The 288358-nt window shown below is 40.6% G+C and overlaps 2 protein-coding genes and 1 long non-coding RNA gene across 5 annotated transcripts; 2 read left to right on the forward strand and 1 right to left on the reverse strand.

Annotated features, from left to right (window-relative positions):
* The first annotated feature begins 13065 nt into the window (after window positions 1-13065).
* Window positions 13066-76475, forward strand: LOC134530654 (major facilitator superfamily domain-containing protein 6-like). 2 transcript variants are annotated; one of them, XM_063365689.1, is made up of 12 exons: window positions 13067-13201; window positions 16937-17043; window positions 18739-18837; window positions 25603-25949; window positions 27865-28017; window positions 33023-33290; window positions 50849-51036; window positions 55824-55960; window positions 59084-59196; window positions 59773-60015; window positions 61084-61242; window positions 63986-76475. In XM_063365689.1, exons 4-12 carry the CDS (start codon window positions 25677-25679, stop codon window positions 64054-64056), a joined length of 1605 nt encoding a protein of 534 aa, XP_063221759.1. In that variant the 5' UTR covers window positions 13067-13201; window positions 16937-17043; window positions 18739-18837; window positions 25603-25676; the 3' UTR covers window positions 64057-76475. The 2 variants fall into 2 exon arrangements, with proteins under 2 accessions (XP_063221758.1, XP_063221759.1); XM_063365688.1 differs by lacking the exon at window positions 18739-18837 and having other exon boundaries at window positions 13066-13201.
* Window positions 58071-180319, reverse strand: LOC134530655 (uncharacterized). The gene is made up of 3 exons (XR_010074851.1): window positions 179155-180319; window positions 65858-65939; window positions 58071-59967 (listed from the first exon to the last, which is right to left on the reverse strand). It is a non-coding gene; the product is annotated as an uncharacterized LOC134530655 (long non-coding RNA).
* LOC134530653 (uncharacterized) lies at window positions 116579-231173 on the forward strand. Of its 2 annotated transcripts, XM_063365686.1 has the most exons (6): window positions 116579-117093; window positions 211102-211461; window positions 221243-221329; window positions 224684-224763; window positions 226341-228522; window positions 230842-231173. In XM_063365686.1, the coding sequence occupies exons 1-6, from the start codon at window positions 116830-116832 to the stop codon at window positions 230911-230913; spliced, it is 3045 nt and encodes a 1014-aa protein (XP_063221756.1). In that variant the 5' UTR covers window positions 116579-116829; the 3' UTR covers window positions 230914-231173. The 2 variants fall into 2 exon arrangements, with proteins under 2 accessions (XP_063221756.1, XP_063221757.1); XM_063365687.1 differs by lacking the exon at window positions 211102-211461 and having other exon boundaries at window positions 116599-117093.
* Window positions 231174-288358: the final 57185 nt, after the last annotated feature.

Consider the following 288358-nt stretch of genomic DNA (forward strand, 5'->3'; position numbering starts at 1 on the left):
AAGCATCAGCTAATGAGTTACCTGCAAGTCTTAATTGTGTTTCCAACAGCAACCCACAATTACAAATTTAGTTCTTAACTTTAAAGTATTGTATAGCTATGTTTATCTAGGCTGCCCAGTCGAGCATATAGTGCACTACGTTTACATAATAAATTACTGGAAAGCATTATCGCATCTTTGTATCTGTGTTGCACCGTACGTGAGATTGTTCTCGATTAATTTTTTTGGAACAGCATGAAAACTTCCAGGCCATTTCTAACTGCGGAGCAGGCAGGGCGGGACATGCCGAAAGATTTCCAAGATAAATTTATTAAATTTCAGTGCTATGTGATTGGTTTGCGTAAACAACACAATTATTTGTACAGCCAAATTGGAAACTCTGACGAAACAAAACATGTTAAGACAGTCACAGTGCGCATGACTGAAAATACGAAGCTGCGAGTCACGGTGAAGATATCTGTTTTGGCAGACCGAAGGAAACTGCCACCATTCATCATTTTAAAAAGGAAAATTCTTCCTAAAGAAGCATTTCTGCCGGATGTAATCATTCGTTGTCAAGAAAAAGGCGGGATGACGAGTGATTTAATGCAAGAATGGTTACGACTGGTATGGAATCAATGCCCGGGTGCACTACTGAAGAAAAGGGGCATGTTGGTCCTTTATGCATTTCAGGGACATCAGACATCTGAGGTTGTCATTCCAGCTTGTTTTACCAGCTGGAATTACAAGCCAGCTATAAGTTCTCGATGTTGTCGTAAACAAGCATTTAAGGACCATCTTCGGCATCAGTAAAGTGATTGGCTGCTTATGGGTGAATATTCTCTGACACCGACTGGGAAAATAGAGAAACCATCAGTTCTTCAGCTAGGAACATGGATTTCTACAGTCTGCGGAAGAATAACTTAAGAATCCAAAGTCCACGGCTCTAAGAAATGTTGAATTTCAAATACCATGAATGGCACTGAAGACAATCTGTCCTGGCGAGATGAAGATAAAGGCAGTGTCAACAGTAACAGCAACAGCATTGCAGACACACAGTGAATGGTTATTCTTACCAGTATCCTAACAAACTGGTAATATATATCTATGTAAAATAAGTGTTAATGTAAATACTAATGTTTAATGTTGTAACGAACTCAAATTTATATTGGCCTACGTAAGTTGAACTATTTAAATTTTATTACAGGTTTAATTATATGAAAAAAATTCAATAAGCAATATGCAGAGTTAATTAAATACATTAACTTATAGAGTGTAACTAAGAGAGCGAAGAGCAACATTTAATATTGCAAATATATGCTTTTTAACATCCCAACTGCAATTTCCATCATCTGTGTGAATCACGACCCTGCTCACACAGAGACGGAGATGCAACAGAATGAACGAGAAATGGCGGATGCTCAGCATGGTTCCAGACACCAGTAGTGAAGGCAGTCGCACAGCCTGGACGGCATGGTTACAGCCAGCGAGTTGCTCCGCCCATGCTGTCTGCCATTTAGGACCCTCTATGTCGCCACTGCTGGTTGACTTGCTGCACTTGGAGATGTACTTGCAACTGCGTTGCTTGGAGAAGGTGGAGCATCCCAGGGAGGACACCTTGCCTCTGAGCCCCCGACGTGTAGTGACCAGGAAAAGCCTTGAACCCCCTGTCCTAGATGCCTTCATCGTGCCAAGGCAGCAACTCAGTCTCGACACCCGAGTTCTAAAGCGATAATGCAACAGATTCATATATGTACTTGACGTCGTACCGCCGGAGGCCATTCGAGCCCGGTCTCAGCCCGCCAGTATTGGCTTCCGCTGGTGGAACGCACCCCTAGCAAACCCAACCCAGGTCAAGTGCGGAACTGTGACGCAAGTATTCCCAGTGTTACAATTTTGCCACAGAACTCCACCTAGTGCGAACAACCGTCAATTAATCGTTGAACGCACTCGTAAAACAATCCCATTTAATCAACATGTAATTCAAAAAGTGCATCGTAGCATACGAGTGCAAACCCCCTCAGGGCACAGTAATTAACGAACGTCCTTAAGTTTCATCACGGTCCAAGGGCTTAAATTAAGTGTAAGGTAAAGTGCTGAAGCAAAATCCAGAACAAAACATAGACAGAACCATTGGTTTTCAACATTTAATTGCAAGTCTTTCCTTTGACTCTTATTTTTCAAATAATAAAGTTTCAATGTTATTAATTAAAACTTTAGTCAATGTTTAGAAATGAAATTATTACCTGAATGATTAATCACACAAGGGTCATGTACATTTAGTGAGTTAGTTATTAAATATTTGACGTCGTCCGGCCGAAGGCCACCCTAAAGCCTGACCTGCAACCGCCAGTATCCGACCCCGCTAACGGAACGCGTCCCTAGCCATGGCCCACCCGAGTCAGACGAGCGCCGCGGGACTTAGGTATTATCCACGCCCTTAACGTAATCGGCAAGAAAAACGAGTCATGTACAGTAAATTCACTAAACTTTAATGAACCCGACACTTTGAATTAACAACACCGTGCAACACAAGTGCGACGTAGGAGTGTCCGGGTCACTCACATGTATTTTTCTACTAAAACAGCTGTGAGTGCAACCCTTGCGGCCTTCAGCCTGAATTCAACAGTGTAATATGTGACGTAACTCAAACCACCCAAATGAGCATTTATCATTCGCCACTGGAGTAGTTATCAAGCAACAAACAGTCTCCAGTGTGACTCTAATAATTCAAACTTATTTTATACAAATTTATTAAATGTCATTTCTAAAACATATATAGATATTAAGTTAATCATTAAGTTTTATTGTATGAATTTAGAGCCACTTGCTTTTTATTATTAATGTAATTTTTTACGAATAAAGGAACTTTAGAAACTCTGGCGCGACAGGGAGCTCACCTCTCCCCTCGCGCCAGGGCCAGACGCCAGTACAGTGCGACTCGCGGACCGGGACGGACGCACGCCCCATGGCGAGCCATCATCTCTTTGTATTCATCGAACTTCAATCTGGTAATTATAGTCACAACCGAAACCTTTTTTAAATACTCCCCATGTGCGCCCGGTCCTTTTCCGGTGTAGGGCCTAACCCAGCTGCGTCAATTTAACACGCCCCACACAACGCATTACGTGGGGCCGTGCAATATACGGCACGGGCCGACTCCCGCCACCGCAGAACTTTACTTAGTTGCCTAGTGCACAGGCACTAGCTACATCCAATCGTAGACGTGTTCTTAATTTAATAGCAATCCGCGGTCCACACAGGTGGGCCCGCGCGTCGCAGCTTACCAATTACGGGATTAGCCGACTCTAATCGAACACTCTCCCTCAACTGCAACTGGCGTGAGGGCATAACGTTAGTAAACTTGTGTAGTTTGCGAACGAACTAGTTCGGAAGAGCGCTCCCACAGACGAACTACGCGAACTAGTTCCCATATCCCTCGCTCCTCAGTTCATTAGTTCGTTCTTTTTCCGATCTCCTTATTTTAGTTCTGTGCACATGATCTGGCTCTTATCAAAAGTCGTCACTCGTTCTCCCTTTCGGGTATTAGTTACGGCTTTGTCGCTGGTCTTTTTGACTGGCTATCGTTATCTACTCGGGTCGGATAGCTGAAATTTCAGACGTCTAACGGATACTGACTTTACAAAAATATTGACTCTTGATCGCTGGAAATGTTTACTGCAATGATACATTTTCAAATATGATCGTTTTGTTGATGATGATAGCTTTATACTCGTGTCCGAGCACGGTTACCCCTGGGTAACTTCGCGGTGGGGAAACCGTGGTGTATACTGAGAACAAGTCAGACATAATTATATTAGGTACTTATATCAGTGTTTACAAAATGATTTCAATATTCATAAAATAATTTTGACAGCTGATGACAACTTTAATATTAAAATTTTGACTAATATAAAACCATTGTTAAATAAACTTATTTTTCATTTCATATATTATTTATTTGTCATTTAATAAAAAAATTAACTAAACAAGTTATTTTTATGACTGTCTTAGGATGCCAGTACATGCAGTGTTGACGTCGACCCAAGTGTCGAACCAGCTCGCACAGCCCGCTATGCCACGCCAACGCCTTCTCCTGCCTTGTGTTGCGTGTGCGCCGATGTGCAGTGCGGCTATGGCAGGGGGGGAGATTCGCACGCTAGGGAAAGATTAATGTAAAATACATAAGAAACATTCTTATTTGTAAATTGTTTATATTATTATTTGAAGGGTCATGTTTTCTTTATTATAAATAGTTTATTATATTGTATGAAATGTTATGTAGAATTAGTTCTCACGTGTTCACCGGGCGCCAAGGCCGTGGCTTCCGCCTGTGACCAATCAGCGTGTTCCGCGGGCTCGCGAGGAGGGGTGGGATGCGGGCGCTGGGTCGCTTGAGGTGGGGAGGTAGGCAGTCGGCAGCTGGACTCAGAAGGCGACAGACGTTGACGCCAGCCGATAGTGCGCCTCTTAGTCGCACAGGCCGCGATGCCTCTCCGACGCCTCTCAAAGCCGTGTGCCACGAACACGCCCGCGCGTGCAACATGGTGCAACGAGTGTGAGTGCACCGAACGACCCGCAGCTAGCACCACTACCGGCCACCTCGGCGGAAGCACTCCGCCGGGTGTGGCAATGTGCTTCCGCCGGACTATAGCATCAAGGGCACATGTTTTCTCTCACAGACATAAACTATGTAATGTATATTTCATCAAATGTTTTTATTTGTTAATTCCATTGTTCAACGTGCGAATAGGTCCTAAACTTGGCCGCGTCTGTTTCCCGCGCGCTGCGCTTCTGGCGCGCAATTGGCAGGCCTGCTGTAGCGCTGTGCTACACGAGTGAGTCAGTACCCACCGGGAGCTCGAAGAGGCTGGTCGTCTTCGCGCAACGTTGAGAGGCCACCTTCGCGCCAATTCCGTAACCGCATCTAGATCGTGAGTTACAACACCACTGGCCGTGCATCACCGCGCATCACCGCGCAGGTCTTAGCAGCAACGTCCGCCACGTACTGTTCGCTCAAAACTCCCCCCTCTCCATAGTAAGCGGGGTCATCGCCGAACAGCCGTACATGCGCAGAGCTCTCTAACCCCGAACAGTCGCGGCCAGGGGATGGATAGCACCATGTAGAGGTTGGTGTGTAATAAAAACCACACTTCACGTAGCGGAGTGCATCATTTGTATTATAAGGCGTCTTGGGTGGCCTAAACAGCCCAAGGATCACCTCTACGGACACGTCCCTGCCTCCCGCCACTTGGCCGAACCCAAACCCCGAGACCCATCCCGCAAAACTTGATAGCTTTGACGGGGAGGCAGCCGGAACGGTGTCAACGTGTCTACGAGAGCTCTCCGAGACGGTGAGAACGGGCGCGGTGTCTCGCTGCAGTTCATGCATTGCCGAGAGGAAGTGATTTCTCTGTCACAGTCGTGTGGTCATTTAGGTGTGTCATCGTGTCATTCAGTCGTGGCGTGCAGTCAGTCACTTCTCTCGCGTGCGTGTTTTCTCCGGCAGTTTACAAGTCGCGGAGTTCTTTTGCGGGCTGGATTTTCGCCTTCGTTTGCACAGTAATTTTCGGGTCTTGCTCCTCACGAACGTGACATCACGTATTTTCCCATACAGCAACAGTGCGCGGAACTGGGCTCCGCCCTACAGGATCGGTCACAGGCGGGAACGCGGCAGCCCCTTGTAAAGGGTTTGATTTTCCGTATATAAAGAACCTGGAAACCGTCTTTGAGTGTATTAATTGCTATCCTGGTGACTTAGTCCCTTGGCCACGCGGCCCGAACCCTCTCTACCGAACACTGAGTAACCGGCTAAATACTATCATTCAGGGGCTAGTCGGCCAGGCGACGACAGTGTTAAGTAATTATCTCAAACATAATAAGTGTGGAGCACATTTTTTGTTAACTTCACTTATATTTATCGTTAGCATTTATTTATTATTATTTCCAAAATTCGTGTGTGTATGTGAAAAAAATTATTAACTACTATTGGCCGGTTTTATGACCCCCGGCTAAAGTCCCGGCAAAAATTTAACCGCAGGATAGCTCTTATTTCGGTTTTATGACTACCTGTTAACGTCTAACTTCTAGTTAAAATTCCGGCTAGCCGACCTCCGTAGCGTAGTCGGATGTACACTGGCTTACGGTGCAAGGGGTCCTGGGTTCGAGTCCCGGGTAAGGCATGGGTGTACGATACATATTCTGATATTTGAAAACGAGTTGAAATTGAGATTCACACTGAGAATTATGACCCTTTGGCTGTTGGCGAAAAGCTGTAGGCCACATTAAATTTTAAAAAATAAAGTTCCGGCTAACCTAACGGGAGGATGAACCGGCCGCTAGCTGCTTAACCGGTAGGCTAAGCAACAGAAAATAAAATGGCGATGTATCAGGCGAGGTTATAGTTATTGATAGTGATGATTACTATTCGAGGAATTCTATTGAATATTTGCAGGATGCGATGGAATAATTTATTACTAAATATAAAATGCTTCGCCGTATTCGTCAAAGTTTTATTAAAAATTACATGGCATGGCTTTTCTATTCTCGTCGAGTCGTGTATTATTATTTGACTTTAATTGATCACGAAGTACATAACCGTATGCAATGTATATAAACTTAAATGTTCCTGCTTAAGAATATGTGTAAATAAGTGAATTTTAAAATTGCAAAACGAGGGTTATTATTACCTATAAAATGCGTGTTTTCGTGGAAGTTGTATCTGTGAATTTTTATTCGTAATACAGTGGACATATGCCGGGAATGAAATGCACTTCATACGACTTCAGACGTGGTTCTAATTCAATGAATACAATTGAATGTGAAAATAAATGTTACCCAATTATCCCTTCTCTATCTTACAAACCTTTAGGTACTTATTATCTACCTGGCACGCAAGTGCAAAACGTAAACAGCACTGGAATTATTCTGTTTCCCGTATCCAAGTTTATCCCTTGATCCTATCGGCACGACCCTTTATATGTTGGTCTTGTTTTACATTAGACTTGCTGTTTTAATTTAGAATGTTGAAAAATCCTGTACATAACTCAAAATACCTAACATATCACGATACAAACAAAATATGTCAGGTCTTGTAAAAATGTATTTATTTCGTATACATTTTACAATCATAATTATTTCCCCAGTGAATATGTCTAGGATCTCTCAACCTACTAAATTAAAACAGCAAGCATCCTATACCACAAACTAATTCCATCAGGATCGGATTAATTTGGATATGTGATACGAAACTATTAGTACAAAAATGAAACCTACACCAGTGAAATGAAAATCTACAAGTATTTTCCCAAAACAGGGTCTATATTATTTGAATATGAACTAAATTTATGAAAGAAATAAGTGTTCTCTAGCAAAAATGTCATCCCTATTTATTTGTTTGTATAGAATTACTTCGTTAGTTTTGGCTTAATATATAACCTAACAAAATCATGAGTTTCAATACAAGAGTAAAGTTGAAAACACACGGTTTTGAACCGTAAATTGTAATTTTATGATTTAATACAAAGCAGGTTTGACGTCGAAGTAGTTTTTGGTTAATTTAATTATATATGTTGCAAGATAAAGTTCGCGGCATATTTTTTTCAGCGATCGTGGGTTCTACTCCCGGCCACGCCGAAATAATAAAAAAAAATTTTTCTGGTAAATTCTAAGGGCGCGGTTACACGGGACCCTGAACTACTTCAGGTGAACATGTTTAAGTAAACACGTTTACAAACGCGAAAGTGTGCGGTTACACGGTAGTTGCTGAAAAGTGTGTTTAGCTCTAAAACCGATTGTCTACTGTCAACGAATGACTGTGTTGTTGATCTCTATTTTTTAATTGCATCCAGAAAACGCGGGATTTTCTCACTTGTTTATACAGCATTATCAGCAGAAATGAAATGTGTTTACATATTGCTCAATATGTTTTTACAAATCGGGAATTCAAACATGCACAGTAAAATTTTTAAACTTATTTTTTATTATTTTTTGAGCGAGAGTACCTATCTCAGTTTTAAGAAAATTAAGGTCAGGATAAATTAAAAAATATGTATAATTATCTGTTGGTTTTTTTGTTGCATTTGGTAAAATATTACTCGAACTTGTACCAGAAACACTTTCCATCTAGAATTTCTGCAAAAGACTGTTTATATTCTAACCAGCCAATCAGAGGCTAATGTAGAAGATATGTCGATCTGAACTACTTTGCCAACCTGTTTAAGTTAAATGAGAAATGGCCTCGAACGAAACATGTTCAGACTGTGTGTAACCGCACTCAACAGCTGAACATGTTCACCTGAAGTAGTTCAGACTCCCGTGTAACCGCGCCCTAAGTTTATATCCATACATCTAACTGTAAATGATTCGGAGAGACTTTACCATTTCTTTGTGACGTTGCAACTCCAAATAGTTATCTCAGATGGAAATAGGTAGTGTCGGTAACACATTTCCCTATGATAATCATACATAAATATAGTTTAAAAAACTAAAAAAGCATGCTTTTAAAGAATATCAAACTAAAAAGTTAAAAATAAATATAGTTTAAAAAAACTAAAAAAACATGCTTTTAAAGAATATCAAACTAAAAAGTTAAAAATAAATATAGTTTAAAAAACTAAAGAAACATGCTTTTAAAGATTATCAAACTAAAAAGTAAAAAATAATTTTAAAATTTAATTTATGACAATAGTATATAAGCACTACTAGTATAAATGAGAAAAAAGCATGGGGCGCTTCATATACAAAAAATATGGCACAAAGCAACAGTGCTAGGACCGTATTTTTGCTAAGCCGAAACCTCATTGCAAATTCACTGTCATTCATTTTAAAGTGATTTGTCCTTACTCGAAATATTCGTGGTATATTTAAATAATCAACAATTTCTTCATCATCATCTTCAAACAAAATGTTCAATTCATTCGCCATCATCACTGCGGCACTTCAATCAATCATCTTTGTTTTGCACACTATGTGGTTTTAAACAGCTTAAAAAATATACATAACCTCAAAACTATCAGCAGTAGCCAACTAATCGGAACCTCTTCTTGTGTTTAACTTAACCAAAAGTTACAATCAGTTAATCAGCCGATTACTGTTAACCCTATATTGAGAAACAGGTAATTCTGCTAACCTGCACTTAAATTTTAATCAGAAGATAACCCGACGATAACCAGACTTTTTGAAACCGGCCCTAAGTATGGGTCATAATACACCCCTCGTTCGTTAACCTGAGGCTAGCCTAACTTGTAGGCTAGCTAACCTGAGGATTTAGCCGGATGTCATAATATCGGCCCTAAGTATGGGTCATAATACACCCCTCGTTCGTTAACCGGAGGCTAGCCTAACCTAAAGGCTAGCTAACCTGATGATTTAGCCGGAGGTCATAATATCGGCCCTATGTACTTAACATTTAACATTGTCGACTTGTGAATGTGCACGTCTAGAACTTAACAAAAAAAATTTAAATTTGTATATTTATAAAACTGTTTTTTATTCACTAAAATAACCACATTTCATAAATAATATTTCTTAAGCTAGCTATAAAATAAAACCTTTTATAAATTAAAATTTTTCGATTATAGTGTATGTTTAGTGACGAATAAAAACAGAACTGTTATATACACTATTTTACCCAATTATGTAAATTATTGTTTTATTTACTCATTTGATATATAATAACCCAAAAAAGGATAATAATCTATGCGTTCACAACACTGACCATTATAAAAAACAAAGAAGATCGCCTGCAGTAGCGGTAGCAAAGCGAACGAACTATCTGTGACCTGTCTTCTTTGAATTCGAGATGGGAGCGGACGAACTAAAAGAGCGACCTAGTTCGCCAAGGAACTGCGAACTAAAAGGAGCGCTCCCGGTCGCGAACTATTATGCGCAAGTCTAAATGTTAGTGACGGCGCGTCAGAGCGCCTCGTGTGTAATTGACAATGTACTTTATGTTAGGGAATTCGTGTGATTGTAAGTGCCGTGTAATTTGCCAACGTAATTAAAAATCCACTCCGCACACTCCGTGCGCAACGTGTGAACGACAGTGCAAACAGTGTACATTATTTCTAAACCTCACCAATCCAGTTAGGGATCAGCGTCCTATCCTGTGTAGGGCCAGTGGGGCAACAGGCATTAGGGATCCCTAGCACCATCACCACTGCCGCAGTTCCTAGCGGGCCACGCAGGGGCTTCCGAACCTCACGACCCACCTCGTGGATAACCATCGCGTTAGCCTGGCGCCCTCCCGGACACGTTTCCCCACAACAGAACAGCCTTCCCGCTAGGAACACCGCCGAGTCTCGAACACGAGAAACCGGGCGACTGCATATTAAACCGAATATCTGTAACCTCTTTCTTCACTCGTGGCTTGGCGCGCGGCGGAACTGTTCCCCTCCCCCTTTTCCCTGCACGCTAGACCCCTCCGGCAGTGCTAATCAGCTCGCGGCCCGGGGCAAAAGTGTTCGTTCCGTGGGGAGCCTTCAACTTGTAATTCTCTGATTCTTCACACTGGTAAAAATAGTCATGTCTCAAACCTTCTTTAACGTCAACTCCCCACACGACCCCGGGTCAGGTTTTACGGTGCAGGGATTAACCCGGCCGTCGTAAATTTCTGCTTTAAGGCCACGGACCACAGGGCCACCTTAAGGACAGCCATTATCCGGTCCTGGCCGGCTCTAGGAGACAGCTTTAGTTAATGCAGCCGAGCAAACGTCTGCCGGCCTCAACCACCTCCCCTCGGGATTAATTTACTTAATGTGAATAATTCGCACACGCGAATTAGGCTTACCGCCTGTTATCTTAAATATACATACGTGGCCGACTCCAAGTGACCACTAAACCTACCCTACGACGAACTGCCCTAGGGAGAGAGCTTCGTAATACAATCAAGAGTACTGACATCCCTCGGCTTTAGGTCCCCGATTCCCCGTTTACGTGACTGTCCAGTTATGCCCGTACCGCTCTCGTCGGTGAGGTGTGGGTCCAGGCCAACGTGGCCGGGACCGGGAACTGCGGGACCTGGAGGGAGAGTTAGGTGAGGAGGGATAGTTGTAGGCTGTTCCAAGGATAACTCGGCGTAGATGATTTCACGAGCCCCTTTTATTATCGTTTTAGAGCCTGCCGCAGCCTGGCGGAACCGTCGCGGAACAAGCGCCCTTCCCGTGGCGACCCGGACTCCCGTAAGACCGTACTGTCCGTTAACACGTCCCGACCGGGGTTGGGAACTTTCCAACGTAATACTGACCCCGTTTGAGGTTACTCTGCGAAGAAGCGCAATACGTGCGCGGCCCGTTACATAATGTTTCGTACAGAAGACGAAGGTTCTGAGACCCGTAATTGCACGTCCGCGTTCTGGAACTCTCGGCTGGTAACGTCACTCGAAAGACTCGTAAATTCAGTTAGATGAATGACTGGCGGAGGCAGCCGGCTGCCGCGACAATCCGTGAACTAAAACGTACGACTGGTCACGAGCTCAAGGTACGCGCATCGCGAGCAGCGCGGAGCGGCGTACACGACTGTCTCGGTTCGAACCCTGAACACGACTGCCCTTCCCCGCCCGCCAATGGGCCGGAGCCCGCGGGCTGCGGGGGAGGGGAGGAGAAATCGGCCGGCGTGGGAGAGGTCCCGCCCCGCGGCGCGCCAGGCTGCAATTACGTATTAGCACACTTGAGAAAACACAGAATATTTACACAGCTAAACGAAACATTAGTCACAAGCAAATTTACAGAATTAATAAATTACATACTTGTTGAGCCCCGTGACCCTTTGGGAAAAATATACAAACACAGAATTATCTATTGCACAAAAAAGGCTCACTGGTACGCTAGGGCGCACGCGGGTGCGTCCCTGGCCGTCGCACTTCACCGATGTTGCACTGGGGAAACAAGGGAGGACGTTGACGAGGCATAATGGCCTGAAGGAGCCGAGGAGACACTTGAGTCGACGTCAGTACATATAGTGTCGTGTAATTCTCGTGTATCCATTTCTGTCGTAAGAACTAATCAATTCTAGTGCCGTGTACAATCCATGTCCGTCAATAAATACGTGTAACCCACGTTCACGAGTGCAAAGGAGTGTTTCTGTGCTGAATAGGGAGCGCCATCGTGTTTCATTTGCAGCTAGATTACACTATCTAATCCAAGCCACCGAGTCTAGGGAAGCACGCTGGGGCCGATCGACCCATACAAATGGTTAAACGCACGAGCTAGCCTGGCGCCCTCCCGGAAAATCAAACCATAATCCACAACCAGCCCCTTAGACTTGCCGCGGGAATCGAGTACGAGACCCCGGCTGACAGCATTTGGCGCCCCTGCATGTGGCAAAACAGCAGAGTTAAATTATTTAGCCCAATTTAATATCAGTATTGTTTGATTAATAAATAGGGGTTCTACGGTATTTTTTTTTTTAATTTTTATGGGCTAATACCATGATAAATTTATTTACAATCTATGCTGAATAAATCTAGTAGCTACATGAGCGAGGCCATGATTAGTCACATGAACTTTTAAGGTGGTTGATAAATATATGGGTTCATTCTCCTTTATTATAGCATTTCGGGGTTTCCAGATACAATAATTCAAAATTTTCTCACGGAAAAATATGCTGACATACATACGATGTCTTGACTTTGTATTTATTTTTCTTTTCGTTAGATGAGAGTTATTTGACATCTTACGCACATACCAGCTGTTCGCTAATATAAAAAAATGGCCGCCGTCTTCTTACGTGAACAAACTGGCCTCAGTGCTTGGAGCCTATGCTCCATCTGCAACTTTTTCTAATCTCTGCTCCTACTCTAATTTTTCACGTAATTGAAAATTGCCAACTTCCTGACCCGTAATAATGTATCTTTGTAACAATATACATCAACTTTCTCGCCTTCAGGTTATTGACATACTAACATTAACAGCATCCTTTATTCATAACTCTTAAGATTGCATTTCCTGAGTTTTTGACTCTTACAATATTGATATTACGTATTTTCATTCTCAGACTTTGGTCGTTAGCGTCCCGCTGGAGACCAGCAAAATTATAAAAAAACAGTTAACATAAAATGTTACGTTCTATACCTTTCCTTTCTATGGAACAAACAGTTATTGTTTTTATCATGGCGTAAGTAATATGAGGTAAACCTACGATGTCTTCTTAAAGTGATGACATTAAATAATATCTCACTGTGTATTTAAAAAAAATGTGTTCCTGGAGTCCACGAAAGACAAAGGTGAAACGTCTTGCTTATTAGTTATAGATAAAGATACGTTATTAATATTTATAATAGATCAAGTGATCAAAATTGAGAATAGTGAGGACGCGGGTATGATCTCAAATGAAATATCTTTTTCCCTCACAAATAAATCGTAGTCTTTGAATAAAAAATATATGAAATTTTTTTCTCTTACATTGAAAACAAACTTTGATTTTAATTAATTCTTAAACATTAAGCTTACTGATAATTAGGTAGTTTAAGCAGCTTAACTAATTGTCCAATTGTGTAGTCTTAGGTAGGTATCTGGCATGTGAAAATTACAACAGGCATACGAATAGGACCTAGCTCAACGCAACTTTGTTGAGCCACAGTCACAGCTACACTCGAGAAATATTCATAGCTCTTGGTTGAATTTAACATATTGACATACACGTAGGCTTGTAACTATAATATGGTGCGTGACAAATAATTACCCATGTCCAACTAAAGTGTGAAAAGCATTATTCTAGCAGAAATATTTAGTTAGCTAAAACAATACTCACATAACACTGAGTAAATATGTATTGTATGGATTATCGTCAAAAAAAAATTTAAAAATCTGAAATAACTTTCATTGTATGCTCTTTTACTTCCTCTTTTCATTACAGCCTGCGGAGATAAGAAATTCCAATTACTTTGGGAGATATCGCCGTTCTTATTTTGCAATACAAGCCTTATGTAATCATTCGAGCGGAGCCATTTTATATTTTGCCGTGTGTGCGTGAATGCCTAAATAACAGAAATTTTCCATTAGGTAAGGTTAGTTACATTATAAATACTTCAAAATAAATGTAAATTAAAAATAATATCAATTAATTTTACTTGTATAGTTTTAAGTATTTATAATGTAACTGACCTGACATAACAAAACGGGACAAAGGTAGATTAGGTCAGGTCAGCTACATTATAAATACTTTGAAACTGAACGGACATTAAAAATAATAAAATTAATTTTAATGGTTGTTTAGTTTTAAAGTATTTATAATGTAGCTGACCTGACCTAACAAACGGGGACAAAGGATTAACAGTAGGAACTCACGTAATTTTCTTTTTACATGATGTATTCGTTCAACTACGTCGCGAAGAAAAAAAAAATCATACTTGTAAACAAGCAACAATGGTGAACGCGGGAAGCCTATGATTCACTCGTCCTTCTGGACATACCAGAATACTCCCGTTGGCAAGCCTTCTTTCAACAGACGAGAGAGGCAAACGCCAGATCGTGCATCTTGTTTTTTTTTTAATTGTAAATAAATATACAACTCATGATAACTAATGGTCAATTAGGTTATGTTAGCTACATTATAAATACTTTAAAACATTGTGGACGGTTGATTTGGTTAGGATAGCTACATTAAAAATACTGTGAAATCATGTAAACGGTTTCCTAGCGCTGGATAGCTACAAATTAAAAGTTATTTGCTAAGCAACAACAAAAATGATTTTACAGTTTTTTTAATGTAGCTATATTTACCTAATATAACCAACCATCCACAATATTTTAAAGTATTTATAATTACTTATTGCTAATTTTAAGAATGACATTTTATAAGTTAAACCCGCGCATTTGGAGAATAAATGCCCACAAATTTTTTCCCCCCCAAATAAATACATCTGTTGTGGTACGGAAAAAAAATCGAGCATGAATTTGGGGTCGGGTTTGGCTCTCTCGTCTGTGACTTGCCAACGTGAGTATTCGGGTATGTCCAGAAGGATGAGTGCCGCATGAGTGCACAGGATGAAAATTAAAAAAATTCCATATTTCCTAAAGTATTTAGAATTTCTTATCTCCGCCGGGTTTAATGAAAAGAGGAAATTAAAGAGCACAGAATAAAAGTATTTTCGGAATTTAAAAATTTTTTTTTAACAAATATTGCCCAAATATGAAAATTGCAAAATTCAATATCTCCTAAAGTATTTGGAATTTCTTATCTCCGCAGGCTGTAATGAAAAGAGAACGTAAAAGAGCATATAATGAAAGTTATTTCAGATTTTTAAAAAAAATTTTGACGCTAATCCGTACACTACATATTTACCCACTGTCTAACAATACAAATTTACACAAGTAATTAAATTAATAATGCATACATCAAAGAATTTTTGTTTTGAATATGGCCTGTGGCACGGTGCACAATAAGCTCAAACCCAGTTGTGTTGCCCTCTGCCCAAATACTCTCTAAGTTGGGGTGGCATCAGGCGCAGGTGGGTCCTTACCCAGGGATGTAACTAAAGGGGGGTGGGTCCTTTACACAGTGATGTAACTAAAGGGGGGCAGATGGAGCTTGTGCCCCAGGCACCACATTTGGGGAAGGAGGGGGGATGTCGTTTAACTGGCAGAGTAACTTTGACTAAATGTATGTGTGTCTAAATATATTCTTGAATATCGTAATATTAGAACAAAAAAAAAATGGCAAGGGCAGATGAATTGAACTATTTGTACTGATGTATACATTCATGTATTTTGCCAATAATTTAAAAACAGTTTTTTTTTAGAATACTATCCAACTTGCGATGCATAAAAAATAAAATGACTGTGAATATATCTAGTTTTGTACCATCTATGTAGAATAAAAAATATTTGTAATAGTGTTGTAGGGAAAATTTTTGGTTTGCTTGGTTAAAAATAAAACAAGTGGGTTCCAAGAAAAGTTCTTGCCCCCGGTCGAAACTAGTCTAGTTACGTCCCTGTCTCTACCGCTGTGACCCGCCTATCCATGCAGCATGGCAGGGTTCAACCTGAGCCGCACGCCACGACGTGGAGCCCGCGCAAGGCTGCTTTAGTGATAACAGACCGTGCCAACAGCCCCGAAGTGGGGTAGCGCGACGTCCAGCCCCAAGAAACAACCCCGCACATGAAAGTGCGCAAGTGCGTGAGAGAGCAACAGCGCAAGTATGCTGCATCATTTCTACCTTTCCCTGCCATCTCCTCTTATAGGTTCCTCCACCATGTACCTAACTATTTCCCTCCTCTCCCTGTTCCCCCACCACATACCTAGCTAATTCCTCTCTTGTGATCAGAATTTTTGTAATGCTCGAAAATTGTCACCTCCTCAGCAAAGAAGTTTCACTTCAAAAACTTAGTCATCAACAAGGGCTTAACGGTTCATTATCACTCAAAATTATTCACTTCCTGTGTATCTTGTTATTCTAGGTGTTGTGACATCTCACCAAAAGTAACATTTTGTGCACCAAAATGTCGTAAATTTTTTCATCGCTTTGGTGGGGATAGGAAATAATTTTACCACTGGTTATGTTTACATATAGAGCAGACCAGCTAATATGTACACTTGAAATAAACTTTTAACAACTTATTTCCCTGTCCTCAGTTTTTACAAATTTAATTTAAAAACATTCTTGTTTACATGTATCTAAACATTTGCTAGCTGGAGTACATATATATTTTTACGTATGTGTTCTTTTGTAATTAAGTTCAAATTTTGATATATATATATATTTTTGGGTTGCCAAAATAAGTATATATCTCTGGAAATAAGGTGAAATAGTACAGTCATTAGAATTTTTCTCTTTAAGATGGTTGAAGGCCATTGACAATAACCCAGATGTGTTATCTTATCTTTGTATATTTGTTCCTCATTCCAGATTATGTTATGTATACATATTCGAGTAACGTAGGTCGACATAAATTTTTTTTAGTGTTTCGGTAGTTAACTTTATATAAGTGCTGTTCTAACTCAGTTTGTTTCGTTGTAGGGTTATTTTTCTGGAAGTTGTCACTAGAAACTGAAGGAAAATGGTTTATTGGGAGGTAAACCGAAATCTTCTACCCATGAAGGCACATTACTTTTTTTGGAATGCAGGTAAGTTTTTGAAATCATTTTCAGTAGGTGGTTTTAAAGTATTTTTGGAAATATCTGTATACAGTATACATATAACATTAGCTTATCTTTCAGGAAACCATAGTGGAGTATAATTATTATATGAAAACAGTTTTACATCTAGTGGGTGTAATTCCAATATTGGTTCACTGGTTCCACATTGTCTTATCAGCTCAATAAAATGACTTGTGTTGTTGTAGTATATCATGTACATTCATTAACAAAATGAATTATTTTCCAAAAGATTAAGTACCATAATTTTTTTTTAATTTTGAAAAAACACTTGTTTGGAAACCTTTGTCCCATTCATCGGTTTGGAGCTAGATAGGCATAGAAAATCACGACTGAAACCGAGTAATTTTATTTAAAAATATATTATGGAAAAAAAAATTAAACATCTTTATTGAATAGAAAATCTCAATTTAAACAGCCTAAATAATCTTGTATTATCACTAACCTATAGATTTTTCAAGCTGTAAACATTAAGAATAAGATTTTCTGCATATTTGGTTTCATTCAGTCTCTTTAGATCCATAATAATCACCTATTACACCTATCACCTATTACAAAATCATGTTAAAGCAAACATTTTTTCAATGAATTGTTAAGTCATTGAGATCATATTGGAAAAAGTTATTTAGGAATCGCCCAAAGGTGCTCTTGATTGGCTTGGAGAGAGTCATGTAAATATCATGAAGTTCAAGAAATTTTTTATTTTTTTTTTATAAAAATCACAGTCTGAGGAATTCTTTTGTAAAAAAAAAACATATACATCATCAAAAACAAGGAGTATCTTCAAAACTTATAGCCTCACCGAGTTTTTGGTTTTGGTTTTGCCTTGAACTTTCACCATAGCAAAATCGTTCACCTGCAACTTCCTGGTGCTCTGGTTGTCTTCACCTGGTTATTCTTTTTCGGATTTACTGAGAAGAGTATCCTTATCCAAGCTTGAATTGTGATCAGAATAGGAATCACTGTTAGAGAAGGTGTATAATAATGGTGATGAGGTTTTCTTTTAGATAGCAGAAGCTTAGGTTTGTCAGGCGGAAACAACTATTTTCTAATTTTTTTATTCTTCTTTTACAATTTATTCTTTTATTTCTCCACTTATACTTGTTCTTATTCCTCTATATGTATTTGTTAGGTGTTGATATAAGTAAAACTGATATCAAACCTCTGCGTGATCTCTTCCTCTTTATTTTGATCTTTGGAAGTGTCTCCTGGTAATTCAACAGCTGGTACTGAATCACCTGAAAATGATGGTCTCTCAGGAGAATATACAAAATGTGTTTATCGGTAGGAGAGGAGTTCCCAGTAGATGGAGCCTCTCTGATGAGTTGATCGGGACCTATCTCCTGTACTGTGGAAGTGGATTCATTTGGCAATTGTGACTGGTGGTAGGTTGTCCACTTGAGGTGGAGGGTCATTACTGTCATGGTTGAAATATAAACTTCTGTTCATCATCATCATTCATCATCATCAATATTCTCGTGCGGTTCTGTAACTACAGGGCTGTTACTTTGGAGGGCAGAAAGTCCACACCTGTAAACTTATTTCTATCGAAAGGTTAGATCCCAGTGCTATGAAAATCTTGAACTGCTATTTCAACAGTGTCTACTCTTTCGAAGACCATTTTGACCAGTTCTGCAACTTAAAATTCACTTATTGTTTGCCCAGGTTTAGAGTTTATCCAGCTGTCTGCAGCATCGTCCATTTAAGGCCTGAAAAAACACCTGTCCATGGGCTGCATCTTGTGACTGCTATGTGTGGAGTAGGGTAAGCAAATGAATGCAATTTGACTTGGCAAATTCAGTTGCTATCACACTGATGTATGAAATGTGGTTATCCACTATAAGAAGTAATGTGTTCTCAGGAGTAGATTTTGTGTACTCCTTAAAGTGATCCAGCCATTTCATGAAAGTTGCTGTGTTCATATAGCTTTTAGCAGTCAATGCCATGTCATAACCGATTGGTCCTTCTTTGATAAGTAGCCTGTTTTCTCACTTTCTTGCACATATTAAAAATGCAGTTACAAAGTATCCAACAGCACACATTGCACAGACTTTTTCACCCTGTTCAGGGGATACAGACTTTGCCACTTTTATTTTATCAGTAGGAGCTACATGCTTCGTTATTATATTTCACATGGTCTGAACTCGAGATTCAATCATGTTGTATATGCGTTCTGGCCTAAAGTTTTTTTAAGGTGTTTTTAAGTTGTCAAAATACAGATTGAGTTGATTACGGTGGACTCCCATGGTTCATGACACGCTCGTATTCTGAGCGTTTCTCAATGACAACTTGTTCCTCTTCATAAACGTTTGGGTAAAGTCCCTTCCGCAGGGCTCATACTTGGTCCCTAAACCAAAATAAAGTCCCTAAAAGTCCCATTATTCAAAATATCAGTTCCTTAAGTCCTTAAAATCATTTTTTTCCCAGCAGTTTTAGCAATTCTCAAATAATTAACCAATGGAAATGGTAAGTTTTAACTGTTTGTCCTGGGCATGACCTCTCCAGGGCTCTTTTCTTCTTGTTGCATATAATTTTGGCCCTGGAGTCTTTCCTTTTTGATTTGTATAGTGCTTTTGTTTTGCGGTTTTCTTGTTTCTCTCTGAAGTTGTCAATTGGTTAAGGTACCTTGTCTGTGTTAAAAATATTTTGTGAGGTGACATATTTTCTTTGTGTCAGGTGCAGTTACTAGATGAAAAATTATGGTGATTGGTTCAACTTTCTGAATTAAAAATGGGGAAGTGCCGTACAAATAAAGATTGGTTGTCACATAAAGATTCACTTGGACATAAAATCGAGACATGGGCCAAAATTATAAGTGATACTGAAGTGTTGTGTGTTGTTTGTAACTGTAAAATAATGTGTCCAAAGGTTTTGAAAAGATCAGCCAACATATAGCCTCAAAAAAACATTCGAAAAATTGTGAAATAAAATTTGGACCCTTTCAGTTAAAACTGACATTGCAAGGTCATGGAGAGTGTTCAAGTGCTTCAACATCAGGACAAGGTCACAGAGTTTGTTCAGGTGCTTCAACGTCAGGACTTAGTTCATCAGAGAAGGCAGCACGAAGCAGTGAAAAATATCATGATATGGACAAATCTACAGTTAGAACGCTGAAGATGATATGTGAGAAGGGTGCTTCCATTTCTGCAGAACTCATCCTGGCAATGAAATGTGTTATTGTGCATTACTCTTACGCATCATGCTCCAATTTTAAAAAAATATTTCAAGCTGTTTCCTCAATTAGATCTTACAAACTTTACTTTTTCTGCTGCTATAGTTGCATACCTTGTATCAGTTGCACTTGGGCCCTACTTTTGGAATAAATTGGTTGAAGATGTAAGGAATTCATATTTCAGCCTATGCTTTGATGAGACAACTAATGATGGTGGACATAAAGAACTGCAAATTAGAATTCTATTTTGGTCTGACAAGTCTGGCAAAGTGGGAGACAAGACACACTTTTTATTGGAAGTGCAACTGCAGAGGATTTGAAGAAGAAAATAAGTGACACACTTGAAGACAGCTGTTTATCTCCAGCTAAACTTGTGACACTGGGCAGTGATGGGCCAAATGTGAACAAAAAGGTTTTTAGGTTACTGAGTGACGAAGTTGCAAAGTTGAGAGGGCGTGGTCTTGTGCAAGTAGGAACTTGTAACCTTCACCATCTTCACAATGCATTTGCAAAAGGGCTTGATGAATATGGAGACTCTGTGTCTGAACTTGTTGTATTGGTTTACAATTTTTTTCTATGATTACTCTACTAGATTTGAAGTTTTTCAGAATATCTAGCATGATCTTCAGCTTCACTCCAAAGTTTTTGTCAAACATGTTTCCTCAATGTGGTCGACACTAAGACCAGAAACTGAGCGACTCCTTGAGCAGTGGCATGCCATAACAAAGTACTTTCTAGAATTTGTACCATTTAAGAAGCCATCACTGATGAAGAGCCAGTCCTACATGCCTGAAAAATCCTTTGATGAAAGCTAAAATCCTCTTCGTTATTTCAAGTGCTAAGATGTTCTCGGAGTACTCTGTGATTTTCCAAAAAGAAACTCCCATGATTCATGTGCTGTACAGGCACTTAGTGAAACTTTTAACCAAAATTAGTAATAGAGTTTGTAAACCTGATTCAAATCATGACTTTTCATGTGGTTGCATTTCTCTGAGAGTCGTCAGAACATTTACATAAGTGAAGAAGTCAAGAATGAGCTTAAAAAATTTAATAAAGTAGAAGCCCTAACCTTCAAGTCGAAAGTTCAAAAACACTTCATGGTGTCAGGGAAATACCTTCAGAAGTGTAACATAAGAAAAAACTCAATCCTTAACGACTTAACTTTTCTGGATCTGAAAACTTGTAAAGCTACATGTAGTGCAGCAAAACTTCTGAAAGTGGCAAAAATGATGCCCTTTGATGTCCGTACAGACTGCCTGATTGATGATTGGAACATGATTAAAACTGAAACGTTTACAGGAATCGGCCAAGACCTTGAAACATTTTGGAAATAAGTTTTTGAGGTAAAGAATATAATGAATGACTCAAAATATACGGAAGTTACAAAGGTTGTAAAAAAGCCTGTCTCTCATTAACACATGGTAATAGTAATGTTGAAAGAGGCTTCTCAACATCTGCAAATGTGATTACAGAACAGACAGCTGCTATGAAAGTAAGAACTTTGAATGCACAGTTAAATGCTATAGATACCTTGAAATTTTATGGTAATAATCCAGCTTGTGTTTCAATCACAAAAGAGCTAATAGCCTATGGTAGATGTTCAAGAAGCAAATACCATCAGTATTTAGAGGAAACCAAACTAAGAGCAAAGCTACTCCTTGAAGAAAGAGAGAAGGAGAAAAAAATTTCTGAAGAAGAAACCTCCAGGATAGAAAATCAACAGAAGAAGATGGTTGATGATATGCAAAAAAAAAATTTGGTTGTGAAAAGAAAAAGCCTTGATGAGTTACATGTAGCTCATGGATTATTAGAAGGATATAAAGTTTTAAAACTTGAAGAGGACAAAGCTAACAAAGAAACATTGGGGAATAAAGCTTCATCTGATATAACTTCATTTTTTGAGAGATCCACCAAAAATGAAACTGTAAAGGAACTGTTTTATCAATGTGAATTTATTGTTATCTATGTAACTTAACAATACACTGTGTTCTTGATTGGTCTTATTTCAATAATCTGTGTATTGGATTTTAAAAAGTTATATGTTTTGACTGCTGTAAGTACTTTTCGTACGTGGATTATTCACTGTGTATAAAAATTTTAAATGTGCATTTTATACTTTTCCACTAAAAATTAAATTTAGCCATACCTCATTCAGGGTCAAATCAAAAACACTAGTTAACAAATTTGAATAAAATTAAAAAGATACTAACTTACTACATGTAACGCAAATTAAAATAACTTAACATTTTGATTTGATCTTAACCAGCTTAGTGGTAGAAGTTTCTCTTAAAATAAACGTAATTCTTTTTAATGACTTTTTTTAACTTACACTGTGTGTAAAATGTATGTATGTATGTATGTAAAATCCCTAACTAATTAATAGCTCTGTATAGATGAAATGTTTTTCAAAAAGTTGTTGAATAACATTTTGGTTTAACTTTAAGCAGCATAAAAACAATTTTTTTTTCATTGGTAGCACATATTTTTCTCGTTCCTAGTTCAGTCCCTTTTTTCAGGGTGAAGGGTCTCTTTTTTTAGTGTGAAAGGTCCCTAAAGTTGACTCAAAGAAGCAGTATGAGTCCTGCTTCCGGCCATTTTTGATTTATCAGAAAACGGACAGGAGATGCCATTTTTCTTAGCGAGCGCATAGAGTAAGTATCTTAGACTTGAGACAAAACAAAAAACTGTGTGTCCAATTCCACACAGTGACGAACTAAATCTTCTTCTAGTGCCAAACTAAAAGTCTCCCTGAAATGTACAAGCATAGGCCCACCTTTTCCAAGTCACATTCTTCTCATTAACACAGTGTGTGAGAACCCAATCGCTTTAGCAGACTGACGTAAAGATTCTCCTTCCTTCATCAAAGAACATGCTTGGTCATAGAGTTTGGGTGAGGGGTTTTCGGTTTGTTTTCCTTTTGTAATTCCTGAAATAATCACCCAAACTATTATATATGCCATTCAAAAACAATTTATGTTGACTGTGATCTAAACCTTAGCGATAACAGACGTACAAATAATTATAACTAATGAAAATAAAACACAAAGCAAAACAAAAATAATGAGAGTGGCAAAGTTTTCCAGATCGCGCAAAGGTATCCACTGGAAATCTTTGCCCCACAGTGTGTGGAAACTTTGACCCTATTTTAAGTTACTTCTATTGATGTGTGATTTTCACCATTGTACACAAGTAATGCAAAATGTAGTAGAATAATTTGAAAGGTTATTTTCCACCCAAAAATGAGAAAATAAGCCCAAAATTGTTCTAAGTTTTTAGCTTAGCTTGAAAATGGTGAAAAATCACATCAAACAAAAAAAAAACACTGGTTTTGTGTTCTCAAATAACCATGAGGTTTTATAAGGCTACATGTGGGAAGTATAAGAGTGCGCTACCTATTCAATTTTCTTCAAAACTCTTTCCTGTCTTTTTCAAATGTAGGTGGAAACCTTTGCTCCCATGGCAACTTTTGCCCCACCTACCCTAATTTTACAGAGGTTGAATGAATCTATTTTCTCTGCATTCCTGTGCAAGGTTGTAGTCAACTGAAAATATTGGATCTTGAGAGAACAGGCAGTTTACGTAAACACAGACTTTATGATGTTTTAGCGAAGTTGAAATATATGATAGGTTTATTGTGATGATTGTAACACCTAAAAACTCGAACTTTTTGATGTTAGATATTATATACATATTCAAATTTTTTTGTTGAATTTACAGTAGAACCCTGTTATAATGTTTTTAAGGGGGCATAAGGAAAAAAACATAAACAGGAAAACATTATAAGCAAAAAAAATATTAATTTAGCAGTTGTCAGTGTTTGAAATTGTTACCAATGGACTCAAAAGCTATGTAAACAAATTTAATGTTAAAACCACTGATGGGTACACTCATTGCTCAAATTTGCTTAACCAAGCCAACAAAATTTCAATTTCATCCAGCTTCTGTTTTATTTGTCTTTAAAGACACTTTTCCACATTTGTATAAAATTGTCTCTTGATTTGTGATGGTGACATTTAGAATGGGAATGCCTATTTCCAATTTCTTTGCCACTTGAAAATGTGTAATTTTGGGATTCCTATCTATAAATGACATTAATTAAACTCTATATCAGCAATAGAAAACACTTTTTTTTTCCTTCTTGGAATAGTTAGCAAACTAAAATATTTGCAGGACTAAGTACATACATCTGAAAATACACTAAAATGGCAAGGAATGGAAGGATTTTTTTTATAGACATGGGTGCCAACAGACATGTAACTGTGAACATTATATTTATACCTTCAATAGATTGAATACACAGCGTTAGCCAGCACTAATGTGTGGCTGTAGTGTCCTGGCACACTTACATTTTGTTTTTGCATACAATTCTATTTGACCAATCTATATCTATTGTATAGCAGTGATTGGAAACAAAAATGCACGTAAACTGAAAAATAATCTTTTTAACATGTTAAATTTTAAAGATGAGATAAGTGTTGAAATAGTTAGGTTTATAAAACTTTTTTTGTCATTTATTGCATTTTAGAAAGCAAACATTATAAGAAGTAAATAAAATGCACCATTCATGAAATGTTACATGTTGGAAATAAATACATTGTCCTTGTGAGGAAAATATTGGGACCTAAAACATACATTGTTATAAGCAAGAACAATATAACAGGGTTCTATTGTATATGATTATTATTACTACTCATATTATTGTGTACTAATCTTGTACATTTATAATGTCTAATGCTAGGTTTCGGTAAAAACTGAATCTTAATTGCTAAAAAAAATTTTTATTTGATGTGTTTGTATTATTACTTTATTCTATTTAGACTTAATTTGCCCATATTGTAGTTATTGTAAGACTGGTTTCGTACACTAGAAAAATTATAACTTTCACAAGGATTTTTTTCTGCTCTTTGAACTATTGTTTTTTCCCAAATAAAGTTTATTGCTGCTGTTGGTTGATGATTCTGTTTGTTTTTCACTGCCTGTGTCTACAGTAAAAGTTGTCGTGAAAAGCCTCAGCAGTCACAGTGCTGTAACTGTAGCATTATGAAATACAGTGTACATACAGTCTACGGGTTTTATAAACCATGGGTTTGAAATAGTTTCAAATTAAGAGGTAGACAGAGGATTTGGTTGTGTGGGTTGTATCTTTTTATTACTTCTGCAACCAAATGATTACTGTTGGTATTGTTACTAGAAATAGTACTCAAATTAGTCTATTACAATAGTTCTACTGGTACAATTAAAACGGATGATATCAGGCGCTTAAAATTGAACAAGCAGCATAATCATGTGCTTAGAATGGAACACACAACTTTGAGCTATTTAGGGAAAAAATTTGTGATGAACATGTTTTGTTGCAGGTCTGTCACCAGTCGTGCCTTTCCTTTCAATCTACGCTCGGCAACTGGGCTTCTCCAGCATTGCTGTGGGGACCATGTATTCTGTCCTGCCTATTCTGAGGATGGTCTCCAAGCCATTGTTTGGATTCGTTGCCGATCGTTTTCGGCTGCAGAAGACTCTCTTCCTTGTGTTTCAAACTATCGTGATGATGTGTTTCTTCTTCATCCAGTTCATCCCGGAGATACCAAAAACCACCCACATTTCTCTGGACTGCGATGCTCTCACTTACATCAAGAAGTGTAATGGTGGACCTGTGGATGACAACATGTTTGGCAAGTTAAAGGCAGAAGGTGCCATTACCTGTCAGGTATGGTAACGTTTTTCGGTTTTAGTTATGATGCATACATTCCAACATTATTAAGAAGCTGAAAAGTGGTTTGGAATCAATACCAACCATCTTGAATTATTCATCCAAATTTTTGACATGACAGGGCATAAATCATAATTCTCAAACTTTTATACCTTTACAGTATAATATTCATAGACTGAGAGAAAACAATAATGTTATCACTTATATTTGTTTGATAGTGGTGTGGGTTCAATCCTTACAGATGAATAAATGCATTAATAGAGGTTACTTTGCTGAAAAACCACTACGTAGTGCACGCACGTGTCATCATGAAACAAATTCTGTGTCCAAATCAAAAAGCAACTGTTCTACTGTACTAAACAAGAATTCTGTTCTCTTAAAAAAAAGGTGAGGGGGAGAGGGGCCTGAACACTGCTCATAGTTTCTTAAAACTGGATAAAACCTCCAGACATTTTGCCTGGAAACAATTTCTGATCAGGTTTTTTTTTACATTGTCACCCAAGCATAAATGTCAGATTTTTTTAGTCAAAAGTTATATATAATTCATCATTCTGTCAAAAATGATTGAAATGTCTGGTGTGTCCAATTGCCAGCACAAGCTCATTATTAGCCTGAAATAAGCTGTAGAGTGACATGCAGTCTGATGGCATGCTTGTGGAGCTACAAGTAAACTACTGTATCAGTCAAATTGTGCTGCTACGAACATCCTTGTAGAACCTTTAGGAGATTACTGTGCAGGATATTACACGAGAATTCACTTAATTTTCAAAAGGGGACAGACTACCCTATAGAGTAGAGAGATTGGAAAATGAGTCATCAGTTTCATTGTTTTGCCATACAAACAAATTTTGATGCCTAATAACAGATGTTAAATACATCATTTAATGGCTCCTACACACGATCAGTCTGAACTGACAGTTCGGACCTATCAGTCGGAACTGCACAGTCTGAACTGTCGTGTGTGAGCAAGGGTGGTGGACTGATCAGTTGGAACTGATGGACTGATGAACTGATGGCTTCCCATCAGATCAGACTGTGGCTCGAGAATCCTCCATCCAAACTACAGTGTGTTGGAACAGTGTCTCACCAGTCCAAACAATCAGTCCGTTGCTGAGTGTAGTGGCAGACGTCTTTGTTTATTCTTGTGTTTTTTTTTCCTTGTGTCTAAAAGTTCAAATGCAATTGCAGCTTGCAAATTTTCTTCCATATTATGTTATGAAACAATACATCCAACAGCAACAGCAACCACAAGGCTGATCTTCTGTGGGGGAAGGCATAAGTTCAGTCCAAACTTTCATTTCGGACCATTTTGGTCCAAACTGAGCACCTGGGCTGATTGTGTGTACACAGGGCCTCAATTCAATCCAAACAGTCAGTTCAGACTGTTCGGTCTGAACTGGGAGCTGAACTGATTGTGTGTGGGGGCTTTAAGATCTACCAGATTTTGATCTAATCCAAAACATCATTATCTCTTAACCATTGAATATTAATTTAAAAAAGGTTTTTAATAATTATTTGCTTAAAAAAATACATTTCACTAAAATAATTGAGCTGTGTCTAATAGCTTGTTCACCCCAGTTACCATAATTAACTGTTTTTAAAAAAATGTTTTGGCATCTGAAGCAATAATAGACACACTAACATACAACATTGATGCTTCCTGTAATATTCTTTGCTACCTTTAAGTTTCAGCCATACACCACATAAAATTCATCATTCAAGGAATTTTTTGATTTGTGTGACTAATCAATAAAAATATTCTGAAGGAATTAAAAAAAATATATATTTGAAATATTCCAAGTGTTGCAAAGTCTGCCCCTTACTAGTGATGCTCTGTTCTCAATTTCACTTACACATGCATTTGTTAATTATTATTTTAACTATTAGCAGTATGTTATTTCTCATTTTGCAGACGGTGTGTGTAGTGGACAATGCACAATTTATGGGCGAGATGTGTGCACAGTGGAGGACTCCCCAGTTTTGTGATCCTGTCATTCACCTGGATCCAAACACATCTCTAGATGTTAACTTTCAGTCATTTCTGTTAATGGAGCACTCAGTGCAGGTAAAATAACAACTATATCCTTTTGTACATGTTGTGCCTACCCCTAAGTTTCTAACTGTTAGGCATAATTCAAATAAATAAACAAATATATCAAGGTTATTAGCTTCATGTAGTAAATTTGAGATTTTTTTTTCAGCTGTGTAGGCTTGAAACTTGATTATAGTCTCACGACAGGTTCCTATCAGCAGTGTAGTTAAAACACTATTTTTTTATGAGCAGGAAACTTATTCTTAAGATATAAAGTTTTCTTGTAGAAACTAAAAATTGCCTTGTTAATGGCTGGGGCTGAATCATGATCTTGTCTTTTCTTCTAATTTGGACTTACGCATTGATTATAGTTACAGACTTGGGTATCATTTTGTTCAGAACATATTAGTTTGGGTTTAATTAATCTTAATAATTAATTATAAAAAATTATACTTTCCCATTACGATTCTAATGTTATGGACTCATATTCGTCTAAAAAAAAACCATGAAGTTTGTAATAGGGTAATATAGGAATACGAATGATGGTAAATGTTGCACATGTAATAATTGCTATGAGTTGTTATCTTCAGGTGGGGATTCAGTAGATTCATAGAATTAATTTTTGTATGTTGTTAATCAAGTATTGTAATATTGTAGTAATTGAGATTGACTGTTAGATAGTTAAATGTTATTTTGCATGAAGAAGTTATCCGAATTGCTGAATTGGAGTTATTCATGGAGATTACAGTTAGATGTTAAAACATTGCTAGTTTGGGTTCATGATTTAGACAACAATATTGTGGCGGAAGCCCCTCGGACTCCGTCAAATTCTGCAAAATGTCACTCGAAATAAAAATAATAAAATAACATCTTAAAAATCTTAAAAATTCAAGAACATTGGAAAAGGGGGGTGGGGAAGTAGAGCTGGTACAGGGATGTCTAACCTCCTTGGAACAGGGGGTGTAGGGTGTTCACTGAAAAAAAGTATTATTCATCCCACATCGTTTTAGGTTTATTTCTGGTAAACTATGACCAACACATAAATAAATACTCCTTTGAAATAAATAAACAATAATTTATCCTCTTAGCATGAGTATTAACTTTTAAAATGAAATGAGTAATGTTTACAAACACCTCGACCCATCCCTAGGCTAAATTAACGAAAGACATTTAACATTACTGGATTCCAAACTGCCTGTACTCCTGGAAAGAATTAAAAAATTAAGCCATTCTAACACGATTTGAAATACGCCTACATGCTTTACACGAGGTGAAGGAGAATTACGGGTTCGCCATTACTTACAACACCTTTGAACGGCAGCACGCAGCTACCAGCCAGGGGGGCTCCGACAGTCCTCAAATACCTCACCGAGAAGAACCACCCCGGGCGCACCCAGGGTGGCCCATTTATTAATTCCCCCTCACATCGTCATCACCTCGAGAACACACCATGCGAAAGCAAAAAACCCGGCCCGATTTCACAACACAACCGCCATGCCGCCAACCGACGCTATCCCCTCTCCACCGGTCATGCCAGACTCGCATTTCTTCCGCCAGATTGCGACACCAACACGGGCGCGTTCAGGCGTGCACCTGCGTGAAAACAACTACGCAGCGAAACCAACCAGGGCGGCCAACGCTCCCGGAGATTCCAGGCCACGATGTCGAAACCGCCCGCATAGCTGGCCAGGCCCTCAGGCGGCGAATCACGCCACTGTCCCAGAAAAACAGAGAGTGTTAGCAATCTACGGCGTCGAGAAGAAAAAAAACAACTGAGTGTCGCAAGCCAGCGTCAGGCACTCAAGCGGACTCACAAAGCACCACTTGCGCAAAACCAAGTTCAATAAACTCTTCATGTAAAATTTTACAGCGTGACAATATTGATTGTTTTTCGAATTTATCCTACGTTAACCATAGCCAATAAATTTTATTGTTGCGATTTTTTTTTTGTTGGTAATCTGTTATGAATTACTAAACAAAGTGAAGTGTCAAATTTTTTTTATTACGTTGCAGATTTATGCAAATGTGGGATAATTTTAGTTTTTCTTGATGACGTGATTTGGAGATTGAGAATGGAAATGTTGTATTCATGTTAGGCTTAAATTTTGTCTTTTATGTTTTATGATGAGATTAACAATTGAAGAATTATCTATTTGTGATTGTATTTTGGTACTGATAGAATCGTGCAAAGCTGGGAATCATTATTATTTTTGACATAAGCTGTATCTATTTACAACTTAGTACATTGTATTTTCTGTTAGAATTCCCTTTGTGATCCATTGAATGTGATTTACGTTGTTCACGAAATAACACTAAAAATATGTAATTATTAATGTCACACATGAATTATTTGAGATAATTTTTCATGTTTCTTTAATACACGGTGCCCATTCTGAGGATGTGAAACTTAGTGTTATAGTCCTCAGAGCTAATTGTAGAAATTGATTTTATCATTTTCTTTGGAACACACACTTTAGTTTGGTACATTATTATGTTAAAATACACAAATAAAACATCATAGTTCATAACAAGATCAATTTATCGAACATGTAGGCATGTAGGCATTAAGTTAGGCTCTTAATAACTCTGACATTATCTATAGACTCATTACGCATTTTAATAAGTATGTGAACTTCTTTAAACCAACTTGTATGCATTAAAAGTTTTATCATTTTCCGTACATTAACTTTATTATTCTTAGGTTTTTTTTATCATTGTTATGCTATTACAGTTATGCTTAATCTTAATATATAATCATATGTATACATAACTAATTCAGTTTATGTTTTTTTTTGTTATTTTGTAGTTACATAATACCTATGATTGTATTTGTATTTGTTGTATATGTTTTATTATATAACTCCTTGTTTTGTGCCATCATGTGTTCCCTGCTTGTGTGAGGTGCTGGCTGGTTGGTTTGTAACTGCTTGCGTGTGGTGCCTACCTGCACGGATGCTTCCTGTAGGTGGTGCCCACCTTTACATAGTGCAGGCTTGCCTGCGTTGCCGGGCCACATGCAGTGACTATATCTCTCGTGTATTTGTACATTTGGTATTTGTAGTTTTTGTCTTTTGTATTTAGTTTTTTCGTGCCCACCATAAAAGTGTCACAACTGTCGGTGAGCATGTCAAATATCTTAATAAGTAATGATTTGTACATGGCAGCCGTGAGTGCTTTATTTGATCCAGCAATGGCAGGCAAAAATCTGAAGTTCAGTGCCAAATTATGAGAGATGTAGAAGTAGTTACTTTTTAAAAAAAAATTATATGCGAAGATGACTTTGTTGACAGTTATCAAAACTTTCACTTACACCTAGTTATCAGCATCAAAAGCAACTGTGAAATTGGTCTTCAAATGCTCGTTGCTCTGAAGTTGAAGAAGCATAGTAAGCTTGCTGATGCAGAACTGAAGTGTGTGGGCTTAGTGTGTAGATGCTGAAAGAGAGAGACACACACACACACACACACACAGAGAGAGAGAGAGAGAGAGAGAGAGAGAGAGAGAGAGAGAGAGAGAGAGAGAGAGAGAGAGAGAGAGAGAGAGATATAAAACAAATATAGCTTGATAGTCACAGACTGCCCGGACTGAAAAAAGAAACTGCGGAAGTGTGTTCTGTGCTAACTCAGACTATTTATATTGTTTGTTGTGTGTGTATTATAATTTTATTGTAATTTTAGTATTTTATTCATTCCAACATTGATTCTATGTAGAAAATTTTCTTTTACTCCTTTTGTATGAGAATAATAGTATGCTAAATAGTGAAGTGTTAAATGCAATACTTTCATATCTACTTATGAGGCATGCCAGTGATAATACTACTGAACTTGTAAAACTGTGTTTGCACATAGAAAGTCTGTAAATTGTATGTTGACAGGCACATCCCAAGCTCATTCTAGCTTATTTGAACAATTTCAAAATCAACCTTTAAAAAAAGTCACTGCTCGCAATCTAACATAATCAAATGAAAAAAATGTCAGGCTGACAGCAAATCACAAAAAAAAAAGTTCGCAAACAACTTAAATATGTATATTTACCCGAAAATAATGTGATTTTGAATACAATGTGAACCCAAGCTTTTTGACTGTCAGTTTATTACAAATACTTAATGGAGTCGAAATTACATTTCAAACACCTAGAAATTAAAAATTATTGAAATTAGTAAATTTATAGAATATTTACTAGAGATTTTGTGATGCCTTTTCGTTAGTAGAGTGAATTACATGGCCTTTTTTGAAACTGCAAGCGGCAATTTAAAAAATAATTGAATTATGTGTCTGGAATATAAAAGCCATAATTCAGAAAGAATACTGGGAATTCCAGTGGTCGTCTGGGAGGGGTAGAAAGGAGGGGAGGAGGTAGCAACCACAGTGACAAGCAGAGGAAGTGAAAGGAACCCAGCAACAGACTCAGTTTGAACTGTCTCCCCTTCCCTTTCACGGCATTCCAAAGTGTTATCCTGTCCCATCTGTCATTCCTGCTGACCCTCCCTCCTAGGCAGATAGTCTAATTTCTGAGCTAAGATATCGCATTCTTCCATGGCAGGATGAAAGTTTGTGATTATGATATGAACCCCCCCCCCCCCCCCCCCCCCCCACTTTAATTTTTGTTGTTTTGGTAAACATCATGGCCTTAGTTTTGGGTAAATACAGTATCTTATTGAAATTGCTATGTTAAGGGTGGCTGGCTACTAAAGTAGTTTTATTTTCCTTCACAAACAGTAAGTTTTAGTCATAAAGTAACATATTTTGTGTTTGTGACTATTTGACAGTCCCACTTGATCAATGCTTGCAAACTAGTCACTAGGTCCATAAGAAATTTGAATTTTCCTTCTGGTGGCGGGATACTTCAAGTTATTTGGAAGCAAGGTTTCCAAAAACATTTTAACAAAGGTGAACCAACTGTACTGTATTTTACAGCATGTGGTTATAATTTATAGACTTCCAGAAAATATGAATGTGTTGTTAATGGTAACTGCTGTTTGGATTTTATTACATAAATCGTGAGTAGGAAGTATATGAAACATGTTTGTGTTGCACAGGTTAAAAATTGCCTTTTCTTCCGCGTCAACAAAGTAGTGTTTGATGACAGTACCGAGCACACACCGTATTGCAGTAACCTGACGTCTATTCCCTGCACTGTCCATTGCAGCAGCATGTTGGTGAATGATATCATCGCAGATGCTGCTCTCGGCAGTTCCATGCTGGCATTGCCCCAGTTCTGGGCCCTCTTAGTAGTCCTGAGTGTCTCCATGATTGCCATAGCCTCTGTCACGAGTGTTGGCGATGCTATTTGCTTCAGCATTTTAGGTGAGTTCTGAAAAATATTACATATTTTGTAATAAAGGTTGTGAATAATGTGTAATTTTCATTACCACATTCATTAATTGAACTTTCTATTAGGAATGAACCTCCTGATTATGACCCTGCGACAATGCTGGTACTGAAATTGGAGCTAAAACCTTGCATAATATTTTAGAAATCATTTTTAAAACTACTACATTTAAGTTTATCTTTCCAGTAATGATACACCAATCCCTCACTTTAGCACGACTAATATGTTCCTAAAAAGTTTGTTTTATCCAAAATCACGTATTCTGAAGCATTGGTCTCCATAAATAGCAAGGCTAATTTACTTAGGGCCGGTCTTACCATCCTCTGGACAAACTTCCAGGTAGCTACCCTGCGGATAAGCTACCCGGACCCTTTACCCAATGGTCCTGTCTTACCATCCCATTTACACCTCAGTGTAGCTATCTGGAACTTGCCCTGTGGATAGCGAGGATGTGTGTTAGGTTGGTATATTTTTGACAGAGATATTGAAGAAACGATTATTGTGATTGGCCCTCAGATTTTTATTTTATCTTGCTAAACATTAGAGTACCGAAGGCTTAGTGTATTTACATTGTGATGAAAATTCGCCCGGTAATTTTGGAATATAAATAAACACTTGTCAAGGAGAAGAGGTTACGGTAGTTTTAATTAGAATTTCCTTTCTCTTTAAAACAATTCTTGTCAAATAAGGCTACAGCTGTAATTCACACTGTGGCCATAGTTTCTGTTTACCAAGTGCAACAAAGAGGGGCAGCAAAACATACAAAAATCTGAAGCTCATGTATACGCAAACTTATGCCCTTTTATAGTGATGAAACATGACTTTTAAAATATACCCACCTGGGGACTTAAGTTTTACATGTGTGCAGTCAATAGTACCAATTACTTTTGGAAACTGGGCCATTTCGTAGAAATTTGTCTGAGCATTTCTTATTTCTTGCTCAGTCGATTGCATCCTAATGTATGCAGGTCTCAATGAAGCAATTCCAAATGTCACTTGTTTAATTATTCTACAAGCTGTTGCTTTACTGACACCTACAAAATCTCCAACACTGGATAGCATTGTTCCCAGGGCATAAAACCGCAGTGTCAGCAACAGTTTGTTCAGTGGCGAGACTGCATGATTTCTGGGGGAAATAAAAGCAACAAGATGACAAACTGTTGTTTACATGTAGGTTAGGACACTGGGGTAGGAATACAAAAATGCACTTTGAAAATTCAGAACAGCCAAAATAAAGCACATTCTGAATGTAATTTACAAAATAAAAGCAGGAATATTTTATTGAAGCGATGTTGACAACTTAAACATAATGCACATGTTATGGTCCGATATAACCTATAAACCTATCAGTTTCATTCAACTTTACAGAATATATAGCATCAGTGGCGTAGCCAGGATTTGTGTATGGGGGGTGTTAAGAAGCATGGCCCCCCCGTATTAAAGCGGGTGGTCCGGGGGGTCCTCCCCCGGGAAAATTAGGATTTTAAGGTGTAAAATAGTGCTATTTTAGCAGTTTTCGGTTCTTAAATTTAAATATTGTAATGGTAAAAATGTTATTAATTTTAAAATGAAATTTGTTTGAGTGTTGTATAAGAAATTAATTAAATATTTGGCGCTAAGGGGGGGGGGGGGGGGGGGGTTGAACCCCTAAACCCCCCCCCCCCCCCCTGGCTCGCCGCAGTATAGCATAAGCATACAATTGTAATGTAAAAACAAATGCATTTTTTGGTAAAACCAATCACCTGTCTGTTCGCGATCTAATCAGTGGTTCAAGCTCTTCCAAGTGCAGAACTGTATCTTTACTTAGCCTGAATCTCGCTAAAAACTCTTTATCGTTCCATTGGTTCAAATGGTCTGGTCTTTCTCTAAAAATACGTGGACCTCTTGCTAAAGCATTGATTACTTCAATGATCTCTTCATCGTTGTCATCGTCTCCAAAAATCTCACCAACATTATTGACGACATCGACGAACCCTGCTTTGGCCATTTAGATAAACGAGGGAAGAAAATTACAGTCCATGCACCATGTTTTGGCAATTGAACACAATTCAACACATTGCAATTAACGCGCCACGATGTGGCGCACAGATTATAAAGTTATCTGCCGGGTAGTGATTTACCCAGAGCTTCAACCTCCCGGTAAAATCGACAATTATTTATCTTCCGGGTACGCCTACTCATAGGTGGTAAGACGCATTTTGTCATTTGCCAAGGAGATAAATTTTACCCGGACCTTGCCAAGGGATGGTAAGACCGGTCCTAAGTGTTCCAAAATATGTAGGGAAATATTCTTTGCGTAGAATAACACTCAATAATAAATATTTCACACCATTTATCTTTATAAGCCTATCATAGAATACTTTGTATGACAAATATGACACCGCGTAAAAGGAGATAGTTATCATCAGTCGGCTGGTTGACTTATCTGCCCGGGCCTGACCTTCAACTTACGTTTCTTTCCTTTCCACGAACTTTCCAAACCATCCTTTTCTGGCTGTGAAACCAATATTGCTGTCCGGATATTTACATTTTAATTTTTCAAAAATTAAAGTGCTTGGTTTACATCAATCCTGTCAGACCAGTGATTTTTTTTTTCATTGCACCATTCATTTTACAACCTTTTCCATGTGAATCGTCTGTTAATTTCAGCATCAGATTTATATTATATAAACGTTTGATAGAGTCCTTATTTCGTATAATTGTGTACACTGTTGGCTTGCTTAAAACTAAAGTGCGACCAAAATAAGTATGGCCTTCATGACATTCTGCACTCCGTAATACTTCTAGTTTTATCTCAAATACTTGAACACGATGCATTATGCTCTCACTTGGAAGTCATGATTCCACTATGATTCCAACTCCAGGTGCTTACGCACGTACAGTTACCAGCAGACAAATGGGCAGATGTTGCTTGTGTTTGTGTGAGTTCTTTGCCACTGGCTAGACTGAGTTCATGACGGCCCGGTCTGACGACGGTCGGGCGACAACGGTATAGCACTGCGAAATACGTGCAGACGTAAAAACATTTGGTCCTTTACACTCCATAGCCACAACTTAACTTGCCATAGCTGATGTTTGTACAACAGCCGATAGCATAGTCAGACCTGTGCTAGGTATGTGCATGATGAAAATACATAGATTTGATACATCGATACGGGGCATCGATGTTTTCCGATGTATCAAATAAAAACATTAATGTTTTTTATACATTGAATAAAACAGTGAAATAAATAAATAATATATAAATATATTATAAATATTAGCATAGTAGAAAAATTAAACATTTATTTTAAATAATTTTTAATCAGTCTTCTTTTACAAAGGAAGTTTCTAGATTTTTTGATTTTTCAATTGAATTCTGAAGTATGATAAACAGAATACTCACTGAAAGAGGGGCACTATTTGGATTCTTATCTAATTATAAATTAAAAAGTCCAGTATGTTTTCTCTAAACTTTGCATAAATAGAATTTTATTGACCAGTTTTCCTTGTATTCTGTTACGTTGTTGATTCAAAACTTGTGAAGCTTTCGAAAAAAGTCTTTCTGATGGTACCAAAGTTAAATATTTATAAGCTACTTTGTATAATTTTGGAAAGTGTTTTTTATAATCAGATCATATTTATAATGGCTGTTCATTAAGCCGGCCAACCGGGGTCCTCAAGTAGACAGACAGCTCATCAGAAACACTTTATTCGGTCTTGTTTAATTTCCAGTTTCGATGAACTAATTTCTGATGATCGCTTTAAAGACTGAACTCTTCAGATGTTTTGTCCCAATTATTCTAATCAGACAGATTTTCTTCCACGAGGTCCCTCTTTATCATATCTTTGATCTTTTGAACGGCATTTGCACACATGTTCGATAGCACCTGTCTGTTTGCTTATTTCTTTCAATATGAGAGTATGTACTTCCATCACTAATGGTTCATCAATCACAGGGGATTGGGATTCGAGTTTTGAAATAATTAAGTGCACTAAAGGGATTACTTTACTACTGGTACACTATTTCTTTAGTTGCAGCTTCAAGTGAACGTAGTATGTTATGAAGAGATGACGCTATATTTAATTATGCACCAGTCAACATTGGAGGTGCTGCTTTATGGCACATCAATATATCACTCACAGCATTTTTGAGCTCCAAAAATCTTATGATGATATAATATGTGCTGTTCCAACGTGTTGGCACATTCTGTATCAACTTTGATTCAGCGTTCACTTACTTTCTCAAATCATCGCTTGCCACACAGCTTTGTTTAAAGAAAGTAACAATCATCTTTATTTTTGACAATATTTTTTTCCAATTCAGGAATTTTGATAATTGTTCAACTAAATTAAACGTGTGAGCAAAACAGGGAATATCGATGGCTTAAAGCACAGACATTGTATGTCCACTTTTTTTGGAAATTGAGGTTATGCTTTCATATGAAAGTTCAAGTTAATAGCTACTTCCTGCACAAATATTGTAAGTCGAAAACAATAATAAAGTATTAAAAAAGGACCTGGGGAAAAAAAAAAAGTATGTCCATACTTATTCATTATTTATATGCACACATGTTGTATGTCAACATTTTGAGCTATATTTTAACACTGAGCCATTTTCCAATAGGCATAAACATTGTATGTCCACCATAGCATGAACATGCAATACTTGTGCTGGCAATACTCCAGTTTCAAAAGCAGTCTTTTCGTACCTCAAGAGCACAGATATTGTATATCCAGACATACAATATCTGTGCTGTCATAACTCCTGTCTCTAGTCTTCCTTGCCTGGAATTAATTTGCACTGATGTTGCATGTCCGGACTTGCAATATCTGTGCACTCTGAGTGCAACAATCTAGATTTTAAGATACCTGTGATTGCTGTTATCTTTGATCTGTTTATTGTAAAGTGAGAGGGAAATGCTGTTGGTTTTTAGTGACAACTGACAGTTTATTATTGCGTGCTCCATAAGTCTTTAGGTATGTTATTTTAACGTGTTATTTATCCATTATGAATTGTGCCAAGAAAATGGTGTTGATGGTTGTGGCCAAAGGGACACAGAAAAATGATTTAGACACTTCTTCACATCAAAATATTGATGAGGAAGGTATTGTTTCTCCAGCCACCATGCAAAGTGAGAATTTGTGTTATGATACAGGTATGTCAACTGTGTATCAATGTACACAAAATTCAGATGTTGTAGTTTCTTCAAAATCTGACACCTTAGAGACTCTGGGATGTAGACTTGAATTAAACGATGCAAATGTTATATTGCTGCCTGTAGATGACTGTTTGGTAAAGAGTGTTTCTAACAAAGAACAGAGTACTGTGATTATAAAAAATGTACAGCCTAATGTAGTGTGTTGTGATCTACTAGCTTCAACATATGTTGCTGAAAACGCTGATGAAATACTAACCTTGAATGCCATTAACATCTCACAATGTGAGATAATTGAAGGAGGAGAATACATTGTTACTCAAGATGACAATAATTTCTCACAACAGTTAAGAAACAAATTTGTACATTCAGAATTTAGTCCCAGTAACAAATGAGAATGTCAATGGAAACATAAATATTTCTCAAGAGCCTTCGATATGGAAAATCTAATTAACACAAGATACACAAGATGCTTCACATGAATCCAATGAACTACCAAATATATACAACAATGAAGATTTGGCCAAAGGTTTGGAGGAAGAGACAGATAAGCCGGAGGCGCAGCAAAAGGATAACATCCATCGTAAAAGAAAAAGAAAAGCTGATCCAGATTCATGGCAAAGAAATATAAGAAAAAAACAATGCATGAGTGGCAAGACATACACAAGCAGAACAGGAAAAATAATAAACGAGAATGTTTTTCAGCCCATAGTTAATTTTAGCTGTAGATATCAGTGTGCAAAGCAAATACCACAAGAACTGCAAAAAGCACTATTTGAAGAATATTGGGACCTTGGTGATTCAGGGCGGCAAAAAGGTTTCATTTCATCTTTAGTCACAGAAGAAAATGTCAAACGACACAGGAAAAGAAAAGCAGACAGTGGTAGAGTGAAGAATAAATCTCGGTTCTATTCAATGCCCTGTGTTTCAGGTGAGAAATCGAGAGTTTGTTTGAAGTTCTTCTGTTCTGTACTTCAGATAAGTTTTCAAATAATTGATTTGGCCCTGAAACATCGTTCCAGCAGTGGCATCTATGTAGGGACAGATGGTCACATTGGAAGGCCTGCTCCAAATGCAACTTCAGAAGATAGGGTCAGGCATGTAAAGAAGCACATTGACAGATTTCCGAGAATGGAGTCCCATTATTGTAGAAAATATTCCAAAAAATTGTATCCCTCTCCGGAATTAAATGTCGCAGAACTCTATCGATTGTACTGCAATGAGTACTGTTCAAGAGAAAATATAATTCCAGTGAGTGAAAGTGTTTTCAGAGCTATATTCAGGTCCTATGATCCACCATTGTCGACATACACTCCAAAAAAAGATCGCTGTACCAAATGCAAACAATATTATGAAGCCACAGACAGAATTGGAAGAAGAATTTCAGAATCATTTCAGGAGAAAATCTGAAGCAATGATAATAAAAGAAGATATGAAAAAAGGAGTTTGTGAAAAATCTCAAATGACCATAACATTTGATTTGCAGGCAGTACTTTCCATACCATTTGCTGGAGACTCTCAAATATATTACAGATGCTAGTTAAATGTTTATAATTTCACAATTTATGATTCAGACAAGAATGGATATTGCTATTTGTGGGACGAGACCACTGGAATGAAAGGTGCATCTGAAATTGGTTCATCAATTCTTTTATACTTAAAGCAGTTGCCTGACACAATTACCCACATTGTCACGTACTCTGACACAGCAGGAGGCCAGAACAGAAATCAGTATATTGCTGCAATGATGCTGTATGCCATCAACAAGCTAGAAAACCTTGAGACTATTCCATTGACTATTCCATAGCTTTCACCATATTCGCAGCGTTATCAGTAACAACTGCAGAGACTTTGTCTGTGTCAAATCCCCAATCGTTGCAAGTTTTAGGAGCATTTGTGCTATATATGTATTTTGATGTATGTTTCTCATTGAGTTGATAAACTCCCATTTTCACTGATTTGAACGCATTGCCTAGACCAAAATGTGCCGCGACATCCAAGAAGGTAGTTAATGTGAGATATTCAACATAGGAGAGTTTTGATTTCATTAATGTTGATAGGACGTCATACTTGTCGTCAAACCACTGTGTCATAGTACATCTGTTGGGTATTTTATAATGAGGAGCAATAAATTTAAGCAAATTTTTAAAGTCTTTCCTCTCTACCACATAAAAAGGCTGATTGTCCTTACAATACATGTACTATACAGCATTGTTAATTTTTCTTGTCTTGTCACCTGTAACAGAAGTATGTAAGTAAATTTCTTCGAAACTATTTTTTTATTGACTGCTGAGCCTTTATAGGCTTTAAAGATAACTGCGTTGCAATCAATGTCCATAGTTGGGTCTGCTGGAGGTGTTGGTGCTGCATTTGATTTTGATGGCTTTGGATTTAGGGTGCTGGTGCTGGCACAATCAATAATTGCCTCTATCTATTTTGTTGAAGTACTTAGGCTTCATATATCTTAATCTAACTTTATCTGCATATTATTACTTTTTTAAATTCTAAGTCAGTAGCTCTTTGTGGACGTTCTTTATATGCCTCATTAAATTTGTAATGTCTCCAGCCATTCAAATAGTTTTTTGGCATAGTTACCACTTAGCAGTTTCATCATCAATTTTCTCATAATAATTTTAGACTACTTTTTTATTAGGTGGAATAATAAAATAATCCTGAAACAAAAATTACAGTTGGTAATTAATATACAGTCAAACCTCTCTGAAACGACCCCTCACGGTTCCCAGGAATAGGGTCGTAATAAAGGGGGGGTCGTAATAGATGTTTTCTGAAATTTTCAGTTTATTTCAAACCTTTCCCCCCCCCCCCCCCCCTTTCCAAACCGCTACTCGCTAAGAAACCAGCCGTACAATGGCAGGATGCTGTCACTCACAATGCTAGACGGCTTTGCTTTAAACCCACTTCAACCTTCATGACAAGTCCGTCGCCCTACAGGCCACCTCTAAAGAAAGTATGTCAAAACAGTGTTTATTTTTACTGGTTAGTTTACATGTACGTTTTCTGCTTGCCGTAGTTAAATACACTAGAACCCCGATGTCACGAACCTCGGATTTAACGAAGCAGTGATTTTACGAATACATTCTCAGGAACCGTCAAAAAATCTGATATTTTGGCACCAAAACAAAAATAATTGTGGAAAAAATGGTAAAACTCACAATAAAAGGTTATAAAAAGTAATTATATTTAACACGCAGCACATATTTTGTGTAGGTTTATAATAATCGTACTAATGTTCGTATAAGAAGAGAAAAAAAATCGGACATTCTGCTTAAAAATACGGCAGCAGAAGCTTGTGCAACGTAAGTGGGAGCGCGGGAATCTCGTCTATACAGGCTGGCGGCAGCACAGGCGGCGGATGCACGACGTAATACGGCCTACCCTTTTCCAGATTTCAAGGTTCATCCCTCCCAGGCATTCAAACCATCGTGTCTATCTCCCCCTCCTCCCTCATCGTCCTTTGGCATGTGAAACTCAACATCCTTCCTCCCCTTCTCCAAACTGCGTGCGACAAAAGTCAGGTTTGTATAGTCCATTTCTGGTAAAATAAAAAAAAATTTAAGGGCCCCCGCGACTAGGGTTACCAGACGTCCGGCAAAAGGAGGACATGTCCTCCTTTTTATATATTTTTTTGCGTCCGGCCGGATTTTCCTTAATGCTCCAAAATGTCCGGCTTTTTTTATAAAGTGAGATCATTCCTGCAGTTACACCATTGAATATATATAATGTAAGTTATATATATTCAATGGTTAAACTCTGAGTAAAGCGCGCGGTGCACGCTAATGCGCTGTCCGCAGTGTCACCCCACTAGTCAGTAGTTCTATGACAGCTTGACAGGTAGCAGCACATGCAGAAGCACGTGTTTTTAATATGCTGTATATGCGTAGTTTGTTTGATTCTTTATACTGAAACTATATTAAATGCCAAAACATTGTAAAATATCAAACTCCATTGTAATTAATTCATGGCTTTTTTTTTTTATTTATTGTCCTCCTTTTTAGTGAAATGTCCTTTTGCGAAGCTCACCCCTCCCACCCCTCGTTCACATTCTTCAAGGCTAGCTCATCCCTCCCAGACACACAAACCATCTAGTGTCCTCCCTTATAACACCCCAACTTTGCTTCCTTTGAAAAACCTTCAGTGAGAAAATGCTCATTTCACCCTCCCTTCTCCTGTAAAATTGGGCTATTATGAATGGTGTATTAAAGCGGTGAGGGAGGGGTCAAAATATGTCACTTTTCACACCAAGTTCGAGTTCAGTCATCTCTGGCAAGGAATTTACAAGCTTTCAAACTTAAATATAAATGTATTTTAATAGCAAGGGTCCTATGAAAAGGAATATACTGAATAAAATCAAGCTTTTGTCACCAAACAAAGCATAAAACGGCCAAATGCGTGGTCGCTTCGTTATTGCTCGCGCGAGAGGTGAGACGTGGAATATTAGAAGAAAGATAAATGCGAGGGAGACAGATGGCAGCCAGTGTGTTTCCTGCGTGGGCGTGGGGAATAAGTGGCGTAGCCTTTTTTTTTATGCTGGGTGAAGCGACCTTTTTCTATCAACCCACGGGAAAAGATAATTGCTTGAGCTGTCAAAATAAACATCGCTGCGGCAGTTAAAACAAGTCGAGGCGGGCGTGCATCCAGTCGGTCGCTGTGTATTGCCAACCGATAGTAATCAAAATCAAAAGAAATCCAGCAGGTAGCTTTGCCTTAACTGCGTACCACACTAGACACTCGCAAAAAACTAAACGTAAACACGTTGCCACAAAAACCTTTATCTGCACCCTGCCGGCAAAGGGACGTGGAATGGGGGTTGTTAAGCGCTGACAGTGGTCGACAGGAAGTGGTATCTATTTTTAGATATGCGCTGCCTACGGCAGTACAGCACTCGGCAAGAGAAACGCAGTAACACGCTACTCACCACAAGAAACTTATTTTCTGTCCGATTTTTTTCGGATTTTCGGCACTTTTTTCACGGTTCCTCGAAATCGGGTTGTAATAGAGAGGTGGTTGCGATAAATGGGGTCGCAATAAATGGGGTCGCAACAAAAAGGTTTTACTGTACTGTTTTAACAAAATCGAGTTGAGATTTCAATATCAATTTGAAGTCAGAGATATGTGTTCCATCACTATCAATGGATATCACAATGAACAATAACAAAGTAAGTTAAAAGTTTTGAAATACATCTCTTGCATTAACTGAATCATTCTAATAATGTTCAAAATAACATAATTAACGTTACTTGTGTAAAATTTAGACAAAATAAATACAAAAATACTACCTAACCTACAAAAAATAGAACTGTCAATATTTTTTATCACAGAACACAATACCCTTGCTATAAAGCCTGTATCACACGATGGAAGGTTTCGTACAGGCTTTGGTAGAAGCTTCTAACAAAACTGTTAGCCAGGCCTCAATGGCAGCTAGTATGGATGTTTCTGTGGAAGAAACTATCACACACACTCTTATAGCATCTTCAAGAAACAGGTGAACCTTTATTGTGGGAAAAAAAAGTACATTTTTTCATACAAAAACTATTATTTACAAAAAAAAAGTACGGTCACTGATTTAGGTATTTTTGTACACTCGACCATTTAAAAGACTTTTATTAGCTTATCTTTTCTGCATTTTAAACTCAATCTCTATTTCCATTTTTGTGTTCTATATTAAAAATTAATTTTGTGTGGATTGTGTTTGTTAATGCAAAAACAATGTTATGAATTTGTAGATTGTTTTTTTATAATCACTATAGCATATAACAAATTGATACTTTTTAATAGAACAAATCCTTGGCCAATAATTGTGGCGGGGGGGGGGGGGGGACTGGGTAAATTTCTTGAATAGTGGTTTCTGGTAAATAATCTAGATGCTTACCAATAAAAATTATTTTAGTAACTATAATATTCTTTTTTATTGATAATTTAATAAAACAAGAGTGGGTTTTATTGGTGAGTTATTTTCAAGGATAAAGACTATCTTGTGTCTACCTTCATTGCAGGTACACAGGAATGAACCTGGGGAGAAAAAGGATAAGATTTTCCAATTCAGTACCGTCAGTTGGGGTAACATTGGCCCCAATGTTACCCCAACTGACGGTATTTGTTAATGAGCCAAAAAAAAAAAGGTGTGTATCTGGAGTTATTTGAAGTGCATTTCAATCTCGGAATAGGTATACTTTATTACAAATAAATGTGCATATATAACCTATCACTAGTTCTGAAGCGATGAAAACTGTAACTACAATACTTTGTATGAAAAAATATGTGGGTTATGCAGAAATGACATAATACCTTATACTTGTAAACTGACAAGACAATATAAAACTGTGTGTCAAAATTGAAAATTTTCGCACTTTTCATGTAGAAAGTAAAGTTATGAGAAAAAAAATTATCAGTTCTCACAGACACAAAAACATTTTACAGCGTGTATATTAATTTAAAAGCTATCATGTTTAAACCTAATTTAAAAAAATTATTTTCTGCGTAATTATAATCTAAATAAAGGTCTACATCGTATTATTTCTGTATATGCACAATGGTCTATAGCCAGTTGATAAATTAAAATTCACTTCAAATAACCTTAAATACATCCAAACAACAATTAAAAATGGTTGAGCACATAAACATTAATCAAAACATCTCAATCCCTCCAAAATTAATTACAAATTTTACACTAGGGGCACACTACCACTTAATTCTGATTGAATAAAATTTCCACGGAATTTCAAACACGGCCGATTACAAAAACTTCCTTGAAAACGGCTAGCGCTCGGCTATTTCTTCCACAGAATCATCACCAGCTGCCATGGAAGACCTTCCAAGGAAACTTCCATAGTCTGATAGGGTCTTTAATCAATATTGAATAAACTCACCTGCACTCAGGGTTGGTTGGCAAATTAGTTACGTAATTCACACTAATAGAATCGTTGCTATTACTTTTAATGTTTTAATTTATCACCAACAGACACAAACTTAAACAAACTTCAATGAATATTCAGGCATTACTGTTCTTTAGTTTAAAACGAATCCTACTGCATTAAAAGAACATGTGTGTTCTTTCGATGTATAGAAAGAAATACATTGATACATTATTAAACATTGAAAGTAATTGGTGCATCGGATGGATTCGATGCATCAAATAGAAAACATTGATGTTTTCGATACATCGATGCATATAGAGCATTGCTAACCTGCACGCACATCTCTTCCTCTCTCTTGTGGCTAAGGCTACGGTTACAGGGGATGGGTGTTCTGATGAGTTCATCAGAACAATCAAACAATGAGAATGAAATGGAACTGTTTACTTTACCTGCAACTGCTTCGGCAGATTACGCACAAACACGTCAGAACTAGTGGGTCATTCAAACCAGTTTTATTTTTCGCATATAGTTCTGATGTCCACGTGTCTGTTGTTAAAATCAATGTTTCCACAATGGATGTAGAAAAATTAATTAGTTTGTTTTTTAATACAATTGTCTATGGGATACGTGCGAAAAAAATTACCACAACAGAGATCTTTCTTGGCAGAAATGGGATTTGATTGCTGGAGAAATAACACAAATAGTAAGTATAATTGTTATTATATTTTTTATTGTTATCATAGGTACATATTTACCTTTTTTTTTCCATGTAAACTTGACAGCTTTTTAAACTTAAATACAATTGAATGTGTTCTGTTGATATTTTAATCTATAAATGAGAAATTTAATTGTTTCCTAAATGATTTTCGTAGTGCAAGTCTATGACGTGAAAAAAGGAATAAAACAAATTTAAACGGGGAATAAGCAATAAAGTGAAATAAAATTGATTTTGAGAAAGACATTGAATTTGAATGATTATTTTAAACTTTACAATTGTTTTAACTTCTAATTGCTTAGAATATATTGTATTGAAATTTAATTTCTATTATTGGGCTAGCAAAATAATTTGTAAAAGTTTGTCAAACGTCATTGGCTTGTTTACTCTAGTGATTATACCATCTTGCTACAGATATGTTGTTCAAGGGCACAGATGCCACAACATTTTCCAGTGAAGTAAAACCTTCCTATGATGCAATAAACAAACACATTTTAACTATGATGTCAACATTTTCGGGGAAAATCTGTAATTTGGATTTTAAACATCTCTACTTTCCTGTTAAAATGCCTAATGCGTATTCTATGCGTCTAGTCTTTGATAAACTATAATTAAAAATAGGTTTCTCCCTAATAAGATTCTGTCTTGCATATGGTTTCATAAAGGATAGGCCTCGTCGCCTAAAAACACAAAGGGAACTGAAATGTCGGTAGATGGCATATTTTCATTGCTTGGAATATGAAAGGTATTAGATTCTAATCGTTGATAAGGATTGGAATCTGAAAAAGTTCCACCATCGCTTTGCTTTCCATAAGCACCGACTTCAATAGCTATGAATTTGTAATTTGCATCAACTAATCCTTGTAACACTATTGAAAAATATCCCTTGTAGTTGTGCTGGGATCCTGTATTCTGAGGAAATTTGATTCTAATGTGTTTACCATCTATGCAGCCAATACAGTTGGGAAAATTCCATTTTCTATAGAATTCATTTGCTATTGTTTTCCATTTGTCTTCAGTAGGCAGTGGCATATCCCACATGACTTTGCATGTTTCTTAAACATTGCTTCTAATAGCGCAGTGATAAATCCTGTAGGAGAAGCTCATTGCTCTAAATGAAATCCCAATTGATGAAAACCTGTAACAAATGACAATGAAAAGATTAAGCTATTTAGTTGCTATTTAGCTGTTTACAAATAAAATGGAAATCTAGAGTATTTTTAATAAAACAAAAAAAACCTAGACGTTGTTTTGATAACTTTAGTTAAGGAAACATTTCATCAATACTAATGCTATAGTAAAACTCTTTGTTAATTTCAGGAGAGGCAATCAAGAGTAAATTGTGAGGATTGAGGGATACTTATCGAAAGGAACTGAGCAAACTCCCTACAAAATGCTCTGGGAGTAAAGGTGGCCCTTCAAAGAATCAACATGGTCTTATTTAAAAGTATGCAATTTTTGAGGGCCAATTTCTGAAGAGGAAATTAGAGAGCAATGTCCCTATGAACTCATCCCAGCATAGTTGTTAAATAACTGAAGTCCTTTCCCTGAATCAGATTCAAATGAGTCCCAATTAACCTTGCAAAGGGAGAATATGGAATCAGAGTATCATAGAAGCTTCAAAACAATTCGCAGCACCTAAATCAAAGAAGTCCAACGTGTTTGACAAATTGTTGGCCCTTGAAGAAAAAAATGGCAAATCAACCAGATTAAACAGTCCACCTTTCACAGTGAAGATGCTGACTATCACTTCATGATGAGTTTACTCCCATATTTAAGGAAGTCCCTGATCATAGAAATATGTTGGTTTGAACGAAACTGCAACAGGTTTTTTTTTTTTTGTGAAGAGGAACAATGTAGGGAAAATGTAACTCAGCGTGAACATTCTTGCAGTGACACATTGTCTGAAGGAGGTACATTAAACCGTAGTTGGGAAAATGATTAAAGACATGTCACCCAAGTCCTCAAACTAATTATGAACATTGCAAAACATGTCCCTTAACTTTCAAATAAAATTATAGTAAAATTCTATCGTTTACAATTAGTGTTTGTTTTTAAAATAATTGTTTAAAAAGTTTATGTATTTTTAATATTGTACTTTTCCAAGAAGAATAAAGTTGATATTTTATGCAAGAAATTATGTTTTTCTTACCTTAAAGTTACAGCCAGTCTCTCTCTTCTGCCGAAATACACTCACGAAAATTTGACTGTTTTGTGATTCTTTCTTCAATACCCATGATTATATATTTGAATGTTGTGGGTGTCATTCTAAAATATTCATATAATTGAATTGGTTGATGTAATAGATCTTGACACATCATTTGATGCTCTCCTTTATCCTCTCTTCCAGCCAACAATTTGTTAACATATTCTGTTTTTCACTACTGATTAGAAAATAAACTATAAATTATGAATTAAAAGCCTTTATTACATGTATCTAATGTGATTAATGAATTTTTTCATAGTTTGATTTATAATAGCCCTAAAATTAGGTTTAATGTCCGTTGGCTGCCTGCTTAATATGAAATACGTCCTGACTCATGGAACGGAACCCCTGTGACTCTGCTATGGAACCCCAGGGAACACCTTTTAGGAACCACTGGTCTAGAGAAGAGAAGCTAACAAATGTTAGCAGAACATATAACAATAAGCTATATATATATATATATATATATATATATATATATATATATATATATATATATATATATATATATATATATATATATATGATTGACATGTAGCAGACTGACATTTTGTGAAATAAGAAAATAGGTATGTGTGGGAAAACTACTTACTGCACTTGTTATATTCCACGTGCACCTGTTTATTCCGTTTTTCCATACATGCGCGATGCCGCACTTGTACACCAAAACCTGAGTCAGTCGTGCCACACTTAACCTCTTAATCATCCTTCACTTATTCCCTATAACATAACATATCCCACAGCACTCCAAATAGATTTTTTTTATCTATACTTAACAAGGGTCATTTTTAATCATATGGTGGTTAGTTGTACTTTTAAAAATGCTATAAAAAGTGCTATAATAATATATAAATGGTTTTTTGGTGAATTATGTGAAAAAAGAAACTGGACATTGAGTTCCAGGACCCTAAGTTAGGAGGAGCGATTGTGTCTGTAAGTAAAGATCCCACAATGCGTGATTCCAGGTGTCACTTGTGTTGTCACATACTCATCAATCATTAGTATTGTGTGCATACTTTTGGTGGACATTAAAATTTTTTAAACTATTATATTATTTGACATATTATTTTTTTAGAATTTAACAAATGAGTGGTCTGTATTAATCGTAGAGTACATACATTGAGTGGCAAGAGGATCTGTTTAAATACCTGACACAAACATGACAAACTGCTATTCAATATAATCTTTTCTCTGTAAACATTTTTCTGTTATTTTCCCATTGTCATATATTATATATTCTTTCGAAAGCCATTTTTATCATGTTAACAACAATTTATTGCTTTTGAAATGTTTACTACTAGAGTGTTATCATAGGCATTTGGGAAAACTGTATTGCTTGAAAACTGCAACAGTGTAAAATGTCAAATGACTAAGCAAGTTTCCAAGTGTATTTTTTGCCCTCATTTAAGAATAAAGCAACATGTACTTTAAAAAACCATCATCTGAGTGAGTTGTACTGTCATAGAAGTCTGTATAGTTTAGAGCAGGGAGGGCCAGTTACAAAAAATTAAAGTGAGACAGGTTGTATCTTATTATGGACTTTTTACTTCAACAGCAAACCCACCCACCCTTAGTTCGTGCCCTCTGAAATTATGCCATTTTGGTTTGTGATGTAACAAAGTAGAAGCAACTGGGCACTAATTAGTAAAATCACAGCTCTCAGTTATAAAAATGGAAAATTATAATTAACTAATATACATTTTGCAAAAATGTGTTGGTATCTTTATTGGTTTGAATTTATTTAGCAGCCAAGTCGTTAGGTTTAGGAGCCACTGCTCAAGCCTTGCGGAATGGAAATGACCCCGGGCCGTGAGTTGGCTGCTACTGGTTTAGTGAACTGCAGATATGTTCACCTTTGCTTAAGGTTAAAACTAGTGATGTACAGATGTAATCGTTTTAGTATCTTTATTGTCCAACATTCCCAATGTTCTGGAGATCCGATACTTAAAAAAACGATACACATGAGAAAGTACAATTTCATCAATTCAAGTGTCACCCATTTGCTCTATTTACCTGTTTATAGTTTTGTAGACATTTTTTACTCAGTTTTTCCTGTAACTTAAGGCTCTACTTGAATGTTGTATTTGTTAATTAGTCAGAGGTATAATGTGCACAAATTTTATGCAGAAAAATACTTTTTTGTCAATTAACAAAAATAATTTAAATAGAGAATTTTATTAAGGTACTGACTTATAACTTACAAAATAATAAATTTCTGGAAATTTGCACTGTGATTATTTACAAAAAATATTGAGTAGGTTTTGTATCAGTATCGGTTTTTATTTGTATCACCTCACCCGTTAAAACATACTGACTTGTTTCAAGGAAAACAGTTGGTGTTCAATAATGTGAAAATTAATATGTGTGTTTCAGCTGTAGTTGAAGGTGAAGGGTGTATTTACTATTTTTGTTAGAACTTTGGATATTACTTTCAGCATAGCTGTTATTTTTTTTAATTTTAATCTGAAAACCTTAGTTGGTGAGTCAAAAGTGCTTTGGGCTAGTTTTGATTGACTGTTGTTTGATTAAAAGAATGAGTTGTGATGGCATTGAGGATAACTAGTAATGTTCAGATAGTTTTCTTTTGTTTTTCTAGGTGACAAGCGTAACAGATATGGATACCAGCGCATGTGGGGAGCAGTAGGTTGGGGTTTGATGGCGATCATTGCTGGATTATTGGTTGATGCAGTTAGTGGCTTGCAAGTGGAAAAAAACTATTCCCCCATTTTCTACATGAGCGCCATATTTCTACTGTTCGACATGTTAGCATCTGGGCAGCTTAAGGTTACTTGTGTTCAATTATTGTGTTTGTCATTTGCGTTTTGTTTCGTTTAGAACTCTATGATCAGACTACATATTTTGTGGTCAGTGTAACTATGTTACATACTCATATACATTACCTCTCTAATATCTATAATTATGTGCATGAAGAGGATTGATAAGAGCCCAACCGAAGTAAAGGTTACGGGAGAGCGCACTGCTTCAGAAATACATTTCTTAATGACACAAAGACTAAAATTGAGGGGGTCTGGAACATAGTGTTGTAAGTCAGAAATTTGGCCGCTTTGAATTAGCTACGTATTTCACCTCTGAAACATTCAAATTGTTGTTTGATTTGAAAAACAAAAAAATATGCAAAATTTTTGTCAAGCACCACTATGCTCCAAACCCCTCAAATGATGACTGTAAAAAAAATTGAATAGAAATTAAATTTATTTGTAAATTCTTCAAACATGTAACACATAAAGCATGAGTGTTTCGGATCCAATAATTATTATAGCAAATTCAACGTTGCAGTAAAGCACATGCATAAACATATGCACTCAAAAGCTTTAGATTTTGCTTATAGCATAGGCCTGCACCATATTGCAGATCAGAAATTTTTTTTTTATAACAAAAACATGTTGGTACATATGTATCAGTACGTATCTCAAAACTTATAATAATTATTTTCTATTTTTTATCTTATCACTCAGGGCAGTGGTGACCAAGGCATGGTCCGCAAAGGCTCGAGGATTGGCCTCCATACCTACAGGAAATCACGTTGACTACTAAATAGAAGCTGAGAAAGCAAACATTCTTAAAGAATGCCAATTTGTAAATTATTCTTCTCTATTATTATATGAGCTGTGGTTTTTCTGCTAAATTGCTTGTACTTAATGTTTTAACACAGAAAAAAAAAGACATGGTCAAGGGAAAAGGCGAGGTAAGGTTGATTGTTATCAAAAAAATTGTGCAATATTGAAATTAGCCCATTATATGTGAGAATTTTTGTGATTGGCCCTTACTGTAGAAAAGCTGGCAACTACTGACCTAGATACAAAATTGTTCAATAGCATAGTTTAATTTAAACCCTGGAATTTGTTTTATTACAAATATACACAAATTCAACTTAAAATATCTGTAGTAACTTTCCCGGTTTTATTAACTCAGCAGTTTCCAAAACAATTTTTTAACTCCCCCAAATAGTAGGAATCCTAAAATAGGCTCATACAGGCATCAATAAGGGAAATTATGATTTGTCAAATTCTAGTATCCTTGACTTTATGTTTATTTTATTTGTCAATTACAAATTTTGTTAGAATAAATGCATCTGCTTATTGAATATGCCTGTTAAATGGGTACACAAATTTGACCTTAAATATTACTTATAAATTAAAACAGCAAATATTATCTGATTAACATGCCAATAGTTATTGCTGAGTCACTTTCTGCTACAACATTGTAATGGATAAATTTTAAAATTATTTGTAATGCATATTAGCTTTGTATTTCTTAAAACCAGATTGTGTTTATACATTAGTTTTTATTTCTATTTTGTAACAATATTGTTTTGCTTGGCTTAAATAACTCTTTTTTTTAAATAGTGAATATATTATATTTACTGCCTTGGATCCACTTTTGAGCATAGTTAAAGTAAAGTAAGAAGATCATGAATTTTTAGTCAGATTTATTTTTCTTTACAGTTGACATTCTTGATAAGCATTCAGTGTCAAGAAACTTCCATACATGTATATTTTTAATATGATGTGTCTAAAAGTCAGTGAGAATTATTCACATTCGTGTGTTAATCTCACATTCAGTTATAAGCCCAAATAGCCATTCAGTAATAAGTAGGGGAACTAAGTTTGTACAGTACCGACCATTCCTAGTTCTTACTTATGATGCTAGGTAGCAGCATGTTGCAGGTGTTCGTGAATAACTTTTACCTTCATAGTTCATATTCTTTGGCAACTACTGTCTTTGTTTACAGTTGTGGGAACTGTAAGCTGGTAAAGGTGTTAGTTCACATTCCGTGCGCAATCAGTTGTTTTGACAAGTATATGTCTTCTTTCTAGAATGTGTTGTTTCTTTCATAGAATATTTTTAATCTCTAGAGTATAATGTCAAAAAACATATTAAATTCACGATATCATTGAGATAAATGTGCAACTAGCATTTATGTTACCACGTTGCTGTTGTACCCAATTGTGGTACAGTATGACCAAGAAATATATCAACAAAATTAACACATTAAAGCTCCTTTTTTTCTCTTTTCAGAGAAAAATTGCTGAAAATGAAAGATGAAATAAAGTAAAATGGAAAGTAGATGATATGATATCTGCAATACAAAAGTTGTTTCGCACACAAAATGACTCAAAGTCAAGCAGCTGAAATGTTTTCTGTTCCAAAAACTACATTTGGCGGTAGACTGAGAGCCATTAAATGTGGTGAAACTGTTAAACTACCCCCTCAGATGGGCAGATTTCAAATGATTTTTTGATAGTGAAATGGAAAAACTTTTTTTTTAATTACAAGATCAGGACGACAGATTCATGCCTCTCAGTAGGAGAGAATTTATTAAATTAACATTTGAATTGGCTGAGCATCTAAAGTTGCCTCACCAGTTTAATAAGTTGCTTGGAAGCAGTTTTATTTTGACTTTATGGCTCGTCATCCCGAGCTTTCTTTGAGAACTCCAGAGTTCACAAGCCTTCAGAGAGCTTTATGATTTACCAAACATCAAATAGAGCACTTCTTTAATAAGTATTCCAAGCTGGTTTCTGAACACAATTTCCCAACCAAGAGAATACACAACTGTAATGAAACTGAGTTCTCAATTGTTCATACAATAATGTCCAGGTCATCTCACAAAAGGGGAAAAGGCAAGTAAGCAAGATTATGTCAGGAGAAAGAGGGAAAAATTTTACAGTTTTACTGTGAATAAATCTTGCTAGGGACATTTTTCTTCCTCCGCTCATTGTTTTTCCTGATAAACAACTAGTAGATGCTGTTCTGAAAAAAGATGCTCCTCCAGGAAGTATTTTTGTAGCTGAGGAAAGTGGTTGGATCACTGCTAAAGCATTCTTGAAATGGTTGGTATTGTTTGTTGAGAGGACTCATCCCACTAAGGAAGAACCATGGGCACAGCAGCCGTAAGAATCTTGAAGTTATCATATTTGCTAAGATAAATCACATTCACATGATAAGCCTACCACCACACACTACACATAAGTTTCAACCATTAGAGCGGGCTGTAATGTGGCCTTTCAAAGGAGCATTCAATCAAGCTGGTGGTGTCTGGATGAGGAAGTAACAACCTTTAAAAATTTTTCAGAGCAATGTTGCTGGTCTGGTTAACACTGCCTACACACTAATCTGTAGAATGAATTTGGCACAGTCAGCTTTTGGTGTACAGGACTTTGGCCTTTGAACCCAGGTGTGTTCTCAGATTTGGATTTAATTCCTTCTGAGCGCTTACGAGAGCCAAAGGTTACTTACTGAAGCTACTCCAGTAACTTCAGAGGCTCAATGCTAGTCTGTAACATCAACGCCCTCTTCAAAGCTAAATGTTTTGAACTGCACAGTTTCCAAATTGGGACCTGCATCACCTCTTCCTCCAGCTGAGCTTACTGAACTGCAGCCTGGACTTTCTTCGCTCTCTGCAAACAATCGGTCAGAACAGGAAGGTTTTTTTTGGCTCTCACACCGACCATTCTGATTGAACCACAACCGAAATATTGTACAGCTCTCACTCCTACTAATCTTACTTGACCCTAACCATGACCTTCATCATCAGCTCCTGATTCAATCTCACATATCAATGTTTTACTGCCTTGTTCTTCGTTATATTCAGAAACAGTTGATCTCAAGACCTTCAGAGTTCAAGATGAAAAATAGAGTTCAACAAACACAGCAGTCAAAGAGCCTTACTTCATCATCTTATAAAGATCTTCTTGTGGAGAAAAATAACTGACTGAAGAGAAAATGTTAATAGCAGAGAAGAGAAGGTCTGAATGAATTGAAAAGAGAGGTGAAAAATCAAGAAGATAAGAAAGTATGAGGCCACTGGAGAAATGGAAAGAAAAAAGATGAGAAGATCACTAGAAAACATATAAAGACACTAGACTTTAGTGAAAATTCCAACAGAAAAAAAGCCTACAGAAGACAAAACAGAGTGTATCAATTGTCATGATTTATTTGAAGAAGATTGGGAGCAGTGTATCGAATGTAAAGGTTGGGCACATGTTGAATGTACATGTTAAGAAGACATGTTATATTTTTAATTTGACCTTTGCAGAAACTTATCCTTAAGTTAGTGTAATGACATTTTTTCATGTGACAATGGTTTTTCTTTCGAAAAATAATTTTAGATTTATTGTACTAACTTCGTTAGACTGATATTAAGGTCAAATAATTTGTTTTAGTTTCTTCAATTAAAATGTTATAATTTAAATATTAGTCATTAAGACCTTAAAAAGTCTAAAAGAACGGCTGGTCGGAAATCGTTGACAATTTTTTGCAATCTAAAAACACTTTATGTGTGGAAATAAATATTTCTAAAATAATTCAAGAAACATTATATATTTTTATTTACAAAGTATTTAGGTAACAGTATTTTGTCTGAAAATGTGATATTTAAATACCTTACCTAAATTACCATTAAAGAACTTACGTTGGTCGCTACTGTAAGACTCTCCCCTACATATAGCTATTTCCTCTTGAAACATTTAGTACGTAGGATGTTGTAGCAATTGATTGTTAATTATCTCTCTTGCTGTGAAAGTACATTATTGACATTTGTTTTTCAGTACAGCCAACCTGCACCTTCTGGAAGTATTGTGCATGATGTGAAGAAGCTATTAATAGAGCCTCGTATAATTGTATTGCTGGTTTGGTGCGTGTGTGTCGGCCTCTCCAGTGGCTTCATTAGGCAGTTTCTCTTCTGGTGAGCGACTGTTGTCCTTGTTCTTAGTCAAATTGCTCTAGGCAGCCCTGAATGAAGTTTGTTTTACGTGTTTAGAGACACTGGACCCATTTTCCAGAGGAGTTTTGGTTTAGTTCCCGTTCTGGCCATCCAGATTTCTGTTTTCCTTGGTTTTCCTTAGCCACTCAGGTGAATGTTGAGATGGCTCCTATTCCTGCTACAGGCCATGGAAAATTCCATCTTTAATATCCCTTCACTATGTTGTGTTGTTTATGTCTAATGATCCTGCTGTTGATGAGATGTGAAGCTGAAATAAGGGTGGGAGCAGGAAAACCACTTTTGCTGAAAATATATTTGTTTCTATTCACTTAAGCAAAAATTATATTTAAAAGGGAGGCTTTATGTATTAGTAAACAAAATGGTTTAAGAGAAAAATGTTATACCATCTTTAGTTTTTTTTTAATATAGTTTTTAAGTGCCCTACTATTTTTGTTACCTTAAAGTGGTCTTGAGATTCCTTTCGAAACATACTGATGTTTCAGTTTGTTTTTTTTAAATCTTATTTTGTATGTAGATTAATTAATTATAGTGTGTGGCATAGAGGCTAAACAAAGCTGAGTTTACAGTTAAAACCATTACACATACATACACCCATGCTTTTCTTAGGTCTTCAATGTGCTTTATTGTGTTATTTGATACTCTAGGATATCACATTTGCACATTAGCAAAGATAATCTGGTATATTGCTCCATGTGATAAGCCCTCAACCTATTATTTTAATTCCATAGGCACTCAAAACAGTCATAGTTTTTAATATTGAAATTGTGAAAACTAATGTGATTGAGCAATCGTGACCATCTGTCAACAACTTTACATGTAGCTTTTGACTATACACCTTCCTTAAGTATGATCTGGGTTCAATTCTAAGTGCGATCAAACCCATACATTTAAACAAGTGGCAAATCAGGCAGACGTTGCCATGAGCTGTGTGAATACATATCAGATTTTTAGTTTGATTTGTTTACAAATACAAATACCAAATTATTCTCGAATATGAACATCGAATTTGAATAGTGAGAATTAGAACACCACTTAAAAAAATTTTCACATCATATAACAATTTCTGGATAATTGACCAATAATACTAAAGTGAAAGGTAGGTTGTCAGCTACAATTATTATACTGAAAATGTGTTAAAATATTTAAATTATGAAATAAAAAATTATGTTTTTAATTATGCAGCTAACCTAAATAATATAACCTACCAACCTTTCATTTTAGTTCCACTATTCGCCTTATTTTCCACAACCTGCTACTCTACATATTGATATAGAAAATTTTGTCGAACCACAAAATACTGTGTAATCCAATGCATCAATTTCACGAAAAACGTGAGACTGTTTTTTTAAAATGCTGTACATACTTACAAATTAGTGATTAAATGAGCTCATATTTACATATTTAAACCCTTGTTATTCACGAGTTTTCGTTGTTAACGGCAGCAAGATAAATTGTATTTTATTTCAGTAATATTATAAACACAATTTATGCTAATTTCATTTGGAATCTTAAACCATTATTTATGTTTTTTATATAGTTATGAGTTGCAACATCTGTTTCATCATAGACATACAGCAAGTATGGTGTTATGTCAATTTATACGCCGTTGAGTATGACGTATATTTCTTTTAATGGCCTTTGCAATGGAATGTCTGTGTTTTGTGGTATTGTAGTCCAAGGTTGTTATTTTTTTTTACCCACTTCTGGTGCTTGTGATGAAGAGAATAGAAATTATAATTTGTTTTTAAGTTTTAAATGACAAGTATGCTGTGTTTTGAATCGTTCACATGAGTTTTCTGATAGTGTTTAGCGAGATAGTATTGGAAAAAGAAAACTTTGAATACTTATTGCACATTTAAAATGTCACTTATTGTTTATATTTTTGATTATGAAGTCCCATTAAAATATCAAAAAAGGGTATTTTTATCTCACAAATGACTTGATCTCAACAGTGAACATTGAATCTCGTGAGGTATGCTATGTCGAATATTCGTAAGCAAATGAATATTGGTTATTTCGAACTGTTAGTTTCAGAGTTCGAATCAAATACAAATAGTTTATTATTCACATTTGTATTCAGAAATTTGAATATCCGCACAGGATTAGCTGCTAGGTTCCTTGGGCTAGGTTTTCTACGAAATGCCAAATCTAAAATTCATTAATTTATTCACTCTTTCTTGCTCTAATTCTCCAAATAACTTTATAAACAATAAATTAGACAACTGAGTCATGCAAAGTGTTAGTTCATTAACACATGTGTGTGGAGCATGAAAGTATTATTTACATTGTAAACCATGAACAAATACCAGTATCCAAACAAGTACAGATTTATTCATTAAGTTGGACTCTCAATGATCCGACACGGCCATCTGTCACCCATCCGTCCACCATCCATTCATCCATCAAATACTTTTATTTTACATTTTGATACTACCAACAAACTAGAAGAGAAGTCTCAAATGGTGGCAACAATTTCTCTTACGTAGGAAGATTAGATTGGCAAATCATGAAAGTTAAGCATTTAATAATCATTAAACTTGATTTTTTTTTCACTCTAATATTTATTTACATATTTTCAGTTTTCTCATATGTAATTAATGTCAACTTTAATGTCTAGGTCAATTTTTGAATTGAAAATCAAACTGAAAAATGTGTTCAAACGTAAGTTAAATACATTTAATGTAAGTAGCTAAACAAATAAACAAATTCCAAAACCTTTTAAGATTAAGGTTGCCTCAATTTCTTGGTAACATTTTGGTTATAATTTCATCCATCCATCTGTCAAAAGTTAAAGTTTTGGGGAGCTTTTATGGACGGACAGAATTTTTCGGGCCTTCTGATTGGATTGAGGTCACGTGATTGACGGACGGATGGGAAACAGATGGATGGGCGCTGCGGATCATCAAGAGTCCAGTTTTACTCGTCAAAAGATTCATATGCTGTTGATTGAGGTCCTGTGATATAGGTATTTCTTTTCAGGTCTCTCAGTTAGTTAAAAACTCTATTGCACGTTATTAGCCATGCTATTCATGACCAAGAATAACTTCCGAATGACAATACTGGAACTGTGTATTTTGTTGGTAGGCACTTAGAAGACTTATCAAGTGAAGTGGATCAGCGATGGATGAAAACACTTGAAGGTTTATTGGTTGGTGTGCAGTGTTTTGGAGGAGAGTTACCATTCTTTTTCTTATCAGGTAATAGGATTATTACTTATAAAATGAATTCATCATAGCTGATCTCATTAAATTAAATTTCTTGTGTAATGCAACTGTACAATTTTATTTCCATGTGCACTTTAGTTTTTCAAATTTAATAGACTTTGAAGTTTACGGTCATTAGTGAAAATTGGCTGCTAGTACTTGCTGTACTTACTGGGGTTATCTAAGCCATCTTTGCTGTTTTATCTAGGCCATGGGAATATGTTATTATATGATAGTAAGATGTAAAATGTAATGTGAATCCAGTTAAAAGAACAGTTTTATGATTTTTTCCTGTTGTGGATAGAGTTAGCGGTGAGTTATTTTGTGAATAGGAACATCTAGTTGGAACTATCTAACTTTTACTAGCTGTACTACAAGTTAAATTTCAAAAATGTATTTATCCTGCAAATGTATGTGAATTTAGGTGTTACACATTTATGTAATTCACAACATATGTACTTTTATCCCTTTAGATTTGTAGGGTAGTAGTTAGGCTGTAATAATCACAGTAATTGATATGCAGAACATATTTTGACAGAAATTGTGTGTTATGTTTTTTTTTTTTTTCAGGCTACATACTTAAGAAACTAGGACACGTACATGCCATGTCATTAGTTCTGCTTGGCTATGGTATTCGTTTCCTTCTCTATGCGTCACTCTCCAATCCATGGTGGTTTCTGCCAGTTGAAATGCTCCAGGGCATTACATACGGCATCTTCTACTCTACTATGGTTTCGTACGCCAGCGTTGTGGCTCCTCGCGGGGCTGAAACAACAGTCCAAGGATTGGTGACTGCGGTGCATGAAGGCGTAGGTAAGTTTCCATACTCTCAGGAGTAATCTCACAGAGTGCTAATTTCTTAATGGACTCAATCATATACATAACACTACATTTTCTGTGCTTACAAATTAAATTCAGTTATCAGATTCCTTAAATATTTCCACAGGTTAGTTGTGCAGGTAGGTAAGAGTAACAATATTTTTTAAGTTACTTAATTTTAAAACATAATCAGTGTAAACAGGTAACTAAACATCAACCAGAAGAGGATGAAAAGACTGTAAATTTTTATTATTTACTACTTTGAGACAAATATAATGTCTGAAACAGATTATTAATGAATAAGGATATGCAAAATCATCAAAGTGCTACATGAAACATTTATGAAACAACTAATTATACTTCCAAACTTTTGTTAGGTCTTTCTTGTTCTAGGAGGTTATTGTTATTATTAGGGTTTCGCAGTACTGGATTCAGTTTAACGAGTTAAATTTAGTTTAAGTTTAACATCAAGAACAGTTCTGATTCTTATCAAAGCAAAAAAAATATCATTTAATGGTAAACTGAATATATCAGTGGATTAATTCTTGCTAGGTCGTTTAAAAGTTGTTGAAATCAATTCAGTAAAACAAAAAAGTGGATGTTACTCTTTGCACTAGCCTAAAACTTTATTTATTTTTTCTAATTTTTAACCTAATATTAAACCATGAAATAGTCTGATATTGCTGCTAGCTTCCTGATCCTGATAGTGAAGATACATTCTTATTTTCTGGTTCGGCATTATCTGTATTCATTTTTATGTTTTTGCTTACAATTCTAGTCATTTGTTCCTAAAATTCTACAACTTAAACATGCTTTTATATAATGCAATAATAATGTCTTTATATGTATGCTTTGTTGATATAGTTGGTCTTAATAGCGTGTATAACAGCCTGAAATCATACTTAACAACCAACAAACAACAGCTCGATCAATTTAATATGTGTAAGAGTAAATCCCATACATTGGCATAAATTAACCATAAATCCCAAAGTCAGCAGTATTTTGCCTTAACAAACGTATGTTCATATTATTGAAAAATTTAATAAGAGATGTTTTTTTCAGGAATGTCTCTCGGTAATCTACTGGGAGGAGTACTGTATGAAAGTTACGGTGGCGGTCAAGCATTTTTCATTTATAGCATCATGTCAATTGCTATTTTCTTTGTGCATGTTTTCGCCCAAATTTATTTGAAATCTCCAAACCTCAAAGTCACAGAAAACGGTAAGTAAAACTTATATTAACCACTTATTGTATTGATACATTGGCATCAGTATCGTTCTAGCCCTATCACTCTAGGGCAAAATAACTAAACAGAAAGGTTTAATGTCTCTATTATTATAAAGTCACATTGTTAATTAATGGTATCTGTCCTTCCAAATATTACATTTTAGACAGAAACAGTACGCACAGGCTCTGTAAATTGCTAAATCTTTCATGTAGCAAATATCTGTATTAACATAGAGCCTAATTTGAAACATGTCTATTTGGGTGCAAGGCATGCATACACTCATGTACCAAAAAAATTTGAACAGAAATTTAAATTGTGCATACTATTATTACATTATATCTTATAATCCAAAGCATATGATTAACATGATCATAATGAAAATCAACTGTTGTTTTCTAGAGGTAAATTTTTAGAAATAAATACTTGTAGGACTGAAAGTAAAAAGATGACTTTTATTTCCACTGTGGAATCTACTGAAACAATGGCAGGAGTTAAAGATGCTACATTAATATTTTATACACTAGAAAATCTTGATAAATTGCTCAAAATAAAAAAAAACTTGGTGCAGTATCTGCTTTGCTACAGAATTTACTACAGAATGGGTGGAAAATTAAATTAAATTATTTCTTTATGTTAATGGCATAATATTGTTATTATTTAATGCTGAGATTACAGGAACCTCAGCTCTTTGTCAGAACAGAAAACATTGCTCCTTGTTGAAAATAAGTGCTCCTAATTAAACTATGAACGTAGCAAACCAAGCATGCAAATATCATATAGAGGCACTTCACCAATTCATAGGGAAGATCAGGAATAAAAGTACTACTAATGTACCTACTTTCCCATTCCATGCTGATAGACTCATTCACCAAGGCCATGGATCTAAAAAAACTTAGAGTTTGTGCAGAAGTTCAAGGACTAGTATTGCAAATACCAGTGGCGTAGCCAGGATTTGTGTATGGGGGGTGTTAAGAAGCATGGCCTCACCCCCCCCCCCCCCCCCGTATCAAAGCGGGGGGTCCGGGGGTCCTCCACCGGGAAAATTTGGATTTTAAGGTGTAAAATAGTGCTATTTTAGCAGTTTTCGGTACTTAAATTTAAATATTGTAATGGTAATTTTTTTTTATTAATTTAATATGAAATTTGTTTGAGTGATGAATAAGAAATTAATTAAAGATTTGGTGCTAAGGGGGGGGTTTGAACCCCTAAAACCCCCCCCTGGCTACGCCCCTGGCAAATACTATAAGGAGAATGTTTAAAGAAGATTTGTAGTGTATCTGTATTGGCAATAATTTTGTTCATGCCCGTTATGCCAGCTTGTGTATTAACTGTTTTGTCTATGTTTTTAATGTAATGTTGTGTTAGTATTGATGAAGTTATAACAGTTCAGACCTTCAGCTATCTCTAATTAATCTGTTACATACATAAACACTTGAAGAGAGTTTTTCTTGGGTGCTGAAAATACTATAAGTTTCATGAAATATTACAGACGAAGATCTTTGAATAAAATAAAGTCTGTCAAAATCCTTACTGTTTGTAACTGTTTATAAAATTCCTGATCAAAATTTTTACATAGCACAATGGCAGCTATCTTCTAATCATTACACTGTTCCGGTATTCACAAAAACATCACAAAAAGTTTGTGCTTGTAAAGCAATTTACTTCCAGTTGGTAGTGAAATTTCTGATAAAACAAGATTATGTATTACCGAAATTACACCCTGAGGTCTCTTGCGATGAACGGTAAAACCAAAGTACTCCGTCCTCAGAACTATGACAAAAATGTCTCATTTTTTCCTCGTGGCTCACATTGACGACTGCAGCCAACAAATTTGGAATAAAATGTTCTAAAATGGTGATAAATCAGTGCCGCCCAGACCACAGCCATGAAATACTTCCAAATACATTTATTATTTTATTTTTGAGCCATTGCTAGACCACGACCTTTTGGTACCACGTCCACACAACGAGAACCTGACGACCTGCCCACCGCCATCCACGAAGGAGGGATGTCCCTCATAACCAATCACATACATGCTTTAAACATGCTTTACACAATCTGCCAATCTGGGCAGATACATACACATAACCAGGGACTTTCCTTACTCTGACTCTTTCCAATTCTGATGATAATATTCGTCCTTGAGTTTCCACCCTTAGAGGGGAGCATCTGTTTCCGTCTCTTTCTGTCTCAATCAGTAATTTAATTTACTGTTGTATTGCATCATCATGCTTTCAGGTAAAGAATAACAGTAAAATAAGTAAAGAAAAAGATATGACTACATCTGAACACTTTACCAAATTAAATAAATTAACATAAATACTTAAGAACATTAACCAAATTAAAAGTATGATCCTAAAAATAAGTTGTTAACTTACAAACACCTGGAGGATAGACAAACAGCTGTTATTTAATTTGAACAGAGAAACCTAACTTAAGTACTAATTCTTAATACAAAGGATAAGAACCCGAGATGCTACAAAGTTCTGTAAATACAATTTAATGCTTAATATTTTAACAGAGGCAAGATTTTTATGTGAAAAGTACGTAATTGAATCTGGTTACTGATATACAATTATCTTCAGCAATTTAGGCGTAACTTCAGTCCAACTTCATACTTATTGGTGTGTTTAAATATTATGTGTGTATCATTTTTTTCTTGCCACTTGATAAATTTATTGTTATGAATTTTGTATGTATGTATGTATGTATGTATGTATTTATTTGTTTTTATAGACTACACTGCACATTATGCTGCACCAAAAGATGCTATCTCGATTGGTCAAGAGATGGAGGAAATCCACTGAATTATATGTTATTATTTTGATGAAGAATGTTTATTTTCACTGCTGTATGTCAAACTGCTGTGGGAATTTGGTAAAGTTCATGAACATGTGGGTATTTGTGACTTTTTTTAATGTTCACAATTTCTTAAGGGATATTGGTGTTGAAACTAAAATTCAACCAGTTGGTCCCAAGCTAGGTGAATGTAGTAGGTATTGTAATTTTTCATGTTTAAATACTATTAATATTTTTGTACAGCCTGTGGATTAACATCCGTACTTAATTTACCAAAGAATGCCACACATTGACATTGTACATCTGGGAAAACTGGCAAAAACATTAGCTTTTGGATCTGCCATCTCTCTCTGAAGACCGTAATTTTTCGTTGTAGCTGCAGTTAGATTATTGCAGGTTAAAGTTCTGTCTCAAGAGCTGTATGGCTATTTAATTTCTTTGTCATTTCTATTATTTAAAGAATATTTCTGTAAATTTATCACTATAACTTTTTCACGTTTGTTGTTCATTTGCAAATTTTGCTACTAGATATTTACTAAACTTTATTTGTGAGCTGTAAAGAGCCATGCAAGTCATAAAGTGAACATAATTATCAATACTTACATAACTTTTAACTTTTAGATAAAACTTGTAACAATTTTTTGACAAAACTTGGAATGAAACATAAAATGCAAGAGAGTGAACGTGATTAATTTACAGTAATGGCCCTTATATAATAGTAATAATAATAAGAAAAATTAGGAAGCTCAAAAAAGATGAGTCTAATAGTATCTTGGTTTGTCATCACTGAGCATTGCAATAAGAACCAAACAAGAGAGACTGTGCATGTTTGTCACTCATTCCCTCCCACTTCCTACCTCCTATCTTCCTTCACTCTGTTTTGTGCAGGCTGAGTGGTAACTGTTGTGTGTGTGTGGTGGTATCAGTGTCGAGTATCTGGAATTATTCTCTCATTTGCTTTTGATACTGACACCGTCAATATCGGCATCACTATCACCTTAGCACCAAATCCCTCTGTACAGTTGCTTTCAGATGAAGGGAACTCTGTACATATCTGTACAGTCTTTGATTACCAATGATACACATGTTGTTAGATGAACAGTGAATACCAGTGCTTGACCACATGCAAAAGCCTGTGCTTTCATTGGTTGCCATCTCAAGTTTGCTGTGAACCACGCTCTTCCGTTCGTGGACCAGCTTTCCTCCGTATTTGTTTGTGTGAATCCATCTCATTCCTTGTCTATAGTGTCAGTGTGTCTAATCCTTAGTTTCTCTTTCCAATACACAATTTCTGTCACTAGTGCTGGCCTTGTTTTGGTGTGCATTTTTTCCAGATATAGGCAAGAGAGCACAAAAGTTTTAAACACAACGATGTTTCAGAAAAATTATTTCTGTAGTTCATGAAATATTATTGAAATAAAATTGGAATTATATGTCATAAAGGATAATTTTGGATGAGAATTTGGGATTTTTTTTTTTTCAAAATCATAATATGTTATTATTTCTTAGGATAGACAACCGAAAGTTGCCATCTTGATTTCAAATGCCTTGTTAAAAACTTATTTTTTACAATTTAGTATCAATATTTTGGCTGTCGTCAAGCATAGAACATGAGTTAATGGAACACCTGAAATTAATAGTGACAGACTGCTACAAATATTTTCTCACGTGAAATAATTGGTATTTATTTAGTTATAAATTTGTGGCATGCCCACCAACAGTTAGGAAACTTTTGAGGTGAGCACGACATAAAAAAGACAACAAACAAAACACTTATAAACAATTACAAATTGACAAAGCAGGCCCTACCAGTTGGTAGGCACCACCCACAGACAGGCACCACATGCTGGGAAAGCTCTGCCCGCAGGTAGGCGTTACAAACACACAGCAACTACAACAGACAGGACATTTACTTCAGGAAGAGATGAGATTATTCAAGGACAAGAACAAATTATGGGGAAAAAAAAAAAAATTAGTTTTTTTTTATAAAATAAAGACTCGAAACAAAAAAATAAACAAAAATTAAAAATATTTGGTGGAAAAAATTATTAAAATCACATAAAAAAGCCTCTATAATAACCAAATTTTAAAACAAAATATATTTCAATTTTGAGCCAATTAAAATTTTTTAAACATTAAATTACTCAATTGTAAAGGAAAATATTGAAGTGTACTTCGTTCTAAGATTTGTTATGATAGAGGCTTTTCTTTTGTGATTTTAAAAATTTCATATTTTTTTATTTATTTATTTTGTTTAGAACCCTTATTTAAAAAAAAACAGTTTGCAATTTTTTTTATTAAACTATACACTATATTGACTATTTCTGTACATTCAGGTCTCGTTAATGAAAAATCCAGCCGACAAAATCAACTCCATAGATTCCTGTCAGGTTGATTAGATTCCATTATTGTTTTTATATTCTCGTCATTCATGCACGATGCGACCTTTCCTATCCTTCTAAAACATGCCTTCACATCTCCCTCAAACTTTATTCCTAGCCATTTTTAGTCATATATGTACAGTACTGGCATTCATGGTAGGCTATAATAAGCAGCACCGATGAGAATGTACTGCTACTTTATTCCTTTATCAACATAAGTGAAACCCCATTACAGAATAGTCCACTAAAGAGGATTTCTCACTTTAAAGAATATATTTTCAGGTCCCAACAAGGTGTTTTACATTTAGTAACAGTTCAGTACAAAGTATTTTCTTTATTAAGTATTAAAAAAGTTAATTTTTCCTGTTACGTTGTAATGAAATTTTACTGTACCTTTTAAAGTAATTTAGGCTTTCACAATAGTTTCTTTATTCTTAATACGATTCCTAATTTTACCTATGAATTTATATCTCACATATCATTGCTCTGAAATGAGGTAAGTTTATGTAAATTCTATATAACAAGTCACATTTTCTGAATCAAATGTAATGTTTTTATTTGCTGTGGTATACAAAATGTAACTATTTTGTCTGTATGTATGCTTTTTTTCATGTTTGTTTTTAATAATTCTTAAATGTTAACTTAGTATTGTTTTAAAAAAGTATGTCCATCAGTAATTCAACTGACTTATTTGCATTAATGCACATTATTTGTGGCATAAATGAATTGTTACGAACTGACTGAACAAAATTTATTATTTCAACTTAAATTAGCTAAGTACTTATTAAAAAAACTAATCAATAACACAAGATTAATTTAAGGTATTCACTTCTTTTGTCAACACGCCATTACTGTTTGTTATTTGAACGATTCTACAGGTTTTGCTCGAACAGTGATTTAGTACAGTATGCCACTGTTGTCGCTCTTTGCTGTGTGTTAAAAAAAAAAAAGCCTTGAGTTGACCATTGGTATATTCATCTGTGCCTGAGGACAGTTCCTGAAACATTGCAACTGTTGTCGTAGAAGGATTACTTTGTTCGTCTGTTCTGTGATCGTTGTGGTGTCCAGAATATCTGTTTTGTCACGTAGCTGGGTTCACATGTGCGTCTCTATGTGGTCGTTGTGTTCTGAGTGTTTGCATATTTATCTTTTTTTTGTCTGTTATTGAGGTTTCTTATGACTTACAGTGTATTCAACAATGATGTTATGCCCAAGAGCAACAGTTGAGTAAAACCTGTAGAGTCATTCAAATAACACGTAGTAATGATTTTTTTTTTTTTGGCAAAAAGATTGGTGTATCCATAATGAAATGGTATAACAGAGTACTCCTATCCCTCACTTAGCACGTCTTCAGATTGCGCGGATTCATTTAGCGCAAAGTGAATTTTACTGACCCAGGCTTGAATAGCATGTCTGTAAATTTCAGTTAACACGAAATCTCCGCAGGCAAAAAAAAAGTCGGGCACGATGCCACAAAGTCTGTTTCAACTTCTTTCAGATGCCGGTAACTATACGTGCTTGATCACTCATAATGCATCGTGTTCAAGTACTTGAGACCTAACTAGAAGTATTACGGCACTCAGATTGTCATGAAGGCCACGCTTATGTTGGTCGCACTTTAGTATTAAGCAAGTCAACTGTGCGCACAATCATACGAAATAAGGACTTATCAAAAGTTTATATAAGTCTGATGCTGTTGGTTGTATGTACTTGTGGGAATATATTTGACATTAGATACCGGAACAGAAATTAACAGATGATTTACATGGAAAAGGTTTTAAATGAATGTTGCAATGAAAAAAATAATCATTTGCCTGACAGGCTGATACGAAAATATGCACGTTAATTTTTGAAAAATAAAATGTAATTATCAGGGCAGTAATATCGGTTTCACTGTAGGTAAAGGATTGTTTGGAAAGGTACGCGACGTGAGTTGAAGGTCACGCCCGGGCGGGCAAGTCAGCCAACCGACTGACGACAAAGTAAATAACCACATATCTCGCATTAAGGTGGGTTTACAATTGAAAATTAAGAATTAAGATTCAAGACTTAGTCGTGTACTTACCATATGACTATGTTAACTAGTGGAATGGTTTATGATTGTCGTGTGTGAATTTTGATGGGTCGTGTGCGAACCATATTATGACTTAAGGCTTAACAGAAATGGTTATATTTTATATTTTTCGTTAAGACTTAAGGGAAGCGACCAATCACAACAAACCGGAACCTTTCAACCGGAAGTTTATGTCTTATTATTGGACCGAGCGAGGCAGTATTTTGGGTTAGAATTCGTATATTTGTCATTTGTAATCATCATCCATTTCGAAAAATAGATATCCGATTTGTCAATAACCTATTTCAAACCTGCTTCTCCGTTTCGAACAATGGCCGACCATGTGTTTTGTGCTGTGATTGGTTAGAATTAACGACTTCTATGTCAATCATAAACTGGAAAATGTAGTTTTGACTTAATCGTGTGCTCGATGTTAAGTTATAATTCTTAAGGAAATCAATCGTAAACCCAGCTTTACGCGGTGTCGTTTTTGTCATACGAAGTGCGATGGTAGGCATATAAAGATTAATGGTGTAACATATTTATAGTTGAGTGTTATTCTATGCATTTATATTACTTAAAGTATATTTTCCTACACTATTTTGGAACACATAAAATAAATTAGCCTTGCTATTTATGGAAACTAATGCTTCAGAATACGCAATTTTGAATAACAAGAGCATTTTTAGAAATTAATTAGTCATGCTAAGCAAATACTGTAGAGGGAGAATACAGGACAGCTCTATACTAATAGCACAGCCGCGCGGGCGAAGAGCGTCAGCGCTGCTACCTAGCAGCTCGGCGTGATAACAGCACCCACGGCCATGCATTTCAAGCCTAAAATGTATTAACTTCAACTCGTCATTGCACCTAGACTAATCAACAGATTCTTTTGAAAAAAATTGTGTTGAACCTCGTATTATTGGCGGCCATGTAGAAGTAAATTTATTTGCTGAAAAGTTAGTTGCTTTCGATGTAAAAAATAGTTAACAATGAACAGCATATTTTCAAGGAAAATTGAAGTAAAAATTTTCAAGGCAATTACATTGCTAATCATCGTTCATTTAGGGAATTATATAATGAATTAATTAAATTATCCAAATTTTTTAGCCACTAAATACTATTGATTTGCTATCGTTCAAAAGCCTATTGGTTAAAAGTTTTTTTTTTATGAATATGTGCAATATAATGAGTACAGTTGTTCATATAGTGTATAATACGTATATAATAATTATATGTACAGTTAACAGAGATTTGAGCACGATATTATGAAATTAAATAACATGGACATTTAAATAATATTGAAAATTAAAGGGAGATGAAAAAATACATAAATATTTCAGTATGACATAAATATGTAGAAGTACATAGCATTTGACACAATGTAAATAAACAATATAATCCTTAAATTAGAACTTACAATTGCACTATCTTAAGCTACCATAAATATTAAATATGTATTAATACCTCGATACTTTAAAATAATAATATTTAAATAAATGCATTATTACAATGGTACCAGAGCTAGAAAATGTTTTACAAGATTCACTTCCATTGTAAATGAAAAAGGCAAATACAGTAAACTCTCGCAAATCCGTGGGTGTCGGGGATTTATGACCTTCGGATTTTTGAAAACTTCGGATTTTTGAAAAATTTTCATTAAAATACAAAAAAAAATTCTAAAAGATAAGATGGTAGTCAATGAACATGTAATACTACCACAGGACGTCATAATAAACAAGACACTTGAGAAGTTAACAGAATGGTACGTAAGCAATACCAGTATAGTCCATTCATAGTAAATGAAGCACCCGAGAAATTTTTTTTCCTGAAAATTTACAGCCTGGCCTGATTAAATTTAACACACCCATTTGTTCAAGTTGGTAGTAAATTGTGTATAAAGTAATTTAAAGTCATCTTAAATTAAATTAATGGCACCCGAAGTCGCACTTTGATGTGAAAGAGCTAGGCGTAGCAATGTGGCGTGCGCTGAAACGGGAAGCCCCTTGATAAGGGGAAGTGAATTTAGGAGGGGCGGGAGAGAGAAGCGATACGTAGCTGGCAAGAGACTCAAGGCCACTCCATCACAGACACACGGCCAGTCCAGTTAAACTAAAGAGAAACGGGAGAAATAAAAAAAAAATCATTAGTTAATTGTACACTAGAACCATCAAGAAATCTGAAATTTTGGCACAAAACAAAAATAATCGGGGAAAAAATGGTAAAACTCACAATAAAAGCTTATACAAAGCTATTATTTAACATGCAGCATATATTTTGTGTTGGTTTATAGTGCACTTACTAATGTTCGTATAAGAAGAGAAAAAAAATTGGACAGTCCGTTTAAAAACACGGCAGCAGTAGCTTGTGCGACGTAAGTGGGAGTGCGAGAATCTCGTCTAGACAGGCTGGCGGCTGCAAAGGCAGCGGATGCATGACGTCATACGGCTTACCTCTCCCTCCCAGACAACAAACCATCTCTCTCCCTCTCTCCAGCCCTCTAGCCATTTTCTGCGTGTGAAACTGTCAACATCCTTCCTCCCCTACTCCACACTGCATGCGACGAAAGCCAGGTTGTATAGTCCATTCCCGGTAAAATGAACATTTTTTTAAGGCCCCCCACGGCAGCCATTTACCGTTAATTTTTTGATACAATTTGTTTGTTAGTTACAGAACATTATTTCTGCTGGAAAATCTCTGAAACTTCAAAATTTCTTTAATGGAAAAATTTAGCAGGGCGGTTAGAGTATTTATTTTTACCGCAAATGAACTATACTCACCTTCCCTCATGCCAGCATTCCCGGCGTGTGACGCATGACAACTACAGTCGTGTGCCGCGCACAGCTAGGAAACTTGTCACTGGCAACATGTTTCACACACTGACACACGGTGCCCAGAGCTTCAGGAAAACCTACGCGATTTCCAACCTACTCTAAATATCCGACTGGAGTCTGTTTACGAAAAGCATTTAAGAATTTGCTAATGCCCAACTTTTTTTTTTATATCGGATTAAGAGGAGTTAAAATGGCTAAAAGGCATGGTTTTGAAGTTTTAGGTGTAAAAAACAGTTAAAAAATTTCTTGAAAGCACCAGAGGAAAAGGCATTACACCTTTATCTTTATTTTCCCGCCATATAATGTTACGGTCACCGCTCAAATTTCACAGTTATCTGACGGGAACGAGATGACTGCGCGCCAGTTCAGAGCCTTTTACCGCGCTATAAATATCAGTGAGCGTCGCTCTTATCATCCACTGAGAATAGTGATACATACATCTAAACAGTAACGATCATGTCACTTCGGAAATACCCCGGATTTCTGAGAACTTCGGATTCTCGGGCCACGGACTGGCGAGAGTTTACTGTAATATACAAGAGACGAATATGCTTGTAAAATTTTATCCAGCTGTACCTAAATAGGTAGCAAGAAGTTTATTTTCCCCGATCATACCTTATAACCACTGCTATGCTAGATATTCCATACAATTTACATGTGCATGGCTTTTTTTGCTTTTTTGTTTTCTTTACTCCGGGTTCTCCCACATTCATCGTAAAACAAATATTTTAATGTCATAATCAATTGTTTTATAAAAGGTGTAAACCATGCTTTTGCGAGGAAATACATTATCTGAAAAGGAATTGCGTGAAAATAAGAAGAATAAAACAAAGCATAAAATCACTAAAATATCAACAAACCAAGAAATAAGGCATATTTAGTTAACAATGAAAGCGGGAAGTGGGAAATATTACAACTCACGATAGTATGTTTTTCTAAATAAATATTTTGACTTGGGGAAAAATTTTACGTTCTATAAGGCAATAGAATTGAAAAAAATATATATTTAATAATAACAGGGTTCTTACAGGAACTTACAATTAACTTTCAAGGACTTTCCAAGGACTTTTCAAGGACTGTACAATAATTTTTCAAGGACCACAGTAAAAATAAATTATATTAGCTACATCAAATTTTTACTTAAGTAAGTCAAATTATTTTTAGTTTCGCAACATTTCTATTTCTGCTTTTGTATTTTTAGTATGTTAAGTATGTTTTTCTACTAAATTTAATCCCTACCTAAAAACCTACGTAACATTCACACAATACCTTAGTGATTTTTATATTATTCTAACTTCTCACATAACTGTCTGTTTACTTCAGCAAGGGATGCAGATTTTTCTTTGGCTGTTCTTCGAAGGCTGTTGGACTTTGACACCATGGTTAAACTACCGGTTGCTTCCGCCTGTTCAGAGAGCCTATCAGCTGATTTTGTGAGTTCACAAATATCTGCTTCGATTCTTTGTTTCTTGGTCTTGAGTTCATCTATTTCATCTGTGATATTTTTTCGTTTTAACTTCTGCTGTTCTGTTTCTTTCTTGCGCCTTTTCTCTTCCAAAAAGCTTTGCCATTTTTGGCGTGCGCTTGCTGCTGAAGCTATCAGATCATTTGTAATGTTTACATTTGAGACACCACCAACAGATGTAACATGCTGACAAATGATTCTCTGCGAAATTACTGTACGGTCATGCATGTTTTCTACTTCAATTTGCCTGTTAACTGAGAAACCTCTCTCAACAGAGGCTTGTCCATGTGACAAAATCAGCAGCATTTTCATCACACACCATAATCCTACGTAGTTGGAACTAGAGTTTGCACTACCAAATAACAATGAATCCAAACGGTCAGCTTCAGGTTTGAAATTTCGAAACTGTGATGACGAACCAAACTCCATAATAAAATCTTTGTAAGCTGAAAGTAATGCATCGCAGTCTGTTTCTTCAACTCGCCCTGCATCTACCAAAATTTTCAATACTAATGAAAACCGGGTAGTGCAAATTTTTTGGTCATTCATTTCTCTAGGGTCCAAACAACTGAGGTTCCTAACAACAGAATATTGTAAAGGACACTTGTTCAACAACTTTTTCACAATTTCCAAGAGAAAATCACGACATTCCATTCGTAACTGTATAATGTCACGATCCTTGCTTACATTCTTGTGAACCAAATCTTTTACTCTATTTTCTGCAGCAAATCCTAAATAGACTTTGGTTGCTGGCAAATGGTTTTCTTTCTTTGCAACTTCAACTCTGACAAGTTTGCCACAAGAATTTGCATTCTTCATAATATCATCTTTGATAAACCTTTCCATTAGGCTTCGCAGCAATTTCAACATATCTTTCCCTGAAAATGGCAGAACTGGCTTATCAGTTTGATATGCTATCAAAAATGGTTCCACTTCTTTGGCAATTGACTGAAATAATAGCAGTTTTACAGGCGTGAGTGGGTCAGCTGCCGCTACTTTGATGGCCATGAAAGATTTGGTGTTGGGGTTGGGAACATTTTTGTCTGTTACAGACTTTACATACTTGAGCATATGAGGCCACATTTCAATAGCACGAGCTGCAACTATCGAATTCTCTATCCACCTAACAGCACAAAATTTTAAAGGAAAAAGAGTACTACTGGTCACATTCACATAATCTTCCCTCCTAGCTGGAGAGTCCTTAAAAAGATAATACATACTTGACAAAATTCTCTCCACATCCCAGGTAGATGAAACTGATCCATACTTAAATGCACCATGAAGTATGTGTAACCCACAACTGCAAGTTTGTATCACTGTTTTATTTGTGTCTTTCTTCAGTTGATCACAAACCATGTCGTAAAATTTCCAATTGACATTTGGACCATCCATGGAGAGCTGCAGTAAAGGCATGCTGGGAAGAAAAATTTCAGAACTGAGTTTTTCATACGAACTAAACATGTCTTCTGCAGTTGCATGTCCAAAGAAACTAGAGTGCATATAGCATGAGACGACTTTGTCGGTATCCCAATATCTAATATGGTAATCCAATTGCTTCTGATGAAGTTTTCGGTTAACACTCTCGTCAAAAAGCAGAACATACAAATCTTCCTTTCGAATTTTTTCCATGAGTAAGGACCTAAAATAAGGTGCTATCCCAAAACAACACATATAGGCACACTTTGTTTCTCCCAACGAAAAGCCTTTGGCAACACTGCTATCAGGAAACATTTGTCTGAACAAGGGCCCAATATCCTCACAGGACTTGTATGAAAAATGGTTACTGCATATTTTAAGGGCCCACAGAATTTCTGCTTTTAAAGTGTCCTGGCCAGTAATAAAAGAACTAATCAGGCCTACCTGCTGATCTTGAGAATTCTGGATATCTGGTTTCACGACTGCTAAACTTGTAGATTGGCCATCTTGTGAAGGCTGTTTACCACCGAGATATACTTGTATTCCAAGTTTTGGCTTCTCACTTGCCAGAGCGACATGTTTCTTCCCACCCATATGACTCGTTAACGCCGATACACCCATGTTACTGATATCGAAAACACTACTACATAAACCACATTTGGCTTTATTTCTGTCAGTCGTTTTTTGTAGCCATTTACTGAATTTTGGGTTACGTAACCACAAATCGTTAAAAGTACAGTTTCCAGGCATTTTGAGAAAAAATGTTAACAGTATCTCTCAAGTTGCATAGGTACATAAAAACACCAAAAGCACTATCAAACACGTTGAAGGAAAATAATAAGAGAAAGTGTGAAAAAATGTAGTTTTTACATACGACAGCCGCAAAAATTAAATCAAAATGCAAACAAATAGGCTATTTGATGCAAATATCAAAGCCGGCAAAAAAATCTTTTCGCAACTCGTAGGAAGTATAAACTAAAAACGAAGTCGGAACTGATATTAAAACATTTCTAGAAATAACACTTTTCCCTTTCCAATCACTCCGACAATGCCATACAATTACAGAAGCATGTAAATCCGGAAAAAGTACAAAGCAAAACCACCATCTTGCATCTAACTTCTTTTGTTTGTACCACATTTACCATACTATACCATATTTATCCTGCATATTTTAAAAATCGATACCACAACTACCACGCGATACCACATTTACTCTTGTGTACCAAACTATATCCAATAACACAGTTACGCAAAGCATTATTACGCACCATAACCGATAAATGTCGTTGCCAATAGAACACGAGAAATTCCCAAATCCATTTTTTTTTTTTTACGAAAATTCACTCGGTTATCGTCTGTTCACGTCAAGCAAATTATATTCTAGAAATAAGAAACAAATTATGGTTTTGTATTCCTAAGCTAGGATTTTAACGATGGGAAACTAACTGGAATATTATGTTACCTGAAAATTCAAGGACTTTCCAAGGACTGGATTGAATTCAAGGACTTTTCAAGACCTTTTAAGGACATGGTAAAAGTTCCAGGACATTCCAGGACCGTACGAACCCTGTAATAATTCCTTTCAATTCTGACGGTTACTCTTTGTACTTCAGCCAGTTTAGTTTCTGAGGTTTTCGTATGGCGCGGCCGTGGTCGCGGCAGCTAGGGGTAGTCATCACGCCGAGCCGCGAGAGCGCAGCACCGTCGGTTTCTCGCGAAAACGAGCGAGCTGTCCTGTATTCTCCCTCTACAGTATTTGTGCTAAGTGAGGGATAGGTGTAACTATATTTATTTTTATACCTGACATTTCTCTGGAATACCACAGGGCACAGCTGGCACTATTTAAAGAACCATTCAGAGAAAGAATTAAAGTACTTAAATAATCTCAATCTATCACATCAAAAAAGTTTTTAATACTTGTTAAATTATATTGGTTTGGAAGTTATTTTATACACATTGTGTTGTGTATTTGTGCTTTTCAGCAGAAAGCACATACCCTGGAATGCTTTGTATTTTCCAGTTGATGGAGTAACCAATGTACCTATAAAATTAGACAAAAATTTTTCTGGAAATAAGGAATGTTGTGAATTACAAATTGTGTTGAAGGGTGAAGGGGGGTGGGTTAATTTTTATTAAATAGGTCTGTGAATAAATGCATCATGCAAGTATGTGATAACTACACTTTTATGTCTTTGTATCAATTATGTTTATGAATTATATGTACATTTTTATAGAGAAAATTTTATGAGAAAATAAAAATATATTTTTATACAGCAAATTACAGTTAAAAATTTAATATAACCTTTTAATTTATTTATAATCTTACCTCTGCCTAGAAAATTAAAATTATTAAAGGCACTGGATCCTCATTGTTTAAAAGTGATCTTTAATTTTTTTTTCTTTATGCAAGTATTAAATATTTTTATACACACATATTCCAACATATAAAACAACAATTTTGCTGGAAAGTGTAACAGTGTTGAAGAGTGATGTTATTTCCCATTTGACTTAAAGTGAGCTTCTTGAATAAAAATATATGGAGCAGTTGGGCTTTCCTTTACAGTTTGCATACCTATTTTTGGTTAGTGCTCCTGCTCTAATGTAGTTAATATTTCAGCACCTTTCCAGGGGATCTGGCTCTGGGAATAAAAGTTTTCATACCCAAAATCTTGGCCAAAACCATAATAGAAGGTATTCTATTTTTCTGCTATACCCACAAGCCTAAGTCGTCAAGATAGCTGACCCACGTATAGCAATTTACTCAATTTAGTCATACTTGTACCACATATTATTGATTCATTATGAACATTTCACCAGCCATCAAACTCAAGAGACACACTTTCATTTACCAGAGTAAGGGAACAAGTTGTTTTTCTTCATAAATAGCATCTAGTAACAGAACACTAATTTCTTTTCTGTTTGGAGGGGTGTAGCCTGGGCGAAGCTGTTGCATAAGTTACACAAACAGGATGTTCGACACTACAAAAGGATGTACGTATTTGTTCCAAATATAAAGTGAGCTACTTGCTGATCCAAAGACTTTTTCTGCATTGGTGTTGATTGAACTATGTAGGAATCCATTAAAAATATTACTTTTAAATTTTTTTCTTTCTGCAAAAGTATATTTTGACTCAGTACCTTCATTTGACGATGTCGCAGATGATATGATGGATGTATGAGTTTTGCTTGTGGAAGCTGTAATGCAGTCTGAAAAATAAATGTTTCTCAATAATTTAGTTCCAAATTACAAAAAAAAAAGGGGGGGGGGGGGAATTAAAAATGAAGACAGTTTACCTCTCTTAATAACTCTAAACCTATTATAGACAACTTAGTTACATGATTTGCTACTGCCAGGTTTTCAATGCTAACTGCATAAAGTTGGGATCCCGAGTGGAAATTAAAAATTTAGAATTATGTAGCTAGTGTCGATACTGCACTGTCTTTGATACACCATGTAAATATCATTAAAAATAATTTCAGAATAATACTAAACATTAAAAAAAAAAATTTTTAGGCTATCAAAATCCTTAATAATCATAAAATATTATCTTAAGCTATCAAAATAATCAAAATACTATTTTAGGCAATCAAAATCATTAATAAAAGTCCAACTTGAATACAATGCTTGAAATGTAAATACAGTCTAGAGCAAAATAAAATATGAGCAAGCTTACTGATGTGACTTGTTTAAAGTTAAGAATGAAAACTTCATATATTCCTAAATTACCTGGTTTCATATTATGTAATTACAATATATTATATAGCAAATCTAACACAACCATGTTTTCTGTTTTAAATCAAGAGACAATAGTATTACACTTGATGGATATTACCTGCATCATATTCATCAACTTGTATAGCTGAATTTTCACATTTAGATAGGTGATTTTTCATTCTGAGGACTTAAGTTCAGTGCCACATTTTTTTTTTTACATTTGGCCCTCACACCTTTTCTCAATGCCTTCTTAACTTCTTCAAATGAAAGCCATACAACATCCTGCTTTCTGCCATACATGTTGAACCATAAAAGTTAAAACCTCAAAGGACTGAAGTCCAGCAAATCTGCACATCAGTCTGGGACTTAACCACAGAACTGGTATTTCCCTACACCCTACAGTATGAGGTTTCTTCATAGAATGGTTTCACCACAGGTGGAGGATTCTGCATAGAATGGGTCTTCCCCACCTCACAGAGATGGTATTTCACAACATGAGGAGGAACCTCCATAGAATGGGTATTTCCCATAGAATGGGGATTTACAGTAAAGTTGAGGATTCTGCACAGATTAGGGATTATGTTGACGACGTTAGGGCCGTTCCCGTGGTTCGGAGTCGCTGCCCAGCTGCTCCGGTAGAGAGGGTACGTGCCACGTGGCAAGGGAACTACCCTAACTTAGGTGAAATGAAAGAGTTTTTGACGTTAAGGTGTGTTTAATGCACACGTCACACACTGTACATGGGCTGTCACGGCTCGCCTCTGTGACAGTCCATCAGGGCGAGGCCCGGCTCCACGCACCTTGAGCGCGACACGACACTACCAGTGACCTGACTGGCGGTGACACGACAGTGACGCGACTGACAGTGGCGTGGATGACGGTGACGTGACTGGCAGTGACGCGAATGACGATAACACGAAAGACTGACGTAACTGCCGACGCGAACGACGGTGACGTAACTGCCGACGCGAACGACTGTGACGTGACTGACGATGACGTGACTGACGGTGACGTGACTGACAGTGACGCGAATCACGATGACACGAAAGACTATGACGTAACTGCCGACGCGAACGACGGTGACGTGACCTTCGCGACCGCGCTCTCTCATGCCACTTAGGCGACTGACTCGACCCACGCTCCGCGACGTCCCAGCGGCCTCCCCCCTTGCCGCGCGCACATGAATCTCCCCTCTTCCCTTCGTGTGCGAGTGCGTGGAGCCACATGGTCACAGGCGGGGAGACGCGACTCAGTCGCCCGGGAAACATATCTACAGGAACACAACAAGACAAAAGATATTCACACCCTCGCATAATTACATAAACAAAACCTTTGTTACACTTTTGCGCACGGGCGCCGGCGCACACGCAAGCCTGAAGCCGCAACGGGCAATAATGGCCTCAGCGAGCCGGAGGAGCACTTGGGACGACGTCAAATGCTCCCCCCTCCCCGAGGTAATTTTGCCCGCTGATGCTACGATCACACGCACTTCACCAATAACACTCGGGCACTCGGGCGTTCATATTGGCATCCCATGGGCGGAAGTAGGAGTAACCTGCTGGGTGAGTACCCATGGCCAATAGTCTAGCAGGTAGGAGGGAGGCCTGCGCTGACGAGTGGAATGGCGGGCTATTTCCGGAACCTGGGAATTCGGTGCAGTGTCTGGGTGCATAGGTGGGGATCTGTCCCCTTCCTTCACCTCATCAAGGAGTTCAATGATGACCCCTTCCTCGGGACCACCGGGCCCTTCAGGTGGATAACCTTTGTGGTGGTGGTACCCATCCCCGTTTAACCCTTCCATTACTTCCTCGGGGAATACTATTTTAGGGATGGTGTCAATGGTTGGTAACTCAGGGTCCTCTTCATCAGGGATTGGGGTAAGGGATGTGTTTTGGGCATCCCTGGAGTCCAGCCTGTCAGCAAGCTCATCCAGGTGGTCCATGGTGAAACCGTTGGGCTCATACCCATATGCTTGTTGGGTGGGCGTAGCTTCTCGGGAAAATACTGGAGATTTGGGATTTAAAGAAACCTCGCAACCTGCTGGGTTGGTATTGCCAGTGACCATTTCGTCACCGAAGTTCGTCGGCACCTGAGGTGAGTCCGATCTCCTTCCTTCCCTACTGCAGTGGTTTCTTCCAGGGTCGGTGTCTAGGGGCATCGGGTCAGAATTGGCACAACGGCCTCCTCGTGGTGTCTCTGGTTGGTCCCTGGGGCTGTCCTGGTCTGTAAAACTATCCGCGGCTCCTACGGTTGACGGCTGCTGCGGCATCGGGACCGTGGCTAGCCGCAAGGCATCACGGTGTATTTTGGCCATTCGGCCATTCGGCTGCCGCACCAGGTAAGTGGTCATCCCCAAGCGAGCCACCACCTCCCTGGGCTCGGACCACTTGGGCGCGAGGCCCGCGCAAAACCCACGGCCCATTGGCTGACAGATGCTGGAGCCTTACATGCACAAACTGGCCTGGAATGATCTGCGGGGGTGGATTTAGGGACTGGGGTGTTCGATGATCCAAAAACTGGGCCTGATGCCTCAGCTGGAGAATATCCCGTGACCTCGTTCATGCGCCGGCGAAGGCAGTACAAGAGGGTGGGGAGGTGAATGTCCCACTTAGTGTGGTCCTCATCAAGGCGGATACGGAGCTGGGTCTTAATGTCTTGGTTGCGGCGTCCAGTGGGATTTGATCTGGGATGATAGGTAGGGGTGGTGTGATGATGGACCCCCCACCGCCCACATGCCTTCCGCCAGCTGTGACCCGTAAATTGGACTCCATTATCCGTGAGCAGCACTCTCGGATACCCATACCGTGGGAACACCTCTCGGTCCAGTAGGGCGATGATTGTTCCCGCCTTGACATTGGCGACAGCAAACGCCTCGGTCCATCGTGTAAACACATCAGTGACTACAATGATGAACCGCTTTCCCCGGGAGGTGTGTGGGTAGGGGCCCATAATGTCAAGAGCCACCTCGTGGAATGGGTGGTCAGGGCGTCGGGGAACCTGTTGCTCCACGCCATCAGGTCGACGCGCCTTACACTGTTGGCAGCGCTGGCACTCACGCACGAACTGCTTAACGTCGGCCGTGACCTCCGGCCAGTGGAACGTCCTGCGGATTTCTCGCAGGGTCTGTTCAGCCCCAGGGTGCCCCGCCAGCTCATGACTGTGGAAGAACAGTAGGATGGCTGGCCGTGCAGCAGGGGGTGCATGAATACTCCAGCGGCTTCCTCTGCGAGCACCACGGGTCTGAAGCATGCCATCGAGACTACGCTGATAGGGAAATGCTTGGTCGCCACACTCGGCCAGTCGGGCTCGTGTTTGTGGGTCGTCCTGCTGGGCGTCACGCACGTGAGTCACCAGCTCTGCCATGGTGGCGAATTGGGTGGCCGGCTCTGGTGTGCTGGGCCCAGGCAGCATGTACAGTAGGGCATCGTCGGGGGCTGGGTCCGAATAGTTGGTAATCGGAACCGGGGGTAGGAGGTTGTCCCACCCCTGGTCATCATAGACTATGGTTCTGGGGTCCGGGTGCCGGGAAAGCTCGTCAGCGAGCTCATTTTCCCGGCCGGGTACATGTTCCACCGTGAAGTGGAAGCTCTGGAGGAGAAGGGCCCACCGGGTAAACTTTGACTTGCCCTCCTGCACGGAATCCAGCCATTTGAGGCACTGGCTGTCCGTGCGGAGAATGAAGGGGCGCCCCTCGAGGTAGTGTCGGTATCTTTTTAGTGCCCACACCACAGCGAGGCACTCTTGCTCATTGGCATGGTATCGTCTTTCCGCTGGGCCAAACTTGGCACTCGCGTACTCGACGATACGTCTCTGGTCTTGGCCGTCCAGCTGGTACAGCACCACCCCCATGCCTTCCTGGCTGGCATCGGTCTGCACGAACAGTGGTTCGTCCGGCACCAGCCGCGACAGGGTGTGGTAGTTGCGGAGCTGTTGTTTTACCTCGCCCAGGGCCTGGTCGGCGGCCTGGGTCCACCGGAATTTGTGCTTTGGTGAAAGCAGGTCGGTCATGGGCGCGGTAATCGAGGCGAAGTGGGGAACAAATGACCTCAACCAATTCAAAAGCCCCATGAGTTTCTGGAGCTGCTTCCGTGTCTTGGGTGCCTGCTTGCCCTCAATAATGGACAGTTGTTTGGGCAGCGGGCGGCAACCCTCTGCATCCACAATATGGCCCAGAAACTCGATCTCCTCCGCCCCAATGTGGCACTTCCTCGGGGCGCACGTCAGCCCGTGCCTGGCGAGCCGCTCAAACACCAAGGCCAGATGGTGTGCGTGTTCCTCCCATGAACATGACCAGATGATCACATCGTCCAGGTAGGCTTGGGCAAACTTGCCGATGTAGCCATCCAGGACACAGACCATCATGGTCTGGAAGGTCGCAGGAGCATCCATCAGGCCGAACGGCATCGCACAGAACTGGAAGCGCCTGCCATCTGGGGCGGTAAAGGCTGTTTTGGGGCGGTCGGCGGGGCATACTGGCACTTGCCAGTACCCCGACTTGAGGTCAAGCTTTGAAAATATGGTGGCTTTCCCCAATCCAGCGAGGGCATCCGTGATGTTGATTAATGGTGGTGGTGCCGGAATGGTGAGGTGATTTATTGCTTTGAAATTTACGCAAAATCTCAGCGTTCCATCTTTCTTGGTGGCCATTACGATACGACTATTATAAGGTGAATTACTAGGTTCTATGATGCCACTCGCCAGCATCTCCTCGATTTGCGCCTGTATGGCATCCTGTTCACGGGGTCCGAACCCGAACACTTTCTGGAATGGAGGGGTATGGGGCACCAGGGGTATGCAATGCTCTGTAATTGTAGTCCTCTGTAACTGGTTCGCAGCTGCAAACACTTGCGAATGAGCCCTTATCACCTCGTCGATGTCGACGTGGTGCTCGGCTGGAACTCCGTGGGTCAGCTCATCCAAACCTACAACTGTGCTAGGTGGGGACGGAATAGGCCGGTGGATACCGTAGACAGTCCAGCGGCCGCGGGTACCAAGGTGCAAGCGCCCGGCACGGACTTCGATTGTAGCATCGACCTGTGCCAGCCAGGGGGCTCCCAGGATAAGCTCCTCTCGTAGATCATGCAGCACTATGGCTTCCGTTTGGCTAACATGGTCCCTTATGTGGATTTTTACCTGGGCGCGCCCAGCCGTGGGCGCGCAAGCTCCCCTGGTGGCCAGCAGGACTGTCCCAGCCTCATCTGTCACGTCAGCACCGGCGACGAGGTGGGCGGCAATATAGCTGTGGCTGGCGGCAGTGTCCACCAGCGCCTCCAGTTCCCGGCCGTCCACCCGGACAGGTATGCGCAGTAGACTGCTTTCCTCGGGACCCATGCGCCCGAGCCGGGACAGCGTGTCCTCTAGCCCTGCATCTACTGTCGAGGCCCCCAGCGATGTAGGGCGAACAGCAGAGCTCACCGAAGACTCGGGGCACGGCCCATCGGGCCGGCGCGTACCGCCCCCGCCGACGTCAGGTGGTCGCGGTGGTAGTTCACTGGCGCCCGCAGCTGCTGGCGGGGACGCCGATGACATGGGGCGAGCGGTAGAGCTCGCCGAAGACTCGGGGCACGGCCTGTCGGGCCGGCTTTGACCGCCCCCGCCGACATCAGGTGGGCGGGGCGGTAGATCACTGGCGCCCGCAGCTGCTGGCGGGGACGCCGATGACGTGGGGCGAGCGGTAGAGCTCGCCGAAGACTCGGGGCACGGCCTGTCGGGCCGGCTTTGAACGCCCCCGCCGACGTCATTTGGGCGGGGCGGTAGATCACTGGCGCCCGCAGCTGCTGGCGGGGACGCCGATGACGTGGGGCGAGCGGTAGAGCTCGCCGAAGACTCGGGGCACGGCCCGTCGGGCCGGCGCGGACCGCCCCCGCCGACGTCAGGTGGGCGGGGCGGTAGATCACTGGCGCCCGCAGCTGCTGGCGGGGACGCCGATGACGTGGGGCGAGCGGTAGAGCTTGCCGAAGACTCGGGGCACGGCCCGTCGGGCCGGCGCGGACCGCCCCCGCCGACGTCAGGTGGGCGGGGCGGTAGATCACTGGCGCCCGAAGCTGCTGGCGGGGACGCCGACGACATGGGGCGAGCGGCAGAGCTCGCCGATGACTCGGGGCACGGCCTGTCGGGCCGGCGCGGACCACCCCCGCCGACGTTAGGTAGGTGGGGCGGCGTGGCTGATTGGAGTTTCGGAGAGCGGGGCCCAGCTGTCTCATCGCCCTCACCTAGGCGTTTCCCGATGGTGTTGTGTCACCTCCGTTTCCCCCTTCTCCGGCGGCCTTGACGGGGCATTCACGGTGCCAGTGGTACATTTCTGTTGGACAGTACCTGCAGCGGGGAGGCCACTCTTCGCGGGCTGTCGGGCCTCCTCGTCGCTCCCCTCTATCGGCCTGCCGCCAGGTCAGCCGCGACTGGCCCTGTGGCTCAAGGTTGCGTCCCCGCGACCCCGGCGACTGGGCGGATCTGTCCGGCGGTGCTGGCGGGCCAGTGTACCGCACCACCACTCCAGCATCTTCTGGTGACAGCACCGCCGGAGTGGGGTTGGGCCTCCACTGCATCGTGGTCTCCGTTGCACTGTGTATGGCCTGGATGTCTCTCTCTGTTTCTCTCACCATGGCTAGGAAATCGTCCACGCTTCTTCCCGTGGCGTTACGCATGAAAGGTCGTAATTCCGGTGACAGTAGCTCCACAATCACTGGCAGTATCTCGGCGACTGAGCAGCTTGTCGTCAGACGTCGGTGGAGGCGTAGCTTTTGATAAATAAAGCCTTCCACGCTTTCCCCGGCCCGCTGTGTTTGACAATACAGCTGGTACCGACAGCTGGCACGGGAACGCGCGTCATCAAAATGGGATTCGTACCGGGTAACGAATTCGGTCCAAGACATCCGGTATTCGCCTGCCATCGCCCACCAGGCTTGGGCACTGTCCCGGAGCTGTCCACTAACTCTGTCCGTGAACTCGTCCTCGGGCACCGCGTGTCTTTATAGTCTGTCCCAGCATGCTTGCAGAAATGCATGTGGATCTTCATGTGCTCGCCCCGTGAATACAGGCAGTGACACCGCCACGCTTGCATTTCGCGGTACCGGTTCCGGTTGTGCCTCCCCATGGCACCGCACACCGTCGTTACAGGCTGCGCATAGAAATAGTCCGTCCCTGAAATTAGCGAATTCGCGTGCAGTCGTGCAAATCCGGTGTCTGACAGTGCCGCACACATAGCACCGCGCCGTCTCGCCTGGTCGCCCGGGACAGCCTACCATCGCGCACGTCATGCGCTCCCTTATCACGGCCCGCTCTGTGCCATGGTTATCTATTTCCTTTTTTACAGTCTTCTCCTTAGGGGTACACGAGCACCATAGTGTAGTGCCCTCCCCTCGCAAGCTGCCCTCTCCTTGTGGCTTATGACACACCCGGCAGACCCCGTCCATATTCACGCGCACAGGTGTGTAGCATTCCGCGACCCGCGCGGCTGACCGGCCCGAGCGGCGGACCGGGACGTCAGGTGGCGGGAAACAGACAGGCATTGCCCGCCTCCCCCCCTCCACTATCGGAGGTCCCTTTTCTGCACGCTCTTCGTCCCGCGGAAGTTGACCCGGCGGCGCGGTGATCTTGAATGGTCCGACTCGGCTGTACTCGTCGTCGCTCGGCTGGACTCGGCTCCCGCTCGACCCGAAGGGCGCAATTCGCCTGCGCTCATCCGGCGCGATCCCTTGAAGGGGAAAAGGGGGAAGAGCGAACTCACTCGCGCGGCCGAATGAAACCCGATACCTGTGTGACGCGCTCTTATCGCTTGACGGCGCAATCTCACACCATTTTGGCGCGTCGGCTTCCGCTCCCGCGCCGCTCTTGTCCACGCTCGACTCCCTGCAGCATTCTCGCGGCTCCCGAAAGTTTTGAAAATCCGCACTTTTCATGTCTGTTTCTATGTAATAGCTCATGGTCAGCCACACTAGTTGGGCGCCATTTTGACGACGTTAGGGCCGTTCCCGTGGTTCGAAGTCGCTGCCCAGCTGCTCCGGTAGAGAGGGTACGTGCCAGCCACGTGGCAAGGGAACTACCCTAACTTAGGTGAAATGAAAGAGTTTTTGACGTTAAGGTGTGTTTAATGCACATGTCACACACTGTACATGGGCTGTCACGGCTCCCCTCTGTGACAGTCCATCAGGGCGAGGCCCGGCTCCACGCACCTTGAGCGCGACACGACACTACCAGTGACCTGACTGGCGGTGACACGACAGTGACGCGACTGACAGTGGCGTGGATGACGGTGACGTGACTGGCAGTGACGCGAATGACGATAACACGAAAGACTGATGTAACTGCCGATGCGAACGACGGTGACGTGACTGACGGTGACGTAACTGACGACGCGAACGACTGTGACGTGACTGACGATGACGTGACTGACGGTGACGTGACTGACAGTGACGCGAATGACGATGACACGAAAGACTATGACGTAACTGCCGACGCGAACGACGGTGACGTGACCTTTGCGACCGCGCTCTCTCATGCCACTTAGGCGACTGACTCGACCCACGCTCCGCGACGTCCCAGCGGCCTCCCCCCTTGCCGCGCGCACATGAATCTCCCCTCTTCCCTTCGTGTGCGAGTGCGTGGAGCCACATGGTCACAGGCGGGGAGACGCGACTCAGTCGCCCGGGAAACACATCTACAGGAACAAAACAAGACAAAAGATATTCACACCCTCACATAATTACATAAACAAAACCTTTGTTACACTTTTGCGCACGGGCGCCGGCGCACACGCAAGCCTGAAGCCGCAACGGGCAATAATGGCCTCAGCGAGCCGGAGGAGCACTTGGGACGACGTCAATGTATTAAATATTTCTTTAGATTTTAGAGTAGTATTAGACTGGGTATGATTTATAACTTATTCGTATAATATAAATTATGAGATCTTGATTAATATGTAATTTTTTGTTACTTTAAATCACAAGATACATTAATGTGCAAACTTTAGTAGTTATTAGAATGGAGTAGGACCTTATATAAAAATAAATTATTTAAAAACACCACTTGGTTTTTTTATTTTTATAAAAGCCATTTGATTAATCCATGGTTTTAATCAGCTAACCCTGGTTAGTAACAAACATAAACTATTTTAATCTGTAGCATATTTTTACTAAATTAACCTACCAATTAAAAATACATTAATTTAAAAATTGTTCTGAAATATTGAAATATTAAATTAACTTTGTTATATTTTTGCAAGTGAAAGTAGAAGATAAAATACCAAAAAAATCATTCACCAAGTTACATAACTTTTTAAATGAACAGCTACAATTTAAATATATTTATATATTATATGATTAAATGGACAGCAACATGTTAATTCCTTCCTCATTATGCTTGCTTTGATCAGCTACTGTGTTAGCTGGTTTTATGTTAGCATTCTAGGTATTGTATGTATGGAGTTCAGAATTAATTCTTCTCTTCTGCTATACAAACTTGTATGCTCACTTTTATACCCATGAGTATAACAGAAGGTATAGCAGAAAATAGGCACCATGTTGGGTGGGCTTAAGCGAAGTAGTGCCCTTGTTCACTGTCAGGTGACTATAGGTGTCACCTATAGTGAGTTAAGTGTCATAGGGACTTCCCAAATGTTTCTTACCTGTTAAAACATTAAATGTTTTCTCACCTTCGTAATTTTAACTCTGCAATATAACACCACCCTATCATTACCGTTTAATTTGTTCCAGAGTGGGCAAAAAACACAATAAGGGAAGAATAGCCCAAGTTTATCCCAGCATGCTGTGTGTATATACATACATATAACACTACAGACACCAAGCTTGGCATAACCATGGTGTCAAATTTATAACATGCAGCACGCTAAATGGCTCGTCTACATAGACTTTTTGAGGTAGCTAGTTTCATTGTCATCTCTAGTTTTTTTTGTGTGTGTTTTTTGGATGATGGTGTATCCAGAAAGTATGACCATGCATCAGGCTTGATTTAAAATTAAGGGGTCGAGAATCCAAGGACTACAAGTGACAATTTCATCATTTTGTGAAAATGCAGCTTAATGTTATATAATTTTGATAAATTCCCTGAAACCTTAAATCTGTATAATGCTTATACCTATTATGCTTCTACTGGGTGTCACTTTTACCCCTTGTTTTCCAAAGGAAAATAAATATTAGGTAGTGATTAATCAGAGTACAGAATGCCAAACAAGAAGTTTTTTTGTAAAAATTAGGTGATTTTGTCCCAATTATTAAGTTGCTGTTCAAGGTCTCCTTCCGAAGCTTAAGCTTCGTCATTATCCGGCTCAGCCTTAACCACTCTTCTATGTGGCTGTTGCTTGACAAACTTATAATGTATTGTAGAAAAGATGGTTGCACAGATAAATAAACTGAAGAAAATCCTTGCAAGTACTTGTAGGGGAGGGTGGTGACATTTGGGACAGTGGTAGGTTTGGGACAGGGTAATTTTTCATATTATGGTTGGCTGCACTGAGTCACTTTCCCCCCAAAACTTGTTTGTTTACTTCCTTTCTTACATGGTGTCTTAATAGTGCTTTGTTACAAGGGTTACAGAATTGTTAGCAGAAAACCATTTTGTTGCTTCAGAGCGTGTATTTTAGTGAAGAGATGTGAGCTTCATAACTTCTACTTTGAATAAAAAAGGTGAGTGCTTTTTAAATCAACTTTAAAACAGAGATCTGTAGAGTAAGTTCATATGGAACAATTTTTGAATATACAAAAAATAGGTCAATTGGGAGAAATGGGACATGTATGTAAGGGAGGTTTGGGACTGTCCCATTCCTCCCTTAACATATAAAAATTACAGCATTTATTTAGACTTCAACTGTTTTACATAATATTCTCTAAAATTTTGAAAATTAAGATAAGAGTGCTATGGCTCAATAGTTATTCATATTTAAATTAATGTTAAAAGTCTACTTTTTATTTTCAGATTTAAAAACATGCCGTTAAAATATAAATGGAAAACGGATACAATTCAGAATGCCATCAGAGAAATGGTGAAGGAAAATATGGCTTTGTGGCAAACTGCTCTCAAGTATGGCATTTCCAAGTCATCTCCATCGAGGTATGTGATGAATAGAGATAAATGGCCTGGAGCTGATGGCAGATATCAGTCCAAGCACACTTCCACGCAAATCTTCACAACTCATGAAGAAAATCTTTTGGTAGAGTATGTCCTTACATCTTCCCGGATGCATTATTGTCTCTCGACTAATGCAACTCGATAATTAGCATACCAGTTTGCTGTGGCAAACGAAAAGAAAGTACCAGCAAATTGGTTTTTTTGCTCGGAACTTTGAACTTTCTGTACGCAAACCAGATGCTATTAGTCTGTCAAGAGCCATGAGTTTCAATAAAAAAAATGTTGGGGAGTTTTTTTTTTATAATATTGTGTGATGTCTACAAAAGGTACAAATTTGGACCCAAATCCATTTAATATATGGATGAAAAGTTGTGAAAACAGTTCAATATACCTGCAAAGTAATAGCTCAGAAAGGATCCAAGCAAGTTGGACAAATGACCTCATCAGAAAGAGGACAACTTGTTACCATGTGTGTAGCTGTAAATGCAGTGGGAAACTTCATCCCACCATTCTATGTATTTCCTAGGGTACATTTTAAGGAAAATATAATTTTGAAAGGAGCTACATCTGGGTCTAATGGTGCAGCTAATCCATCAGGCTGGATGTCCGCAGAAATATTCCCCATGTTTCTAAAGCATTTTGTCAAGCACGTAAAACCCTCTCTTGCAAATCCAATCCTGTTGATTCTGGATAATCATGAGAATCATATCTCAGTAATTGCAATTGACTATGCAAAGGAAAATGGCATTACACTTTGACACTTCCTCCACATTGTAGTAATAAGTTACAACCCTTAGAGGTGAGTGTTTTTGGTCCCTTCAAGGGATAATACAACCGTGCATTGGACTCATGGATGGCATCAAACCTTGGTAAAACAGTGTCCATCTTTGAAGTAACCCAGCTGGCAGGTCAAGCACTTGCTCTGTCATTCACACCAAAAAACAACCAAGCAGGATTTTCAAAATGTGGAATATATCCGTTAAGTAGGGACACATTTACTGACGATGACTTTCTGTGTTCCTCGGTGACTGACCGTCCAGAATATACGTCTACGACAGGATCAAATGAAAATATTCTACAGGTATCTCATCGTAGGCCTACATCTCCCGATGAAACTGCAACTGATCCATGTGCAAGTACCAACTTTCAATCTAGTCCAACTAACTCGCCAAACAGAACAAAGCAGATTGATACTCCTGAACAACTCAAACCATACCCAAAATCTGGCCCAAGGAAACGACAAAATACTACTAGGAAACTAGGAAGAACACAAATTTTAACAGACACACGAGGTTTCGGCCCTGCACCAGTTAAGCGGGGGAATGGCCTGTGACCACGTTCGTCCGACGGCGCAGGCAAAACAGCAGCATCGGCAGGTGCAGGTCCCACTTGGTGTGGTCCTCGTCCAATCGGATGCGCAGCTGAGTTTTAATGTCCTGATTCCGCCTTTCGGTCGGATTCGCGCGCGGATGGTAGGTGGGCCTCGTGTGATGCTTCACCCCCCACCCCGCGCAGGACATTCGCCAGCTTCTCCCTGTGAACTGCACCCCGTTGTCCGTCAGCAGGACCGCGGGGTACCCGTATTGCTGGAAGAACTCGCGCTCGAGCAGGGCAATCACAGTGCCGGCCCTCACGTTTGGCACTGCGAACGCCTCCGCCCAGCGGGTGAAGACGTCCGTGACCACAACAATGAAACGCCGGCCACGGGACGTGCGAGGATACGGCCCCATAATATCCACCACCACAGTGTGGAAGGGATCCTGGTGCCAACGTGGGACCTGTTGCTCCCTGCCGTCGGGTCGCCTGGACTTCCGCCTCTGGCAACGCAGGTTGGCCCGCACATAGCGTCTCACTTCTGCCGCGTCGCCAGGCCAGTGGAACGTCCGTCTGACCTCACGCAGCATCTGCTCCGCACCCGGGTGTCCCGCCAGGGGGTGGACATGCAGGTAGCCATGACCCAGCGCCTAGCCTCGGGCGGCAAGTGGGTCTGCCACCTTCTCATCCTGTGAGCCCCCCTGGTCTGGAGCACCCCGTTCAGACTTCGGCAGCCCGGTACCACCCCTTCCCCGCACTCCGTTAGTCGAGTCTGGGTGTCGGGGTCCCGGAGCTGCGCAGTGTGGACCCGCGTGAGCAGTTCAGTCATCGTTTCTGGTCGCGCGTCAGGCGCAGGGGCAGTGGAGCTTGTCAGCGCGTACAACGCACATGGTCGCGGCACCGAGTCCTCTACCCCGCGTTCACGCTCAGGGAGGAGCACTTCCTCCTAACCCTGGTCGTCGCGGAACTCATTCTCAGGATCCGGATTCTGGGACAACTCGTCAGCCAGCTGATTTTCACGTCCAGGAATGTGTCCGACCGTGAACGAGAATTTCTGGATCAGCATGGCCCACCGAGTAAACTTAGACTTCCGGCCCTGAGCGGAGTCTAGCCAGCAGAGGCATTGGCAGTCGGTTCTCAGCGTGAATGAGCGTCCCTCGACGTGGTGACGGCACCTCTGCAGGGCCCAGACCACCGCAAGGCACTCCTGCTCATTCACGTGATACCTCCACTCAGCCTGCCCAAACTTGGCGCTGGTGTACTTGATCACGTGCCTCACACCCCGGTCATCCATCTGGTACAGTACCACACCCATCCCCTCCTGACTCGCGTCCGTCTGGATGAAGATGGGGCGGCTGGGCACCAGGCGTGAGAGCGTGTGACAGTTCCTGAACCGGTGCTTCACCTGTCGCAAGGCCTCGTCCGCGGCGGGGGTTCACCGTAACTTAGTCTTCGGCGACAGTAGGTTCGTCATCGGGGCCGTCACCGTGGCGAAGTCGGGGACAAAGGACCGCAGCCAGTTGAGCAGCCCCAGCAGCTTCTGGAGCTGCTTCCTGGTCTTCGGTGCCCCCTTCCCCTCGATCAGCTCCAACTGCTCAGGTCGGGGGCGGCACCCCTCCGCCGTCACAATGTGTCCCAGGAACTCAATCTCAGTGGCCCCAATATGACATTTCTTTGGGGCACATGTCAGTCCGTGTCTGGCCATACGTTCTAGCACCAGTGCCAGATGGTGCGCGTGCTCCTCCCACGTCCTGGACCAGACGATAACGTCGTCCAGATAGGCACTGGCGAATTCGCCAATGTACCCATCCAGAACACGTACCATCAGGGCCTGGAACGTGGCAGGGGCGTCCATGAGACCAAACGGCATGGCTCAGAACTGGTATCGCCGGCCGTCTGGTGCTGTAAATGTCGTCTTAGGGCGGTCCTCCAGGCATACCGGCACCTGCCAGTAGCCCGATTTCAAGTCAAGTGTCGTGAAGATAGTCGCATCCCCCAGTCCGGCTAGAGCGTCCGTGATGTTGATCTGCGGGGGCGGGGCGGGAATTTTCAGTTTGTTTACCGCCTTGAAGTTCACGCAAAAGCGTAAACTTCCGTCCTTTTTGGTGGCCAGCACCACCCGCGAGTTGTACGGGGAGGTGCTGGGTTCAACCACTCCGTCACGTAACATCTCGTCAATTTGAGTCTGTATGGCCTCCCGTTCTCGGATGCCAAATCCGCATACCTTCTTAAAAGGAGGGCGGTGCGGTACCATCGGTATCCGGTGCTCAGTCACGTTCGTCCGTTGTAGCCGGTCCGCGGCCGCAAATACCTGTGCCTGGGAGGCGAGGACATTGTTGATGACGTCGACGTACTCCTCGGGGACACCGTGCTGAAGATCCTCTAGGCGGATGACTGACTGAGGGGGACTGGGGGGATCCTGGTGCACGCCGTACACCGTCCAGCGCCCCCGGGTGCCGAAGTGCATCCGCCCAGCTCGTACTTCCACGGTGGCGTCGACCTCGTACAGCCACGGGACTCCCAGGATCAGCCCTTCGCGGAGCTCGGGGACCACCCAGACCTCGATGTGGCTAACATGACCAACGATGCTCAATGTTACCTGAGTGATGCCCCCTGCTGCGACGACGGCATCCCTGGTGGCCAGCTGCACCAGCTCCCTCTGCGGGGTCACCGCCTCCGCTCTCACCAGGTGGGCCGCGATGTAGGATCGGCTGGCGGCGGTGTCCACCAGGGCCAGCATCTCCCGTCCGTTAGCGTGGACGGGAATTCGCAGCAGCTCCTGCTCCTCGGGGCCGACCTGCCTCAGCTGTGCCGCCGTCTGTCCCTCACCACCCCCGGCCACCTGGCCGTCCGGGCGTGGGGAACTCGCGGCGAGGTCCGCGGCTCGTCCTGGTGTTGACATGTTGATGTTACGGTGGTCCACCTTGTCGATGGCAGGTCGACGAGGCGGCTGGTCCGGCCCCGGAAAAACCTCCGTCGGGGCCGCAGTGGTCATGGCGGCATCCAGTTGTCCCTGGGGTTGTCCCAGCACAGGAACTACTCGCGGGATGCCTATGCTGACGCTCCGGTTGCCCACCTCGCCGACGGCATGTCGACGAGGCGGCTGGTCCAGCCCTGGTAAAACCGGCTTCATGGCCGCGGTGGTTGTGACGGCATCCAGCTGTCCCTGAGGTTGTCCCGGCACGGAAACAGCCGTTTCTGTTTACCCTTGCTTCCCGGCGATGGACACGATGTTGGTGTGATAGGCACTGGCGGTGGTCGACGAGTCCTGCTGGTTACTGGGTCTGCCGGTGGCTGGCGGGTCGGGGAGCGGCACCCAGTTGTCCCTCCGCCCCCGTTCCCGCATTTCCCGCCTGCGATGTGTTGCCTTCGCGCGCCTCCTCCCACGCGGCTCTGGTGGGGCACAGGCGATGCCAATGGTACGCCTCCGGGCAAAACCTGCATCGCGGCGGACACTCATCCCTCTCCCGCGTTCCTGTCCGCTCGTGACATCCTCCTCCTGCTGCAGCTGTCTCTGGGCGTCCCCTGGTGCCACCACGGTCTGTTGTCTTCCGCGGTCCCGCGCCATCGGCGTAGCTCACCATGGCCATGTCATTGTCCGCAACCTCTGTGACGGTTACCCCCCGTGGTCCCGAGCGGGCACGGGGAACCCTCGCGCCCCTAAGTGCCGTCCTCCACTGCGACATGTCGCGCTCAATTACGCGAGCGAGGGCCACGAACTCCTCTGTGTCCCGTCCAGCTGCTGTTCTCATGAAGGGGCGGAACTCTGGTAGTAATTGTTTGACGATGGTTGGTAACGCCGCACTCACGTCCCCACTCGTCCCCAATCGGCCCCAATCGGCCCCAATCGGCGTAACATGCGCAGCTTCTCGTAAATGAACTGTTCTGCACTCTCGTCCTACTCCTGGTTCCGGCAATAAAATGTCTGCAGACACATCGCACGCGCCTGATCGTTATCGAACCTAGTCTCGACTTGGCGTACAAAATGTCCCCACTCGGTATCAAAACTCCCGGCCATTGACCACCAGTTTCTTGCCTTGCCGCGGAGCTGTCCCGCTACTCGCGATGCCCACTCTGCCCGTCGCACTTCGTATAGTTTTAGGAGGTGCTCGCACTCCCGCAAAAACTCCCGCGGGTCCTCGTTGTCTCTCCCCGCAAACACTGGCAACTCGAACTGCGTATTCATGTACCGCACTACCGGCCCCTCCACGTCCGCGGGTCTGTCACTCTATTCCCGTTTACATTTGTTGTCTGTGCTTTCCATGCCGTTCGTGCCCCCGGCCGCGCCGTCGGACCCGCACACTACGCTTTTTACGTCCATTTTTGCAGAGTCCCTTCCTCGTACATGTCTGTTTCGAAACTGATCAGATCGTCTCTCTCTTGTCTCGCCTGCTTCCACGCTATCCTATCCTTCGGCGCTACTGATCCAGGACATAATCGCAATCTCCCCCAGTAATCCAGTCCGATCCTTCCTGTTGCGTTATCTTCAGTCGAAAATCCCGCTGCGCCGCCGTCTTGAATTTCCGTCGCTCCCACGTCGCGCTATCTCTCGCCGAAACGTCTCGTGTTCGCGCCAATCCCGATACACGTTATCTCCCGCCAGCGCGAGGGCTCGAGTTCGCGCCGCTCCCACGCCGCGCGGCTGCGCCTGCTTCCGTCCTGTCTGCGTGCGCTTGCGTGCGCTTGCGTGCGCTTGCGTGCGCTTACGGCCACACTAGTTGGGCGCCTAATGACGTCCCTCAGCTTCTGGTCCCTATTTCCCCGTTTACTTAAAATTTCCGTTGTGCCCGTACTGCTCTTATCGGAGAGGTGTGTGTCCAGGCCAGCGTGGCCGGGACCTGGGAATACGGAACCTGGAGGGAGAGTGAGGTGAGGATGAAGAGTGATAAGCAGTTTTTAAGGACCACTCGATGTTAACAGTTCCACGAGCCACTTTTATTATAATTCTGAGAGCCTGCCACGGCCTGGCGGATCCGTCGCGGAATGAGCGCCCTTCCCACGAAGACCCGGACTCCCGAAGACCGTCTCGTGCAAGCAACTCGTCTCGACACGAACTAAAAATCCTCCCATGTAACAAAGGTTCCCGATTGAAAGTTGCTCCACAGAGGCGCGTGACTCGTGTGCGGTCCTTTACGTAACAGACTCGTAATGACGACAAAGGTTCGGCTGTTCGAAACTACGCTTACGCGTCCTAGGATTTTCGACTCGTGACGTAACTCGTAACTCGAAAGCTCAACCGTGTGAGCGACACAGCGAAGGCAGCTCAGCTGCCGCGACAACCCGTACAGTGGCGCTGTCGCCGGACCGCGAGCTCGGAAGACGTGCCTCGCGATCAGCGCGGAGCGGCGTGCACATCTGCCGCTGAACGAGTCCTGAGCAACACTGCCCTTCCCCGCCTGCCAGCGGGGGAGGGGAGGAGAAATCGGACGACGTGGGAGAGCGCCCCCCCTCGCGACGCCGAGCGCCAGGCCGCGATTATATATTAACACTGCGAGGCATTTGAGAAAATTACAAGATTATTTACACAATAATTAATAAATTACGGTTACATTATTTACACACTAATTGAGGTTTACGACCATTTGAAAAATACATAAAGCAGAATTATTCGTAACACTAAAGAAGCCACTGGCATGCTAGGGCGCACGCGGGTGTGTCCCTGGCCGATGCACTACACTGATGGTTCACTGGGGAAACAGACTCCCTCAGGCCCACGTCGGTGGCCAGGTACGGCCTCTGCATCTGGGTGGGTACGACGACTGTCGTCAAGTAGCAAACTTATACACTCAGTAAATAACTTTTTCTGCAAACGATAAACATTTATTGTAATTTAACAGTTTTCATATTACTTGACAGAGCAAAGTCTTGTTTACACCTTTGACGCCGCCGTCTATGCTCCCTCTGAGAGCACAGGCTGTTACATGTCCTCAACACCTGAATTAGGACAAATGTAACAAATACGCCCGCGCGTACCAAGTATAGTAGGGTAGGGCAGTGCATCGAATGGCTTGACACTAGTCACGGCTGGCTGGGTTGTGCGATGCGCCCGGCCGGGTGTGGCGATGCGCAATCGAAACATAGTACACATGCAATTATCATTAAGAGAAATAACTAAAACTGTTTATGTACCTATTTAATATTCATGAATAATTATTACATGTTGATTGATATGCTTTTGTGTCACAATACTGGCCGTCAAAATCTTCCTGCACTCCGTAACTTTCCGCGGGAAATCTAGCCCTCCCTGGCCGGGTTGCCAGGGAGAGTCGCCAGTCGCCATCCAGCACGTGGAGCCTTCAATCTTCACGCCAAAACCAACATGTAACTTCCATAGGTAAATCGTTCAATCCGTTTTCATCCGCTCCACGGCCGGCCCTAAATCGACCGTACGAAGTGCCATGCGGTTCTTTATTAATTGTGTGTGATTCAGTCATGAGCCGTTTCTTGTAATACATAATTTTTATTGTTTTGGGCAGCACGCCGATGTGCCCGCGCTTCACGCCGTATACCTCCGTCAGGAGATTAAACATTGCCCACGCGGGGCGGCATCGACCCAAACGCGTAAAGTGTCTTACTAACGAATCAGTTCCTGGGACGTGTCACGGACGCGAGAGAGCTTTCCGTGCCCCGGTACCGCCGCGCCCGCGCCCAGCATTGGTGGCCTCCACGCCACTACGAGGACGGAGTTTGGTAATTATGTTAATCTAACTTGAACTGTATGTCTGTATCAGATTCATTACGATCTGCAGAACATTTCCATGTTAGACTTACCATACGGTACTAATCCTAGTTTTAGCTCCAGTTATCAGCCACGTGTATTCTCTATCCATGTCAAGACTGTGCTAAGTGCGGAGATAGCCGCCATGTATATTTTAACTCCAGTTTTCATCCAGGTCAATTTATTATTAGTTAGTCATAGTCATCCCTTTGTTTCGCCGTCCGGCGTATCTTTACTCACAGCCTCCAGACGCGTCATGCGCCTTCATCTCCACTACTGCTAGTCTCAGGATAGCCTGCAACCCTCGGTGGGGTATCTCCAGAGAATTCCACAAGCCATGAAACAGTGCCGCCATTTGAGGTTTATGTGTGCGGAAATTAGAAGGTGATTATGATACGGCCAGTTACATGATGGCGTCCTGTATCATGTGATGTAATGTACCGTGTGACGTGCAAATAAATCCAGTTATATTTACGTGTTATTTTAATCGTTATGGCATTCTGGGAGTTACTAGTTATTTATTCCTAATGGGTAAAATTCTACAATGTTTTTTACTTTGACGCCGTCCCCGCTGCCTGTTTTGAATTTTACGTGAATTAGAAATGTTTTGATTAATTTGGATCTCAAGGGCGGGGTTCCTGGCCTCGTGGCTGCAGGCAGGGACGCGTCGGCAAAGGACTCCCCGGGCTGTTATGGCCTCCCAGGATGCCGTATTAGTAAAAACACACACGTACTTTTAACTGGTTTATTCCGTCGCACACTTTACATTTGACACGCTCACGCGACTGGCCGCTTCATCGTCGACCTATGCTCCACGCACGCCACCCTCTATTGGCGGTACTTATTACGGCCACACGGTAACCCGGTGGCTAATACGTTAATAGGGGTTGTTCCCGGCGAGCTGCGAGTTGGATGCTCGGTTGAGCGGTAAGTCTGTTCCTACCTACGTGAGAGTTTGCGGAACGCAACATGAAATACGTGGACGACTGGTCATACAACATAATTAATACAAAACACTACACTACAGTCACTGTGGTTAGTCCCGGGTTCGGACCAGGTCCGGGCGTCCCACACAGGTGATTACACAATGGCGGCTACTCCGCGCGGTGGCTAGGGCCACGTTATGCTGGGTACGGACGCGGCGGAATCCGGCAGGATATCACACCCGCGACCGTGGCACGTCCCAGTTAATGACTCGTCTGAAAACTTAAGTTCGCGTTTGGCGCAGTGCCTCCCCGCGTGGGCGATGAACTAATTCCCGATGTGGGACTTCACTAGCGTGAGGCGCAGGTGCCACGGAGGGTCACCTAATTAATTACGTAGCACACGAAAAGCCCGGTGTCGGGCTACACATTATATTGAAGGACCATGCGAAATCTCGAACGGCCGATTCGGGTCGACCGGGGAGCTGAGTAAAACGGTTTGACTATAATTACCTATTGCAGTGAATGGTGATGTTGGCGCGAAAGTTGAGAGCTCCCCGTGCATGGGCTGCCGGCCCTGGCGAGTGCTGGATGGCGACTGACTAACCTCCCTGTCCACCGGGGCCAGGGAGGGGGGAAATTCCGCGGGAAACTGCGGAGCGCGGGAAGATGATTTCGGCCAGTTTGGTGAATGATCCCAGTTTACAAAATTATTATTGAATTAACATTAATTATTAGTTATTTTACAAGTATTAGTTTTTGTTTGTTTTATCAAATGCATGAACAAATTATTTAGTTGCGCAGTGCCACACCCGGCCGGGCGCTTTGCACACGTAGGGGGCCGTGACTGACGTCACGCCGTTCGGGGCACTGCACTACGTTGCACGCACGGGCGCGTTCGAGGCGCGGCACTGATCAGGTGTTGAGGACACATAACGGCCTGTGCTCTCAGAGGGAGCACTGACAGCGGCGTCAAATGCCCTCCCCTCGACGAGGCCGTTCTGTGCCTCAACACCTCTACACACGGTGGATCGCAGCACTCTGACGTTGCACTGGTTCACACACATGCCTGATTAAGCTGTGAGTAGTGTACTGGGGTGAGGTGTGGTCCCTCCAGGTGAATAGGGGCCCCCCTTGTGGTGGGCTGTACTGTGTCCCAGGCGGTGTTGGGTCCCTAGGGCGGTCCCCCCCCCCCTTGTGGATGCTGGGAGCTCCTGGCTGTGTGCCCCCGGTGAGTGATGTGATTGTCCCCAAAAAGTAGTCCAGGAGGTGGATTGGGGCATGGCGAGTGCGGCCTAGACGGCCCAGGGACCTGGGGGCTCAGTTTCGGGCGGGTGTGCATGAGTGGGGACCCCGGCCTCCCTGTTGCTATTTGCCTCCCTGTCGGCCTGGTTGATGGTGATGTTGTCATCCAGGTGCGAAGGGGCCCGCCGCTCCCTCTGGGGTCAGACCGTCCCTGTGTCGGCCTGCTCGTCTAGGTTCCCCGTGCTCCTGACTGCCCTAGCTTGCGAGCCAATTGCCCCGTCTCTTCTCCCCACTGCCGACGGCTCTCCCGTACAGCATGTGGGTCGTACTAGACGCCGCCACCGGCGTGGATACCTCCTATCCGCTATCTCCTCGTCCCCTGATTCGGCCACCGGTTCCTCAATAACTATTCGGAACGTTGACGTGCTCAGATTCAGGTCTAGTGGCCACCACGGCTCGTCCTCGTCGTCCGCCTCCGGCACGTAGGTCTCGTCGTCCGGGTGACTAATGATGGGTGTGGTCTCGCCCATTTCGGGAGGGATAGTAGCGGGATGGTTACGGGGGGGCGTCGTTGACCCTGCCTCGTCAGGTTGGTTGTCAGTGGGGGCGGTGCTTGGACTCGTCGGGAGGTTGATGTCAGTGTGTGCGGTGTCTGGACCCGTCGGGAGGGTGACGTCAGTGGATTCAGGAGAGTCGGAGTCCCTCGTGCGTCTTTCCCTTGTCCCGCCGATCGGTGTGTCGGGGTTTGGCCCCGGTCCTGGTGTTGCATTGTCGCCTCGCGACGAGTTCCCCACGCCCTGGGTCGTGTTCACGCTGAGTCCGGGGTCATGCGGGTTTGGTGCGTCTGGGAGGGTAGTTACTAGCCTTAAATCGTCCCGATGTATCTTGGCCGGGCGCCCGCTCGGGGTGCGCACGGCGTAGGTGGACGGCCCCGTCTTCCACAGTATCTGCCAGAGCGGGGACCACTTCGGGGCCAGCCCGGCGCAGAAGTTCTTTGCCCCCGCCGAGAGGTGGTGTTGGCGGACGTAGACCCACTGTCCGGGTGTGAGGGGGACAGGGGCGTGTGTGGTGGTGGGCGTTTTGTGGGCGAGGAACTGGGCCGGTCTCTCCCACGCCTGTTCTCGCATGGCCTCGATTTGGGGCCGCAACTCCTCCCCCCAACAGTCCTCGGTGGCTGTGTTGGCTACTCGGCACTTCCCCGGGAGTGCCAGGTTTTGCCCCTGCACGAGCTCCGCGGGAGAGTGGCCAGTAACGGCGTTGACGCGCCGCCTCAGGCAATACAAAATATTTGGTAAGTGAACGTCCCATTTTGTGTGGTCATCCCCCAGGCGTAGCCGGAGCTGGGCCTTGATGTCCTGATTCCTCCTCTCTGTAGGGTTGGCGAGGGGATGGTACGTGGGTGTAGTGTGGTGGGCGATGCCCGAACGATGACAGTCCGCCCGCCATTGTTTACCCATGAACTGAATTCCATTATCCGTCAGGAGGACCTTCGGGAAGCCGTAACGGGAGTAGACCTCTCCCTCCAACAGGTTGGTGATCGTCCGAGCCCAGACATTAGACACTGGAAACGCCTCCACCCATCGCGTGAAGAGGTCGGTGACGACCACGAGGAAGCGTTTCCCCCTAGGTGTCCTCGGGTACGGGCCCATGACGTCTAACGCCAGAGTGTGGAAGGGTGCCTGAGGCCTGCGGGGCTGTTGCTGTTCGACCCCGTCGGCCCTCCGGGCCTTGCGTTGTTGGCACGGCTGACAGCCTCTGATGTACTCTCGTACGTCTCGCGCTACCCCGGGCCAGTGAAAGGTGTGCCGCAGCGCCTCCTGTGTTTGTTCCGCCCCTGGGTGCCCCGCCAAGTCGTGGTCGTGATAGAAGTGCATTACAGCCGGACGGGCGGCGGCAGGCATGTGCGTGCGCCAGCTCTCCATATCGCCGGGGGCGCGTGTCTGTAGCTCGCCGTCCAGACACCGCTGGAAGGAGCGGTGCCCGGCCGCGCATGCGGCCACATCGGCGAGCGCCGTCGCGTCCGTCCGTTGTGCGTGACGCACGGCCTGGACGATGCTGGCCAGATTGTCGGGCCGGGGTGTCTCCGGGGTTGCGGGGTTTTGGGTGCCGTACAGGGTGGCTGTTTACTCCCCCTCGGGCTGGTCATGGGAAGTTCCTGATGGCGGCAACAACTCATCCCACGACCCTCGTCCTCGAACTCTGTGCCCGGGACGGGGTGGTGTGACAACTCATCAGCCAGTTGATTCTCCCGACCTGGCACGTGCTCTACGTGGAAGTCAAAGGTCTGTAAGGTGAGCACCCACCGGGTGAACTTAAATTTCCGCCGCTGTACCGAATCCAGCCACTTCAGGAACTGGCTGTCAGTCCGGAGTGTAAAGGGCCGACCCTCGAATTGGTGCCGGTAGCGTCCCACAGCCCACACGACCGCCAGACACTCCTGCACGTTCACGTGGTAGCGGCGCGCCGCCGGCCCAAACTTGGCACTGGCGTATTCTACGACGCGCCGCTCCCCGTCGGGACCCAGCTGATACAGGACCGCGCCAATGCCCTCCTGGCTGGCGTCAGTCTGCAGGTATATGTGCTCTGCGTGTTGTAGATGAGCAAGGGTGTGACATTCCCGGAACAGGCGTTTGACGGCATTCAGGGCGTGGTCGGCCTCCGGCGTCCACCGGAACCGGTACTTTGGCAACAGAAGGTCGGTCAGGGGGGCAGTGACGATGGCGAAGTTGGGTATGAAGCTCCTGAGCCAGTTGAGCAGCCCCACCAGCTGTTGCAAATGCTTCCGGATACGTGGCGGAGGCTTGGACTCAATCAGATCGAGCTGGGCTGGCAGAGGCCGGCACCCGTCCGTGCTCACCATGTGCCCCAGGTAGGCTAGCTCCACCGCGCCGACATGGCACTTGTGGGGCTGCGCAGGTAAGGCCGTGGCGGGCCAGCCGTTCGAGGACCATGGCAAGGTGGTGCGCATGGTCCTCCCACGTTCGCGACCAGATAATGACGTCATCCAAGTAGGCCGCGGCAAACTTGCCCACGAACCCGTCTAGGACGCGCACCATCATGGTCTGAAAGGTCGCGGGGGCGTTCATCAGCCCGAACGGCATGGCCCAGAACTGGAACCTGCGGCCGTCTGGGGCAGTGAAGGCCGTCTTTGGCCGATCCTCGGGGCGGACGGGTACCTTCCAGTACCCTGACTTGAGGTCCAGTGAGGTGAATATGCCTGCCTCACCCAACCCGGCTAGTGCATCTGTGATGTTGATGATCGGTGGAGGGGCGGGGATGGTGACTGTGTTAATGGGCTTGAAGTTTACGCAGAACCGGAGTGAGCCATCCTTCTTCTTGGCTATCACTACCAAGCAATTGTACGGCGACTCACTCGGTTCGATTACCCCGTCCCGCAACATCTCCGCGATCTGGGTTTGAATCGCCTCTCGCTCCCTTGGTCCGAAACCGAAGGGCTTGACAAAGCGGGGATCGTGGGGTCGTGTCGGGATGGTGTGTTGGGTGACTGTGGTCCACCGCAGCATGTCCGCGGCGGCGAACACCTGTGCTTGTTGGGCCAGTACCTCGTTGAACCTGTTCCTGTACTCAGGGGGCACCTCATTCTGCAGGTCCGCTAGGGTGATGGCGGGGGTTGGCAGGGCTGTCCCCCTCTGGTTGACGCTGTAGAGCGTCCTCCGCCCCTGATGCCCGACGTGTATTCTACCCTCACCTACGTCGATGGCGGCATCCTCCTGTATGAGCCACGGTAGTCCCAGGATCACGTCGTCCCTCAGCTCCGGCACCACCAGGGCTGTTGTCCGACTACACATATCCCTGACGGCGATCCTTACCTGGGCGCGCCCCGTCGTGAGCGCGCTAGCTCCCCAGGTGGCCAGCTGGACTCCTCCCTCCTGTTGCTCCAGGTCCGCAACGGGCACCAGGTGGGCTGCGACGTAGGTGTGGCTCGCCGCGGTATCCACCAAGGCGTGGACAGGCTGACCATTCAGCAGGACGATCACCCGCATCAGCTTGCCCGTGGTGTTCCCCGCTCGCCCTAGCCGCGGCGATGGTGCCCGGCCAGGCCCCGCAGGTGGTGCCGGGTGCGTCGGGGGCGCCAGTGCCGCGGCGCCGCTCGCCGACGACCCAGTGCGGGGCGCTGACGGGTGCTGGGGGACACCACCGCCTGGTCTGACGGGTGGCGATGTTGCTGTGCGGACTGGCCTCGTGGTTTATGCGCTGGCCGTGATCCAGGAACAGTAGCCCGCCGGTATCCTGTTCCCTAGCGGGCGTTTCCCGACTGCGTTGCGCCAGGCCGGCGGTCCTGCCATAGCGCGGTCTGGGTGGGGCACATCTCGTGCCAGTGGTAGGCCTCCTCCCTGCAGTAGCGGCACCGTGGGGGCCGGTCTCGCTGTCCCTCGGCCCGCGGGTTAGCGCGCGCGGCCCGCGGTGGGGTGGTGTTGGCAGAGAGCGTGGCGGGTTGCGTCATGGCCCCTCTCTCCCTCAACTCGCCACCCCGGCGGGTGGTGCCGGAAGGGGAAGGGAGGTTCACGTACGGTACTACCGCCCACGCATCTTCCGGGGCCGTCGTGGGTGATGGGGACGCCCCTCGGCGGCGGGCTGCGGTGTCCCGCGGGCGCGGTGACAGGTGTAGGTCCCGCTCAATTTCTTTCGCCTGTTAGACGAAGTCCTCGAGCTCCCTGTCCACGGCCCCCCGCAGGTGAGGGCGCAGCTCCCTCTTCATTAGCTCTACCATCACGTCAAGCGCCGCGTTGACCGGCCCGCCGGCGTCTAGACGTCGGTTTAGCCTCACCTTGGACCGGATGAAGGTTTCCACGTCCTCGTCTGCTCTTTGCGGTTCGCAGAACAAGGAGCGCTGGCACTGGGCGCGTGAGCGGGCGGCATTGAACCGGGCTTCCAGGCGTGGCGCAAATTCCTCCCATTCCACGCCGTATTCGCCCCTCATGGACCACCAGTCCATTGCTGGCCCCCTAAGCTGCTCTGTGACACGTTCCGTCCACTCTTCCTTAGATACGCCGTACCTGGCCAGGCGGTCCTGGCACGCCCGTGTGAATTTCTCCGGGTCTTCGTATGGGTTCCCGGAGAATTCTGTTAGCTTGACCCGGATGTTGTCCCGTCGGGTTTCGCTCACGACGGTCACGAGTGCTGGCGAGTTCACTTTGCCCTCGCAAGTCGTGCACATGAATAGACCATCGCGAAAGTTCAGGAATTCCCTAGCTTCCGTGCACGTGCGGTGTCTAGTGGTGCCGCACTGGTGGCAGTAGGCTATCTCGTCGAGCTGGCGGTGGAACCCCATGGAGTGGCAGCGTCGCGCCGACGCGACCCTGACCTCCCTTTTGACCTGGGCCATTTCTTCCCGCGCGCCGCCTTCCCGTGTGGTCTGTGCTTCTGTCCTCATGGTTCCTTCCGCCCCGCCTGTCAAGAAGTCCGTATTCCACCACTCCCCCATGTCAATCGTGACGTCAGTCTGCATCGCGCCGCGGCAGGACGGCCCGGCGGCAGGTCCTGAAGTCGCTGTCCCGACTCCGTGGTGGCGCGGCCATGTGACGTCACCCCTCACAGCTGGCCTAGGGGTGGAGCGTGGTGAAGAAGGGTGGTGAGCGGAGTGACTTGCGTGTTGAGCGGTGGTACCGAGCGGAGAAGGGGAGGGGTGTTGCGCAGGGTGGATAGCGGAGGAGGGGAGGTTGTCCGGCCGGCGCGGCGCCGCTCCGTCACGCGGTGTTGCCACGCTGCGCGCTGTTGCCCTATCCCTACTCGAGCCCTTTGTCTGCTAATTTTTCCGTCTCTTTTTCTTGGCTTGATTGTCGACAGAGTTTGGTGATGTTATAGCCACACTAGTTGGGCGCCAATTTGACACTGTCCCCGCTGCCTGATTTGAATTTTACTTGAATTAGAAATGTTTTGATTAATTTGGATCTCAAGGGCGGGATTCCTGGCCTCGTGGCTGCAGGCAGGGACGCGTCGGCAAAGGACTCCCCGGGCTGTTATGGCCTCCCAGGACGCCGTATTAGTAAAAACTCACACGTACTTTTAACTGGTTTATTCCGTCGCACACTTTACACTTGACGCGCTCACGCGACTGGCCGCTTCATCGTCGACCTATGCTCCACGCACGCTACCCTCTATTGGCGGTACTTATTACGGCCACACGGTAACCCGGTGGCTAATACGTTAATAGGGGTTGTTCCCGGCGAGCTGCGAGTTGGATGCTCGGTTGAGCGGTAAGTCTGTTCCTACCTACGTGAGAGTTTGCGGAACGCAACATGAAATACGTGGACGACTGGTCATACAACATTACTTAATACAAAACACTACACTACAGTCACTGTGGTTAGTCCCGGGTTCGGACCAGGTCCGGGCGTCCCACACAGGTGATTACACAATGGCAGCTACTCCGCGCGGTGGCTAGGGCCACGTTATGCTGGGTACGGACGCGGCGGAATCCGGCAGGATATCACACCCGCGCCCGTGGCACGTCCCAGTTAATGACTCGTCTGAAAACTTAAGTTCGCGTTTGGCGCAGTGCCGCCCCGTGTGGGCGATGAACTAATTCCCGATGTGGGACTTCACTAGCGTGAGGCGCAGGTGCCACGGAGGGTCACCTAATTAATTATGTAGCACACGAAAATCCCGGTGTCGGGCTACACATTATATTGAAGGACCATGCGAAATCTCGAACGGCCGATTCGGGTCGACCGGGGAGCTGAGTTAAGCTCCCCGTGCGTGGGCTGCCGGCCCTGGCGAGTGCTGGATGGCGACTGACTAACCTCCCTAGCCACCGCGGCCAAGGAGGGGGGAAATTCCGCGGGAAACTGCGGAGTGCGGGAAGATGATTTCGGCCAGTTTTGTGAATGATCCCAGTTTACAAAATGATTATTGAATTACCATTAATTATTAGTTATTTTACAAGTATTAGTTTTTGTTTGTTTTATCAAATGCATGAACAAATTATTTAGTTGCGCAGTGCCACACCCATGATGTAAAGAAGAGGAGGTGAAACCTTCCGGCCGCCCAACGCGTCCTCCACTGCGCACTACGTCACCTTGGTCGTACCGCCTGGTCTACACGCAGCGCGCTTACGGGAATACCACGCACAGACAGTTCATTTACAATCGTTTGAATAGTAAGAGTGACCACGAATCGTAGAAATACTTTTCTATGTACATTGTATAGTATGCATTTAGAACATACAGTTTAAATAAATGTATTAGCATCCAAACACGGGGTTTATATCTATATATATATAAATGAAACCCGTTTTCCTTGGTCACGGCATCACGCGTGAACGGCTGGACCGATTTCACTAATTTTTTTTTATTGCGTTTGCTATGGTCAGGAGAAGGTTCTTATGAAAGAAAAAATTAAGAAAATTTTGCGGAAAATTAGAAAATTTAAGAATAATGAATTCCTATTTCCCTTGGTCACGCCATCACGCGTAAATGACTGAACCGATTTCACTAATTCTTTTTTTGTTGTGTTTGTTATTGTCACGAGAAGGTTCTTATGAAAGAAAAAATTTAACGGAAAATTAGAAAATTTAAGAATACTGAACCATATACCATATATAAAATTATTTCCAAACTAACCCAACACTTTGTACAATATAAATATTTTTAAAGTAACCTTATGACATTCAGCTTTAAGCGTTTACAGTTTCCAGTGCGGCTTGCATTTGCAATGTCAATAAATAAATCGCAAGGGCAGTCTATAAGTGTATGTGGCATCAACCTAGAAAATCCATGTTTTTCACATGGCCAATTATATGTCGCCTGTTCCCGTGTCGGAAAACCATCAACATTATTTATTTACGCGCCAGAACATAAAACTAAAAATATAGTTTATCAAAAAGCATTAGAGTAGAGAGAAGCAGTGAGGGGTACAGAGACTATTAGTTGATTTATAGAGCGCGCGTGGTATTGAGCTCATTGTTTACTAAAAAATGCCAAGTTGTTCAATAGCAATTTGTAAAAACATTAGTGGAATTATTGAATCCTATGGAATAAACACTATTTTGACAATATATATTTTGTGTTTTATTTAATTAAATTAGTAAGATCCTTTTCAGTTATAGTGATACCAGGGAATTATGGATTCATTTTTATATGGAGGATATTATAGATTCCAGTTCAAATTGAATAGGTACTCATACCTAAGATAGGTCAGCTATACAAAATAAAGTAGTGCATCATTGCTACGCTAAGGCGGTACGAAGTTCGCCGGGTCAGCTAGTTAATAATAAAATCAACGAAGCAATATTTTTCTGCTGTTTCATCACTTCAAAATGTTGATTGAGTCTTGTAAACATGGAATGGTAATGGGAATTGGAATGAATATACTTCGAAAATATTTATTATGAATATTAATTAAATAGATATAACAAACATTCAGGATGCAGGCGACAAATAATAATACAAACGTATTACAAAAAAAAAAAAAAAAAGGATCTGACACAAAGCAAAGTTTCTATAAATACTTATTTGTAATTTACATAAACATAAGGGCTTTTGATTTATTTACTAAATTTAATTTTATTTAGTTACAAACAATAAACAAAAGGGTAAATAATGATAGAAAGTATATTTAAAAAATATAATATTATAAATAAAAAAATATTACTAAACCAATATTATTAAACCAATATTCAGCAAAAAACAGCTTGCAGGCATTACAAAAAATTTTTCACGGCAAAAAAAACCAAAAGGTTGGTTTTGTTTATTATCTTGGAGAGGTAAAACCTAATAGTTTTCAAATCCCCCAAGCACATTGTGCGTTAAAACATGGCACATAATTGTTGGTTGATTACTAAAAATAACTCAATTGCAAAATAACTCGCCAGTAAATATTTCACAAAACCCGTATGCCTTCTACACTACATTTTATTAAAGCCAAAATCGATTCATAATGACTTGAAGAACTCCCGTCCCTCATAGGTATTGGAATGTCATTTTAACGCGTGTATCTTGGTTGTAGGCGTTTCTTTCTCCATTTTTATAACGTTAACTTCTGAAAACTCAAAAATGTTGCTTGCTATAATTTTGATTACTGAAAATTCCATGTTATAACAAAATAAGTATTGTTTTACCTCCTGTACATTGTGCATTTGCAGGCACTCGCATAATTTGATAAGACAACTGAAGAGAGTAACGGCCTTTCCATGGAAAAAAAATACAAAATAAATATCTAAGTTCATCTAATTCCCCTTAAAATTGGCGTTTCAAAATTCCTCCTGGATTCTGTAATACTAAAATGATTTGAAGGCAATACATTCAAGGGAAATGGTGTGATAAAAACATTAAAAATATAAAAATATTGAAATAGAATAAAATCATTGTAATCATGAAACATTAAAATCGGAAATACCATTTTCCCCACTTATATATAGTTTTACGGAAAAGCAGCTTCCTTCCATAATTACTATTCCAAGGCCGCGCTGCAAATGTCCACACGTACAATTTTCAATACATAGCTGTTTTTTATATATCTCATGCACTTTATAGTTATAGAATCTAGAAAAATTAATACCTACAAACATGCAAACTTATGTGCTACACTGTTTTTAGTTATAGCCGAGATGTGTTAGTGTTAGGATTGTAGACACAGTAGGGGCGGATCCAGGAATTACTGGGGGAGGGGGGGCGCCGTGAGTCTGGGCCTAGTATGATACCTGTTTATTACTCCAAAAGTCGTTATTAATCAATGTATATTTTACCCTTAGATGGGTGGGAGGGCACGTGCCCCTGTGCCCCCGTCCCCCTTTCTGGATTCACCTATGGAGCACACACGCACGTGCGCTGAGAATGTACTGAGCTATGGTCCCTGCAAACCTTAATTTTAAGTATTTAAAACGGCAGTTTTATAATTCTTATCTCACGGTTTTGCGTGTATACTTAAATATATTTAAACGTAATGATATCACATGTCCTCCCCACTCCATTAAAGAGAACATTTTGAACAATAGAAAAAATGCTCATGTTTCTTTTTGATGTATAGGGGGTTCACATTCCTACTTTCATTCGATTTGTTTACATGCACTGATGAAATATTTCCCCCCCCCCCCCCCCCCCCTTTATTAATACTACACAACCTAGTGTTTAGGTTAGTTCTATAACAAACAAGAAAAAAAGTTAAATTGAAATAAATTCTGTAGTTCTCGCTGATGCCTGAACACACAAACATTTTAAAAACATTTGATTTGAGTTTTTATTAATGGGTGGGTATATATACGTTAAGATTTCATTTTTAATAAATTAATTCAGTAAATAACCTTTTTACCGCGAAAGACTTTATTATTATAGATAATAACTCAGTATTTTGCACGAAATATATAATCCTTGACCTAATATTAACCTACAGTTAATAATATAAAAAAATCAAAAATAAATACTCGTATTATAAAACAAGTGACATTTCTACTTAAAATCACGTTTGTTTAAACTTACCTCTGCTAACACAGAATATGTCCTTCCTTTTGCATACGTTCACCCACTTATTGCAAAGATCTTCATTTTTTGGAAAATAAAAATATTTTATGCCAGAATCTCGAGTCTTTTTGAAATGATTGTGAAATCTGAACACTGCACAGCTACGTAAAATCACTCAGGATTATGTAAGCACCAACCATAACAAAAATTCGCACGAGACGCAGATGAAATGGATGGGAAGCGCCCGGAAGAAGAGCGCTGGCTACAACCAAGGTGACGTAGCGAGGGAGCGCCTGGAGGGGGAAAACCTGCGCACGGTTTCACCTCCCCTTCTTTACATCATGGCCACACCTGGCCGGGCGCTTTGCACACGTAGGGGGCCGTGACTGACGTCACGCCGTTCGGGGCACTGCACTACGTTGCACGCACGGGCGTGTTCGAGGCGCGGCACTGATCAGGTGTTGAGGACACATAATGGCCTGTGCTCTCATAGGGAGCACTGACGGCGGCGTCAACTTCTCCTGTAAAGTTTGAAATTTTGGAGTTACGAGGTTTACTAATCAGGGTAACTGTAATACCCCAAGTGTCTTAAAGAATAATTAAATAAGTAGTTAAAAAGTTTTGGAAACTCTGAATACAAGGGCCCAGAATTAATAGCTATAAAAGTCAACATCAGAGGCGACACTAGGAGTAAACAAAGAAAATTTAGAGACTCCCTACGAACACTTGGGAGGAAAAGGATCGTTATTATAATTAAATAAATAAAAACAACTGTTACGTCTATAGACTTCCTTATTTTATTAATCATTGTTCTTTCTTTTTTATAGATTAAATTTTCCTTAGTAACATCTGTTTTTCATTGATAAGTGATCTTATCTAAGTTCCTCACAAATACACATATTTACTAATTGAACTTATTTAATATCGGGCCGGCCCTGAATGCTTAACAAAAATTACAATATTTAAAAACATGAATGAAATTAACATTGGTAACTTTACAGGTTGTACTTATAGGCCTTGCAAAACATTATATAAATTTCTTATCCTCGACTTGCTTTTACTGTCCGCTGTCTTAACTGGGTTACACTATTTTTTTTGAGTTCGTGAATAGAATATTAGAATTATGCGGGTATCACCCAGGGCTGTAGGTAGACGGTGATCGAGGTAGTAGGTCTAAAGATGGTGGATTCTGCACAGGAACCGATTCCAGAGGTTCTGGCAGAGGATTTTGGCTGCCCCAAACTTGGAACCCTGTCTGAAACAGAAGTCCAAATTCCAAAGAATTAGACCTGTTTCCAGACAGTATACTTAAATGGTGCAAAAGGCCAATAGAAGGAAAATTAAAGGGGGGGATACGTCAAGACTTACCAAAACAGGGTGTTGGTCCTGGCGCTCAGGAGAGGGCGTCTCGTCTCCGAAAACCCGAACCCTGATTCGCGGTAGCCACGGAAGTCATCATGATTAATTTAAAAAAATAATAATAATACTAAGTTTCTCTACTTTCAACTAAACTACTGACTGGTTAATAATTTTAGATAGGGACTCCATCCCTCTAGTCTGAGAAGACTACATAATATACGATGCGACGTCGATGATTCGCCGAAGATCGCAGTTATTAACAGTACCAGTCATTCAGGAGGCGCGCACCGAAGTAAGTTCAGAGCGGGATATCACCAGAATATCATAAGCGCGGGGTCTCTAGAGAATGGGAGGGGGGGTAGGCTCTGAGCCAAAACTTACCGAGTCCACCCGAAGGTGTCCGGCATAAAAAAAATTAGATCTTACTGGAGTGACTGCGCGACTGAGGCGCTATCTTTTGGTGGCGAGAAGAAGTACTAATAAATCGACTAGTGACCGACGAGAGTGTCAAGCTAGGGGGTAATGGAGTTGACGTCGTCCGACCGAAGGCCACCCTAAAGCCCGACCTGCAACCGCCAGTAGCAACCCCGCTAACGGAACGCGCCCCTAGCCATGGCCCACCCGAGTCAGGCGAGCCACCAACAACTAAGGTAGAACCCGGCCTCCCCCAAATAAACAGACCGTCACTTCAATCAACCACGTATAAAAACAAACACTAATTATTAAACTATATTACGTAGTAATTTAAAGTCGATTGACAGAAGTGCGACGTAGGAGTGCCCGGGCACTCACGTGTGCAACTACATAAATACGCGTGTGAGTGTTCCCCTGGCGGCCTTCTGCCTGAATCAATCAATCAGACCTTATGACATAATAAATCAAACCTTGTGTTGCGTCATTAACCACACCAGAACAATCTGACAAGAAACGAACAGTCGCTGGTGTGACGTAAAAAATTCAAACACAATAATTCTTAAATATAATAACTTTCAATTCATAGAAGGGACAAATGACCTTAATTCAGCCTTTATAATTTATATAAGAATTTAACATCATTAAATTCTCTTATTAACTTATCAGATCAGAAACTAACGTAATGAGGTCAACCCTGGCGCGAGGGTCACCGAGCCTCGGCCGGACGCCATGACATGACGCGAGTACAGCGCGACTCGTGGACCGGGGCGGACGCACGTCCCACAGAGAGACATCATCCTTTGTCCACACCGAGTTCACTTCTGGTAACTATAGTCATTCTTCAAAACCTTTTTAATAATCTCTCCGTGTGTACCCGGTCCAGCTTTTTCGGTCCAGGACCTAATCCGGCCGCATAAATATCACACCCCCCCCCCTGCACCACACTTGGTCCGCGGGGTAGGTGCACTATCCGGTACGGGCCGACTCCCGAGGACAGAACTTTTGTTAATCTCAGTCGCTCCGGCGCTGACACTCCCCGTAAGGGAACTCTTGAGCGAATTTAGCTGCGGTCCGCGCTCCACTGCCGTGGACGCGAGAACCGCCTCAATACGCAGATTTACGGGATTTTCCGCCTCCAATCACCCTCACCCCTCGTTGAGCAGTCAGGCTCAGAAACGCCTAGGGACACGATAATACGGAACAACTACTGACGTTGTAACATTCTTTTATTTACTTGTGCAACGCAACCTCGTGTAACATTTCTTTTGTAAACTTGTGCAACGCACCCTCGTGTAACATTCTTTTGTAAACTTGTGCAACGCAACCTCGTGTAACATTTCTTTTGTAAACTTGTGCGACGCACCTCTCCACGTAACATTCGTGAACTTATATAACGCAACCTCGTGTAACATTCCTTTTGTAAACTTGTGCTACGGTAATTCAGTAACTCTCAGACTCAGTTGAGTGTAATTGTGTAATTTGTATCTTGTAACATCACCTATTGTACGACGTGGCGTGTAACCGACAACGTTACACCAGAGCCACTGTCGACTGAATAAATGACACACGTCATTTATTAACTCACTCCAGCGTAAGCTTCTTTAAACCTGCTATCCCCAACCACCGCCGAGTAGGGAATCTCTCAGACCCACGTAACACCGCCGACGGTCCTAGTGGGCCACGCAGGGCAATCGACCCCACGACCCAACTACCGACTAGCACCAGAACTAGTCTGGCGCCCACCCGGACTCATTACATTCGCAACAGCCACTCCCGCTAGGAACCGCACCGGGACTCGAGCCCGAGACCCCGGACGATGGCAGAGTAACCAGTGGTGCCACCTAGCGGCCTTAGACATAAGGGGGAGAGATGTTGTCGTTACCTCCGCGCGAGCGCTGGTAGTCGGCGCTGCCGACGCCCACAAGTGGCTTTAGTGACCACAGCCGTCACTAGGTGTCGTTAAAGTCCAGAATCGTAACTGCGGCTGTCAAGCCTGAGATGGCCTTGACTTCGGTTAACGTACCCGCGCGGTCGTCGCTCCTGGCTTCTCTTCTGAGAAGAAAGGGTGGGTGAGCAGGAGGGAGATGGCTTCAAAAAACGCATGGTCTGTGGGACGCAAGGCCCACGGGATCCTCCTGTCGTGTCTTGCTGCTAGTGGACCTTATACCGATTCGTGACAGAGTTAGCAGGGCTCAGCACTGCTTCACAAGCTGCTCTAGGCAAAAGAGGTCACGCAAAGAAATAAAGTTACCGGCCCCGACGTGCCTGGAGGCGGGAGAAATATTAGCCAGAATGCTAGCCTAGCATGAGGCTGGGAAAGAAAATCAGCTCGCCTCTGAGAACAGAGGCTGAGGGCCTGGCCGTAAAGAAAATAAGATGAGAGAAAAAAAAAATATTTCCAAAAATATTTAAGATTACAAAATTTTAAATAAAACGTGCCTAAATCCCTAATACACGGCACATAACGATAATATATATTCCTAACCACCATAAATTTGCTGTACAGTAGAAAATATATTTTTAATTTTAAATATTTTTTAGGTTATTATAATTACAAAAATTTAACCCAAAACGCATCAGGATGATTTATTTCTAAAAATCATTAAAAAATAACTTATATAAGAGTTTTTTTGTTTAATATTCTATGCAATTTATTTCCAAGTATGATCGTTTCCCCTACTGTATTATAACCTACTTTCCCAAAGGAATTATTATTTTTGCATCAACATCACATTCTATTGTACTAATTGGTGCTTTGCATATTCCGTAAAGTGATATATAAAATTTAACCATCTCTGTTATTTTTTAAGTCAACAGCTGGGGCCTAATTCTTGACACTGTTGGAATAATTACGCTATCGGAATTTTCCCCTAGTTTCATTCCGATGGACAGCTAAATGTCAATTTTTGGAACTTCTGTGGTAGTTATCATAATAAACATTGTCGGATTGTCAAAAAGTCTTCATGGAAGGTGTGGCAACATTGCTTTTTTGTTGTTGACGTCACTGGTAGAGTCCAATCAAATTAGGGAAGAACCATTAATAATAAAATCGAATTAATTTTTTTCATTGTGTTCATTTTTTTATATTTGATTAATGTGGAAGTTATGTTTATACATACATAAGTAATAATTTAACATGAACAGTAAATTTATGCCCAAGAAACGAAAAATTATGACTTATATTAAGGGGAAAAAAAAGTATTAAAAGCATGGAAAATTAGTATTGTGTAATGCAATTGTAAACTTTTTTCTTATTGGAAAATGTACAACAAAAAATTAATGTTATATATTAATGCTGTTTTTTAGTGTTTAAAAAATTCTTATCACTTAAAGGACACTTTTTATTTTATTTTATAGTTTATGCTTAATTGGTTCCAACTCGTTTCATATTTTTGTGATCACTTTAAGGTGAAAATAAATTTAATGCGTTTTTTCTTGGTTCAGCAAATTATTTATGAATGTGTATATTACGATTTTTTAACCACTTAGTCATTACAAAATGATAACTGTATGGACAAATTTTTGGAAATTAATCCAGGGTGATATTTTATAATTGTTTGGAGTAGGGGCTTCTTGGAAATAATCTATGTATTTATTAAAAAAAATTCTTTCTTCGACTTTCTTTTTTTTCATTATTTATTTAGGAATACTTGTGTAGGTTTTTGTTGGTGTATGTTGTTTTCAAATAAATCTTGTGCAAGGCAGAATTGTTGGCTAGGTTTGCAAGATAAGAAGTAGTAAATAAGATAACCTTGATTTTCACAATCAATTGTAATCGAGCGAAATTCATATATAAATGGACTCATTTCGATTAAATTCTTGTGCCATAAAAGATATAATTTTTTATGAATAAATGTGCATAGCCTATATAAGGCTACCATACAAGTTCTGATCCTAAACATGACACATTTTTGTAATATTTATAATGAAAAACTAATTATGTTCTATGGAAACTATGTAATTGGACCTTCTTATAAAAAAACATCAAATAAGTTTCAATTTATACACACAGAAAATTTACAAATTTTTCACATAGAGTAGATAAAATGTTAAGTAATGAAAAATTGTAAATATATCTTTCGGTACCTAAGATTTAAGAAACTGACATTGCCAATCACAGAACTAAATATAATATTCTTAAACTTAAATTGTAGTTCAATTACAAGCTATTTCTCGTCACGAACACATGAATTTTAAAGGTTGAAATGGCACTCGTGCTGCAATTTTTAAATACAGAAAATTGTACATATTCGTAAACACACACCACATATGAGGTTATTTAATTAATATTTTTGTTTCCTTTATTAATTCATTATATTATACATTAAATTTCAATCAATTAATCTACTACTCATCAATAGGCTTGCCTTCTGTCGTGTATTTTTTTCTGAATACGATCACATAATAAACGAGGTGAATAGTTGTTGCTGGTTTTAAATGAAGCTAACCTAATATAACTAGTCATTCGTACTATTTTACAATATTTAAATGTAGCTAACCTAACATAACCAACCATCCATACGATTTTAAAATATTTCAGAACCACTGCAGAGTGTCTATTTTAACAAATCGAAGTTCCAAAGAACAAAAAACTCTACAATCTTTTTCGGAACTTTTGATTCCGCCCAGTGGCGGATCCAGGTTTTTGGTTTGGGAGGGGCTTGACCCAGCTGAGGCTAGGCTTAATCAATGCAAAAACTAAAACAATAGTGGACCCAGATGCTTTTGGAGGGGGCTTGAGCCCCTTAGCCCCCCCTTTGGATCCGCTACTGATTCCGCCAGCAAAGGAGATGCCAGAATAATTGCGATATATAATTCTGCTAGTAAATGTTCGAGAATAGAGTTTAGCACATCGGAATTAAGCGATTACGCTAGCGTAATTATTTCAACAGCATCAATACTAGGGGCCCTGATTCGCACACAAACCATCACGAAATTCATGATAATTATAATTTGTATACATATTTTTTACATAGTCAGATCTTACAGATGTAACTTATTATTTTTCTTAATTTTCAATTGTAAACTAAACTTAAATATACCACCCTTCTATAGAATTATACTAGACACTTTGGATTAGCGGTCTTAAACTGGTTTATTTGCGTAAAAGGGAATACATTTGTTTTTTGTTCCGTGATATATATACATATTTATATCACTATATTTCGATATATCGATATTAGTGTTTACTTTGTTAGTTAAGAGTTCTTAAAAGAAAATGGCGTTTGTTTGTATATATCATGTTTTTGGATTGTGTTGTGATATAGAAATAATCATGGTTAATTTTGTTAATTAAGTATGGTGAATATAAATAGAATGAGCAGTGCAATATTTACCTTCGACAATCACAAATGAATCCTTGCATAGAATATCATTGCTGCATGTGCCATGGATATATTTTCGTTTCAAAACATAACCTACATAGTAAAATTTCTTTTTAGATAATGTGGATTAAAAGGTGTTATTTTCGAGGTTGTAACAATAATTCTTTGAACGCCAATAAGGGTTTATTGAAAGGAGTGTCTTTTATTGGTCTTCCTGATCCAAGAACAGATCTAAATAGGTGGATTAGGTGGTTCCAAGCTTGTGCTTTAACTGCAGATGATATTGCAGCTGTTGATGTAAAGGAGATATGCATATGTAGTTTACATTTTGTTGGACCTAATGGACCAACTAGTGAACATCCCGATCCAGTAATGTATGAAATGGTAAGTTCAAATTATAATTTTTTATTCTCCAGCCTAGGCCTACACGAGGTAAAGTGTAAAGTTAATTTTTTATGTTAATTTTTGCCAGCAACTATTATTATTTTTTAGTTATATGAAAATGTAATATATATTAATTCTCACTAACAAAAAAATATATTTTTTTAAGTTTTATAATATTATTATTTTCTAGACCTTGAATGATTACTCTCTCTCTCTCTCTCTCTCTCTCTCTCTCTCTCTCTCTCTCTCTCTCTCTCTCTCTCTCTCTCTCTCTCTATATATATATATATATATATATATATATATATATATACATACATACCTACATATATAGGTAATATATAGTTAAATAAAAAATTGCGAAAACATATGCTTCTTTATGAGGTAGCAAAGTAGCTAGATGCAATTAACATATTTTCCAATTAAATAAGGTAAAGCTAAACATTAATTATTTTGTAAAATTTGTTTCAATGCATTAAATTTTGTATATAGGTATAGCAATTTTGTAAGTTGTAAAAAATTTAATTTCCATTATATATTTTTAATTTTTTACTCTTGCTGTTTTGAAAAATTAATCATAAGTAGAATTTGTTTATCACAAGAAAGACAAAATATTCTATTAGAATATATAATATGTTAATATTATCAAGTATTCAAATTAATTGGAAGATGTTATGTTTTTTTTATAAAGAAAGTGTAGGTATTATCGCTTAAAAGAGGAGGAATGATTTTATGAATTTGAATTTGATGAAAGTTATATGTTGATCTCAAACCTTATTTATTATATTTTAACCATTTGTAGGCTAAACATTATTAGTTATGCCATATTTAAGGAAAGCTCTTTGTGGGAAGTTATTTTATAATCTTAAAAACGTTTTCTGTATCATTCTATAAACAAAAGTAAGATTTTTTTATTTTCTTGTCAAGCTTGCAGGGAAGCTTAGATAGGTACATACTTGTAAATTCTCCATTAGCAAAATTACCCAATTTACTAATTATGGCTTAAAGGAAATATGTCATGAAACATTTGGCATTAGGCCGGGTTTTTAGAAAACGTAAGAACGCAGAAACGCAAGAAACGCAACTACGGTAAAAGTCCAACCGTAACTCTTCTACCAGCACGTTTATAAAAAAACGCAAGAACGCAACGCATAAGTTGTTCAATTTTCTACTTCTTGCGTTTTCTCCTTGCGTTTCAGCCTTTTATACTGGTTGTTTTAGTATGTGGAAACTGAAACTGTCATGTAATGCATATAGAAGGCTCTGCGATTGTAATTAATCGTTACGCTTGTGTTTATTTATGTTTTGGGCTGGCATTCTTCTAGTGAATACAGCGCAATGGAGTAAGCTGATGAATTTCTTGTTCAGCTTATCCAAAAATTTTCCCTGCCTGTACGATAAGTACAACAAAGATTTTAAAAATAATCATGACTTATTCCTGAAATTTTATTTTTTGACGTTGGCGATGGCCGGCGTCCTTGCGTTTTTTTTTATAAACGACTGTGAATTTCTTGCGGTTGTCACGTCCTGCGTTCTTGCGTTTCTGCGTTCTTCTGTTTTCTATAAACCCGGCCTTAGCCCTAGTTAACTTTAACAGTGGTTGGTGTTCATTAACATTGTAATAATGAGAAATTTCCAGATGTATTCTCTCTCTCTATGCTTTACTGGGTTAATATATTCATATGCTTACATTGTGTCAGAATAGATCACTTTGTTCATGCTTATTAGTGCTTAAAGTTTCTTATGTCTAACCGGAAAAAAAAAGATATACATTAGTGTGTTAGTGACTACATGGATAATACCTTGGGCTATTTTTATTAATATAAATCTAATTGGTTGAAGATTAAAATTTACTTTATAAGCCGAGTGACCTACCATAAGCACACTAACTACACCTAGGACATGCAGACTAACGATAAGTTTTATACGAATCCGAAATACCAACGCTATGGTAAAAAAAAACTAACTCCCGGACAACGCAACATAGGTGAAACGCAAAAAGGGCATACGCGCAAATAGATTTTTTTTTGCGCCATTAAATAAAATTTACAATAAACAAACCAATGTAGCGACATCGGCTTGTTATAAAGGTTTAAGCAGACCCTCCTTAATGTCGCGTATTGACACATTGGTTGAGCTGGCTCTTAAATTTAACAGGCGCCCACCTGGAATAGCCAGTGCGAGTCGTATCGTGAGCACAACCGCGATTAATCAGTAATAAAAATCAAATAAATCAAAGTATCAACATTCGGCTGGTATAAATGTTTAAGGTGACTTGCCTCAATGTCTTACATATCTTACGATTGAGTGATTTTGACAGGAGCCCACTCTAACAGGCAGTGCTATTTTTTTAATAGTTTCATTACGGTTTAATCGCGATAGTACTCGTGATACGATTCGCAATGACTAAACATGTTGCCAGCGCACCCAGATATGAGACAATTGAGCCACCAAGGAAGGTCTCCTTAAAAGTGTGCACGAAGTCGAATGTTGCTGCTTTGGCTTTTAAAATTTTTATTATTGATAAATCGCGGTATAATTGTTTCCTTTCTGCACTTGGTTGTTGGTTTGTGATTTTTTTTTTTAATTTGGACGTCTCTGTAAAAAAAACCTGGCGGGGAGTTTTGGAATTTGGAATTCAGCTCTAGTCAGTATCAGGCAGAACACTCAGCAATGACAAATGTGATTGTAATTCACTAATCAAATTGATTTATTTGTAGGCATCAGTATGTAAATTATGTTCTGTAGTACATATAAGTTAATAGGTTTATATGACAAGGTTTGCACACTGATAAGAATCGCTACAGTTGTTTATATCAATACAAATTTTAGATAAAATCTTTAAACAGCTTGTCTTTTTGATTTCGTATCCTTTAAATTCACGTGGGTTATGTTCTGAAAATATTTAAATGAAAGTATAATGTCGAGAATTTACTCTTTTTGAAATAGTCTACAGAATGTTTTAAAAAACTACATTAAAATATATAAGACATTAACGTACCTTCCATTATATTTATCTTGAAACTGTCAAAACTTTAGTCTAATAATTAGCTTTCAATCATAGTTTCTATGTTTCAATGTGATCGCCACGTGAGTTTGATTAATACTCTGCGTGATTTTCATGTACGTGTGAGATACATTAGGATAAGTCTACTACTGTAGAAAACTCCTTCTTTTAGAGTTTTATTTTTGCAGTCTTAAATTTGAACATTTTATACCTACTAAAAAACAAGTCTTTTCTTACGTTGAATAATTATAGACGTTTTCGAAAGTGCCGAATTGGGATTTAGGGTTTGGATTGTTAATTGTATGTCCACGTTTTATCATTACTAAACGTGAAAAGCAGAGCCTGCGAGTTTTCTTAGGGTAGAGCCACACGAAAGAGTTTTTTTTTTTTCAACGTATGAACATGCACGATTAGTATTCGCCATGGGCGTATATAAGGGGGGGGGGGGGTTCAGGGGGTCCAGACCCCCCCCCCCCCCCTTAGCATACGACATAATTAAAAATAGCAGAATATTGATGACGGATAATATAATCTGTGCCACAAAATATGAGCACGCGTCACAACAATGAACTACCTATATATGTTACGTGGACACTGCGCCTTGCACATCCCCCCTCCCGACTTCTTCGTACCATTCATACTGCGCATGCGCCGCATCCGCCTCCCGCGCGACGCGCTTACTGCGCATGCGCACAACAGTTGTGTCTCGCGACCTTGATAGAACAACGCGCCATCGCCAGCCAACATGTTTTTTCAAGCCATCTTTTGTTGCTTTAAAATGTACACTTGAATAAAATTTATTATGAAACAGTCATCAAACAAGTATCACTTTTGGATTTTTTTTTGCAAAAAAAGAGTGAAATCCCACCTTGAAGAAGTTGACTGACTGCTCGACTGGAAAATCTGTCTTCCGATAAGATTTTCTAGAATTTATCAACGTAGAAGATGTTTCAGCTCAAGCGTTAGCAAAGACTATTATAACGCATCTCTTAAGCTATAATTTGGACATGGATAAATTTATTGGGCAAGGGTTTGATGGTGCTGCAGTGATGAGTGGTCGCTTACGAGGCGTGAGAACAAACATCGCAGAACAATACTCAAAAGCGCAATTCGTACACTGTGTGGCTCACGTTCCGAATTTGGTTCTAGCGCATTTAAGTGAGGTACCTATGATAAGAAACTGTATCGGAACCATAAAAAGTATAGTAAACTTTTTTTCGTCAATCTCCACTTAGAGACAGTCTTATGAAGAAAATTGCGGATCAAAATAACTCATCTCATTCAATGCTTATCTCTTTTTGTGAGACGCGATGGACAGAAAAACATGTGGCTGTTGATAGATTCGCAGAAATGCTTCCTGTAGTACCCACAGCACTTGAAACACTTCAGGATTCTGCTAATAGAAATGTCAGCACTGAAGCATACCAACTGCAAACAGCTATGGAAAACAGCCAATTCATCGTGTCATTAGTTGTACTGAGAAAAGTATTTTCATATACAGTAAATCTAAATAAGGCAATGCAAAATATCAATGTCGATTTGACCAATATTTGCAGTTATGTAAAAACAATAAAAATACTTTCCAAAATATTCGAAATCAAAACGAGTTCGCGATCCTTTTCGAGCAAGCAAAGAATATCAGTTTAAACGACATAAATGTTCCAAGAACGACTGGAAGGCAAACTCAGCGCAGTAATGTTCCAGGAGAAACTGCTGAGAGTAGTTGGAAATGGGGGGTTCAAGCACAGGCGCAGGAGCCAGGAGCCCGCCATCTTGGATGACGTCATCGGCGGCCATCTTGGATGACGTCATCATGACCTTTGACCTTGACCTTTGACCTTGCTAATCTATGCTAATCTATGCTAATATATGCTAATCTATGCCAATCTATGCCAATCCATATGCTAATCTATGCTAATCTGTATGCTAATCCATACTAATCCATATGTTAATCCATGCTAATCCATATGCTAATCCATGCTAATCCATCCGCCATTTTGTATTTCTAGAAATTTCCACCAACTTCGAATCGTGACGTCACCGTTGCACATTTCGTCACGGCCGCCATCTTGGATTCGAATTTTTTTTTTCGAACTTCAACTTTTCGAAATTCGATGTAATCATCAGCCGCCATCTTGTTTCGTCTGCTGGTGGCCGCCATCTTGTTTTCGTCTGCTGGTGGCCGCCATCTTGTTTCGTCTGCTGCATGCCGCCATCTTGTTTCCGTCTGCTGGAGGCAGCCATCTTGCGACGTCATATAGTTCTGTTGGTCGCCACCAGATAGCAGCAGGGATTATTTTATTTTTTTTCTTTAACTAAAATAATTTCAGTGCCGAGGCTGGGATTCGATCCATGGGATGTGAAAACGTCCAGGATGTCGTGGTTACGAGGCGGACACCTTGACCACTAGACCACGAGACCAATTGGGATATGGTGGAATAAATAATCTATATATGCCACGTACTGACGTCAAGTTTTATGATAAAAGGGGGGAGGGTGTCTTTGCCTTCCCAAATGCATGAAATTCAAATTATTATTATACCATCGCCATCTTTAATTCCAGCACAGACTACCAGATGGCGCCAAATTCAAATATTAGTTAGGGAGTCGGCAGGCAGGTGTCGCATGCCGCCATCTTGGTTCTCAAGTTGGCTGGTAGATGTCGCTAGTATCGCGCGCCAAATTCAAAAATTAGTTGCCAGACGCGCCGCCATCTTGGTTCTCAAGTTGGCTGGTAGATGTCGCTAGTATCGCGCGCCAAATTCAAAAATTAGTTGCCAGAGGCGCCGCCATCTTGGTTCTCAAGTTGGCTGGTAGATGTCGCTAGTATCGCGCGCCAAATTCAAAAATTAGTTGCCAGAGGTGCCGCCATCTTGGTTCTCAAGTTGGTTGGTAGATGGCGCCACCGTCGCCATATTTTAGTTAATATAATCGATACCAGATGACGCCACCGTAGCCATCTTTAGTTCCTAGTGTTGCTACCAGAGTGTGCCAAATAAAGGTTCTATATTTAAAATAATAAGCAGTATGTAGGTATTATCATATTTATTTAAATAACCTCGAACGCTACAAAACAAATTCTGGAATAAAGAAAAATACATACACATCAAACGAATCTATACAACAAAAAATGAAACCATATAGCAAAAATGGAAACTATACAACGAAAATGGAAACTATAAAACAAAAAACGGAAACTATACGACAACAATGGAAACTATTAAACAAAACAAAACAGAAACTATACACCAAAAATGGAAACTATACACCAAAAATGGAAACTATACAACAAAATGAAAACCATAAAACAAAAAATGGAAACTAAACGACGAATGGAAACAGAAACCAAACTACCAAACTATTTACAACAAAAACTATTTACAGAAAAAAAAATTACTCGTCACCTCCGATATAGCCGTGGGGGACCGTGCGGATGCCGTCTTCACAGATTAAACGTTTGTCATCCTCCCACGTTATGGCTAGCTTATTGCTGTATTCGCTATACAGCACATGCTTTCTCGACCGTATGGCTCTAACACCTGCCCTCCTTGTGCGGTGGTCTTGCAGGGCATCCAGGTAATCACCGAATGTGATGTGGTTTTTGACCACACAACGCTGGATGCCCTTAGCCTTCTTCTCAACCTTGCCACCGCACATGTATGCATAGAGTTTGGCCCGCAGACTGACAAACTCGCTCATTACTTCTCCCCCACATTCATCTTTGAATTTGCCAACAACTTTCTTGTTGATGGGGGAGAAGCATGGGTGGTCAGGAGGGTAGCAGCTGGTGTCGAATTCAGACATGAACTTAGGGTCGGCTCTTAGATCATGGTAGAAGTCCTGTGTTTGAATCTCATACACAAAGCTGTCTGTATCCATATATAACAGATGAATATTTTCCTGATATTTTGGTTTCATAGTATTATAGTGGAAGTCGTACATGAGTGTTTTTGATAGATCAAGTACTGCGAGTCCGGCATAAATCGGCTTGTCGAAAATTATGGTCTCATGGTTCAGGTGGACAAGAGACAAGTTTGGCTCATACATCGTGCGGTCCTTGAAGGACGGACGACACACCAACTTCTTAAATCTCTTCTCAGAGCACACCAACTCCATTTTGAGCCTACGCCTCTTGTTTTCCATCAGTTTACCAAATGTAGAGTTCACAGCGAGCTTGAAGAACTCCTTCTCGAACTCGTTGGATGCTGCTTTGCGCTTGTTGGTGTTCAGCCGAATATAAGGCTCCAACCATGCCGACTGCTCAAACTGAAGAACTTTATGTAATCTTATGATTTTTAGACCATGCGATACTGCTTGCTGTAGGTTTTTGTAGTGAACGATGTAGTGCTCTTTATTTTCCAGCGTTGTCATCAGCTTTGAGTGCTTTGAGCCGGGCGGACACTGATTCACGGGGAGAAACGGAAGGTCTTTGTGACTTTCGTGGAGTTCGAGAGGGTACTCCACATCACACTCGATAATGTAGCCTGTGGGTGAATTTTCCGGAATAGACATGATATCAATTGATGTGTCTGTCCATTGAAAATGACGAATGGGGAGCGGCAGAGACATCGCCCACCCGTACAAGTTGTTTGCATCAATGTACTCCAGGAATGTGGATGGCTTGGAAGCATCGTGTGTTTCTGGTACGTATGCGTTATTGGCTACGCAATGACGTTTAATGCTTTGAGCTACACCACCACGAATACCAGCCTCCACAAACATATACATGTCGTAATCTGTGAGTAGCTCTAGCTGTACACCTGTGGTTCGAAGCATCGCGTCGAAAGCGAACCCAGGACAAGAAATGTAGTGAGATGGATCTAAACTATATGTTTCCAAGCAAAGACTGCGAAAATTCTCAAATACATCCGCCAAAATCAGAACATCCGTCTTCAGGTACAAGTCAGCGTACTCCCCCAAAGTAGCACACTGAAACTTGTCCCAGACATTTTGTGCGTGAGCGTAATCCGCCTCGGAAATACCAGTATCAGTCAGAATATTAAAGAACTCATCGATGGATGGAAGACTAGTATCGTCTAGTCGAGAAAAAGAATCAACGAAGTCGTATGGGAATACTCCTTTGCAGGTAACCAACTCCAACTCATCAGGAGCGAAAAACTCAGCAGTACTTATAAACTTGTCTGCAGGCAAGAACTCGGCGAGCGAAGCAAGACCCCGACTCATAAAACGGAAAGTATCAACAAACTGGATACTGAACTTATCGCATAACTTTTTGGAAAAAGTTATCAGCTTCTCTTCTGAATTCGGAATTATGAAAATATCTTTAGTATCATACCCCAACTTCCTGATAATGAAGTTCTGGTCGTATGCCAGGTTGTGGAAGAACACAATCAACTTTTTTGGTCTGCGCCTGAGAAGGTTGCAGTCATTACATGCAGACCCAATAAATTCACCGGTGAAGTGATTATGGTCACGAACTTTCTTTACAGTTCCTCTGAACTTTCCCCCACAGTAGCAACAACACCTTGCTTGCAGAAAAGCAGTGTTCTGTGCATGTGTGAGCGGAGTCATAGGAACAGATGTAGAAAAGATTTTCTGTACGTCATGTCCAATCTCCACAATGCGGGATATGAATTTATCTTCTGCATCACACCCCCTGTATACTTCAGGCTGTGAAGGAAGTGCAGAAGTGAGGTGTGCTGGAATGACTGTATTATCTGCTTTTACATAAATACAGTAGCTGTATGCTTTATGCTTTTGGTATTGCAGCGTGTATGACTCATCAGGATTCGGGTGACAGGTATGGATTTTCTCTAGAATAGCTTCAAAGTCACAATATACCACGATGGGCATCTTATCAGCATGATGGAAGTTTTTGAACTGCAGAACAGGAGGCTGGCCATTTTCATCAAGCTGTGGCATTTCCATCCTAACAGCAGCATGCTGTTTGCAGAGCTCACTGTGTTTTGCCAAACACTGAAGACCAGAGAGCCCACTAACCCTTTCCTGATCATCATAATGCTTGAAGCATCTTTTACATACATGAATAGCGTCGTGATGTGTAGTGATTTGGGACCGAACCAGGGCAGAAAAATTAGTGATGTAGGTGAAATGGGACGAATTGTCATTAACCAAGAGCAGAAGATCGAAATGATGCTCTTTTTCTTCCGGAGAGACTCGTGCAGGTACAATGTTCTGGTTCTCATCGATACTGTAGATGTTGATGGAGACTCCAGGGTTCTGTTTTTCGAACAGTGGTATTTGCTTGATTGGAGTAGGAAACTCGATGTTGTTGAAGTTGAACTTCCCCTCCAAGTCATGGTAGCGCTGGTTGACACGTTCAGGATTCCATCCTTCCACATACTTGACAAGAATTGACCACTTAAAGCACATGTGGTCTTCGAGGTTTTGCGGATTGATCACTGCGAATTTGTCTTTGATGGAAGTAGGTAATTCGATGTAGGAGCTGGCACGGAGTGGATCGAGCTTGTTTATTCGTAGTTGAAGTCGCTTAACGGCCGACAAAGTCCATCCAGACCCCTTCCCCATGTAGTCTTCCTCCTCCTTGCAGATCTTAGAGATGGATTCAGTAACTGCTTCCTCCACCTCATGAACTGCGTAGAGGGGAACATTCATGGTTTTGAAGGCCCTCTTGTCTTCACAGGCATCTACTGGTATTTCGTAGTCGCACTCAAGAACGACATTAAACTTCAGCGGTCCATTCTCTTCAATCTCCTCCTCAAGTTGGCTTATTATTTTTGCCTTGATGGAGTCCAGGTACGTACAAATGTCCTTGGCAGAACTTGACGTATTTACAGCAACATAAGTCTTCAAGTTGCCCTTGAATCCCACTTCGGCGGTGATGAAGCCATGGGTATTGGCCAAACCCGCGCCGGTCACCACCTTTGTTCGGCTGGTCGATGGTTTAGGCAGTACTGCTGGCTTAACTGCTGCCATCCTCTGCTTCTTTGTTGGAGGCGGAGCAGACCCCTTGCACACCTTAATGTGGTTGCGAAGAGTGTCAGCCCTGACGAACTCTTTAGCACAGTTCGTGCAGGAATGTGCTATGCGGTTAGGGTTAAGACCGCAAGCCGACTTCTCATGTAGTCTGGCGACATCAGCACGGGCGAAGGCCTTATGGCAGAAGCTACACCGGGTGCCTGATGTCGTGGCGACAGCACCAGTACATGTTGAAAGGTGCTGCTGCATCTTGTCGCTGCGTGCGACCATCTTCCCACACAGGCGGCACTGCTGGAAGTTACGAAGCTGATTCTCAGCACACTGACGCTCGTGCCGGTAGCGGTTGTTGCCTGCCGTGAAGGTAGCAGGACAGAAACGGCATTTCTGCATGGTTGATGCCATCACAGCTATCTGTAGTCCGGTCTCGACGTACGGAACACGCGAAGGAAGCTCGACGTACGGAGAACTGTAACAAACGAATAAAGAAAACAATGTAGCTAGATGTTACACGAAAAAGTTGCAAACATAACCTCAAAACTCTAACCCTCAATCTTATTAACCCAAACTGTTGGCAATGTTACTAAATAAAAAATTTGCAAACATAACCTCAAAACTCTAGTCCTCAAGCTTACTAACCTAAACTGTTAGCAATGTAACTAAATAAAAAAGTTGCAAACATAACCTCATAGCTGCTCCTTCATGTACAATCCAAAAAATGGTATAATATTTAAAGTACTGGTAAAAGTTAAAGCTGAAAAAGTATTCAATGTTAACTAAAAATGATTGATTACATAACCTCAAAACTACTCTAATGCACATCCCAAAAATGCTAGAATATTTAAAGTACTGTTAAAAGTTTAAGCTAAACAATTCCTGTTTACCCACACATAAGTGTACAGAGAAAAAACTAGCTATCTTATAACCTACAAAAAAGCTGAGAAACATAAAAATATTAACGAAACATGTAGCATACCTCAGAAAACGTTGAAGTGGAGCTGCAGAAGATGATGTAGTGTTGGCGGTAGGAATCGTGGTAGCAGCGAAACTCACTCACGAACTAACTCACTCAAACTCTAAGAACACACTGAAGCTCCGACAGCTAATCCCGGCCTTTTATAAGCAGTTCTGCTTTTCAACAACAGATGACACCAGGTGTTGTGTTGAGTCATAATTTATTTAGTTCTTTTATGTGGTATGCGGGATGCTCACTAACGTTCGCAAAACAAGGATGGCTTCGCTAGACATCAAGGAGAAGAAAGTTTGTCTTTCATGTTAATGCTTCTCAGCTGTCTCAAAGCATATTATTTGTCTGAGTAAAGTTATTATTTTTTAAATCCACCTGATAAAAATATTGTATGTTCTGATTTATTGACAGAATTTCACTGATTAAATGTAACTATGAATAAAAATGACATGACTCAGTAAGTAAAATATTCTTCATGCAGAGATAGATCTCTAACAAATAATCAGGAGCACTCGGTGAAAACCATCAGATGTCTAGCCAGGAATAATCAGAAACACTTGGAGAAAGCCATCAATATAATATCAAGATTAATCAGAAGCACTCGGAGAAATCCATCAGATGTCTAGTTAGGTATAATCAGAAGCACACGGAGTAAACCGCCATAATATTGTCAAGAATAATCGCAAGCTCACGGAGTAAACCACCATAATATTGTCAAGAATAATCAGGAGCACACGGAGAAAACCACCCTAATATTAACAATAATAATCGGAAGCACACGGAGAAAACCACCATAATATCGTCAAGAATAATCGGAAGCACACGGAGAAAACCACCACAAGTTTTCTTTGATATCATAAAAATACAGAAAAAAATATTTAATAAATAACTAAAAAAATTAATAAAAAATTTTAAATGACAAAATAAAATACAAAAATACATAAACAGATTCTGCTAGCTTGTGAACTTCTCATTGTTGAGCAAAGATATAGTTCTAGTACAAGCCAGAATTTTATGTATTTTTGTATTTTATTTTGTCATTTAAAATTTTTTATTAATTTTTTTAGTTATTTATTAAATATTTTTTTCTGTATTTTTATGATATCAAAGAAAACTTGTGGTGGTTTTCTCCGTGTGCTTCCGATTATTCTTGACGATATTATGGTGGTTTTCTCCGTGTGCTTCCGATTATTATTGTTAATATTAGGGTGGTTTTCTCCGTGTGCTCCTGATTATTCTTGACAATATTATGGTGGTTTACTCCGTGAGCTTGCGATTATTCTTGACAATATTATGGCGGTTTACTCCGTGTGCTTCTGATTATACCTAACTAGACATCTGATGGATTTCTCCGAGTGCTTCTGATTAATCTTGATATTATATTGATGGCTTTCTCCAAGTGTTTCTGATTATTCCTGGCTAGACATCTGATGGTTTTCACCGAGTGCTCCTGATTATTTGTTAGAGATCTATCTCTGCATGAAGAATATTTTACTTACTGAGTCATGTCATTTTTATTCATAGTTACATTTAATCAGTGAAATTCTGTCAATAAATCAGAACATACAATATTTTTATCAGGTGGATTTAAAAAATAATAACTTTACTCAGACAAATAATATGCTTTGAGACAGCTGAGAAGCATTAACATGAAAGACAAACTTTCTTCTCCTTGATGTCTAGCGAAGCCATCCTTGTTTTGCGAACGTTAGTGAGCATCCCGCATACCACATAAAAGAACTAAATAAATTATGACTCAACACAACACCTGGTGTCATCTGTTGTTGAAAAGCAGAACTGCTTATAAAAGGCCGGGATTAGCTGTCGGAGCTTCAGTGTGTTCTTAGAGTTTGAGTGAGTTAGTTCGTGAGTGAGTTTCGCTGCTACCACGATTCCTACCGCCAACGCTACATCATCTTCTGCAGCTCCACTTCAACGTTTTCTGAGGTATGCTACATGTTTCGTTAATATTTTTATGTTTCTCAGCTTTTTTGTAGGTTATAAGATAGCTAGTTTTTTCTCTGTACACTTATGTGTGGGTAAACAGGAATTGTTTAGCTTAAACTTTTAACAGTACTTTAAATATTCTAGCATTTTTGGGATGTGCATTAGAGTAGTTTTGAGGTTATGTAATCAATCATTTTTAGTTAACATTGAATACTTTTTCAGCTTTAACTTTTACCAGTACTTTAAATATTATACCATTTTTTGGATTGTACATGAAGGAGCAGCTATGAGGTTATGTTTGCAACTTTTTTATTTAGTTACATTGCTAACAGTTTAGGTTAGTAAGCTTGAGGACTAGAGTTTTGAGGTTATGTTTGCAAATTTTTTATTTAGTAACATTGCCAACAGTTTGGGTTAATAAGATTGAGGGTTAGAGTTTTGAGGTTATGTTTGCAACTTTTTCGTGTAACATCTAGCTACATTGTTTTCTTTATTCGTTTGTTACAGTTCTCCGTACGTCGAGCTTCCTTCGCGTGTTCCGTACGTCGAGACCGGACTACAGATAGCTGTGATGGCATCAACCATGCAGAAATGCCGTTTCTGTCCTGCTACCTTCACGGCAGGCAACAACCGCTACCGGCACGAGCGTCAGTGTGCTGAGAATCAGCTTCGTAACTTCCAGCAGTGCCGCCTGTGTGGGAAGATGGTCGCACGCAGCGACAAGATGCAGCAGCACCTTTCAACATGTACTGGTGCTGTCGCCACGACATCAGGCACCCGGTGTAGCTTCTGCCATAAGGCCTTCGCCCGTGCTGATGTCGCCAGACTACATGAGAAGTCGGCTTGCGGTCTTAACCCTAACCGCATAGCACATTCCTGCACGAACTGTGCTAAAGAGTTCGTCAGGGCTGACACTCTTCGCAACCACATTAAGGTGTGCAAGGGGTCTGCTCCGCCTCCAACAAAGAAGCAGAGGATGGCAGCAGTTAAGCCAGCAGTACTGCCTAAACCATCGACCAGCCGAACAAAGGTGGTGACCGGCGCGGGTTTGGCCAATACCCATGGCTTCATCACCGCCGAAGTGGGATTCAAGGGCAACTTGAAGACTTATGTTGCTGTAAATACGTCAAGTTCTGCCAAGGACATTTGTACGTACCTGGACTCCATCAAGGCAAAAATAATAAGCCAACTTGAGGAGGAGATTGAAGAGAATGGACCGCTGAAGTTTAATGTCGTTCTTGAGTGCGACTACGAAATACCAGTAGATGCCTGTGAAGACAAGAGGGCCTTCAAAACCATGAATGTTCCCCTCTACGCAGTTCATGAGGTGGAGGAAGCAGTTACTGAATCCATCTCTAAGATCTGCAAGGAGGAGGAAGACTACATGGGGAAGGGGTCTGGATGGACTTTGTCGGCCGTTAAGCGACTTCAACTACGAATAAACAAGCTCGATCCACTCCGTGCCAGCTCCTACATCGAATTACCTACTTCCATCAAAGACAAATTCGCAGTGATCAATCCGCAAAACCTCGAAGACCACATGTGCTTTAAGTGGTCAATTCTTGTCAAGTATGTGGAAGGATGGAATCCTGAACGTGTCAACCAGCGCTACCATGACTTGGAGGGGAAGTTCAACTTCAACAACATCGAGTTTCCTACTCCAATCAAGCAAATACCACTGTTCGAAAAACAGAACCCTGGAGTCTCCATCAACATCTACAGTATCGATGAGAACCAGAACATTGTACCTGCACGAGTCTCTCCGGAAGAAAAAGAGCATCATTTCGATCTTCTGCTCTTGGTTAATGACAATTCGTCCCATTTCACCTACATCACTAATTTTTCTGCCCTGGTTCGGTCCCAAATCACTACACATCACGACGCTATTCATGTATGTAAAAGATGCTTCAAGCATTATGATGATCAGGAAAGGGTTAGTGGGCTCTCTGGTCTTCAGTGTTTGGCAAAACACAGTGAGCTCTGCAAACAGCATGCTGCTGTTAGGATGGAAATGCCACAGCTTGATGAAAATGGCCAGCCTCCTGTTCTGCAGTTCAAAAACTTCCATCATGCTGATAAGATGCCCATCGTGGTATATTGTGACTTTGAAGCTATTCTAGAGAAAATCCATACCTGTCACCCGAATCCTGATGAGTCATACACGCTGCAATACCAAAAGCATAAAGCATACAGCTACTGTATTTATGTAAAAGCAGATAATACAGTCATTCCAGCACACCTCACTTCTGCACTTCCTTCACAGCCTGAAGTATACAGGGGGTGTGATGCAGAAGATAAATTCATATCCCGCATTGTGGAGATTGGACATGACGTACAGAAAATCTTTTCTACATCTGTTCCTATGACTCCGCTCACACATGCACAGAACACTGCTTTTCTGCAAGCAAGGTGTTGTTGCTACTGTGGGGGAAAGTTCAGAGGAACTGTAAAGAAAGTTCGTGACCATAATCACTTCACCGGTGAATTTATTGGGTCTGCATGTAATGACTGCAACCTTCTCAGGCGCAGACCAAAAAAGTTGATTGTGTTCTTCCACAACCTGGCATACGACCAGAACTTCATTATCAGGAAGTTGGGGTATGATACTAAAGATATTTTCATAATTCCGAATTCAGAAGAGAAGCTGATAACTTTTTCCAAAAAGTTATGCGATAAGTTCAGTATCCAGTTTGTTGATACTTTCCGTTTTATGAGTCGGGGTCTTGCTTCGCTCGCCGAGTTCTTGCCTGCAGACAAGTTTATAAGTACTGCTGAGTTTTTCGCTCCTGATGAGTTGGAGTTGGTTACCTGCAAAGGAGTATTCCCATACGACTTCGTTGATTCTTTTTCTCGACTAGACGATACTAGTCTTCCATCCATCGATGAGTTCTTTAATATTCTGACTGATACTGGTATTTCCGAGGCGGATTACGCTCACGCACAAAATGTCTGGGACAAGTTTCAGTGTGCTACTTTGGGGGAGTACGCTGACTTGTACCTGAAGACGGATGTTCTGATTTTGGCGGATGTATTTGAGAATTTTCGCAGTCTTTGCTTGGAAACATATAGTTTAGATCCATCTCACTACATTTCTTGTCCTGGGTTCGCTTTCGACGCGATGCTTCGAACCACAGGTGTACAGCTAGAGCTACTCACAGATTACGACATGTATATGTTTGTGGAGGCTGGTATTCGTGGTGGTGTAGCTCAAAGCATTAAACGTCATTGCGTAGCCAATAACGCATACGTACCAGAAACACACGATGCTTCCAAGCCATCCACATTCCTGGAGTACATTGATGCAAACAACTTGTACGGGTGGGCGATGTCTCTGCCGCTCCCCATTCGTCATTTTCAATGGACAGACACATCAATTGATATCATGTCTATTCCGGAAAATTCACCCACAGGCTACATTATCGAGTGTGATGTGGAGTACCCTCTCGAACTCCACGAAAGTCACAAAGACCTTCCGTTTCTCCCCGTGAATCAGTGTCCGCCCGGCTCAAAGCACTCAAAGCTGATGACAACGCTGGAAAATAAAGAGCACTACATCGTTCACTACAAAAACCTACAGCAAGCAGTATCGCATGGTCTAAAAATCATAAGATTACATAAAGTTCTTCAGTTTGAGCAGTCGGCATGGTTGGAGCCTTATATTCGGCTGAACACCAACAAGCGCAAAGCAGCATCCAACGAGTTCGAGAAGGAGTTCTTCAAGCTCGCTGTGAACTCTACATTTGGTAAACTGATGGAAAACAAGAGGCGTAGGCTCAAAATGGAGTTGGTGTGCTCTGAGAAGAGATTTAAGAAGTTGGTGTGTCGTCCGTCCTTCAAGGACCGCACGATGTATGAGCCAAACTTGTCTCTTGTCCACCTGAACCATGAGACCATAATTTTCGACAAGCCGATTTATGCCGGACTCGCAGTACTTGATCTATCAAAAACACTCATGTACGACTTCCACTATAATACTATGAAACCAAAATATCAGGAAAATATTCATCTGTTATATATGGATACAGACAGCTTTGTGTATGAGATTCAAACACAGGACTTCTACCATGATCTAAGAGCCGACCCTAAGTTCATGTCTGAATTCGACACCAGCTGCTACCCTCCTGACCACCCATGCTTCTCCCCCATCAACAAGAAAGTTGTTGGCAAATTCAAAGATGAATGTGGGGGAGAAGTAATGAGCGAGTTTGTCAGTCTGCGGGCCAAACTCTATGCATACATGTGCGGTGGCAAGGTTGAGAAGAAGGCTAAGGGCATCCAGCGTTGTGTGGTCAAAAACCACATCACATTCGGTGATTACCTGGATGCCCTGCAAGACCACCGCACAAGGAGGGCAGGTGTTAGAGCCATACGGTCGAGAAAGCATGTGCTGTATAGCGAATACAGCAATAAGCTAGCCATAACGTGGGAGGATGACAAACGTTTAATCTGTGAAGACGGCATCCGCACGGTCCCCCACGGCTATATCGGAGGTGACGAGTAATTTTTTTTTCTGTAAATAGTTTTTGTTGTAAATAGTTTGGTAGTTTGGTTTCTGTTTCCATTCGTCGTATAGTTTCCATTTTTTGTTTTATGGTTTTCATTTTGTTGTATAGTTTCCATTTTTGGTGTATAGTTTCCATTTTTGGTGTATAGTTTCTGTTTTGTTTTGTTTAATAGTTTCCATTGTTGTCGTATAGTTTCCGTTTTTTGTTTTATAGTTTCCATTTTCGTTGTATAGTTTCCATTTTTGCTATATGGTTTCATTTTTTGTTGTATAGATTCGTTTGATGTGTATGTATTTTTCTTTATTCCAGAATTTGTTTTGTAGCGTTCGAGGTTATTTAAATAAATATGATAATACCTACATACTGCTTATTATTTTAAATATAGAACCTTTATTTGGCACACTCTGGTAGCAACACTAGGAACTAAAGATGGCTACGGTGGCGTCATCTGGTATCGATTATATTAACTAAAATATGGCGACGGTGGCGCCATCTACCAACCAACTTGAGAACCAAGATGGCGGCACCTCTGGCAACTAATTTTTGAATTTGGCGCGCGATACTAGCGACATCTACCAGCCAACTTGAGAACCAAGATGGCGGCGCCTCTGGCAACTAATTTTTGAATTTGGCGCGCGATACTAGCGACATCTACCAGCCAACTTGAGAACCAAGATGGCGGCGCGTCTGGCAACTAATTTTTGAATTTGGCGCGCGATACTAGCGACATCTACCAGCCAACTTGAGAACCAAGATGGCGGCATGCGACACCTGCCTGCCGACTCCCTAACTAATATTTGAATTTGGCGCCATCTGGTAGTCTGTGCTGGAATTAAAGATGGCGATGGTATAATAATAATTTGAATTTCATGCATTTGGGAAGGCAAAGACACCCTCCCCCCTTTTATCATAAAACTTGACGTCAGTACGTGGCATATATAGATTATTTATTCCACCATATCCCAATTGGTCTCGTGGTCTAGTGGTCAAGGTGTCCGCCTCGTAACCACGACATCCTGGATGTTTTCACATCCCATGGATCGAATCCCAGCCTCGGCACTGAAATTATTTTAGTTAAAGAAAAAAAATAAAATAATCCCTGCTGCTATCTGGTGGCGACCAACAGAACTATATGACGTCGCAAGATGGCTGCCTCCAGCAGACGGAAACAAGATGGCGGCATGCAGCAGACGAAACAAGATGGCGGCCACCAGCAGACGAAAACAAGATGGTGGCCACCAGCAGACGAAACAAGATGGCGGCTGATGATTACATCGAATTTCGAAAAGTTGAAGTTCGAAAAAAAAATTCGAATCCAAGATGGCGGCCGTGACGAAATGTGCAACGGTGACGTCACGATTCGAAGTTGGTGGAAATTTCTAGAAATACAAAATGGCGGATGGATTAGCATGGATTAGCATATGGATTAGCATGGATTAACATATGGATTAGTATGGATTAGCATACAGATTAGCATAGATTAGCATATGGATTAGCATAGATTGGCATAGATTAGCATAGATTAGCATAGATTAGCAAGGTCAAAGGTCAAGGTCAAAGGTCATGATGACGTCATCCAAGATGGCCGCCGATGACGTCATCCAAGATGGCCGCCGATGACGTCATCCAAGATGGCGGGCTCCTGGCTCCTGCGCCTGTGCTTGAACCCCCCATTTCCAACTACTGCTGAGATATATTATTGTCGAAATGTATTTTACCCTTTCATTGACCATGTAATTACAAAACTTGATGCACGCTTTAAACCACATAAAGAAACAATAGAAGGGATTCAAATGCTTCTGTCTGAGATCAATAGGAATCCAGGATAAGCGAAAAGCTTAAAAAAATAGCACTATTATTTTTGGGAGAAACTGAGGCAAACAATTTTTCAAGTGAATATGAAATATGGCAGAATCATTGGGAACATATGGCGAAAAAACCATCCACCGCACTAGAAAGTCTAGATCAGTGCGAGAATAAATTTTTTTCCGACTATAAAAAAGCTGCTCACTATTTTGGCCACACTCCCAGTGTCCACAGCAACCACAGAAAAATGTTTTTCAACCCTAAAGAGGTTAAAAAACTACTTAAGAAACAGCATGGGAGATGAACGACTAACTGGGCTTGCGTTGATGAGCGTTCATCGTGACATAGTTTCTGAACTGGATTCAGATGAAATCATAAATATGTTCGCCATAAGACGTAAAAGGCTAAATTTAATACTTTGAAGTTTTCAATTTTTTAACTTTTTACCTATAATTTATTTTATTTTGAAGGCTTTTTTATGCCAAATGTTAATTGATTGTAGTCTTTTTTATGTCAAAATGTTTTATGTTGATTGTGCAATATGGAAATAAATAAAAACCGAAGCATCACTAAGATAGAATACAAATAACTATGTACTTTAAAAAAAAAATATATTGATATACAATATTATGTTTATGTTACCTATCTTCTACTTTGTTACTTTTATTATCTATATATATAAAAGAAAGTCGTGTTAGTTACACTATTTATAACTCAAGAACGGCTGAACCGATTTGGCTGAAAATTGGTAGGGAGGTAGCTTAGAACCAGGAGACGGACATAGGATACTTTTTATCCTATTCCCGGGGGGGGGGGGGGGGGGGGGGAATTAAAAAACTAAAAAAACACGCTTTATATAGGAAACCAAACTAAAAAATAGAAAATCAAAAAAGTATATTGTTCACAATAATCATAACCCACTCTCACTTTTCATTTAATTACATGTCACTTTTCATTTAATTAAATGTCACAATATTTATTAGACTTTGTTTATATCGCGCCAAAGACAAACTGAAAGAAAAGAGTTCGCACATGAGCGAAATGGTTTTCTTTACAATGTGCGAACTCTTTTCTTTCAGTTTGTCTTTGGCGCGATATAAACAAAGCCTTCTAAATATTGTGAAATTATAAAAATTGGCGAAAATCTTATTTTGCAAATTTAATCTATATATAAAACAAAGTCGGGTTAGTTACACCATTTATAACTCAAGAACGGCTGGACCGATTTTAATGATCTCTGATTTGTTGGATTCGTCTCCGCCCCGAATAGCAGAATAACTATTAAAATGTTGATAAAATTCACAGAAAAAATAATAATTTTTAAATAAATTAGGTTTTTAACTCCGCCATATTCCGCAATTGACAACTCATGTCACGCAGGTTGGCCATAGACATACAATGTTACAGACGTACAAAATGTGAGTGTTATTTCTCTATGTCCGCCAAGCAATAGCCGCGAAGCTATTCTAACGAATAAAGTAGAGAGAGTAAGAACAACTAAAGCTCTAAACCTTTTGTCGTCGCCATGTTTGGGACAATTGTTTTTACCCATTTTATGATTTATTGTTTTCTTTAATCATTAAAATTAATTAAAATTAATCACCCAATCGCATTAACACTACAGCACTACCACATAAAAAAAAAAAACAGATTGACAGCACCTGAGACGAATGCACAATGGCGCATAAACGTGCATTGGAAGCACTTAACCAAACATTGAATGATCTACGCAATGACTCGAGATGTTTTGGAGGCGCAATTATTTTACTGTCTGGCGATTTTCGTCAAACACTACCAGTAATTCAGAGATCAACTGCTGCCGACGAAATAAACGCTTGCCTCAAATCATCGAATATATGGCGCTATGTGAAGAAACTTCAGCTGACAACAAGCATGAGAGTTGCATTGCTGAACGATACACCTGCTGAAGATTTCTCTGAGCAATTGCTGACTATCGTTAATGACCGTGTTCCTGTCGACGAATCACGCGGATTGATTTCATTTCCTCCGAATTTTTGCGTTTTCGTCTCATCGAAAGACGAGCTCATCAACAAAGTGTTCTCGAACATTATTGCTAAACACAAAAATAACAAATGGTTGAGTGAGCTAGCAATTTTGGTGGCTAAGAACAAATATGTGGATGACTTAATCTTTGTAATTCAGAATCAAATCGTTGGTACTCTGCATTCATTCAAAACTATTGATTGTGCAACAAACTAAAACGAAGCCATCAACTATCCAACTGAATTTTTAAACTTATTGGATGTGCCTGGCTTACCACCGCACAATTTATAACTGAAGGTTGGCTCGGTAGTCATCATGCTTCGAAATCTAAACCAACCAAAACTATGCAATGGAACGCGTTTAGTGATAAGAAAACTGATGATCAATCTGATTCACTCCATGATACTCAAAGAAAAATTCAAAGGTGAGGATGTTCTCATTCCGAAGATTCCGATGATTCCAACCGATATGCCCTTTGAGTTTAAACGATTTCAATTTCCGATTCGTCTTGCATTCGCCATGACGATTAACAAATCACAAGGGCAATACTTAAGTGTTTGTGGTCTGAATCTAGAAAATGTGTGTTTTTCTCATGGTCTATTTTACGTGGCATGTTCACCTATCGGCAAACCATCCGCTTTATTTGTTCTTGCGCCTGATAACAACACAAAAAAATGTCTTATATAACAAGGTGCTTCACTGAAGAGAATCAACTCGAGTGCAACCTATGCAGCAAAATACATAGCTCCAATAAAGCAAATGTCTTGCTGACACGCCATTGAAATACTTGATTTTTGTACTTTTATTGAATTTTGAGTATTCATTTTATTATGTTAATAAAATCCTAAATTAGGTTTAGCTAAAAGTTAACACGACATTCATTGACTGTTAGGCGGTACGAAGTTCGCCGGGTCAGCTAGTAGTTAAATAAATTATTTACGAACATTACTTACAAATTTTATTTTAATGTACTTAAAGTAACTATTGTTTATATGTAGCTTAATTATATGTAGCTGAACTAGTGTGTACCCATTTCATGCTTAAGTAATTGCTAAATGACTATGATTTGAGCGTTTAGATTTTTAGCTTTTACCGGAGGACCCCCTCCATATGAAAACTATTGCTACGGCCGTGGTATTCGCATCAAATGTAATCTGCAGGGAATAGAGCTGCTAGATGTATGTGAAAAAGACGGACGAGCAAATAAATACACTGCTATTATACAAACGCACGTGGGTGTACACACGTCCCTGGCCGTTTGCGTGCAGCTGCGTTTCGCATTGTACAGTTCACATCGTCATGGAACAAGTTTACATTGATAGTGAACTACTTATTACGGTTGTAAAGATTATCATGATAGTAATTCAAAGCATGGGAAGAAGTTTGATGTTTGCATTGTTCCTTTTCCTGAATGGAAGGGCTTTAGGAAATGCAGAAAGAAATAGTATCATTAAGTGCTGTGACAAATTATTATTTAACTCTGGAAAAACATATTAAAAATACTATATGAGCCAAGTTAAACAGGTACCATGGATAAAGCTTAAGTGTACACGAATTTTATTGTTACCACAAACCAGTTTTACATCTTGGTATTCTGTCATGGCACATCACCCACAGTTGAAAAGTAATGAGTGTAGTAGTCACAGTGCTGCATTGTTTCACTTCTTCCTCTTGTTGCTATCGATGAAAAACTCTAAAGCAGCTGTTTCCAATTTTATTTTCGGTCAGGGAAACCTATGATCGACTTTTATTTTGGCGGAACTCCTACTCCTTCAAAGAAAGTTATTTTCACAACAATTGTGCCTGCTTTATACGACATTTGTCCTGACTCACGGAACCCCCGTGACCCTGCCACGGAACCAAAGGGTTCCACGGAACACCTTTTGAATACCGCTGCTCTAAAGGTAGGGTGACCTCGAATTTAAGCCCTTTTTTTTTTCTGTTCTAGTTGTGAAAAACACAGCAAGTTTTTATCAGTTTACCAACTAATTCGGACCGAACATCGTTAGGTCTATGAAATATTCTCCACCTGTTGGCAAAAATTCCGAACGTACATTCAACAAAACTTCGTTCCTAAGAGAGTCGATAGTTTAAGATTTTTTGTTCATGGCTCAGGGTTCTGTTAAAAAATGGCCGTTAAAGATTTTCACACAAAGTAAAGGAATAATTTTCTACATATGGCATAGGAACCCCACCCTCGTCTTTTGAAAGTTGTTAAGGATCTGGGGTATTGAGTTGTTTTCCATACAGTTGTTTACTTTACCGTACAGTTGTTTACCACGAGATGATTCCCTGAACACTTTATAGTCACAACTTTTGCCATAAGCACCTACATAAATGGATATAAAACAATAATCTACGTCTATAATTGCCATTAGCACTGTGAAGAAAAACAATTTTTGTAGTTAAAAAGAAAGCTGAACCGTTGTCGCGCGGGCAAGTTATTAGTTTCCCATCCACTGCCCCCAAGCAATTTGGAAAGTTACATCTCCTAAAAAGGTTTCACTGATATTAAACCAGTCTTCATTAGTGGTTGTTTCATGTAAATGTTCTTTTGCGCTATTCGTATAGTTTAAAATGTTTATTGTACAAAATAATTTTCAGTGGCTCTTCCAATTGATAATCACATCCTTACGAAAGGAATGAGCTGCCTTTGCCGAGAAACCTGAAAAAGAAAATACTTTGTCTATGAGATTCAGGGACGAAACATTTATCCAATAATTAAGGCAGTTTACTTAATTATTAATACTATTGCCAGATGGTTTAAACATATGCTAACATAATTTTCATGTGTAAAATTTAAAGTAATATAATTTCGGATTATTTTTATTCCTGTAATGTAAGTTTATATGTTTAATTAATTTAATTAACTTCACTTAAAGTAAGTGAAAAATTTTAAACGGCGCTAATTCGCAAATTAGTGTTTTTTGATGAGCAAACAACTTAGCTCTCGGTATACAGCATTTAGTATGAGTAATTTCGAAAAATGAAAGTCAGTAGTACCTATATGATAGCTGGAACTGGTACAGGTTCAGGCTCTAGGATTAAAAATTGTCGGCGCCATATTGGATGTGACGTCACGGCGGCTATCTTGCATAAACTTGACCTTTGACCTTGGCCAAAAATATTTGCCGAAATTCGCCAATCGTTAACAATCTAAAAAATAAAAATCTGGAAAATAAAAATTTTCTTTTTGAGGGTAAATTTCCCGTTTTATTCTCCAGAAATTGTCAAAGGTTTAAAAATTCCCCCCAAAATAGGCTTAAATTCCCCATTTACAAGCTACAAGCTATTTAAATACAACTTTAATTAAATTTTAATTTAGAAAAAATGCATATTTACTTGAAGTACTTGGTCAGATTCTGGCGAGGGCAAAAAAATGGCTATGGATCCTACCCCTGTGGTGTAAGCTGGCATACTGACCTCCCACCACTTTCGTCACACCAGCTATTACATCAGCAATTATGACATCAGAGCAGCCATCTTGAGTTATGACATCACAGCCACCAACTTGAATTTTAACATCTCATCCACCATCTTGTTTTCGTCTGCTGGAGGTCGCAATTTTGAATGAAATCACAGTCACTTTTTTTTTTTCAATTCTGTCATTAAATCCGCCATTTTGGGTTCGTCTGCTTGAGGTCAACATCTTGGATTGTCATAGTGGCCATCTTCTTTCAATCTACTGGAGGTTGTCATCTTGAATGATGTCACAGCCACTTGTTTCTATTCTGATGAAACAGTAGTTTTGTTTTCATCTGGGAGAGGCCGCCATAAAGGATGACTTTAAAGCTACCATCGTTTTTTTCGTCTGCTAGAGTGCGCTGCCGCCATATTAGTTTAATTTTTACCCGCTAGAGTGCAATATTACCATTCAACTGTCACAATATGTGCCATCTTGTCGGCCATCTTGAAAATATGTAATTATTAAGCTAGGAATTCGGAAAATATTCCATACAAAATCATTTAAAGCAATCACCTATTCATGTAATAATTGATTTGATCGATGTTAGTCTTTGGTTAGGTCCCTGGAAGATGCGAAAATATACATTATACTCTAACATATTAATTTAATTAATCATCCTCACTGCATACAAGGACTCCTGCCTGGCTGAATAATTATGTTACTCCATTTTACTTCACCTACCTAGGAGGTTTTTTTGATACTCGACGTACCTTTTACCAGATTATGTAGAACGTAAGGCGTGAATACAAACGTCTCCGAACCATGAGGTATTCTTTGTCAGTAGAAGTATGCAATATGTCCAAGTAAAAATCAATGACAAGCGTACAGAACGATGTTTCCAAACTACGAGACCTTTTTAGATACTTGAAATACCTTTTAAACAGGTCATGCACAATGTCAGTGGGCCAATGACCCCGAACCAAGACGTATTCGTCGATACTCGGCGTACCTTCCAAACAGAACATGTCTTATGTCAGGCGTATAGTCCAAGCGAATCCAAACTACGAAGCATTCTTGACTGATACCTGTAAGTGCTTTACACTTACAACAGGACCAAGAGGTGCTGGACCAATAAATCATCAGTCCTGAATACAGGCTTGACTATGCACAAAAAAAACACAGGTCACACATTCGACAAATAAAACACGCATTCGAAAAAAAAGGACACACACCTGACATAAATTCAATAAAAAAGGTAACATTCGACAAAAGGATGCGCTTTCGACAAAAATATATGCACTTTCGAAAGAAAAAAAAACACTGCAGTCTGTATAAGACGATGCTAGAGTTACTCGGATCGTTCTACATAGACAGATGTTTCACAGCCGGGCCACCAGACTTGCTTTATAATACGGCACATACTCCAGACTTGACTACGCACATTTAACGAAAATAATATACATTCGCACGTACATTAAACTCAGCAGAATACGATCCCATCGATATAATACGGCTCCATCGGTCTACAACGGCATTTGGCTACGAGGCTACTAGGCTACCTGGTTTCAAAGCTACATGACTAAAAGCGTACGAGCCTACAAGACTACGAGGTTACAATGCTTAAAGATTAAGAGGCTACAATCTCTCAAGGCTACAAGGCTACATCGCTACAAGACTACGAGGCTTCAAGGCAACATGGCTACAATAATACGAGGCTACAAGGCTACATAGCTCCAAGGCAACATGGCTACAATAATACGAGGCTTACAAAACTACGAGGCTATAAGGCTCCAATAGGCTAGTCAACAAGAGGAAAAGTAAGCACTTTTTCCAGCAAACCTGAAAACTTTATATAAGGGTAATTCGATGACGCTGAATCGATTGGTGCAATTTTTTTTTGCAATCGGACGTTAACTTTTTGGAGAAAAGGGTTAAAAATGGGTTTGAATCAGTTTTTCTCAGAATTTAGGCATTTAATCGAAAAAAGTTTCAAACAAAAGTTGCTGAGAAAAAAATACATTAAAAAGGTTCGCAGGTCCACCTTCGTATTTTCAAACATGAGTGAGAAATATTGGAAAGAAAGTAGTAAAGCCTAATTGTAAAAGTGGGGCTAGTGTGCGTGCGAGCGTACGTGTGAACTAAACTCAAACCTTTGAATATATATACTGTATAGAAGTCGCGAGTGGATAGGATTTACTCTACGTTTTTCAGGAGCGTATGAGGAGCAGCTTGGGAACTTCACCGCTGCAGTGCGCTGCCGTAACGCCCTGTATCGTCTAGTTGTTATTTACACGTTAGAGCGCAGCACTGTCGCCCGCTGTCATTCCCCGCACCCCCCACCAATCAATCACTGCAGCTCAAGGTCGTTCAACGGGAGGGGGAAGGGGTGTTTGAAGAGTTCGACACTTGTCCGCTAGGGACCACTACAAGTCGATGCCCTAGAGATGGTGGCGATTGCGGCGGTGAATTAACCAACTACCTCAAACCGTATTAGAAATTTTAACCTGGGCTGGCGACTTCTATACAGTAAATATATTCAAAGCTCAAACGAAGGGTCTTCTGCTATTCTCGGGCCTCTCCGTCATTACTAGAGAGTGCGAGTGAGAGGATGAAACCGTTTGTTCTCTCTTTCTATTGTCTCACGCACTAGTGACTATTTTTCGTCTTTGGCCGTCGATTGTCGAGCGTTCTATCCTTACTAATATTATAACTGCGAATGTGAGTTTGTTTTAATTTTTTGTTTCTTATGCTTTCACGCGGAAACTACTCAACCGATCGTCGTGAAATTTTGTGAGCATATTTTCAAGTGTATAGTGAAGGACATAGGATACTTTTTATATATCCTATATTAAAAAAGAACAATATTTTTTCCGAAGGGCAAAATAATTTATACTGGTATGTATGATCGTCCGACTGAGAGTTTGAGTAATTTGAATGAAATGTAACCAGTGGCGCACCCAGGGGGGGGGGGGGGGTTAGGGGATTAAACCCCCTCCGAAAATGTGAAGAAAAAATCTTAAATGGAAAAAGTAAAAACATTCCCAGTCCCAGCAAAATAGGTACGATGGTCTATAGGCAGCGCTCAATCTACCAAACTTTGTGAGATGTTTTCATGTCAGTGTATACATTATGGCGTGTTAGTATTACATTTGTAGTCTGCTACCGTGAATTACTTTAATTTTGTTACAAATTAGTTTGTGTTATATAAAAACTAAGAATTGTTTGTGCGCTATGTTTATGTCAATTTTTGCATAACTTTGGACTGTATTTCTGTAGTTTTAACTAGACATTATACGTGTGAATTTTATACCCTTTGTTTTTACTCGTAGAGTGAGTAGTATAGGAATGGGGATCCGAGCGCACGGGTCCGGGGCGTGGTGCCGGTGCCGAGCCACATCTCTGACGTCACGGTGGCCATCTTGGATGAGTGTAACGGGACACAACGTAACAGGACATAGCGTAACGGGACAAGTAGATCACGGCGGCCATTTTAGATCCGCCATTTCGGATGACATCATTTCGTTTTCTCGAACATTCCGGCGTTGTTTTCCGCCATTTTGAATTATTACGCCACCATTGCAGTTTCCGTTACGGTCGCCATCTTTAAAATCTTTATTTATTATCCGATTTTAATAAAAAAATTTAAAATTTACAAAAAAATTCATTTAATAAAATTTTAATAAATTTTAAAAAAAAAAAATAAACATTTACGACACCGAGCTTGGAGTCCTCCGTTCAAACCCGGCGAGTACAAAAAAAATTAAAAATGGCGACAGGCTCCTTCCTCAATGGTGGCTGCAGGCAGACTGACTCCCACCACTTTTTTTGAAAGCATTTATATCGTCACCTAGTATGACGTCATGTTCGCCATCTTGAAATTTGGACGCCATTTTGAAAATCTTTATTTATTATCCGATTTTAATGAAAAAAGTTCCAAAAATCATCAAAAAATTAACTTATTTGAATTCTGTTTGATTAGATCGATTTACGTCCTTGGTTCGATTCCCGGCGAGAGTAACGGCCGATCCTTCCACCAGGAAAGCTACCTATACTGATCTACCACCAACAATACCAAGGTACATATATCATCAGCTGGTAACACGACATGTCCACCATCTTGTCTTCATCCGCTGGAGACCACCATGTTTTCGTCTGCTAGAGTGTGCTGATACCATGTTAGTATAATTATCTGGTCACCACACCTTTGACCTTGAAATTCAACCTTGACCTTGAACTTTGACCTTGAAATTTGACTTTGACCTCGAAATTTGACCTTGACCTTGAAATTTGACCTTGACCTTGAAATTTGCCCTTGACCTTGAAATTTGCCCTTGACCTTGAAATTTGACTTTGTACTTGTTGACCATCATGGATCCGACATTTTATGTTCAGTACATGCTACCAGGAGCTACCACCTGCTGGAGTATACCATCTTGTGTGTGTACTCATATTATAGAGTACATTTCCATCTGGATAATTTTATTCTTACCCGCTACAGTGCAGTAATAATTTATTACTGAGGTGCCCCCGTCATCATGAAAATCGGCCGCCATCTTGAAATCATGTAATAATGTAGCTAGAAAAGCGGGAAAACTCCAAAATTCATCAAAAAAAAATCACTCATTAACTTACATATCGATTCGATCCGCTCCAGTCCTTGGTTCGATACTTGATCGATGCAATAATGTTTCATTTTATGAAAAAAAAATAATAATTTCAATAAACCACATTCAACATTCTTAAAGAGACTTTAAATCCTCTACTACCATTATCCTATCAGACATCAAGACCACCATATTGGAAATTCGTAATTGTAATGCTAGAAATTCAGGAAAAAGTTCAAAATTCATTAAATAAATTTTTAATCTATATACTGATTGATTAGATCGACTAAGGTCCTTGGTTCGATCCCTGGCCGATACAAAACAACTTTAATTTTAAAACATTACCAGAAAAGTGTAAGGTTCGAGAAATAAAACACCACAAAGTCTTTTACAAACATAATATTTACTACAAAATTTCTATCCTACTACAGAATCACTTGCGAAAGCCAGCAATCTTATAAACATTTATCCCTGCATAGACATGCAACGACTACTTCTTAGCTCCAACAGCTCCAAATGCTCCAAATGGCTCCAACAGCTCCAAATGGCTCCAAATGCATCAAATGCTTCAAAAGGCTCCAAATGCGCCAACAGCTCCAAATGGCTCCAACAGCTCCAACAGCTCCAACAGCTCCAAAAAGGCTCCAAATGCTCCAACAGCCAACAAATGCTTAACACAGCTCCAAATGCTTCAAAAGGCTCCAAATGCTCCAAGAGCCTCCAAATGCTTAAGACAGCTCCAAATGCTCCAAATGGCTCCAACAGCTCCAAATGCTCCAAATGCTCCAAATGGCTCCAACAGCTCCAAAAGGCTCCAAATGCTTCAAAAGGCTCCAATTGCTCCAACAGCTCCATCTTCAATTGGTTCTAACTGATTCCAATTTTCTTATCGAACTTGACATGATTACTAACATGTATTTATTAGTATACATTTTGACTGGCAGTGGTAACGTATTTTGCACCTTTAAGTTATAAGTTTTATTTAGAAATCAGATTTCGATAAATGGTAGATACCATTTGGAAAGAAAATATATTAATTTATCTTCAAGTTTATACACATACATTTAATTTAAGCCATTATTGTATGTAGGCAGCTTCCCTCAGTTCTTTGAGTATGAAGGATATTCCTTTAATGTTCGAATAGTTTCCTGCAAAAAGCGATCCATGTAGTAGTCGTAGCCTGTCAACCAATATGTTAGGATCTTCCCATGAGGTATAATCAATCTCTTCTGCTGCGTTCATCATCCTTGCATGTTTATAATAAATATTATTATCTCTGGTGTCTATCGTTTTAACACCAACCACAAGGTCACTTTCGTCATCGTGCCAGTGATTATCACAAGCTTGATCAGGATAATTTATTTTATTACGACGTTTCCATCGTTTTGGTCTCAAACCACCATCACAGTCTTCGCTCATGCATGCTTTTGGTGCTTCAGCACAGTACTCAATCATGTCAGCCTTAGATGTGTCAGCACAGTCTTCGTTCATGCCAGCTTCTGATGTGCCACCACAGTCTTCAATCATGTCAGCATCACAAACTTGATCAGGATAATTTATTTTATTACGTCGTTTCCATCGTTTTGGTCTCAGACCGCCATCACAGTCTTCGATCTTGCCTGCTTTAGGTGCTTCAGTACTGTTATGTATATTGTATAGTTTCCGTGTAAATAGACCTTGGACATTATAAACATTGTTGGCATTGGTCAACACACTTGAGTTTTGAATCTCGCGCGCCGCGCTGCTGGCGATAGTGGCGCTGCTACTTGGCTGCTGTGAGTTGGCTGCCCTGCTTCCTCCGGAAGTCAGTTGTTCTACAAAGGCATGGTGGTAAGTGGTGCTATCGGGTACTCTTGCTATCTGGCGACATCGGTCGCCAAATTAAATAGTTTTTGTGCAATTCGCTGTTTTATAGTTTGTTAATGAACATTTTTGGTCCTCCGGGCCGGATCTAGTTCCGGTATTTTCGTTCGTTTTTTTGTGTAATTTTCGTTCGTGCTATCGCGGCGTTAGCCTCGTGTGAAGTGAATTCTCGCACATTGACTAACAGTTTGTGACTCTGAAGTGCTCGTTATTTGGTTGGCAGGAGCAGCGATCAGTGTCTCGGCTGTGGTTGAAACGTTTTAACTAGTTCGTTCGACGACTCTAACCTCTAGGTTGAGGTTATGTCTTCCGTTTCATTTGAAAACGATCGTTGAACCCTTTGGTAGTCAATCACCATGGCTGAAGGGCAGTCGGCGCTGGTGCGCATCCGTCTTGCTGAAGGTCGTATTAAGCGAGCCTTTGATCTCGCGCAGATGGTTCCCAGTGATAGCTCAAAAATAAATTTGTTTCGCGCCACAGCGCGCGACCTTCACTGCGTCCGAGAAAGGTTCGAAACGGACTTCGTCATTGTTGAAACAACCGCAACGACCGAAGATGGATTCGATGCTGAGGCGCACACCGCACGCTTGGCTGACTTTGAAGAAAAATATTTCGAAGTGATGTCAACATTGGAAGCCATTGAGGAGGTAAAGGTAGTATCACCAGGCACACCCACTACTCAGGTGAGCAAATCTCGTGTGGCTCTTCCAAAAATCTCTCTTCCCAAGTTTGATGGGAGCCCTCAGCAGTGGGCTAATTTCTCTAATTTATTTATCACCCTGGTAGCCAACAATGCTGATATATCATCAGTGGAGAAACTGGCCTACCTCAAGACCGCCCTTAATGGGGAACCACTTGGAATGGTGCAATCTCTGCCGATCTCTGAAGCGAATTACGAGGTCGCGTGGAAGCTTCTTGTTGGCTGCTACGAGAATAAGAGGCTAATTGTCTCAGTCCATGTAGAGGCCCTCTTGAAGGCCCCAATGGCTGCGTCTGACTCACCCAAGGCTCTGCGCAATTTGTTAACCATTGTAAATGAGAACCTTTTGGCCCTTAGGGCACTGGATGTCCCTGTAGACCAATGGGACTTGATTTTGCTCCCTATTTTGTGCAAGCGGTTAGACTCTGTCCTTCAAACACAGTGGGAGCTTACTCAAACCGATGCCCTTCCAACTGTAAAAAACCTTTTGTCCTTTATCGAAACCCATTGTCGGGCCCAGGAAACTGTGACAGCTTCTCGGTCACATGTTCCAGGTGCAGGACCTACACAGTCAAGGAACCAAATGCCAAGCTGGAGACAGGCTCGTCAATCTGTGAAAAGTTTGGTCAGCTCTCCACAATCATGTTGCGTTTGTAACAGTACCCATGTTGTTTTTAAGTGCCCTAAATTCATCAAGAGTAGTCCCAAGGACAGATATAAGATAGCTAAGGAGCACAAATTATGCCTGAATTGCTTGTCACCATCTCACGCATCCAAGGATTGTTCATCATCATCGTGTCGTTATTGTGGATCCAGGCATCATTCTCTGTTGCACTTCGAGCAACAGACAGCCATCAACCCTGGTCCGGGCAAGGATGCTTCAACCACACTCATTGAACCAAACCCTGCAACTGTTGCCGTTGCTGCCGCTCTACCAAGTGAAGCAAGAACAGTGTTATTATCAACAGCACAGGTACACATGTTTGATTCAAGTGGAACTCCAATGGTCGTGAGGGCTCTGTTGGATACTGCCAGCCAAGCTAGCTTCGTCACAGAGAGCTGTCTGCAAAGATTGAGGCTTACTCGTAGAAGATCTCATCTACCAGTACAAGGTTTAGCTAACACTTCAGTGAATGTGGCCAAGTCATGCGCCTCCATTGTTATGGCACCAGTTGGTAGCACGAGCCCCCAGTTTGCAGTAGATGTATTTGTAATTTCGAGAATCACCTCCAATTTGCCAAGTGCCAAGCTGAGCGCCAGGGTCCGTGGTGCAGTGGCACATTTGAAACTTGCCGACCCTGCATTTGACCCCCCTGGTCCTGTTGATCTGTTAATTGGTGCAGAGTTAGTTCCTAGACTCCTTACTGGGGCCAAAATTGACGGTTCTCCCGTAGCTCTGGACTCTGTGCTTGGGTGGATACTGATGGGACAGGTGGACACACAAGTCCCATCATTGACTGCAACATCTTTGTGTATCTCTCTTCTCACTTCACACCCTCCTTTGGATGAGGTAGTAAAAAGGTTCTGGGAATTAGAGGAGTTTCCTGCGACAACACACAAGTCTCCTGAAGATGTCAAATGTGAGGAATGGTTCAGTAAAACTCATCTGAGGTCTGGAGATGGGCGTTACAGTGTATCACTGCCCTTTCGGCAACCTCTTCTGAAATTGGGTGCGTCAAGGCCGCAGGCTCTTAACAGATTTCTTCGTCTTGAAAATCGTCTCAAGTCTGATCCCAAATTGAAGGCCATGTATTCAGAGTTTATGAGTGATTATGTAGCTAGTGGTCACATGGAAGAAGTAACAGAGTCACAGATTCCGCCAGAGTCGTATTATATTCCCCATCACTGTGTGGTTAAACCTGAAAGTTCAACTACAAAACTGAGGGTGGTTTTTGATGCATCCGCCAAGAGCTCTTCAGGTGTTTCGCTGAACGATGCGCTCTTTACTGGCACCCGGCTTCAACGGGACATAGTTGACCTATTGTTGAGTTTTCGTCTGCATGTAGTAGTCTTCACTGGTGACATCAAACAGATGTACAGACAGATAGGTGTACACACTCGTCATCAGGATTATCAGCGCATTGTTTGGAGGTTTAATGATGCTGAACCTGTGAAGGATTATCGTCTCAATACTGTAACCTATGGTGTCTCTGCAGCACCGTTTCTCGCATTACGTACACTTCAACAATTGGCACAGGATGAAACCGAGCACTTCCCAACTGCATCACAGGTCTTACTTACAGATGTCTACGTTGACGATGTTGTCACTGGATCTAATTCGGTTGATTCTGCCTTGGCCATTCAGAGGGAGCTTATAACACTCCTAGGAAAAGGAGGCTTCAAGCTGCGCAAATTTATGAGCAACCACCAAGCTCTTCTGGATTGGTTGCCAGTGGAGGATATTGAGATCCCACAACCATTTTCATTGGATTCGGACGATTGTGTCATTAAGGTCTTGGGTCTGCAATGGAATCCTGTGTCGGACACATATTCCTACAAGATACAGCCTAGTTCTGGCAATGCCACAAAGAGGACAATCCTGTCAAATCTGGCTAGGATTTTTGATCCTCTTGGGTGGCTCACCCCACTGAGTATGTTTGCAAAGCACCTGATCCAAGTCTTGTGGGCACGGAACCTGGGCTGGGATACTGAACCACCGGATGACATCCTAAGCAACTGGAAGAACTTCAACACTCAGCTGTCACAACTGTCATCAGTTACCATTCCCCGACTGATTCGAGGACAGGCAGGAGGTTCCTACCAGTTGCATGGATTTTCGGACAGCTCCGAAATTGGTTGCGCAGCAGTTGTGTACTTGCGCATTGACAACCCTGATGGTACAGTTCTGGTACACTTGCTGATTGCCAAGTCAAAGGTAGCGCCACTCAAGGTTCAGTCGCTGCCTCGCTTAGAACTATGTGGGGCCCTTTTGTTGGCTCGCCTGCTTCACCATGTCATTGATGCCTATGGAGCGACACTGCACTTCAGTTCGGTTACTGCCTTGGACTGATTCACAGGTAACTCTTGCCTGGATAAACTCTTCTCCACATGAGTTAAAGACCTTTGTGGCAAACCGGGTTAGTCACATTCAAGAGCTAACTCGTCCAGAATGGTGGAAGCATGTTCGTTCGGAACATAACCCGGCGGACTGTGGATCCCGTGGGCTTCTGCCAGCACAAATTGTATCTCATCCTCTGTGGTGGTCTGGCCTTTCATGGCTGAAGAAGGCTGAGGACCAGTGGCCTGAAGGTATTCCGTGCATTAAGGCTTCTGACGTAATCCTGCTTGAAAGGAAGGTAGTGGCATTGGGAACTTTTATCTCCCCTGGGGACTTGGACACATTATTGGAACGTTTCAGTCGGTTGACAAGGCTGTTGCGTGTTACTGCCTGCTTGTTCAGATTTATCAACAATTGTCGTCATCCACTGGAAGGACGGGCCATAGAAGAGCTGTCATCGAAGGATCTAAACACTGCCCTAGAGTTCTGGATACGTTATGTTCAGTCCATGTGCTATCGAAGTGATTTAATTGCATTGAAGAAGGATCAAATCACCTCCCCACAACTTCGTAGATTGCTACCGTTCATTGACTCCAAGGGAGTGATTAGGGTGGGCGGCAGACTGTCTCATTCGGATCTGCCCTTTGAGCAGAAGCACCCAGCCCTTCTTCCTAAATCGAATCCCCTGACAAGACTGATCATAGGTCATTACCATGAAGTTAATCAACATCCGGGAATACAAGCACTCCAGGCCATTCTCAGGGAGAAGTTCTGGATTATGGGGGACAAGCGTGCAATCACCAACCTTGTGCACCGTTGTGTGCGTTGTTTTCGTGCATCTCCATCATCAGTTGCTCCGCTGATGGGAAACCTTCCAGCTATGCGGGTTCAGCAGGTAAAACCGTTCTCAAGGTCGGGGGTTGATTACGCTGGTCCATTCTTGATTAAGATGGCCCGTCTTCGCAAGGCTGCTGTGCTGAAAGCATATCTATGCGTGTTTGTCTGTTGCGCAACAAAGGCAGTACATATCGAGCTAGCCTCGGACTTATCGACAGATGTGTTTTTGGCTGCCTATAAACGTTTCATTGCACGTCGAGGACGTTCCTCGGACATCTACAGCGATTGTGGCACCAACTTTGTTGGGGCACGAAATCAGCTCTCCGAACTACAACAACTCCTCACGTCGTCTTCCCATCAAACAACAGTGGCTTCATCGGTCGCACATCTTGGTGTGACTTGGCATTTCAACCCGCCAGCTGCTCCTCACTTTGGGGGTTTATGGGAAGCGGGTGTCAAGTCGTTCAAGTCCCATTTGAGGAGGGTGATAGGAGAGCAGATCCTAACGTACGAGGAGTTAAACACAGTATTGGCTCAGGTTGAAGCAGTGTTGAACTCAAGGCCGTTGTGTCCCCTCAGTGCGGATCCCAAGGACTTCACTCCTCTGACCCCAGGCCATTTCCTGACGCTGGAACCGTTAGTGACAATACCCGAACCAGATTTACGTCAGGTAAAAATGAACTGTTTGCATCGCTGGCAGCTTGTATCCCGACTACATCAAGATTTCTGGCATCGCTGGCATCGGGATTACCTGCACACGCTGCAACAACGTAGCAAATGGCAGAAAAGGGCGTCAGGTCTTGCCCCCAACCAGATGGTGCTGGTCAAGGAAGACAGGCTTCCACCTCTGCAATGGCCGCTGGGGCGCATTGTTGATCTTCATCATGGAACGGACGGCATGGCACGAGTGGCCACTGTACGCACTGTCACAGGCACTGTCAAACGGCCAGCAGTGAAATTATGCCCGCTCCCCTGTGACTGTTGAAATCGGTGATTTCAAGGTGGGCGGTATGTTATGTATATTGTATAGTTTCCGTGTAAATAGACCTTGGACATTATGAACATTGTTGGCATTGGTCAACACACTTGAGTTTTGAATCTCGCGCGCCGCGCTGCTGGCGATAGTGGCGCTGCTACTTGGCTGCTGTGAGTTGGCTGCCCTGCTTCCTCCGGATGTCAGTTGTTCTACAAAGGCATGGTGGTAAGTGGTGCTATCGGGTACTCTTGCTATCTGGCGACATCGGTCGCCAAATTAAATAGTTTTTGTGCAATTCGCTGTTTTATAGTTCGTTAATGAACAAGTACAGTACTCAATCATGTCAGCCTCAGATGTGTCACCACAATCTTCAATCATGCCAGCTTCAGATGATTCATTAAAATCTTCGACCTTGTAAGCTTCAGGTGGTTCTCCATCTTTCACATTTTCATGGAGACTACTAGATATTGGAGTAAATATATTTTCATTTCTAATGTGGTTACAACTTCCTTCGTTTGTTTTAATTTTTAAATTATTATCTTGATCTAGATCAGTAATTTTAGCATTAGCTTTTTCGCCTTCGTTCCTCTTCCGCGATGTTGTAGCCCAGTCTTCGTTATCTTTATTCATCTTAATTGTACAGGTCTTGTAATGTCTATCCAAGTAATATCTTCTACCAAAGGATTTCTGACACTGACTGCAATGAAATGGTTTTTGACAAGGATCAAAATTACACTCGCTTCTCTCATGTCGTTTAGCATTCTTTCTCAAGGTAAACACCTTGCTACAGTATCTACAGTGATGACGTTTTGATACAGCAACAAATCCCGAATAAGGATTCATATTAGTTACTGAGACTAATACCAGACGGAAACTAAGAGTTTTAAATCAGATATATTACTTATATGGAATTTTTTAATTATTTCATCAGCGAGAATTAATTTATCTCATTCAAAGGTACTTGTTGCAAGTAGTTCTGCATTTCAACAACAGATGTCGCCACATGTTACTTGCAGGTAAATAATATTTAGTTCTTTTATGCAGGATGCGGGATGCTCACTAACGATCGCAAAAGAAGGATGGCTTCGCTAGACTCCAAAGAGAAGGATGTTTGTTCTTCCAGTCAGTGTTTCACAGATTTCTCAAAGCATATTATTATTCGACTGAGTAATGATATTTTTTTTTTTAATTCCACTTGATAAAAATATTGCAACAGAGATTATTATTATTCGACTGAGTAATGATTTTTTTTTTTAAATTTCCACCTGATAAAAATATTACAAGTGATGATGAAGTAGCAGAAGTTCACTAATTAAATGCAACCATTAATAAAAATGACATGCCTCATTAAGTAAAAAAATCCTTCATGCAGAGATCAATTCCTCATCAGTAACCAGAAGCACTCGGAGAAAACCATCAGATGTCTAGTCAGGAATAATCAGAAGCACCCAGAGAAAACCATCAAAATATTGTCAAGAATAATCAGGAGCACACGGAGAAAACCATCAAAATATTGTCAAGAATAATCGGAAGCACACGGAGAAAACCATCAAAATATTGTCAAGAATAATCGGAAGCACACGGAGAAAACCATCAAAATATTGACAATAATAATCAGGAGCACACGAAGAAAACCACCATAATATTGACAAGAATGATCAGGAGCACCCAGAGAGAACTACCATAATATTGACAAGAATAATCAGGAGCAAACGGAGGAATCCACCATAATATTGTCAATATTGTGGTAGTTTTCTCCGGGTGCTCCTGAACATTCTTGTCAATATTATGGTGGTTTCTTCGTGTGCTCCTGATTATTATTGTCAATATTTTGATGGTTTTCTCCGTGTGCTTCCGATTATTCTTGACAATATTTTGATGGTTTTCTCCGTGTGCTTCCGATTATTCTTGACAATATTTTGATGGTTTTCTCCGTGTGCTCCTGATTATTCTTGACAATATTTTGATGGTTTTCTCTGGGTGCTTCTGATTATTCCTGACTAGACATCTGATGGTTTTCTCCGAGTGCTTCTGGTAACTGATGAGGAATTGATCTCTGCATGAAGGATTTTTTTACTTAATGAGGCATGTCATTTTTATTAATGGTTGCATTTAATTAGTGAACTTCTGCTACTTCATCATCACTTGTAATATTTTTATCAGGTGTAAATTAAAAAAAAAATCATTACTCAGTCGAATAATAATAATCTCTGTTGCAATATTTTTATCAAGTGGAATTAAAAAAAAAATATATCATTACTCAGTCGAATAATAATATGCTTTGAGAAATCTGTGAAACACTGACTGGAAGAACAAACATCCTTCTCTTTGGAGTCTAGCGAAGCCATCCTTCTTTTGCGATCGTTAGTGAGCATCCCGCATCCTGCATAAAAGAACTAAATATTATTTACCTGCAAGTAACATGTGGCGACATCTGTTGTTGAAAAGCAGAACTAGTACTTGCAACAAGTACCTTTGAATGAGATAAATTAATTCTCGCTGATGAAATAATTAAAAAATTCCATACAAGTAATATATCTAATTTAAAACTCTTAGTTTCCATCTGGTATTAGTCTCAGTAACTAATATGAATCCTTATTCGGAATTTGTTGCTGTATCAAAACGTCATCACTGTAGATACTGTAGCAAGATGTTTACCTTGAGAAAGAATGCTAAACGACATGAGAGAAGCGAGTGTAATTTTGATCCTTGTCAAAAACCATTTCATTGCAGTCAGTGTCAGAAATCCTTTGGTAGAAGATATTACTTGGATAGACATTACAAGACCAGTACAATTAAGATGAATAAAGATAACGAAGACTGGGCTACAACATCGCGGAAGAGGAACGAAGGCGAAAAAGCTAATGCTAAAATTACTGATCTAGATCAAGATAATAATTTAAAAATTAAAACAAACGAAGGAAGTTGTAACCACATTAGAAATGAAAATATATTTACTCCAATATCTAGTCGTCTCCATGAAAATTTGAAAGATAGAGAACCACCTGAAGCTTACAAGGTCGAAGATTTTAATGAATCATCTGAAGCTGGCATGATTGAAGATTGTGGTGACACATCTGAGGCTGACATGATTGAGTACTGTGCTGAAGCACCAAAAGCATGCATGAGCGAAGACTGTGATGGTGGTTTGAGACCAAAACGATGGAAACGTCGTAATAAAATAAATTATCCTGATCAAGCTTGTGATAATCACTGGCACGATGACGAAAGTGACCTTGTGGTTGGTGTTAAAACGATAGACACCAGAGATAATAATATTTATTATAAACATGCAAGGATGATGAACGCAGCAGAAGAGATTGATTATACCTCATGGGAAGATCCTAACATATTGGTTGACAGGCTACGACTACTACATGGATCGCGTTTTGCAGGAAACTATTAGAACATTAAAGAAATATCCTTCATACTCAAAGAACTGAGGGAAGCTGCCTACATACAATAATGGCTTAAATTAAATGTATGTGTATAAACTTGAAGATAAATTAATATATTTTCTTTCCAAATGGTATCTACCATTTATCGAAATCTGATTTCTAAATAAAACTTATAACTTAAAGGTGCAAAATACGTTACCACTGCCAGTCAAAATGTATACTAATAAATACATGTTAGTAATCATGTCAAGTTCGATAAGAAAAGTAATTGGAATCAGTTGGAACCAATTGAAGATGGAGCTGTTGGAGCAATTGGAGCCTTTTAAAGCATTTGGAGCCTTTTGGAGCTGTTGGAGCCATTTGGAGCATTTGGAGCTGTTGGAGCCATTTGGAGCATTTGGAGCTGTCTTAAGCATTTGGAGGCTCTTGGAGCATTTGGAGCCTTTTGAAGCATTTGGAGCTGTGTTAAGCATTTGTTGGCTGTTGGAGCATTTGGAGCCTTTTTGGAGCTGTTGGAGCTGTTGGAGCTGTTGGAGCCATTTGGAGCTGTTGGCGCATTTGGAGCCTTTTGAAGCATTTGATGCATTTGGAGCCATTTGGAGCTGTTGGAGCCATTTGGAGCATTTGGAGCTGTTGGAGCTAAGAAGTAGTCGTTGCATGTCTATGCAGGGATAAATGTTTATAAGATTGCTGGCTTTTGCAAGTGATTCTGTAGTAGGATAGAAATTGTGTAGTAAATATTATGTTTGTAAAAGACTTTGTGGTGTTTTATTTCTCGAACCTTACACTTTTCTGGTAATATTTTAAAATTAAAGTTGTTTTGTATCGGCCAGGGATCGAACCAAGGACCTTAGTCGATCTAATCAATCAGTATATAGATTAAAAATTTATTTAATGAATTTTGAACTTTTTCCTGAATTTCTAGCATTACAATTACGAATTTCCAATATGGTGGTCTTGATGTCTGATAGGATGATGATAGTAGAGGATTTAAAGTCTCTTTAAGAATGTTGAATGTGGTTTATTGAAATTATTATTTTTTTTCATAAAATGAAACATTATTGCATCGATCAAGTATCGAACCAAGGACTGGAGCGGATCGAATCGACATGTAAGTTAATGAGTGATTTTTTTTGATGAATTTTGGAGTTTTCCCGCTTTTCTAGCTACATTATTACATGATTTCAAGATGGCGGCCGATTTTCATGATGGCGGGGGCACCTCAGTCATAAATTATTACTGCACTGTAGCGGGTAAGAATAAAATTATCCAGATGGAAATGTACTCTATAATATGAGTACACACACAAGATGGTATACTCCAGCAGGTGGTAGCTCCTGGTAGCATGTACTGAACATAAAATGTCGGATCCATGATGGTCAACAAGTACAAAGTCAAATTTCAAGGTCAAGGGCAAATTTCAAGGTCAAGGGCAAATTTCAAGGTCAAGGTCAAATTTCAAGGTCAAGGTCAAATTTCGAGGTCAAAGTCAAATTTCAAGGTCAAAGTTCAAGGTCAAGGTTGAATTTCAAGGTCAAAGGTGTGGTGACCAGATAATTATACTAACATGGTATCAGCACACTCTAGCAGACGAAAACATGATGGTGGTCTCCATCGGATGAAGACAAGATGTTGGACATGTCGTGTTACCAGCTGATGATATATGTACCTTGGTGTTGTTGGTGGTAGATCAGTAAGGTAAGGTGCCCATTTATCGTCCCCCTAAGGGAAACTTGTAATTGTGACGATGTGGTTAGGGATAAAAATATAGAAAAAAATCCTGTAAACAACTCAACTCAATGGCAATGTATGCTGATATCGTAACTGCATGGAATGTACCTTTTGCGACACAGAGACAATAAACATCATTAAAATGTGTTTGTAGAGGTTTCAAAAGTGGTGCTCTAATTCCGTCCCCCTTATTCCATATTCGATTTAAGTGTTATTTGCAGTAGCTAACTATGGAAAATTACATTTATAACTTCCGATACCGCAAATGTTTATATTAACACATTAACAATACAAAATGTTGTGAAATAATAATAGTTTTTCATAATAAACGTAAATATACCTATTTGCACACAGTTAGGCATGTAAAATTATCCATCCAAACAGAAATCGCATACAAAATTTTTGTTTCCTGGGGAGGAAGAACACATTTCATGACACCATTGGAAGCATTTGGTGCACTTAACCCATTTTTCTCCTCGCTTGTCCTGCGAAAAGTTTTTTCCACAAATAGGGCATGACACATCACCTTCATCAGAACTGTCTTCATCATCGGTCGATACAAGAGGAACGTGTGTTTCGTCCTCGGTGTCACTGGAACTCACATCACATCGCCTTGTTTGCTTCCTGCGTGGTTTTGTAAGCTTAGAGGATGCTCCTGGCACTGGCTGACATGTAGATCCCATGTTGAGCTGTTTTTTGGTTTGTGGTGATGGTCCTTTTGTCTGACGCTTTTCACGGTTCTTACGTTTCTCCAAGGAGGCTGTTAGTGCTGTCTTGTGGGGAGATCCTGTAACCAAGAAAGATGTGCCAGCTCTGGCAGACGTTGAAGCCTGGATGATAGGAACCTCTCTGATGTCTCTTGGCCTGATCACTTGGGGTGGACCAGTAGGTGCAATCCCAATTGCAGTTTCATCATTGACTGATTCCTCCACAACCTCCATTGCTTTAGCAGCAAAATGATGCTCTTGAAAGACATCAGGGTTAAATGGATGAATTCCAGTAGCTCGGAACCCATTAGCCGCAGTTTCGAGTGTAGCAGCTCGAAGATAGGATTCACAAAACAAAGAGGAAACTTGGAGTTTCCTCACAATTCTGTTGGGGTTATTAGCCAACCATTGTTCAATGGCCTTTGCGTACAGAGTTTTCAGTGGGAACATGAACGCCACATCCAACAGCTGCATTTTGTCTGTTGAGTGGGGTGGGAGGCAAACAATTGACACCCCGACTTCCCTTGCCCGGTCAATGACCTCAACATTCCTGGTGTGGGAATAGTGCCCATCCAGTATGAGCACTACAGGCGCCTCTTTTGTAGGCTTAACTATGGATATGAAATGCTCAAACCACATCAGGAACAAAGGTCCAGTAACCCAACCTGATTCTGAGGTTCCACCAATCGAGCCTGGAGGGGCACCATCGAGCAGTTCAACCTGCCACCTTTTCTGCGGAAATATTAGAAGAGGGGGGATGTAGTGGCCGGCAGCTGACATACAGGTTATGACTGTAATTGTTGCCCCACGCTCTGCTGATGACAGTCTGTGCACTTGTTTTTGTCCCTTACTGGTAACCACTCTGGATGCCTTGTGCTGTACCACACTGATCCCAGTTTCGTCCACATTGAAGATTTTCGATGGATCAAAGTTAATTCTTTCAAGTTCGACCTTCAGAAGTGAAAAGAACTTGTAAACATTATCTTTAGTGAACCCTTTGGCTCTAGCTATTGAGAGGTTCTGTGGCCTCCTCAGAGTAAGTTCAGGATGACGCTTAAAAAATAGTCGGACCCACTTTTTACCAGCAGCCTTTGTTTCCCTTGAAAAGGGATTTGGAAGGTTGTTCTTAACAGCCAACTGGTAGGCCATTCGTCTCAAATCTGAGATAGTAAGACCATAGTAATGGTGGTCCATGTCCAGACAGTATTCCACGAGACTATTCTCATGCTCTGAAGAAAAAACAGGTTTTCTTCCAAATTTTGTACTTACACATTCTTCTGGTGTATGAGGAGACTTCACGTAGTCCTTCAGGGTAGCCCTAGGAACGTTGAATAATTTGGCAGCCGCTTTATACCCCATATCTTTGTTTCTCACAGCAATGATGGCTGTCACCATGGCAGCAGAGTTCCAAGATTTTCGGGGAGCCATCTAAACAATAATAACATTAATTACATTATTTCAATATCGTTGATTAATTTTATTGCACTAGAAGCTAGTTATTTATATCAGTGTGACATTAATTTTGTATATTATTATAAAACATAATTTTATTTCCGTATAAACAAAATACATTCGTTTATAGTTCAAACTGTTTCAATCTATTGCGTGTACAAATATAGCTTCAAGATATTTTGCGCAATGCTATTAAATGTTGTTTATTAAACAATTTTAAATAGGTAGGTATTTGTGCAAGGTTTCTACCTACCAAAATTAGACTTAAAATTAACATGGATGTAGGGGACGGATTTAATTATCCCTGAGTCGTTGGGTTCCTAAATCCGTCCCCGGGACGGATTTAGGATTTACACGTGGGGCGAATTTAGGAATATCGCAAACATAAACACAGCCGCCATTCCTGTCACACCTTTTTAAATAACGGTAACCGGAAAGCTGCTACACAAAGTTCAGACTGTATTTTACATGCAATAAACAAAACAATAAGATAAAACATACCTGGAAGCATCACAATATGGTTGTGAAGTTAAATACAAATATGTTCAAGTTTCGCCTCAAAGTTATAACGCAAATATATGGCGGCGACGAACAGAACGTCCGGATTTTCTCGTTGTCGACTCTCTACTGGATCGTTCCGAAGTGTTTCGTAGCCTCTGGGACAGGTGGCAGCACCTTCCTTGTAAGATAGCATAGGGGACGGATTTAGGAGCGGGGACGGGATTTGGGCACTTTACCTTATAGGTAGCTTTCATGGAGGAAGGATCGGCCGTTACTCTCGCCGGGAATCGAACCAAGGACGTAAATCGATCTAATCAAACAGAATTCAAATAAGTTAATTTTTTGATGATTTTTGGAACTTTTTTCATTAAAATCGGATAATAAATAAAGATTTTCAAAATGGCGTCCAAATTTCAAGATGGCGAACATGACGTCATACTAGGTGACGATATATATGCTTTCATAGGAAAGTGGTGAGAGTCTGTCTGCCTGCAGCCACCATTGAGGAAGGAGCCTGTCGCCATTTTTAATTTTTTTTTGCATCGCCGGGTTCGAACCGATGACTCCGAGCTCCGTGTCGTAAATGTTTATTTTTTAAAAAAATTATTATAATTTTATTAAATGAATTTTTTTATAAACTTTAATTTTTTTAATTAAAATCAGATAATATATAAAGATTTTAAAGATGGCGGCTGTAATGGAAACTGCAACGGTGGCGTCATATTTCAAAATGGCGGAAAACACAACGCCGGAATGTTCGAGAAAACGAAATGACGTCATCCGAAATGGCGGATCCAAAATGGCCGCCGTGATCTACTTGTCCCGTTACGTTGTGTCCCGTTACGCTCATCCAAGATGGCCGCTGTGACATCAGAGATGGATGTGACGTCAGTGATGTGGCTCGGCACCGGCACAACGCCCCGGAGCCGTGCGCTCGGAGCCCCATTCCTATACTACTAGAGTGTACTTAATTTGTGTTTGTGTGAATGCAGTAAAAAGCAAACCATCATTGTCAGTGATTTAAGTTGCACAGAATGTAGACTTTTACGTCTGCTATTATTCTCATGATATTAAAATAATACTGATTTTGAGCGGACGAGACCCTGGGTTTGATAAAGGTATCTTTGTTTGATTCTTGTCTAAAAAATTTTTTAGTACCAGTAGAGCATCCTGTATCCGTAATTCTACTTACCGGAATTTCTACTATCCGGATGTTTTCCGAGAGTTAAAAAAAATTTACAAAATTTAAAAAAATGTATATATTTTTAAATGAATTATAATATATATTATTCCCGCGGAAGTAAATACCGATTGTTTGCGCAGTTCACGCCCCGTCTAGTAAGTCAGGGTGCACTTGATTTTATAAACAGCGAGTTATGATGGAAGCCAAGGCTTCCGGTCTCGCAACTGCAGTGCACGGGCGTCGAGCGCATATCAGGAATTGGCGGCAGCGGCCCCGCCTACACGTGAGCGCGCCGTGATAACGCGTTGTAGGGGAGGGGGAGTGGTGTATTGTGTGCGTTCAATGTCAGTCTTGCTTGTGGTGCGCGATCGCTAGTATGTACGTTCCTGCAGACACGTGATGTTTTCAAAACATAAACTTCCTGGTGATGAGGAAAAGAGTAGTAAACGAAGGAAAAAAGTTCTTACCATTAAAGAAAAGGTTGAGATTCTCAAGAAACTAGATGCTGGGACTTCTGTTAAAAATCTCAGCCAATCGTATGATGTCGGCATTTCGACGATTTACGACATAAAGAAACAAAAGAATGAACTGTGTAAATTTTATTCGGACAGTGATACGAAGAGAGGAATTGAAAACAGAAAAACAATGCAGGGTAGTAAATGTAGCGACCTTGATAATGCTCTTTATAAATGGTTTCGTTTGCGGCGAAGTGAAGGTGTTAGCATTTCTGGACAGATGCTGATAGAACAGGCAAAAATGTTTCATGCCGAACTGAATCTAACATACGATTGTGACTATTCGTTAGGGTGGCTTCATAAATTCAAAAAACGCCATGGAATTTCTTTTTTCAAAGTTAGCGGTGAAAAGCTTTCTGCAGATACAGCGGCGGCGGAAAAGTTTGTTGTTGAGTTCGCAGAATATGTGTTGGACAACAACTTAACAGCAGACCAAGTTTACAATGCGGACGAGACTTTGTACTGGCGTTGTATGCCTCGAAGCACGCTGTGCACTGCAGATAATCCTCACAGCGGGATGAAAGATTCTAAAGACAGATTGACCGTGCTTGGTTGTTCAAATGCTGCCGGTACCCACAAGCTGAAGCTACTCGTAATTGGCAAAAGCTTGCGCCCAAGGGTGCTAAAAGGTGTTAAAGTGTTACCCGTTGAATACCGAGCTACAAAAACCGCGTGGATAACATCTGCAATAACCACAGAATGGTTTGACAGTTTTGTGCGCCAGAGCCGGCAACACTGTAACAAGATAGGCTTAGACCCGCACTGCAAGATTGTCCTTGTGCTAGACAACTGCTCCGCGCATCCTGCAGCTGAAACACTAGACAGGGATAATGTTTCTGTCATGTATCTGCCCCCTAACTGCACTGCACTAATCCAACCGCAAGATCAGGGAATATTACGCTCCCTAAAATGTCGTTATCGCACGGAGTTCATGAAGCACTTTTTATCTTATCTGAATGGCGGCAAAACTATCTCAGAAATTAAAAAGGAATACACCATAAAGGATGTCATATGGTCACTAGCTCGTGCATGGGAAGGTATGCCTGTGTCAACATTTCACAAGGCATGGTTTAAATTGTGGCCGACTTTGGTTTATCGTGACGAGGTTCATGACAAGGGAAATGAAGCCGACTTCAAAGGTTTTGAACAAAAAAACGTGAACGAACTGCTGGAGTATGCCAAGAACATAACAAATCCAGAACTAGAAGACTTACAATTGCAAGAACAAAACATTGTGGAATGGTTTTGTGTTGATTATAATGTTCCCGTTGTGCATCACTTTTCGGATAAGGAGATATTAGACTCTGTTAAGTGTAACAAAGACGACGGAAACAATGAAAGCAGTAGCGATGAAGATGAACCACAGGAGAAAATCTCACAAGATGAGTGCCTTCACCACATTGAACGATTAATAGCTGGCCTAGAGCAACGAAGTTATATCAACGACCAGCAAATTATGCATTTGTATATGCTTCAAAAACAGCTGACTGAAGAGAAGCACAAACGTGTGCGGCAACAACGCATTAGTGACATGTTCAAAAAAGCTCCTGTTTCCACACCTGCTTCAACTACGAGTGAGAACATTGACGATCCAACACCTGGCACCAGTGGCACAAACGTAAACAGTTACGTTCAGAGTGACAGTGACAGTGATTAACTTTAACTTCTCCTGTCTTTCACAATGTGTGACGATTTAGGTAATTTGTTGTTTAGCTTTTTAAATTAAAATTAATGCGACTGTTAAACAATGTTTCTTACACACAGACAAGTGGGGCCGTATACAATGATTATTTCAATGCAGTTTATCTAAGTTCTAGGACATTATTTTTTATTCGCGGGACATGTGTAGCCTACAGTGAGTCATGGTAAGTGTTTTTTTATTTGTAATGTACCGTACCTAACTGTACCATGTGTTATTATTTTATATTTTATTTATGCAACATGTGGATACACCAAATCACTGTACAAACTATGTAAATTACGTAATTGTAACACAATTCATTGAATGTCAAACGTCTCGCCTACGTCTGCTTTCTTCGCGCGGACATCATGGTACAGTCACGTAGCTGTAGCGTGCTTCTAGGCAAGGTCTGATAAGCGTGCCCGTGGCAAGGTCACACCACCGGATGTAGCTGTCATCACCCTACCCCCACCCCCCTTGCCGTCCTCATCTACAGCTACAGGATGTTCACAAACTTCGGGAGCAATTTTTTTTTTCAATTAGGGGGCCTTATAGTCAATTTCTACTTTCCGGAATTTTCTACTATCCGGAATAGTCTAAGTCCCGACCATTCCGGATACAGGGTGCTCTACTACTAAAAATTATTCTTTTTTCTACCAGCAGTATATTCAATAATTATATACAAAAACTTCTTAAATAGCACCAATTTTCACCTAGAAATCCAAATTTTCCCGGGAGAGGACCCCCGGACCCCCATCTTTATTTTTGAAACCAGTGTTCCTACATAAAAAAACAAACTCCCCCCCCCCCCAAAAAAAAAATCCGGGATGCGCCTCTGAATGTAACGCCACCTGGCGTTTCTATAAGTAAATTAAATAATCCGCCAATCTAATACTGTAATACCGGCGGTCAATTCACTATTCAATTTTATTTTTCTGTCACCGCCAAGCAGTACTTAAACTTTTTTTTTAATTTTTGAGGTTAGGTGTCTGTTTATTTTCTTCGGTGATGGTTGTTTGGAGGTTGATGCTGAATGTTATATTTTACTTTCAAGAGAATTTTGTAATTTAGTAGAAAATTATGTGGATCTTATTACGTACTAAAGTTTTCCCGGACTTGCAACAAAATTTGAATAGTGATCAGTGGCTGTGCGCAAGAGCAATATTGGCGCCAAAAAATGATATCGTTAATAAAACCGACACTTATATTTTAAAAGAGGTGCAAGGGGAAATGGAATATTTGTCAATAGATACAATCATGGATACAGAACAAAGCACTTCATATCTTGCGGAGTTTTGAAATTCACTTGAACTTTCGGGTGTACCCTCATATAAACTTCAAATGAAACTAAATGTATAAGTTATGCTTATGCAAAATCTAGATGCTCCTTGACTATGTAATGGAACGAGGCTTCGAATCACACAATTGGGGCCAGAATATGCTTGGTGCCACTATTTTAACAGGTGTCGGTAAAGGGGAAAGTTTTATCATACCTCGAATTCCAATAAATTATCCTCATTGATCTACCGTTCGAATTCAAAAGAGTTCAGTTTCCCGTCAGGCTTAGGTTTACTGTTACCAACAACAAACCGAAAGGGAAAACATTGCAGGAAGCAGGTGTGCATTTGGAAAAGCCATGCTTTTACCATTGCCATTTGCGTGTGTCCAATGCCCGAAATCTATACATATTTGCACCGGACAGAAAAACATATAACATAGTATGCAGGAGCATCCTAGAATAATACTCTGATTTAAGCTCTTTTAAAGAAAAATTAATTTATTATACTTTAATACTTTGAACATATTAAAATGTTAGTATTTAAAATTATTTATTTTTTGTAATAGTGAAACATATTTCAACTAAGCATGTTTTCAGTTTTTTAAGATACATTTTTTGTTAGAATTTTGAAATACTGATGATCCCAGTCACGCAATAAAAAATTCAATTACCATATTATTTTATTTTCTTTGCAATGATATTTGATACTTATTCAAGTACATCGACGCGAGCGAAGCCGCAGGTAAAAGCTAGTATATCTATACAGGGGCGCAACAACAGGAGGGGAAGGGTATTTTGCCCCCCCCCCCCTTCTGAAACCTTGAGTGGGCGCAAACGGGGGCAAAGAAAGTGCCGTGTAATCAATTTTTAGATAATAAAACTGCTTAAATAGCACCATTTTCCACCTTGAAATACAAATTTTCCCGGGGGAGGACCCCCGGACCCCCCGCTTCAATAGGGGGGGGGGGATTGATGGTTCTTTATAAAAAGGTATATTGCCCCCCCCCCCTTTTGGAAATTCAGTTGTTGCGCCCCTGCTATTATATATATCTATCGGCGCATAAGCGCGCCGTTTTTAAATCGAATCGTGATGCTTATGGCACACAGTTTTCTTATTTATTGTCAAAAATAGTGAACCTAGACTAAATAAAAAAAATATTTCATTTTAACAGAAACTAATAGTTTCCAAAAACATTTTTCTTCAGTCAAGAGTAAAAATAATCAATTAATATTGTGTTTGGACATAAAATTAATTGATATAAAAATTTTTGCCTCACAAATATTTATTTGTATATCAAATTGATTACATATTCTTTTTAAGATGAAATTTAATATTAAAATATTCCTATTAAATGGTGTAATTTATAAAATTTTAAATTACAGATTTTTTGCCTCATAAAAATTTATTTGAATATAAAATTGAATACATATTTGAGAAAGAAGTATTTTAACTCTATTCATAAAATTAATTCAAAATATACAGGAAAGGATACTAAAAACGTGGAATTGATTTTTAGTCTAGACATAAATTTAGTTCATTGTTATTATGGTATAAGAAAACTTTAATGCCTTATTTCAGCTTCAAAGTCATTAAAATTGCAGGAAAAAAAATTGAATGGGCCACAAAATAATTGGAATTTAAATTTTATGAATTTAAATTATACTACGACTTCGTGCTATTTTTAATTTTAATTTAAATACCACAATTATAATACTTCAATTAATTGAAATAATTTTTATAGCGCACGGAATTTGTATTGTGCCCACACAAAATATTTATTGCCAATTTTCATTAAGTGCATAATTCAAATATTTAAATTCAATTTAAGTACATTATTTTGATTTCAGTTGTAAGGAATTAATTTTTCATTACAAAATCTGCGCGAAGTTGAACGTTCTATGAGCTATTTTTTTGTTATTATTTTGGGAAAATGGATACATTTTGCTCCACTTCTATTTTACAAGTGGTTGATACGTGGTTCTCAAAACAATTGCTGTACGCACATGTTTTTATATTGTAGGCAGGACTTTTGTATATTCTGTTATGTCTAGAATATTCTAGCCTTGACATTTTATTATTCCTTTTTATTTTATTTTAGAAAACGTGAAGTTTCATAACAAAAAACCTTTTAACGTTACGTTGAACCTCGTGGGATGTGGTTAAAATTTCGTTACTAGGAATTTTTTTTATACTTTTTTAATAACATAATTTAATATTATATTATAAAAATGTTTAATCAGCTCAATAAGTTTAAGGTTTGTGTGTAGGAAGTATTTACAGGCTGTTTATGTCGTTTAAGCAAAAACAAAAGTACAAACATCTACTTTCATTTTTTTTTTTTTTAATGTTTCAGGTTATTATTTTAGTAATACCATATAAGTATAACTTCTAATGTGTGCGGGAACTTAATATGATTAACTGCTTAGTGAATTTCAACAAGATGGGTAGTATTTTAATAAAATTCCTTGAAAGTCAGTTTCAAAGCCGGGGTTTTATCAGAACCGTTTATAACAGTTTAAAAATTTCGGTTGTTTAGTGCTGCTATTAGAGATGAGCTGTATTTACGATAATCATTATATAAAACCGTTATGAAAGAATAACAGTTTCGTAACTTTGCTGGGTCTCTGATAACTTTTTGTCGAAGAAAAACAATCTAATTCTCAACCATGTTGTAGCGCACATCTCGTGATCTAAAGAGCAAACTAAATACTAAAACTTCAACTCTTGTGCTTCCGCTAGGTATCTCGATGTGTGCATTTCATTAGCAATAGACCAGTTCTATCCATAGTTAGTAATGATTCTCAAACAGCAACAACTATTTTCTAAACGAAACTATAATTACTGTGCTTTACCTTCACACAGTTCTCGGTTATTAAATAATCGTTTAGCATTTAACATTTGTAAGTTCTTCAAGTAATTAAGCAGTTTTTAAGTTCTTGAAGTTATAGTAAATCTTCAAAGTAACATTTTATACCAGGGTTCTCTGCTTGCGTTCGACATAAACCGTAAACAGTTCTGTGCTCTCGATCGACCGAAACCGTTTTCTGCTCGCGATCCACATTTTATCGCATTCTCAGTTATTTGACAATCAGAAAGCGGTGGCAGTTATTATTTATTTCGTAATTTTTTGGTTTTATTAGATTAACAGTTTAAGAGTGAGCGACAGGCCGGAGACGAAAGGAGGAAATGACAAAATCGAGGAGGATCCACCGAGGTCACGAAAAAGCCTCCCAAAAAGTTCCAGAATATCCTTACAGAGAGCGTTGTCGTAGCTGGGTAGCTGCTGTCAATCAAGCAGGATTAGCTGCCGCCACTGTGTCTGGCTGGAGCGGTTGGGGTTGGGTTGGGCCGTTATGAAGAGCAAAACAGAAGGGGGTGGAGGGGGGAGCGATCTCGTCCTGTGGCGTACCTGGGATGTGTAAGGCGCAAGGAGCGTATGCGCGTCCGCTATTTTTGATCGTCAGTTGCTAGCGCGTGCAGTACATGCTCACGCGCATAAAAAAATCTGTCAAACTCAACTCGCCATAAATCAAAAACCATTTAGTCAAACGACGTCCAAATTTGTCAGTATAATTGTGAACTGTTTTGCCAACAATAATATCCGTTAATCTACTTAATGTAAATAATTTCATTTAAATATATATCATAAACCTAGGAGGCCTTAAAAAACCTAACCGTGACCTGATGTATCTGATTTTTCATTGCGAAGTATTTTAAATAAAGAAAAGATTTTTTTTTCTGCATGCATAATATTGAAAAATTTATAGAAATTAAAATTGTATAAGTTTCAACATCTGTTCCAAAATGCTGTAATTTAAACCAAAAATAATGTTGATTAGTTTTTTATAGTTACGTCTTTTGTTGCAACCGATTTGGTTAGAATTTCTAAGAAAATATACATGTTATATGGCACGTCATCTGCAAAACGAAGATGCAAATTTTGTAATTTGGTTTCCATTTGTATAATATTAACATATGTCTTCCAGGTAATGTAAAACACCTAACAACATTTCAATCGTTAAGTGCATAATGTTAGTAAGCCACTTTATGCATTAACTTTTTCAAAATGAATTTACTAATTTTCCAATTCAATTTGTTTTTATTGTGTTTATCATTATGCATTAGGAAACATCTATTTAAAAAAAAAAGTCAAAAGATATATTTCGAAGATAATATATTAAAAGTTTGTATTGATATTACCTTTTGAAACATATTAATTTGGATTTGATAACTTATTGACACTGGATGATTCATTTAACTATCTCGTGTGCGTCTGTAAATAGATATAAAAAAATCCATTTCAGCAAAGCCTACAGGCGTACGTAGATTTCAAAGTGGAAGTGATTTGAAGATTTTTACAAACTCCTGGAACATTTAAAAAACTTAATGTACATAACATCCTTTTATAGACATGTTACCCAATATTAAAAAATGTCCGACTAAACATTTTCTTGCATTCCAGACAGCGAAACTATTTTTAATGTTTCTTCTCAACTCAATGCATTCAGCATTTAATGTCTAAACGAATTTAATATTGTACCTACTAAGTAGTTATGTAATTGTTTTAAACCTTCAAACACTATCTTTCATCCTTGCTACTAATACGTGGTCGTACAAAAATATCCTTTGGACAAAGGTTTAAGTTAATATTAAAAAAAGGTGATAAAAATAAAATTTGATTAAATTGATACTTTTTATGGTTATTGTTTTTTATAATCCCAACTTCGGTTTTTATTGTTCTTTTTATCGACAATTATTTCAGCTTAACGTTTTAGGAAAAGTTTATAAAGTTTTATAAAAATATTTGTTAAAAAAGTAATAAGATTTTTAGATTTATATCGTTTATATTACCACCCCACGCAATAATGGTTTGTAACATAAAATTTACTTAAGAAAATATTTGCAACACTAAAAATGTAAACAAAAACAAAAATTAATTCCATAGAATACATGATAATGAGCTTTTAATTATTCTCATATTCCATACCAAAGTTTTCAAAATACCTTGCAGCAATGGTTTGTATTATCAAGAATGTTCTTAGACAAAATGTTTTGGATGAATATTGTAAGATTTAAACACAGTTTGAACGGATTTTATGGTATACCTAAGAAGGGAACTGTGTGTGTTATTATGTCACTCTTTTTTCAGTCCCTTGCAACAATTTCTTGTGTAATCAAAAAATTTTCTACACATTAGTTTAAGATTAGAATTATTAAATTAATATAAAAATCATACGGATCCGAAGTTGTGCCCTTGCTGTGATTTTTTTTTTCGTTCTCCAACTTTTGTTTTTTTAACCCCTTGCAATATTGGCTCGTCTCGTAAAAAGTAATTTTAGACAAAAGTTTTAGATAAAAATTATAAGTTTTACAAAAAATTTGAACTAATTTGATAGTGTTTCTTCTAAGGGAGTAATGGTTTTTTTATAACCAACCCCTATTTATATAACCCCTTAGAAACTGTTTGTCTAGTCAAAAAAATGTTTTAGACTAAATTTTAAGATAAAAATTAAAAGATTAACAAAAAAAATTTGAACGAATTTGGTAGTGTTTCTACTAAGGGCGTTATGAATTATTTTTAATAATTCGCTCCTATTTTTTGACCCCTTTCAGAAAACGTTTGTCTAATCCAAAAATGTTTTAGACAAAAGTTTTATATAAAAATCATAACAATACTACAAAAATTGCATAGATCCGAAGATGTGTCTACTTTGGGAGCTATGATTTTTTTATTGTCCTCAAACCCTTGTTTTATCAACCCCCTACAGTTATGGTTGGTCGTATAAAAAATAGCTAAGACCAAATTTCATTACATTACTTGTACAAATTTTAATAAGTTCAAACGCATATGATATTTCTAATACTATGGGAGTTATAGCGATTTTTCAGGTTTTCAAAAAACCTTCCCCAATTCTACCACTTTGGTCAGATATTGCCTATTAACGAACTTGATCGAGATTTTCCACTTTCAGAATTTATTTATCAGTTTAGAAGTGATTGGTAAAAAATTTCTGCAGTTATTGTGTCCACAAATTGTAGTTGCGACGTTTCGGGAACTGACATCTGTTCCCGCCATTGAAAAACTTCTGTGTTCGTTAGTGCTGTCGTCGTTGTGTTGTTCATAGAATTCTATTTTCATCGTTGTGTTTATGTGTTTTATGCGTTGTCCAGTTTTTCTGTCTGCTTGCATCCAATCTGTCTCACTGTATTTCCACTGTGTTCGTCTGTGTTTAACACATTATTTGTTCTTGACTAAGTTACTTTCACGGAATTCTTGTTCTGTCTAGTTTTTTTAGGTTAAATATTTGGTCTGTGACGTTTTCGTTGTATTGTGCATATTTATTTTTATTTCCCTTGCTGGTCAGACTATGTTCGAATACATCTGACTCGGTCTTGTTTGTCTTTGGAAATTATTTTTCTACTTCTAATATTTGATTTATTTATTTATTTGGTTTTTGGAGGTTTTTGAATGACTAACAGTTCAAACCAGAAATGGCGTATATCCAAAATAATTCACTAAATCATGGTTGTTATAGTAGTATTACAACCGGGCACTATAAGACACATCCGCGCTTATTGTATATTGTATTTTTTATGCTATGGTTAAAAAAGCTTTTTTATTTTGTACATTTAATGCTAATTCTGTTAAATATTTTCGTTTTGGTGCTTACTGTTCATTTGTTCTGGGGTATGTTTAGTTAGCAGTGTTTAGATTAATATAGAGAAAGTGTTTTGTGGTTCGAATGTTCATAGAGACGCGGTTTCTTTAAAGTTAACAAGGGTCTATTTTCTTTAAAATTCCATTATTTTAGTAAATAACCAGATATATAAAAAGGTTGTAATTGTAATTTTTTGTAATTTAAATTGTTGTTGTGTTATTTGAAAACAGTGTACTTCGCCAGTGTTCAGGCCATATGCACTTATTTCAGATGAAAACAAAGATAAATGTTTTTCCAAATAAATTACAAACTGTCGTTGAAATTAATAGTGTAGTTAGGATGATTATATAAAACAATAGAGACTTCAGTAACACGTGCATTACAACTATGCCGTAATAACAACTTCCGTGACATCACGTGTGTGGTATTAATTTTACGAAAATACAGCAGTACGCATTCAGAAATGTTAATAAATTTAACTAAAATACACGTTGTATACTAAAATAGTTGCAGCAAAGTCTTAGCATCGCTAACAAAGTGCCTATTTAGTTACGAGCAGTTTTCTGAGCACAGGAGTTGTACATTTAATTTTAAGTACTTATTTATGAAACGGCTATGCAAGTAATGATTAGGCCCGTTTGACCGTGACACACAAACGTATACGTATTACGAAAAGGGAAATGTATGACACTCTAAGTTCGTTCTACATTCACACGTAAGTGTACACATATTCGCATCCGCAAGCGTAATAAAGATGGAGAAATGGGCAATGCCGAACTCTTGTGCATGCGTTCTTCCATGCAGCTAATAGCAATACACTATTTTATCACTACGTATACCATGAACATGTCCATTTTATTCTTGTTTTTGAATAGTCATGTTAGGGTCCGCGGCGGTCGAGGGGTCAGACCCCTCGCCTCCCACCAAAGCGATCTGGGTTCGATCTCAGTGGGGCAGAAGCCCGGAATTTCGCATGTAGGAATCATTCCGATTTCGTGGCTGGCGGGGTTTCTCGGGGATCTCCCGTTTCCACCGCCCCGCTCATTCAAGCGCTTCACCATTGCAGGGCTTCATTGCTTATCATTCCTTAGGGCACGCAGATGCCTACAGGCGCCCAATAACAAGTCTGCACACGGGGTACGATACCCTACCCTCAGGTACCTTCCCCATACGATATTTATGTATTTGCTAGTTGTTTCCGCTTTATTATTTAAGACGTCGTTTCTTCTGTCTGGAATATCAAAAAAGTCTAGTTTGGTGTAAACCTCTCTTTCGTGAATACTAATTTTGAACGGCCAAAAAAGGCTGAGTAACGACGATGGCTCAAGTAAAAAAAAACAATGTCAATAAACAAACAGAAGTATATTTGCGGCACACTTTTAACGAATGGAAATATTTAGTTTTATAGCTAGATTAAGCGCGAAATTCCAACAAGTAATGCCTTCGGCATGTCGGTTAATCTACATACATCGAGACTTTAAAACCGGTGGATGTAGCAATGATTTTATGAAATGTAGGTTGTTTACCTTGTTTTTTATGTGCTAATTCACAAAATTTTATGTTTTGATACAGTGTAATATATAAAACTTATTTCTTTAAAACCAAAAGTGATATTTCAGTACATTGATAAATTTACCGTGGAATACCGACAAGCTAATTGTTTAAGTTTTATCAAAACGAAGCGTTTTATTATGAATGCATTCCGAGATGTACAAATTACAGTAAGTGATTATTAATACATTAACGTAGGTGTGGTACGATATTTGACATATATTTTTTTAAGTGCCCAGACGCGCGAGAGTAACAAGCACCCAATCAGTTACGTGAATACGAGATGCAGTGATATGCAATACAACCAGTCACGAAATCTATTCGCGAAATCCAGGCGTCTCTAATTATAAGCCGTTATACTAGTTAAATGCATCAAACAGAAGTCATAATGCACAATTCAACGTAAACTAAACATAAAAACCGATGCATGTTTAAAATTTCACGTTTGAGCTTGTTTACAATGATGTTGTGTGACGTCAGTATTTTTTTACGCTTATTGGCGCAAGTTTTGTTATGTTTCCGTGAAATCCGTACACTGTAGAACGAGCTGACGGAGTACCGTAAATGGTCGTCTTGCGTTTACGAGATGCGTTACCGTTTGATTATGTTTCCGTGTCATTACATAACGGGCCTAATTATAACCAGGTGTACTGTCACTGGCCATGAAGGCGTACTGAGAGTAGGGAGGCAGATGAGTGAGATAAACCAAATTGTAAGTGAACAGGGAAAAATGTGGTAACGTTAATAAAAATTAATGTTAAAGAATTCAATATGATTACTAATTAGCTCTTTGAACATAGAAGCTGTTGATGCAAGTTTCTTTCGGCTGGCACAAGGAACTTGAACGATAGCACTGATATCCTCTGCACTTCCATGGTTCAGTGGTCAGAAAGAGGCAGGTAACAATGCACTGCCCCCTTTCCTGATCTTGAAGAGAGATAAGCGGCTTAGCACGGTCTCGCCAGTCCCCACTAGGAGCAGGTAGTACCTGGTTCAGGGAAGTTCCCGCTGCTCAATCCTTAGCAGCACTGTTCAGCGCTCTTCAGCGCGTATTATTTTTAAACGGCTGCGTGTAAAATTCCAAAAACAACGCGAAATTGGACTTTCAACTAACCTTCGATTAGAGTTTCCAGGCAGTGCACAGACATATGTTAGGTATCAAACGATGCAGTATTCTTTCTACTGTATAATAGTTTAACTTCCATTTTGATTCGTCGAATACGAACTTAGGTGGAAATATTTTCACAGACGTCTGCACTCGCTACGTGTGAAAAATTGGTAATATTAGCTGATCTTCGTTTGGCTTTCCCAGACATAGCTCTGACATATTTTAGCCTTAACAAATATTCATGGTGCTTTGTCTCTATAAGGGCTTCATCCCATCTCTCTACAATATATTAGTAACGTGTAAGAGGCGATTTCATAAAAGACTGCACTTCTACATTATGCAGAGATTTATAATTTAATTAATTTATCATAGAATTATTGCACCTATTAAAACGAAATTTTATTTTAGTAAACAAGAAGGTTACATGCATATATAGTTAACGCGTCAGACACGAGACTTTTTAAAATTCTGTATAAAACTGCTTTAAATTATTAAAACTTAAGGTTTAATATATCAATTAAAATGTTATGAAAATTTTCGAAACTACGTACAGACAACAACTGTAGCTAAATAAAACTTTTGACAAAATTTCATTCCAATCTGCAGAAAAAATTTTTACTATCGCTCACTCTTAAGGGGCCCGCCTCGTGGCCGATTTTTTCACCGCTCGGGCTCAAGAGTTGTAGTTTTTCCTCCAAGCAGGGTGGCGAGTCGAAGAAACACTGAGCAGGGAGGAGGGCAGCTGGGGAGTGGGGGGGACACAGCTCCGGCCACCTTCCTCTTCCCTTCTTCCTTGACGCGACCTTGAACGCAACGCGGGAGGAGGGGAAAAGACAGACGCAGAGAATGAGAGAATGATAGCAGGCCGTGGTGATAAGGAACGTGTAGCTGGCGACCGCTCGCTTCCCTGTCCACAGCAATGCATATTTGTGTCCTGAATAATCCACACGCTAGGCTATCCCGTACAAGACGCACAGTATAAGCCTATATTACGCCAACAGTTTCCCAAATTATAATGCTCTATCTGCTTATTATAGAAACACAAGTCTTGCAATTTTTAAGATCGATATAACATTACCTAAAAGTACAGACCTATTAAATTACTGGTAACTGAATGATAACATTTTCTAGCTCTGCTTGAACCAATAAACATGCCCAGTTTAATACATTTTCCTGTCATTAAACTTTAGCGTAGATTTAACTTATATCGGTTTAAAAAAAACCTTGTTCTAAAGGGGAGTATATGCAAGTAAAAAAGGTAAACATAATTTCTGATGAAAAAGAATTTTTGGAATTGGTTTTTAAATGACTTTGAAGAAAGCATATTTTTTTTTAATTTAGTTGATAACCTAATCTGGAACATATGTTTCGTACGTTGGCGTTTCAACTTCTTACACTTCAGAATTTAATCCTCCAGTTATTGTTTGTGAAGGTTAGGACCGCATATTCTTCATTTAAATTAAGCCCATTACACAGCTGCCAAATTTATGCTATACCTTCAATTATACCCATGGGGATAAAAATGAGCAAAAGTTTATCTAGCAGAAGAGAAGAAATAATTAGTTACTCCATTCACACGATACCTAGAATACTAACAGAAAACCTAACAACGCATTTGCCGACAAATCATGCTTTTTGGGCTAGGATAGACATGTTATTGTCCATTCAACCAATTACTGAAAATATATAAAAAATCTCACGGTGTATTTAAAAATAATGTAACCTGGTGGATGAACTTGGTATTTAATCTTCCTGACTTCACTTGCAAAAAATAAAACAAATTTGTGCGGTATTAAAAAAAACCGAGCAATTGTAAAATTAATGAAGTTTGCTCAAATGTAGTTTATTTATTATATATTCATAAGATAACATAAATAAGACAGCTCATTCAACTAATTCACAATATTAAATGTGCTATTTGTATTGTACTAATTCCAAATGGTCCCGATTCACATATTTTATACGTACGTACATACTGATTGGTTACTAACTTATTCTACTACTTAAAAGAAATTGTAATTAACAATTTTCGTTAAGAAGTGAGACAAATAAACACGCTCAGTTTAATGTAGTAGTTCGCATAGTAAACTGAAATCTGAAGTGAAGGAAAACCATCGCATTTTCGTTTAGACTAACAGGTGTGGGGTTTCTATGATTTGCTAAGTTTATTCAGTAATAATATATGGAGAATAATTTCCTAATAAATTTAGATAATTAATTATTTGTTAAAACTACTTGTATTAAACAATCAAACCAAATGACTAAGCTATAAATTTAATGTTATTATAACAATAGGATAAACAAATAAAATGTTTTAGTAGGTATTTGCTGTAAGCATATTTTTTGAATCAGTAATATTTTATCGAAAAAAAATTATATTCCATTACCTAAGTTGAAAAATAGCGCGCTTTATAGACGCACAACAAAGTCAATGGGAACTTTTGTAGGAGATTATGTATTATCAGTAGAGCAATGCTGTAACTATTTTAGTTTACCAAATATATTTCAGAATACTCCAATACCATAAAATTTAATTTGGGAAACTAATACGTTTCCTAATGTTTGCATAAGTTAATATATACAGGTTTATGTTCTTACACGCGGGTCAATCATCTTGGCAACATTGGCTCGTGGGTAAAGCAGAAAAAATCGAACACGTTCTAGTACGGTTTTAGCTAATATTTTCGGTATGAAAACCTTTATTCCCAGTTACAAACCCCTTGAAAGGTTGCTGAAATGCTACCCACACGGGAGCAGGCGCGCTAACAGAAAATTTTTATGGAAACTGCTAAGGGAATGGGCATCGTAGTGGTCGCAATCATAAATGTATATATATACATTTGATATGTAAATATGTGTATGCATTTACATATATACATATAAAGTGTGTGTGCATATAAAACTAGATTTCTTATTGTTAATTTTTTTTTCACATGTATTGTACAACTGTGGAGTTGGTTAAAAACCAGTGATTTTAAACAAGGGACCTTACAGTACAATAAGTTCAAATTAAATTTAAATCTACCAAATTTAGACCAAAGTATCACTCACTTAGATTTACTACACCTCTAATTTACGTCATAAACAGTAGGAAATCAGTCATGGCATATCTCATTTTTATGATTTATGCTTTGCCCAAATTTATGTTTCATAATGTATGTGGCAGTATTGTTTTGTTGTTTACTACATATTTGACACTCTACAGGTCCCATTTCTGTATGGTTCTAACTGCTACAACGACAAATATAATATGTGGTTACGCTAGATAAATTGTAATTATTTCGTATGCTTTAGCCCGAATCAAAAGGAAAGGAACTTGTGTGTCACTGTCATATTAAAACTTACTTAAGCTTTTCCTATTCAGAATTAAAGTAGTTCAATATTGCTGTATGCAAAGTTACTTGCTTACGCAATCCTCCAACATACACTGACTGAATTTCTTCATGGTACTTACAGGCATAGTTTTTTACTGTAACAATATGTAAAGCAATTTCGGTTGCGGACAATCCATTTATACAGAGAGCCAAGATGTTAAACATCAAAAATTACAACTCGATCACAAAACATACCACTCAGTCACACACTTCTTGATAGAGGTGCCTCACGACAGAGGTGTAAGATAGCATAGTTCGAGATTCTCAGCCTGTACCTAATTATTAAGAGCACATCAAACTCGGCATATAGACAGATTTACTTGGAAACAATAAAATAATAATTCAGAATCTAAATTACAAAACATTTCACAGTATTAACTTACGTGACATAGCGTTAGCCTAATAAACACTCTCCCCGAGCGACTGGCTCGGCTCGCCGGGCGCAGAGATGCACGACACAGGGCAAAGCACTCAAGGTCAAAATATCTAACGCGCATTATCTGTTTTGTAAAATGGCTGGCAGAAGATAAAAACAAAAATAATATACAGAATGAAGCACCCAGTGAAATACATTTTTTTAAATATAAACATTAATGTTTATTTTCTTATGAATAAAGTACGATTTTTACGATTTTTAGAAGTTGAATAAATGCTCTTAAGTTAGATGAAGTCATTATATTATTTTCAGCGAGAGCATTTTGAAACATTAGGCAGCGCAAGGAGCCCCGATATATTTGTATGCAACTTCGTCATATTTTTTGAATAGCCTACTATGTCACAATAAGTGAAAAAAATAATGGAAATAAGAATGCAATTCGACGATATTATAAGGGTTATATATTTACTAGCTGCAGTACCCGGCTTTGCCCGGGCTGAACACCGGGTGATATATTGTCCGCGAGTTACAGCAAAATGGATAGCGATATGTCCAGTGTGTTGGACATTAAGAAATGATACATAATTACTGTTTGTGTATCTGTGACCTATGATTTTCTGTTTACCCATGGCGATCGGTTGAAAGGTTTAGAAGTTGATGCGCTACAGCGCCATCTAGCGGCGAGTTACAAAAAAAAATGGATAGCATAAAAACCTTCTTCATGATAAAAACACTTCGATGTGCCAAATTTCATGGCGATCGGTCAAACGGTGTAAGAGTTTATCGACGTCATACATGCCAACATCCAATTATATATATTCTTATATTTCGAAATTTTAGGGCTTTCACTTTTGCGGAAAGTGGATGTTCAGGACCTCGAATGGTTTGGAACACTCCATCTCGAAAGAAATGATATTTGAAATTCCTGAAATTTTCGAAATTTTGGGGCTTTGTCCCCAGAGGGGGAGTGGTGATTTTGAGGACCCTGAATGGCTGAGAAACAATAAAAATCGAAAGAGAATGATATTTGAATTTTTTTAAATTTTGGGGTTTTGACCCCTGAGGGGGGTGGGTGTGTTGTTGAGGACCACGAATGGCTCGTAAACACTCCAAATCGAAAGAGAATAGGCTTTTGGAAATTTTCCGAAATTTTTTAATTATTGGGTCTTTGACTCCTTGTGGGGGGAGGGTAGTTTGAGGACCCCGAATGGCTTGGAAACACTCCAAATAGTAAAAAAGTATTCTTAAATTTAAGAAATATTTCGAAATTTTGGGGTTTTGCATCCCCCCCCCCCCTCCCTCAAAATTGGGTGGGAAGTCGACTTTGGGTAAAAGTTCCACCATGCCCCGGACACTTTAGTTCGTAATGACTTAATTTTAATACAATTTCCTCCAATTTTTCGAAATTTTGTGGCTTTCACTTTTGTGGAAGGGAGAGGGGGGGGGGGGGTGGAGGTTCAAGACCTCGAATGTTTCGAAGCACTCCATCTCGAAAGAATAGATATTTAAAATTCCTAAAATTATCGAAATTTTGGGGCTTTTTCCTAGAGGGGGGGGGGGGGGGGCGGGGTTTTCGAGGACCCTGAATGACTCGAAAACACTTAAAATCTAAAAAAAAAAAAGATTTTTTAAAAAATTTAAACTTTCGAAATTTTGGGGCTTTAACCACCTGGGGGGGGGGGGGGGGGGGTGATGTTGAGGACCCCGAATGGCTCGGGAACACTCCAAAACGAAAGAGATATAAAGGAATATAAGAATGTAGGCACTTACTGTACTCCTATCTACCATAATAACAATATTGACAAATAGAAAAACTTATTACCTACCTATTAATAATTTTCTAAATAAATTAATAAATAACTCTATGTTTAAGAATTTACGTACATACATAATATTAAACTTCAAACTATACAAATATAAATATTAGTAGGCCCTACCAACCTATGAATAAATTTCGAAGAAATTTATAAGTTTACGAATTTATATACCTACTTAATATTAAACTTCAACCTATCCACACAATAAAAACCTAAGAATATTAGTGTAATTATTTTTTTTTATTTGTCATAATACCTAAAATACGTATGTTTCCAAAATAAAACAAAGTATAAGTAATGACCAATTTGACAAAAAAAATTGTACAACTCGAATGACATTGAAAACATACACGTGAAATTTAAAAGAATTATGAGTGCCCTAGGTAGGGAGAAAAAATATAGAAGAAATTAAATTTAATAAATGGGTGCGTGTACTTAGGTACGCGCATGAGAAGTTATACTTCTTTGGCATCATTAAAAAATAGTTTTTAATTGCATGCAAAAATATTGCGTGGAGTCCCTCCGCGCGGAAGAAGTGAAACTTCGTAATGTGGAAATGAAAATAGGAAGGGGTAGAAATAGATTTTTAGTGAAATCATATTGTATCAAATCAAAATAAAAAAAATTAAGGAAATAAATGTGTAACGATTCATAGATTGATCTTCAGAGAGAGAGAGAGAGAGAGAGAGAGAGAGAGAGAGAGAGAGAGAGAGAGAGAGAGAGAGAGAGAGAGAGAGAGAGAAAGAGATACATATTGAATGACTATAAAACTTACTTTTTTATGAGAGCAGATTTTCATGAAATAAATCATGAAATCATTCAACGATAAAAGCTGTTTATTTAACTAAGCGGACGGGTTCGCCCGAAGGAGAAAATTGACGCGGCAAGACCTCGTGGACATAGAGAAATGACACACACTCACTATTTATGTGTTTATGAAACATTATTTTTTTCTGCAATTTAAATTGTAATATACAAAAACGGTATTGAAAATTGAAACAAATATGGTGACACTACAAACTGTCAAGATCTTTATTTTTTTCTTACTCTCTACTTAGTTCCTTACAATAGAAAAACGTAACGTAATGGCTTGAAAGCTATTGCACGGCAGGCATAGAGGAATGACACTAACAGTTTGTATATCTATGACACACATTACATAAAATTAAGATATATTTTTTTAACACGTTTAATATTTTTTTTTTTTTTTTTTTTTTTTTAGACAAAATATAGCCTATGTCCATCCCCAGGATATAATCTATCTCCTTGCCAAATTTCATTACGATCCGTTCAGCCGTTCAGCCGGGAAAAGGTAACAAACAAACAGACAGACAGACAGACAGACAGACAGACAGAGTTACTTTCGCATTTATAATATTAGTATTGATGAGAATATTTTAAGGAAAAAATATTAACTAAATATTTTTGACAAAAATATTTTTTTTTTTGTGAAGACGCGTCGTTGTAGATGGAAAAGAAAGGTCCATTTACAGTTCAAAAATTTTCATTACAAAATTTTAAGTTTTCCGTACCATGAAACAACTAGGGTCGGCGTTACATTCTACATCAGCATACAGTGTGTGCGAAAGATTCATCCTTGGATCGTCTTTCATCAGATACACATTCCTAAAATAATTTCATTTCTAATGATGCATTATTTTTTAATTGCACGTTTCCTTTGAATAAGCACAGCAAGTTTAAAAGGAATGTTGCCTCAAATTTACATATATACGTATTACAAAAATTTAACGAACGATTGTTTCGTCAATAGGCCCTACACGTGTTATTATTACATTATAGGAAAGTTTCACAACAAATGCTGATAATCCTTCGATTGTTTAATATTAGTTATATAGAATACGTTATACATAAAACATGTAAAAACGACAGTGTTCATGAATTTCGTAAATAGAAAAAACCTGATATACGACAACGGGCCGGTTTTATTAAAGCTTTAAAATTGTTATTATCATTAATATCGATATTAAAGAAGGTAACATAAAAAAATCAATTTTAAAATTTGAGATATTTGCTAAATATTTTCATTGCAGGGTTTTAGGTGGTAAATGTTTTTTTTGTATAATTCCAAAGCAAAATTTAGGATTGCAGTTAGCGTAGCATCGGTAGGCAACACGTAGTTCATAGTCAGCAGTCCGGAGTCGCCAGTCAAAATTACATATCATGACCAAGGGAGTATTTGATTAAACCACATCATCGCGAAAGATTTTCTGATAGGTGAAAATATTTTGGCAGCTGGCGGTCTGGCAAGTTGTTTCGGGCCGAAGCCCGGCCTAGCCTCACCACCTCCACCTCCTAGGACTGAACCCGTGAGGGTATTCCAGGAGCACTAACTTTTCTTCTTTCATCCTGATGTCACCTGGTCTTAATGGCATCAGGATGTTTGGCCTCGGATGTTCATATGCCATGTTTTTGAATGGTTAAACACCATTCGTTTGCCTCAACCAGAAACAACTTATCCATTCTGTTTGAGCCGCCGTGCCTGCAGCCAGAATATAGCTTTGTCAATTTTATAAAATACTTTGTCAGTTGCATCCATGCAGATTTTAAACACGACGGCTGATGTTAAAACTCTTCAGTCATTCCGCGTGGGATCTCTTGTATGCCATTGCTCCGGGACGGTCTGGCAGTCCGAAATGAAGTTAGATGATATCCCACTGCTCGACTGGCGACTGCTGGACTGCTGTCTGTGGAACAGTTTATCTCCGACTGCCGCCTGCCGGTTGCAAGTTGTCAAACTGCGGACTGCGCATTGTGAATAAGGTCCTAGATGCCGAAACGTCCGGCGTCGCCTCTTCGTAAGCAAAAGAAACTAAAAATTGAACATTTATATCCAAATGGTTTTATTCTGCGGGCTATAATGTCAGGCATGCAGTCCGACTGCCGGGCTCGGGTGCTTGATGAGAATGTGACGTGAGACGAGTGGAACGGTATGTGCACAGACGATAACTTTTTTCCGCAATGCGTAACACGCCAGCGCACAGAGAGGTTTAAGTGACACGAGATATTAGTATAAACACAGCGTCGTTTTTTTCTTATTTTAGCGGCGGCTACACATTACACGTCTCTTAGTAACCTGTGGAATTCGTCAAGGTTTTACAATTAGCAGCGGCGATAATGCAATATGATACTTTTTTTGAACCGCTCTCACGGAGTTCCGTTTGTCAACTGTGAGTCTGAGCTTAGCGAGATTGACACGTGTACGTCTCCGAACGCATACACTTCCAACTTCCAGAACCGCACGTATGTTGCTAGACTCCGACGTTTATGGTTTGAATCACCGGAAAAAAACATAGAAGTGTGTACTAATCGTACGGCCATTAATAACATGCAACAAATGCTATTTATGACTTATTATTCTTGTTTTCTGTATAAAATTTTTAAAATGTGTAGAGGTGTTCCCACTACAAACTATCACAGTCAGCCATGGACAGCCGGCAAAATACTATTTGTTTTAATTGTGACTATAATGACAAGCTTCTATGTCCAAATTAAACTTACACTGTCTGAAATACTGCAATATTTATGCATGTTTGCACACACCGAACAGTTTGTAGCTAATTGCTTTGGGCACCAAATTCTGCTTACCAAATAAGAACCCCCACCCCCCTCCAAAAAAAAAGGCTCTTCTTATTCTTACGTTCATTCACAATTGAAGTTAAAAAAAAAATACTTTTTTAAATGTTACGTGAAATTCTTTATTTCAACTTGGCGTTTTTAAAATGGTTAAATGCATATTTTGGTTAAAAGTGTTGATTGCATATAAATTTATACCATTAAAAATATTAATGGCCACATATAAAATAAAATTAATAAATACGTAACTAACAAAGCCATATAAAATCGATTTGAATATATCACTTGTATAATGAAATATTACTTATGCCCAACGATTTGGCGTTTACTTCCTTTAATGGTTTTGTTCTTCTTCCGAGGTGCATTCTGTCGTAACCTTGCCTTATGACCCCGCCTGCAGTCACACTGAATTCTAATGTCGTTCGGCCTCAACACAACTAACTGTGGAATACGCGTGCACTCAGCCCGGTCTGGTGTCCACAGGCCCGCCCTAGCCGGGGTGAGTATTCAGTCCGGGCAAGCGAAGCACAACTGAAAGAGGACAGGAAGAAAGGCAGCGCGGAGACCCCCCTTCATCCTGCCTCGTCATCCAAGGTCAAGCGGCCGTGGCGGCGCCACATACCGGGAAGAACATTCGCGCAGCACACGTCGTAGAAATCACGGTTTTTCTCAAAATTTTCCGTTGTGACCTAGTGCAAATTATATACGCAGCGAAAGAGAAAGGATTGGTGCACGATCCAAAAGTGGTTTTACGCAATAGTAATGAAAACTGTGAGCTTGGCGTGCCTCTGAAAATACGCTAATTAGGCTTATTCAGCATGCATTTACTAATCGACTATATGTCTGAGACATCTTAAACAACTTTAGGATCATGCCCGGTACCTTAATCTCTTTTATATCCGAAATCGGTAATCGCATGTCAAATAGTTTCGATAAAAACAACTGATTGTTAAACCTCTGCAGCTCACTTTGCACTGCATGTAGGCGGGCCCCTTAAGGTTGTTTCATTTCTGCGTCAATAGACTGTTGCGTCTGCACGTCATAGTTAAGCGAAATATGAGATACATTATATAAAATGTGTCATTCATTCAATCAGTTGGAATTTCTTCTTAATTATTCCAATAAAAAAAGGTTCTTAGATCAAATGATATATAATTACATCTGGAGTCACGACAAAACATTCTTTTCTTTTGAATGAAATAAAAAAAAATTACTATGCCACTTTTACAATTAGCCTACACCATGATTTTTTATGGCTTAAAATTTTTTTATTCCCTCACTTTGCAATTGAAATAGTGAATGATTAAAAACAGACATTCATTCCCAATAACTGATATGATACATAACAAGTTATTCAATCGGAACCACAACTGCCCCAACTAATATTGGAAGATATCCATTTCGCTCATCCCAAGGTATGCGACCCCTCCTGCATGGTTAATCCCAGCATGTCTAAGGCGTATAGGCTTCGGCCTAAGACGCACTTAGGTCTCTCCCTAACCCGGACCCCTCCCAAATACACTTTGTTTTAGTTAGATTAGAAAAAAAATATAGTGAACTATAGGTTAAAAAATGTCTTGGCTGTTTACTCCCCAACGCTGTCGTATTAAGAATCAGCATACAGTTGAGTACAGAATTAGTGCCAGCGTCCGTGCTCTCTTATGATGGTATTGTTGGTTTAATGATTATTGAAAGGCAGGATGAGTGACTGCTTCAGTCTTGTTAAGTGTGGTCTCTGCATTAAGATGTGTGTAGGATGAATTGGAAACGATTAAAATACCTTAAAAGTGGTGCGCACATATGCAAAATAAAATCCAATACACTCAATGTGTTCAGTGGCGGATCCAAGGGGTGGGCTAAGACAGTGGCGTAGCCAGGATTTGTGTATGGGGGGTGTTAATAAGCATGGCCCCCCCCCCCCCCCCGTATTAAAGCGGGTGGTCCGGGGGTCCTCCCCCGGGAAAATTGGGATTTTAAGGTGTAATATAGTGCTATTTTAGCAGTTTTCGGTACTTAAATTTAAATATTGTAATGGTAAAAATTTTATATGAATTTTGTTTGAGTGATGAATAAGAAATTTAATTACATATTTGGTGCTAAGAGGGGGGATTTGAACCCCTAAAACCCCCCCTGGCTACGCCCCTGGGCTAAGATGCTGAAGACTTTCCTTCTTCTCCCTTTGTCCCCCTTCTGACCTGATTTTACACTGAATGATTTTTTTTTTGCTGGAAAGAGAAAAAAAAGGAGGGTGGTGGTGGCAGCGCTGGCAGGAAGAACAGGGAACATCATTATTTAATGTACACAAGCCACTCTCACTTCCTTCCCCTTTATGTGCTTCCGGGCACGCCAATGAATATATTTAAGTGTAAGTTGGTTTACTTAGTTTTTTAAGGTACAATATAACTCTGGTTTACCAAAATGAAGGCGGGGAAGCCGTTTCGGATATAACGATTTCTTCGCCTAAGCTATTAACATCTATTACTATTTTTATCATATTGCAGTATGTAAATCAAACAAGTTCAAAATTCTCTAAGTAAGGCACACTAATGTTTTTTATTAAAGTGAAAATTACATTTTTAGTACTTTAATATATACTCAGTACGAATTACTCATTCAAATATCTCGGTAATTTTTGTTTGTTTCTTGCATTCCTTCTAACCTTTCCGTGCAGCAATGTCCTGCCAGCTTTTCTTTAGAAGGACGTCAGCCGGCATTGACTTAGCGCTCTCTCGCCCTCGCGAATATTTTTGTGCAGTACAGTAGTACATGTTTTGTTGGGTTGCTGCGATTTCTGAAGCATTTCGGATAACCTGGGTTGTGGTGAACCAGGGTTTTACTGTATTTAGTAGACAGACATGTTTAGTAAATTATATTATTGCTTAGACTCTCATTAACGGTACCTAATGCTTGTGTCCAAACCACGGTAATATATCAATAGGTCTGGCAACTTACCTTAATTCTCCGTCGGCGTAGTGAAGTTCGTGGCGGCCTGCGAACTAACGGCGCTAGTAGTTGTGGAACCCATTATTAACATTGGCTTAAATAGGAGTTTGGTATAAAAGTGGACAAATAAAAATATATATATCTGTTTAGTTTTAAACTTCGGTTACCGCTTAAGATTTTTAATTTATTGGGGAGCTTTTGTATGGATTTAATGCGTAGCAATGGCTTGTAACTTTGCCGCAATTGTCAGTTAAAAGTTGAGAATGCGGAATCCAAACAAACTGGGATCTCCCATAAGTAAACATGTTTTAGATGTTATGTGAGTATTTAAATCAAGAATATTGGTTTGCCATAAGTAGTATATAATAGGGGCTCCGGCGCCAGGGTCCAGGGGGAGGTGCCTGAGGTGCCGACCGCCATCTTGGATTGAGATGTCACGGCAGCCATCTTGGATGGTTGTGACCTTGACCCTTGACCTTGAAATTTGACCCACAAAACCTGTCAAAATTCGCCAAAATGGGCAAAATTTACCCAAAATTTGTCAAAATTTCCATTTTTTTTGGGAAAAAATTCCGCCAAAAAATCTCAAAAAATTCCACAATTTAAAAATTAGGATTTCGAAAATCCTCAAAAGTCATTTTACCTTAGAAACCACGAAAATTCCTAAAAGCGGCTTAAAAGTCCTAAGAGCTAGCCGCTTTAAGCCGCCGAGGTCATGACCTTGAAAATTAGGATGCCATGACCGCCATTTTGAATTATGACGTTATGTTGCAATTATCGTTACGCCCGCCATCTTTAAAATCTTTATTTATTATCCTATTTTAATGAAAAAAATTTAAAATTTATAAAAAATTCAATCAATAAAATTTAAAAAAAATTAAAAAACAAACATTTACGACACGGAGCTCGAAGTCCTGGTTTCGAACCCGGCGAGGGCAAAAAAATAAAAATGGCGACCGATCCTTCCCCTGTGGTGGCTGCAGGTAGACTGACCCCCACCACTTTGTTAATAGCATATATATCGTCAGTTAGCATGACGTTATGTCCGCCATCTTGTCTTCATTGCTGGAAGCCATCATCATGTTATCGTCTGCTAGAGTGCGCTGACACCGTGTTAGTTTAATTCGTACCCGCTCGAGTGCAGCAATCATTTATTTTTGCTGTGACACCCGCCATCTTGTCATTTCGATGCCATCTTGAAAACCCGTAATTTTAATGCTAGAGATGCGGGAAAAAGTTCGAAATTCATTAAATAAATTGGCAATAAATATACTGATTGATTCGATCGATTCCTGTCTTTCGTTCGATCCCTAGACGATGCAAAACATTTAATTTTATGTAAATAATAATAATTTTAATAAATAATGATCAAAGTCCTAAAAGAAGCATAGGTTCCAAATCAACCATCATCCTAGAAGCCATTACGACCGCCATCTTGGAATCGTGTAATTATTTAGCTAGAAATTCGGGAAAAATTCAAAAATTCACCGAAAAAATCACACATTACTTTACATATTGAATCGATACTTGGTTCGACCCCTGGGCGATACAAATATATATATGTAAAAATACCTCAAAAATTACAGGTTCGAAAATAAAACACTGTAAGTTCTTTCTCAAACATAACATTTATTACATAATTTCTATTCTACTACAGGATCAGTTGCGAAAGCCAGCAATCTTATAATCATTAGTTCCGCATCGGTGTGAAATGACTAATTCTTAGCTCCAATCGGTTTATACTAGACAGAGACCATCCAGAACCTTTACTGACATAGTCCTCCTCTTCTTGACAGAGTTTCTGGATACCGTGTTTTACAGTTTGCTTCACATCGTCAGAACTGTAAATTACTGCAGCCGAAGTCTTGAATGCACATTTCTTCTCTTTGTCATCTAACGGATATGGCTTTCCATATATACAGTCCAACCACAAGTTATATTTCAAAGGTCCGTTTGTTGCTACGTCATCAGTAAGCTGATTGATTATGTTCTGTCTAATATCGTCAATAAAATTACAAATGTCTTTCGACTCACTTAATGTATTTAGATAATAGTAGTCCTTCAATGTTCCATGAAATGCAGACTGCGCCAAGTAGAAGCCATTATCATTCACCTGTAGAGCACCGATAACAGTCTTAGGTTTAGTTCCATGTCCAGACGCTATACCAATCGGTTGCTGCTCGTCCGTTTTTTTTGCCTGTACGCTCACGAGCCTTCAACCTAAACCGAGGAGTCGAAATTTCTGCAGGTAGTTCAGCAGTAGGCGCACGGACTTCACCGTTGCATTTTTTCGCATGTCGTCGCAAACTATCAATTCGAGTAAACCATTCATGACACTCATCGCAGCGAAACTTTATACGAGAAGGATTCTTCTTGCATTGCATGTCTTCTTGCATCATGGGGAAAATGCGAACGACATATCACAGTAGTTGCAAGGATACCGTGCTGATGTAGACGAACCTTCCAGACCCGAACCAGATGTTGATGTTACTGCAATTCTACCATTTCCAGGCATACTCTTATGCACATCAATCATTCGTTGTTACACCGAAACCTTTACTTTCTGTCGCACAGCTGGTACTTTGCATGTCTTGATGTGCGTTTTCATATTATCTTTTCTGGCAAACTGATTATGGCATTTCTCACAAACAAACATTTTACGATATAGGTTCTTGGCACATTCGCTCTTCTCGTGTCGTCGAGCATTGCTGTTGTTTGAAAAATTTTTGTCGCAGTAACAGCACCGATGTTCGTTAGTTGTTGTCAAATCAGCAACCATTGAAGTCTCCATCGAGGACAAAACATCGTTCGTCGAGGTTTCCTGTACAGCCAACACTACAGCCATTTAAGTCTCTTCTGCTGGTTGTATCGTGACTGTTGAAGTCTCCTCCAGTGTTGACGTCGTCGTTGCCAACGGGATCTGCTCCACCATCGTCATCGCTGACGTCATGGTTCCCGTAGTCGATGGTACAACGTCCATCAAATTCGTCGTTAAAGTCGGTAAAGATGCCATCGAGTTCGCACGAACAAGTAATTACGCGACTTATGCGCCAGATGAAACAAACGAGGTGATCCTTACACCGTCGACGACAGTAACAAACTGAGTGACCTGCTGTCTAGGACTCGCTTATATACATGCACCGGATGGAATAATACGCTAGTCAAATCAAGAACAATTTACTATAATACTAGAGTCAAAACAACATTAAAAATAGAAGCACTATCAACAAAAAGGAAGCACCGTAAACGAAAAGGCAGCACATTTGGAAGCACCGACAACGAAAAGGCAGCACATTTGGAAGCACCGTCAACGAAAAGGCAGCACATTTGGAAGCACCGTCAACGAAAAGGCAGCACATTTGGAAGCACCGTCACCGAAAAGGCAGCACATTTGGAAGCACCGACAACGAAAAGGCAGCACATTTGGAAGCACCGACAACGAAAAGGCAGCACATTTGGAAGCACCGACAACGAAAAGGCAGCACATTTGGAAGCTCCATAAACGAAAAGGCAGCACATTTGGAAGCACCGACAACGAAAAGGCAGCACCATCATCGAAAGACAAACGAAGAACAGGAATCGATCGAATCAATCAGTATATTTATTGCCAATTTATTTAAGGAATTTTGAACTTTTTCCCCCATCTCTAGCATTAAAATTACGGATTATCAAGATGGCGTTGAAATGACAAGATGTCGGGTGTCACAGAAAAAATAAATGATTGCTGCACTCGAGCGGGTACGAATTAAACTAACATGGTGTCAGCGCACTCTAGCAGACGATAACATGATGATGGCTTCCAGCAATGAAGACAAGATGGCGGACATGACATGTTAACTGACGATATATATGCTATTAACAAAGTGGTGGGGTTCAGTCTACCTGCAGCCACCACGGGGGGAAGGATCGGTTGCCATTTTTATTTTTTTGCCCTCGCCGGGTTCGAAACGAGGACTTCGAGCTCCGTGTTGTAAATTTTTTTTTAATTATTTTTTACTAAAATTTTAAATTTTTATAAATTTTAATTTTTTTTCATTAAAATAGGATAATAAATAAAGATTTTAAAGATGGCGGGCGTAACGATAATTGCAACGATGACGTCATAATTCAAAATGGGGTCATGGCATCCTAATTTTCAAGGTCATGACCTCGGCGGCTTAAAGCGGCTAGCTCTTAGGACTGTTAAGCCGCTTTGAGGAATTTTCGTGGTTTCTAAAGTAAAACGACTTTTGAGGATTTTCGAAATTCTAATTTTTGAATTGTGGAATATTTTGAGATTTTTTGGCGGAATGTTTTCCCAAAAAAAACGGAAATTTTGACGAGTTTTGAGGAATTTTGGGCAAATTTTGCCCATTTTGGCGAATTTTGACAGGATTTGTGGGTCAAATTTCAAGGTCAAGGTCAAAGGTCAAGGTCACAACCATCCGAGATGGCTGCCGTGACGTCACAATCCAAGATGGCGGTCGGCACCTCAGGCATCTCCCCCTGGACCCTGGCGCCGGAGCCCCTATTATATACTACTGCCATACATTTTAATTTCCAAGCAAATGCCATTCTTTCAAATGTTATTTTTAATCTAACAAGGGGAGGTACCGAGTCGATGCTCACCGATTTGTCTTATACTGTGTGAGTAGAAGCAGATAGGTGCCCCTTTCAACGTCATAAAATATCCCGCCTAGTGGGCTCTAGGAAGCGAGAAAAAGCTTTTAAAATATTTAAAACAGGTTTTTGCGTTTTTTCTCTCTCACACTATTTGTCGAGTTAGCGGCGTGGTGCAGTGGTCTAACGCATTTCCTGGCAATCAGCCGGCTCGGTTTACTTATCCACTGGGACTCTTTTTTCTCTCGCAATGTTAAAGAAATAATTACAGAATATAAATATATTTAAAACCTTATGACCGTGAAACCATTTGCTCTGAACGTACGAAAGAGAATAAAGGAAGGGAAAAAAAAAATTTCAAATGGGGATGTAACGACAACAAAACATTGCTAAACGGTTTTATTGAAATACAAACGTTTAAAAAAATCACAAACCACGCTCTACAGTAAATACAATTCATAAATGTATCATTTAAAAAAATATCCTGTTTAAATATACCAATTAACTAAATTACAGTAAACTTTACTAAATTGAATATATTAATTTTAAATATATACATTTAAGGTTCAAATATATTTAATTTCTGTAATTAATAGTTTAATGCTGCTAGAAATTAAAAAAAAAAAAAACTGTACGGGTAGGAGAGTGGGGTAATGGCGAACACTTAAGGGGAATGAGTAGTTGGAAAAGGGGGGTTCAAGCACAGGCGCAGGAGCCAGGAGCCGGCCGCCATCTTGGATGACGCCATTTTTGACCCAAAATTCCTCAAAATTCCTCAAAAATGACTCAAAATGACTCAAAATTTCCCGTTTTCGAGGGAAAAATTCCCGTTTCGAGGGAAAATTTCCCGTTTTATTCCGTAAAAATCCCAGTGGATAGAAAAGTCCTAAAAGTGGCTTAATCATCCCTAACGCAAGCCACTGTTAAGCCGCTATCAGGACTTGACCTTTGACCTTGCTAATCTATGCTAATCTATGCTAATCTATGCCAATCTATGCCAATCTACGCTAATCTATGCCAATCTATGCCAATCTATGCTAATCTATGCAAATCTATGCTAATCCGTATGCTAATCTATGCTAATCTGTATGCTAATCCATACTAATCTGTATGCCAATCCATGCTAATCCATCCACCATCTTGTATTTCTAGAAATTTCCACCAACTTTGAATCGTGACGTCACCGTTGCACTTTGTGTCACGGACGCCATCTTGGATTTGAATTTTTTTTTTCGAACTTTGAAATTCGATGTAAACATCAACCACCATCTTGTTTTCGTCTGCTGGTGGCCGCCATCTTGTTTTCGTCTGCTGGTGGCAGCCATCTTGTTTTCGTCTGCTGGTGGCCGACATCTTGTTTTCGTCTGCTGGAGGCAGCCATCTTGTGAGAGTGCGCTCACGCCATGTTAGTTTAATTCTTACCCGCTAGAGTGCAGTAATCATTTATTATTACTGTGACACCCACCATCTTGTCATTTGGCCACCATCTTGAAAATCCATAATTATTTAGCTAGGAATTCGGGAAAGATTCCAAAATTTATTAAATAAATCACCCATTAATTTATTTATTGAATCGCTGGATTCCCGTCCTTTGTTCGATACCTGATCGATGCAATAATGTTTAATTTTATGTAAAATAATAATAATTTCAATAAACCATCTTCAACATTCTTAAAGAGACTTTAAAACCTCTACTACCATCATCCTATAAGCCATCAACACCACCATCTTGGAAAATTCGTAATTATATTGCTAGAGATTCAGGAAAAAGTTACAAATTCATTAAATAAATTTGCAAACAATAAAATGATTAATTAGGTCGACTCAGGCCCTTGACACGATTCGGAATGAAGATGGAAAAAAATAAACATAATATAATAGTGGCAGGTTCGAGAAAGAAAACAACACAAGTTCTTTCACAAAATAAACTTTATTACATAATTTCTACTTTACTACACGAACACTTGCGAAAGCCAGCAATCTTATAATCATTTAGGTCCGCAGCGGCGTGAAATGACTAATTCTTAGCTCCAATCGGCTTATACTAGAAAGAGTCCAGCCAGAACCTTTACAGACATAGTCCTCCTCTTCTTGACAGAGTTTCTGGATACCGTTTTTAACAGTATGCTTCACATCGTTAGAACTGTAAATTACTGCAGCCGATGTCTTGAATGCACACTTCTTCACTTCGTCTTCGAATGGATACGGCTTTCCATATATACAGTCCAACCACAAGTTGTATTTTAATGAACCGTTTGTTGCTACATCATCAGTAAGCTGATTGATTATGTTCTCTTTGATATCATCAAGAAAATTACAAATGTCTTTCGACTCACCTAACGTATTTGGATAATAGTAGTCTTTCAATGTCCCACGAAATGCAGACTGCGCCAAGTAGAACCCATTATCATTCACTTGTAATGCGCCGAACACAGTCTTAGGTTTATTTTCATGTTCAGACGTCATACCAATCGGTTGCTGCACATCGGTTTTCTTGCTTGTTCTCTTACGAGTCTCCAATCTAAAGCGAGGAGTCGAAGTTTCTACAGGTAGTTCTTCAGTAGACACACGGACTTTACCGTTGCATTTTTTCACATGTCGTCGCAAACTGTCAATACGTGTAAACCATTCATGACACCCATCACAGCGAAACTTTATACGAGATGGATTCTTCTTGCATTTACTCCGCTCATGTCTTCGTGCATCATGAGAAAATGCGAACGACATATCACAGTAGCTGCAAGAATACCGTGGTGATGAAGACGATCCTTTCAGACCCGAACCAGATGATGTTGTTGCAGCAGTTACACCATCTCCAGGCATACTCTTATGAACATCAATACATCGTTGCTGCACCGAAACCTTTACTTTCTGCCGCACAGCAGGTCCTTTGCATGTCTTCATGTGCGTTTTCATATTATCTTGTCTTGCAAATTGCTTGTGACATTTCTCACAAACAAACATTTTACGATAAGGGTTCTTAGCGCATTCTCTCCTCTCATGTCGTCGAGTATTGCTGCTGTTTGTGAAAATCTTGTCACAGTAACAGCACCGATGTTCGTTAGTCGGTGTTGAATCACCAGTCATTGAAGTTTCCATCGAGGGCGAAACGAAGTTCGACGAGTTTTCCTGCGTAGTCAGCACCACCGGCATTAAAGTCTCTCCTGCTGACGGTATCGCGACTGTTGAAATCTCCTCTTTTGATGACGTCGTCTTTGCCGACGGGATCTGCACCTTCTCCACCGTAGCTGACGTCAGGGTTCCCGTAGACGATGGTGCGTCGTCCATCAAGTTCGGCGTTTTAGATGGTAAAGATGCCATCGAAGTCTCAAGAACAGGCAATTACACGACGTATGCACCAGTAGAATCAAACTAGGTGATCCTTACACCGACGGCGTCAGTAACAAACTGAGCGACCTGCTGTCCAGGACTCGCTTATATACACGCACCGGTTGGAATAATACTCTAGTCAAATCAAGAACCAATTACTATAATACTCGAGTCAAAACACCATTGAAAGAAGAAGCGCACCAAAATAAGGTAACGCATTTGGAAACAAATTCATCAAATGAAATGAACACGCAATGCACGCACTTGCAGCTTTCATCTCAAGGTATCATTTAAATTTCATTCAAGCGAAGTATCAAGCCAATGTCACATCATATTATCATCCTATTGGTCATACTATCCTCAAAATATAACAGTCTTATAAATCACACCAGTTATAGAAGGACTTATAGTTTATAACACACATCATTTCAGCCATTGTTCTTTAACAAATTCGAATTTAAAAATGTAAAATGTAAGTACTTGTTAAGTTGAAGAACCAGGTACGTAAATATATTATATACTTTATGGACACTGTAGGCACAAAAACCATGAAAGTACATATGTAAGAATGATATTTAATAAAACTAATATTAGCTCTATACCCACACGACTATGTGTTGACTGCTGTGTCTAGGGTGTTGACCTCAATTTATACCGCTAGGACCTCCCTCCAGTCCAGTCACGTGTACCGTTGCTTCCGCTGTTGTCCCCCGTCTTGCTGGCGGCCTCCAATATTCGAACGAGGTGATCAACCATCCAAACCCTAAACATGTTCGCATTGTGTCTTGAGATCGGACCTGGACATCCAAGTTACATAGAGTATAATATACTCTGAAATACATAATAAAGAGAAAATTGATATAAATAACATTATACTTTGCTTAATAGTTCCAGAAGTAATGAACGCACTGCTTGACCAGTGACAGGTGTAACTAAATATTAAATATATTTTATTTTCCATTACCTTTCGTGGAATTTATTAATCATTCACTCTACGAAAAACAACTCAAGACAATATACCTGACCATCGAATTAAAATACAGTACCGCTATGCCTTACATGAAAGTCTAATTATTCGATAATCTGAATAACCTATAAATCGTTCATGTACAAAGCCACACATACAGGCCAATTGTCTATGGACCATCAGACCGAGTCATGACAATATCAGACGTATAGGTTAGAATTTTCAGAACCGCAGGACCTTCTTCGTCTTTAGATAATTACAGTCATTTAGACCATCATGAAATCTTAATACATACTAAAGGACCAAGCGACCTTGAAAAATATTTTAGTAACACCAAGAGGTTTTGAACTAGTAAATATTCAGTCACTACATATTTTACTATGCGCAATCAACAAAAAGGAAGCACCATCAACGAAAAGACAGCACATTTGTAAACACCATCAACAAAAAGGAAGCACAATCGGAAGCACATTCATAGAAAAGGAAGCACAATCGGAAGCACAATCACAAAAAGGAAGCACATTTGGAAGCACAATCACAAAAAGGAAGCACATTTGGAAGCACAATCCACAAAAAGGAAGCACATTTGGAAGCACATTCAACGAAAAAGGAAGCACAATCATAGAAACAACACACAATCGGAAGCACAATCAACAAAAAGGAAGCACATTCGGAAGCACATTCACAGAAAAGGAAGCACAATCGGAAGCACAATCACAAAAAGGAAGCACATTTGGAAGCACAACCACAAAAAGGAAGCACATTTGGAAGCACAACCACAAAAAGGAAGCACATTTGGAAGCACAATCCACAAAAAGGAAGCACATTTGGAAGCACATTCAACGAAAAAGGAAGCACAATCATAGAAACCACGCACAATCGGAAGCACAATCAACAAAAAGGAAGCACATTTTGGAAGCACCATCAACAAAAAGGAAGCACCTTTTGGAAGCACCATCAAAAAGGCAGCACATTTTGGAAGCACAATCAAAAAAGGCAGCACATTTGGAAGCACCATCAACAAAAGAAGGAAACACATTTTGGAAGCACAATCAAAAAAGGCAGCACATTTGGAAGCACCATCAACAAAAAGAAGAAAGCACATTTTGGAAGCACCATCAAAAGGCAGCACATTTGGTAACACAAGTTACGAGAACTAAGTCTTAGTTAGAAATCAGAATGAAAGAAATAAAAACATTAAATTTTTACTTTTAATATTTAATTTATTTCTTAAGATTATACAAATAGAAGTAAAATAAGCCATTATTGTATGTAGCCAGCTTTCCTCAGTTCTTCGAGTATGAAGGATATTTCTTTTATGCACGAATAGTTTCCTGCACAAAGCGAGCCATGTAGAAGTCTTACCCAGTCAACCAATAAGTTTGGATCTTTCCACGATGTGTAATCAATCTCTTCTACCACCATCTCACTTGCTTGTTTATTATAAATACTTTTAATATCACAATCGTCACAGTGATCATAATAAGCGTTATCAGATTTATTTATTATAACACGTCGTTTCCATCGTTTCGGTCTCAGGACACCGTTACATTCTTCGATCTTGTCAGCTTTAGGTGCTTCATCACAGTCTATGCTTTTGTCAACAGCCTCAGAGTCACTGTTACAATCACTGTAGAAGACATCCTCTTCACCCAGATTACCATATGAATTCGATATCGATGATGTCGAAGTGCCATTATCGTCTTCATGCTTCCTTTTTAGGAGTCCATCATTTTTACAAAGTAAGAAAGATCTACTTGAATTCGGCTGGAATGTATTCTCACTTTTCACGTTAAGGATTCTTCCATTGTCTTCATTCTTCCATAAATCATCATCGTCCTTCAATTTAAGTTCTTTGTCGAGATCGGAAGAGCCACGAACATAATCTCTCTCAAGACAAGGAAAATTATTGTCGTAATGCAGATCACTATTCCTTAGTCTAGTAGATCCACCATTGTACTCTGGCTTGTACGCAGGCTTAACGTTACAAGTTCTGTCATGTCTTTTTAAGCTCTCTCTCCGCGTAAACGACTTGTTACATCGAACGCAACTTATATTGCGTAGCGGATTTTTAACACAGTCATTCTTCTGGTGTTGTCTTCCATTCTTTCTCAAGATAAATTCTTTGCTGCAAAACTTACACCTGTGTCCTTTCGATACAGCGACAGACACCGAATCAGGATTCATATTAGTTACTGTGACTAATGTTAGATACAAACAGACAGTTTTTCAATTGGAACCATTACTTAAATATAATTTTTTAAATATTTCTTAAGCGATAGTTATCTCATGCAAAGGTACTTGTTGTAAGTAGTTCTGCTTTTCAACAACAGATGACACCACGTATTGCTTGCAGGTAAATATTATTTCTTTCTTTCATGCGGGATGCAGGATTCTCACTAACGATCGCAATAGAGGGATGTCATCGCTAGACTCCAAGGAGAAGGTAGTTTGTTCTTCCAGTTAGTGTTTCTCAGATTTCTCAGGGTATATATTATTATTTGACTGAATAATGATTTTTTTTTTAAATTCCACCTAATAAAAATAAAATAGAAGCACTCAGAGAAAACCATCAGGGATGATGTCGTTTATAAACATCATAAATTAACATTTTTTTTAAAAAAAAGTCCAAATTTAATCCTGCTTAAGCAAAGAGTTCACAAACGGGCTTGTGCTAGAACTCTTTGCTTAAGCAACATGAGAGTTCTAGCACAAGCCCCGCTTGTGAACTCTTTGCTTAAGCAACATGAGAGTTCTAGCACAAGCCCGCTTGTGAACTCTTTGCTTAAGCAACATGAGAGTTCTAGCACAAGCCCGCTTGTGCTAGAACTCTCATGTTGCTTAAGCAAAGAGTTCACAAGCCCGCTTGTGCTAGAACTCTCATGTTGCTTAAGCAAAGAGTTCACAAGCCCGCTTGTGCTAGAACTCTCATGTTGCTTAAGCAAAGAGTTCACAAGCGGGCTTGTGCTAGAACTCTCATGTTGCTTAAGCAAAGAGTTCACAAGCGGGGCTTGTGCTAGAACTCTCATGTTGCTTAAGCAAAGAGTTCTAGCACAAGCCCGTTTGTGAACTCTTTGCTTAAGCAGGATTAAATTTGGACTTTTTTTTAAAAAAATGTTAATTTATGATGTTTATAAACGACATCATCCCTGATGGTTTTCTCTGAGTGCTTCTATTTTATTTTTATTAGGTGGAATTTAAAAAAAAAAAATCATTATTCAGTCAAATAATAATATATACCCTGAGAAATCTGAGAAACACTAACTGGAAGAACAAACTACCTTCTCCTTGGAGTCTAGCGATGACATCCCTCTATTGCGATCGTTAGTGAGAATCCTGCATCCCGCATGAAAGAAAGAAATAATATTTACCTGCAAGCAATACGTGGTGTCATCTGTTGTTGAAAAGCAGAACTACTTACAACAAGTACCTTTGCATGAGATAACTATCGCTTAAGAAATATTTAAAAAATTATATTTAAGTAATGGTTCCAATTGAAAAACTGTCTGTTTGTATCTAACATTAGTCACAGTAACTAATATGAATCCTGATTCGGTGTCTGTCGCTGTATCGAAAGGACACAGGTGTAAGTTTTGCAGCAAAGAATTTATCTTGAGAAAGAATGGAAGACAACACCAGAAGAATGACTGTGTTAAAAATCCGCTACGCAATATGATAAGTTGCGTTCGATGTAACAAGTCGTTTACGCGGAGAGAGAGCTTAAAAAGACATGACAGAACTTGTAACGTTAAGCCTGCGTACAAGCCAGAGTACAATGGTGGATCTACTAGACTAAGGAATAGTGATCTGCATTACGACAATAATTTTCCTTGTCTTGAGAGAGATTATGTTCGTGGCTCTTCCGATCTCGACAAAGAACTTAAATTGAAGGACGATGATGATTTATGGAAGAATGAAGACAATGGAAGAATCCTTAACGTGAAAAGTGAGAATACATTCCAGCCGAATTCAAGTAGATCTTTCTTACTTTGTAAAAATGATGGACTCCTAAAAAGGAAGCATGAAGACGATAATGGCACTTCGACATCATCGATATCGAATTCATATGGTAATCTGGGTGAAGAGGATGTCTTCTACAGTGATTGTAACAGTGACTCTGAGGCTGTTGACAAAAGCATAGACTGTGATGAAGCACCTAAAGCTGACAAGATCGAAGAATGTAACGGTGTCCTGAGACCGAAACGATGGAAACGACGTGTTATAATAAATAAATCTGATAACGCTTATTATGATCACTGTGACGATTGTGATATTAAAAGTATTTATAATAAACAAGCAAGTGAGATGGTGGTAGAAGAGATTGATTACACATCGTGGAAAGATCCAAACTTATTGGTTGACTGGGTAAGACTTCTACATGGCTCGCTTTGTGCAGGAAACTATTCGTGCATAAAAGAAATATCCTTCATACTCGAAGAACTGAGGAAAGCTGGCTACATACAATAATGGCTTATTTTACTTCTATTTGTATAATCTTAAGAAATAAATTAAATATTAAAAGTAAAAATTTAATGTTTTTATTTCTTTCATTCTGATTTCTAACTAAGACTTAGTTCTCGTAACTTGTGTTACCAAATGTGCTGCCTTTTGATGGTGCTTCCAAAATGTGCTTTCTTCTTTTTGTTGATGGTGCTTCCAAATGTGCTGCCTTTTTTGATTGTGCTTCCAAAATGTGTTTCCTTCTTTTGTTGATGGTGCTTCCAAATGTGCTGCCTTTTTTGATTGTGCTTCCAAAATGTGCTGCCTTTTTGATGGTGCTTCCAAAAGGTGCTTCCTTTTTGTTGATGGTGCTTCCAAAATGTGCTTCCTTTTTGTTGATTGTGCTTCCGATTGTGCGTGGTTTCTATGATTGTGCTTCCTTTTTCGTTGAATGTGCTTCCAAATGTGCTTCCTTTTTGTGGATTGTGCTTCCAAATGTGCTTCCTTTTTGTGGTTGTGCTTCCAAATGTGCTTCCTTTTTGTGGTTGTGCTTCCAAATGTGCTTCCTTTTTGTGATTGTGCTTCCGATTGTGCTTCCTTTTCTGTGAATGTGCTTCCGAATGTGCTTCCTTTTTGTTGATTGTGCTTCCGATTGTGTGTTGTTTCTATGATTGTGCTTCCTTTTTCGTTGAATGTGCTTCCAAATGTGCTTCCTTTTTGTGGATTGTGCTTCCAAATGTGCTTCCTTTTTGTGATTGTGCTTCCAAATGTGCTTCCTTTTTGTGATTGTGCTTCCGATTGTGCTTCCTTTTCTATGAATGTGCTTCCGATTGTGCTTCCTTTTTGTTGATGGTGTTTACAAATGTGCTGTCTTTTCGTTGATGGTGCTTCCTTTTTGTTGATTGCGCATAGTAAAATATGTAGTGACTGAATATTTACTAGTTCAAAACCTCTTGGTGTTACTAAAATATTTTTCAAGGTCGCTTGGTCCTTTAGTATGTATTAAGATTTCATGATGGTCTAAATGACTGTAATTATCTAAAGACGAAGAAGGTCCTGCGGTTCTGAAAATTCTAACCTATACGTCTGATATTGTCATGACTCGGTCTGATGGTCCATAGACAATTGGCCTGTATGTGTGGCTTTGTACATGAACGATTTATAGGTTATTCAGATTATCGAATAATTAGACTTTCATGTAAGGCATAGCGGTACTGTATTTTAATTCGATGGTCAGGTATATTGTCTTGAGTTGTTTTTCGTAGAGTGAATGATTAATAAATTCCACGAAAGGTAATGGAAAATAAAATATATTTAATATTTAGTTACACCTGTCACTGGTCAAGCAGTGCGTTCATTACTTCTGGAACTATTAAGCAAAGTATAATGTTATTTATATCAATTTTCTCTTTATTATGTATTTCAGAGTATATTATACTCTATGTAACTTGGATGTCCAGGTCCGATCTCAAGACACAATGCGAACATGTTTAGGGTTTGGATGGTTGATCACCTCGTTCGAATATTGGAGGCCGCCAGCAAGACGGGGGACAACAGCGGAAGCAACGGTACACGTGACTGGACTGGAGGGAGGTCCTAGCGGTATAAATTGAGGTCAACACCCTAGACACAGCAGTCAACACATAGTCGTGTGGGTATAGAGCTAATATTAGTTTTATTAAATATCATTCTTACATATGTACTTTCATGGTTTTTGTGCCTACAGTGTCCATAAAGTATATAATATATTTACGTACCTGGTTCTTCAACTTAACAAGTACTTACATTTTACATTTTTAAATTCGAATTTGTTAAAGAACAATGGCTGAAATGATGTGTGTTATAAACTATAAGTCCTTCTATAACTGGTGTGATTTATAAGACTGTTATATTTTGAGGATAGTATGACCAATAGGATGATAATATGATGTGACATTGGCTTGATACTTCGCTTGAATGAAATTTAAATGATACCTTGAGATGAAAGCTGCAAGTGCGTGCATTGCGTGTTCATTTCATTTGATGAATTTGTTTCCAAATGCGTTACCTTATTTTGGTGCGCTTCTTCTTTCAATGGTGTTTTGACTCGAGTATTATAGTAATTGGTTCTTGATTTGACTAGAGTATTATTCCAACCGGTGCGTGTATATAAGCGAGTCCTGGACAGCAGGTCGCTCAGTTTGTTACTGACGCCGTCGGTGTAAGGATCACCTAGTTTGATTCTACTGGTGCATACGTCGTGTAATTGCCTGTTCTTGAGACTTCGATGGCATCTTTACCATCTAAAACGCCGAACTTGATGGACGACGCACCATCGTCTACGGGAACCCTGACGTCAGCTACGGTGGAGAAGGTGCAGATCCCGTCGGCAAAGACGACGTCATCAAAAGAGGAGATTTCAACAGTCGCGATACCGTCAGCAGGAGAGACTTTAATGCCGGTGGTGCTGACTACGCAGGAAAACTCGTCGAACTTCGTTTCGCCCTCGATGGAAACTTCAATGACTGGTGATTCAACACCGACTAACGAACATCGGTGCTGTTACTGTGACAAGATTTTCACAAACAGCAGCAATACTCGACGACATGAGAGGAGAGAATGCGCTAAGAACCCTTATCGTAAAATGTTTGTTTGTGAGAAATGTCACAAGCAATTTGCAAGACAAGATAATATGAAAACGCACATGAAGACATGCAAAGGACCTGCTGTGCGGCAGAAAGTAAAGGTTTCGGTGCAGCAACGATGTATTGATGTTCATAAGAGTATGCCTGGAGATGGTGTAACTGCTGCAACAACATCATCTGGTTCGGGTCTGAAAGGATCGTCTTCATCACCACGGTATTCTTGCAGCTACTGTGATATGTCGTTCGCATTTTCTCATGATGCACGAAGACATGAGCGGAGTAAATGCAAGAAGAATCCATCTCGTATAAAGTTTCGCTGTGATGGGTGTCATGAATGGTTTACACGTATTGACAGTTTGCGACGACATGTGAAAAAATGCAACGGTAAAGTCCGTGTGTCTACTGAAGAACTACCTGTAGAAACTTCGACTCCTCGCTTTAGATTGGAGACTCGTAAGAGAACAAGCAAGAAAACCGATGTGCAGCAACCGATTGGTATGACGTCTGAACATGAAAATAAACCTAAGACTGTGTTCGGCGCATTACAAGTGAATGATAATGGGTTCTACTTGGCGCAGTCTGCATTTCGTGGGACATTGAAAGACTACTATTATCCAAATACGTTAGGTGAGTCGAAAGACATTTGTAATTTTCTTGATGATATCAAAGAGAACATAATCAATCAGCTTACTGATGATGTAGCAACAAACGGTTCATTAAAATACAACTTGTGGTTGGACTGTATATATGGAAAGCCGTATCCATTCGAAGACGAAGTGAAGAAGTGTGCATTCAAGACATCGGCTGCAGTAATTTACAGTTCTAACGATGTGAAGCATACTGTTAAAAACGGTATCCAGAAACTCTGTCAAGAAGAGGAGGACTATGTCTGTAAAGGTTCTGGCTGGACTCTTTCTAGTATAAGCCGATTGGAGCTAAGAATTAGTCATTTCACGCCGCTGCGGACCTAAATGATTATAAGATTGCTGGCTTTCGCAAGTGTTCGTGTAGTAAAGTAGAAATTATGTAATAAAGTTTATTTTGTGAAAGAACTTGTGTTGTTTTCTTTCTCGAACCTGCCACTATTATATTATGTTTATTTTTTTCCATCTTCATTCCGAATCGTGTCAAGGGCCTGAGTCGACCTAATTAATCATTTTATTGTTTGCAAATTTATTTAATGAATTTGTAACTTTTTCCTGAATCTCTAGCAATATAATTACGAATTTTCCAAGATGGTGGTGTTGATGGCTTATAGGATGATGGTAGTAGAGGTTTTAAAGTCTCTTTAAGAATGTTGAAGATGGTTTATTGAAATTATTATTATTTTACATAAAATTAAACATTATTACATCGATCAGGTATCGAACAAAGGACGGGAATCCAGCGATTCAATAAATAAATTAATGGGTGATTTATTTAATAAATTTTGGAATCTTTCCCGAATTCCTAGCTAAATAATTATGGATTTTCAAGATGGTGGCCAAATGACAAGATGGTGGGTGTCACAGTAATAATAAATGATTACTGCACTCTAGCGGGTAAGAATTAAACTAACATGGCGTGAGCGCACTCTCACAAGATGGCTGCCTCCAGCAGACGAAAACAAGATGTCGGCCACCAGCAGACGAAAACAAGATGGCTGCCACCAGCAGACGAAAACAAGATGGCGGCCACCAGCAGACGAAAACAAGATGGTGGTTGATGTTTACATCGAATTTCAAAGTTCGAAAAAAAAAATTCAAATCCAAGATGGCGTCCGTGACACAAAGTGCAACGGTGACGTCACGATTCAAAGTTGGTGGAAATTTCTAGAAATACAAGATGGTGGATGGATTAGCATGGATTGGCATACAGATTAGTATGGATTAGCATACAGATTAGCATAGATTAGCATACGGATTAGCATAGATTTGCATAGATTAGCATAGATTGGCATAGATTGGCATAGATTAGCGTAGATTGGCATAGATTGGCATAGATTAGCATAGATTAGCATAGATTAGCAAGGTCAAAGGTCAAGTCCTGATAGCGGCTTAACAGTGGCTTGCGTTAGGGATGATTAAGCCACTTTTAGGACTTTTCTATCCACTGGGATTTTTACGGAATAAAACGGGAAATTTTCCCTCGAAACGGGAATTTTTCCCTCGAAAACGGGAAATTTTGAGTCATTTTGAGTCATTTTTGAGGAATTTTGAGGAATTTTGGGTCAAAAATGGCGTCATCCAAGATGGCGGCCGGCTCCTGGCTCCTGCGCCTGTGCTTGAACCCCCCTTTTCCAACTACTGGAATGCTTATTTTGAGAACTGTTTTAAGTTATAATTCCTTATATATTGGGATAAAGTTACTCAGTAGTTTATGCTGAACAATTGTATGCCTGATAGAACATACCCCACAAACATTTTCCAATAGAAAAAATTATTTTGTAAAATGATGCAATGTTCGTGATTGCCCCACACCATGGGGTAATGGTGAACACATGTTCGCCATTACCCCACACACATGAAGGTAAAATTATGTTTGAAACTTAGCTACATTTTCAGAGAGGAACTCAATTTAAATATCAATAATCCTTATTTGTCAATTGAAAATCATAATTTTGCCTTTACAAAACTACATTAAACATAAGACAGTAATAAAAAACCCTTTTTAATCAAAAATACTAAATGTTAAACTATCTGTGTAAATAGCAGCATGGCACTTTGCCTTAGCACACACATTAACTTGAACTACATCTAAATAAATCAATGAACAGCTTCTTACACTATTATCCACCTTGTAACTTTTATTTTTTTAAACAAAAATCACAAGAGAAACCTTCGGATCGCTCACATGCTGTGCAGTCTTTGTGAGCCCAATTTTCACAAGAAGCGCACTTGAACCAAATCTCATTATTGCGACCAAACTCTTCACAGATGCAGCAGATATCGGTACTATTTGCTATCATGTCAATACCGTCAGAATCATTCTCACACAGTTGCGATTCATCCACATCTTCCTCAGAGGATGATTCGAAGTTCAGGTTTCTCGAAACTTTTCTTGTTTTTTTTTTTTTCCAGCAGCCGATGATTTCTTAATTTTAATTCCATTTTCTTCACGTTGCTTCCTCTTCTGCCTCCTGATTTCCTTTTCATTGTAAACAGCTTTCATTGGAGTTGCAGTAATAATTTCGGAGTGCTGTTTCCGTCTCGGTTTGGCTTGGGGCCGTTTTGAAGGTCCCGGCAATGGAGAAATCTCTGCTACAGTTAGGCCTACAGCACGAGTAGCTTTTTTATTTTTGTCGCTTCCTCTGCAGGTTTCAGCCCTGATCATTCTGTTGTCCTCAACTGGTTCAGTAATGTTTGTAACCTGTCGAGTCATTTCCTCTTCAGTCATGGCCATTCTGCTGTCATCAACTGGTTCAGGAATGTCATTCGAACCTGATGGAGTTATTCCCTCTTCAACATGTGGTGCTAAGGTTTCATTAGGAGAGTTTTCTTCATCCTGTACAATTGGCATCAGTCTTGTTGCAGCAAAAAAATCATCATCTGAAAAAAAGTTTTCATTTAGGGGAACAATTCCTGCCTTCTTGAATCCGGAAACTGCTTTTTCCATATTTGCTACACCTACATAAGCAGTATTGAAGATGGATGCTACATCGGTAGGAATGATTTTGTCTGTAGAATGGTGCCTTAAAAACTGGTCACACTCTCTGTTAAATGCTGTCTTCAATGGTCCAAAGAATGAAATATCTAAGGGTTGGAGCCTGTGTGAGGAATGGGATGGTATTGACAACAATGTGATTCCATTTTGTTTGCAATATTCGTAAGTTGCTAAGCATGTGTGGCTAGAGTGGTTATCTAGGATGATCAGTACTGGGTCATTAACTGATGGTTTCGTAAATTTACAAAAGTGTTGAAGCCACACACGAAACAGATCCTCAGTCATCCATCCAGATTTTGAACACTGATACAGAGCCCCAGTTGGCCCCCCTCTACTGAAAGCAGGATTCATTCGTTCCCTGGGATAAATGAACATGGGAGGTACGTAAGTTCCTACAGCATTCATAGCACAGCAGACAGTAATGTTCCTTCCCCTTTCCCAACTAGTTGCTGCACCAACTTGCTTTTGTCCTTTGGGACCGATTATTCTGCACGGTTTTTGCACAGTAGAGATCCCACTCTCGTCGACATTAAAAATACGCTGTGTTGGGAATTTGAATTTATCCATCACAATGCGCAAATTCGAAAAAAAACAGCTGCACTTCTACTTTATTAAACACGAGTATTCGATTTATGCTTGTCGGTTCTGGTTTTCTCAAACTGAGCTGTGGGTTTCTCTTCAAAAAACCGTACATCCAGTCTTTGCCAGCCATACCACTAGCTTCATTAAAATTGCAATGTATATCATTTTCCCTAGCGTACTGGAAAGCCAAACGCCTCAGTTCGTCCGCCGACATGCCGTAGAAAAGTTTGGCCAAATTTAGCGCATGTTCAGCAATCTCCTTTTCCTGTTCCTCAGTGAAAACTGGTTTTCTTCCCATCTTAGGGCCCTTACAATCACCAGATTTCATTCTTCCATGGAGAGTTGCAATAGGAATTTAAAAGAAACGTGAAACATGACGAATTTTCTTTCCCTCCTGGATAGCAACAAGAGCATTCGACATGGTTTCTTCTGTCCATTTGGCCTTATCGGTTGTTCTCTTCTTACTTCTTGGCATCTGAAATGAGGAAACGTAGGAATAATGTAAATTCACATCTATATTTTTTTTAAGAATACAGTGCAATTTACAATATACCTAATAACAATTTTAAATGTCATCAATGTTTTTTAGAACTACAAAAAAATTTCTTTCTTTTCTTAATTAGTTGTTCACATAGCCCATAACATTGTTTATGAGTGTAATTTTTTTTTTTTTAATTTTACTGAGTAAGTTGGTTTTTGTAATGACCATAAAAACATAAAATGTAAATTTAGACCTTAAAATGCTATTTCACAAAAACTATGAAAGATACAAAATTTTCCTAACACCAAAAAATTAGTTCAATTTAGTGTGACTACAAATCTGCAAACGCAGCGGCGAACGTAACTTATATAAAAATATTTAAACATTGAACAAATATAGGTGGACTACGCCTTTAACTGACAAAGAAAGTGAAGTTGAAATAAATTTAAGTTTAAAAACACTGCATTTGTGAGGTAAAAACAGGATCGCAAGAAAATATTCAACAAAAAAAAAAAAACAGGTTTTGGACATGTCGAAAGAGTATTAATTTTCCCAAGTGTATTTATGTTATTTCGCTGTCGTGTAGACACCACATGAATGTCACAGATGGCTGCAGTAATTTTTCCTACATTTTAAAATGTATTTTCTTTACAAGTTTCGTCAATATCAAGTTGCATTTGCAAGGTAGGGAATGTTTAAATTATTTAAGATTAATTATTTTATAAATACAAGCAAATACTATAGTTTAATTATTTTTATATTTGGCTTACATTTTTATTAACAGATATTCTGAGGTATCCACACTCTTTTACAATTATTTTTCATTTTAAACCGAGTGTTTGAGATTCAGGTTTACAGTGCGGGGTAATTATGAACACGTGGGGTAATGGCGAACACACATACGATAGTTGTTCGTCATTACCCCAAAATGCGCCATTACATTTACAGACCATTACTGAAGTTACGAATACCCCCTTTTTTTGGAAACTATTTACAAACACACGTTACATCACACATTTCAACTAATGTATGCTGATTTTACGATAAAGTTAACATAATAATACTTACGATTTTTTTAAATGAACTATCTTCTTACAGTATACAGTACAAAGCCACAAAAATATTTCTCATTCCTACGCATCTGTTTCGAGACCAACGGCAGCTTGCTGGAAACATTTCCCAAAGTACACGACACATGCCAGCACCAACCAGACTGCTCTGGTACATGTAGAGACCCAGATAATGGAGTGTTCGCGATTACCCCGCGTTCGCCATTACCCCACTCTCCCCTAGGTATTGTACCCGAGCCGACAGATTACCAGGCCACGCATTTGACCACTGCATCACACCACTGACTTGATAGATTGTGAAAAGAAAAAAGAAAAAAGAAACTCTTAACTAATTTAAAATCTTTAAAGAACTTTTTCTCGCTTCCTAGGGCCCACTCAGGCGAAATACTTATGCTAGAACGTTGAAAACACCTGCCGACTTCTACTCATACAGTTTAAGCCAAATCGGTGAGCCTCGACTTAGACCCTCCCCTTAGTAAAGCTGGACTCCCAATCATCCGTTTCATCCGTCCGTCACCCGTCCGTCCGTCAATCACGTGACCTGCAGCCAATCAGATGGCCCGAAAAATTCCATCCGTCCGTCCGTCAAAACCTTGCCAGGCTGTAGCTTTTGACGGACCAACGGATGGTCCACCGCCTTGTTAAGTCGATATCGTCTTCAATACGACTTTCCGAAAACAGTGTTCGATTTTTTTAATTTGCAATATATAGAAGGCTGTGTCGTATTGACCGATTATTATTGTCATAATAACGGTAAAGATTGCTTATGAGAATGAGTTTTTCCGAAGTAATTCTGATAAATTACGTCCGGGAAAGGGAGCATTTGTATAATATATATAGCAAAGACTATCGGGATAAGCAACTGAGGGGAAAAGCCTGGATAGAAATAGCTTATTTCTGTTTACTTTGACACAGTAATAAAATAAGCATAATTTTATTAATTGCGGGCATAACTAATGTTATTTTTAAACGGCACCCGTTTAATCCACTTGTCAAAGCACGGTTCCCGCCTGTCAACTTATTATCACATTCATAAAAACAAAAGTTAATTATCCCAAGTAAATTATTTTCACTAAAAGTTTACCTACGATTGAGAAAGTATGTGGCGGAAAGTTGTATCACTGATATTTTAGAATAGTGACGGACGGACGGACGGACGGACGGACGTCGGATGGTTGAGAGTCGGTAATAATTGCCTAAAGAAATAATGGACCGAAATTGACGGACAGACGGGTGACGGACGAATGAAACGGATTATTGGGAGTCCAGCTTAAGATTTCAACTCTAAATTTTCCTGGCATTGCAGCATGCCAATTTTTTCTTTTTCTTTTATCCGGGTCGTTAGTTAGGTATAAAAACGGAAAAAAAAAAAAAAAAAAACCTCTTTGACGGTTTTAAGCCAGGCGCAATACAAGAGCGAGGCATTCTCTTTGCGGCAATTTTTTTTTTTTTTGGCAATGGTACTGATTAGGCATTTACAAGCACCCAAACGAATGAAAAAAAAATTTTATCTGAGAAAAAATCACAGTAATTGAGAGGAATTAGGAATAATATATTTTAAACGAAACTCCCATTTAACAAATTGTTAATGATGAGTTCCACTACTACTAGCGCAGTTAGATCCTAGGCCGCCGCGAGCTTCACTAAAGCCGTTAAAGCCGTTCACTAAGCCGACGAGAACCACCAAGACAAAGGATAGGAAGTTGCCAGATCTATCTCTTAATGACCGTGTCCGAACGTATATGTTTCTGTTGCTTTCCACATACATTGTTTTTATTGGTATCTACATATTAATTTGTTTCTAGTTTTTTTGTTTAATTTTTGAACATATATTTTATATTCACTTGTATTCTATCAATTTGCAGGCCATTGAAGATATTGAATCTCGAAATGGTTACCTAAAAGATGTATCTCTAAAGGTAATAAATGATCAAGCAAGAGTGATGCTGGAGCATAGTTATGCATCATTGTATGGACCCGTGCAAGAGGAAACTACCATCAGGCCCACTCCCAGTGTAATAATAAATAACCCATTTAAAGGTTTTGACAATGCTCCAGCGTATAAGCCGTTGGACATAAGTACAGGAATGGTAATTTCTGAATATGTCATTCCAAAACAACCCAAAATCAATCATAAGACTACACCGCGACGTGCCCAGTCGACGCAGTTAGCACGGCCGGCAAGAAAGAAAAGGAAGAGGAGAAATAAGCTTGTGTTTAAGAAAGTATGTGTATTTGCTATTGTAATCTTTGTGTAAAAATATTATTTGATCTTTAATGTAATACACTATTGTGACGTTATCTTGCCGAGTATCCATTGCATGATTGCACTCGCCATGCATGTGGGAAATCTACGATTCACAAAATTCTTTCATACATGCCCGAATTATTGCCGTCATGTAACTGCGGGATTTTTTGAACTTCATATATAATTAACTGTTAAAAATTTCGCCTGTGCAGTAACGAGGGCACCAACACGCGCGAGTTCCTACTGTGCTGGCAAACAGCTGGCGAAAATCATGAGAGGGACCTTAAACTTGTCGCGTAGTGCCTAGTGACAGGTATCAAGTGACGTAACAAAGATACTTACTGCAATTTTCTAATCAATATTGTTTTCATTTTTAACGGCCTAAGTATCTTTGTTACGTCACTTGATACCTTTATGCCTCAGTTTTAACCCGCACGTTATTCAACTTAAAAAAAAAAAATACAAGAAAGAAGGCAAGTATTCGGGCGTGTACGAAAGGATTTGTGAATTGTAGGCATGTTGTCTACTTCGCTCATAGCCTAATAATAGCTATAGATAGTATTGGTAACCTCCAATTACTGAACAGCTTGTTGTGCAATCAAACTGTCATAAGTGTGCCTTGGGAGTGGTCCTGTCTCTTTGGGAGAAAGTACCGTACCTGCCATTTGAGTTGTCGGAGTTGTTGCTCTGAGTTGTCGGAGCTGTTGCTCTGAGGTGTCGGAGCTGTTGCCGGCTCTAGTATCCGAGGCAGAATTAAACAGGATCACGGAATGGATGCACGGATGCTAACATGAAACCTCTCCACACTAAGGCAACTCACTACCTCCTCGTGGTACCAAGGGTGTGTACTAAAGTGATCTCTGCCGGGGAGTCGTCGTCCCTCGACGTCCTCAGATGTTCTAAAGGGGTATCTGGTGGGTGGAAAATCCCTCTTTGCAGGCTACATAAGATGGTTCGGAAACTTTACTTAGGGGGATCAGCACTGCCGGGCAACAGGCCGTCGGATCCCAAAGACCATGGTTCACCATAAAGAACCAATGACATAATCGAAATGGCTAGTCTGGGTGCGGCTTCTGCTGTGTAAACGGACACAACCGTGCGTGAAAGAATTCTGTAAGCTCCGGGGCACCAGAGTCGGTGGAGTATTCGAGGGGCTGGCCCTACGGGACCAGTTCCCTATGCGTGTCCTGCATTCCAGACCGTACCAGTTACTATACCTACTAGCTTACGGGCTAACAGACCGCACAAGCCCGTAAGTGCATTGAAAATCTAGGCAGTAATGTGGGGCGACCATTGCTGATACTGGAATTTGCCGTGGAGGTTTTCTCTACCGGCCTAGGTAGCATGGTGACGAAACGCTCTGACAGTTGGTGGCACTGATCGCGGGAGTCCTGAGGAGAAGTCGCTCCTGAGGATTCCCCATTCCGTTAAGGGGCGGACACAGTGTGCAGCGAAACAGCTCCGGCAATAGCTTGGACAGATAGTATAAGTTGGGTGTACTTTGGCCAGGCCATAGGCTCTCTGGGGTCCTAGAGATGTGATAGACTTGGTTAAGTGCCTTGTGATACTCTTCTCGTGGGATGGGGTTTCCCTTGAGTCAACCACAGGTTGGCCTAATTAGGTCAAGGGGGAGTGGGTGGCAATTATGCTTGGTGAGGGGATGGGTAGCCTCAGCCTGTCATTGTAGCTTCTCCTCAAACATCTCCAAGTTGCATTGAAATGGTGTATCCATTTCCCTATGGCTCTAGGGAGCTCGTGCTGGTGGCAATCCAGCCCTCATGGGAGCAGTTGACGGCAAGCCCAGCATTTAAACAACAATTGCAGCATTTGCTGATTGAATGTCAGAAGCATGTCTCATGGCAGATGCAGCTGGCACATTGTTGAGGCTATAAACTTTCATATCATTTTGAACATCTGAGATTCAATGCAATACATGTTAAATATCATTGCTAGTGCATTTAAAAGTTTGCTATGTGAAAACACTTTTGTACATTTAATACTTTTACAGTTCTGTTGGAAAAATATAAACCTATCAAGGCACTGTGTGCATACGACAAGAACTGTCCATGATTCCACTGATTGCTGATAAGCAGTCAATTTATTGTTCATATTTTCCTAAAAGTTCTGTGTGTTATATGTAGGACCTAGTTCTTGAAAAAAAATTGGTTGTCTGTAAAGTCGGTTTACGGACGATAGTTTAACGTGACGTCATAACAAAATATTGATGAAATGATTGCGTACTTTTATGAATAAAATTGAATCATTTTTATTGAATTATCACTATTTTGTATGGATACAAAGGAGTAAAATGAAATCTACAATTTAATTGATAAATTTACTTTTATTTGCACTCATTAATTCAAATATGTTTATTACTTTAACGAACATATTATTTTAACTATACCTTTTATACATGTTTGCTATTTAACTTCTTTCAATCTGTGTTATTCTGTTAAGGATAGGACGATGATAGGAAAAGTAGGAAACGAATGGGAGTGTTTCAAGTTTAATGTGCCTCGAAAAAGTCAAATCGATGGTTGTTCCAATCGAGTGGAAGAGAGATAGATGCGGCGCAAGCGTACAATGAGTGTAACGGGACACAGCACAACGATACAATGTACATAACGGGACACTTTTTTGTGCGTGCAGCCGGGGTTCATCGATTTATTAGACGTCACGTCAAAAATTTAAAAAATTCAGCATAATGAAAACATACTGTTGTGTGTTTATATTACTAAAAAGGTTGACACTAGGTAGTCATTTATACATACATGAATCTCTTTTTAAGAATATATGAAATAATTAGTGTTTTACTAGGTTTAATATTGTTCAGTGTTCTAATTGTTTATTATACTTTTATAAATGTGTTCATTTTAATTTATTTAAATGTTAGTAGTAGTTACATACTGTTACGATTTACCGCGGGTTCATAAAGGATAGCCCAATTAAAGATTTTATTACACTACACAGTTTTATTTATTGCCACTACTTATGTCACTTACAAAAAAATCTTCTACAAATAATTAATTACACTTAAAGAAAGGTCTATTCCTCAGTCACTCGTTCCACACACCTCGCTGGGCCGCACCTCTGGCGCAAATCTCGCCGCAGCACTCCTCGTGGGTCTCCGCCGCGGGACTCCGTCGCCACACTCTGCCGCTGCCGACGCACTTCCCCTTCGCCGAGGATCCGCTCGACTCCTCGCTCGCAACTTCGCTCGGGACTCCGCCGCGCCCGCGACTCTATCGCCTGGAAACTCCACCGCGGGAAAACTCCCGACTCCACTGAACTCTCTCACTCCCTGTCCTGGAACTTTCGTCCAAGGACTTCGCCACTCTGCCGCAACCGCGGCACTATCGCCTGGAAACTCCGCCGCGGGAGAACTCCCGACTGAACACTCCGAACTCACTCAGACTCTCAGACTGGCTCGAAGGTCGGCCCCACCCCCTTATATAGCCCTTGGATTCCCGTCCAGAACAATCGGGAATGTCTCCGAGATATCGCGCGACCTTAGCCGTCAAAATGCCCAGAAACGCGTCGTGAGTCCTGTCGAAGGACGTGGCGGCTGCTCAAAGAACGCCGATAAACGCAACAACCATCGGGTTCCCACAAAACGCGCCGATAAACATGTCTGAGTCCTTTTATGCCGCAGTGCGGCCTCTTTTACGTAACTCTATCTGAGGCAGGTGCGCGCTGCGAAGGTCAGGATGTCGCGAGATAGTATGACACGAGATACCAGGGAGAGGATGCGGGTGGAAGGGGGCGCAGACAGGCCGAACGAGCGCGGCGACGCCAAGCACTGCAGCCAAGCGCGATCGTAACATTGCCCCCTCCTTTAACCTGTTCGTCCCGAACATTTAATGCATCTCCTCCTGGAGGTCCCCATGCTGCTCGAAGTTTAGGCCTCCTGCCTTTCCTCCATCGCGGGCTGTACAGTCTCACCACATAATCCTCTCTCGCAGTAGATGTAGCTTATCACCCGGCGACAATTCTGCATCGCAGATGCCCCATGTTGTTCAGCCAGCTGCCCGAGACGGGCCGACCGTGGCCTTGGACGGACCCGATACTCTTGAGTGCATTGCTTATTGCCTTCCAAAAGTTTCCTTGTTTCTTCCCTTTTTCTCTCCATTTCTTCTCTCGCAGCTACTTGTTCGCACAGCAAATCTTCCCGGCTCTTCTTCGTCTCTTCTCGGTTACTCGTGCCCTCTTGGTTCATCTGAGTCTCGCCTGGACTGCACTTAGTTTCTCCATGTACCCTCTTCATGACTCCTTGTGTTCTCATTTTCTCTTCTCGGTCTTTCTTCCCCTGTTCTTGGTCCTTCTTCACCTTTTCTTGGTCTTCCTGTGTTCTTCTTGGTCTTTCTTCGTTTCTTCTTTGCGCTTCTCTATCTCTTCTTGACTCATGTACATCTCTTCTCGGCTTTTCTTTGGCTCTTCTTGGCATTTTCCCCTCTCTCTTTCGTTTATCTTCATTTCTTCTTGTTCAGTGTTCCTCACTTTGTAACTCATCTTTACTACATTTGTGCTGTACTTCAACTCTTCTATCATCTTCATGTCCTGGCTGTTCTCCTCTCCTTGGCTAATTTTCTCATGAATGTTTTTCTCATCACTGTCCTTTGCTTCACTGTTCTTCTCTTCATTGTTCTTCTCTTTGCTGTTCTTCTCTTTGCTGTTCTTCTCTTTGCTGTTCTTCTCTTTGCTGTTCTTCTCTTCGATGTTCTCTTCTTGGCTGGTCTCCTCTTGGCTGGTCACCTCTTGGCTGGTCTTCTCATCACTGTTCTTCTCTTGGCCGGTCTTCTGTTCGCTGTTCTTCTCTTTGCTGTTTTTCTATTGGCCATTCTTCTCTTGGCTGTTTTTCTCTTCTAGGCTTATCTTAACTTCGGTCTCCATTTCATTCTTCATTTCTTCCTGGCCATTCTTCATTTCATCCTGACACTTCATTTCCTCCTGTCACTTCTTCACTCCTCTAGGCTATTATTTGACTCACTCTTCGTTTCTTCATGATGGTCCTTACTCTCATTATTTGCACTCTTCACTTCTTTCGCAGAGTTCTTCATACTGGTTCTCCATGCCCTCGTGTCATTCACCATTTCTTTCGTATAGTTCCTCCAAATGGCTCTTATTTCTTCCAGGGCAACCCTTATCTCCCTGATATCTTCTACACTTAAGTCTTCAGCAGCCATATCTCTCTAAAGCATTTACTAATTAAACAACCTAAATAATTTTTTTTCTAATACTTTTCTTAATTTTAAATGACCTAGCCGAACCTTCTAATTAAACTAACAATAACTCTATTACATTCAAAACTAACACTGACTACAGTATACTAAAACTAACTCTAGAAAGTTTCAAATTCACTAAAGTTCTAAACACTAACTATATTCTCAATAACTAAATTCTATCCTCAACTTTTATTCTAATAATGTAACTGAATCCTAAATCTATTAATTACGGCTATCCCACTTCTGACACCAAAATGTTACGATTTACCGCGGGTTCGTAAAGGATAGCCCAATTAAAGATTTTATTACACTACACAGTTTTATTTATTGCCACTACTTATGTCAATTACAAAAAAAAATCTTCTACAAATAATTAATTACACGTAAAGAAAGGTCTATTCCCCAGTCACTCGTTCCACACACCTCGCTGAGCCGCACCTCTGGCACAACTCTCGCCGCAGCACCCCTCGTGGATCTCCGCTGCGGAACTCTGTCGCCACACTCCGCCGCTGCCGACACATTTCCCCTTCGCCGAAGATCCGCTCGACTCCTCGCTCGCAACTTCGCTCGGGACTCCGCCGCGCCCGCGACTCTATCGCCCGGAATCTCCACCGCGGGAAAACTCCCGACTCCACTGAACTCTCTCACTCCCTGCCCTGGAACCTTCATCCAAGGACTTCGCCACTCTGCCGCAACCGCGGCACTATCGCCCGGAAACTCCGCCGTGGGAGAACTCCTGACTGAACACTCCGAACTCACTCAGACTCTCAGACTGACTCGAAGGTCGGCCCCACCTCCTTATATAGCCCTTGGGTTCCCGTCCAGAACAATCGGGCAAGTCTCCGAGATATTGCGCGACCTTCGCCGTCAAAATGCCCAGAAACACGTCGTGAGTCCTGAAGAAGGACGCGGCGGCTGCTCAAAGAACGCCGATAAACGCAACAACCATCGGGTTCCCACAAAACGCGCCGATAAACATGTCTGAGTCCTTTTATGCCGCAGTGCGGCCTCTTTTACGTAACTCGATCTGAGGCAGGTGCGCGCTGCGAAGGTCAGGATGTCGCGAGATAGTATGACACGAGATACCAGGGAGAGGATGCGGGTGGAAGGGGGCGCAGACAGGCCGAACGAGAGCGGCGACGCCAAGCACTGCAGCCAAGCGCTATCGTAACAATACTTTGTACACCATTCCAAATCACATTTAGCTGTACATATAAGCTTAGGTTTATGATTTTGACGTGACGTCTAATAAATCGATGAACGCCGGCTGCACGCACAAAAAAGTGTCCCGTTATGCATTGTCCCATTACGCTGTGTCCCATTATGCTCATTGTACGCTTGCGCCACATCTATCTCTCTTCCACTCGATTGGAACAACCATCAATTTGATTTTTTCGAGGCACATTAAACTTGAAACACTCCCATTCGTTTCCTACTTTTCCTATCTCGTCCTATCCTTAACAGAATAACACAGATTGGAAGAAGTTAAATGGCAAACATGTATAAAAGTTATAGGTAAAATAATATGTTTGTTAAAGTAATAAACATATTTGAATTAATATGTGCAAATAAAAGTAAATGTATCAATTAAATTGTAGATTTCATTTCACTCCTTCTTTTTATCCATTTAAATTAGTGATAATTCAATAAAAAATGATTCAATTTTATTCATAAAAGTATGCAATCATTTAATAATGTTTTGTTATGACGTTGTCACGTTAAACTATCGTCCGTAAACCAACTTTACAGACAACCAATTTTTTTAATTTTTATTGCATACAAATTTTTTAAATGAAATTTTTATTTCTTTAAGTAATTTGAGGATATTTAATGTTTGTTTTATATTTGAGGTAGGTGTGTTTTTAAGATTATAGTATTGTACTTGACAGAGTATATATAATTTTTAATATGTTTTTTAGTTATTATTTGATGTCGTATTGTATTATAAGTAGGCTACCTAAACTTATTGTGAAGGTCATTGTATATTCAAAGTTGTCTTATATTTACTTGGGTAGATATGGTAAAAAATTTATATTTGAAATCCTTGGTTTGTAAATTATATTTGATTTAGATTCATTAAATAATATTTAGGTGGCAAAGCAATTGATACTTACTCTGCCACTTCTTGGAAGTATGTTTTGATAACTAAATGTTGGAACACAACCCTTGGTCAAAAATATAATACCTATCTTAAAACTGTATGACAGGTTTGCAGTATATCATTTTATATTGATGATATTTTTCATGAAGTTTTTTTTTTTTTGCTGCCGACTATCAAGTCTTCAGCTAACAATTAGAAATGAAATCATTTTAAGTTCCTATATTCATATTTACTCAAATCTAGATGACCTAGAATTTTATGAAAACCTAAAGAATAAAACCTGAATGAAGTATAAAATTTACTTGAATATAAAATAACCATGAATATGACAAGTGCTAACATATAATGCTAAACTACTGGCAGTGATCCATCACTTGTAAGAGCAATATTGTGAAAATCACAATTTATGAAAATCTAAAACCATTATACATTATCGTTTGTTGATGTTTGACCAGAAAATTTAAATATTTGCAAATAATTTTTATTTCTTAGTATTTATTTCTTTTGTTACATTTTATTGGTTAGCGTGAATCAATAAGCATTTACTATTTATTTTGGTACACACCAGAACATAGGTACCTACTTCATTCATTAAAATCTACAGTACAGCTTAAAGAAAAGCACATAAAAACATGTCATTCATAGTGCCATAAAAACTGTTTGCACAATTGTCAGCAGTGTCACCAGTCACACAAAAAAAACATAACACTTTCTCTTCTAAAGCTATATTATACTTTGCGTGTGCAAGGATGTAGTATCACTGCAAAGATTTCACGTTGATACATCTCAATTGTGTCCTTATAAAGTATAAGAACCTTTGAAACAATTAAAAATATTATGATTTATGGTTACCTATGCTAAAGAAAATACATATTATTCATATTTTATTTTCGTAGCTTGTGATATATATATATATATTAGTTGTTGGGAAATTATGCATTCATTAGTTTTAGATTTATTAATTTGAATATCATGCCAGTTTTACATTTAAATTACTGTACCTGTGCTGTAGTTAATTTGGGTACGGTACTGGTGGCTGATTTGGATTTTTTTAATTTATTGTTGTTGTTAATAGCACAGAGGCTAACATAATCACATAAAAAATAAAACATAGGTTTCATACATCCAATACTGACAACATTATAACATCGTATACATACAAAATCACCTTGGTATACATATATACACCATCCGACTTATAAGTTGGTATCTTAATATTTTTTTAAAAATATATTCTGCAGGCCTTGTTTTAGTTTTTTTTTTTTACACTTGGTGGGTCTGTATGTTTAAATTGTTATATTTTAAGTAAAAACATTGTTTTCCCTAAAGAAAATAATATTACATATCTGCAGTCACTAGTTATGTAACTGCAGTTGATACTAATAGCCAACCATATCGTGAAAACGTTAGTTATGTACAGAAAGTGAAACTTACTGTGCTTATATAATTCTTCTAAAAAATAAAAATGAAAACATACCACTAATTTTTGCCATTGTGATTTGAATTCACTTTTTCCTGTTTAGGATTTTAATGTCTGCTTTTTAATGTCAAAGTTTGTATTTTCTAACAATTTTAATTTTCTTATAATCAATTTAAATAACATTTTTAATGTTTATTCTCTATTGGCATGTATTAACATGACAAGTAACTTGTGATAAATATACAGATCAGATGGGCTTAGTTGTTGAAAAAAAAAGAATACAGTCTCTGCTAATGAATATTTATTAAAATAATATAGATTGACAAATATATATTTTTAAAAAAATTCACTTAATTAATTAAACAAGAGCTTAGCTAAATAGCATATACCAAATGGTTAGTTTAGCAAGATCTCGTGACAGCACTCAGGATTGTGTGAGCGGCTGTTATATGATGTACCAAACTTTAGAACGAAAAGTTTCATTTAAAAGCTATTTCTTTCTTTCTTAAAGGAGTCCCATTACAGATGAAATTTAAGTAATTTTAAATCTAATTTAATATCAGCATTTTTATGGCTAATTTTTTCACCAAGTCTCAATGTTGATTAACACTCGGAGTGACATTGAAACAGAAAACACAATTTCCTTCTTCGATAAGGCAAAGAGACATCTTACGTTCTCTGTTTTTATTGTTTAAAGATTTCCATATCACAAACTAGCCCATTGTGTATGTCTGTTAACATTTTTTCTAATAGGTGGCATGGTAGTGCAATTGTGATTTTATCTGCAACACGTCAAATCTATTGACCAACTATCAGGCTCAGAAGGGTGCAGCCCGGGACGATGTAAAGTTGCAGGTCTTAATATCACATAAATGATTATACTTTGCAAACCCAATGTCAAATTAAAGACAATGGATAGTCTATTTTTAAAGGTTTATAACCATGAATTCCATAAAAATCTTTAGACAGAATTGGTAATGTAAGTAACAATTTATTTGATTTTGTTCTGCTTCAGAGATCAACTGTAGAAAAAAAACAGAGTAAATTTTTGCCCAGCAAAAGTCAAAAGAGATTTACTTTCGTCAGTGTCAAACAGGAAAAGGTAAATATGTGCACATTATTTTTTATATCTTAATATTTTCTTTTGTATGTGTGTGTGTATGTATATGCATGTATGTATGCATATATATATGTATATAGTCACGGTTCGGGTTTCAAGAGGGTCGCTACGGTGTTGATTGGTAATGGGCGCCACCATGTGGAAGGGCACGTGGACACGTGGACCCGGCTAAGATCCGTCTCAGGGCGTGACGTCGCCCGTGTGAGGCAAGACTGGACCCTCGGTTAACTCCTGTAGTACACTCAGACCTGGCCCGCTCTCAGCGTCGGGCACGCTTATGTTAGAACAAGTAATAGTGGGCTCTCAGGCGTCCCACACGCCTGCTCATGAGGTATAGGTCGCCACATGGTCGGTGCAAAAAAATACAAGAAGACAATTATAATTAAGATATTTAATATGTGCGCGTACTCCCATACATGGTCTCACGAGGTGCGTCTCCAAGATCCCAGGCACACATCCCGAAACACAGGAATAAGGCCCACGCACGTGGCCTGCACAAGCAATTACTTAGAATGTTAAAAGTCTCGTTAAGAGTTAAAAAATGATTACGTTAAACAGTCCCCCAACCGAGGCAGGCCCCGGGGATACGTGAAAGAGATTTGAAGGAATTAAGCAAAAAAACGGAATTAATGGTCAGCGAACAAAGAGTGAAGTCCCCGGGTGCGGAAGGCAGCGTCATACCTCGGTCGTTGGCGGCGTAGAACTGACCGAGCGAAGGGCTCCCTCGGAGCAACATGGCGCCTTCCCGTCTTGCCAGATTACCATTACACCTTTCCGATTAAGTGCCTTGTAATCTTACATAAAGAAATACAAAAACACTCCTAAAATTAAGACACGTTCTCCCACGGCTCTATTACTATTTAACATAGAGTTATTAATTACTTAAATTTAAATACATATTGACTTTGTTCGTGTTCGGGTCTGCCTTGGTCCTTCCGGCAACGTCTTTAACTTACATACTAAAACTTATATTCTAAACAAAACGAAAACCCTCCCGCCCGTCAGTGGCGAGACAAATGAATGGGGAAAAAATAAAAAGCTATATCATATAATTATTACAAATTTAGGGGGACGTCGCACTGCCGCTACAGCGCCCTCATGAGGTAGTTCGTGGCGCGCTATTCAAACACAAACACACGACTACGTACTCGTGACGGAGCGGCTGCCAGTACGGGAAGTGGGACGGGGGGTGAGTGGAAAGGTGGCGGAGGCTGACCAGGCTTCTGGGGCACAGGCCCGGTAGACATCAATATATATAAATAATTTTCTAGGCTTTATTGATACCTACGAAGAAACAGTACATCATGACTCAGAGGTAGTATCTTTTAATGATGTACATAAGGTACCTACCAAGAAATTTTACTTGTTAGTTTATTGGTAGAATGTATTTCAAATCTTTGTAGCAGCTTGGCAATCACCATCTATGTTGAGCAGATATAGAGGAATCTGTATTATTTTGACTCTGTAGTAATCTAAGCACCCACCCCTGAATAGTTACATAAAAGATCACCATAATATGTTGCCGTAATTTGATATGTTATATCATGTAAAACTGTTATACAGGGGATATTATAATTTATATTATTTCCTTGAAAATATATCAGCTCGCAAATGTTAAGACTTACTCTCAATTAAAGTACCAGTGACAGTTTGCTCTGTAATATCTGGACCAGTGAAACACTGCAGTATTTTTATTCTCAAGAAGGACTTTTGAAAATCTTACCACAAGCTTTTCCTGTGAAATAATTTCTCACATTGTCATTTTCTTGTGACTACAGCATGTTTTATTGTGAAATGAATTACGTTACAGCTCTACATCATTGTGACCAAAGAAAGTTAAATTTCCTAGGGTGCTCGGCATGTCCCACATCGGTCAGTGTACGTTGGAAGACACTGAGTCTGCGTCACCACGCCACACTTTGACTGTTAAGCTATTTAAAATTGTGCCATAGGTGGAAAAAGAACACATAACTATACTCGCTAAATTTAAGCTATGTTACATGAAGTAGCACAAACTCTTGCTTATGTACACAAAACAATATTAATTTAAATTAAAAGTAATGTGTCAGGACCTCTTGGTTACCATTGGTGATATCACCCTTTGGTGATAAAGTTACAAGTATTAGATAAGAATACATTCCTCCGAATTACTTAAGAGTCTGCTGTAAATTAAACTTTAGCTTGGGGTGGCTAACCATTTAAAACACAATTATATTTATTCTCTACTTATGTAAGAAGTATGTTGCACTGACACTGTTGCCAACCCTTGGGGTTTGTAGCATGCTGTTTGAATGCAAACATGCAGAGGGTGGAGAAAAGTTCTAGGTCAATAGCAATTGATAACTTTGTAGCAGTGCAACCCCTTACTTTCACGAATTTTAAAATACTATGTTAAAGAATAATTATGTTTTATTATTTAAGTATCGTCATAAAAAGTAGCAACAAAAATTCAATGCGATAACACTATTTTATTTGATCAAGTGAAGCTGTTTGTTCTGAGTTTGTTCTCATCATGTAAATGTTTCCTTATTGTGAAATGGTGGCAATGTTTAGTGTTTGATGAAGGGAAAAAGTCATCAAACTTCAATATAATCTTTTAATTTCCGTAAGAAAGGGATAATAATATTGTGTCACATAATCATTGTCTGAAATTGGAACTCTTATCATTTACTTCTCTGAGACTTTGGAGAATTTTCAAGTGTTTGTTGCCTGAAATGTACACAGTATATCTTAGCCAGTGGTTCAACCTGTTACAACTTTTATCCTCTAGAGCAGGGTTTCCCAACCGCTGATACGTGTTCCACTAATGGTACGTAACAATGTTGTTGGTGGAACATTAAGAAATAAACATAGGAACAGAGTTGAAAAGTACTTACGATACAAGTTATGTTCCATGGACCCTGATATTCAAAATTTGATAATGGCCAAACAGCAATAAGTTTCCCAATAAAAATAGCTGAAGTTTATGAATCTTGGTTTTTTGACTCAATTTGAAATAATTGTCTAAATTAGTTTTTTGTACATACCTAATGTTGCTCAGTTTGAATGAATGTTTATAATTGTTGGTTTTTAGAGTTATAAATAAATATATATAAATATATATAAATAAAGGTGCCATTTTGCAATATATATTTAATTTTTTCCTAAATTAAAAAAAAGTACCTTAGCTTATATATATTACGTATTATCTAAAACTAATAGCTTAAGTAGGCCTAGTGGTACACCAACATTTAAACAATCTCAAGTGGTACACAGTTACTAAAACGTTGGGAACCCCTGCTCTAGAGATAATTAAAACTAATGTTACAAAATAAAATAATATTTCTTCTGTTTTAGATGGGAAGTTGTGTATATAATTCCAGTAGAAGTTTAACTTATGATGAAAATATCAAAATTAAGGAGGAAATACTATCCAGGTGAGATGTGTGCACTTTCATACAATCCTTTACATGTGTGAGTGGTCTGTACTTGCACATTTTGCAGAACGGATATGTGATAAATTAAGCCTCTTCCAATTATTCTGTCTTGCACTCTTTACAACTTCCTACTCAGTGGTTCGCCACTGTGTCATAGATACCTCTAAGACCAGGGACAGCACCTATGCTATCAGACGCCAGGTGAGGTAATGATACCCGTGGATGACTCACGAGTTGCAGCAAGCACACACAGCAGCCAGTAGATTCCGAGCTCGTCTTCCAACTATACGCACGTCAGACCTTCCTGACGCCCCCGTGATGAACGAGGCACATACACTGGGCGTCAAATTGACGTGCCGCGGATACGACGACGACATTGTCCTGGGTGCCACACACAGGGGCGCTGAGAGCATAGACGTCTTAGGGCATGACAGTTTGTTGTGCCTCATTCCTTACCGAGGCGTCAGGAAAGTCTGACGTGCATGCGGCCGTAAGGCGAGCTCGGATTCCACTGACTGCTGCGCGCGCTCACAGCAACTCGTGAGTATCGTTACCCTCCCTGGCAGTTAGTAACATAGTCTCTCGTTCCCGGTCTTGGGCATATGTATGACACAGTGGCGACCCACTGGGTAGGAAGATGTACAGGGTGCACGACAGTTCTAAGGCCTACGATTATATCCAAGGGTAACTACCAAAATACGCTCTTTCCTAATGTTTCTCCTTTCATCTGAATGTCAAGTTATTTACATGCGTATATAATATAAACTCATTCAGGTAGATTAATAGCATAGACAGAGCTTGATGAAAATGGTAGAATTCAATAATGTTCCGAATACAGTGAGTATATTTCATTTGCTTAGAATGTTATTTGATTTTGATCCCTGTAGTCTTTTTTTGTGTTGCTACATACCGAGAGAATTATATGTGTTTAACTTCCATAATCCTTAAATGTATTTGAGTATGCATTGTTTTTTGCACATTGGACTCATATACTATGTGAAACACTAGTTTCACTGATTTAGTTTTTTAACATCTTGCTTTGCCCATTTTTTTACTGAATGTTCAGCATGAACAATCCAATTCATAGTTATGATGATTATACATATAATTTATCTTCATTGACTTAGTTTTTTTGTACAGATACAATATGTAGTTATTTCTTGATTTGTTTCTTAATAATTAACTTTCTTGAGTTCTTTTAATTAAGAATGTGACACTTTTGGTGTGGTCTTTATGTGTTAAGAAGATTGATTGCTTTTGTAGAGTTTTAAATGGTCAGTTCCATCTTACTGTCAACTTTAGCAATAATGTTAACGATGTTGAGCCTTATATTATGTACTAGTTATAATTGAACCCATAGTAAAAATTGGAAAGGAACTGGTTGTCCAAGGCCCTTATGAAAATTCCATGGTAGCCATGCTGTGTGATGATGGCAGTGCATAGGTAATAATATTGAGGGTGGCAAATACATTAAGTTTATATTTTGCCCAAGTAATGAATATCTCTCCTTTAAAATTAAACTTATTTTTAGAAGAATAAAATATATAATTAAAAATAACATTGTTTCCTGTTTTTAGGTCAGGCAGTGATACTGATAGTGTTCATAGTCCTGATACCTTGAGTGCGCCTAGTCCTCCAATGTTCTGGGACAGTGAGTCTGGTGATGAAATGGAGTCTTTCGGCAGACATCTTTCCCCAGCAGAATTTGTCAAAACTACCTTTGTGAATGAATGCAACTTGCCTGACAACCCAGAAAATGATCCTCTTTCTCTGACAAGTGATGATTTTGTCAATAAAAATGGCATTGTTGCAAATTCTAGTGAATGTGCATCGAATAGTAATGTTTGTGCGATAACTTATGACTTTGCAGTCAAAGAAGAACCTGAAGATAAATTTGTTGCTTGCAGTGACTTGTTTGGTCAAGCAACAACGCACCTCACTGGGCCCAGTTGTGGCTCAGCATTTAGAGGCATTTCTGATTTTTCAGAGTTCTCAATTGACAACATAAAACACGAAATATTGGATGATGAATCAAATGCTATAGAAAGTGAAAATCCTGACAATGCAAACTACAGTCCTACCAAGAAAATTCTAAGGTCAGGTGATTCTGTAAAACGACCTGGTCACCATTTACTGTGTGATCCTGATAGCAGAAGTCTTGAGAGTAAATCTACTTATTATTGTAATACTGATAATCAGAACTCGAAATTTATGGGTGAATCTGGGGGTGACCAGAACAGCACAATGGCGTCGACCCTTAGAGATGCTCTGTGTAGCTCAAGTTCTTGTAAAGTTATAGATAATGAAAGGAATAACTTGGAAAATGATGCTCTGTGTAGTTCAAGTTCTTGTGAAGGTGTAGATTGTGATGATGGTGACTCTGGAGATGCTACTTTACGACAGACAAAAAAGAACATGCTCAAGCACCTGCACTGTATTCAGTCAGTTAAAAATCAAACTCAAACAGATGACAATGACCTGCTACATCTTACTCCAAGCATAAGTGAAGTATCATGTTTCAGAAGATTGTTACCAAAACCCGAAGAGAGTAGTGTTAAATGTGTAGAAATGATGCCGGCAGACAATAAATGTGATGTATCATTGCTCAACTCAACATCAAAATTCAATGTGTACATTTCAGCTGAAAATGCAAGATGTGTTAAGAACAATGTAACACTTGCAGGAACATCATCTGAAAGTGAACGTATGCTTCCTGGAAGTGAAATTCGCAAAGCAGACTGTGTTCAGAAGAAAATAAAAATTCCAATGAAAATATTACCAGTGCCATTTTTCACTGAAAAGACTTCTCAATCCACTCAAGCAAGTGCTCAAGGGACATCCGAAAATGTGTCTTCTGAAAATGCACAAACCTTATCCCAGGTGGTTCAGAGGAAAGTGATTAGGATTTCATCTAAAAAAAAACAAACTCCAGCTAGAACAGTTCCAAAACTGTCTAAAATAGTTAAGAAATTAGAGCCTAGTCCTCATGAATCTGCTCAAGTACCTGCAAAAAGCAAGCAGGATGTGTGTTGTGTTCAGGACAGGGTACATATCACATCTAATATTTCGCAAGCTTCTGTTGAGGCTTTACAAAATTTACCTCACAGTGTTGCAAAAGAATCACAATCAAATGTTCAAGGAAAATATTATACCAAGCCTAGGTTGATTTGTACAGTTGGGAATAAAATGAAAACTTGGCCTAAGTTGGTACGTTTAGCTACAGATGAAAATACACTTATCTTATCTCAGGGAGCTACAAATAACATTGAATCATCAATTACGAATGAATCAGCACATAATGTGAGCTTATCGAACAGCACTGAAGAATCTACAGTCCCTGCTGATAGAAAAAATAACATTGTCCATTGCAAACAACTGTCTAGTAAGTTTGTTCACATAAAATCTGAAAGCTCCAAGAATCATATTGTATCAAAAGTTTTTGAAAATGAAATTGTTCGCAGCTTATGCGAAAGTGATAATAAGTTGTCAACAGAAATAGTTCAGGAAAATGTGTCTCCTGTGGTACAGTCTGGATGTGCTGACAAAGTAGTTTCACAAGCTAGTACTTCCACCACGAGTTGTGTAATACCCAAACAAAGGGCTGAAGGATTGTCACAGGGTATAGAGTACGCTAACAGAAACTGGAGTTCATTGTACACTCAACCAAGCCATTACAGTGTGGTGTCTGTACCACCAACTGTGTCTAACCTCATATCACATCGCAACAGGTACATATCAACAGTGGAAACTCTCAACAAGGTACGTACATGTTCCATACTGCATAGACATTTAATTTTTTTTGTAAATAATTTAGTATTAGTCAGTGTTCCTTCAGTAAATGAGCTGTCACAATGGATTGAATGCATCAAGAAATAAGTCGTAGACCTTGCTAGGTTATTGTAGAAAAAGTAAAGTAAGACTAAATAATGTAGATATGGAATTACGACAGCCCAAATATTTTTGATTGCTTTGCCTGCACTGGCAAGTGTTTTGTTTTTGGCATCATGCCAACTGTTGAGGTCTCGCCACAGTGATGCTAGTTCGGTGTGGGCATAATCATGATGTCAGTGACTCAGTGCTCAAACCACCACCAAAATGGCCGTGCTGGATGGCGGCAAAGCAGTTATGCCTGCTACAAGCCCAGATGTGTGTAGTATTTAAATTGTGAAGTCGATGTAACTTACTGCCGGTGAACTAGATGAGCATTTTCAGAAACTATGTCACAGTTCCACAAATGAGGATTAGCAAGATTGTTTTTTGTACTCTCTCTATTGTCTTTCTGTCATGAAATTGCAATGTAGGGATTCATACTAAGATTAAGTATTTTAAAAGTTATTTAAGCTTAGTGTGAAAAGTATTATTATTGTGCTAATATTCAGTCCACAAACAGGGTGTTAACCACTCACAGTACTCCGAGGATGTTGAAGTAAAATTACCTAACAGGACACATCCAAACAACACATGGTGATGCACTATGTCCAACATGTAGCTCTCTTAGAAACACTCTAAAAACAACCCCTGCACACAGCAGGCAATAGGCTTGCCTGACCATTGATGGAGGGGGGAGGGGTCAGGTGAAGGCTTTACAAAATGAGTGTTCTGTTGCGAAATGGTCGGCTATGACTAATTAGGAGCACAGATTCATGCTTCGATAACATGCTGCAAATATAGATGATAAATAGAATGTTATATTTCATAGATCATTGTCAATAATATTTTTTTTTAATTATTTGTTTTGTTTCCATTTTATTTTTTAAATGTTTGTGCAGGGTATAATGTTACGTTTTGCTATCGCACGGGGGGGTTGATACTAATTTAATCAAAATGTATGGTTATGTTGTGGGCTCCACCACATGGAATACTGGTCATGTGGACCCAGCAGCTCTCATCTCAGGGTCATGACGTCACCTGTGTGTAGCGAGGCTCGTACACCCAATTTATATTAAAGCACTTAAAACAAAACTATGTCCACTCTCAGTGGTGGTCACGCTTTATTACTGAACGCAGTGGGTTCTTAGGGTTGTCCCACATGCCGCCATGCAGTAGGTGCTGTACATATGGGCACAAAGAAGAGAGTAACACTATTTGAAGTACATGCCCTGGTTTATTTGGATCTACACACACTCGTACACATGAAGATTTAAACTGAGAAATGTCTCGAGGCATGAATCGGTTATGGTGAGGTGTGGTTCACACATGTGGCCACACAAAGAATTACGTAGATGTGGTTAAAATCTTGTATAGAGTGAAAATGCAATTACTTAAACGGCCCACCAGCCGAGAGTAGCCCCGAGGATAAATGTAAAAGGTTTTAGTGAGTTAAATAACACAAGCAGAAACTACTTATCAGTGAATGCAAGCGGTGAGGTCCCCGGGTTTCTGGTGCGTCTGCTCTCGGCCGGTGATGCCGAAGGACTTGGCGGAGTGAACACTCTGCAAGGGCAACCTGGCGCCTTCGCGCAGAATTAGACTACCATTACGTTTTTAAGATTATTAAAAACTAAACACACAAAACACACTTAAAATATTGCATACTTTCTTGCAGATAGATTACTTAAGGACATACAGTAATTTAAAAGTTAATAATTAAATAAAGTTTGGTTTCGGGTGGACTCAGGTCGACCTCAGGAATGTGCTTTGCTTTCTTTATGTTACTCAAAATTATGTATAAAAATTACAAAACAAAATCCTCCCGGCTGATCTTCAGTGACACAAACCCTTTGGGATGAAAATAAAAGTTTACAATTTAATTAATAATAATATAAGAGAACAGAGCACTGCAGCTACGGCGCCCTCTTGCGGGAGTATGTGGCACGCCATTTAAAACACGTCGCACACACACGCACACGTGTGGCAGACTGTTTGAGACAGAGGGTGAGGGTGGGTGGAGAAGGGGGTCTGAAGCGGCGAGACTTGTCGAGCTTAAGGGAGGGTGTAGCCCTGAAAACGTCAGTTTAATAATGTAATAATGGATCTATGCCTAAATATAATGGTGAGAACAATAAAATGATATTAGTAGTACCTATTTTATGTTTTATGTTTGTTAACTTATCTAAATTTTTGTGTTTTATTTTTCAGAGAGTGCGGTTTTTGTCCAGGTTGAAGTCTATCTTGGGAAATAAAAACTTCCATCCGTACAAATCGAAATGATATTAAACATCAATTTCAGTTTGTCAAATGCATAATTCATGTCATCTGTAATAAATCAGTATGATGTAAAATGTTAGTGATAAAAAAGCTATTTTCCATAACTTTGCAAAAACTGTAAAGTTTCTGTGGAAATGTGTAATGATGTTACAACTAATACCCCAATACCCCAATTTAAATTGGATTCGTCACCAAATTTTTTTTTTTACTTTTATATGTGTAGTATGTATATTATTAGCTATATAAAGTTTATATTTGTTGTATTTTTTGTTGAGTTCTTACTTGTAACACAATCACCACAACCATGGTGAACCATGAGGGGGGAGGGATGGAAGGACAACCATGCCCCCAGTAATCAATGTTTCAATTTCTCCTCTTCGCTTCCCCCCTCCACCCTTTTTACTATAATTAACCCATGAAATATACTTTATGTAGTCATAAAATTCAGTATAATTAAATGGACCAAATGTGTGGTATAAATGATGATAAATGCTAATATTGATAATGCTGCTTACGGAAGGTGAGGGCTGACCGTGCCAAAAAAATGTATGCTTAATGAAAAACAACTTAAGCTGATAGTTTTGTCAATAAAATAATAAGCTACAGTGCTCTCAGGTGCCTGAGTTCCTAAAGAAAGACTCGATAAAGTGTATTGCAAGTCTATCTCAAGAAAGGACTACAGGAAGTTATTGTTTGGAAAATTTGTACTAAATATATTTTTTCTGATCAGGATACTATAATACACTATTTCAGTCGGATGAAGTAAACTTTTCTCGTTGAGCCTTAGCTTGATTATTTATATTTAGGATTAGTTCCCGTTTGGCTAATTCGTGATTATTTTTATAGTTAGAGCATGTTAGAAGTTGGTATCTTTTATCATAAGATTACATTCAGGTGTATCATACTTTACAGATTGCATGTTTTACATAAATTTCTGTTTTTAATTATAAAATATGGATATAGTAAGGGCAGACCTCAATTTGTTTTTAAAGTGGGGACATTTTTGACATTGCCTTCTCAATAAACAAAACTCCTGTTTTCTCTATCCAAGGCATTCCGTAACTGCTTTATTCCCATTAAAGGCCACATGAAAGTCAATTGCATCCTGCACATAGAAATATCTTTTAGAAATCCTTTATTTGTTCAAACAAAATGTGTACTACTCTTTGAAATGTAGGACAAGATGACAATAATTATGAAGATATTTGGTTCTTAGCTGAATCTGAGGGAAGTAACTTTTTATCTATATGCTATACTTAAACAAAAATGCCTTAAAAGAGATGTTTATAGGCTTCAAATATTGAGGGGAAAAAAAATAATCATGCCATCACGCCCCATTATTCCCAAAAAAATGCTTACGGTGCCCATGATTGTTTTTATTTGTGAGTACAGTCTCATGTTATATTATGCTGTACAATATTTGCAATTCTGGAAACCCCTAAATTTTTAACTTGTTAAAAATTACCTACTATCATGTTTTATTCTGAATCAGAATAGTATCCAGGTTTTCATAACACTTGGAAAGTATACAGGAAAGCATATGTTTTAGATTCAACCTGCAAGTTTTTGTATATAAATGATAAACTATTAATTGAAATGTAAATATATTGGTAGAAATGGATATTTCTGTTTGTTAAGATTTTGAAAGGGCATCTCTTAACACTGACTTCAGTAAGTCATGATTGCAGGTAATATGGGCTCTCATTTATTTTTCAGCATATTTTATCTCAAGTTTCTTGCATCATAATTGTTGTACATCTGCCTTGCTCGTGATGGTTGGCATCACTGATAACAGGTGAATGTCAGTTCCGGTTATGGCGCCTGTATATGTACCACGGTGAACGGACAATAAAGAATATTAAGTGCTAACTACATGCACTTGCTTATCTACAACTTAAAACCTATGATCTCAAGTAAAACATGGCGCAGTCGTGTGGAATTGTGTTCATATTTCAGTTCGTCCATGTTCGTTGGATTTGTGTGCTATAGGTGATATAACCTGTAGGTGTGCGTTTGTTTGTCGACACGTGTTTGTCGGACGTCGGTGGTTAATAGTGAATATCGAACAATGTTGTTGACAGACTGAATCGTATAGTTTTTTTCTGTTTGTGCCATGGCAGGCCTCAATCTTGTAAAGCTCCCTGACTCTGTCGACTTGGAGAGTCCCACGGCCCGAAAAGACTGGGAAGTGTTTGAAGGAGATTTTGAAAATTATTTAATCGCAACGGGCCAGGATGAGGGCCCAGATAAGGTTAAGATCGCCCTACTCAAAAACATGTTAGGCTCCCAAGGACGAGCCCTTTTCGAAACTTTCGACATCCCACCGGAGGACAAGCTTGTGTATTCTAAAGTAAAGGAAGCGTATCGCGTGTTCGTGGCACCAAAAACAAATCCTTTGTATGAACGGTTTGTTTTTAACCAGCGTGTGCAACTTGAGGGTGAGACTTTTGATCATTTCTTGACTGATTGCCGCCGCCTGATTAAAACATGTGGCTATGAGCGCCCAGTTTCGCAGGAAGAGAATATGCTGGTTGACCGCATCGTCCAGGGCATCAGAGATTCGTCCGTTCGGGAGTCTCTGCTGAGGTTAGACAATGCTACTCTTACTAAAGTTGCTGCACACTGCCGTCTGATGGAACAAAGTCAACAACAAGCAAAGGAGATTCAAGCTCGGAGTTCTACTCACGATAGTGTAAGTTGTGACTTTGTGTCCACTAAGGATAGGAAGTCGTCACGCCCAAGACAAAACAGCAAGTTTGGTGATAACGGTGAGTACAACTGCTCAAGGTGCCAGACACAGCACAAGGCCAGACAATGCCCAGCATATGGAAAAAAATGTGCCAAATGTGGCATTATGAATCACTTTGCTGCCTCGTGCAGAGTTCGGAAAGTTCGGGAGGTAAAAGCAAAGCATTCTTCTAGTGAGAGTCTATACTGTGATGCGGTGACAGTCAATTCTGTGTATCCTAGAGGGACTAGAACAACCCACATCAATGAGTGGAGGGAGCGTATACTGATTGAGGACAAAGCAGTGAACATAAAATTGGATCCCGGTTCTGAAATAAATATTTTGCCACTCAGTTTGTTCAGGATGGTTGACAAACAGTTCAAGGTCAGGCCAACATCCCTAAAAATTGAGGTTTGGGGTGGGACCATTCTTGCAGCAAAAGGAGTAGTTAATTTGTGTTGTTCTGTCAAAGGCCAAGAGTCTTATGTTGAATTTGTTATAGTTGACTCTGACAGCACTCCTTTGTTAGGGCTACAGTCTTGTGTTGACTTCAATCTTGTGAAAAGGGTTCACTCAGCTTGCCACGAGGCAAAGGACAGATTCATTAAAGAACACAATGAAGTATTCACTGGTTTTGGCTGTTTCCCCCAAGTATGTAGAATTAACATTCGCGACCATAGCAACCCTGTTTGTAAGCCTCCAAGAAGGGTCCCTAGAGCAATCAGACCTGCGTTAAAACAAGAACTGGACAGACTCGAACAGAAAGGCATTATATGTAAAGTTGACAAGCTCAGTGCTAGCGCTTGGGTGAGCAACCTAGTTGTTGTGGAAAAGTCAAGTGGGAAGTTGAGGTTATGTCTTGATCCGACTGACCTCAATAAGGTGGTGATTCGAGACTACCATGAAATACCGACATTGGAAGAAATGTCCGAGAAGCTCACAGGGAAAAAAATTTATTCAGTGTTTGATCTTAAGGAAGGGTTCCACCAAGTGCAACTAGATGAAGACTCGTCTCACAAGTGCTGCTTCTCGACACCATTTGGGTGCTATCGCTATCTACGCATGCCATACGGCATTGCCAATGCCCCAGAAAATTTCCAGAAGTTTATCGAAGAGAACTTTGCCTCTATTCCTGGAGTGGTGACATTCTTCGATGACATCCTCTGCACAGGCGAAACAGAAGGTGACCATGATACGTGTGCTCAGCAAGTGGTGGAGCGTGCAGCCAGCCTTGGCATCAAGTTCAACCCAGATAAGCTTCAATATAAGGTTTCCGAAGTAAGGTATGTGGGCCAGATCTTCTCCGTCGCAGGCATGTCACCTGATCCTGAGCGAATCCGAGCTCTAACTAGTCTACAGGCTCCCAGCAATCGCAAAGAACTTCAACGTACTTTGGGGATGTTCAATTTTGTTCGCTGTTATATTCCAGGTATGTCTAGTGTGTGTTCCCCATTGTATGAACTTCTTAAAGCAGATGTAGACTGGTTGTGGCTCCCGTGTCATGAAGAGGCTTTTTGTAAACTCAAGTCGCTCATCACTAGTGCCCCTGTTCTGGCAACTTTTGATCCCACAAACCAACTTGTTATACAGTGTGATGCATCACAGAGTGGGCTTGGTGCTACTTTGTTTCAGGAGGGCCCAAAGGGTCTCCACCCTGTGCACATTGCCTCCAGGTCCCTTACAGCAGCAGAAAAGAGCTACTCCCAGATTGAGAAGGAGCTCTTAGCAGTTTCTTTTGCCTCAGCTAAATTTCACTACTATATTTATGGTAAGCAGGTCCTAGTGCAATCTGATCATAAGCCACTTGTGAATGTTATGGTCAAACCAGTTCATCATATAGGCTCAGCACGCCTTCAGAGGTTACGTCTTAAACTGTTGAAGTATGACCTAAACGTTACTTACCTACCTGGTAAACTCATGTATTTCGCAGACCACCTGTCGCGGTCATATCTTACAGACAAGGTATTCGACGATCCTGCAATGGTTGAGGTAGTACATTCCGTCAGTAAGCACTTGCCTATGTCAAACAAACGCTTGCTTCAGTTCCAGTTGGAAACAACTAAGGACGCGGCTCTCTGTCAAGTGTCCCAATTTTGTCAGTCAGATTGGCCCCCCTACAGTAGAGTTCCTCAAGTATGCAAACCTTATTACAAAATGCGGGATGACTTGTGTGCTGAAAGTGGTTTAGTCTTCCTCGGCGATAAGGTTGTTGTTCCTGAGGCTCTAAGACCATATGTTCTACAGCTGCTTCATGAAGGCCACTGTGGAGAATCGAAGACCAAGTCCAAGGGCCGTCAGTTGTTTTACTGGCCATCTATGTCAGTTGATATTGTGCAGTTCATTCAAAAATGCTCTGTGTGTGAGAAGTTTCGCCCAGCCAACTACAGACAGCCCCTCTGCCCACATCCCATTCCAAAGCTGCCATATGACACAGTAGGTGCAGACATTTTTGACTTCGCTGGGAAAGATTATTTGGTTCTTGTGGACAAATATTCCAAATGGATAGATGTGTGTGAACTTCCCAAAAAGACTTCCTCTGCCGTCATCAGTGCCATGCAACAAGTATTCAGCACTCATGGCCTCCCACGAGTGCTGATGGCTGATAACATGCCATTCAATTCTCATGAATGCCGTCAGTATTATGCCCTGAGTGAAATTGAGCTACGAACTAGTAGTCCTCATTATCCACGCAGTAATGGGTTGGCAGAAATGGCAGTAAAGATTAGCAAAATGCTGCTACACAAAAGTCAGGGCACTGATTTCAGAAACTTACTTCGTGAATATAGAAACACCCCTCTTCCTGGCTTAGACTGGTCCCCCTCTCAGTTACTATTTAATAGGAGACTTCGGAGTAAACTGCCTGTCTCATATAACACCCTCAGACCTAGAGTCATCTCCCCAGAACACGTGGTGAGAGCATTAATGTCAAAGGAGAAGCAGATGAGAGACGTATACAACAAAACGGCCAGGCGACAGGAGATAACATTCGTTAAGGGGGAAACTGTGGTTGTCAAAACCCACAAACATGACAAGTGGGAGCCGGGAGTCATTGTGGGCAAACACTCATCACCTCGCTCCTATTGGGTGCGAGGATCAGGTGATAGGATAGTGCGTCGCAATGTGATCCATCTGAGAAAAACCACTACCTCGCAGAAGCCCCACCAGTCAGCTCCACGCCTGCTCGAGGTTCCCAACACCAAGACTGATGGCGAGGAGGGTAACCGCCTGAAGCAGACTCCACGCACCTCATCATTGGAGCCTGACTTCCGGGGGTTTGAGCCTCAAACTTCGACGAATGCAGTGACTGATGTGTCTACTGTGCAGGGTGATAAATCTCAAGAAGCAACAGACAGCAGTGGCCATACCTTGGCTACCAAAAGTGGAAGGGAGGTGAAGCCTGTGAAGCGCTTAAATTTGTAATGTTGTCTGCTTGTCAATTAGTGTGTTGTAAGTGAGTTGTGAATTGCACATGTGTGTTTCATGCAGTATACTTGTTTTCTGAATTATAGTGTGTACTGTTAATAAGCAATTGCACAACTTTGTATGTAAGTTTGGTCTCAACAAGTAAACCTTAGAACCCTAGCAAGTGGTCACATGTCTCGCAGTATAAAGGGGAAGGTGTTGTACATCTGCCTTGCTCGTGATGGTTGGCATCACTGATAACAGGTGAATGTCAGTTCCGGTTATGGCGCCTGTATATGTACCACGGTGAACGGACAATAAAGAATATTAAGTGCTAACTACATGCACTTGCTTATCTACAACTTAAAACCTATGATCTCAAGTAAAACAATAATAACTCACATTTAGCTAACCTTTACTTTTGTCATTTAACTTTACAAATGAGATTTTTATATTCTATGGCACAATGTAATTTCATTGTTGTAGAAACTTTTGAAACATTCAAACGTTTCACCTCTTGATGTTACCAAAATATTTGAAAATTTTGCAGAAATTTCTTGATTTTTATAATTTTTACATTTCCAATTATTTGGTAACTACTTACTATAATATTACTTGGATATGTAAATGTCTAAAAGGCAACCAAATAAAAATTGGCTGTTCAACATCTAGGAATAGCAGCAGTTTGTTTGGCACATCCTTTTAGATTTCTGGTTCTGTCTCTCAACTATAGCTTGTTCTTCTCTTTCTTCATTTACTAGGCACGTAGTATCATTCAAAAGTGTGAAATCAATGTAATTATTTTAAAAGAAATAAATTTTTTAATGGGAAAACTACAAAAAAGTTTGATGACTTTAAAATTCAGTGATAAGTGGATGTGTGTATTGTTTGCTTTGAATTAGAATAGTAAACAATTTTAAATGTAAAAAACAAACAAAAAATGTTACCAGTGACTACAAAACTGTTCACCAGGATTGTGGTAAATGTCATGCATTAACAAGGAACCTTTCCATGAATCATCATCATCATCATCATTAACCAGTGGCATAGCCAGGATTTGTGTATGGGAGGTGTTAAGAAGCATGCCCCCCCCCCCCGTATTAAAACGTAGGGGGGGGGGGTCTTCCCCAGTAAAATTAGGATTTTAAGGTGTAAAATAGTGCTATTTTAGCAGTTTTCGGTACTTAAATTTAAATATTGTAATGATAAAATTTTTATTAATTTTAATATGAAATTTTTTTGAGTGATGAATAAGAAATTAATTAAAGATTTGGTGCTAAGGGGGGGGGCCTTGAACCCTTACACCCCCCCCCCCCTCCCGGCTACACCCCTGCTGTCAATAACTCTTCTAGCCTGTGGCTGGGTCAGCAAAGTAAAATGCCTATATCTTCCTCTGTTCCTCCAACATTCTTCATTCTTCATCCTTCACTTTACTCCAATTTTCTCCAATTTACTGCTTAAAAAGCGCTATTTTGCACTTTTAAAACAAATTTTCCGGTGGAGGACCCCCGGACTCCCCGTCTTAGTAAGAGGGGAATGGGTTTATATGACATCAAAATCATTATTTGCCCCCCCCAACTTTATGAACACAGCTACGCCAATGCTCCTTGGGCTTCCTTGGGGTCTTTTTCCTATGTACTTCAATTCTATCATTTTCCTAGGTAGCCTCTCTTTTCCCATTCTCTGCACATGTATATACCATCTCACCTTGCTTTTTCAATTATCCCATTCAAGTCTTGTACTCCTGCTTTTGCTTGTACAATCTCATTCCTGATTTTGCCCCACTTCGTAACTACCAATATACTTCTCATTAACTTCATTCTTATTGCTCTGATTTTCCCAGCATCTCTCTTGTCAATGGTCCAAGTCTTTGCACCATATGTGACTATGGGCACATAGCTGAAATAAAGCAAATGGTTACTGACTATAAGACATGTTTTTAGGTATCTAATTCTTGTAATTGTATTATATTGTTGTATAACATGAAATGGCCAATATTTTTTTGAGCAAACTTTATAGTAGGCTTATACAGCAGATGTTTGCTGATGTATGATATGATGGCATCTGGGTTGGAATAAGAGAAAATGAGATACCGTACTACTTACTACTTCTTTCAAGAGACAGTATAGCTTTCCAATTACTACAAAGTTCAATTGTAGTGAGATTTTATGCCAACTCTGTGTCCTTTGAGTCCAGTAAGGCTGTTATGACGAACCGCTGCTCTGTTTATGTGTGTATCTGTGCCACCATGAATGTGAAATGCTTAGCACGAAGTATTGTCACCCAGAAGCAATGCAACAATGAATTAACAAACAGTCGAGAAACTGCAAGGTTGATACCTGACCTTGCCATTAAGGAACTGCCATCTTGTCAAACTTTCACTTCCAACATCTTCCAATAGTGATGGAGGGTAATTACATCACAGAGCATCATTAGTGTAAGATGACTGAGTTTCTATCAGGTACCTATTTTGTATGTAGGACAGGTTATTAAATATATTTATTGTTGGATGGAATGAGAGAATTAGAATTGTGACAAGCAAAAAAAAAATATGGTGTCTGTTTCTGTCTCTCAAAATCTTTTAAGTGGTGAAGAACACATTGGCGATTAAAGATGTGACGTCGACCCAGAGGCCACCCTAGCTCCTGCAGGCCGTTATGGCGCGTCACCGCCTTCTTCTGTGCGCGGGCGTGTGCGGGAGCCAGTGGTGCCACCTTCAATAAACCAGTGTCCCTCCGACGTAGTTTTTTATGTATATTTTCTTTTCTTTCAGCAGGACATAATTTTTATTGTAAAAACTATAATATCGTCCATCATGTATAATTTAAATTAGAAGGGAAAATAATATGTATTTTATTATGCACGGGGTGAACAAGTCGCGGGTTCCCGTCCACGAGGACGTCAGGTGCTGCACGAGACGCGCGCGGGGAGGGGGTCGGCACGAGGAGAGTCGGGAGTCGCGTCTGGAGGACCGCGGTGGAGAGACGTGTCGGCCGCGAGCTCTCGCGAAGACGAGTGAAACGGGTGAGCATAGAGGCATCCGGACTTAACGTCAGTGACGCGGGGAATAGATCGGCAACAGTCTTCGAGTCGTGTCAGGCAGTTCGAAACTATGGAGATTAGTTTGTCAACTATTGCCAAGGGGTCGCCTTATTGTAGATAGTTTAGTTTTCTTTCATTAGCATTTCATAATTTTTTTTCCTTTCCTCTTGTATGTATATATATATATATATATATATATATATATATATATATATATATATATATATCTTTATTCGCTTGTATAGTCATGCATTGCCTAGGATAAAATAGTACCATTGTGTCATGGACGAGACCTCGCCATTTTAATGGGACATTTCAGAAACTGTGTCCGCAGGTAGTGCTTGCCTGAATTCGCTATAGGACAGGAAATCAAAGCCCTGCCGGTTTGGGACAAACGCCATCGGTTAGCGCCGCGACGCCGGCGCCTACTACTTCCCATAGGCGGCCGTGTAAGGGGAAATTCTCGTGTAGCCAGGCCTCACCTAAGAACGGTCGTAGGCGGGAACTGCGATAGCCCCGTGCCAGTGCAAATAGTGGCCAATAAAAAGAGTGAGTGCCACGAAACCCTATGTAGTTTCATTATTAGCAGGCTAGATCCTCTTAACTGCCACGCGGCCCGAAACCCACCCCCAACTGAGCTAGCCCAAGAACTTACACAACCAATAAGGGGATCAGCCCGCTCGGCGACAAGTGGCCCCCAACTAGGTGGCAACGCATTCTCAAACTTTCAAATTTTCAAAACTTTCAAATTTTTTAAAAACTTTCAATCTTTCGAAATTTTGTCTCTAAGGGCGTAATTTGGCAAAGTGCGGGTTGCCAAGAACACGGACAAAGTGGGCGGAAAGGACATCACGGACATTATACGGACTGGAGTAGCGTGCGACGTAGCGCGAGTTGCGTCACGCGAACGGCGCGGGAGCTGCCTGGCGCGGCGGGGCGGCGGAAGCAGGCGGAAGGAGCGGCGCGGGAAAGAGATAAGGAGACGCATCCACGCCGGGATCAGGTTCACGCGGGAGAGAGATAAGGCGGCGCGACCCACGCCGGGCTCGAATTCGCGCGGTATCGCGCAGCGGCTTATCGCGCGCCGAGAGGCGAGTTCGCCGACCGAGCCGAGAAGGATCGGATAACCAAGTGAAGCCGTGTGACGACCGGAAAAATGGAGGGACCGGATGAGACAAAGGCGAGGGTGATGGACACGTGTGTGGGGTGTGGACTTCCGTTCAGGGGGAGACACGGACAGGACCTTTCGTGCGAATGCCCATGGGGACTAGCGGACGTGAAGAGTAGCGGGGAGAGTAATGACAGACAATCGGGGAGTCATTTACCGGGTCACTGCAACGAGGGCGTTAGAGAGCCCATAGGTCATGGTCATCCGAGTACAGTGATGCGAGTGGTCGAGGTGGCTAGCCCATTACCGGAGTTTGCGGGCGAACCGCACGAAGATCCGAGTGCGTTTGTAGCCGCGTGTGTGGACAGGCTTAGGGGAGTGCCACGAAGGGACTGGGTGACGAGAGTGTGTGGCCAATTACGGGGCCGGGCGGCGAAATGGTGGACGGACACGGGGGACTATCTATCCGAGTGGGGAGAATTCGTGCGAGCACTAGAGAGGCGGTTCAACGGACCACTGGCACGAGCCGAGTGTCAGCGACAACTTTACAGTGTACCACAGGCCGCAGGGGAGAGCGCCGAATCATTTATCTATAGGAAGGTGCGGTTGCACCGGCGAGTGGGGCCGGAGAGAACAGTGAGCGAAGTCATGCCCGTAATATGCGAACAGTTGTTGCCGTCGCTACGCCCTATTCTGCGACGGGCCGTGGACCTAGAGGTATTCGAGTTCGTGGAGCTGGCCCGGGAGACTGAAATGGACTTGGCAGCAAGTAGGAGGGAACTCTGGGCAAGAGAGTCACGAAGGGAGCCGAGGATGACACCAGTGATGTCACAAGAGACTGTGACACCCGAGGACGCAATGACATTGGTCCGATACAGGGGCGGGGCCACACCACAAGGGCAGAGGACGACAGGGGGACCCACGCGGGAGACCAGAACACGGCCAGAGGAGCGGAGTACGAATCAGCGGACGAGTGACAACCGTCCACCCAGGTGTCAGTATTGCCGCAGCCCGGAGTATCACTGGCACGCGGAGTGTCCAAACAAGGCGGAGTTGTGGAGGAAGATGGAAAGGGAAGGACGCCAGCCGGGAAACGGACAATAGGGGGCAGGGACAGAGTCGGCCACTGCCTCATAGATACGAACCCGGACAACATGACAGAAAAGACCTCACCGAGCCCGAGGACGAGTCAGCCCAACGACGCCCACCATGACACCAGCCACATGGACGAGAGGAACACAGGGACGTCGCCCGCCAAAAGTGACAGCCCCACTGGGCAGCTCGGAAGAGACACGAGGGACCACGGGAACCGCAGCACGGACGCCACAGCAGACGGGGGAGCCAGTAGCAGTCCAACAGCAGGGGACAGGTCACCACCAGAGGAGCAGGGGGCTCCTCCAGCACAGCTGGGACAGCTGGGCACGGACCAGGCGGCGCTGCTCCGGGTGCCAGTGCTCCTGAACGGCCGTCCCGTCCACGCGTTGGTGGACACGGCTGCGACCCACTCCTTTGTCGCCGCCCACCTGGTGCCGGACGAGGACTTGGAGCCACACGAGGACGAGGTGCAACTGGCAACGGAGGGGACAAGCGCGTCCACGTCTGGACGCGCACAGGTAACCATCGGTGTTCGTGACTTATCCAGTTGGACTAGCGCCCTGGTGATGCGTGGACTGCGGGAGGAGTTGATCCTGGGCCTGCCTTGGCTGGTCCAGGAGGACGCCGCCATTGACATCAAGGACAGTAAGTTTCACGTGGGCCATCAGGGGCGCCGAACGCTGTACGGCGTGGACCGGGCGGGCCCTGTTCCTCCCTCACCACAGGTCCAGCTGGCAGACCTCACTCACGACGTGCCACCAAAGTACACAGGGTTGTTCGAGGGCGTGTTGTCACAACAGCCGTTAGTGTTCGCGGCCACAGACATGCTGCGGCGGACAACGGTGACGGAACATGCCATCCCTACAAAGCCACACAGTCCCATATACGTAAAGCCGCGTGAGTTTGGACTCAAAGACCGTCAGGTAGTGCAGGAACAGATAACCGAAATGCTCCGGAACGGAGTAATAGAAGCTAGTGAATCTCCGTACAATAGCCAAATCGTCATGGCTAAGAAGAAGGACGGGACCTTGAGGTTCTGTGTGAACTTCAAACCCGTGAACTCTGTCACCATACCCGCCCCACCACCACTGATAAACATTGCAGACGCGTTGGCAGGCTTGGGGGACGCCCGTATATTTATGTCACTTGATCTAAGGTCCGGGTATTGGCAAGTCCCCGTCAGGCAGGAAGACCGTCCTAAGACCGCATTCACGGCCCCGGACGGACGCAGGTTTCAGTTCCGAGCCATGCCGTTCGGGCTGATGGACGCCCCCTCGACATTCCAGGCCATGATGGTCCGCGTCCTGGATGGGTTCGTGGGCGACTTCGTCACGGCCTATCTGGACGACGTGATCGTCTGGTCACGGACGTGGGAGGACCATGCGCATCACCTGGCATTGGTCCTCGAACGGCTGGCCAGACACGGGCTGACCTGCGCCCCGCACAAGTGCCATATCGGGGCAACGGAGATCAGATTCCTGGGACATGTCGTCAGTGAGAAGGGGTGCCGCCCCCTCCCGGAGCACCTGGACCTGATCGCGTCCAAGGCGGCTCCACGGATGAGAAAACAGCTGCAAAGACTCATGGGGCTCCTGAACTGGCTGCGGTCCTTCATACCGGACTTCGCAGCGGTGACGGCCTCCATGACGGACTTGCTATCCCCCAAAACAAAATACAGGTGGACCGCGGAGGCTGACCGCGCCCTGGCTGCTGTCAAGCGCTTGTTCAAGGACAGTCACACCCTCGCACGGCTGGTGCCGGGCGAACCCCTGTACCTACAAACGGACGCGAGTCAAGTAGGTATGGGGGCCGTGTTGTACCAGGTCGGACCCAATGGCGAGCGACGCGTGATGGAGTATTACAGCGCCAAATTCGGGCAGGCCGCCCGGAACTACGATGTGAATGAACAGGAGTGCTTGGCAGTGGTGTGGGCTGTCAAGCGATACCAACACCATCTGGAAGGGCGGGAGTTTACTCTTAGGACGGACAATCAGTGCTTAAAATGGTTGAACTCGATGCAAGGGAGGAAGAGTAAATTTACCCGGTGGGCTGTGACCCTCCAAAACTTTGCATTCACAGTGGAACACGTGCCAGGGAGGACTAATTAACTTGCCGATGAACTGTCTCGACATCCTAACCCAGAGAACATCTTTGAGGACGAGGGCACGTGGGACGATCTGCTTCCTCCGTCAGGGCGGGCACCCGTCACGGGAGACCAGGTGGGGCCCGCGGCATTGTACGCGGTAACACAGGAGGAACCAGTCACTGAACCCGAGGCAGTGGACACTCTCTCCCAGCTGATTAGCACCGTGCAGCGGGTTCAGCGGGGGGACGATGTCTCGAAGGCCGCCGTGGAGGCGTGCGGGAACCAGGTGGTACCGGACCAGCGCTGCGTGGACGGGGTCTTGCAGACGCAGGTACCGGGAGGTGGGGACACTTGGCGGACTCACGCCCCGAAGGGGGCCCGTGCGGCCATACTGGGTTATTTCCATGACCACCAGCTAGCAGGCCACCCCGGGGCCGAACAAACCGCGGAGGCAATCAGGGTCTCCTTCCACTGGCCCGGCATGGGACACGATGTCCGGGAATACGTCCGACGCTGCCACACTTGCCAGCAGCGCAAGGCCCGGAGGACAGACGGCGAGGAGCAACAGCGACCTCGCCGCCCGCAGCACCCATTCCACACACTAGCTCTAGATATCATGGGGCCCTATCCCCGCAGCAGCAAAGGCAAGCGCTTCCTTGTAGTACTAACAGACCTGTTCACCAGATGGGTCGAGGCCTATCCGGTCTCCAATGTCCGGTCGGGAACGTTGATAGCGCTGATCGACGGAGAGGTAGCCCCTCGTTTCGGGTACCCAGCGGTGCTCCTATCGGCAACAGATGTCAGTTCACGGGAGCCCGCTGGAAACAGGCCTGCAGAAGGTGGGGGGTGAGCCACCACACGACGCCGACGTATCACCCGAGGGCCAACCCAACCGAGAGGCGGAACCAAGAGATAAAGGCTCAGCTCTGTCTCCGGTTGGGAGAGGACCATTCAAAATGGGATACCCATTTGCCGAACCTCTTATACTGTCTGAGGCGTCGTACGAGTGCCGCCACGGGCTACTCGCCGGCGGAGCTGGTCATGGGGCGGAACCTGGCGCTGCCAGGAGAATGCCGGGTAGAGGCGGCAGCCACAGAAGCCGGGTGGGGCGAATGACTCAGTACCGAGTTGACCAGAATGCAGGAGAGGGCTAGGCGGAGACAGGAGGCATATCTACAGCAGACGACACCACAGTCCACTAGACCTCCCCCTACTCTGAACCCCGGGGACCAAGTGTACGTCCGACAGCATCCTCTGTCGTCAAGGGCCAAGAACTTTTGTGCAGGTCTAGCCCCGAAATGGGCGGGCCCCAGGACCGTTCTGCGACAGGCGGGGGCCACATCGTACTTAATACGTACACCAAGTGGGAGGCCCGCAAAAATTCACAGAGACCAACTGCGCCTAGCCGCGGGGGAGAGACAAGCTCCAAGGGACACGGACAGGGGAGAGGGACCTGCCTCTACACCAGTCACCGACGCAAACCAAGCCAGCCGTGACATGGACGGAAGGTGGGACGAGGACATGGCGGGACAGAAAGAACGAGGAGATGTGACAGAGACGCGACCGGCAGCCGACACAGGGGCATCCATGAAAGGAACGGAGACAGGAGGGGCAGAAGAGAGCGTAATGGAACCAACCAGGACATTTGGGGAACCAGACGAAACGACTGCCGACACAAACGTGATCCAGTTCATCACGGAACCGGACACGGACGAGAAGGACAAGGAGGGGAAAGACCCAGACACCCCTCTCTGGCCCCTCAATACGAGTCTGGCGGACTCGTCGTTCATTATGACCGTCACCGAACCAGACTCAGAGACAGAACGGGGGGACACAGAGGGGATGGAGGAAGAACTGATGGGGGTCCTGACAGGTGAACCAGGATCTTCGGGGTGGTCTGCCATCCCAACCACGAGGATGGGGGGAAAGGGCAGGACATTAGGCCCCAACCGTTCACTCAGCCCCTCACTTTCCAGAAGCGAATCTGGGGAAAACTCCCGACCTAGGAGGATACGGCGGGTACCCACCTACTTACGGGAATTTCAGTGCAATAACCTACCAAAGGCAAGCCACCACACGAACACAGGATCCCGACTCAGTGTCATGAGTTTACTGCCACCCTTCGCGAGACACCCGCACACGATACACACCAGAGGCCAAGACACTCCCTACCCTCCCATCTCCACGATCAACGAGTGCAACAGCAGATGCGACTAAGAGACGTTGATGCGCATAATGGCCTTGTGGGAGGGGGGGGGGGCATTTGACGTCGACCCAGAGGCCACCCTAGCTCCTGCAGGCCGTTATGGCGCGTCACCGCCTTCTTCTGTGCGCGGGCGTGTGCGGGAGCCAGTGGTGCCACCTTCAATAAACCAGTGTCCCTCCGACGTAGTTTTTTATGTATATTTTCTTTTCTTTCAGAAGGACATAATTTTTATTGTAAAAACTATAATATCGTCCATCATGTATAATTTAAATTAGAAGGGAAAATAATATGTATTTTATTATGCACGGGGTGAACAAGTCGCGGGTTCCCGTCCACGAGGACGTCAGGTGCTGCACGAGACGCGCGCGGGGAGGGGGTCGGCGCGAGGAGAGTCGGGAGTCGCGTCTGGAGGACCGCGGTGGAGAGACGTGTCGGCCGCGAGCTCTCGCGAAGACGAGTGAAACGGGTGAGCATAGAGGCATCCGGACTTAACGTCAGTGACGCGGGGAATAGATCGGCAACAGTCTTCGAGTCGTGTCAGGCAGTTCGAAACTATGGAGATTAGTATGTCAACTATTGCCAAGGGGTCGCCTTATTGTAGATAGTTTAGTTTTCTTTTATTAGCGTTTCATAATTTTTTTTCCTTTCCTCTTGTATGTATGTATGTATGTATATATATATATATATATATATATATATATATATATATATATCTTTATTCGCTTGTATAGTCATGCATTGCCTAGGATAAAATAGTACCATTGTGTCATGGACGAGACCTCGCCATTTTAATGGGACATTTCAGAAACTGTGTCCGCAGGTAGTGCTTGCCTGAATTCGCTATAGGACAGGAAATCAAAGCCCTGCCGGTTTGGGACAAACGCCATCGGTTAGCGCCGCGACGCCGGCGCCTACTACTTCCCATAGGCGGCCGTGTAAGGGGAAATTCTCGTGTAGCCAGGCCTCACCTAAGAACGGTCGTAGGCGGGAACTGCGATAGCCCCGTGCCAGTGCAAATAGTGGCCAATAAAAAGAGTGAGTGCCACGAAACCCTATGTAGTTTCATTATTAGCAGGCTAGATCCTCTTAACTGCCACGCGGCCCTAAACCCACCCCCAACTGAGCTAGCCCAAGAACTTACACAACCAATAAGGGGATCAGCCCGCTCGGCGACAGATGTTATAGAGGTGAATTAAGCTAAGTTAATATGAATGCCATAAAAGGTCTGTCACACTGTCAAACTTTTGTTTCCAACACTTTCCAATATGTTGTGTCAAATAGAATTTGATGGTTATGTCACCGAAAACGTTACTAGCACAGCCAAATTACTTTGATATTTTGGATTACTTAAGTTTCTATCAAATATTTTGCAAGGTATATTTAAAATGATTCAAGTCCAAATGAGAGATTAAAGAGGTTATGAAGTTGAAATAGCTGAAATAATTTTATATGGAATAAGCAAATTGTGTATCGATAAATTTTAAAAATCATTGAACATTTATCGTAATATGTAACAAAAATTAATATGAGCTGTTATAGGTTAATTTAAAAAAAACACAAAAAACATAAAGTTCAAAACATCCAGAACTGAACTTAGAGTTGCCAAACGTCCCGTATTGTACGGGATTTCCCGTATTCTGTGACTAAAATAATTATCCCGTACGTAGGCAGGACGGGACGTGATATTTCCCGTATCTTGTTTAAAGTTCAATTCACACACCTGCATAAAATTGAAAAAATATTTTCCCGCCTGCGCCGCACCACCTGTTATGCTGGGTTCACAATTGAAAAAATAACAGTAACAGTAACAGTAGGTCGTGTGCATAAGATATGAACGCCATGTTTCCTAACCTAACGATTCACAACAGCAGAAAGTTGGTCGTGTGCATGGGAGCGAGGTCGTGCGCATAGGAGTGAAATGAATATATTTTATTTCGGTCGCGTACGCATGGCACAACAGCCAATGAGAGAAGAGCAGGGTGCTTCCTTGGCGGGACTAGAAATATGTTTATATTTACTAACCATATTGTGGTAAGAAAATGTCGAGATAATAAAAGTATTAACGTTATTTTGAAAGTTAATATGTTTATTTACTAACACTGTTAACAGATGTCGCTTAGTTTGCGAAATTTCATTGGCTGAAATTAACAGTAAGAATTCAATTGTGAACCGATTCCGCAGTTCGCACAGGTCGTGTGCACAGGTCGTGTGCATGGCTTGCTATGCACTCGCTTAATTGTTTTAATTGTGAACCCTGCCTTATATGTATTGCGACAATGCGATGCTCCGTTTACTTAGCAGTTCACTGGCTACCAAATAGTTCATGTTGATGCCGACAGGTGGTATCAATCCGCGCTTAGTCTGTTATGTTTATGTTGATATTGTGTTGAGTTTAAAACGGATAAAGTTGAGTAAATCGGGTAAAGTCGAGTCGAAAAAAAGTGTGATTCGCCACTGCGAAAAAAGAAACCGCTGTGCGTTTATTTAGTTCGATGGGAACATAACTATAAGTGGCTAACATGTACACCAGTATCATTACTAGGCCCTCCTTGCATATTGACAAATAATCGTAGGTGATGGCTCTGCCTACTTAAAAAATATATTATCACTGCGACATGTACATTTTCATATTCTTTCCCATTCCTGAGCTTATTAATTGTAAGAAAGGTTTCGAAATAAGCCGATTTTCTGTCCTTATTCATTTATCTTTTCACATTTTATTTTTTTATCCTCAATTTTTCTGCTACATTGAGTTACTTAGAATCATGTTGTATTTGCAAAATATCCCTTTACTGGTTAGTCAAGATGAGAAACAGCAATGAAAAACATGAAAAACAATTTTTGTAATTTTTTTTCTTTGATGATCGTATTAACTAATCAATTGACGCCACTCCCGCTGCCTGGTTAAGTTTTATTTAAATGTTAGTGTTCAAAAGGGATCTCAGGGGTTCTAACGGGGTTCGGCCTCGTGGCTGCAGGCAGGAGTGCGCCGTGATTCGGAACTTCCCTGGGCTGTTCAGGCCACCCAGGACGCCTTGTAAATGACTAGTAAACGGATTACGAAACACTGCACTTTATTCAGCATTGATACATTGATTGGTCCCAGTACTGGCCGCGTCCGTTGTCGGACCGCTGTGACACGCGTATCTAGGAATGCGAACGGTGCGCGGGACCAGGATAGGTTGCAAACTAATATCAACGGGCTGAACCGGTGGACACTCGTCCCTATGGGAGATTCAACAGAAAGTCACGGAATTGATGTTGCAACGACCTTTGCAGACACGTTAACATATAGAGGAAAACCCGTGTTCAGGGTGGTATGCAGTCTAGCCTGCGATGGGATATTAATGACTTAAAATTTAAGTAATAACGCCAGCAGGCGACGTACACACTAAGTCCCTTGAATTGGAAAGCTAGTCACTTAAAATACACGTTACACTTTGCACTATCAAAATGGAGAAAGTTAAGAGACGAAAGTTAGTCAGTATTATTCTCAACACTTATTACGGAGGATCTTAGACGATGACGATTAATTGGCTAATGAGCCGAAAATTGCGTACCACTACTACACGGTCCTTAAACTGGACATGGAATTACGTATGAAAATAAAGTTCCCTGATGGGAAGAATTTAATAAGTTAAGAGTCGCACGAAATATCGTTCGACTGGGTTGGGGTCGGCGCCGAGCTGATTAAAAGATTTACAAAAACTTACACTATTGCTGAAATGTTGAAGAGATGCTAAAGTTGATGGCCCGACGTTCGCAGAGCGTCCGACCCCTGCGAGCTCCCAACGGTAACTGAGTTCGAGACTGCCCTGCGGCCTCGCGCCTAACCACGTGAAACGCGGGAAAACCGACCCGGCCAGTTTTGGACTTAAAAGACAAGTTACACAATATATGCTTATAAAACAATTAGACATAATATCCCTTACATGAATGCTCTTTTAAATTGTTATTAATTTAGTTGTTTTAATTTGACAAAATAATTATATAATTAAATAGGCGCATTGCCACACCCGGCCGGGCGCTGACGTCGCTTTGGTGTTCGTCGCGGCGCACTTTCACACACTCCGCGGTCATCACGCACGGGCGTGTTCGATGCACTTAGGAGCAAGTGTTGCTGTGGCATAACGACCTTTGCGGACCAGAGGGAGCACCGGCGGTTCGCGTCACAATATTTATACACAGTTTACCTAATGTTTTGACACCGTTCCGGCTGCCTCCCCGTCAAAGCTATCAAGTCTTGCGGGATGGGTCTCGGGGTTTGGGTTCGGCCAAGTGGCGGGAGGCAGGGACGTGTCCGTAGAGGTGATCCTTGGGCTGTTTAGGCCACCCAAGACGCCTTATACTACAAATGATGCACTCTGCTACGTGAAGTGTGGTTTTTATTACACATCAACCTCTACATGGTGCTATCCATCCCCTGGCCGCGACTGTTCGGGGTTAGAGAGCTCTGCGCGTGTACGGCTGTTCGGCGATGACCCCGCTTACTATGGAGAGGGGGGAGTTTTGAGCGAACAATACGTGGCGGACGTTGCTGCTAAGACCTGCGCGGTGATGCGCGGTGATGCGCGGTGATGCGCGGTGATGCACGGCCAGTGGTGTTGTACTCACGATCTAGATGCGGTTGCTGAATTGGCGCGAAGGTGGCCTCTCAACGTTGCGCGAAGACGACCAGCCTCTTCGAGCTCCCGGTGGGTACTGACTCACTCGTGTAGCACAGCGCTACAGCAGGCCTGCCAATTGCGCGCCAGAAGCGCAGCGCACGGGAAACAGACGCGGCCAAGTTTAGGACCTATTCGCACGTTGAACAATGGAATTAACAAATAAAAACATTTGATGAAATATACATTACATAGTTTATGTCTGTGAGAGAAAACATGTGCCCTTGGTGCTATTATAGTCCGGCGGAAGCACATTGCCACACCCGGCGGAGTGCTTCCGCCGAGGTGGCCGGTAGTGGTGCTAGCTGCGGGTCGTTCGGTGCACTCACACTCGTTGCACCATGTTGCACGCGCGGGCGTGTTCGTGGCACACGGATTTGAGAGGCGTCGGAGAGGCATCGCGGCCTGTGCGACTAAGAGGCGCACTATCGGCTGGCGTCAAATGCCCCCCTCTATCTGAGGCCGCTATGTGCACCGACGCCTCACAATGATCGCACGGGAGTGATGCACTCGAAGCGCGGCACTGGGGTGGTGTACTATGCCTGGGGTGAGATTCTAGGCCCTGAGCATCTCTCTTCAAACAAGAAAATGACTGTGTGCCTCCCTCACTATGCTCGTTCCCCCTCAGTAGGGGCAGTGATGTTTTGATGTAGATAAGCTCCATTGAGTTGCACTGTGGTGGCACTGTAGGGTCCCTGGCCTGGCCCTGATGATTGGTCCATTCGTACTCAGCAAGGTGAACCGGAGCCCTGCGGGTCCTCTGTGGCCGCCGTGGAGGGGAGGGGGCTGCCGCTTGCTCGGGTGTGATGTTCGGCGGGAGGCACCCCTTCAGGGGCAAGAACTTGTCCGAGGTATTGTCCTCAGTCTCGTCCAGGGGAGTGATATCCTCAATAATGTATCTCCCGGGCTCGGCCAGGGTGTAGGCCTGGCTAGCTTGGTCTCTCTCAGGCTCGTCCGGGGGGGTGACATCCTCAATTATGTATGTCCCAGGTTCGGTCAGGGTGTAGGCATGGCTAACTTGGTCTCTCTCAGGCTCGTCCGGGGGGGTGACATCCTCAATTATGTATGTCCCATGTTCGGCCAGGGTGTAGGCATGGCTAGCTTGGTCTCTCTCAGGCTCGTCCGGGGGGGTGACATCCTCAATTATGTATTTCCCGGGCTCGTCCAGGGGCGTGATATCCATGGACTCATGTTCGTCTAGACAGCACGTCTGGACTGGAGCCCGCCGCGTGCGTGATGGGTACCTTCCCCCAATGTCAGTTCCTTCCTCCCCCCCTTCTGACTCATCACCTGACTTATCGACAGACATCTGGGGGTTGGCATCTACCAAGCTCATGTTCAGCATCCATGATGGCTCATCCCATTCCTCTGTCTCCTCCTCGTCATTCTGTTGCCATATCGGGGAGTCCTGATGGGTGCCACCCGCGGTGTCGATCGGAGGGCTCAGTGTACGGGCAGTTGGAGTTTCCAGTTCGGGGGGGGCAATATGTATCGGCTCAAGTCCAATGTTATCATCAGATGGTGGGGCGGTGCCCTTTGGCAGAACCTGCTGGTTCGTTACCTGCTGGCCCTCTGATTGAGGCACCCTCGAGTTGGGCCCTGGTGACACGCCTTCCATTACCCCGGGTGCTACCAACCGCAGGTCATCCCTGTGGACCTTGGCAGGCCGTCCCCGGGGGGTACGGACCGCGTATGACGTGGGTCCGGATTTCCAGAGCACTTCCCTTGGCTCCGACCACTTGGGGGCCAGCCCCGCACAGAAATTGCGAGCGACCGATGACAGATGGTGCTGCCTCACGTACACCCACTGTCCAGGTTGTAGGGGCGTTGGGGGGTGACTGGTCTGTGGTGTGTGCTCCGATAGGAATTGGTTTTGCTGTTGCCTGGCCTGTTCCCTCCCTTCCTCAATCTCCGGACGGATTAGTGTGTCCGTGATGGCCGCTGCCACCCGGCACTCCCCTGGTAGGGCGAGGTTCTGTCCATACAGCAGCTCGGCCGGGCTGTGGCCTGTGACGGCATTCGTACGGCGCCTAAGACAATACAGTAACTTGGGTATATGTACATCCCACTTAGAATGGTCGTCCCCCAGGCGCAATCTTAACTGTGCTTTTACTTCTTGGTTACGACGCTCGGTCGGATTGGCCTGGGGGTGATAGACAGGGGTGGTGTGGTGGTCTAGGCCCCACCGACGACAGTCAGCTCGCCAGCGCTTCCCAGTGAATTGACACCCATTGTCTGTCAGTAGAACCCTCGCGAAGCCGTAGCGCGGGAAAATTTCCTGGTCCAGTAGAGCTGCTATGGTCCCAGCTCGCACATTGGACACTGGGAAGGCCTCAACCCACCTTGTGAAGATGTCCGTGATGACCACTAAAAATCTTTTGCCCCGAGTGGTCCGGGGATATGGCCCCATGATGTCGAGTGCCAGTGTGTGGAACGGGTCACGGGGTCGACGGGGGCGCTGTTGCTCCACTCCGTCCATCCGCCGCGCCTTCCGCTGTTGGCAGCGCTGACACTGTCGCACATAACCCCTAACGTCGCGGGTGATGCCTGGCCAATGAAATGTTTTGCGGATGTCCGTCTGCGTCTGGTCTGCCCCGGGGTGACCAGCCAAGACATGGTCGTGGTGAAAATGTAGTACGCCAGCTCGTGCGCACCCGGGTACGTAGAGACGCCATGCCTCCATGTCGCCAGGCACCCGTGTCTGTAGCACTCCGTCTACTACCCGTTGGTAGGGGTGGACTGTTCCCTCACCCGCCTGCACTTCGGTCTGAGTGGCCTCGTCCGTCTGCTGGGCATGCTGCACGGCCGCCACTAGGGCAGTGAGGGTCTCGAACACCTGGATTGGGGCAATGTCCGGGGGCGTGGTCACGGCGCACAACACCGCTGGTGCCTCCTCTTCGGTGGCGACAGGTAGGGTACCTGGTGGGGGTAGTAGCCCCTCCCAGCTGTGGTCGTCCTGGAAAGTGGACCTAGGGTCGGGGTGACGTGACAGCTCGTCAGCGAGCTGGTTGTCCTGCCCCTTCACATGCTCGACCGCGAAGTCGAAGCTCTGGAGCATGAGTGCCCACCGCGTGAACTTCGACTTGCGGCCTTGGGCGGAATCCAGCCAGCTTAGACACTGACTGTCTGTCCTCAACGTGAAACGCCGGCCCTCCAGGTGGTGTCGGTACCGCCGCATCGCCCAAACGACGGCCATGCACTCCTGTTCGTTCACATGGTACCGCCGCTCGGGCTGGCCGAACCTGGCGCTCGCGTACTCCACTATCCGGCGTTCCTCGTTTTCCCCTACCTGGTATAGGACGGCCCCCATCCCCTCTTGGCTTGCATCTGTCTGCAAGTATAGCGGGGAGTCGGGCCTCAAGCGGGCGAGTCGGTGGCACTCCCGGAACTCGTGCTTGACGGTGGCCAGTGCATGATCTGCCTCCTCTGTCCACCGAAACCGGGTCTTCGGTGACAATAGGTCGGTCATAGGGGCAACTATGCTGGCAAAGTGGGGTACAAAGGATCTTAGCCAGTTCAAGAGACCTAGGAGTTTTTGTAGCTGCTTACGGGTGCTGGGTGCAGGTTTGGATTCAATGAGGTTCAGGTGTTTGGGCAGCGGCCGACAGCCTTCGGCATCCACGAGGTGCCCCAGGTACTCAATCTCTCGCGCACCCACATGGCATTTGTGGGGGGCGCATGTGAGTCCATGTCTGGCCAGCCGCTCAAGGACCAGGCCTAGGTGGCGTGCGTGGTCCTCCCACGACCGCGACCAGATGATCACGTCGTCTAGGTACGCTGCAGCAAACTCGCCGGCGTAGCCATCCAAGACGCGGACCATCATGGCCTGGAAGGTCGCAGGGGTGTCCATCAGCCCGAACGGCATGGCGCAGAACTGGAAACGCCTCCCATCAGGCGCGGTGAAAGCTGTTTTGTGCCGGTCCTCCGGGCGTACCGGCACCTGCCAATATCCTGATTTTAGGTCTAGCGAGGTAAAGATGCATGCGTCGCCCAGCCCCGCCAAGGCATCCGTGATGTTGATGTGGGAGGGGGGGCAGGTATGGTGACTGCGTTAATTGGCTTGAAGTTGACACAAAAGCGCATTGAGCCATCCTTCTTACTGGCCATCACAATCAAACAATTGTAACGGGACTCACTTGGCTCAATGACGCCATCGCGCAACATCTCAGCGATCTGCGTCTGGATGACCTCGTTCTCCTTGGGCCCGAACCCGAACGGTTTGACGAACCGGGGTTCATGTGGCCTGGTCGGAATGGCGTGCTCAGCGACCGTGGTGCGTCGTAGCATATCAGTAGCAGCAAACACTTGCGGTTGTTGTGCCAATACCCGGTTAATTAGGTCTATCTGCTCGGGTGGTACACCATTTTGCAATTCATCTAGGGTGATGGGGTTCTCTCACCGAGGTGGTAGCCGCCGACCCAGGCCGTATACGGTACGCCTCTCCTGCTTGCCGACGTGCACCCTCCCCGCCCGCACTTCTACTGTAGCATCCTCCTGGGCTAACCATGGCAACCCTAAAATCAACTGGTCCCTGAGCCCATCCATCACGAGGGCGGTGGTTTGACTGGTGTGATCTCTAATGTCAAGGGTGATTTGGGTGCGGCCGACCGTAAGTGCCTTCGCCCCCTCGGTGGCTAATTGTACATTCTCACGCTCCGGGATCAGGTCCCCCTCGGGTATGAGTTGAGCTGACACGTAGGAATGACTGGCAGCCGTGTCCACTAATGCATGCACAGGTTGCCCATTCATGGCCACCGGTATCCTAAGTAGGTACCCAGCCTCAGGTCCCAACTGTCCCAGGTGGGGCGACTCACCCGACTGCTCCAAGGGCGCTGCCGACGTCGTCAGAAGCACGTGGTGGCTGGTGTAGCTAGCCGACGACCTGGTGCGGGCCGCTGATGGGTGGCGCTGGTCATCCCCGTCCGTCGTGACAGGGTACGCCGGTGCATTAGGAGGCACCGCAGGTGCTGCCGTGGTCGCCGGGGGCACCCGGTAGCTGGTGTAGCTCGCCGGCGACCTGGTGCGGGCCGCTGACGGATGGCGCTGGTCATCCCCGTCCGTCCTGACGTGGTACGCCGGTGCATAAGGAGGCACCGCAGGTGCTGTCGGGGTCGCCGGGGGCACCCGGTGGCTGTTGTAGCTCGCCGGCGACCTGGTGCGGGCCACTGACGGGTAGCGCTGGTCATCCCCGTCCGACCTGACGGGGTACGCCGGTGCATAAGGAGGCACCGCAGGTGCTGTCGGGGTTGCCGGGGGCACCCGGTGGCTGGTGTAGCTCGCCGGCGACCTGGTGCGGGCCGCTGACGGGTAGCGCTGGTCATCCCCGTCAGTCCTGACGGGGTACGCCGGTGCATAAGGAGGCACCGCAGGTGCTGTCGGGGTCGACGGGGGCACCCGGTGGCTGGTGTAGCTCGCCGGCGACCTGGTGCGGGCCGCTGACATATCGACCAGGTGAGGCGGGCCGCCCTCACCCGCACTAGGTGGATGGGACGGCAGCTGAGTGGCCCCCGCAGCAGCGTGCGGGGGCGGCGCCGACGCCAGGTGGACGGAGTCGCTCGCCGGCGACCTGGGGCAGGCCGCGAACGGGTGAGGCGGGCCGACCCCACCCGCGCCAGGTGGATGGGACGGCAGCTGGGTGGCCCCCACAGCAGCGTGCGGGGGCGGCGCCGACGCCAGGTGGACGGCGTCACTCGCCGGCGACCTGGGGCAGGCCGCGAACATGTGAGGCGGGCCGCCCCCACCCGCGCTAGGTGGATGGGACGGCAGCTGGGTGGCCCCCGCAGCAGCGTGCGGGGGCGGCGCCGACGCCAGGTGGACGGCGTCGCTCGCCGGCGACCTGGGTCAGGCCGCGAACGGGTGAGGCGGGCCGCCCCCACCCGCGCTAGGTGGATGGGACGGCAGCTGGGTGGCCCCCGCAGCAGCGTGCGGGGGCGGCGCCGACGCCAGGTGGACGGCGTCGCTCGCCGGCGACCTGGGGCAGGCCGCGAACGGGTGAGGCGGGCCTCCCCCACCCGCGCTAGGTGGATGGGACGGCAGCTGGGTGGCCCCCGCAGCAGCGTGCGGGGGCGGCGCCGACGCCAGGTGGACGGCGTCGCTCGCCGGCGACCTTGGGCTGGCCGCAAACGGGTGAGGCGGGCCGCCCCCACCCGCGCTAGGTGGATGGGACGGCAGCTGGGTGGCCCCCGCAGCAGCGTGCGGGGGCGGCGCCGACGCCAGGTGGACGGCGTCGCTCGCCGGCGACCTGGGGCAGGCCGCGAACATGTGAGGCGGGCCTTCCCCCACCCGCGCTAGGTGGATGGGACGGCAGCTGGGTGGCCCCCGCAGCAGCGTGCGGGGGCGGCGCCGACGCCAGGTGGATGGCGTCGCTCGCCGGCGACCTGGGGCAGGCCGCGAACATGTGAGGCGGGCCGCCCCCACCCGCGCTAGGTGGATGGGACGGCAGCTGGGTGGCCCCCGCAGCAGCGTGCGGGGGCGGCGCCGACGCCAGGTGGACGGCGTCGCTCGCCGGCGACCTGGGGCAGGCCGCGAACATGTGAGGCGGGCCGCCCCCCACCCGCGCTAGGTGGATGGGACGGCAGCTGGGTGGCCCCCGCAGCAGCGTGCGGGGCCGGCGCCGACGCCAGGTGGATGGCGTCGCTCGCCGGCGACCTGGGGCAGGCCGCGAACATGTGAGGCGGGCCGCCCCCAACCGCGCTAGGTGGATGGGACGGCAGCTGGGTGGCCCCCGCAGCAGCGTGCGGGGGCGGCGCCGACGCCAGGTGGACGGCGTCGCTCGCCGGCGACCTGGAGCAGGCCGCAAACGGGTGAGGCGGGCCTCCCCCACCCGCGCTAGGTGGATGGGACGGCAGCTGGGTGGCCCCCGCAGCAGCGTGCGGGGGCGGCGCCGACGCCAGGTGGACGGCGTCGCTCGCCGGCGACCTTGGGCTGGCCGCAAACGGGTGAGGCGGGCCGCCCCCACCCGCGCTAGGTGGATGGGACGGCAGCTGGGTGGCCCCCGCAGCAGCGTGTGTGGGCGGCGCCGACGTCAGGTGGACGACGTCGCTCGCAGGCGAACTGGGGCGGGACGCGAACATCGCGACCAGGTGAGGCGGGCCGCCCCCACCCGCGCCAGGTGGATGGGACGGCAGCTGGGTGGCCCCCGCAGCAGCGTGCGGGGGCGGCGCCGACGCCAGGTGGACGGCGTCGCTCGCCGGCGACCTGGAGCGGGACGCGGACACCGCGACCAGGTGAGGCGGACCCTCTCCAGCTGTGATAGGTGGGCGGGGTGGCGGCTGGGTGGTTCCGCGGCGCCGGGGTGAGTCTTTCCGCGGAGCTGGGCTGTTAATTGGGGGGTGGCGGCCAGCTGCGTCACCGCCCCCTAGACGGAGTTTCCCGGGAGCTTCACCTCGCCCCCTCGCGTTCGCCAGACTGCCTCGCGGGTCGGGCACACCGTGTGCCAGTGGTACTGCTCTGTCGCGCAGTAGCGGCAGCGGGGTGGCCGGCTGTCCTGGGCGCCCTGTGTTCCCCCGCGGTGGTCGTCGCGACGCGTCTGTACAGCGCCACGGTGAGGAGCGCCCGGTAGGGGCATCCCCTCCCCCATCGGGGACGGGTCGGTGGGCCGGTAGTTGCCCCTCGGCGGCGGCGGGCCCGTGTACGGCACTACGGCATGTTCGACCTCTGCGCGCGCCGCCCCCTTGGTGGACGGGGCTGACCGGGGCGTCGCGACGCCCTTGGCGCTGCGAGCTGATTGGAGGTCATGCTCTACGGCTCGTGCTCGTGCGAGAAAAACATCTAGCCCGCGAGTCACTGCTTCGCGCAAGAATGGGCGAAGTTCGGGGGACACTAGCTCCACTATGAAGGGCAGTATGTCGCTAGTTTGACCCCCGGGTGTTAGGCGGCGGTATAGTCTGAGCTTGTTATAAACAAACGTCTCCACCGCCTCCTTGTCCCCTTGGCAACGGCTAAACATCTCACTCCGACATGTGTTCAGGGCTCGGGTGTCATTGAAGCGCGCCTCCAGCTGGCGGGCGAAGTCTTCCCAGTCTGCGTCGTAGCTGCCCGCCTGGGCCCACCACTCGCGCGCCTCGCCGCGCAGCTGCGCACTCACGCGTTCCGCCCACTCTTCCCGCGGTATCTGGTGCCGCACGAGCCTCGCCTCGCAGGCTCGCAAAAACACGCGCGGATCCTCGTGGTTGAGGCCCGCGAACTCCGGGAGGGTAATAGGCCCGGTGAGGGGGCGGGACGTGGTAGCTAGCTGACCCCCTGGGTGCCCTCGAGCGCGTCGCTCGCACCCCCCACACAGAAAAAGTCCGTCCCGGAAATTTACGAATTCCAGCGCGTTTGCGCATGCGCGGTGTTTAATTGTTCCGCACTGCTGGCATCTCGCTATCTCGCCTCGGTAACCGGGACAGTGGACAGCGGCGCACTGGGGACCCGCTTGGGTTCTGGGCTGCCCCTCCGTCTTGACGCGTACCGTTTCGCATGTGCAGTACAGGTGGGGGTACTCACCGGTGCTGTGGCTGGTGGTGTGCGGCTTGCCGCACCCGGCGCAATAGCTCTCCATGGTGATGGCTACGTCCGGCCCTTGTCCATGCGCGATCCGCGGCTGTCCGACCCGAGCGTCGGGATGAAGCGTCGGTGGCGGGCGCGGGCAGATCCAGGGGTGCGCCCCCTTGCGCTTACGACCGAGCGGTCTTGCCCGCACGCACGCGCCACGCGGTTGTTTACGCGGCCGCGGCTGGTGACGGCTCGGTGATCTTCGGGCGCGCTCGTTTGTCCTCGGCGCGCGATCGGTCGCGGCAGTCCACTCTCACTCGAGGGGTTAGGCGGGAGGGGGTGAGCGAACGATCTGTACGCGTGGAGAGGGGGGGGGGTGGAACCGTGGAATGCGGGAGGGTGTGAGCGAACGATCTTAGTGCTGGAGGGGGGTGGTGTGGCCTGATTACCCCGGCGCGTCCCGTTCCGCGGCGCCTGCACGTCTGCGCGCGCTTTCTCTCCCCTTTGTGCTGTCCCTACGCGTAACTCTGCCGGATTTTCAGCGATTCGGATGGCGTTTGCGGCGTTGTTATGTTGCCACACTAGGTGGGCGCCATTTGACACCGTTCCGGCTGCCTCCCCGTCAAAGCTATCAAGTCTTGCGGGATGGGTCTCGGGGTTTGGGTTCGGCCAAGTGGCGGGAGGCAGGAACGTGTCCGTAGAGGTGATCCTTGGGCTGTTTAGGCCACCCAAGACGCCTTATACTACAAATGATGCACTCTGCTACGTGAAGTGTGGTTTTTATTACACATCAACCTCTACATGGTGCTATCCATCCCCTGGCCGCGACTGTTCGGGGTTAGAGAGCTCTGCGCATGTACGGCTGTTCGGCGATGACCCCGCTTACTATGGAGAGGGGGGAGTTTTGAGCGAACAATACGTGGCGGACGTTGCTGCTAAGACCTGCGCGGTGATGCGCGGTGATGCGCGGTGATGCGCGGTGATGCACGGCCAGTGGTGTTGTACTCACGATCTAGATGCGGTTGCTGAATTGGCGCGAAGGTGGCCTCTCAACGTTGCGCGAAGACGACCAGCCTCTTCGAGCTCCCGGTGGGTACTGACTCACTCGTGTAGCACAGCGCTACAGCAGGCCTGCCAATTGCGCGCCAGAAGCGCAGCGCACGGGAAACAGACGCGGCCAAGTTTAGGACCTATTCGCACGTTGAACAATGGAATTAACAAATAAAAACATTTGATGAAATATACATTACATAGTTTATGTCTGTGAGAGAAAACATGTGCCCTTGGTGCTATTATAGTCCGGCGGAAGCACATTGCCACACCCGGCGGAGTGCTTCCGCCGAGGTGGCCGGTAGTGGTGCTAGCTGCGGGTCGTTCGGTGCACTCACACTCGTTGCACCATGTTGCACGCGCGGGCGTGTTCGTGGCACACGGCTTTGAGAGGCGTCGGAGAGGCATCGCGGCCTGTGCGACTAAGAGGCGCACTATCGGCTGGCGTCAGTTTATTACTATCCAGCTATTGCCTTCTGAAAAGTATGTAAATAATTTTCGAGGACAGGACTGAGAAGTTGGTTGGGAGGTTAGAATAAGGCAGATATGTTGGCAAACCATTTACTAGGTATCTGTTTTTTGAGAAAGGGCAGCTTTAGTATGGGATAGGAGAAGTGCAGGAGGAAGAGCATTATGACGACCGGATAAAAGTTGTCCTAGAAAAGAGGAAAGCATTTGGGAAGGACCGAATAGGGATTGGTATGATAAAGATTAGGGGCTATGACATGGTAAAGTTGATATCTCCAGGGGTCTTAGTCCCTTCTAGGTCCCTGATTTATGTCTGAAATATGGATTATTACGAATTGCCCAGCTAATCCAGTGAGAGAGTTGGGGTTCTGGCCTACTGTGACCGGGAACGGGAGCTGAGGAAATGAGGTTCAGACAGACTGGTGGAAGTTGGAAGTTGGAAGTCAGGTCGAAAATTAGGAAACGTCCGCTAATTGTTCGCACACTGATTTATTCTGCGGCTAGTCCGCCTCAGCTCTGACCGCACCTGTCCCGCAGTAACGGAAACACACGCTTCCCGATGCACCACGAAAAGAATAATCCACCGAAACTCTAGTCCGTAGATGTGGATAGTCGAGTACTTTAAACTGTCGAAAACTACGAGTCGAAACGTAAGCACGTACGTGGCTGCGGGCGCCAGAACTCGCGGAGCGGGAGACGTAGGTCTGCACTCCTCGGCAGCCAAGCGTCGACTGACTCCCTCCCGCCGCGCGTGGGGAGAGGGGTGAAGGGAGGGAAGTCGGTGCGGAGAGACTGCGTGTTTGCCTTGAGCCAGGTGCGGCCGCTACATAGCTACACATAAACCCTAATGAACATAAAATTATTAATTAAGCAATATTTACAAATATACAAGAAATGTCCGTCTTTGAGCGGTCTTTAACATAGGCAATTACGGTGCACGCGGGTGCATCCCTAATATGTAGCACTGCACTGCACAACACTTTGGGAAGGGGGGGGGGAACAGGGCGTGCCCCCTCAGGTACCCGGCGATGGGCAGAAACGGCCTCTAAGCCTAGGAGGGCACGACGACTGTTTTCAAAGTTCCTGTGGGTGATGTTCAATACATGACTAGAGGAATGGAATATCTCATAAGAATGGTAGGAGGTAGTGGTTATTCCTGCGTGTAAGAAAGGGGAAAAAAAAGAGGATCCAGCAAGCTACAGAGAGCAATAGGAGAGATCTTGGAAAGAATACTACACACACATACGATGAGGGTTATGGAAAATAGGCACTGGTTGGATGAAATACAGGAATACAGCAAGGGTTCAGAAGGGACTTTTCGTGAAATGCCGCTGGCAAGATTGTTAGAGGATTTGGTGCAGGTAGTAGACAGGGAAGAGTAGACTGAAGCTTGCTTCATTGATTTTAAAAATGCATTCGATAAGGTATCTTGTGTTAAGCTTTTTCCAGATGATGCAGGGGGTGATAAAGTACAGGAGGGCAGTGGGGTGGATTGGGGAGTACGTAAGAAACAGAAAGCAGGCAATATAAGTAGGAAATAAGGAAGGCAGTGTTACATCTGGGTTACTACAGGGCAGTGTACTAGGCCTTCTGTTTTTCACTATTATGGTTAATGATATAGAAGGTATAAATGGGTATGTGCTTCTCTTTTCATGTGATTGTGTGATATATTTGGACGCTGAGGTGGAAGGAATGAATGGAACTTAGACAGATTGGAAGAATGTACGGAAATGAACGAAATGAGTATTAATGTGGATATGACAAGGGTAGCCAGATCCACCAATAAATCAATGCTGATTAAGTTTGACTCTCATTGGAGGGGCAAGGTGATAGGGAAGACTGAAAGTTACAAGTATCTGGGGATTAGTGTTCTAAGGAAATCTTTGGTGGGGGGGACAGATGGGGAAAGATGTAAAATAAAGCAGTCTTACCTTGGGTATGCTGGGATGGGTACTTAGGGGAGGAATAAGTGTTGAAAGAGAAGGCCTACACAACCACTGTTTGACTTATCATACTTGAGTATGCAGCAGCAGTGTGTGTCCCAATGGTGTTTGAGAGAGAATTAGGAGTGTAGAAAAGAACACTTATCTAGGTGAAGGGGACGTGCAGAAAAATGGAAAGTGATGAAATTGGAGAGCAAATAATTAGTATATGAGATCTAATGAAGGAACTGGGCTAGTAAAGTCTACAGGAAAGAAAACAAACATAGAGGTTGTTAGGATGTACCATATACTAATTTGGATGTGAGAGTGGGGAAAGCTGGTCCACTGGAAGAGAGGGGTAAATATATAAGCAGGAGAGAAACTCATAAAAAGTATTTAGAGAGAGGAGGATAACAAAAAGAGGGATAAACTTGATAATCGTACGAATTATAAGGGACTAGAATTGTTTTAGAGATGCTACAGTTCAGAAAGAACGCAAGAGAAAAGTTATCATGATTGCTTGTTACAGGACTTGTGCAGAATATGTTTTGGTGTACAAAAAAAAAGATAAGGTTTTTTGAGTGTCTGGCTGTATTGTTAAACAGGTGGCCACAAGAATAAAATAAAAAAACAAATATAAAGTACTTGTATCCCATCCCATTAATATGAGCTCGGTAAAGTTCTATATTGTATATACCAACACCAACACCGGAAACAAGATGGCGCAGGGTGATGGACAGAGAAAAATACTACCGCAACCAAAAACATCACAGCAAAATGATAAAAAAACAATAAAAAAACAATGGCAAATCATTTAATAAACACGTAGTATTATTACTAAAACCCGCAACCATTTTTTATTAAAATAATTAAGAGATAATGGTCAACCTAAATAAAAAATCTTGCAAATGAAATCTTATAAATATATTAATTCATGGGAATAAAATTACCTAAGGATTGTCCGAACATAACACATGATTCCAATGTTAGCTAAAGGTATCCTTTACAATTTGTACCATCCACAATTTTAAGCTGGGCCGTGAGATCTTCTGTATATACTTTTACCAACAAAAAAGTGCGCCGAATGACTGAACTAACCTGCGCGAAATGTGCTCGAATTAAAGATTTTTTTCCTTAATTCTCAATCTAAAAAAAAAAAAGTATCAAATAAGCATATGAAAGTGAAGGTTCTACCCAGCAATAAACCAGAAAATATTTAAGTTTTAAAAATAAGTACTTAAAAAACTCTAGCTAAACATGGACCATTGCATTCCAAATTTTTATTATAAATTTTAATTCATAGGGATCAAACTAAGGATTGTCCGAACATAACACATGATTCCAATGTAAGCTAAATGTATCCTTTACAATTTGTACAATCCACAATTTTAAGCTGGGCCGTGAGATATTCTGTATATACTTTTACCAACAAAAAAGTGCGCCGAATGACTGAAGTAGCCTGCGCGAAATGTGTTCCAAAAAAATATTTTTTTTTCTTCATTCTCAACCGAGAAAGAAATGTTTTACAATACGTTTACCAATATGAAAGTTCTACTCAACAATAAACAAGATAATATTTTAGTTTTAAGAATAACTACTTTAAAAAAAACACTTTTTGAACATGGACCACTGCAGCGAGATTTTTATTATAAATTTTAATTCATAGGGATCAAACTAAGGATTGTCCGAACATAACACATGATTCCAATGTTAGCTAAAGGTATCCTTTACAATTTGTACCATCCACAATTTTAAGCTGGGCCGTGAGATCTTCTGTATATACTTTTACCAACAAAAAAGTGCGCCGAATGACTGAACTAACCTGCGCGAAATGTGCTCGAATTAAAGATTTTTTTCCTTAATTCTCAATCTAAAAAAAAAAGTATCAAATAAGCATATGAAAGTGAAGGTTCTACCCAGCAATAAACCAGAAAATATTTAAGTTTGAAAAATAAGTACTTAAAAAACTCTAGCTAAACATGGACCATTGCATTCCAAATTTTTATGATAAATTTTAATTCATAGGGATCAAACTAAGGATTGTCCGAACATAACACATGATTCCAATGTAAGCTAAATGTATCCTTTACAATTTGTACAATCCACAATTTTAAGCTGGGCCGTGAGATATTCTGTATATACTTTTACCAACAAAAAAGTGCGCCGAATGACTGAAGTAGCCTGCGCGAAATGTGTTCCAAAAAAATATTTTTTTTTCTTCATTCTCAACCGAGAAAGAAATGTTTTACAATACGTTTACCAATTTGAAAGTTCTACTCAACAATAAACAAGATAATATTTTAGTTTTAAGAATAACTACTTTAAAAAAAACACTTTTTGAACATGGACCACTGCAGCGAGATTTTTATTATAAATTTTAATTCATAGGGATCAAACCAAGGATTGTCCGAACATAACACATGATTCCAATGTTAGCTAAAGGTATCCTTTACAATTTGTACCATCCACAATTTTAAGCTGGGCCGTGAGATCTTCTGTATATACTTTTACCAACAAAAAAGTGCGCCGAATGACTGAACTAACCTGCGCGAAATGTGCTCGAATTAAAGATTTTTTTCCTTAATTCTCAATCTAAAAAAAAAAAAGTATCAAATAAGCATATGAAAGTGAAGGTTCTACCCAGCAATAAACCAGAAAATATTTAAGTTTTAAAAATAAGTACTTAAAAAACTCTAGCTAAACATGGACCATTGCATTCCAAATTTTTATTATAAATTTTAATTCATAGGGATCAAACTAAGGATTGTCCGAACATAACACATGATTCCAATGTAAGCTAAATGTATCCTTTACAATTTGTACAATCCACAATTTTAAGCTGGGCCGTGAGATATTCTGTATATACTTTTACCAACAAAAAAGTGCGCCGAATGACTGAAGTAGCCTGCGCGAAATGTGTTCCAAAAAAATATTTTTTTTTCTTCATTCTCAACCGAGAAAGAAATGTTTTACAATACGTTTACCAATATGAAAGTTCTACTCAACAATAAACAAGATAATATTTTAGTTTTAAGAATAACTACTTTAAAAAAAACACTTTTTGAACATGGACCACTGCAGCGAGATTTTTATTATAAATTTTAATTCATAGGGATCAAACTAAGGATTGTCCGAACATAACACATGATTCCAATGTTAGCTAAAGGTATCCTTTACAATTTGTACCATCCACAATTTTAAGCTGGGCCGTGAGATCTTCTGTATATACTTTTACCAACAAAAAAGTGCGCCGAATGACTGAACTAACCTGCGCGAAATGTGCTCGAATTAAAGATTTTTTTCCTTAATTCTCAATCTAAAAAAAAAAGTATCAAATAAGCATATGAACGTGAAGGTTCTACCCAGCAATAAACCAGAAAATATTTAAGTTTGAAAAATAAGTACTTAAAAAACTCTAGCTAAACATGGACCATTGCATTCCAAATTTTTATGATAAATTTTAATTCATAGGGATCAAACTAAGGATTGTCCGAACATAACACATGATTCCAATGTAAGCTAAATGTATCCTTTACAATTTGTACAATCCACAATTTTAAGCTGGGCCGTGAGATATTCTGTATATACTTTTACCAACAAAAAAGTGCGCCGAATGACTGAAGTAGCCTGCGCGAAATGTGTTCCAAAAAAATATTTTTTTTTTCTTCATTCTCAACCGAGAAAGAAATGTTTTACAATACGTTTACCAATTTGAAAGTTCTACTCAACAATAAACAAGATAATATTTTAGTTTTAAGAATAACTACTTTAAAAAAAACACTTTTTGAACATGGACCACTGCAGCGAGATTTTTATTATAAATTTTAATTCATAGGGATCAAACTAAGGATTGTCCGAACATAACACATGATTCCAATGTTAGCTAAAGGTATCCTTTACAATTTGTACCATCCACAATTTTAAGCTGGGCCGTGAGATCTTCTGTATATACTTTTACCAACAAAAAAGTGCGCCGAATGACTGAAGTAGCCTGCGCGAAATGTGTTCGAAAAAAATATTTTTTTTCTTCATTCTCAACCGAGAAAGAAATGTTTTACAATACGTTTACCAATTTGAAAGTTCTACTCAACAATAAACAAGATAATATTTTAGTTTTAAAAATAAGTACTTAAAAAAACTCTAGCTAAACATGGACCATTGCATTCCAAATTTTTATGATAAATTTTAATTCATAGGGATCAAACTAAGGATTGTCCGAACATAACACAATATTCCAATGTAAGCTAAAGGTATCCTTTACAATTTGTACCATCCACAATTTTAAGCTGGGCCGTGAGATCTTCTGTATATACTTTTACCAACAAAAAAGTGCGCCGAATGACTGAAGTAGCCTGCGCGAAATGTGTTCCAAAAAAATATTTTTTTTTTCTTCATTCTCAACCGAGAAAGAAATGTTTTACAATACGTTTACCAATTTGAAAGTTCTACTCAACAATAAACAAGATAATATTTTAGTTTTTAGAATAACTACTTAAAAAAAAACACTTTTTGAACATGAACCACTGCAGCGAGATTTTTATTATAAATTTTAATTCATAGGGATCAAACTAAGGATTGTCCGAACATAACACATAATTCCAATGTTAGCTAAAGGTATCCTTTACAATTTGTACCATCCACAATTTTAAGCTGGGCCGTGAGATCTTCTGTATATACTTTTACCAACAAAAAAGTGCGCCGAATGTAGAAGTAGCCTGCGCGAAATGTGCTCGAATTAAATATTTTTTTCCTTCATTTTCAATCTAAAAAAAAAAATTTCAAATAAGCATACGAAAGTGAAGGTTCTACTCAGCAATAAACCAGAAAATATTTATGTTTGAAAAATAAGTTCTTAAAAAAAAAACTCTAGCTAAACATGGACCACGACAGCCAAATATTTATGATAAATTTTAATTCATAGGGATCAAACTAAGGATTGTCCGAACATAACACATGATTCCAATGTTAGCTAAATGTATCCTTTACAATTTGTACCATCCACAATTTTAAGCTGGGCCGTGAGATATTCTGTATATACTTTTACCAACAAAAAAGTGCGCCGAATGACTGAAGTAGCCTGCGCGAAATGTGTTCCAAAAAAATATTTTTTTTTCTTCATTCTCAACCGAGAAAGAAATGTTTTACAATACGTTTACCAATTTGAAAGTTCTACTCAACAATAAACAAGATAATATTTTAGTTTTAAGAATAACTACTTTAAAAAAAAACACTTTTTGAACATGGACCACTGCAGCGAGATTTTTATTATAAATTTTAATTCATAGGGATCAAACTAAGGATTGTCCGAACATAAAACATGATTCCAATGTTAGCTAAAGGTATCCTTTACAATTTGTACCATCCACAATTTTAAGCTGGGCCGTGAGATCTTCTGTATATACTTTTACCAACAAAAAAGTGCGCCGAATGACTGAAGTAGACTGCGCGAAATGTGCTCGAATTAAAGATTTTTTTCCTTCATTCTCAATCTAAAAAAAAAAAAAAATATTTCAATTAAGCATACGAAAGTGAAGGTTCTACTCAGCAATAAACCAGAAAATATTTAAGTTTGAAAAATAAGTACTTAAATAAACTCTAGCTAAACATCGACCATTGCATTCCAAATTTTTATGATAAATTTTAATTCATAGGGATCAAACTAAGGATTGTCCGAACATAACAAAATATTCCAATGTAAGCTAAAGGTTTCCTTTACAATTTGTACAATCCACAATTTTAAGCTGGGCCGTGAGATCTTCTGTATATACTTTTACCAACAAAAAAGTGTGCCGAATGATTGAAGTAGCCTGCGCGAAATGTGTTCCAAAAAAATATTTTTTTTTCTTCATTCTTAACCGAGAAAGAAATGTTTTACAATACGTTTACCAATTTGAAAGTTCTACTCAACAATAAACAAGATAATATTTTAGTTTTAAGAATAACTACTTAAAAAAAAAACACTTTTTGAACATGGACCACTGAAGCGAGATTTTTATTATAAATTTTAATTCATAGGGATCAAACTATGGATTGTCCGAACATAACACATGATTCCAATGTTAGCTAAAGGTATCCTTTACAATTTGTACCATCCACAATTTTAAGCTGGGCCGTGAGATCTTCTGTATATACTTTTACCAACAAAAAAGTGCGCCGAATGACTGAAGTAGCCTGCGCGAAATGTGTTCGAAAAAAATATTTTTTTTCTTCATTTATAACCGAGAAAGAAATGTTTTACAATACGTTAACCAATTTGAAAGTTCTACTCAACAATAAACAAGATAATATTTTAGTTTTAAAAATAAGTACTTAAAAAAACTCTAGCTAAACATGGACCATTGCATTCCAAATTTTTATGATAAATTTTAATTCATAGGGATCAAACTAAGGATTGTCCGAACATAACACAATATTCCAATGTAAGCTAAAGGTATCCTTTACAATTTGTACCATCCACAATTTTAAGCTGGGCCGTGAGATCTTCTGTATATACTTTTACCAACAAAAAAGTGCGCCGAATGACTGAAGTAGCCAGCGCGAAATGTGTTCCAAAAAAATATTTTTTTTTCTTCATTCTCAACCGAGAAAGAAATGTTTTACAATACGTTTACCAATTTGAAAGTTATACTCAAAAATAAACAAGATAATATTTTAGTTTTAAGAATAACTACTTAAAAAAAAAAACACTTTTTGAACATGGACCACTGCAGCGAGATTTTTATTATAAATTTTAATTCATAGGGATGAAACTAAGGATTGTCCGAACATAACACATAATTCCAATGTTAGCTAAAGGTATCCTTTACAATTTGTACCATCCACAATTTTAAGCTGGGCCGTGAGATCTTCTGTATATACTTTTACCAACAAAAAAGTGCGCCGAATGACTGAAGTAGACTGCGCGAAATGTGCTCGAATTAAAGATTTTTTTCCTTCATTCTCAATCTAAAAAAAAAAAAAAAATATTTCAATTAAGCATACGAAAGTGAAGGTTCTACTCAGCAATAAACCAGAAAATATTTAAGTTTGAAAAATAAGTACTTAAAAAAACTCTAGCTAAACATCGACCATTGCATTCCAAATTTTTATGATAAATTTTAATTCATAGGGATTAAACTAAGGATTGTCCGAACATAACACATGATTCCAATGTTAGCTAAAGGTATCCTTTACAATTTTTCCATCCACAATTTTAATCTGGGCCGTGAGATCTTCTGTATATACTTTTACCAACAAAAAAGTGCGCCGAATGTAGAAGTAGCCTGCGCGAAATGTGCTCGAATTAAATATTTTTTTTCTTCATTTTCAACCGAGAAAGAAATGTTTTACAATACGTTTACCAATTTGAAAGTTCTACTCAACAATAAACAAGATAATATTTAAGTTTTAAAAATAAGTTCTTAAAAAAACACTGGCTAAACATGGACCACGACAGCCAAATATTTATGATAAATTTTAATTCATAGGGATCAAACTAAGGATTGTCCGAACATAACACATGATTCCAATGTTAGCTAAAGGTATCCTTTACAATTTGTACCATCCACAATTTTAAGCTGGGCCGTGAGATCTTCTGTATATACTTTTACCAACAAAAAAGTGCGCCGAATGACTGAACTAACCTGCGCGAAATGTGCTCGAATTAAAGATTTTTTTCCTTAATTCTCAATCTAAAAAAAAAAAAGTATCAAATAAGCATATGAAAGTGAAGGTTCTACCCAGCAATAAACCAGAAAATATTTAAGTTTTAAAAATAAGTACTTAAAAAACTCTAGCTAAACATGGACCATTGCATTCCAAATTTTTATTATAAATTTTAATTCATAGGGATCAAACTAAGGATTGTCCGAACATAACACATTATCCAATGTAAGCTAAATGTATCCTTTACAATTTGTACAATCCACAATTTTAAGCTGGGCCGTGAGATATTCTGTATATACTTTTACCAACAAAAAAGTGCGCCGAATGACTGAAGTAGCCTGCGCGAAATGTGTTCCAAAAAAATATTTTTTTTTCTTCATTCTCAACCGAGAAAGAAATGTTTTACAATACGTTTACCAATTTGAAAGTTCTACTCAACAATAAACAAGATAATATTTTAGTTTTAAGAATAACTACTTTAAAAAAAACACTTTTTGAACATGGACCACTGCAGCGAGATTTTTATTATAAATTTTAATTCATAGGGATCAAACTAAGGATTGTCCGAACATAACACATGATTCCAATGTTAGCTAAAGGTATCCTTTACAATTTGTACCATCCACAATTTTAAGCTGGGCCGTGAGATCTTCTGTATATACTTTTACCAACAAAAAAGTGCGCCGAATGACTGAACTAACCTGCGCGAAATGTGCTCGAATTAAAGATTTTTTTCCTTAATTCTCAATCTAAAAAAAAAAGTATCAAATAAGCATATGAAAGTGAAGGTTCTACCCAGCAATAAACCAGAAAATATTTAAGTTTGAAAAATAAGTACTTAAAAAACTCTAGCTAAACATGGACCATTGCATTCCAAATTTTTATGATAAATTTTAATTCATAGGGATCAAACTAAGGATTGTCCGAACATAACACATGATTCCAATGTAAGCTAAATGTATCCTTTACAATTTGTACAATCCACAATTTTAAGCTGGGCCGTGAGATATTCTGTATATACTTTTACCAACAAAAAAGTGCGCCGAATGACTGAAGTAGCCTGCGCGAAATGTGTTCCAAAAAAATATTTTTTTTTCTTCATTCTCAACCGAGAAAGAAATGTTTTACAATACGTTTACCAATTTGAAAGTTCTACTCAACAATAAACAAGATAATATTTTAGTTTTAAGAATAACTACTTTAAAAAAAACACTTTTTGAACATGGACCACTGCAGCGAGATTTTTATTATAAATTTTAATTCATAGGGATCAAACTAAGGATTGTCCGAACATAACACATGATTCCAATGTTAGCTAAAGGTATCCTTTACAATTTGTACCATCCACAATTTTAAGCTGGGCCGTGAGATCTTCTGTATATACTTTTACCAACAAAAAAGTGCGCCGAATGACTGAAGTAGCCTGCGCGAAATGTGTTCGAAAAAAATATTTTTTTTCTTCATTCTCAACCGAGAAAGAAATGTTTTACAATACGTTTACCAATTTGAAAGTTCTACTCAACAATAAACAAGATAATATTTTAGTTTTAAAAATAAGTACTTAAAAAAACTCTAGCTAAACATGGACCATTGCATTCCAAATTTTTATGATAAATTTTAATTCATAGGGATCAAACTAAGGATTGTCCGAACATAACACAATATTCCAATGTAAGCTAAAGGTATCCTTTACAATTTGTACCATCCACAATTTTAAGCTGGGCCGTGAGATCTTCTGTATATACTTTTACCAACAAAAAAGTGCGCCGAATGACTGAAGTAGCCTGCGCGAAATGTGTTCCAAAAAAATATTTTTTTTTTCTTCATTCTCAACCGAGAAAGAAATGTTTTACAATACGTTTACCAATTTGAAAGTTCTACTCAACAATAAACAAGATAATATTTTAGTTTTAAGAATAACTACTTAAAAAAAAAACACTTTTTGAACATGAACCACTGCAGCGAGATTTTTATTATAAATTTTAATTCATAGGGATCAAACTAAGGATTGTCCGAACATAACACATAATTCCAATGTTAGCTAAAGGTATCCTTTACAATTTGTACCATCCAAAATTTTAAGCTGGGCCGTGAGATCTTCTGTATATACTTTTACCAACAAAAAAGTGCGCCGAATGTAGAAGTAGCCTGCGCGAAATGTGCTCGAATTAAATATTTTTTTCCTTCATTTTCAATCTAAAAAAAAAAATTTCAAATAAGCATACGAAAGTGAAGGTTCTACTCAGCAATAAACCAGAAAATATTTATGTTTGAAAAATAAGTTCTTAAAAAAAAAACTCTAGCTAAACATGGACCACGACAGCCAAATATTTATGATAAATTTTAATTCATAGGGATCAAACTAAGGATTGTCCGAACATAACACATGATTCCAATGTTAGCTAAATGTATCCTTTACAATTTGTACCATCCACAATTTTAAGCTGGGCCGTGAGATATTCTGTATATACTTTTACCAACAAAAAAGTGCGCCGAATGACTGAAGTAGCCTGCGCGAAATGTGTTCCAAAAAAATATTTTTTTTTCTTCATTCTCAACCGAGAAAGAAATGTTTTACAATACGTTTACCAATTTGAAAGTTCTACTCAACAATAAACAAGATAATATTTTAGTTTTAAGAATAACTACTTTAAAAAAAAACACTTTTTGAACATGGACCACTGCAGCGAGATTTTTATTATAAATTTTAATTCATAGGGATCAAACTAAGGATTGTCCGAACATAAAACATGATTCCAATGTTAGCTAAAGGTATCCTTTACAATTTGTACCATCCACAATTTTAAGCTGGGCCGTGAGATCTTCTGTATATACTTTTACCAACAAAAAAGTGCGCCGAATGACTGAAGTAGACTGCGCGAAATGTGCTCGAATTAAAGATTTTTTTCCTTCATTCTCAATCTAAAAAAAAAAAAAATATTTCAATTAAGCATACGAAAGTGAAGGTTCTACTCAGCAATAAACCAGAAAATATTTAAGTTTGAAAAATAAGTACTTAAATAAACTCTAGCTAAACATCGACCATTGCATTCCAAATTTTTATGATAAATTTTAATTCATAGGGATCAAACTAAGGATTGTCCGAACATAACAAAATATTCCAATGTAAGCTAAAGGTTTCCTTTACAATTTGTACAATCCACAATTTTAAGCTGGGCCGTGAGATCTTCTGTATATACTTTTACCAACAAAAAAGTGTGCCGAATGATTGAAGTAGCCTGCGCGAAATGTGTTCCAAAAAAATATTTTTTTTTCTTCATTCTTAACCGAGAAAGAAATGTTTTACAATACGTTTACCAATTTGAAAGTTCTACTCAACAATAAACAAGATAATATTTTAGTTTTAAGAATAACTACTTAAAAAAAAAACACTTTTTGAACATGGACCACTGAAGCGAGATTTTTATTATAAATTTTAATTCATAGGGATCAAACTATGGATTGTCCGAACATAACACATGATTCCAATGTTAGCTAAAGGTATCCTTTACAATTTGTACCATCCACAATTTTAAGCTGGGCCGTGAGATCTTCTGTATTTACTTTTACCAACAAAAAAGTGCGCCGAATGACTGAAGTAGCCTGCGCGAAATGTGTTCGAAAAAAATATTTTTTTTCTTCATTTTCAACCGAGAAAGAAATGTTTTACAATACGTTAACCAATTTGAAAGTTCTACTCAACAATAAACAAGATAATATTTTAGTTTTAAAAATAAGTACTTAAAAAAACTCTAGCTAAACATGGACCATTGCATTCCAAATTTTTATGATAAATTTTAATTCATAGGGATCAAACTAAGGATTGTCCGAACATAACACAATATTCCAATGTAAGCTAAAGGTATCCTTTACAATTTGTACCATCCACAATTTTAAGCTGGGCCGTGAGATCTTCTGTATATACTTTTACCAACAAAAAAGTGCGCCGAATGACTGAAGTAGCCAGCGCGAAATGTGTTCCAAAAAAATATTTTTTTTTCTTCATTCTCAACCGAGAAAGAAATGTTTTACAATACGTTTACCAATTTGAAAGTTCTACTCAACAATAAACAAGATAATATTTTAGTTTTAAGAATAACTACTTAAAAAAAAAAAAACACTTTTTGAACATGGACCACTGCAGCGAGATTTTTATTATAAATTTTAATTCATAGGGATGAAACTAAGGATTGTCCGAACATAACACATAATTCCAATGTTAGCTAAAGGTATCCTTTACAATTTGTACCATCCACAATTTTAAGCTGGGCCGTGAGATCTTCTGTATATACTTTTACCAACAAAAAAGTGCGCCGAATGACTGAAGTAGACTGCGCGAAATGTGCTCGAATTAAAGATTTTTTTCCTTCATTCTCAATCTAAAAAAAAAAAAAAAATATTTCAATTAAGCATACGAAAGTGAAGGTTCTACTCAGCAATAAACCAGAAAATATTTAAGTTTGAAAAATAAGTACTTAAAAAAACTCTAGCTAAACATCGACCATTGCATTCCAAATTTTTATGATAAATTTTAATTCATAGGGATTAAACTAAGGATTGTCCGAACATAACAAAATATTCCAATGTAAGCTAAAGGTATCCTTTACAATTTGTACCATCCACAATTTTAAGCTGGGCCGTGAGATCTTCTGTATATACTTTTACCAACAAAAAAGTGTGCCGAATGACTGAAGTAGCCTGCGCGAAATGTGTTCCAAAAAAATATTTTTTTTTCTTCATTCTCAACCGAAAAAGAAATGTTTTACAATACGTTTACCAATTTGAAAGTTCTACTCAACAATAAACAAGATAATATTTTAGTTTTAATAATAACTACTTAAAAAAAAACACTTTTTGAACATGGACCACTGCAGCGAGATTTTTATTATAAATTTTAATTCATAGGGATCAAACTAAGGATTGTCCAAACATAACACATGATTCCAATGTTAGCTAAAGGTATCCTTTACAATTTTTACTATCCACAATTTTAAGCTGGGCTGTCAGATCTTCTGTATATACTTTTACCAACAAAAAAGTGCGCCGAATGACTGAAGTAGACTGCGCGAAATGTGCTCGAATTAAAGATTTTTTTCCTTCATTCTCAATCTAAAAAAAAAAAAAAATATTTCAATTAAGCATACGAAAGTGAAGGTTCTACTCAGCAATAAACCAGAAAATATTTAAGTTTGAAAAATAAGTACTTAAATAAACTCTAGCTAAACATGGACCATTGCATTCCAAATTTTTATGATAAATTTTAATTCATAGGGATCAAACTAAGGATTGTCCGAACATAACAAAATATTCCAATGTAAGCTAAAGGTTTCCTTTACAATTTGTACAATCCACAATTTTAATCTGGGCCGTGAGATCTTCTGTATATACTTTTACCAACAAAAAAGTGTGCCGAATGATTGAAGTAGCCTGCGCGAAATGTGTTCCAAAAAAATATTTTTTTTTTCTTCATTCTTAACCGAGAAAGAAATGTTTTACAATACGTTTACCAATTTGAAAGTTCTACTCAACAATAAACAAGATAATATTTTAGTTTTAAGAATAACTACTTAAAAAAAAACACTTTTTGAACATGGACCACTGCAGCGAGATTTTTATTATAAATTTTAATTCATAGGGATCAAACTATGGATTGTCCGAACATAACACATGATTCCAATGTTAGCTAAAGGTATCCTTTACAATTTGTACCATCCACAATTTTAAGCTGGGCCGTGAGATCTTCTGTATATACTTTTACCAACAAAAAAGTGCGCCGAATGACTGAAGTAGCCTGCGCGAAATGTGTTCGAAAAAAATATTTTTTTTCTTCATTTTCAACCGAGAAAGAAATGTTTTACAATACGTTACCAATTTGAAAGTTCTACTCAACAATAAACAAGATAATATTTTAGTTTTAAAAATAAGTACTTAAAAAAACTCTAGCTAAACATGGACCATTGCATTCCAAATTTTTATGATAAATTTTAATTCATAGGGATCAAACTAAGGATTGTCCGAACATAACACAATATTCCAATGTAAGCTAAAGGTATCCTTTACAATTTGTACCATCCACAATTTTAAGCTGGGCCGTGAGATCTTCTGTATATACTTTTACCAACAAAAAAGTGCGCCGAATGACTGAAGTAGCCAGCGCGAAATGTGTTCCAAAAAAATATTTTTTTTTCTTCATTCTCAACCGAGAAAGAAATGTTTTACAATACGTTTACCAATTTGAAAGTTCTACTCAACAATAAACAAGATAATATTTTAGTTTTAAGAATAACTACTTAAAAAAAAAAAAAACACTTTTTGAACATGGACCACTGCAGCGAGATTTTTATTATAAATTTTAATTCATAGGGATGAAACTAAGGATTGTCCGAACATAACACATAATTCCAATGTTAGCTAAAGGTATCCTTTACAATTTGTACCATCCACAATTTTAAGCTGGGCCGTGAGATCTTCTGTATATACTTTTACCAACAAAAAAGTGCGCCGAATGACTGAAGTAGACTGCGCGAAATGTGCTCGAATTAAAGATTTTTTTCCTTCATTCTCAATCTAAAAAAAAAAAAATAATATTTCAATTAAGCATACGAAAGTGAAGGTTCTACTCAGCAATAAACCAGAAAATATTTAAGTTTGAAAAATAAGTACTTAAAAAAACTCTAGCTAAACATCGACCATTGCATTCCAAATTTTTATGATAAATTTTAATTCATAGGGATTAAACTAAGGATTGTCCGAACATAACAAAATATTCCAATGTAAGCTAAAGGTATCCTTTACAATTTGTACCATCCACAATTTTAAGCTGGGCCGTGAGATCTTCTGTATATACTTTTACCAACAAAAAAGTGTGCCGAATGACTGAAGTAGCCTGCGCGAAATGTGTTCCAAAAAAATATTTTTTTTTCTTCATTCTCAACCGAAAAAGAAATGTTTTACAATACGTTTACCAATTTGAAAGTTCTACTCAACAATAAACAAGATAATATTTTAGTTTTAATAATAACTACTTAAAAAAAAACACTTTTTGAACATGGACCACTGCAGCGAGATTTTTATTATAAATTTTAATTCATAGGGATCAAACTAAGGATTGTCCAAACATAACACATGATTCCAATGTTAGCTAAAGGTATCCTTTACAATTTTTACTATCCACAATTTTAAGCTGGGCTGTCAGATCTTCTGTATATACTTTTACCAACAAAAAAGTGCGCCGAATGACTGAAGTAGACTGCGCGAAATGTGCTCGAATTAAAGATTTTTTTCCTTCATTCTCAATCTAAAAAAAAAAAAAAATATTTCAATTAAGCATACGAAAGTGAAGGTTCTACTCAGCAATAAACCAGAAAATATTTAAGTTTGAAAAATAAGTACTTAAATAAACTCTAGCTAAACATGGACCATTGCATTCCAAATTTTTATGATAAATTTTAATTCATAGGGATCAAACTAAGGATTGTCCGAACATAACAAAATATTCCAATGTAAGCTAAAGGTTTCCTTTACAATTTGTACAATCCACAATTTTAAGCTGGGCCGTGAGATCTTCTGTATATACTTTTACCAACAAAAAAGTGTGCCGAATGATTGAAGTAGCCTGCGCGAAATGTGTTCCAAAAAAATATTTTTTTTTTCTTCATTCTTAACCGAGAAAGAAATGTTTTACAATACGTTTACCAATTTGAAAGTTCTACTCAACAATAAACAAGATAATATTTTAGTTTTAAGAATAACTACTTAAAAAAAAACACTTTTTGAACATGGACCACTGCAGCGAGATTTTTATTATAAATTTTAATTCATAGGGATCAAACTATGGATTGTCCGAACATAACACATGATTCCAATGTTAGCTAAAGGTATCCTTTACAATTTGTACCATCCACAATTTTAAGCTGGGCCGTGAGATCTTCTGTATATACTTTTACCAACAAAAAAGTGCGCCGAATGACTGAAGTAGCCTGCGCGAAATGTGTTCGAAAAAAATATTTTTTTTCTTCATTTTCAACCGAGAAAGAAATGTTTTACAATACGTTACCAATTTGAAAGTTCTACTCAACAATAAACAAGATAATATTTTAGTTTTAAAAATAAGTACTTAAAAAAACTCTAGCTAAACATGGACCATTGCATTCCAAATTTTTATGATAAATTTTAATTCATAGGGATCAAACTAAGGATTGTCCGAACATAACACAATATTCCAATGTAAGCTAAAGGTATCCTTTACAATTTGTACCATCCACAATTTTAAGCTGGGCCGTGAGATCTTCTGTATATACTTTTACCAACAAAAAAGTGCGCCGAATGACTGAAGTAGCCAGCGCGAAATGTGTTCCAAAAAAATATTTTTTTTTCTTCATTCTCAACCGAGAAAGAAATGTTTTACAATACGTTTACCAATTTGAAAGTTCTACTCAACAATAAACAAGATAATATTTTAGTTTTAAGAATAACTACTTAAAAAAAAAAAAAACACTTTTTGAACATGGACCACTGCAGCGAGATTTTTATTATAAATTTTAATTCATAGGGATGAAACTAAGGATTGTCCGAACATAACACATAATTCCAATGTTAGCTAAAGGTATCCTTTACAATTTGTACCATCCACAATTTTAAGCTGGGCCGTGAGATCTTCTGTATATACTTTTACCAACAAAAAAGTGCGCCGAATGACTGAAGTAGACTGCGCGAAATGTGCTCGAATTAAAGATTTTTTTCCTTCATTCTCAATCTAAAAAAAAAAAAAAAATATTTCAATTAAGCATACGAAAGTGAAGGTTCTACTCAGCAATAAACCAGAAAATATTTAAGTTTGAAAAATAAGTACTTAAAAAAACTCTAGCTAAACATCGACCATTGCATTCCAAATTTTTATGATAAATTTTAATTCATAGGGATTAAACTAAGGATTGTCCGAACATAACAAAATATTCCAATGTAAGCTAAAGGTATCCTTTACAATTTGTACCATCCACAATTTTAAGCTGGGCCGTGAGATCTTCTGTATATACTTTTACCAACAAAAAAGTGTGCCGAATGACTGAAGTAGCCTGCGCGAAATGTGTTCCAAAAAAATATTTTTTTTTCTTCATTCTCAACCGAAAAAGAAATGTTTTACAATACGTTTACCAATTTGAAAGTTCTACTCAACAATAAACAAGATAATATTTTAGTTTTAATAATAACTACTTAAAAAAAACACTTTTTGAACATGGACCACTGCAGCGAGATTTTTATTATAAATTTTAATTCATAGGGATCAAACTAAGGATTGTCCAAACATAACACATGATTCCAATGTTAGCTAAAGGTATCCTTTACAATTTTTACTATCCACAATTTTAAGCTGGGCTGTCAGATCTTCTGTATATACTTTTACCAACAAAAAAGTGCGCCGAATGACTGAAGTAGACTGCGCGAAATGTGCTCGAATTAAAGATTTTTTTCCTTCATTCTCAATCTAAAAAAAAAAAAAAAATATTTCAATTAAGCATACGAAAGTGAAGGTTCTACTCAGCAATAAACCAGAAAATATTTAAGTTTGAAAAATAAGTACTTAAATAAACTCTAGCTAAACATGGACCATTGCATTCCAAATTTTTATGATAAATTTTAATTCATAGGGATCAAACTAAGGATTGTCCGAACATAACAAAATATTCCAATGTAAGCTAAAGGTTTCCTTTACAATTTGTACAATCCACAATTTTAAGCTGGGCCGTGAGATCTTCTGTATATACTTTTACCAACAAAAAAGTGTGCCGAATGATTGAAGTAGCCTGCGCGAAATGTGTTCCAAAAAAATATTTTTTTTTTCTTCATTCTTAACCGAGAAAGAAATGTTTTACAATACGTTTACCAATTTGAAAGTTCTACTCAACAATAAACAAGATAATATTTTAGTTTTAAGAATAACTACTTAAAAAAAAACACTTTTTGAACATGGACCACTGCAGCGAGATTTTTATTATAAATTTTAATTCATAGGGATCAAACTATGGATTGTCCGAACATAACACATGATTCCAATGTTAGCTAAAGGTATCCTTTACAATTTGTACCATCCACAATTTTAAGCTGGGCCGTGAGATCTTCTGTATATACTTTTACCAACAAAAAAGTGCGCCGAATGACTGAAGTAGCCTGCGCGAAATGTGTTCGAAAAAAATATTTTTTTTCTTCATTTTCAACCGAGAAAGAAATGTTTTACAATACGTTACCAATTTGAAAGTTCTACTCAACAATAAACAAGATAATATTTTAGTTTTAAAAATAAGTACTTAAAAAAACTCTAGCTAAACATGGACCATTGCATTCCAAATTTTTATGATAAATTTTAATTCATAGGGATCAAACTAAGGATTGTCCGAACATAACACAATATTCCAATGTAAGCTAAAGGTATCCTTTACAATTTGTACCATCCACAATTTTAAGCTGGGCCGTGAGATCTTCTGTATATACTTTTACCAACAAAAAAGTGCGCCGAATGACTGAAGTAGCCAGCGCGAAATGTGTTCCAAAAAAATATTTTTTTTTCTTCATTCTCAACCGAGAAAGAAATGTTTTACAATACGTTTACCAATTTGAAAGTTATACTCAACAATAAACAAGATAATATTTTAGTTTTAAGAATAACTACTTAAAAAAAAAACACTTTTTGAACATGGACCACTGCAGCGAGATTTTTATTATAAATTTTAATTCATAGGGATGAAACTAAGGATTGTCCGAACATAACACATGATTCCAATGTTAGCTAAAGGTATCCTTTACAATTTTTCCATCCACAATTTTAATCTGGGCCGTGAGATCTTCTGTATATACTTTTACCAACAAAAAAGTGCGCCGAATGTAGAAGTAGCCTGCGCGAAATGTGCTCGAATTAAATATTTTTTTTCTTCATTTTCAACCGAGAAAGAAATGTTTTACAATACGTTTACCAATTTGAAAGTTCTACTCAACAATAAACAAGATAATATTTAAGTTTTAAAAATAAGTTCTTAAAAAAACACTGGCTAAACATGGACCACGACAGCCAAATATTTATGATAAATTTTAATTCATAGGGATCAAACTAAGGATTGTCCGAACATAACACATGATTCCAATGTTAGCTAAAGGTATTCTTTACAATTTATACCATCCACAAATATTAGCTAGGCCGTGAGATCTTTTGTATATACTTTTACCAACAAAAAAGTGCGCCGAATGACTGAAGTAGCCTGCGCGAAATGGGCTTGAATAAAATAATTTTTTTCTTCATTCTCAATCGAGAAACAATGTTTTACAATAAGTATACAATATTGAAGGTTCTACTTAGCAATTAACCAGAAACTATTTAAGTTTGAAAAATAAGTACTTAAAAAAACGCTAACCAAACATGGACCACTGCAGCCAGATTTTTATTATACATTTTAATTCACAGGGATCAAACTAAGGATTGGCCACACATAACTTCTTATTCCAGCATTAGCCCAATGTTTTCTTTACAATTTGTACCATCCACATTTTTAATCTGGGCCGTGAGATCTTCTGAATAAATACCTACAGCTGTTCTTTAGTATATTTCGTCACATTATAAGAAACGACATTTGTAAGACACAAAGTGTAATATTGAAAATCATTATAGTGTTGGACTTATATGTAACTATTTTTAGGAAACAACCGAAGTAATTAATGCAAGTTAATGATTGTAAATAAATAATTGCTTTCATAATAAGTCTCTTTTTAAGCGAGTGGTTTTGAGAGTAAACTATTGTGCACAACCACTGAAAATAAACTGTAAAATAAACAGTGAATTTAACCAATTATTGTGCTATTAAATATTTTTTTTATAACTTACGTCTTCTTTCAGACCTGTAAGATGTGAACTACGGTCACATCATTACCATGGACAGTTACTTGCCGTCGGAGTGATTCACTCAGTTTCTAGTGTGAGGCTAAGTTACATTGCACGAGCGTCGGTGGGTCTGGCTACGTGAGGCTTGGTTTCATGTGACACCTAACGGCCGTGTTATAGCGACTGAGAAGACTGAGCGAGTATTGGAGATTGGAACCAGGTCTGCCAACTATCCACCTGCCTAGTGAGTCCCTACTCGCCTGAGGACCAAGGCGAGTACCACAACTTAAAGCGTCGTTTGCTGATCAGCAGTGGGTACCCTACACCCGGAGTCCAGGGAGAGGTTTGGAATTGGTACCGGGTCACCAGCGAGTAGCAGAGCCGCGAGCGAGTCGCAGTCCAGGCCGCTGGTTGTGGCTGATCCTGGGGTTGCGCCCAGGACCCAGATGAGGAGAGAGGACCAGGCACAAGCTCAGGCATTCCTGGACGAGATGAACAATCGCCTGGAGATGCGGCCATATCGCTGAGCCGCGAACCGAGAGGCAGTAGTACTGAGACGTGCAAAATACCCATTGCCCGCCCGAGTACCTATATTGGCGTCGACTGACTGGTCTCTTCGTGAACTAGCGAACTTAAAAAGGACTGAGGCTGCCTGTATTATTAGGACTGTTAGTGTTCAGAGGGCAGCCTGTCGTAATAATATATTAGTTATAAATGTAATTTTCATGTGGTTTATGTATTTTAATACTAGCTACACATTAGGTTTAATTAATAGCTCATCAAGGATGATTGCTCTTTAAGACCTGTTGTGTTTATCTTATGGCCAAGTTATGAGAGAGATTTGTCGTGGACTGGGAGCAGTGTATGGTTTTTGCCTACTCGTGCCTGAACTGAGTTTATTTTGTTACCAGAGTAGTGGCCAACGAGTCACCAGCAAACACGAGAGAAAGGGAATGCAGGCCATGTTGGAAATTATGTTTAAATTGTTTGTATTGTCATGGTTGAAATAATAACTAGCTCGAGTCCATTCTGTTGTGAGTGGCCGAAGCGCTGGCACTTGCTGCACTGCGTGTGGCACCGGACGCCTGTAGTCGTCCACTCTTATGAGCCGCCTGCGAGCTCGCGTAGGGTGCGGATGCGCTCAGGATCGCAGGCCTGAGGCGCCCTCGCTCTTCTGCCTGGTCCCGCGGTTTGCCAGAAACCACAATTTATAGACAGACAGTCGTAGGGCTGTGAATTCCTCCTGAAGGAAGTCGGTCGGGGTTTGTGCAGCACGAATCCCTCTGAAGGGGGCCCGAGTGTTGGGCGCCTTGACCGCGCGGTGATACTCGGCGATGGAGCCGTGACGGCCGCGGTTTTGGCACGTGTGCTTCTTTGAGCGCATATAATCCCCGTGGGTACTGGTGCCCCTCGTCACTAGGGAGGGAGGGGGGCTGTCGGTCGTAGAGACCTCCCGACCGTGGTAACCGGCTGCTTGCTCGTGCTCAGCCCTGAAGGGGCCTGGCAGTCCGTCATAGTAGTCGCGTCACTCATTGTTCGTGCGACGGTCGCCTATTCACTCAGGGCCACCACTGACCTTCCCCCGGGGCTAGTTAACTGCTAGTTAGACTAGGCTACAGGAAAGCTATATCCCTGGAAACAAAAGTTTGTGAAAACTTTGCCCAAAGATGAATTTTTGCACAGTGGTAGAGTCAACTATGCTAAATATATACCGAATGTTTACCGCTGTAGTCATTTAGAGTATCACCGAAAACGTGCAGTTACGTCCTAGATGACAGCGACTCACAACAGTCCATTAAAATGTTTCTTATTTACGCAGTTTTTAACATAGCCTCTCCATAAATGCATCAAAATAATCTAGAAGCACTATTTCACACATTTATGTTAAAACATGTGCCAAATATTAGTATAAAAGGTATGATAGAAATCGATAAAGTAATAAAAAAGGTGTTTTTTTCTTTATCTCAGTCAATGACATAAAAATATGAATCACATTAAAATAAAGGGTCCGATGTAATAATTACCTTGAAAAATGTTCGTGCATATTTCGTAAGCTAAAATGTGACATATATCTGAAGAGGCTTGAGTAATTGATTAAATCGCTAGAACGATCCGAGTGTAGCAGTGTTGAGTACCTACGTATTGCGACAGTGCTACAGCTGCAAAGGCTGGGGTGACTTTCGCTCCCATGAAATCGAGGTTTTGTAACCTATGAAATATTCACCCCAAACTGAGATTTGGTACCGTTGTAATATCATCTTTTTCTAGTTACATGTTAAATTAACCTCCGCAAACCTTGTGCTTTACACCAAAAACGTAAAGTGAAACTTTGAATAATAGCTTCTTGAGTGCTCCACAATATTGCATTCCGTAAACGTTATTACTGTAGTGAACCAAACAAAATTTATCTAAATATATTATTCAACGTGATATAATTGAAAAATGTTTCATATTATGAAATATAATTATCAAATGAATGAAAATACAGATAACATAAACCTGAATGGACCGACTTAAAAGACGTTAGAAAAGATTGTTGCATGATTCTTAAGCATTAAAATGGTATATTGCTCTGACTCAATTGATCTGACCAGTGAAAGGTTCCGAGCGACGTAGTGTGTATTGTACTGCGGGAACCTAAAGTTGCTCGGGTTGGGGCAAATTTCGGTCTTAGGAAACTAAGGTTTTTAATGTAAGAATATATATATATATAAAAGCTGTCTTTTTCAACAGTGGTAGAATCAACATTTTTTTGTAACATATCAAAAGTTTTCTGCTGCAAACCTTGTGCATCACACAGAAAACGTGCAGTTATGTCGTGCTTAGATGTTGCGAAGGCCCTGCGTCGCATTAAAAGTGATGCGGTTTGTAATGACAAAATATACATTAAAATGCTGGATATAATGTCACCATTTGTTGTATCTGTTATGGAGCACATTTTTAATGCAACACTTACTACAGGTCAATATCCGACTATATGTAAGTACTCGTTTATAAAACCAATTCCAAAAATTAAATCTCCAGAAGAATCCAAAGACTTCCACCCTATAAGCATCCTACCTGCTGTTTCCAAAGCTCTTGAACACCTGGTGCATCAGCAAACATGTACATACCTATGAAAAGGAAATCTTTTAGATACTTTCCAGTCAGGTTTCAGACCTGGTCACAGTACCACTACTGCCCTAATTAATGCTATGGATAATATACGTCGTGTTATTGATAAGCGGGTACTAACGATTTTAACGCTGCTTGACCTCAGTAAAGCTTTTGATTCGGCAGACCATGCCCTATTACTAAGTAAAATTTCAGTTCTCTACAACTTCTCTCATAGAGTTTGGCTTGGTTCGAATCCCATCTTAACGTTCGTTGCCGATGTGTCGTCCTTGATAGTGAAGTGTCCTGCTGGCTCCTTGTAAAAGCGGGAGTTCCTCAGGGTTCGATTCTTGGTCCACTTTTATTTGCAATTTTTATTAATGACTTACCTAAATGCTTCATTACTTGCCAATATCACATGTACACAGATGATGTTAAGATGTTCAGATTTATCTTCATACCAAAGCAACTGATATTAATCAGTCGATTAGTTTTGTATATTATGATATTGCTTCTATTTTGAGATGGGTAAGTGCCAATAAACTCATGTTGAATATTGACAAAACACAGGCCATAATAATCGACTCTGCTCTCATGATATCCAAAGTAACTTCTTTTAAACGTAATAACTTGACGCTTGGAGGAATACATATTCAGTTCTCTAAGGTTGTGAGAAACCTGGGAGTTATGATAAATTCAACTTTAACCTGGAAGGATCAGGTAATGCAAATTAGCAAGAAAATCGAGATCTCCGTGCATTGCTTATGATGCTTATAAATCTTTTCTCCCCCCCCCCCCCCTTCCCAGCATTAAAGCCATCCTTATTCAATTCTTAATTATGTCGCACTTTGATTACTGCGATGTTTTGTTTCCTGATTTGACTGATAAATTAGCAAAACGACTTCAGAATCTCCAGAACTCCTGTGTAAGATTAATTTTTGACGTGAAAACGTCTAATAAATCGATGAACGCCGGTTGCACGCACGAAAAAGTGTCCCGTAACGCACATTGTCCCACTACTATGTGTCCCGTTACGCTCATTGTACGCTTGCGCCGCATCTCTCTTCCACTCGATTGAAACAACCATCGATTTGACTTTTCAATCATGTTTTCGTCGTTTGAATTATTATTATTATATAATTTAACGATCGTCCACCGATTTTCAGCACAATCGGTACGGTTATTTAAAAGTAATATTGAATTTTCAAATACGTTTTTGTACGAATAATGGTGTTTTACAGTTACACATAATAATTCAAATCACACCCGGGATCTTTTGCACAAGGTTTAAAAAATATTGTAACACATTATAAATAAGTTTGGTGTATTTGGGATGCGTATTTGTTATAAAATCGTATTATAAAAAAGAAATTAAATTATTCCCCTACGGTGCTGTCATCTACGGTGACGGACGCGAACAGAACGAATCGCGCTATCTATCCTCTTTTGTACGAACAATGGTGTTTTACAGTTAAACATAATAATTCAAACTAAACCCGGGATATTTTGCACAATGTTTTAAAAAATATTGTGATACATTATAAATACGTTTGGTGTATTTGGGATGCGTATTTGTTATAAAATCGTATTATAAAAACGAAATAATATTATTCCCCTACGGTGCTGTCATCTACGGTGACGGACGCGAACCGAACTAATCGTGCTATCTGCCCGCTTCCGCGGTAACCAGGCACTCGTTAATACATATTTTCCTTTGTTTATCGCGAGGAGCGTTATTATTAATGAATTATAAATAAAATTTCATGCCCGGGGCCACAATTGCATATCATTTTGAGCAATGGAAGACATAAAAACGTAAAATATTCTCGACGAATTTTAATTTCGGCCCCAGCGCTCCACGAGCGTCTGGGTTGGAGATTAAAGCCGAAATTCTTTCTTAAACTTACTAATACTTATTTTATTAACTGCTAGGGCATTTTTATTAAATTTTACCTTTAATTTCACGACGAACAAACTTCGTCGTTAAATGTGTAATTGCGAAAAAGCGTAAAACATTCTAGACGATCTTGAAGTTAAATAGCAAACATGTATAAAAGTTATAGTTAAAATAATCTATTCGGTAAAGTAATAAACATATTTGAATTAATGATGAGTGAAAATAAAAGTAAATTTATCAATTAAATTGTAGATTTCATTTCACTCCTTCTTTGTATCCATACCAAAAAGTGATAATTCAATAAAAATTATTCAATTTTATTCATAAAAGTATGCAATAATTTCATCAATGTTTTTTTATGACGTTGTCACGTTAAACTATCGTCCGTAAACCGACTTTACTAACAACCAATTTTTTTAACCTAAAATCACGAGACCATATAACTCAGTACTATAAGAAGTTGAAATAGTTTAGACTCACACAGGGGCGTGATATGCACATGCTGATTCTTGCTTAAAATACACTGCGGCTGGGATACCCTCAATATCTGTCGGCCAATTTAAATTATCTCCACAGCTACCATAACCGTGAGACACGATCCCGTACATTCAACCAAATGTTTATCAGGATCTTAAATTTTTGTCGTTCAATTCTCTAAAGTTTGTTTTCGATCTGTATCAAGCCTTCATTATAAACATCAAA

This window comes from Bacillus rossius, chromosome 3 (genome assembly GCF_032445375.1).
Source record: "Bacillus rossius redtenbacheri isolate Brsri chromosome 3, Brsri_v3, whole genome shotgun sequence".
Taxonomy (NCBI): Eukaryota; Metazoa; Arthropoda; class Insecta; order Phasmatodea; family Bacillidae; genus Bacillus; species Bacillus rossius.

Excerpts from the sequence above, each read along its gene's own strand:
- LOC134530654 (XM_063365688.1), top strand. The coding sequence starts at position 16,977 with ATGGTTTATTGGGAGGTAAACCGAAATCTTCTACCCATGAAGGCACAT. Across the intron at positions 28,018-33,022 it reads TAATGGAGCACTCAGTGCAG|GTTAAAAATTGCCTTTTCTT; the intron begins GTAAAATAACAA and ends TGTGTTGCACAG. Across the intron at positions 33,291-50,848 it reads TATTTGCTTCAGCATTTTAG|GTGACAAGCGTAACAGATAT; the intron begins GTGAGTTCTGAA and ends TTGTTTTTCTAG.
- LOC134530653 (XM_063365686.1), top strand. The coding sequence starts at position 116,830 with ATGTGGATTAAAAGGTGTTATTTTCGAGGTTGTAACAATAATTCTTTG. Across the intron at positions 117,094-211,101 it reads ATCCAGTAATGTATGAAATG|GCCATTGAAGATATTGAATC; the intron begins GTAAGTTCAAAT and ends ATCAATTTGCAG. Across the intron at positions 221,330-224,683 it reads TCAGTGTCAAACAGGAAAAG|ATGGGAAGTTGTGTATATAA; the intron begins GTAAATATGTGC and ends CTTCTGTTTTAG.